The sequence below is a fragment of the Lissotriton helveticus genome, chromosome 7 (assembly GCF_964261635.1).
Source record: "Lissotriton helveticus chromosome 7, aLisHel1.1, whole genome shotgun sequence".
NCBI lineage: Eukaryota > Metazoa > Chordata > Amphibia > Caudata > Salamandridae > Lissotriton > Lissotriton helveticus.
The window spans coordinates 72,795,701-73,084,058 of NC_136068.1; the positions used below are offsets into that span (position 1 = coordinate 72,795,701).

Below are 288,358 nucleotides of genomic sequence, written 5' to 3' on the forward strand. Positions count from 1 at the left end.
TACCTAGGGTACATGGAATCCATTTTACAGAGAGAGCAGATAGCCTGGGGCCCTGATTAGCAGGGAACCAGGCCAACTAAGTCAAAAACCAGCTAAACACAAGGCAAAAAAATCTGGGGTAACCATAGTCAGGTAGTCACCTTCCTACACTACCCCATCGACCGCTACATCCCCCTCCAGAGACATTGATCTGCCCCGTCTCTTCCAGGAGATGAGACAGGGGTTCGCCACGGTGGTGGAGAAGGTGGACGGAATGACCGCCAGACTAGACGCCCTGGTCCATAAAGTTGATCGGCATGAGGAGCGCATCACTGCCACGGAACAGCGAATCTCGGACAACGATGACATCACCACGTCCCATACCACACAATTAGCCCGTATGGATAACTTGCTCCGACTTATAGCGGCCAAGAACGAGGACTTGGAGGCCCGCAGCCGACGCAACAACATACGCGTCACGGGCGTTCCGGAGTACACAGACACGGGCAGGATGGAAATCTACGTTGAAAAACTCCTCAAGGGCTCGATAGGGGAAGACGCCTTCTCACCGCAATTTATTGTAGAGCGGGCGCACCGATCATTGGCCCCCGCTCCCAAACCCGGATTGCCGCCCAGACCGATCATTGCTAAGTTGCTGAACTATCGCAACCGTGATGTTGCACTGCGGGCAGCCCGGACCCAACAAACTCTACAATACAATGGAGTGACATTTTCCATATATCCTGATTTCACCCCCTTAGTGCAAGAAGAAAGACGAAAGTTCCTTCCTGTCAAAAAGAAACTACGGGAGGCTCAGCTGGAATACGCCCTCCTCTACCCAGCGAGACTGCGAGTCACCCACCGAGGGAAACATCGCTTCTTTACCAATCCTCAAAAAGTTGAGGACTTCCTGAAGACAATTAGGAAAGCCCGGCGAGATGGTCGTAACGCTGAAGCGGTTCTGGAGGAGGATGACCCTTCCCCAGCAGCGGAGGAACAATGAGCACAGGATCATGGAGTGCCCTAACTGTTTACTGACCTGAACTGTAACTAATGGCCCCTGTTCCGGGCGGCTGAGAGGCGTAAACCCTGCACTATCGAACTGGACTACTTACACTCACTGATGGTAACGTATCCCAAGGACCGCTCTCCCTGCCCCGACCTCCACCAAGGGCGGTACAGATCGGGAGGCCGGCTGGCGGGAGTAGTGGCTGTGCGCCCTTGCAGTTGTTTCCCTATCGGGTGTCCCCCATGCACAATGTTGGGAAGTCAAAGTTGTGGGAAGGGAGGGGGAGGGAGGGGGTAAGAGGGTGAGGACAGGTGGCTGCTGGCATGATTGGGATGCGGTAGTGGGGGGGGGCGGGATTGTTTGGGGAAACACAGTTTGCACACGAGGGAGGTAATCGAGTCACAAAGCACTACAGTCGACTATATACTGTGAACGGTACACTACCTGTTATCTCGCCACTGCTGGGGCGGGGTGCAATGATGGATGACTACCAATGGCGGGCTTAGGGTCTGATACACAATTGAACTGCATCTCGTGGAATGTTAGAGGTCTTAACAATGCTAGAAAGTGTAGGGATGTGATTGCCTATCTTAACAGACATAATGTCCACGTCGCCATTCTACAGGAGACTCACCTGTCACCAAGGAGCAGAGCTACTTTTGCAAGCAAATGGGCTGGACTCCGGGCATTTTCCTCCTACTCTACTTATGCTCGAGGCGTGACTATTCTGCTTAAACGTGCAGTGCCATTCCATAAATACGGAGAGTTACTGGATAGTGAGGGACGCTATGCACTATTATGGGGACGTATGGGCCACGACACTATTACCTTTATAAATTGCTATGCCCCCAATTCAGACATACCTTCCTTTTTTACCACACTTTGGGGTAAGGTCATAGATGTGGGATCCCGCCATGTCATATGGGGAGGAGACTTTAATCTAGCGCTTATACCTCATTTAGATCGCTCTGATGGAGCACCTCATTACAAACCGGGGGCCAGGGAGGCTCTGGAGGGCATCATTGCTGAGGGCGGCCTAGTAGATGCATGGAGACACCTACACTCGTCTCAGAGGGAAGGTACACACTTTACATCGCACAAGGGCACGTGGTCACGACTGGACTACTTCCTCAACTCCAAAGGGGTCGCCTCGGAGGTTCTGGAGATTACAACCGGCGGCACTGTTGGATAGCCTGTTCCGAACTGAATTGTTGGATGAAATTTCCGCTTTTTTTCCCAGGAACAAGGGGTCTGTGGACTCAGTCGAATGCATCTGGGAAGCTTTGGGGTCCTGCGTGACATACGTAACACTATTCACTCGCTACACAAAGAACTTAGGGCGCTGGAGCTCCGCATGGTTGGAGACGATAACCCTGAACTACACGCAGAATTCAGAGACAAGCTGTCGAAATACGAAGAAGAAGCTAACAGGGAGGCAAAATTTCGGGGGAAACATTGGCAGGCCAGAAAATGTTGCGAGGGGGACAGACCAGGGAGGGCACTTGCGATCCTTACACGGTCCCCACAAGACCACAACACTATCCTAGAACTCACTGATGACCAAGACCACATCATCAGGGACTCGGATGCACTACTCGATGCTTTCACATCTCGCGCTTTACACCTCTGCTACCTCGGCTGATGTGCCATATTCTGATTTCCTTGGAGACGTAGCGCTGGGCTGGCTCATTGATGGTGATAGAGCTTTCCTGGCCGCTCCCTTCGAAACTGATGAGATTCGTGAGGCCATCATGTCACTGCAAAATGGTAAGGCACCAGGCCTAGATGGCATACCCGCCGAGTTCTACAAAGCCTATCTTGACATTATGGCCCCTGTCCTCCGAGAGGTATACGAGGAATCGTTGGCTGACGGCATCCTCCCATGCTCTATGCGAGAAGTAGTCATTACCTCACTCTTGAAACCAGGCAAAGAACCTGGCTCCTGCGGTTCGTACCGCCCGCTCTCCCTTCTGAACTGCGACGTTAAAATCCTAGCGAAGGTCCTGGCCACCCGGCTGTCCCTTCTTATGACTAGGATTGTTCTTCCTGACCAGGCCGGGTTCGTTCCTGGTCACTCTACTTCGCACAATCTTCGCACCTTGTTTTCCCTGCTTCGCACGGTCCACCCCGACCTGCCAGTAGCGGCCGTCTTCCTAGACACCACCAAGGCATTCGACTCTGTCGAATGGCCCTATCTGTTCTCTGTCCTGACGAGCATGGGGTTTCCTAGACTTTTTATCTCCTGGATCCAACTACTCTACACACAACCCACCGCGAAGGTCCTCATTAATGGTCGTCTTTCACACTCCATCACCATTACCAGAGGCACGCGTCAGGGGTGCCCCCTATCCCCCCTCCTTTTTGCCATCGCGGTCGAGCCCCTAGCCTGCAGACTACGTCAGCTGCATCGAGCGGGCGCGGTACCGTGCCTCCAGCGCCAAATAGATGTGTCCTTATACGCCGACGACATCACCCTTTATGTCAAAAACCCGGACCTCCACCTTAATCCATTACTACGAGAATTTGTGGTATTCGGTAGGATGTCCGGGATACACATAAACTGGTCCAAATCACAATTCTTCCCTCTGACAGAGGCAGTGACCGACTTCCCCCTTGACTACCCGCTCGAATGGTGTCGGACAGATCTCCGTTACCTGGGTATCCAAATATCATGCGATAAAGATGAAACGCTCCGCGCTAATTACGGAGTGGCCATTACAAAACTTACAGCCACAGTTGACCGTTGGATTGCTCTGCCACTCTCCATGGCAGGCCGAGCGTCCCTTATTAAGATGGTGGTCCTGCCCCAGTTTTTATATCTTTTCCTTAACATCCCGTACTATCCAGGTGCGTTCTTCTTTAAAACTCTGAAGTCAGAACTCTGTCGGTTATTCTGGGGGGGTAAGAACCCACGGTTGAGGTGGTCCACGCTGACCCTACCCTGTGAGGTCGGAGGCTTCGATGTCCCTGACTTTGAGGCCTATTACCTATGCGCACAAGCACAGTGTGCATATCACTGGCTAGTCCCGACACCCTTCATGCCTCAACTGGCGGTGGAGGACTGGATTGTGCACCCCATTCCCCTTAATGGCCTGCTCCTCTGCCCGGAGGCACTGATACAGACACCAAATACCTCTGTCTCTTGCACTCTGGATGCGTGGCGCCGCATGGCGAAGAGGATGTCCTGCCCCCTGCCATACTCCCCCAAACTACCGTTGACGTTTCATCCTCACCTTCCCCTTCTACAAGAGCGAGGCTTTCGGTTACTCTGTGAACGTCTGCGGCTTACCTCTTGGGGCGAGCTCTTTGTAAGCGGCACATTTAAATCTGCAGATGTTTTTTTTGCCTCCTACGGCCGCACCCCGCTGGATGTCTTTTACTACCTGCGCCTTCGTCAGGGCATGAAGGACATATTGCCTGAGTTCCCTGAGGAACCTGAGATCTTTCTTCCCCTCCACTTTCTGTTATGCTCGCAGGAAGGGAAACACTCGGTTGCTGGACTCTATCGCCAGCTCAGAACTGCCGCCGCGCCGCCCGGGGCGAGGGCTCGGGCGCGCTGGAGCACTGATCTAGCCACGGACCTCACTGATGACCACTGACAATTCTGCTGTGCCCTGACGGCCCGGATATCAGCCAGCAGCAGGTTCAAGATAATACACTACAAATTCTTGCACCAGTTATACTATACCCCAGTGAAGAAACACCGATTTCACCTGACCGATGATGATCGGTGTGAGCGCTGTCACGCTGAGCATGCGGGCTTCCTGCACCTGGCTTGGGAATGCCCCCCTGTTCGTCTGTACTGGCAACAAGTGACAGACGCCCTCACAGCGATGACTACGGAAACCATTGCTGCGGAACCGATCATTGCCTTACTCGGGCATACAGCCCACATCTCGAAAACCTGCAGGAAATTCGTGGACATGGCCTTGCTCTTGGCGAAACGTCGAGTGGCATGTCGCTGGGGCAGAGGCAGAGCCCCCAAATTCAAGGAGTGGCTGACAGATTTAACTTATTGTCAGGAGCAGCACCTCACCTTTGCTGAGCTGCTACCGATCTCTAGCCAACCCAAAGATATCTGGAGCCCGTTGGTCGGTTATCTGCTTGTCCAGGCAGATGACAACGATATCCTTGCGGGAGGGTCTGTGGGTGATTAACTGACTCGGGGACGTCTGGGGCTTCCGACTGCTATCCACAGATGAGTACAGCATTTCCAGCCTACCACGCTAACACACTGCCCCACATGTTGCCCCACTAATCGCATATCTGCATAACACCATCCTGCAGACTACCCACTGACACTACATACACAGATATTGCCGTCAGGTCCCTGCCTGACATGCACTCTCCACTGTCCTAGCAATCCCATGCACCTTTATTTTCGGACCCGGCACCGCCCAATGGTGCTACACATCACCTCTAGCCTCCAGGTAAACAGGTACCGTTGTGACTATTATGTGTCATCGCATTGCTTTAGAAGACTCTTGATATGTGCTACCACACGTGTGCCCTAGGACTCTACTCCCAGGTGTGGCCGTGAACCCCCACAGTTTTGTTCTAAAGTTGTGAACTGTTTAAAAGGACTACAAACACACAAAACCTGCAAAACCCTGTTCTGCTGCAGCACATCCTAAAGTCCTTATCTTGTGTACTAGCTGTACGACATACCTTGTATAGTACAGTATTGACGCTACCGGGCCCCCGGGATGTTGGTTCCACAGCTGTGTTATTCCTATTATATCTTCGTTACTCTGACGCACATCATGCTGCCGGCCTCCGGGTTGTAGGCACAGAAAGCTGTGTACTGTCTGTAATATCCAATAAAAGCAGTTTGAACATAAAAAAAAAACAAAAAAAGGATTCTACGTAACTTTATTTAAACCCACTCCACTATACGGCAATCTACTCGGCACCACTGTAATTTACGCCCCTCATTCTAGGCCACTCTACTCTACTCTATGAAACTCCACTCTATGACACTACCCTGCTTGATACTCCATTCTTTTTGCTCTGCTCCAGTAAACTCTATTCCAATCCAACACTCCTCTCTACAACACTCTACTGTGCTCTGTACCACACTGTGATAATACTCCACTCTACGACGCTCTACACAACTCCCTTTGTGCCACTCCATGCCAATTTACTCTACTCTTCTACTCCATGCCACTCCATGCCACTCTATGCAACTCGACTCTATGACACACTATGCCACACTTTTCTACGCCGCTGCAACTTAAGCCAATGCACACTACATCACTTTACTCAAAACCTATAGACTCTATGCAAATGCACTCGATTCCAATCTACTCTGCACCATTGCACTGTACGTCACTATATTCTACTCTACGCCGCTGCACTCTACGTCATTGAACTCAATGCAACTCTCCACTGTACTCTACGTGGCTTTACTCTGCAGGACTCTTCACCACTGTCCTCTACACCAATGCACTCTATGCCACTCTACTCCACACCACGGTAATAATTGACACTCTACTCTGCAGCACTGCACTCTCTGCCACTGAACTATATTCCATTCCATTCCCCTCTGCTCTACACCTCTCCACTCTACAACACTCTACTCCGCTCTAAGCCATTCCACTCTACTCCACTTTGACCCAGCTGCAACCATATCTGGATCCTTGCTACCATTTTTTTGGTCATGAGCGAACCTGGATCATGCATGAGCGCCATGGCCTAGGTCTGTCTCAAAGTTTTCGGTCTTGTTAGACTGTGAAGGGTGCACAAAGCACAACCCTTGTGGTTGTAAATGACTACTGCCCTTACCAAGAGTTAAGTAGCACGCTTCGTGGTGGAGGCACAATACAGTTTTTGTAATAGTGATCTGTAGTGTGAACAGACCATTTAACCTGTCATTGGAGTGGGGCCTACTGGCCCACTCATGTTTAGTTCCGCTGCTGTGCACTTAAATTGCCCTTGGCCTACATCACGTTAGTAGGTAGCGCAGTGCAGCATGCATGTGTGCACATGCATGCTGTAATGTATGTGTGCATGTGTGTGGTACAGACCATGGAGGCCTGTGGGTTCCATGCTGGAAACCAGGGCCTTGGATAGGCATGCGGAGGTATATGAGCCACCCCAGACAGTTGTGTGCATTACCTGCATTCCTGATTGCTGGTGGGACACACATTGGAGGAAGAGAGAGCCAGGATCTCCTTTGTACTTCTAAAGGACTCTTTGATTCTGGAAAAGCCACTGGTCAGTGCGGTGTGGTACATTGTCAGAGAGATGATGGGGATGATAAAGGAAACACTGCAGAGACAGGAAACATGAAGAGCAGGGTTGGGCAGTTGTAGTCTTTGGGGCATATGTCAGTGAGGTAGACACTAAGCAATCCTCTAGTCACTCCCATGGCCTGTGTTGTGGGGCTATCAGGGTAGGAGACTAAGAGTAATCCCCGGATACATGACTGTTACTGTGGAAGCCGTTGTTCAGTGCAGCGCTGTGACCCAGAAGGGGCATCGCTCTGTGCAGTCTGTGAGTCTTCTGCCTGTGTAAACCTTGCACCTCTCTTCCCCCTTGAAACCTTGGACTGCTCGACCAGTGCTACCACGGAGAGGTAGGTGCTGAAGAGGCCTAGCTACTACTTGCCCAGTTACTCAGAGCCCATAGTAAGCAAGGCCCAGGTCAAGGAGTAAAAAGTCTCAACCCCTATGGTTGGGCCCAGTAACTCCTGAATGCTCAGGGGATCTTTGAAAGGGGTTCTGACACCCACCACAAATGATCTATAAGCACACACACGAGCACAGGGACCCAAGTACACATGCATACACTGCATGCAGTAAAAGCCAAATACAGTATACACAAGCACACAAACACTGCTATGTATACTAGAAACACACTAAACAGAAAAACTTAAAGCCAGTAGAAATGAAATGTATGACCATGCATTTTGGCACACAATTAAACAATGCACCACAAAACCACTTGCAGTGGCACATGATGTGGAACCTTCCACAGTGGTGGCATCTTAGAGCAAAAGCAACAAAACTGCACATGTAGCTTGTGTGCAACCACCAACATGATATACAGGTAGGGGAAGGGTGAGAAGGGTGCAAGGCAGAGAGGAGAAGGGTGCAAGGTAGAGAAGGGTGCAAGGCGGAGGGGGAGAGGGAGGGGGAGAAGGGTGCAAGGGGAGGGGAGAAGGGTTCAAGGCAGAGAGGAGAAGGGTGCAAGGCAGAGAAGGGTGCAAGGCGGAGGGGAGAAAGGTGCAAGGCAGAGGGGAGAAGGGTGCAGGGCAGAGGGGAGAAGGGTGCAAGGCAGAGGGGAGAAGGGTGCAAGGCAGAGGGGAGAAGAGTGCAAGGCAGAGGGGAGAAGGGTGCAAGAGGGAGGGGGAGGGGGAGAAGGGTGTAAGGGGAGGGGAGAAGGGTTCAAGGCAGAGAGGAGAAGGGTGCAAGGCAGAGAGGAGAAGGGTGCAAGGCAGAGGGGAGAAGGGTGCAAGGCAGAGGGGAGAAGGGTGCAAAACAGAGGGGAGAATGGTGCAGGGCAGAGGGGAGAAGGGTGCCAGGCAGAGGGGAGAAGGGTGCAAGGCAGAGGGGAGAAGAGTGCAAGACAGAGGGGAAAAGGGTGCAAGGAGGAGGGGAGAAGGGTGCAAGGCAGAGGGTAGAATAGTGCAAGGCAGAGGGGAGAATGGTGCAAGGTAGAAAAGGCGGAGGTGGAGAAAGGTACAAGGGGAGGGAGAGAAGGGTGCAAGGGGGATGGTGATGAAGTTAAAAATTTGCACCCCCGGAAACATTTCTGCGGACGCCCATGCAGGTAAGGACACAACAAGAACACAGTCACCCAAGTGAAAAGCAGCATGCAGTCATGTGTAACAAGATACAACGTCAAACAGCAGAATAACCAGTAAAGTACACATGCTAATTCAAAGTAAAATAAGGCGTGCAAATCCCCAGCATGATACACAACTTAATTAAAGGGTTAATACAGTGAATTAATTCATAATACAGCTCAAACCTCCAGCTGACAACATCAAACAAAAATGCTTGAAGCTTGTTGTTGGTGATTAGTGATGCATGGCAAAAAGCAACCTTTTCCTAATAAAAGTGCTGAACACACTCTCCTCTGTAAATAGCGTGTACTGATATCGCCAAAATAATAGCACAATGTCTCTGATACAGTATTGTGTGCTTGTTCTACCCATATAACATCTACAATACCCTTACACAATTACCAGAAAAGCAATAATGCATACTTTTCAGAGGAATACAAATATTCCTCACTCATGTATACCTTTCCAAACCATAAGTATAGATAAAACAGAAAAAAGCATGCCACAAGCTGCACAAGATAAATGTTACCACACTTTGTACATCAACACAGCATACTAAAGGTACTGTCAAATTGTGCCCTCCCAATGAATAGTGTGGCACCTAAATATTTACTTTAAAATATCATCCAGCTACAGTATTGGTGATAGAGCAAGATTTCGCATCGCGACTTGCTCGATTCATGAACCTCGAAACTGTTGTAACATCGTAAAGAATTGTACGTTTTACTAATATCTTTTATTTCCGATATATATGTGTGATAGAGAAGCTTGCCTATGTGTTTTACTAATACGATTAATCCGTGTTTCTAAAATGGCCGCTGCTTGACTTTCCTCTTCTGCGCATGCGTCAGTCACACTCACGTGACTTCGTGTAGAGATAGTTTTGGAGGGAAAGGGTGCGCATGCGTAATAAGCAATAAGATGGCTATGTGCGGATAACCTGGTGAAGCCTTGTGCTGCTGCTCTTGTGAAATTGTTCGCTGCACTCACCAATAATGCATAGTATATTTTTATAATGATAAACCTGTAGTGTGAAATCATGACATGTGATACATTCATTTATTTCTATGTATTAATTTGTTTTCGCTTACTTTTCATGTATCTGCGGCACTGAGGGGTGAATGGGGATGGGGAGTCCATCTTGGAAGGTACTTCTGCGCAGATTCCGTCGTGGTGAAGATGGCATTGAAACCAAGCCAAAGAAGGTTGTTGGCAGAGCCTGCATGAGAACGTGCACCTTCACCCAGCCAGAAGCATCTAGATTATACTATATTGTAATACATTGTATAAGTTTTCATTGTATTCCGTGCGACTTCTCGTGGGAACCCCAAATCTTGCTAGGCGGCACCTTAGGATGCAAATTAGGCCTTAGAATAGTCTGTTCTGATTGGTGTGTTAACCAAATCCTACCTTAGGACCAATCCAAATTGGGGATTCTGACACTTTGCAACATTTGGGGGGTGGTACCCTGTCCCAAAACAGTATAACTAGCCTAGGTTTAGCTAGAGAATTTGTCCGACTTGTCTGAATAGCTGACCTGTCACTGACCCAACGCACTCAATAGGTGACTTGATACAGAGGTGCTGCGGAGCTCTCTGTCCGAAATTTGACCATAGACTCTGAAGGTTTTACTGAACCTTAAGTGCTGGCGGAGCACTTTTTCTGGGAATTCGCTGACCCAATCGGGGTCCTGATCGATAACTGCAGAGAGGGTGGAGCGCAGGTGTTGCTTCCGAACTGCGGGTGCTGGTCGTATCCTGGTGGTCCTGTCCTGATCCGAATCTGGGTTTCCTGTCCTGTCCTGGGGTGTCCATTCTGCACCTGCTGTCCTACTGAGGGTTATCCTTCCTTGAGGGTTTTCCTGTCCTTAACTGACCCGTGGCCAGGGTTGGTTGTCACACCAGTCTAGGTAAATATTGCTCTGAGCTCTTAAACTGCACCTTTCTATTTTTCTGTCTTTGCTTCAATAAAGACATACCTTTGCACGTGATAATTTTCCATGCTTTCTCCTGCAACCATTGCATTTCATAAAGTCATTTGCGTTTGATTTCATAGCGTGTTCCTATGTTACCCTACCTTTTAGAAATCATTTTCTGTATTGCAGTTTGCAACTTCCTGATATGGTCTTGGTTTTTCTCTCGTAAAACTGACTAAAGTAACTCAGATTTATAGCGTGTTCACTTTGCCCTTATCCTAGTGTTCCTCTCACTTAGCGGGTTCCCTGTCGCACTAGCATTCTTTTGATAAACTGTATGACTGCCCCTTATTTGAATTTAAGATAAACTTTTCAAAACTTCCAGTTGTCCGTGGTCATTTTATAAAAGTAAAGTCATTATTTTGAATGGTGTATTTTGCTGCCTTTCCTTTTACAGCTAGCTCCCTGACCCATCGTGGTCATAGGTACCCATAACGGTGGATGGTAAGTTGGGTACACTGGAAATAAATCGAAAGGGAACTCACAATTATTGGTAGTAGATTGTGTGGGCACCTGATCAATGTATATGATAAAGTAAAGTATATGGGCCCGAAGCCAGAAGTGGCGTAATTATTGGTCGGGTGACCCGCGATCTCTAGCAGTAATTTTCTGGTAGCAGAGTTATGGTTAGGGACTAGTTAAAGGTTAGGTAGGACTAGTTAAGTTAGCTAGGTTGGACGCTGCTAGTTCAAATGACAAACTGCTGCTAAAAGTAAAAGTGTTTCTCTGGATTGATCACCCACGGGAAATGCCTTACTTTGAAAAATTATGAAAAGTTTTAAATTTGTTATTCTTCTTATCATACTGTTATATGTATTAATCCATTCGTACGTAAAACGTTTTGCATGTTGTTAGGAATCCCCGGGGAATTGAATAGCGAGTGGTGAATAGAATCCATTCACGTTGAGGTCACCTGTTTTAAGGAAAGTTGGTGCAGGTTAGGCAGAACTGGAAGCACGAACTAGGGTTTTTCTGAATATATGATTGAATAAATGTTAGTAACGAGGTTCATTGGCAAAATTCCCATTGTGGCGTAACCTAGTCAGGGTCACATCGGAAGAGTAGCGGGTTCATCGGAGCTTGCGTGAAAGCAAAGGGGTTCGCTGGGGAAACCTTAGTCTCAGATATATCCCGGAGAAGTGGATGAGTCTAGGGAAGTAGCAGGTGCCCCAATGCTAGTGTGAAGGGTAGGCAGAAGAGATCTACCCGTAGTGAGTGAAAAGTAAATGGAAGTAGTTTACTTGCAGCGAAACAAATTCTTTCCTGTCTAGACACTTGAGCACGGTGGCGAATGTGTATTCGTTGTAAAATAACCAAGCACTAAGCACTTTAGAAAGAAAGAAAGTTTCCGTTACCTTGTGAAGGAGGGAGTCAGTCGCGAAGCTGCTCTGACGTCACTCTGTGCCGCTCTGAGATTGGTAGACGCAGCAGGCTGGTAGCGAAGCTGGTATTGTAAAGGAGGGGCGAGCGCCGGAGCGTGGGAACTGTCTCACGAAAGGGCCGCGTACCCATTGGTCGAGATTATTTGAACTCGTGCATTTCATTGGTCGCACGAAAATAATAGACGCACTTGGATTGGAAGTGATTTTGTAAACAAAATCACTTGTAAGAATCGTATGTGGCATTCGTATAGACCGCATACCAGACCTGATCCACGGCATATGGGATTTGAGAACGATCAGTGGAAAGGAGTTAAAACCAACATTATGTACGGAACTAAGAGAAAAGTATCTCTTGTAAACAAAGTGAAGAATTATTTCAAAAAGGACAAACCGATTAAAACTAGAGAAGGTGTTGTCATACCACAACCAAATACTCCCGCATCTTTCATGATGTTCGATAAAGGGTACAACACATGTGTATGGTTGGAGAATTGGGTAGAATACACGAAAGATGACGGAGTGTTGGCTTTTCCGTTAGATGGAACATTTAACAGCAGAATTCTATTTAATTTGAGAACCCGGATGAATGATTTACATTCCAGACCTAGATTAACGCAGTATGAAGCGCTAGAGGAATGGGAAATCGAGGCTTTCGAAAGAGATAAGCCACGGATGGATAAAGGGTTAACTAAATTTTATCCAAAATTAAAGCAGGAAGCACGAGCTAAAAAGATGAAACAGTGGAGGCAGAACATGATAGTGGAGGGATTGTTTCCCATGATGCCAGCAGATGATCCTTCTGGGGGACAGAAACGGTTGGAAAAATCTAAACATTGGGTACCCATTGGAGAGTCGGATGATGAATTATTAGATGACCTATGTACGAGAAGTCCGCCTCCTTATAATGAAGGACACCGACCTTTAAGTGCGGGAGATATTTCCCGAAGACCTCCACCACCAGAAGAGATCAGGTCCGCAAGTGTAGGAGGGGGTTACCACATTCCTCCCTATACCGAGAGTCTAGGACCAGTGGATACAAGAAACATTTATCCCAGAATGTCAGCTAGTGGGGAGACAGGATATTCCCAGGAAGGAGATTTTTGTTCTCGACCTCCCTATGGAGGCGAGGTGAGACCCTCAAGTTCAGGAATGCAGTTATTACAGTCCCAGTATGAGGAAGAACGAAGATCCCTAGGTACAGGAAGTTTATTCCCAAGACCAAATTATGGTGAAGGACCTAGTGAGACTCATCCCACTGCCCCAAGTTATGCTCCCACCCTAACCCCGCAGGTGTTACATGACCAATCCATAGAGAGATTACTGGAAGAAAAGGAGCGGGAGGTTCTAGCAAAACAGAGAGCTGAGATCGTTTAGAAAATGACCCAGTTAAATACCAGTCCTGAAGCATTGACAATCCCAGTAACAATCGGACCCGTAGTTTCATTGTACGGGGATCGGCATGAAAGTCCAAAACCTCCAGTCATTACTCCTGTAATAGCCCAGTCCAGACCAGAACCCTTAATTGTAGATGAACAGACGAGCGAATGTGAATCTGAAGTCTCACTGATGAATCTGCCCATTAGAAATACAGGGAAAAGAATGCAGAAAAGACATAATCCTTTCAATGCAAGGGAGATTCAAATGGAATCGACTTCAGGTACTAGAAGTGTCACTTTGGTCACACCTGAAGAAATTGAAAGATGGAGTCAAGAATTAGAGAAACAAACTTCGCAAACGAAACCTTTAGACCTCTACAAACTGAGAATAGAGATAGAAGAATTAATGGCAGGAAATGTGGGATTAGACAGATTAAATACCTACTCGGAAGAAGAGCTGTTGTTTATGTGTAAAAGTCTTACCCGCAATGTCCGAGTACTTCATGAAAAATTGACCGATACTGCTGCTAGTATGGGAATAGACATTTCAAAATCGAAACCCTTGCAGAAACCCTACCGAGCAGAATTTTCAGACAAAGATTTGGAAAACTTGAATGTGTCAGGGAAAAAGGCACAGGTCAAGGAACTATTGACAGTATTACAGAAATGGGGAGACGTGGAAAAATGGAAAGCCAGATGGGCTAGGAAGAAAGATGAGGCCAGGTCTAGGCAGGTAACTCCCGAATTCGCTCTAAGAGAAGCTGAGAAACCAGAACAGTTATGCCCTATGCGTGAAGTGCCAGGGGGAAAATATGTACACGTCCCATGGTCCCGACAGGATATTGTGTCCTTCACAAATGACTTCCCAAAATTACGCGAAAAGCCAGTCGATTGGTACCGGCAGGTAGAGAGATTCGTAAAAGTGCAGAAATGCCTATGGAAAGACCTGGATGGGTTCTTCGACATAGTGGTCCCTGTAGATCTGTGGACTGAGTGTAAAATAGCCATCGCCTGGCCTAGTGAGGAATACCCGAGAGATGACAAAACAGGGGAACCATCAAAGGAAGTGATGAGGAAGTATGAACAGGTAATTCAACATTTGAAAATAAAGGTACCTGCAAAGGAAACTGATTGGACCAAGATAGATAGAACCACGCAGGAAAGGGACGAGACAGTACACTCTTTTTATGAGAGGCTGTTGCAGGTGTTCAAAACATACAGTGGTATAGATAACATCGAGATGAAGGATATGACCCACTTCATTTACAGGTTTGTAAACGGTTTAAGACCCGAAATTTGTCAGTGGATAAAGGATAATAAAATCTGTTGGCATACCAAAAAGATAGATGAGGTCCTGCGGTACGCAAAGTACTGTGAGGACGAAATGGCAGAAAAGAAAAAGGCCCTGAAGGAGAAAGTGATGTGGGCTCAAGTAAAGCTCGCAGAACAACAGGAAAAGCAGCTGAGTAAATTAAATAAAGTTGCTCAGAACCAAGGTCCTGGGGGAGGGAATGGAGGAAAGCCCCGACCTAAAATGAGTAGAGAGGAAGCCAAAAAGAAATTTCCCTGCCATCAGTGCGGAGAAATTGGACATTGGCGAGACGAGTGTCCGTATTTACAAGTTGATAATGCCCAAACACCTGATTTAATTCCACAGACGCAGAATGAAAAGCAAAGAAAGACCCAGCAACAGGTAAAAACGATTCAAGTGCCTCGAGCGCCAAAGCCTATATTTAAAGGGAAGTCACCACAGGGTGATGATGTAGAAGTCTGGGGAGGCAATGAGGATAGAAATACAGCAACTTCGCAGTATTTGTTGAACGATACCTTTTTCTGTGATGACCAATACTGACGGGGCCTGAGAGGGGAGGACGAGGAGTGCGTACTTGGCGCCTCTTTGCCGGTAGATCAGTCAGGGCCATATATTGAAGGAAAGGTTGATGGAAATGATGTCACCTTTCTATTGGACACTGGTGCTACCCGTTCTACTGTGAGAACAGTGGACGTTCCAAACCTACCCCTCTCGGGAGAAGCAATCCAAGTAGTAGGAGTATCTAATCAATTGATTAGTACACCTGTTACCGAACTCATGGAGATCTCAATTGGAAACTTTAAACAAATGCACAGATTTGTTGTCTGTGATACCAGTCCGGTAAATTTACTGGGACGTGATTTGCTGTGCAAAATGAATTGTACCATCTTTTGCACACCAAAGGGCGTCGAAATTCAAACCCCAGATGAAGACGGTATCTACAAGCTAATGCTAATTAGACCTGACTCAGAAATAAAACGAATGACTATACAGGACTTACCTGAAGAACTCCAGCAGACAGTGAAGTCAGAAGTGTGGGACTTTACGGGAAAGGATGTGGGATTGATGAAAAACGTAGATCCCATACAAATAACAATGAAAGAAAATGCAGTTTACCCTAACACTAAGCCTTACAAAATGAGTGCCGAAGTGAGAGCAGGTGTTGCCATTGAAGTACAGAAATTGCTAGAAGCAAACATCATACAGGAAGTAATGAGTAGCCCGTGTAATTCACCCATTATGGGCATCAAAAAGCCTCATGGCAAGTACAGAGTAGTGCAGGACCTGAGAAAGGTAAACAAAATTGTGGTTCCTTGCTGTCCCATTGTCCCAAACCCAGCAGTCATCCCGTATCAGATTCCCTGGGATGCTGAATGGTTCACTGTGATAGACCTATGTCATGCTTTCTTTTCAATCCCATTGCATCCAGATAGCAAATTTCTTTTCTCATTTGCCTTCAACAGTAATGTGTATGTCTGGAACAGGGTCCCCCAGGGGTACACAGAAAGCCCCTCTATCTTTAATCAGATCTTGAAAAAATGCCTTGAAACTTTAGTCTTACCTGGAAAATCTGTTTTGGTACAGTACATTGACGACCTATTGGTGGCGTCTAAAAGCCATAGGGATTGCGTGGTTGACACCATTGCCCTACTGAATCACCTGAGTGAGAAGGGACATAAAGTGGCCCCTGAAAAACTACAGTTCTGTTCGAAATCAGTGAAATATCTGGGACACCAGATAGAAAAAGGTATCAGAAAAGTCACCTCAGAGAGAGTCAGAATAATTCAAAATATGCAGTTACCCCGTACTCAGAAAGAAATCAGAATGTTCCTAGGAGTTGTAGGTTATTGCAGGCAATGGATTGTGGGATTTGCAGTTCTTGCAAAGCCTTTGATACAAATGACAAAGAAAGGAGCAAAGGACCCAGTTGAATGGAATGACGAGAGCCTAACAGCTTTCACACAGTTGCGAAATTGCCTGTGTACAGCCCCTGCTCTGGGAATGCCTGACTACTCCAAGGAGTTTGGCTTATTCTGTGACACTCGTGACAATTGTGCATTGTCAGTCCTGACTCAGGAGCATGGGTTGACCAGAAGACCTGTGGCATATTTTTCTGCCACTTTGGATCCAGTGGCTGCTGGACTACCTGGATGTCTAAAAGCTGTAGCTGCAACTTGCACCAGTTTAGAACAAAGTGAGTCTATCATTATGGGACATCCTGTAACTGTATATGTTCCACATGCAGTTGTGATCCTATTGACTCGTACAAAAACTCAGTATCTCACCCCTAGTCGGCTGACTAAATATGAGAGGATTCTCATGGGTGCTGCAAATATCGTTATTACCCGATGTAACATTTTAAACCCTGCCACTCTACTCCCTGACTCAATGGTAATGGAAGAGAAGGGAGATAATGAGCATGACTGCATTAACCTGACAGAGTTCAGTACCAAACCTCGCCCAGACATTAAAGAAACTCCTTTGCCTGTGCATGATGTGGAATGGTTCGTGGATGGTTCATGCCTAAGGCATGAACTAGGGGGCCTAAGTGCTGCCTACGCTGTGGTCACGTTAGACAAAATTGAAGAAGCATCTTATCTATTTGGAGTAAAGTCTGCACAAATAGCCGAATTGATCGCTCTGATAAGAGCTTGCAAATTGGGAAAAGACAAAAAAGTGACAGTGTATACTGATAGTCAGTACTGTTACGGGGTTGTGCATGACTTTGGCCAATTATGGCTACAAAGAGAATTCCTGACTTCTTCAGGTACCCCCATTCGGAATGGAAAAGTTGTCCAAGACCTTTTAGAGGCAATCCAGTTACCAAAGGAACTGGCAGTGGTCAAATGCGTTGCCCATAAGAAGGGTCTTGACTCTGTGTCATTGGGAAATGATTTTGCTGATCGAGTGGCAAAACAATGTGCTAAGGATCGAATGAGAATAAATCCAAATCGGGGTGGGGTTGGAAACAGCTGCCAACTTAGAATGTTTGAAGAAGTGCCTACTTGGGATGAAGTGAGAGAATGGCAGCATGTGACGCCATGGGAAGAGAAAGAGAAATGGAAAGAAGAAGGTTGTAAACCGAGACGTGAGGATGGTGTCATGGTGGGCCCAAACGGTATGGCTGTGTTACCAAGACACCTGCTTGCCCCAATGGCTCGATTGATACATGAGGGATCACACATTGGGAGGGACGCCATGGTTCTGGTATTTCAACAGACTTGGTACAACAAGAAATTCAGGAAGGTAGCAGAGTCCCTTTGCCAGAGGTGCTTGTCCTGTCAACAGTTCAACGCTGGCAAGAAAACAGAAGTTGAACTGATGAAAATTGGGAGATCAGGGGGTCCCTTTGTGAGAATACAAATTGACTTCATTACCATGCCTCGTTGTGAGGGAAAGAGGTATGTCCTTGTCATTGTCTGCTTATTTTCAAAATGGGTGGAAGCTTACCCTGCCACACAGAATGATGCCATAACAGTAGCCAAATTGTTACTAAAAGAGTTGATACCTAGATTCGGGGTTCCAGTCTTTATTGACTCAGATAGAGGCGGACATTTTCAGAATGAAATTTTGGCCCAGCTTTGTAAAGCATTTGGGATCACACAAAAGCTGCACTGTGCATATCATCCAGAGGCTTCTGGAGTGGTAGAACAGATAAACGGTACTATAAAGAATAGATTGGCAAAAATATGTGATTCTACTGGCTTGAACTGGATAAAGGCCTTGCCTCTTGTTCTGATGGGACTCAGAAGCATTCCAGATCGAATAACAGGCCTGAGCCCCCATGAGATATTGATGGGAAGAGTGATGAGACAAGCATGGGTACCAGGATACAAACTGTTAAGCATTTCTGATGATTTGGTACTTGAATACTGCAAGCAACTGGGTGACCAAGTGCGTTCTATCTCTCGCCAGATTGGGGCAGACGCCGTCGCCAACCCGACAACTCCAGTTCACAAATTGGTTCCTGGTGACTGGGTTAAGATAAAGAAGCATACTCGTTCAAGTTGCCTTGCACCAAGGTGGGGAAAAAAGCGCCAAGTAATCCTGGTAACGACGACAGCAGTGAAGTGTGCAGGCGTTCCCAAGTGGATCCATGCCAGCCATACCCAGAAGGTGATACCAGACGAGGAGCCTGGAGCTGAAGGTCGTCCCGCTGAGGGGTCTACAGACGTTGGTCCTGAAGTAGCTGATATCGGACGGCCAAGCACCAGTCCCGTTGAAGGTCCTTTAGGCGTTGGTCCAGAGGCAGCCGATGACGTATGTCCAAGCACCAGTACTGCCGAGGATCCCACAGACGTTGGTCCGAAAGTAGCTGATGACGAGCTGCAGAGGATTTGGCCAGAGGATTGGATACCAATAATCGATCTTACTGGAGATCCACTGAGAACAAGGGAGCGAATAAGTGAAGATAGAGAGTGGAATAGAGAGGTCGAGCAAGGCACAGGCGAAGACCCTCAGATCATTGAGATTCACATCAAAACTGAGGACGAAGGAGAAGGTCAGACAGGGACAGAACAAGTGATCGATACTCCTCCACAGACTCCTGATATCGAAAAGGGACAGACTAGACATAGTGTAATAGTTCGAGCAGAAGAAAATAAAGGGATCGAAGTGCTCGAGCAGGATCAGACAGAACTAGGAGAACATGTTCAGGACATAGAAACAGAGACAGTTGAAAGCGAAACGCAAAATATACCTGAACCAGGCCAGCTTAGTAACCAGGCAGAAGAAATAGATACAAGACCTGGGACTAGCCAGACAGAAAGGGAGAAGGCAGAAATTGAAGTGCCACAAACAAGTGAAAATAAAAGAACATTAGAGGAAAGCCAAATAACAGTGCCAGCTAAAAGACTCAAGAAAAAGAAGCACATTGAGCCAAGGTATATTAAGAGACTAAGATTAAGAATAAAAACAGTCCAAGAGAAACTTGCAGACATAAGAAGAAGTCCACGAATTGCGGAAATACCTGAAGATAACTCCAAGAGAAGGAGTGAAAGACTAAAAAGACAAAACGAAAAATACAAGGATCCAGAGTGGACCTACTTGATCTTGGAAAACTTTGAGGATCTTGATATTACTGACGAAAGCGACGGAGAACAGATTCCTGATTACTCTGCAGAGGAAGAGGAAGAACCTCCGTGAAATTGGTCAGCAATAAAAATACCTGGGAAAAGCTGCAAAGAGGGGTTAAAATTTCCTTCTGAGCAAAAATGTCTGATACAAACGTGAGTGGTAGACCTAGCCGCAGTTGTTGCAAAACATGCTGCAAAGTGTGTATATGTAGTATAGTTATAGTAATATTAATTTGGATAGGATTAACAGTTTTCATTCCCTTTATGGTTAGCAAAAATACTAATATTGACCCTACTCAGATTACCGACACTGAAGAACTGACAACACAAAGTGTAGAAAGACGTGAGAAAGCACTCAGACAGACAAAACGTGACTTAGAAGCATCAGATGAGGAAGGACTACATTACCACGGAGTTAGAAACAAGACACACTTAAATGTTTTCGCAAATTTGTTAGTGCATTACGTAGAAACTATGGAAATAGAAGATTGCTATGTCTGCATGAAGCTACCTACTTCTGTGGCTGAAGGCGTGACATATCATCATCTACCTCTGACCTATGGAATTTCCTGTAGTATTTTAGCAAGCCTATTTTACAAAAGAGGACCGTTACAGTACTATTACTCTAACAATGACGTGATGTTTTCTGAACTTCCCATTCGTGGAAATCTGAATCCTGTACATACCAAAAGTGACGTAATACGATATATGGGAGACTATTTTCTGACTATAGGCAATATAGACATAGCTGAAGCACACAGAGATAACTTGACCTGTACATTACATGAACAAGAAAAGATATTTTTAAACATGGCAGAGAAGAGAAGGGAGAGTTTCCAAAAGAAGGCTAATGACAAGAAACAGAAAACACCTAAATGGGCTGAAAACATGGAAAGCACCTCAAATGGCGGGGCAGGGCCTGCTTTGTTGCTGGATTTCGAAAAGAAAGGGAAACTCTGTCTTCATCGCGAGAAGACTAGTTATTATAATAAAATTTTCATTGGTTCCAGTCAATGTGAACACAATTACAAGGTAATTGGAGGTTGGGGATTCAAAAATGGGTCAGAGCCTGTGTTTCCTGGAATTTATTATATATGTGGAGACAAGGCTTATTTCAAATTGCCGGATCACTGGTATGGAAGCTGCTATTTTGGCATTGTCTTCCCGAAAATATACCATGTGAATGAAATTTCTGGAAGCAATGAAAATACTAATGGCTTAGTGCGTAGCAAAAGAGAACGCGTAGGTGAAATAATGGGTAGTATTTTTAGTGCACTGATACCTGGAGTGGGAGTGGTTCTGAACACTCACAGAATTTGCAAATTGTCCACTATAGTGGATGTGCTGTCTACTGACACAGCACATGGATTTCTGTTGGTCAATACTGAAATGGTTGCGATCAGATCAATGGTTTTGCAGAACAGACTTGCTCTTGACACCTTATTAGCAAAAGAGGGCGGAGTCTGCCGGATGTTGAAAGCGCAACATTGTTGCACTTACATTCCGGACAAAAGTGTACAACTCAAAAGATATGTGAAAAACATTACTAATTTGGAAAAGGAACTCAAACCACTCGAGGTTGACAGTGCCTGGAAGAGACTGGTTGATGGTCTCTCCAATGTAGCGCATTGGTTTGCTAGTTTAGGTAAAAGCTTATTGTTTAAGGTACTGATGACAATTGGAGTGATAGGTCTTATCCTATTTCTCATATTCGTCTGTTGCAAATGTCGCCAACACCGAAAGAAATACCAAATGAATGCGAGAGGAGTCAAACGAAGTGCGGATGAGCTTGAATTAGAAGAAATGAATAATAAGATTTATAAAAAGGTGAAATATTCTCACCCTACTTTAAATGAAAAGGAAAAGTTGAATCGCCTGTTGGAAGAGATAGAGATGTACAAAGTGTGAAAGAAAGTTGGCATCTGGTTCCATTTTTTGTGATGATAGTAAATATCATCAAAGAGGGGATTGATAGAGCAAGATTTCGCATCGCGACTTGCTCGATTCATGAACCTCGAAACTGTTGTAACATCGTACCGAATTGTACGTTTTACTAATATCTTTTATTTCCGATATATATGTGTGATAGAAAAGCTTGCCTATGTGTTTTACTAATACGATTAATCCGTGTTTCTAAAATGGCCGCTGCTTGACTTTCCTCTTCTGCGCATGCGTCAGTCACACTCACGTGACTTCGTGTAGAGATAGTTTTGGAGGGAAAGGGTGCGCATGCATAATAAGCAATAAGATGGCTATGCGCGGATAACCTGGTGAAGCCTTGTGCTGCTGCTCTTGTGAAATTGTTCGCTGCACTCACCAATAATGCATAGTATATTTTTATAATGATAAACCTGTAGTGTGAAATCATGACATGTGATACATTCATTTATTTCTATGTATTAATTTGTTTTCGCTTACTTTTCATGTATCTGCGGCACTGAGGGGTGAATGGGGATGGGGAGTCCATCTTGGAGGGTACTTCTGCGCAGAATCCGTCGTGGTGAAGATGGCATTGAAACCAAGCCAAAGAAGGTTGTTGGCAGAGCCTGCATGAGAACGTGCACCTTCACCCAGCCAGAAGCATCTAGATTATACTATATTGTAATACATTGTATAAGTTTTCATTGTATTCCGTGCGACTTCTCGTGGGAACCCCAAATCTTGCTAGGCGGCACCTTAGGATGCAAATTAGGCCTTAGAATAGTCTGTTCTGATTGGTGTGTTAACCAAATCCTACCTTAGGACCAATCCAAATTGGGGATTCTGACACTTTGCAACATTTGGGGGGTGGTACCCTGTCCCAAAACAGTATAACTAGCCTAGGTTTAGCTAGAGAATTTGTCCGACTTGTCTGAATAGCTGACCTGTCACTGACCCAACGCACTCAATAGGTGACTTGATACAGAGGTGCTGCGGAGCTCTCTGTCCGAAATTTGACCATAGACTCTGAAGGTTTTACTGAACCTTAAGTGCTGGCGGAGCACTTTTTCTGGGAATTCGCTGACCCAATCGGGGTCCTGATCGATAACTGCAGAGAGGGTGGAGCGCAGGTGTTGCTTCCGAACTGCGGGTGCTGGTCGTATCCTGGTGGTCCTGTCCTGATCCGAATCTGGGTTTCCTGTCCTGTCCTGGGGTGTCCATTCTGCACCTGCTGTCCTACTGAGGGTTATCCTTCCTTGAGGGTTTTCCTGTCCTTAACTGACCCGTGGCCAGGGTTGGTTTTCACACCAGTCTAGGTAAATATTGCTCTGAGCTCTTAAACTGCACCTTTCTATTTTTCTGTCTTTGCTTCAATAAAGACATACCTTTGCACGTGATAATTTTCCATGCTTTCTCCTGCAACCATTGCATTTCATAAAGTCATTTGCGTTTGATTTCATAGCGTGTTCCTATGTGTTACCCTACCTTTTAGAAATCATTTTCTGTATTGCAGTTTGCAACTTCCTGATATGGTCTTGGTTTTTCTCTCGTAAAATTGACTAAAGTAACTCAGATTTATAGCGTGTTCACTTTGCCCTTATCCTAGTTTTCCTCTCACTTAGCGGGTTCCCTGTCGCACTAGCATTCTTTTGATAAACTGTATGACTGCCCCTTATTTGAATTTAGGATAAACTTTTCAAAACTTCCAGTTGTCCGTGGTCATTTTATAAAAGTAAAGTCATTATTTTGAATGGTGTATTTTGCTGCCTTTCCTTTTACAGCTAGCTCCCTGACCCATCGTGGTCATAGGTACCCATAACGGTGGATGGTAAGTTGGGTACACTGGAAATAAATCGAAAGGGAACTCACAATTATTGGTAGTAGATTGTGTGGGCACCTGATCAATGTATATGATAAAGTAAAGTATATGGGCCCGAAGCCAGAAGTGGCGTAATTATTGGTCGGGTGACCCGCGATCTCTAGCATTGGCACCAAAGTATTGACGTGTACGTTCTTGTGGCAAAACAACTTCAAATCTTTCCTAAATTGGATCAGTGTTAGGACGGTCCTGATTTATGTTGTTCCAGATCCTGTGTGATTAAACAGAAAGGCCTACAGCCTTTTTTGTTCTTTTTGTACACTTCTTAGTCTGTCGGCTGATGGTGTCCTGACTGTGGTGTGCCAAGAACCACAAGAGTTGATGAGCTTGTCTGCAAGATAAGCGGGGGTGGTGGTTGTAATGCCCTTGTGAAAGATGCAGCTTGTTTTGAACATGGTGCGAGATGGCATGGAAAGCCAATGGAGCTCCATTAGGGTGAGGGTGATGTCACCATATTGCTTCAGGCCATGGATGAGACTGCTGTGTTGTGGAGGATGCCCTTAGGGGATGCCAGTGTGGAGTCTCTTGAGGCCGTGGAGCAGGGGTTACTACCATCCAGATGTGGGAGTATAAGGGCTTCAACAGCAGATCCGAAGTTGCTTTCTGGAAGAAAGAGTTTCACTTTCTTTAGAAGACAGAGCTGGTATCAGGCCGTCTTTGGGTTTTTGGAAAAAGTGTTCTTTAAGGGTGTGGTTGGTGTCCAGGGTAAATCCAAGTGACATGGCATTTGATGAAAGTTGGTGTTCCAATCCATCAAGGTTCATGTCAATAAGCCAGGTTTGTACTGTTCTTGCTTGTTCGTCTTTGCAAATAACATGAATTCTGTTTTGGGTGGGCTGAGCTTCAGGTAGGTGCTGGACATCCAGGTCTGGCTGATGTGCAGGCAGTTAGAGGCATTGGTCGTCTGAAGGAGAGGAGACGTTCAAGTAGGATAGTGTACAATTGGCACAATGGTGAATCTTGATGCTGTTAAATGTGAGTAGAGCAGCAAATGTCTTCATGTAGAGATTGCAGATGACAGGAGACAGTATGAAACGTTGGGTGACTCTGCAGGTAGGATTTTTTGGGGGACCTGGAGGTACTCATTTGATCAAACGGGTATCTGTTGGAAAGGGTGGAGGAGTACCAGTGAAGGACACTGCCGGTGAATCCCATTTGAGACTACAGGGCGTGCATGAGAGTAGGATGGTTGACTGTGTCAATGGCAGCTGAGAGACAATTTTGATCAGCAGTCAGGATGGCATCATCTGCAATGGGTAAAGTAGCTGCCTCCATATTGCAGTGTGATCCGAACTACAAGAGATAGACTTTTGAAGGCTGACCAATGCGGGATTCAAAGGAAAGGTGTAGGCGTAAGAGATGAAGCAGGCTTAGTGTTGTCTATGTGCTGTGGGATCTTCTGATTTTTTTCACTGAAGAAGAGGTTGATGGTATTGCACTTTTCTGTGGAGTGAAGAATAGGTTTGTCCAGCAAGTAGTTGATGCAGTGCTTGATTGTCTTGAAAGGTGTTCTGCTTCTGCTGGTGGCTTCATTGATGGGGTTGGTGTAGCGCATTGCTTTGGCTTATGTGTTGAGCAGAGGGACTTCAGTATCAACACGTCATTTGGAGTTCTGTTCTTCTTCCATTTTCTTCTCTGTCTTCAGTTGGATCGTTTATTGCGAGCAAGGCTTTTAGAATGCCAGAGTGGTGGAGGCTTGGGCTTGCACTTGCTGCAAATGTTATCTCCTCTCTTAAAGCTGCACCTCCCATTCAACCAAGGCCCCTGGAAGAGCAGGAATGCAAGGAATAATAAGCTTGATGAACCACAAGCAACACAGCTCATGCCCATCTCACTGAGCCTGGCCAGTTACCCTGAGCCTATTTGGTGGACATGGAGTAATCCTACTTAGTGCCTGATTTTCTTACTCCTGTTCTCCCCTTGCTAGAAATCAGATGCTCTTTTCTGTACTATCTGATCGTAAGGGGCTATAAACAATAAGATTCATATGTACCAACGTTGTTAGTAAAAACTGGTTGTAAGCTTTTGCAGTGTTTAATGTGCAGCAGATTACACATGCTCATACATTCTAGTTGTGATTGCTGACTATTTCAGTGAGCTCGCAATAGTATATGGGTTCTGCATGTTTGGTGGCAGCACCCATACTTGTTATAAAGATTGTAAATCTGCCCTTGAGGTGTGCAGATCTTAAAAGGACTTGCCTGACATCTCTAATCCATAAACATAACCATGATATACCCTACCAGGAACAACAATTCCAAGATTCTCACATTCTAAGACAGCCATGCCAAGTACCACGCATTAGGGGTTAGACTAAAGCATTTTAGTGCTGCTGACCCATCACTGCATTAAAATATGTTAGTTACTCATAATTACAGCTACTTCGACTCAAATTGTGAAATGAGGCATCGTTTACTGTTTTTAGCTGTGCGCTGCCTCCTCAACGGGCAATCCTACACAGTCTGCCGGTCCGGTGTCAGAGGAGGCACTTAGCCTTAGATACTTTGTTACTTTTATTTCTCCTGCTGCAGTGATTGCAGCTTCTTTAAGAAAAAAACGAAAAATACACAACATTGTAGTCTTCACGTCCAGCCCCTTCAGGTCACGTGAGATGATTGCTATCAGAATAAACACCCTGCAGCAAGTACGCTATACCCAGCCTCATGTGGGTCTGGTGCCTCCTGTTGTTTTCTGAGTGCATACTGCAGTGATTTGGCAGGCAGCAGCAATGAACCCTCTGTGTCCCTGTAGAGGGGGCGCTGCAGTGCGGGCGCGGAGCAGGATGTATTCTCTGTGACATCACCAGCTCGGCAGAATTACAAATTGCACATGCTTTACTCTCTATAGGACCCCCCTGGACTTTAACCATTTGCTGGCCCAATTTCTAAATGATATTTTTGACACTTAAGTTTGTCAACATGGACAACCTTAAACCCAGCCTGCCCTCGACTGCGGGCACATGTGCAAGGGGGCCACGGTGATACTCCCAGGGCAGGCGCAAACTTAAAGGAGCCAGTCTGCCTGTCAGTTGTAATTGTAATTGTTTTTTATATAGCGCTAATCACCAGCAGGTCTCTAAGCGCTACTGCAGGGCCTGATGTACAACAATGACGAGCAGCTGTAAGAGGCAGATGTGAGACCTGGCATTGGTTCACTTATAACTAGTAAGCCCTTAAGCGAAGCTCAGCTGCAATGAGTGTGCAGCATACAGGCAAGCAGATTCATGCCTCAGTCAGCAGTGGACCGAACCACTATCTGTGAGACAGCGGACACCTACCTACAAATACAGTGCCTCTGTGAGTTCACTGGCCCCGTTGCAGAACACGGGCCGAACATGCTCTCTCTGGCTCACCCGGGCACTGCAGGAAGGAGGACACACTTCTAGTTGTAACACAGGTGAGTTCAGCAGCAGAGCACTCACCGAAGATAAGTGCAGTGGCCTGATCGGCTCCTTTTAAAGCATAAGATATTGAAATCTAAGCTCCAGTCCGACAACTGAAGGCACTGTAAGTTTCTTACAGTAGCTCTCAATGAATCATAAATAGGGCTCCCAGATTTTAGTTTTTACTGATCTATACAGATAAATAGACAGAAAAAAAATGTGTTTCCTGTCTGTATTTTATTTTTCAAAGCGGAAAAATATGAGAAATGTGCTTCTAATGAGTGCCTTTCCATCCTGTCTGCAGTGAATTCCAAGACAGCAGATGAGTTCAAAGATTAGTTGATATTCCTGCTGCTAATTGGAGAAAGATTAGCCATGAGGTGGGGAAACTATTGAATAAATGGCCACATTTCCCTCTCAACTTATATGGTAGGGTCAATTTGATTAAAATGATTATCCTTCCAAAGATAACTTTTCTTTTTAATAATATACCTCTTCCATTTGACAAGAGTGAGGTCGCAAAGATGCAGGGTAAGATTGGTAGCTTCGTCTGGGCATCAAAGGGTGCCCGTATCTCATGGAAAAGGCTTAGGAGGAGGTTGGAGAAGGGGGGCCTTGCGCTACCGGATTTATGGGTCTATGCACACGTTTTGCAATAAAAAAAATTCAGGATACTATTAAATAAGCCAGATGACACTCCACTGGCCCGTATTTATGGAGCAATGCTGAGTGAACTAGGGGATGAGCAGGGACAATTTCTTTTCAAATTTGGAGATCCAAAATTTTGGTTAGACTCAAGATTCTGTTACAGGCAGAGAAAAATTGGCCTTATATACGAAATAAAATGGGAGTTCCGTATTATTCTGATTATTCTCCAATTTGGGGTTCCCCCGGCTCCCCAGAATGTTTGGATGATGTGCTTAGCATGCCATTGAAGCAAGCAGGTTTTTCTTGTTGGGGAGATTCAAAATCGAGTGTTGATTTGATATTGTGGGAATCTTTGACTTTATGTACCCAAGGAAAATTAACTCGATTTAAATTCTGTCAACTTTCAGCTTGGTGGGCCAGAAAGCAGTGGGTAGAGAATGAGGAAGATACTTGGTTATTTCAGGCTATGAAGACGGGAACAATTAATAAAGAGGTAGCTTTGTGGTATCGATTGTTAATTGAAGCAGAGGATAATATACATGAAGGGATCAAAAAGCTATGGCAAAATGTTTTAGAGAATATAAATCTGAGTGAGGTTGGCTGGCTTCCTTTTTATTGCTGCGTAAGACAGTTAAACCTGCTTATTTCAAGCGTAATCATCTTTTTACTCTTTATCGGGTCTATTGGACCCCTGCGAAACTGACTCTTTGGATCTGAGGATGTATGCTCGAGGTGCAAAGATCCCCTGGCAAATGATTGCCATATGTTTTTAAGTTGCCCAGCGATTGCTAAATTTTGGATGGATGTTGTTGAATTTTTGAAGGATGTCACAGGAATTCAGCTAGAAATCTCACTGTTACTTATCTTTTTTGGTATATGCCAAGATAATATATTGGCTTTAGACAAAAGGGCCGCTAGATTAATTTTTTATGTTATATTATTGGGAAGGCGAGAAATATGTAAAGCGTGGAAATTGGCTGCCCCACCCCTTTTCTCTGAGTGTAAAAACAATAGCATACGAACCAGGCAATCAGATATACCTTGTGATCCCAGAAGTCAGGAAAAGGTTTGGGTTCTGTTGGTTTACTGGTGTCAGAGGAACGGGGTTCAATGATTAAGTCAACTATAGTTGTTGGTCCTGATCCCCCCCATGAGTGTTGTGTGAGGGGTAGGAGTGGAAGCAGCTATTTCTTGTGTGGAAAGACTCTTTTTTCATCCGGCCCATAGATTGGAAAATGCAGTATCGCCTACAAGTTAATTGACAGGATGAGGACCAAAACAAAAAAAAAGACAACAGATGAGCAGATAGATAGCCTGGGAAGTTAAAAACAGATTAAGATATCACTAAATTCAAGCACATGTTAAAATATATTTGTAGGAAATTGCTAATATTACCTGTGGGTGTAGTGTTTTGCTATATTTGGCTTTGGATATAGCTAAAACGCAACATGCATCACAGTACCAATTTTCACCCTATTTATGCACAAACCTCAAACTAAATATGAATAAATACTAATAAAATGGACAAAAAATAAATATGGATAAATACAGACAGAAATGTAGAAAAAATAAATACCATAAAGCCAGGAGCCCTAATCATAAAGTAGTTTCCACTATATTCTCATCTAATCCTTGGCCTCTCTGCAGAGAGCACAGAACAATTGTTAAGCATGTGATAATTGCAATTACTATTTTATGTGAGGGATTATGGAGGTGGTACACGGATGTCAAAACACTCACAGTACGAAACTAATAATAAGAAAAGAGTATATTTACAGATGAGGAGACTGTGTGTGTGTGTGAGAGAGAGATGGAGAGAGCGGGAGCATGATCCAGGTGCGACACAAGGAAGTACAGACAGAAAGACAATGAAAAGAGTGGTGAAGATGTGTGACATAATGAAGATGGAGGATTTAAGAAAATGGTTAGGAGAAAAAGATGTAAAAATCTAACAGAGTAAGAATCGGCAGCGGAAAAAGGTGTGAAAGTGAGACCAGGAGTGATTGAGACACTCCAAATACCACTACCGCTTCCACATACCCGGAATTGTTCAATTCAAAGTCTAACAATTTCAAAATAAAACCCTTTTTGTTTCTAATTATTAAGAAAATCATGTTTGTAACTCATTGATCTGCCTCAGCTAATAAGCATTGGCAATGCAACACCAATAAGTCTGTCTTCTTTTAGTCATATGTAAATTGTTGTATGGTTATGTCTGTTTATAGTAACTGAACACTCACAGAGAGACACCCAGAGACCTGCTTTGATCTGCTCGCAAGGAAGTGTGACTCGAAGTGTCACACATTTGACAGTAGAATGCCACTCATAGGCAGACTGAAACCATTGAATTGTCACACATAAACGATCTGAAAACTTGGCATTTATGCTAAATGTTTCCAACCAGTTCCAAGGCAAGATCCGACATAAAGAACTGTATATTAATACAATCTTGTCTGAGAAGGATTTTGACTAGGCGCCGGCGCTCTCATTTTTTAGATGCTCCACAAACCTTACAGCGGTTCAAGCCTCGTTTTCAAATGGAGACTGCCATTTTAATTTCCATTGCTTGGCCTTTGATCTATGCGTTCCAGCCACATCACGGCCAGTTGAAATTATTTAATTTACCTCAAAAGGCCAGATTGGCTCAAGACTGTTGCTTACGGACAGGCAGGAGAGATGACGAAATTGGGAGAAAACAGTGAAATTGCTAATATATGCTGGATCAAACTGAATTGTTGTAGTTTTATACCGTCCGTTACCATACCCGTTTCAGACTTTTAGCAGAGGAGTTATGCTTTGATACTCCTGATGCAAAAACTGGACTTCGATTAAGCAAAGTACTTTTGCCTCTCAACTGTTGACCACTTCAGTTTTCTGATGCATCTCTAGTTACATTCATTACCACATGTCAAAATCTAGGTACTTTTATCCGTCAACTTATTAGCACTACAGTTTTCTGCTGCATCTCTAGTTACATTCATTATCACATGTGAAGAGCAAAGTACTTTCACCTGTCAACTTATAAACGCCACCATTTTCTGCTGCATCTCTGGTTAAATTCATTATCACATGTAAAGAACAACGGGCGAATCCTTCTGTTATTGGTTAACAAAGCTAGTAAACTCAAGTACAGTTACTATTGTCAAACTCATTACTTATTTCATCAATGTCATCATGCAGTGTATCCACTTCACCAATTTTGACAGACCAAAGGAGATCCACCAGTTGAGTGGAAAAAGTGGAAAGCAGAGTTTACTACCTATCAAACAGCCATAGATCCTTTCAACAAGATGCCTGGTGAAAGGAATACGTGCATCTTATTCCACCTACTAAGTTCAGAAAGTCAAGAAATTTTCAGACCACTACCCAAAGTACAATCGCCCAATGATGAGGAAGATCTAGATTAATTTGCGGAGGCAGTGTTGAGACTAGAAATAAGATTCAAACCACCTTAGAAAGATACCACTTTTATACCAGGAGACAAAGGAAAAATGTATGTTTTGATGAGTTTTACCAGCCTTGAGAAGTCTTTCCACCATCTGCAATTCTGGTTCGAAGACTGATGAAATGATAAGGGTTCAACTGACAGTGAATACCAATATAAGGAAAATTCAAGAACATCTGTGGGTCATGGGTGACCCATCTCCAGAAGAGGTGGAGAAATCAGCGAAAGTCATAGAACCATCAGTGTCCTGGGTGAAGGAGGCTAATGAAGTGAAAGATCAGAGGAAGTATGTAGAAATATGCTTCATGAAAGAGGAGGAAATTTGACAAAAGCCATCTACATAGAGAGTAGAGAGCAGGAGTCAAAATGGAATGTTACAGATGTGGAAGCCTATCTCATGTCACTAACTTAAAAGGATGCCCTGCCGGGAACAAGGAGTGCAGTGTCTGTCATTGATGGAGCCACTTCGTAAAGGTATGCATGTGGGTGACGTCCTGCGAGTGCGCGCACTCCGATTAGGTTAAAATTCCCCCGCGTTTTCACAGTTTGAAGCGGGAATGAGACAACGCTCCTAAAAGGCATAAACGTGGTAAGAGTGTGGACTCAGGCATTTAATATGGTGATTCGGGACTGGCAATTCGAGACTGCATGGTGTGGCCCTTTTTTTACTAAGCAGCAATACAGTGCATTTGAACACTTTGAGACAGCATGGTGTGTCCCGGTATTTTACTAAGCGGCAATACTGTGCACTCGAGTACTTTGAGGCCAGCTGCGATATGCCTCACCTAGCCGGAGGGCTATTAAACCACCAGCTGCAGATTAAACTAAGAAGTGGGGGCTGGGGCGGCCGGAGTTTAATGAGCCTTGAACCTGTAGGTACAAAGTATAGTAGCATGAGTATTTTGCCGTATTCTTGGGAAACGGGATGAATGCATAGCGGCATGACTAGAGGGATAAATATCACCCAGTATGGAATGGGTTGATGAGGCACACAACTTACTTTGATACCAAGAAAGAATCTACTCATTCCAGATCGATGATGGCCACATATTTTAGCGACCATATATGTAATTATTATATATTCCTCCACAGGTATAACGATAAGCAACACAAGTGCTTTTGAAATAGGGGTAATTGTGACAAACACAACCCTGTGTGGTATGGTGGAAGCTGGTACAAGTGCCCTTGGCTCACACCTGGTAATTACAAACTGAATACATCCACGGCTGTGCGCTGTACATTATATCAGCAAATACATTGATTGGTACTGTATCTGGTTGGTCACTTTTTTACAAAGAACTACTGTTCTGCTTGTGTTTTTATTAGCCAATCTGCATCACAAAATGTATTGTCCAGTAAGGCGAATAATGAACCTCGCGCCCTGACGAATTTGCCACAACAGAGCAATGGCAATGAAACATGTTGGCCTACTTTGAAAAGGTTTGCAACATGCAGTGCTTTTAACTTGAGTAAGCTCACAATTGTGAATAACGAGGTCAAATCTAACTGTGAGTCTTACCTCAATTTTAATTGATGGAACACATTGTCCTTTGCAAATCACAGGGTTCTTTGTTTTGGGGTAGTTAATTTCTCCTTTCTGCTCTTTCTGTCTTTTTACTGGACACGATTCTGTTTTCTTAGTGAGTAGGCAACCAATGATGATAAACGTGGGCATACTGGCGAGAACCTGCCGGTAGCCTCCCTAGTGTTGTGTACGTGAGGTGTCTACTCACTCTTTCACTTATTATTTATTGTAAGTTTTCTTTACTCACATGTTGTGGGGTAGGGTATGTGTTTGCGGATTGACCGATTGCAGTTCATTTTAAGATACTTAAAAGGTTGGGGGTTCTAGGATTGGCCTAAACTGGACACATTGCCAGAGATTGGTTGGAGGTAGATATCCTCACGTTAGAAGCCTTTCCTGTGAGAGAAAAAAAAACGACTTACCCTCTTTAAAACCAGGCCTTTATTGTATTGATGCAGAGGAGCAAAACAGTGCTGAGGCAACAAATGATGGACGGAATGCTGAATAAATCACATATTCTCCCCCAGTCAGGAGATCTGGGTTAAATCCATTGTTCTTTTGCTCACTACACAACCCCAGTTTGGACTCAGCCATAGGCAAATCAGTCTTGTCCCTGTTTCTCAAGGGAATAGGCCAGCCCTAACTGCCAAGCCAGGTCCTCCCTGGACCGGAAACAAGCATCCTGGGAGCGGTTTCAGGGTTTATCATCCCTCATCAGCCAGGCTAGCTTGAATCCAGTGGCACAGTGAGCAATGTACCCACGCCTAGGCATACCCATCCCACTTAAGGCAAAAAGTGCTGCAGCATCAAATGATGGACGAAATGCTGAATAAACACACATTCTCCCCCATTCAAGAGATCTGGGTTAAATCCATTGTTCTTTTGCTCACTACGCCACCCCAGTTTGGACCCAGCCAAATCCAAATCAGTCTTGAACCTGTTCCTCATGGGAACAGTCCAGCCCGAACTGCCAAGCCAAGTCTTCCCTGGACCAGAAACAAGCATCCTGGGAACAGTTTTGGAGTATATCACCCCTCATCAGCCCGGCTAGCTTTAATCCAGTGGTACAGAGAGCAAGAGGCCCACGTCTGGGCATACCCATCCCACTTAGGGCGAAAAGTGCTGCTGCAACAAATGATGGACGGAATGCTGGATAAATCATACATTCATATGGTTGGGTCCAACTGGGGGGCGTGGTGAGCAAAAGAACAATGGATTAAACCTAGATCTTTGGGACTGGGGGGGGGGGGAATGTTTTCATTGTTTCAATATTCTGCCCATCCTTTTTTCCTTTTGCTTTTGTCATCCTAAGTGGGAAGGGTATGCCCAGACGTGGGTCCTGTGCTCACTGTGCCACAGGCTGATGAGGAGTGATGCCCCGAAACTGGTCCCAGGATGCTTGTTTCTGGTCCAGGGAGGACCTGGCTTGGCAGTTTGGGCTGGACTGTTCCAATGAGGAATGGGGTAAAGACTGATTTGCATATGGCTGTGTTCAAACTGGGGTGGCGTGGTGAGCAAAAGAACAATGGATTAAACCCAGATCTTTGTAACTGGGGGTGAATGGTTGCATTGTTTCAATGTTCAGTCCATCATTTGTTCCTTTTGCTAGAGAAGCAAAACAGGGCAGCAGTGAGAGCGTTGCCCACATATCTGAAGAAGGAATCAGTGAAATCAATGCAAAAAGTGAGGAGGAAAACACTAGTCTGGTATTGGTGATTAGATCAGATGGTAACAATGATTTCGAAAATTTGAAACCTCCCAAATGTGTACTCCAGTTGAAGGGGGCAGAGATCACATTTCTAGCTGACTCAGGATCACCGATCAGTAAAATACCCTGAAACATTCTGGAGGCAACTTGGTCAACAGATCACATATCATTGCTTCCAGCTAACATCCAAGCGGTGACATTCGATGAAAACAGGATAAGTCTGATTGGATATTTCCGTACCAAAGTATCCTTCAATAATATACATAGCTCATACAGGGTTCTGTGTATTGGGTTGGAGAGATCAAAGACTCTTGAAGATAATAATAAATCCTTGTGCTGCTGAACCGGTCATGGTCATCAATGAAGATGATCCATGAGTGCGATTTCAACACTTGTTTCTGTAACTTTTCTGTGATAGGATTGCAAACTCAGAGGGTTTTCCCATTACATAAGAATAAAAGAGAATTCTAAGCCAGTGAAACAAAATAAAAAATGTGCCAATTAGCGCAAAAAATTACCTACAAAAACTGTTGGAGAAACTTCATAAGGATGATATAATCGAAAAAATAAAATTCTCTGGCTGGATATCTCAGAAGTAGTAACCAAGAAATTTGATGGAAACATGATGTTATGTGTGGCCCTCAAAGCTATCAATGCGTGTATCATAGCAGATAGACATCCCATGCCTAGGATCATTGAACTCCTTTTGATGTTGAATGGAGCAAAGGTCTTCTCCAGTCAGGACTTACACCATGCATATCATCGGAATGACTTGCCAAATCAATCCCATCACTTGACATCTTTATTCACTCCTTTCAAAATATATATCAGTACAAAAGAATGCCTTGAAGCTTATCATCCACCACTTCCATTTAGCAAAGGATGATGTTTCATCTTTCCAAAAATATGAAAGCCAAGGACCTTTGCTTCCAGGGTGATATGCTGATCTTCACAAAGACTGAAAAGGAACATGAAGATGTACTTAGTGAAGTATGCAGAAGGCTGAGAGAGGCAGGGTTCGTTTTAAGCTCTCACAAATGTGAAATTTTCAAACCAGAGGTGGGATATCTAGGCCACTTCATGTCAGGAAACTGAGTAAATCCAAAGATATCGGTAGCTGATGCTATCCTTCTTGACACTCCAATGTATGACAAGGATAAGCTGAGATCTTTAGCCGGATTTTAGGAATACTACAGTAAATTAGTTAAGGACTTTGCCACCTTAAGGGAACCATTAAGCAAATTTTTAAGGAAAGATGCAGAATGTGTTTGGAGAGATGAACAAAACACAGCTTTTATTAACATCAAGAGACAGCTGACAGAGGTTCCCACTGTGCAACCTTTTATTGAAGAAAAATGGTGCATTATCTCAGTGGATGCCAGTGCTTATGGGCTGGGCAGCATCCTCTCACAAACGGCTGGCAACAAAACATGGACAGTAGCATATGCATCCAAAACTATGAGAGAGACTGGACGGAGATACTCTGTAATTGAAAGAGAACTACTCACATGTGTTTGGTCCATAGACCATTTCAGTCTCTATGTATGAGGCAGCCAAATTGCATTACACACAGGCCACAAGCCCCTCATTAAACATTTGTCCCCAGTGGGTGAAGGAAAGGTCACAGCACAGGTTGCAATGTTATGTTAGAAATTGCAGGAATACAGGTTTGGGGTCTCCCATGTACCTGGTAAATGCAACCAACCAGTAGTCTCCCTTTCCTGGTTTCCTGTTAATGAACCCCTTGAGTCAAACCTTTGCATGGATGAGGGTGACATGGTGGCATGTTTTGGTGATGTGTGCAGAAATTTGGGGGAAGGAATAGAAGGGAGTGTGTGGTTTACGGAGAATGCTAAAGATGATGAACTAAAGACAGTGAAGGAATAGATACTTAAAGGGTGGCCACCCTCCAAACCTTTGAAGGATTCTCTGCATTCTTTCTCTCAAATTGCTCCAGAAATAATTGTGGTAAATGATATGGTGTTTAGGAATGATAAATCTATACCTCCCAAGGGCGTATGTGAAGGTCTAGTAAAAATAGGCCACCAGGGACACATGGGAATGTCAGCCTTAAAAAAATCTTTTTTAGAGACTACTATTGGTGGCCAGGCATGAACTTCGAGACCAAGCATGTTGTAAGGTTATGTAAAGTGTGTGCATGGGTTTTACAACAAAAGTTGTAAAACCCATGTACCTCTCATGAAAAGTGTACCCTGGCCCACTATGGCGTGGAGGAAGTTAGAATTAGATATTTCTGGTTGATTCCAAGGCCTACCATCCAACATGCAGACTGTCCTAGTGCTTGTTAACTACCACTACACGTTGCCAGGAGTAAAATTCAGACAGATCACCACATCTGCAGTGCTAGAAATCCTGATGGAAGAGTTCCGCAGGATAGGCTTTCCGGAAACTCTAATTACAGACAATGGGGTCCAAATGCATGACAGGGAATTCACTGAGGTTTTGGTACATCACCACTTTTTCTCACATTCGCACTGCCTTGTACGACCCTCAGTGCAATGAGCAAGTGGAACGATTCAATAGGTACCTCAAAGAGAGTGTCCGCTTTGCATTAATGGGTCATGATCCACATATTTTGTCTATTCTTAATAGGTTGTGGGCATACAGGATTTCTAACCATTCTGTAACAGGGGTATCCCTTTTCTGGCTACTTAAAGGTAGACAGTCGTCCTCTAACCTTTGCCCATGGTGGCTTAAAACCAAATTTAGTGATGAAAAGATTCCCTCCAGCAACATTTCAAACCATCAGAAAAACGTTGAGACAAGATATACCTTCCAACACAGGTCCACAGTACAAGATTTCCAGGATCAGGATTGTGTTAGGATCTGTATCCCCAAGAGAACAGTGAAAGGAATGAGCAGGTATTATAGGCCTATATAAGTTGTCAAAGTAAAGTATTGCAACCTAAGATGCAAAGTGTTGAAATAAGCAAATGGTGGCAAAGTGTGATGTTAACCAGTTCATCTAAGAGCATGATACTTGCCCAGGAGTGGATAGAGAAAATGTGTCACCTCATTGCTGAGTGTCTCAACCCATGGCAGGTACCTCCCTACCTCGCGCATCAAGTCCAGTGATTCCTTCCATTGCTGTCCCTGCAGGGGAACGTAGTCAGGAATCCCCTGAGGTTAGGGAATCTCAAACTGACACCTCCACCTTAGCAGATAGAGTCAAGTTTAACACCCATATCAGAACACATTCTTTTAACGTTTTTCAGGGATGGTAATATCTTTATTTCCACTAAAGGGAGATGTGTTGTAATGAAATACAAATTGTATAGTAATGCAATCACTTATAGTAATGCAATTACATGTAGTGATGACATTTTCCATTGTTCGCATGTTTTCCCTGCCCCAGCGATCAGATTGGCTCCTACTCGAAAGTTAGGTTCAGATACTAGTTATCAGTGAAGTAAATTGTCCACTTCAACAGAAGTTTTTGTTCCCTTAATTGCCTGCACTACAACAGGAACCTTCAACATGAGCCAGTATCTCACTTCTTCACAAATACAGCAAAACCCCACTCGCATGGCAAGGAATAAAACGAGACTAAAGAGGCTGTCGAGAGGAAAGTTGGACGAGGGACAGCTGCAGGAGAGGACACAAAACATTTACAGGAGGTGTGAGACTGAAAACGTATCAAGCTGCTTTAAATTAACGTGTTTACAAGAAATCAAATACAGCCAGCTGGTGACTGCTGAAGTTAATAATACATAAGCAAAGAAAGAGCTGTGAAACAGAAAAGGGAAAAGTATTTCCTGCATTTTCTTCGGATAAAAATGTCAGCCATCTTGAAGTTTTGCCCCCCTCCTCTTCTGCAATCTCCTAACTGGAGCTCGGCAGAAATAGTCACTGATCCTCGTCCCCTTCAACACCAAAGTGGAACACCAGCAAAATTCATATATATATAGATTTCACTATCTAATATATTCTGTATCAATGGCGTTCCAAATAAAATGTTTTATTAAAAAAAATTGTGAAAAGACGCGTCGCCCTTTTAGCTCGAGGCATTGTTTGAATTTCGATATCAAACGAATGTTAGTATAATTCCAGCAACGATAAGCCTGCACCCTGATTAATTTAGCTGTAAAACAGAAATAAATATAACATTATACGGCCCTCTACGTAACGTAATTAGGTCGGTGCCATTTGCCATCCTCGCGCTTCCGGGTAGTTTACTGAACATAGAAGAAGGACGCACACTATTCGCCCAGTGGACTAAAGAAATAGGCATGTCCGCGCTGGCACTCTTAGTACCAGTCGTTATCGTTATTTTTGTTTCGGCCTTCTTTTCAGGACCGGGTTGGGCTTGTTTTCACATCCCTAACTGGCAGTGCAGCAGCGGGGCTGCAGTGCCGACCCAGGGAGGATACACAGCCGAAGCAGGTATGGATTGTGACCCTTCACCCTGATACTCTCGGCAGGAGGCGACACTGCGTCGCATATCCACACTTGTTGCCTTTACTGTACATTAAAACCCAGGGCAGCGAGGACAACCCCCCCAAACAGGCCCAGAGGGTCGTTTCGATGGGGGTTCCAAAGTGCAGATTACGACACACTGTGCCTGTCTACAGGTGATGTGTCAGAGAGACGTGTCACTCTGGACTTGGATCTCATACCACCCTGTGCAAGCTGAAAGGGTACAACGGTATAGTTATTTTTGTTTTGCATTTGTATGTATTCGTAAATTCAGATTTTCCACAGTTTTAATGGGTAGAAAATCATGATTTTTTTTAAAGGCACGGAGGCTAATATTATGCATATCACCTTTATTGAGGAGCAGTAAAGGTGAATTCTTAGTGTCAGCATGTCAGCAGGCAAGCTCACTCTAAAGTGCCTGGAGGTGCATGTGACTACCGGCCCTTTAAATCGCAGAGGGCAACCGTTGAGACTTATTGGCGTCAGTGATGCCTCTCTCCTGTGGCGTGTACTAACTGAAAAGACAGAATGTGCTGGGACTGGTGCCTTAAGATGTGAACGTGGAAATGTAAAGGGTAGCATTGACCAATTCCTGCAGTGGTATCACTGTCTGCTGGCCTCAGGTTTTCTGCTGCGATGTGGCCCTTTGACACAACGTTGAAGCAGTGAGGTCACAGCCTGCCGTCAAGTTCCTACATGGAGCACTGCCTGACTTCACTTCTCCAAAGTTATACTACAGAATGGTTTCTTGTTTATATAGGGGTGCCACAGTCTGAAATCAGGTCTCTGGGTGAGGTCACAGTTTGACAGTTGGTCTCTGGGTGATGTCACGTTGTGACAGCACTCCAGAGATGTCAGCTGTCTGGAGTGATGTTTACTGTCTGACATAAAGTTGCTGGAGTGATACGCACCGTCTGACGTTAAGAAAGCATACATTGAACATGTTTAATTTGTTAAAGCATATTAAGCTGCTGTATTGTGTGATTAATTATCCAATATGATGTGGAAAATAAATGTGTGCTTTTAAGTGATTTAACCCAAAATTAGGAGTCATTAAACAGTTATCCAAAGAATTAAACCGCCAGTAAATGAAAACATGAGTTTGAAGACAATTTGGAGTTATATCGTAGTAAAGTATAATTTCTTAATAATAAAAGGAGGGCTAAGGGCCGGATTTAGAGTTTGGTAGAACGGGTAATCTATCGCGACGGAGTACTGTCTCCACCAAACTGAACGTCCGCCCACCTCAGAGTTGTCGACAACTGACACTACTCTGTCTCTGACACACACAGCCCGAAAGAGTAATAACTGCCTGAGGTGTTGCCATTAGTCTTCCCGCCCTATATAGAATGGACTTACATATGGCAGCTATTCACTGTCAGTCACTGACAGGGAACGTCTAGTGGTAAGAGACAGTGAAAACTGTAAAATTACCTTCGGCGTCATTGAGGAAAACTCTCATCGCTTGAGGGTAATTTTTTATTTTCAAAAACAAAATCTCGCTTTGGGATTTTGTATTTGACTATAACAAACAATTTGAAAGTTTGCTGAATGTTTCCATTATATTGACAGAAATGTCAGTCAGACTATTGAAGCATTTACAGGCACACCTGTGATGGCGGTACGTGTAAATTCAAGAGATATCCACTGGGCCAGCGGATATTTAAAAATGTGGTGGGCAGGTGCTTCCTCAGGATGATGGAGGACTTTAATCCAGCACCACGGGGGAGTAAATACTCTTCCGCCAAACTCTAAATAAGTCCTTTAATGTGATGCCTAGAGGAGCCAAGTGGTATTAATTGATAGGATAGATTGCAAAACATTAATTTTCAATTGTGATTGATTCAGACTGATTATGTTTTTCATTATTGTACAAAGTTTGAAAACTAGAAGAGAGAGCAGAATAGTTGAAATTCCACATGGAATAGAAATGGCATACAACTGCACCAGAACGTTTTTTTGTCATGTGTTAAATGTAATGAAGCTTTCCTTTTGGATGCAGTGGCAAACCATATGAGGGTAACCTTCTTTTTTTATGGAAAAAAAGAAATGAAGGAATTTTACTTGAAGAGAGATAACACAAATTAAGAGCTGTAAAATACACTATACACGGTTGTGGTTTAGTTACCAAGGGTTTTATGTTAGAAATATGAAGTGTCGTCAGACATGCTGCAAAAGACAAGTTCACATTTGTTTGGTGTGTGATGAGAGGGAGGCACTGATGATTGTAACATGTACATTCAGAAATGAGGTAATGCATTTGGGACAGCGGACACCCCCATCAACCCAATAATTCAACTTTGGTAAGGCCAAAACACAGTTGTGTTATGTTATATTAGACTTGTAGAGCGCATTAATCTCCCTTGAGGGTTTTCAGGTGCTTGGGCAGGTGAATGATCCCCACGGAGATATTGGAAGATTCAGGTCTTCAGCGTGTTGCGGAGCTCAAGAAGTGAGGAAGGGGTCCTAATGTGCTGGGGGAGGTAGTTCCATGTTTTGGGTGTGATGTAGGAGAAGGAGCACCTAATGGTTGTTTTTGTGAATGCTGAGGGTGTATGCAAGTGAAAGTGAGGTAGAGCGTATATGTGTGCTCCGTTGGTAAAAGTGTATGAAGTTGTTAAGGTATATTGGTCCAATGTTGTGTAGGACTTTGTAAGTGTGAATGAGTATTTTGAATTGTCAGCATTTGTGAACAGGGAGCCAGTGGTGGTCCTTGAGGTGTGGTGCAATGTGGATGTGTCGTCTAAGGTCCAGTATGAGTCTTGCAGTAGCGTTCTGGATGCTTTGTAGGTGTTGCTTAGATATTCTGGCATAGAGTGCGTTGCCGTAGTCAAGCCTGCTTGTGATGAGTGCTTGCGTGATGGCATGCTTGATTTGAACAAGTGGTTTCCGGTGCTCGGCACTGGGTCATAATTGTCAGCAACGGCTCTAATGACAGGCCACCACATGGTGGCGCTGTCTGTCTAATTTCGGTATGAACACAAGAACAGTGTTCAATAAGTCAATATACATTACAAAATGAATAATACCTGCCCTCTCACCATTATTAAAGCATTGGTTGGCCTTGCATAGTCTAAATTGTCACACTTTTTAGGAGTGCAGTAGTTGTGTTGTCACTGGCAGCTCTGACAGACGCAACGGGCAGTGCAGGCTGCAGTGGCCTCCTCAGATGGGACCTGCCAATTATTTTATTTTTTAACAAATAAAGCACTAGTGGCAGGTTTTCTGGTGTTCTGTGGTAGCCACTTGAAGACCTTATGTAGCATGAATGGGATGTGGAAGCAGGAGGTGCTCAGTGCGTTGACTTGTGCAGTGATGCAGAGTTTGTCATCTAGGATGATTCCCAGATTTCTATCTTGGTTGGTGGATATTGGCGTTGGTCCTAGCAGTGACGGCCACCAAGTGGAGTACCAGGGGGAGGTCTTGTTACTGAAGATCACAACTTCCGTATTGTTAGAATTGAGCTTTGTACAGTTTGTTCTCATCCAGTCTGCAACTATAGTCATGCAATTGTTTAAGTTGGTTGTGGTAGTGGTAGTTTTGTCCGTAAGGGAGAGGATGAGTTGGGTGTTGTCAGCATATGAGATGATGAATGTGCCGTGAGATCAGATTATGTTGGCTAGCGTTTCAGAGATAATCTCTGTTCATCCCCTTGTACCAAAGGCACAAGGAGCAGGTACTCCCCGGAAATGTGCTTGCTAAGTTTAAACCGTACCAACAACTGTAAAGTAAAGAACACAACACAATAGAATTCCCAAACAAACCACTTTAGAAAAACTGAGAACAATGAAATAAACATAAATACACCAGGCTCATCAAATTAGGTTAAGGGTAACCATAGCTATGTTTAGTTAAATATTGAACACAAAAAGCACCTAGACAATAGTTAAGCTCTATGGAAAATCAGTATGCAGTAGACGGGGATCTAGGCACAATTTCAGGCTAACCACAATGGAGTGGAGGTTAGATACCGCAATGAGGTGTCACAGTCAAAGGTTTTACTTTTAGACTTAGGCTCCAACTTCTGGGAAAACTTATTCTGGTCAGCCTTACAGCCCCAAGCTCATTAGAACAGGCTTCTGGAAACCAGATCTCTCTCCAGACCTTGCTTTAGCAGGGTATAGTCCTATTTAGTCAACTGAACCCTCTTGGAGTCAAGAGTTCTGCTTTTTGTGACCCTGAAGCAAGTAAACAGGAGTCGAACCACTTGACCCATGAAAGGCATTTCCATTACCAGGAGTCCTTGTGTGAATCCTCTGCCTACAGGAGCCAAGAATCAGAAGTCAGGGTTCTTATTTCAACAGGGCCTTCTTCTTTAGATGTAGTCTTCCTAGAACCAGAAAAGTTTGTTGGAGGTGGAGGTGCCAGATGTATCATATGTACTAGCCAGTGGTTGGTAGGATTTTACCGTCCAGTCCTAATCATTTCCTCGCAGTCCCTCCACCTCGTTTTGCAGCACTTTCTCTTTGCCTTACTGTAAAATTACCTAGGACCAAGCTTTCACCAGGCAGGCCTGTCTTTAGTTTCTTGGTCACTTCCATACCTGACAGGATTGAAACTAGTTTCCTCTCCTACTGTGGCCAGAGCCTAACTGTCCAGTAGGGTCCTGAAGATGAATCAAAGAAGCCCTCCTTGATATCTACAAGTCATAAGGGGTAGTTCTAAAGCTGTCCTTTACTGGTGTGCCAATTCCTTTATCCACTTACAGCTTATCCCTGCTAAATATTTGCCAGTTAACACACGTTGGCCTTTACTGGGCTCAGGTGCAAGCCATTGTCTTTCCAGCCAGAGTCGTTAACTCCTCTAGTTGTGTATTCCAGCTCTGGAAGAGTGATATGTGGCAGAACTGGGTTTCCCTCCTACTGTGGCTGTCTAAGAGGGTTCTGGAAAATTGAACAGTAGAAGCAGTCCCTGCCACCTCCAAGATCGAAACAGAGAGTGCTACACAGCCCTTTATTCTGCCAGCAATACATGTACATTTGCCAATAGCTAATTCCTGCTAAGTGTTCAGCAGTTAACACCCATTGACATTTCATGGGTCCAAAAGCAAGCCATTGTTCTCGGAATCAGCCTCCGCTCTCCCAGCCAGGGATGTATATTTCAGTTCTGGAGCTGTGGTGTATATTCCAGTTCTGGAGGTTTGATGAGTGGTGGAACTGGAAGGTTGCTATCCCCTTAAGTTACCAAAAATCTGTCTTTAGAATCAAGTCCAATTTTAAAAACTAAACAGGATATAAATGTAAAGCATTTTTCTAGCCCCTACTTAAATGGAAGTGGAAATTAAAGATTGTAATTTTACATTGGCCTTGCGAACTCTAGACTGGCCTACACAGTGAAATTGGGGTTTATTCAACTGTGATGGAACACTAATTTCAATATGTAGTGTGCCCTATTTTTATATAGTAGCACTCTGCCCTGTCGGCCTACACGGCACGCTGTAGGAGACAATTTATGACTATATAAGAATAAGGTTTTGATACATGCAAATGCAGTTTTCCCTGCCATGTAACACTTCATTGCATGTACACTGCAGGCCAGCCAGAGCACATTGGTGCTTCTGGCAGATATCATTTTGCCACATATGGGCGTCGTACAAATAGCACCTGAAGCCCACATATGACCTTTAATTTGTCGATCCAAAAGTATTTAAGGCACTTTTGTGCTTCTAGGGAAGTTGAATAGGGCAAATAAGAAGTTCCAGTTTACAGCACTTGTTTTTAGAGGAGAACCACAGGCACTTTACTACTATTTAGCTGTGTTTTAAAGTGCACAGAGTTCTAAAGCCAGCAAATCCAGACATGCATAAAATTGAGGTTTCTCAACAATATTGGGTACTTTGTTACATATGAGAAATCTTACTGAATCATTTGCTTTGGTGTCTTGACGCATGTACGCTGATAACAGTGATGTTACAGTCTGTTATAATGATTAGGGATTGATGTTGCAGTCTGATAACAGTTTTCAGGATCGATTTCTGCCTCGGAATAACAGGAGGTTCTTGGGTAGTGACCACCATTTAACATTGGATTTCTGAAGTGATGTCACTCTTCACAGATTATTTAGGCTCAAGGCACTCCAGGACATTCTCTTTCTCTCATGGCTTTTATAAATGCCTAAGAGGTTGTGGGTCGGACTGTGAGTGAAGAGTTTGATTTACTGTATAATTGAATTTCCTTGAATCACAATGGCTGTGCTGTTATTAAAATACATGATGAATTGTTTATTGTGTTAACCACTTAACCGCGGCGGCAATTCCGCAGCGGTGCGGCAGTTTAGCAGAGTTGGCGAGGCCGCGGCGGCCAACGGACGTGGGCAGCACTACGAAGGTACTGCGCGCAACGGCCGTTGGCCAACAGAAGCACGTAAGGGTTAATGGATTTTTACTGTTTTTAAATATTGCTTTGTATGTTTATGTTGATATGGAAACTGATTTTGATTTTGACTGAGATACTCTCTTTTTTGTGAGGTGATCTTACAGATTACATACAGGCTGTACAAACTCTGGTTAGCTCGCAAATTGATTATAGTCTTCTCGCTAGACTGACTAAAACATGACTCACACCCCCAACCCCTTTCTACAGCACACTTTAAAGTTTCATTCTAGGTGGATCATTTCAATCGTCACATCACAAAGAATGTAAAAGTATAAGAGTTTCCTACTTCACACAATAAACAATCGTTATGCGTGACAAATACAGCCCCTCCAGCATTGGTAGATCTCTGTTGGCATGTTCATTTGTTCTGTATAGACATAATAAGATCAACAAGCATTTTGGGTGATCCAGATTTCAGTGACGGCTAGTAAATAAAACTCCATCTACAGAGTATTCGTTTTCAATAGATTGTGATTTACCTGAGACGTGGTATTATAGTTGAATTGTTCTTTTGGGTAACATTCACATGTCAAGCTAGCCTGTTCTCTATTCTGGAACATCAAGGCCTCTCCGTTGTGGGGATAGAAAAACCTATCTATAGTCTGGCAATACCAAGAGGCCTTATGGGTACCTGATTCCGGTCTGTGGGAACAGGATGAATGGATAGATTGATGCATGTTTTTGGAAGCTACGATCACGTCATAATTTACATGGGGGATTGTGTCAAATGAGTACTAGTGTGGTTCATTGTCCCTGGGAGTTAGGTCGTATGTGGACAAATGAGAAGGTATATTGTCCTATAAGGTATTAGGTAATGTAACAGCTGCGCTACCCATTCAGTGAAAAGTAGCCATTGTACTGCCTATGAGCAGGTAAGATATTTCCAGTACATCGTCACAAGGAATGAGGTTCTTCTAGTTCAAGCAATTAAAATAGAGAATTCATTGTTCAAAGACACGTCCTTGCTTGTTTAGGAGTCATTTTGTGATGCATGAGCCGTACTTACAGAATGAGATCGACTTGTCCAGTGAGTAGTATAATAGACCTATCTAATTTTTTCTAGAAATGATTTCTAAATTTGCTTTGCAATAATTCTTGAGCTTATGGACGTGAGAATGGGTACTTCAGGGATGCAGTAGCAGAAGTTATTGAAAGACCTTTGGTATTAGAAAAGGAACTAATACAGAAAGAGGGTGATTGCTTTTCAGCTTTTAATGACAAGTAAATGTAGGAATTGATTATTAAGGTTGTTGGAAGATGAAGGGGGAAGGTGAGAGTCTTTCCTGAGGATAGGAGGCCAAAGAATGAGCAAATATATTCCTAGATTGGGGTATCGGGCACATTTGGGGTTACTCTGCAATCATGAAAACACATTTTCAAATTGAAGTTTATCCGGTTTTGGGATGATTGTAGTATTTAATCCGGTGCAGAGTTCACTTTTGTTGAAGCGTTGAGTAGGACGATCGTGTGTATCGTGATTGCGTTCATCAGAGACAACTTAGATGAATAAGCGTAAGAATTTAAATGCCACTGTGGGGAAGACCAATTGCAAAAGGTGTCATGGAGTAAGGCTTTATGTGACCTATTCACAAATTGCATTTTTTATTATATGAAGTAGTACCTACATCAGTACTACTTGCATACCACAGAATTCTGTTTACTAACCTACAGGTGAAGACCTCTTCCTTTCCTGTCTTTTCAATGTGGAGACACTTTGGCGGAGATCTATACACGCCTATGTTTTAGTAGTAAATGTGGAAGTGAAAGATGGAGTAGCTGGAAAATGAAGCTCACTTACTAAACGTGAAAGGTTTAGGGGAACGTAAGGAAGGTTTTTAGGGAGGGAGAGGCAACTTCAAAGTCCCACGCTCAAAAGATTAAGCACATTGCCCCTCACAAACTACACTTTTAAAATTACTACAGCCCTAAAGGCGACAAAACAGTACTAAATGTACTTCACCCCGGCCTTGTCAAGCACTACACATTGTTACTGATAGTTACTGCAACACGCTCTCATAGAAAAAAACAGTTTGCAACTTAAAATAACACTCTGAAAGAAATACTGTTCAATAAGAATATTTCATGTTTTATGATACACACATATGTATTCTCATCTGTGTCTACATATTGTACATATATATGTACAGTATCATAATACATTACTATTGATATTTTGAAATGTACTGCTAAACTTAATTCAAAAATAGCATTTAATTAAACTCTTAAACTTTACACATAACAGCAAAATGTCATAAAGTTTAAAAGTTACTGTCGGTAGGATTTCTTTTAAATTAATCTTTTATATTATTTGTACATATATTTAAATGATCTAATGCACCTTTAAAGTAATCAGCTAATGTGCTGAAACATTTTATTTTAATATTCTAGGGTTATAATACATTTTAATTATTTTTTAGTTATATTTTATATGAAAATTCTTGTAATTTTTTAAAAACAATACTTAAGACTTTAAGACTTTGATATTTTTTTCTATGATTTGCCCAAGGTTAAAAAATGTAACTGAACAATACATTAATGTTGGTTGCTGTACATTCAAATTCACACGTGCACTGACCCAGAGCTATTGCAGTAGAAATGAAGTTATTATGCTGTGTTGAAGTGTTAACTTAGCTTTAACCAAGCATCAGTTAGACTTCGAAGCCATCTTGTTTAAAATCGATGGATCCAACAAGACGTGACTTGTTTATTTCGCTATGACATATTCTCAAACACACTAGAGGACGCTTTTTGCTGCATTCTCAAGGTTCTTCTAGTGCTTACACACTGTATTTCATTCATTCACAATGGTTCTCTGTTGATTATATAAACCATTTGTTCTAACACCTATTTAAGACAATGGGTCAGAAGGGGCGATTCAATATTCATGTCTTATTGGTTAGTTTGGTTTGGTTATTTGACGTTTAGTTAATGAGTTATGGTTTGTTGGGATACTATTTACACCATGCTGATCTTGCAGTTTTTGCAATTTTCTATGCAAGAAAGGTGTATACAAACCCTTGGTTTTGGGGTGGGCCAGAGATGATTTTTGGCTCTTTCCTGAGCCTGTAAGGATGCTGTCCGAATTTTCACTGATTTACTGCACATATGAGACTTGGTCTGTTTCTTTCTATAATTGTATACCATTCCTAATACTGAGATCCTTCACGGCAAATGATTTCTGTGCATTTTACTGAGATTGCTGCTGCGTTTGATTTATTTTTTCCTAATTTCTGTATTGCGCTTTAACTTGTAATAAACTGCCACTTTTTTCCTAAAATAATTTTCTCAAACTCCCTTTTTGAGTAAGTCCTTTCCTTATTGATAGTATTGCATTTTGTAATCCTGTTTTGCATCTTGTCCCTGGGGACACATAAACTCATAGAATGTGTAGAAACCACCGCAATGGAGCGCACACCGCTAGCCCCTCCTCCGGATCGCCCCTCGGGACTCTGGTACTTGTAGTTCAATAGTGGATCACCCAGGTGGGTGCAAGTCGGTACTTGTTGGACTGATGAATCTCTAGACCCGATACATGTCCTGGGTTTTTGGGTATCGCCCGAGACATGGCTCGGGTTTCGGGATAACTTCCCTCATCAGTAGAGAAATGGTTAGGGGTGGAGGAGAAGGCCGCCAAACAACCGTCAATGGCCTCGATGCCCGAACCGGCACGCAGGGCAGCATCCAGGAGCCCGTCGGCTCAAAGCTCCAGGGAGCCAATTAATAGAAACCACCGCAATGGAGCGCACACCGCTAGCCCCTCCTCCGGATCGCCCCTCGGGACTCTGGTACTTGTAGTTCAGTAGTGGATCACCCAGGTGGGTGCAAGTCGGTACTTGTTGGACTGATGAATCTCTAGACCCGATACATGTCCTGGGTTTTTGGGTATCGCCCGAGACATGGCTCGGATTTCGGGATAACTTCCCTCATCAGTAGAGAAATGGTTAGGGGTGGAGGAGAAGGCCGCCAAACAACCGTCAATGGCCTCGATGCCCGAACCGGCACGCAGGGCAGCATCCAGGAGCCCGTCGGCTCAAAGCTCAAGGGAGCCAATTAATAGAAACCACCGCAATGGAGCGCACACCGCTAGCCCCTCCTCCGGATCGCCCCTCGGGACTCTGGTACTTGTAGTTCAATAGTGGATCACCCAGGTGGGTGCAAGTCGGTACTTGTTGGACTGATGAATCTCTAGACCCGATACATGTCCTGGGTTTTTGGGTATCGCCCGAGACATGGCTCTGGTTTCGGGATAACTTCCCTCATCAGTAGAGAAATGGTTAGGGGTGGAGGAGAAGGCCGCCAAACAACCGTCAATGGCCTCGATGCCCGAACCGGCACGCAGGGCAGCATCCAGGAGCCCGTCGGCTCAAAGCTCAAGGGAGCCAATTAATAGAAACCACCGCAATGGAGCGCACACCGCTAGCCCCTCCTCCGGATCGCCCCTCGGGACTCTGGTACTTGTAGTTCAGTAGTGGATCACCCAGGTGGGTGCAAGTCGGTACTTGTTGGACTGATGAATCTCTAGACCCGATACATGTCCTGGGTTTTTGGGTATCGCCCGAGACATGGCTCGGGTTTCGGGATAACTTCCCTCATCAGTAGAGAAATGGTTAGGGGTGGAGGAGAAGGCCGCCAAACAACCGTCAATGGCCTCGATGCCCGAACCGGCACGCAGGGCAGCATCCAGGAGCCCGTCGGCTCAAAGCTCAAGGGAGCCAATTAATAGAAACCACCGCAATGGAGCGCACACCGCTAGCCCCTCCTCCGGATCGCCCCTCGGGACTCTGGTACTTGTAGTTCAATAGTGGATCACCCAGGTGGGTGCAAGTCGTTACTTGTTGGACTGATGAATCTCTAGACCCGATACATGTCCTGGGTTTTTGGGTATCGCCCGAGACATGGCTCGGGTTTCGGGATAACTTCCCTCATCAGTAGAGAAATGGTTAGGGGTGGAGGAGAAGGCCGCCAAACAACCGTCAATGGCCTCGATGCCCGAACCGGCACGCAGGGCAGCATCCAGGAGCCCGTCGGCTCAAAGCTCAAGGGAGCCAATTAATAGAAACCACCGCAATGGAGCGCACACCGCTAGCCCCTCCTCCGGATCGCCCCTCGGGACTCTGGTACTTGTAGTTCAGTAGTGGATCACCCAGGTGGGTGCAAGTCGGTACTTGTTGGACTGATGAATCTCTAGACCCGATACATGTCCTGGGTTTTTGGGTATCGCCCGAGACATGGCTCGGGTTTCGGGATAACTTCCCTCATCAGTAGAGAAATGGTTAGGGGTGGAGGAGAAGGCCGCCAAACAACCGTCAATGGCCTCGATGCCCGAACTGGCACGCAGGGCAGCATCCAGGAGCCCGTCGGCTCAAAGCTCAAGGGAGCCAATTAATAGAAACCACCGCAATGGAGCGCACACCGCTAGCCCCTCCTCCGGATCGCCCCTCGGGACTCTGGTACTTGTAGTTCAATAGTGGATCACCCAGGTGGGTGCAAGTCGTTACTTGTTGGACTGATGAATCTCTAGACCCGATACATGTCCTGGGTTTTTGGGTATCGCCCGAGACATGGCTCGGGTTTCGGGATAACTTCCCTCATCAGTAGAGAAATGGTTAGGGGTGGAGGAGAAGGCCGCCAAACAATCGTCAATGGCCTCGATGCCCGAACCGGCACGCAGGGCAGCATCCAGGAGCCCGTCGGCTCAAAGCTCAAGGGAGCCAATTAATAGAAACCACCGCAATGGAGCGCACATCGCTAGCCCCTCCTCCGGATCGCCCCTCGGGACTCTGGTACTTGTAGTTCAATAGTGGATCACCTAGGTGGGTGCAAGTCGGTACTTGTTGGACTGATGAATCTCTAGACCCGATACATGTCCTGGGTTTCTGGGTATCGCCCGAGACATGGCTCGGGTTTCGGGATAACTTCCCTCATCAGTAGAGAAATAGTTAGGGGTGGAGGAGAAGGCCGCCAAACAACCGTCAATGGCCTCGATGCCCGAACCGGCACGCAGGGCAGCATCCAGGAGCCCGTCGGCTCAAAGCTCAAGGGAGCCAATTAATAGAAACCACCGCAATGGAGCGCACACCGCTAGCCCCTCCTCCGGATCGGCCCTCGGGACTCTGGTACTTGTAGTTCAATAGTGGATCACCCAGGTGGGTGCAAGTCGGTACTTGTTGGACTGATGAATCTCTAGACCCGATACATGTCCTGGGTTTTTGGGTATCGCCCGAGACATGGCTCGGGTTTCGGGATAACTTCCCTCATCAGTAGAGAAATGGTTAGGGGTGGAGGAGAAGGCCGCCAAACAACCGTCAATGGCCTCGATGCCCGAACCGGCATGCAGGGCAGCATCCAGGAGCCCGTCGGCTCAAAGCTCAAGGGAGCCAATTAATAGAAACCACCGCAATGGAGCGCACACCGCTAGCCCCTCCTCCGGATCGCCCCTCGGGACTCTGGTACTTGTAGTTCAGTAGTGGATCACCCAGGTGGGTGCAAGTCGGTACTTGTTGGACTGATGAATCTCTAGACCCGATACATGTCCTGGGTTTTTGGGTATCGCCCGAGACATGGCTCGGGTTTCGGGATAACTTCCCTCATCAGTAGAGAAATGGTTAGGGGTGGAGGAGAAGGCCGCCAAACAACCGTCAATGGCCTCGATGCCCGAACCGGCACGCAGGGCAGCATCCAGGAGCCCGTCGGCTCAAAGCTCAAGGGAGCCAATTAATAGAAACCACCGCAATGGAGCGCACACCGCTAGCCCCTCCTCCGGATCGCCCCTCGGGACTCTGGTACTTGTAGTTCAATAGTGGATCACCCAGGTGGGTGCAAGTCGTTACTTGTTGGACTGATGAATCTCTAGACCCGATACATGTCCTGGGTTTTTGGGTATCGCCCGAGACATGGCTCGGGTTTCGGGATAACTTCCCTCATCAGTAGAGAAATGGTTAGGGGTGGAGGAGAAGGCCGCCTAACAACCGTCAATGGCCTCGATGCCCGAACCGGCACGCAGGGCAGCATCCAGGAGCCCGTCGGCTCAAAGCTCAAGGGAGCCAATTAATAGAAACCACCGCAATGGAGCGCACACCGCTAGCCCCTCCTCCGGATCGCCCCTCGGGACTCTGGTACTTGTAGTTCAATAGTGGATCACCCAGGTGGGTGCAAGTCGGTACTTGTTGGACTGATGAATCTCTAGACCCGATACATGTCCTGGGTTTTTGGGTATCGCCCGAGACATGGCTCGGGTTTCGGGACAACTTCCCTCATCAGTAGAGAAATGGTTAGGGGTGGAGGAGAAGGCCGCCAAACAACCTTCAATGGCCTCGATGCCCGAACCGGCGCGCAGGGCAGCATCCAGGAGCCCGTCGGCTCAAAGCTCAAGGGAGCCAATTAATAGAAACCACCGCAATGGAGCGCACACCGCTAGCCCCTCCTCCGGATCGCCCCTCGGGACTCTGGTACTTGTAGTTCAATAGTGGATCACCCAGGTGGGTGCAAGTCGGTACTTGTTGGACTGATGAATCTCTAGACCCGATACATGTCCTGGGTTTTTGGGTATCGCCCGAGACATGGCTCGGGTTTCGGGATAACTTCCCTCATCAGTAGAGAAATGGTTAGGGGTGGAGGAGAAGGCCGCCAAACAACCGTCAATGGCCTCGATGCCCGAACCGGCACGCAGGGCAGCATCCAGGAGCCCGTCGGCTCAAAGCTCAAGGGAGCCAATTAATAGAAACCACCGCAATGGAGCGCACACCGCTAGCCCCTCCTCCGGATCGGCCCTCGGGACTCTGGTACTTGTAGTTCAATAGTGGATCACCCAGGTGGGTGCAAGTCGGTACTTGTTGGACTGATGAATCTCTAGACCCGATACATATCCTGGGTTTTTGGGTATCGCCCGAGACATGGCTCGGGTTTCGGGATAACTTCCCTCATCAGTAGAGAAATGGTTAGGGGTGGAGGAGAAGGCCGCCAAACAGCCGTCAATGGCCTCGATGCCCGAACCGGCACGCAGGGCAGCATCCAGGAGCCCGTCGGCTCAAAGCTCAAGGGAGCCAATTAATAGAAACCACCGCAAAGGAGCGCACACCACTAGCCCCTCCTCCGGATCGCCCCTCGGGACTCTGGTACTTGTAGTTCAATAGTGGATCACCCAGGTGGGTGCAAGTCGGTACTTGTTGGACTGATGAATCTCTAGACCCGATACATGTCCTGGGTTTTTGGGTATCGCCCGAGACATGGCTCGGGTTTCGGGATAACTTCCCTCATCAGTAGAGAAATGGTTAGGGGTGGAGGAGAAGGCCGCCAAACAACCGTCAATGGCCTCGATGCCCGAACCGGCACGCAGGGCAGCATCCAGGAGCCCGTCGGCTCAAAGCTCAAGGGAGCCAATTAATAGAAACCACCGCAAAGGAGCGCACACCGCTAGCCCCTCCTCCGGATCGCCCCTCGGGACTCTGGTACTTGTAGTTCAATAGTGGATCACCCAGGTGGGTGCAAGTCCGTACTTGTTGGACTGATGAATCTCTAGACCCGATACATGTCCTGGGTTTTTGGGTATCGCCCGAGACATGGCTCGGGTTTCGGGATAACTTCCCTCATCAGTAGAGAAATGGTTAGGGGTGGAGGAGAAGGCCGACAAACAACCGTCAATGGCCTCGATGCCCGAACCGGCACGCAGGGCAGCATCCAGGAGCCCGTCGGCTCAAAGCTCAAGGGAGCCAATTAATAGAAACTACCGCAATGGAGCGCACACCGCTAGCCCCTCCTCCGGATCGCCCCTCGGGACTCTGGTACTTGTAGTTCAATAGTGGATCACCCAGGTGGGTGCAAGTCGGTACTTGTTGGACTGATGAATCTCTAGACCCGATACATGTCCTGGGTGATCCACTACTGAACTACAAGTACCAGAATCCCGAGGGGCGATCCGGAGGAGGGGGTAGCGGTGTGCACTCCATTGCGGTGGTTTTTACTAATTGGCTCCCTTGAGCTTTGAGCCGACGGGGTCCTGGATGCTGCCCTGCGTGCCGGTTCGGGCATCGAGGCCATTGACTGTTGTTTGGCGGCCTTCTCCTCCACCCCTAAACCATTTTCTCTACTGATGAGGGAAGTTATCCCGAAACCCGAGCCATGTCTCGGGCGATACCCAAAAACCCGGGACATGTATCGGGTCTAGAGATTCATCAGTCCAACAAGTACCGACTTGCACCCACCTGGGTGATCCACTAATGAACTACAAGTACCAGAATCCCGAGGGGCGATCCGGAGGAGCGGCTAGCGGTGTGCGCTCCATTGCGGTGGTTTTTACTAATTGGCTCCCTTGAGCTTTGAGCCGACGGGCTCCTGGATGCTGCCCTGCGTGCCGGTTCGGGCATCGAGGCCATTGACTGTTGTTTGGCGGCCTTCTCCTCCACCCCTAAACCATTTTCGCTACTGATGAGGGAAGTTATCCCGAAACCCGAGCCATGTCTCGGGCGATACCCAAAAACCCGGGACATGTATCGGGTCTAGAGATTCATCAGTCGAACAAGTACCGACTTGCACCCACCTGGGTGATCCACTACTGAACTACAAGTACCAGAATCCCGAGGGGCGATCCGGAGGAGGGGCTAGCGGAGTGCGCTCCATTGCGGAGGTTTTTACTAATTGGCTCCCTTGAGCTTTGAGCCGACGGGCTCCTGGATGCTGCCCTGCGTGCCGGTTCGGGCATCGAGGCCATTGACTGTTGTTTGGCGGCCTTCTCCTCCACCCCTAAACCATTTTCTCTACTGATGAGGGAAGTTATCCCGAAACCCGAGCCATGTCTCGGGCGATACCCAAAAACCCGGGACATGTATCGGGTCTAGAGATTCATCAGTCCAACAAGTACCGACTTGCACCCACCTGGGTGATCCACTACTGAACTACAAGTACCAGAATCCCGAGGGGCGATCCGGAGGAGGGGCTAGCGGTGTGCGGTCCATTGCGGTGGTTTTTACTAATTGGCTCCCTTGAGCTTTGAGCCGACGGGCTCCTGGATGCTGCCCTGCGTGCCGGTTCGGGCATCGAGGCCATTGACTGTTGTTTGGCGGCCTTCTCCTCCACCCCTAAACCATTTTCTCTACTGATGAGGGAAGTTATCCCGAAACCCGAGCCATGTCTCGGGCGATACCCAAAAACCCGGGACATGTATCGGGTCTAGAGATTCATCAGTCCAACAAGTACCGACTTGCACCCACCTGGGTGATCCACTACTGAACTACAAGTACCAGAATCCCGAGGGGCGATCCGGAGGAGGGGCTAGCGGTGTGCGCTCCATTGCGGTGGTTTTTACTAATTGGCTCCCTTGAGCTTTGAGCCGACGGGCTCCTGGATGCTGCCCTGCGTGCCGGTTCGGGCATCGAGGCCATTGACTGTTGTTTGGCGGCCTTCTCCTCCACCCCTAAACCATTTTCTCTACTGATGAGGGAAGTTATCCCGAAACCCGAGCCATGTCTCGGGCGATACCCAAAAACCCGGGACATGTATCGGGTCTAGAGATTCATCAGTCCAACAAGTACCGACTTGCACCCACCTGGGTGATCCACTACTGAACTACAAGTACCAGAATCCCGAGGGGCGATCCGGAGGAGGGGCTAGCGGTGTGCGCTCCATTGCGGTGGTTTTTACTAATTGGCTCCCTTGAGCTTTGAGCCGACGGGCTCCTGGATGCTGCCCTGCGTGCCGGTTCGGGCATCGAGGCCATTGACTGTTGTTTGGCGGCCTTCTCCTCCACCCCTAAACCATTTTCTCTACTGATGAGGGAAGTTATCCCAAAACCCGAGCCATGTCTCGGGCGATACCAAAAAACCCCGGACATGTATCGGGTCTAGAGATTCATCAGTCCAACAAGTACCGACTTGCACCCACCTGGGTGATCCACTACTGAACTACAAGTACCAGAATCCCGAGGGGCGATCCGGAGGAGGGGCTAGCGGTGTGCGCTCCATTGCGGTGGTTTTTACTAATTGGCTCCCTTGAGCTTTGAGCCGACGGGCTCCTGGATGCTGCCCTGCGTGCCGGTTCGGGCATCGAGGCCATTGACTGTTGTTTGACGGCCTTCTCCTCCACCCCTAAACCATTTTCTCTACTGATGAGGGAAGTTATCCCGAAACCCGAGCCATGTCTCGGGCGATACCCAAAAACCCGGGACATGTATCGGGTCTAGAGATTCATCAGTCCAACAAGTACCGACTTGCACCCACCTGGGTGATCCACTACTGAACTACAAGTACCAGAATCCCGAGGGGCAATCCGGAGGAGGGGCTAGCGGTGTGCGCTCCATTGCGGTGGTTTTTACTAATTGGCTCCCTTGAGCTTTGAGCCGACGGGCTCCTGGATGCTGCCCTGCGTGCCGGTTCGGGCATCGAGGCCATTGACTGTTGTTTGGCGGCCTTCTCCTCCACCCCTAAACCATTTTCTCTACTGATGAGGGAAGTTATCCCGAAACCCGAGCCATGTCTCGGGCGATACCCAAAAACCCGGGACATGTATCGGTCTAGAGATTCATCAGTCCAACAAGTACCGACTTGCACCCACCTGGGTGATCCACTACTGAACTACAAGTACCAGAATCCCGAGGGGCGATCCGGAGGAGGGGCTAGCGGTGTGCGCTCCATTGCGGTGGTTTTTACTAATTGGCTCCCTTGAGCTTTGAGCCGACGGGCTCCTGGATGCTGCCCTGCGTGCCGGTTCGGGCATCGAGGCCATTGACTGTTGTTTGGCGGCCTTCTCCTCCACCCCTAAACCATTTTCTCTACTGATGAGGGAAGTTATCCCGAAACCCGAGCCATGTCTCGGGCGATACCCAAAAACCAGGGACATGTATCGGGTCTAGAGATTCATCAGTCCAACAAGTACCGACTTGCACCCACCTGGGTGATCCACTACTGAACTACAAGTACCAGAATCCCGAGGGGCGATCCGGAGGAGGGGCTAGCGGTGTGCGCTCCATTGCGGTGGTTTTTACTAATTGGCTCCCTTGAGCTTTGAGCCGACGGGCTCCTGGATGCTGCCCTGCGTGCCGGTTCGGGCATCAAGGCCATTGACTGTTGTTTGGCGGCCTTCTCCTCCACCCCTAAACCATTTTCTCTACTGATGAGGGAAGTTATCCCGAAACCCGAGCCATGTCTCGGGCGATACCCAAAAATCCGGGACATGTATCGGGTCTAGAGATTCATCAGTCCAACAAGTACCGAATTGCACCCACCTGGGTGATCCACTACTGAACTACAAGTACCAGAATCCCGAGGGGCGATCCGGAGGAGGGGCTAGCGGTGTGCACTCCATTGCGGTGGTTTTTTTCATAGAATGTGTGGTTAACACAATCCTTAATCCAGCCAATTTTGAGCGCAGCAGTGTCATGCAAAATGTCTAGGAGTACAGCGCACCCCAAAGGCATGGCAGAGATAATCATCCCCTGCTCATTCTGGTAGGAGATTCTGGAATCAAAGATATAAAACTGAGGCCCTGCGATACCCCAATTGTTTCCAGAGGAATAGCCTGGAACACAGACTTGACTTAAGGATCGTTTTTTGTATTTAGACACGAGAGGTCACATTGGACCTAGTCTACATTGCACCCATTACACCTGTGGAGTGCGATCATTTTCAACGTCTTACTGTAATTCCTAAGGAAAGATATTCACCTACTGAGCCCTGACGAAGTTCTCACCATGAGAACATAACGCGCTGGCTGACCGTATAATCACCTATTCTGTGAGAATTAACTGATTGAAAATAAAGATTAATTTGAAAAACAAAAATACTGGCTTCCTGGACCTTATCACCTGACGCACGCCCAACCCCTCCATCATCAACCACGTGTTAGAAAAGTTACTAGTAAAAACTATAAATGCGTACATCCCTGTTGTAGGAGGCTACACCATGGGTTGGAGAGATGCAAGTCTACACTTGGATGTAAACCTACACTCAGAAATGGAGAACAGCATACAAACATAGATTTGCACCTAGGTGCAGTAGTAGATTTACAAGTGAGTACATCTCTACAGTGTAACATTACCTCTGTGAATTAGACCTAATGTCTTTAAGAGTTAAAATTATAGTAAAGATGTTGAGATTAATTTCGGTACAGTGGCGCATGATCTTGTCAAAGATAAGGATGTATAGTTCACAATCCGGGTTTGGAAAACTTGTAACTAAAAATTTCTTTTAGAAATGATTATTGCAATTCTTTGCATATCAGAAGAAGCTATAGAAGCTCTCAAACCACGGAAGGAGGGACAGGGACCCGCCATCTTGGAGGGAGGGGAATGTCTGCGGACTAGTTCTCGCAGCCTCCCGCCCTCCTCTCGCCCCATAAAATGGCCACAGGGCCCTGTCCGCACAGCGGTCCGGCGCGCCAAAGGCAAGCCCGTCTGCGCCCGTTCGCGCCGGGCCCGCGCTTAGCGCAACCGCCCCTGGCCAGATTCCCTTAGATCCCCTAAGGAGGGTCACTTACAACCGAGCGCAGCTCTGGAATCTAGGGGGGTAGGTAAGAAGACTGGCTGTTTGATGTTGGTTCCAGATAAAGATCTGCAGGTAGGCCCACAATGCTGTTTGTCATGTAAAGTAAACGTTCCATCGATCATCGGGGGTAGAACTAAAGCTTTTCTCACTCTTCCATGTCTAAAGAAAGTGGTAGGAAACAAATCACCAACTGTCTACTTATCAACGTGAGATCACTGGTAATGCACAGATTTGAGTGTGCCGAGCTGATTATGGACCGAAACGTTCAAATAGCCTTCATCACTGAGACATGGACGGACGCAGCATCGGGTCCCGATCTGGTAAAGGCTACTCCACCAAACTATCGCAATTGTGTGTTAGACAGACCTGGTAAAAAGGGAGGGTGCTTGGCCATTATTTATCAAGCGTCCCTTCATGGAGTCTTTTTCCCAGTGACCTCAGAGGCATGTGAGGCCCTGGGGTTTAAGCTGGAGCTTTCTAATCACCAATCCTTTAACCCCTTCGATGCTCATGACGAGCTCAGCTCGTCATGCAGTACACTGATCGTGTGCTCATGACAAGCTGAGCTCGTCATGAACAATGGTAAATAATGGTCTTCAGCAGAGGAGGGGAATCTCCCTAGCAGCCAAGGTGTTAAGGGCTGCCTCTTGTACAGACCTCCTGGGACAAAGTCCATCTTTTTAGAAGTAGTGGGTAGTATCCTGGAAGAAGCCCTTTGTACCAACTCCTTCACGGTTCTGGGTGATTTTAATTTTCATTTAGAAGGAACCACGGATGTGGACACTATGGGTTTACTGGAAGTAATGTCCGCAGTGGGTCTGACCCAGGTGGTCTCCGGGGCAACGCATCAGGCGGGCCACACATTAGATGGGATTTTTTCTAATAATCCTGATCTGGTATTCTCTAAGGTTGAACCCGTGTCCTGGACAGACCATGGGGTGGTATTATTTACCATCCTTAGCCCTCAGGTTAAGAAGACATTGAGAGAGGGGCAATCAAAAAGGATGTGCAGAGCATGGAAAAACATTGATGGTACAGTTTTTGAGGACCTGCTGATAGCCTCTAGGCCAGTCATGCTCACTGACGTGAACAAAGCCACCTCCGAGTACACGGAGTGGCTCGATGGGGCCTGCCATAGGTTAGCTCCGCCCAAGCTGTGCCGGCTCACCAGGCAGGTTCCATCGGCCCCATGGTACTCGGATGAGCTCAGAGAAGCAAAAATAATCTGTAAAAAGTTAGAGCGGATTTGGCGTGTGAACTATTATGAGTCTGACAAAGAAAGACTAAAAATCAGCCTAAAGACATATAAAGACCGCATCAGGAAGGCCAAGAGTGCCTACTATACGGACCGCATTGAGAAGGCCAAGAATTCGGCCAAGGAACTGTTCGATACCGTGGTTAGTCTAAACTCCCCCAAATCGGTGACGGTGCCCCCTAATATCGAACTTTGTGAATCACTGGCCGACTTTTTCCGGAATAAAGTCCAAGCTATTTTTACCACGCTGGAACAACAGGTGGCCCTCAGTCTTGCGGAGGGTTCCCATAGGGCCCTCACTGCTGGGTCTTCTGAGGAAAAATTGTTGGCCTTTAAGCCAGTAAATTCGAGTGAGGTTCTAAAACTAATGATGGCAACTAAATCAGGCTCACCCCAAGACCCCTGTCCCACGTCAATTGCAAAACTGGCAGCTGTCCCCATAGCGGACTTTCTAGCCAGTATCTTCAATTTGATGTTCGAGAAGGGCGACTTTACCACAGTGTGGAAGCGGGCATCCATCCGCCCACTACTTAAAAAACCCTCGCTGGACATCATGGACCCTAATAGCTATAGGCCTATTGCCAGACTACCACTGCCGGCAAAACTGATAGAAAAAATCATGAACTCCCAGCTCTGCTCATTTCTGCGTAACTCAAAGGGTCTAGACCCGGCCCAACACGGGTTCAGGGAAGGGCACAGCACGGAGACCGCCCTGATTAAATCCACAGAGGATGTCCGGAAAGTGCTGGATGACGGGGGCCAAGCGGTGCTGATTCTTCTGGATCTGTCAGCAGCCTTTGATACGGTTCACCACGCTATGCTGGTGGACCGATTGGAGGGCTGCGGGATCCAGGGGCAAGCCCTTAACATTCTGAAGGCCTTCCTGACAGATTGGGTACAAGTGGTGGCCATGGGTGACTTCGAATCAAGATCCTTCGAACTCCCCGGGGGGGTCCTTCAGGGATCCTCCCTTAGCCCAACTTTATTTAATATCTACGTATCCTCTCTTGCCCCAGTGATCCGATCCTTCGGGTTCGAGTTAACATCTTACGCAGACGATACCCAGATTGTGGTCTCGGTGCTTCCAGGGAAGGAGCTGGGGGTGGCAGCCAGGTTTCAGGACTGTATGTCTACAGTCAGTTCCTGGATGGCCAAAAGCTGCTTAAAGTTAAACTCCTCCAAGACTGAGGTGCTTGTTTTTGGGTCAAATACAAATCTCTGGAGTTCCAAGTGGTGGCCCTCAGATATGGGATCCCCGCCATCTCCGGCACAAAAGGTGAAGAATCTTGGAGTCCTCATAGACCACCAACTCTCCTTTAAACCCCAGGTCAAGGCGCTGACTTCCTCCATACATTGTACTCTGAAAACTATTAGGAAGGTTCTCCCCTTCTTACCAGAAGGAAGCAGAAAGACGGTGGTGACGGCACTCGTACTTTCGCGCCTTGACTACTGTAACAGCCTCTTTTTATAGGCCCAACAGGGGGTGCTTAACAAACTCCAGGTCCTACAAAATGCAGCAGCCCGCCTGATCGGGGGCTTGCCCAAGTTCTCATCGGTCACCAAGGAACTGGAAAAGCTGCATTGGTTACCAATAAGAAAGAGGATTCTGTTTAAAGGCCTCTGCATTGTCTTTAAGGCATTGCATGGTTTAGGCCCGGTGTTTCTTCAGGATCATTTCCAGTGGTACAGACCAGGGAGACTACTTAGGTCTGCCACTATGGGACTGCTTAAAACATCTCGGATCAGGAAAGCACGCTGGGGGGGTAGGAGCTTCGTTGGGGGAGCAACAAAGGCATGGAACTCCCTCCCCCTGATCCTTAAACTAAACACCAACCTGTTAGCATTTAGGAAAAACCTAAAAACCTGGCTCTTTACCCTCTAGTCCAGGAGTCTTATTCGCAGGGAGTTTCCACTTTAGCGCCAGGACACCGATCGGTATTTGTGCGCTCTACAAGTGTTATAAATAAACCACACTTGTGTGTCCAGAGAGAGAAACCGAATTTCAGTTTGATAGCACCAGACCTGGAATGTATTTGTCAGCTATCATGTGTTCAGTTGTTTTTAGAGCATCTTTTTTTCAGTGATATATTTGCCAGCTTCATGAAGGATTATTTTATGATAAAAGTTTCAGTTTTGTTGGTAGTATCCAGTTTGCTACAAAAGAGACAGGACCTGTGAAGGTAGCAAAATTACTGGTGCAGAAAGCTCATCCAGCCATGTGGATATTCATCATGTGACGTATTAGTACTTACGAAAGTTAGTCCGGGACGTTGGGAAGGATTAAAGTACATTGTGTGATTCTTGAAAAAGTCAGAAAGTGGAAAAGCCTCAGGCCTAGAAAAATACATTTACTAACCCGCTAGTACGGCCTACCAAATCTTTTAAAGTCATTAAGGAACACTTTTTAAGATTCGAGTTGAAGCTGATGGAGCGAATGGCAGTGTTTGGCCTGCAGGCCCAATCAGACCGTGCAGCCCAATAGGAAGAGGCCTTTGCTGTTTGCCATTCAGTGTCCACGCCTGGCCTCGTATATCCTGGCAGATGGGTATTGTGGGGTGCAGACCATTTGATCAGATGAACCTCTCCCATCTGAGATTAGGTGTCAGCAGTCCTTGTGTCACCTGTGGCTCAAGGGGACCTGGCAGTTGTGCAAGAAAGCAGGGACTAGGAAAGGTGGCTTCTCCCACTCTGTGATATCCAGCAGACCAAACATTGATGTCAGGCTTGAAATTGAAAGATCCTTTCTCTGATTGAGGATGGGCTGGTGTTAGTGATTAGAGGAACCTCCTCGATCTGAGATTGTGTCCCAGCAAGAGTATGTAAATATACCAATGACAAAAGAAGGCTGGACCACAGCCCTTTGTAAAAAGTAGGTGCTTATTTCCAAATGTTTTTTAATGACAAGAGGCAGGCCTATTGAAGAGTTTTTCTTATGAATTATTGCTTCTACCGTCCGTATTTGTCAAAGTCGCAATGAGCACCAAAATACTTGCCTACAAAAGTAATCTGTGAGATTATATGTGTTGGAGATGGCCCTTTTTGCAGGGTTATCCCTAAACATTTTGCTTCTTCCTCCTATTTTTAGGTCGATCCTAGAACAGCGTAGCTGTTTGCTTGACTTATAGTAAAGGGCATCTCGAAAGCGCTACCCATGATTTCATGGATGGCTACAAGCTTGAGTGCGCTTGCACGCGCGGAACAGAGCATTGCGCTTTACATTTTAAATACGCTCCGTTCCCCCCTTCCCTCCGCCGCTGCACGAACGCCTGCAAGGCGGGCGCTGTCTTAATTCAAAACAATCTGGTCTCATAATTTACATACTTATATGGCAGCCTTGTTTCTTTTCATTAGCTCTCTGCCAAAGCAAGCCTTGCTATTCACGCAGCGAGCGCCGCACTTCATCTGACCCCTGCACTGCACCGCTCTGAAGAAGTCAGAGTGTCTAATATTGTTAGATAATATTTCTGTGCTTTCTGGTGTGGCATGCTGTCGCCCAGCCCCCTCTTGATTCGCAGCTTGACCCGTTACCCACCCCCTCCCTATTGGCTGCTTACTTTGCACACGAGTGAGGTGCACTAACAACGTCTCTGCTTGCAAGCAGCTTCTTCTTTTTTAAATGTTTGATTTATTCGCACACATCACCTCTTTCTGTGTGCTAGGCTACTTGTGGACATCACGCCCCCTCCTCCACGCCTGTGTGAACCTGCCTGAGTCCCCTAGAGTAGAGGACGATGTGCTGCCTATAACTACATGTGTACTTTTTTTTTTTATTGTTTATGCTATAAATCGCTTCTTTTAAACCTTTTTCCAGATTGTGGGCTTGGGCTTCTTTTAGTAGCCCCTGACGATGCTTGGGCTTTTTTTCAAAGGGGTTGTGTTTGTCACCCTCCCACCATACACCCATACTTAACCCCTTCTTTCCTTTGTTTCCCTGAGCGCATGGGTCGAGCGTTCCCTTTATTACACGGAAGTGTGCTGTTAGGGGGTGTGCTCTGGCGAAGTGGATAGCGCTTTTATAACTGCAAATTACATTGCAGGTAACATTTACTTTCTATTCACTCCTAAAGCCATAGGTTTTCAGATTGCACACCGGTTTGCAGCGGATGTTAGCTCACTAATACAGCTGTAATTCTTGTCTCTCTCTCCGACTGGTGACATTCACAGCATGCAGTGAACTGATGTCTGCCTCCTGCGATTGAAAACTGAACACGTTTTAGGTCTCGGCTAGAAGCGCGCGAAGCACGCTCTCGCCAGAGAACTATAGCTGTCGGCTCAGCCAACAACGAGGGGAGACAAGAACTGGCCACGCGCCCAGCATCGTCAATGGGAGAGACAAGAGCTGGCCACGCGCGCATGGGATTGGGTCGCGCGCGCGAGTCAGTCTACTCGTAGCAGCCGATGTCTCCGCCGCACGCCACAGCCCCATGATGAATGTGACGTCAGTGAACGCTCGCCGTCTCCGGCGGCTGCTGCGCGCGGGCCCGGCCGGCGGCCGCTGCTCCTGGACTGCCGGCCGTCGCTGGACTTCCTGTGCTCCAGCGCACTCGGATCGCTGAATGTGAACTTGTTTTCTCTTTACCCAGGTTATTTTATGTTGATTCGTTTTAAGACCTGTCACAATCACTGCTCTTCTACTATTTTCTGTTTGACTCCCTTTATCTCAACCTCCAGTCCATGTAAACTTTCTACCAGTCCATGTAAACTTTCTACTTTTAATTCTTGCTTTCTCTATTTCCAATACATATGCACTCTCCCTTTTTCATCCTCGTGCATACTTTCTTTTCCTCTTATTTCTCACACTCCGTTTTACTCTCCCGGCCCCTTCCGCCGACCGCTCGTTACTCCGTGAAACCCGAGCCGCTGGATGGCCGCATCTTCCCGTGTTCGGTCTGTGTGAGAAACATCTGTCGCACCCCAGCTGCTGAGCGGCTTCCTGCTGCGTCGATCCCTCCTTGACATGTGCAGCAGGCTCCGATAGAGTTACACCTCAGAAGTCCCCGACTCGAGCAGTCTCGCTCCTCAACTGTTCGCATTCTCACAGCCATAAATAAACGACTGCGCCGCGACTTTCAGAGGCGCTTTGTGGAGCTGCTGGAACGCGGCTCCTGTCGGATCCCCGCCGGTGATGTCAGCGCTTGGGTCCCGAGGAAATTAGACAAAGCGACCATTTCATGGCCGGTCATGGGGAAGCGCATGGAAAAAGCCGTCCTTAACCGTGTATTAAAGGGCTGTAATTGCACTGAATGCACGCCGGTGACATCATGAATCAAAGGGCGGAAAGTCAGGCCGGGGGAGGCTGCCAGGGCTGTGATCAATGCAAGCCCATTTTGGGGTTGAGTTGGACGACGCTGCATTTTAATAAAGTTCGACATTGTTGAGTTAAAACTACCTAAAGAGAATGTATTTCTATATGAGTTGGCAGAGAAAGCTCTGCAGATGCGAGACAACATATTCAATTTTGTCTGAACGTAAACGAAACATAAAGGTAATTTTGATCTTCGATATTGACTAACAAAGACTTAATTAAGTACAGTTAAAAAGGCGGTGTTTGGCGCAGTATATTAACGGCACATTTTAGTGCTGAGCATAGTAAAAAAGTTTTTGGGAAAATAGATAACATCATAATAGCAAGGTGCTAGTTACAGGGGTTCATTAAAAAAAATCTGGAAAAATGTGAGGCTTGAACGGAATAACATTTTAACTTCTACCCTATTCACAGATCCTTTCATATAAAAATCATCTACGCCCACGTAAAAAAAAATGTGAATGCTGAAAATGCATACTGAAATGTTGGGCATTCACAAAAAGATGTCTGTGTCTGTGATACAAATACATTTTCACATTTCATTTGCTATGACCATGGGCACTGACATATGTTTTCACGCCCTCCTCCAAAGCAACACCCTCTCACCCTCACACACCCTCACCCACCCTCACTCACCCTCACCCACCCTCACCCACCCTCACCCACCCTCACTCTCACCCACCCTCACTCTCACCCACCCTCACTCACCCTCACTCACACCTTCTCACCCTCATACCCCCTCACCCTCAAACACCCTCACCCTCACCCTCCATCACTCACTCACTCACCCACCCTCACTCACACCCCTCACCCTCACACCCCCTCCCCCTCACCCTCACACACCCTCACCCCCCCTCACCCTCACACATCCTCACACCCCTCACCCCCCCTCACCCTCACACCCCCTCACCCTCACACCCCCTCACCCTCTCACATGCTCCCTCACCCTCACACCCCTCACCCTCACAACCCTCACAACCCTCTCACCCTCACACCCTCACCCTCACACACCACATCACTCATGAACACCACCGCATCACTCAGGGACACCACCACATCACTCAGGGGTACCACCACGTCACTCAGGGGTACCACCACGTCACTCAGGGACACCACCACGTCACTCAGGGACACCACCACGTCACTCAGGGACACCACCACGTCACTCGGGGACACCACCACATCACTCTGGGACACCACCACATCACTCGGGGACACCACCACGTCAGCTAACCATTCACAAACAATGTTTATACACGGTATACAACGTTTACCACGCAATTTTTACAACGCACTACCATTACAACGAAACGTTTACAACGCAAAAACTTTTACAACGCATACCTTTACAACGCATGTTTTTACAACGCAGATACCTTTACAACGCATACCATTACAACGTAAGTATTGGTAAGTATATAATTATTTTTAAAATGTTATATGTTATGGTTTTTGGGTAAAGGGGTATTTTTAGGGTTCAGGGTCAGTTTTCAGTTTTTGGGTAAAGGGGTATTTTTAGGGTTCAGGGTCAGTTTTCAGTTTTTGGGTAAAGGGGTACTTTTAGGGTTCAGGGTCAGTTTTCAGTTTTTGGGTAAAGGGGTATTTTTAGGGTTCAGGGTCAGTTTTTGGGTAAAGGGGTATTTTTAGGGTTCAGGGTCAGTTTTCAGTTTTTGGGTAAAGGGGTATTTTTAGGGTTCAGGGTCAGTTTTCAGTTTTTGGGTAAAGGGGTATTTTTTGGGTTCAGGGTCAGTTTTCAGTTTTTGGGTAAAGGGGTATTTTTAGGGTTCAGGGTCAGTTTTGGGTTTTTGGGTACAGGGGTATTTTTAGGGTTCAGGGTCAGTTTTGGGTTTTTGGGGTACAGGGGTATTTTTTATAAATAAAATAAAATTACATTTAAATTAAATTAATTAAATAAAATTAAATAAAATTAAATTATATTACAATATTTTTAATTAATTTAAATTAAAAAAATTATTATATACTTACCAATACTTACGTTGTAATGGTATGCGTTGTAAAGGTATATGCGTTGTAAAATCTTGCGTGGTAAAGGTATGCGTTGTGAAAGTTTTTGCGTTGTAAAAGTTTCGTTGTAATGGTAGGCGTTGTAAAAGTATGCGTTGTAACGTCATACATCCTTTATATACCAATTGCAAATTAAAAAATAAAATAATGCAAAGCATTGTCATTTACAATGCCAGTAACTCAAACTTTAATGCTGCGAGACCTATTGCATTGCAAATGCTTGTTGCAGATTTCCGTAGAGCACCAAGACAAAGCATTTCTAATTTACAAACACAGTTTCTTTCAATATTTAATAAGTCAATGTGTAATTGTTGGAACTTTTTTTTTTTTAGATTTGTATGTAGGGGAGAGGTGTGGCGCTGCGGCCAGGTTGACTGACTCCGGAGTTTGGGGATCACAGTTTGATCCCCGGGCCGGTGGCAGATTAGCCCACCAATAGCTTGCTTAATCTCCCCGACGGCCCCCAGCACCTAGTGATGGTTCGCGCTTTACAAATGTGGATATTATTATTACTCTAGAAGGAGACTCTTTTTTTAATCTAAAAAATGTGTCTGAGACCGCTCCTATCATGATGCTTCCCTGATCCCTCAATTTCCTTGCAGGGCCTCGTGTTGACCCTGCTGCCCCTGCACTAGCTGGCGGAGGCCCCGTCTGTGCCGCAGGAGCTGGCGGAGACCCTGTCTGTCCCAGCTGGAACGGCCCCCTCAGCGGTTATCCCTGGGTGATGGTTCGCGCTTTACAAATGTGGACTATTATTAATATTGTTACTCTAGAAGGAGATTCTTTTTTTAGTTAAAAATGTGTTTGAGACCGCTCATATCATGAGGGCGCCCAATAAAAATGTATAACCTATTATAAGTGGGCGGGCCCCCTTCTTTAATAATTAATTGCGATGTTTGGACAGTTGTGTCCATACTTCACTTGTTCATACTTGTTATTTTTTTGCGCTTCTGTATGTAAGAAATGGGCTGATTTTGTACAAACGCTCTATTTGAAGCTACACCAGTTAGCTCTTCTAAGAATGATTGTGGTGTCTGGGTTTTACTTTTTTTTTGTATTTAACATTTTTTTTTTTTTTTTTTTGTCCGTGGAATCTATTGGGTTGTATTTTTCAAGAAAAGAACCTTTCAATAGGCAGTAACTTATTCATAACACAATTAACTTAATCTGATCACATACCATTATTTTGCCAAAGAAGATCTTCTGTTGCAATGCATGGATGGTGTAGCATCTATTTTGTTGCACTGTACGATGACCCTTGTTACCTGAATTGTTTGTCATCTTGCAGTGGTAGCCATAGATTTGTGTAACCTGACAATTCAGCACTTGCTGCTGCTGGAAGTAAGGCTTCCTACGTCCTCTGTGCCAGTAAGCAACCAGAAACGCAACTATTGATGACGCTTTCTGACCGTCTCCTTCCGCACATCCTTACTGCCTACTGCCTGTCCACTTCTCTCTTGCTTAAAACCCTGCTAAACCCCATCCTCACTTATTCAGTTGTAAACTCTTCCCCTTTTTTGCCTGGCACTTGCCAGTTGCTTTTTCAACATGTCACTCTCCTCCTTTTCACCACACACAGGGCCTGCGGAGAGCAGCACAGTCATTGATAGATCTGTTGCACCGACACTCCTGTCTTGCCCCAAATTCATGACTAACGCCACCTTGCCATTGGAACAAAGTTCTTGTATGATTTGTTTTCACTCTGTTAGGAGAGCTCGGCCTGGTTGGATCATCTTCCTTCTCATTCGGGATCATCCCATCCTTGCCTTCTGAAAACACATCCCCCCTACTCGCAGCGGTACACTAAAAAAGGCATCTGTCATAATATATTAATAACAAAATAAAATGCAGAGGTAAATCTTCTAATTCATTGAGGGTCACCATTTGTTAGAAAATGGTACCATTAAATACTAGCCACATGTTAATATATTATTTAATGAATTCCCTCATGTTTTGAATTAAGAGCATGTGTCAACAGGTTCATCTGCGGCTTCCCTTTAAAGGTGAACTTTGCTGCTTGCAAGAACTGCTTCATGTTTATATTCTTACAAGTAATGCGATTCCTATGAGGACTAGATTACCGCTTGGTCTCACATCCCCAATATGCCATGGTGTGTATTTGTTCTGTGGTAAAGGGGTGTTACAAATTACAAGTACTGATGCGATGGGAGACTGCTTCAGCTGCTTAATATTTGCTTTACTTGCTGTGTGTGTTAGGGAACCTTGGAAATGCAATGATAGCTGCTTTTGGTTGTCCTAATGAACACCATCATTTAATGTAAAAAGTAAGAGAGGACATACAAGTGCGAACATAAATTGGGAAAAATGGCGAATGAAACTCAGGCAAACACAAAACTGTGGTCGAACAAATTGCCACATTTAGGCCAACAAAGAATACATTAGAGCACCCTTGCACATATTAATACAAAATATACAGTTATGTCAGGGTGCGAGAAGTCCACAGCGTTTCGATCCCTCTAAGTAAATGGCTGAATCATCGTCAGGACACGACTATAGATGCCTGAGGTGAATGCATATTTGAGCAATGTTCTAGTACTAAAGTAGCTGCATAGGGTAGAGGTGCCCGGTCCTGGTATTAGGCCCCATCGTAGAAGGCCATCGGAGGACTTGGACCCCTCCAATCATGCGGTTGCGCACAGTGGGTTGTTGGTCACAGGAATGAGGAGGAAGGAGTCTGAATCGATGGCTGCTGATGCGCCAACTGTATGCCAGATTAACCAAGGGATATGAGAGAGAGGAGTTCTGTTGGTGACAGATGCTGATAATGCAGCTTGATTGGCTGAATCTTATAGTCTGAGATGAGCGATCAAAGTGGTTGGTGGCACGAGGGAACTGGGTGTTGGCGTGAGGACACTGGAACCTGTTCAGTGACACATTTAAGCTTAACAAATGCAAGACATTTGGAAATGCCAGTGCTGATTTCTTATGTTGGGTACCTGGGTGATCTTGGCTTCCTTTGGAGCAGAATGTTATTGCATCTTATTTCCTGCAAGACAGTCTACACAAGCTTATTTTTCACAAACCTAGTTATTGTTCAACACCTTGTTCCAGGATTTCATGTATTAAAGGTATGGTTTTGGTTAATGTCTTTGATTGCTCTAGTCTGCTCTGATCAGCCTGCTGTGTGTTGTATTCTCATCTCTCCTATTCTGTTGTATTGCTTTAAGACCCACATTCTATGTTTCTGATGTCATACTGTCTCTGTATTCTGTCTTGTCAGTTAGCTCCCTGCTTTCTGATGGGAACACCAGTTATTCTCTGTAGTACATAATAAATACCTTTTATCTATCTACCTGGATCAATACTTTCATTTATAACACATGGCGACGATGAGCAGAGGGAGCTGAACAACTACAGAGGGAGAGGAAAACTCCACTGGTGAGAAAAGAACCACGCAAGCTCTCTTGGTTAAATTTCCAATTAGTGAAGAGGTTGGAAACAAGCTGCTGTTACTGGTTACCAAGAAGAGGAAATGCAAAGCTGAGGGAAGAGAGAAACTGAAGAAATGCTAATCTAGAAAGCGAGACACGAAGACCATACTTCAACCAAGGACAAACTTCAACCTCTGGGAACTGTGAGTGCAGCACAGCGATATTTGATATTTTACATCCCACTCGAATTTACCCAGGACCAAAAGACTGTCGCTATGAAACAAGAAAACTGAGATTTCTGTGACGCGTCGGGTATGCCCCCAAACAACCGGTGAGTTTGACAGACCTTGCCGTTTTCCGTTTTATTGGGGTTAGAAACTGTGGCAAACGCGCAACGCGTACATTTGTTTTGAAGCAGTGCGGATGTCTGTGCAAACGTGAACCACACCGGTGAAAACGGGCGTTTTTTTTAGGTCTACCTACAGCCTGGGTGGAACCACAGGACCGTTTCAATTGAATACAGCATTTTTTAAAAAGAAAGAAAAAGAAGTTTGCATGATTGCTAATGCGCGTGATCACTCACCGTTAGAACTTGTCTAGAACTCGTCTTCCTTGGAACGGAGCTGTTCTTCTCGCTCGCTGGTGTCACGTAGCTGGACGTGCAAGGAACAACGTCATTACCGGAAGCGACGTAACGACGTTACGCATCGACCATTTTGTGTCTATTTCTGGTTACCAAGCAACCAATTTCTACCGGAGCGACGCATTCTGACACGAAGCGACTGAAGCGGGAAATTGTGCCGAATTTGGAACAAGACAACGTTTTGTTTTACAAGTAAGCAATTTTCATCTGGATTATCAGCACAACACGTATTTCTGCATTGTTTTTTTTTTTTTTCTCACACTTCAGTGAAACAATGTCCCCATTATAAACTAGTATTCTCACTACAAAATAAAGAAACTACGAGGGTGTACTACTCACAAAGGAACTGTTACCATGGAGAATCTTAATGTCATTACACCGCCTATGTTCTTACAGTCAGCTGGAGATCCACCCATTGAATGGGATGAATGGATTGATATTTTTGAAAACTACATAGAGGCACTTGATGGGAAGGATTTCAGCGCAACTAGGAAGAAAGCTCTTTTATTAAGTGCATTAGGGAAAGAGGGACAGCACTCTTTTAAGTACTTACCAGTGGGTCTGAACCAAGATGGTAGAACACTGTCCAATGTGTATACTGAGGCAAAAGCGCGGATGAAGAAACAGTATTCAAAAGAAGTTAACATCGTCATGGCGAGACACAAGTTCTACACCCAACCACAGAGAGCAGAAGAATCTGTAGATCAATTTGTGACCAGATTGCGTGAATTATCTATCACATGTAATTTTGGAGAAATAAGAGATGAAATGATAAGAGACCAGCTAATAGTACAGTGTAGGAATAAAAAAATGCAGGAAAAATTGTGGGCAGCAAAGAACCCCACTCTGCAAATGGCTATTGACATAGCTAAAGTAGTTGAAGAATCGAATGCATGTATGAAAGAGATGAAAAAAAAGGATGGTGTGAAGGAGAGTCATGGGAATGGTGTTTCTTGTGTGGAACAGGAGGAAGTTGCTGCTGTGAATAAGAAAAGTGCAGACACTGGAGAGAAGGGCACTAAGAGATTTAGCAGTGGATATCAAAGTACTGAGAAGAATAGATTCCAAGCAAGAATGTGCGGTAGGTGTGGTAGCACATTCCATATCTCTGATTACAAGAGATGTTTTGCCCTAGATAAGGTTTGTAGGAAGTGTGGGAGAAAAGGCCATTTCTTTAAAATGTGTAAAGGGGTGATTGGCGATAAAGTAGCAGTTGTGGAAAAGAGGGAAGTGATGAGAGATGACACTGGGGTCGAGGGCATCAATAAATTATTATGCTTGGGTGGACAGAGCATGGGTAAAGGAGAACCTGGCAGGAGGCAAAGACCCAAGGCTCAATTCCTCATCGATCAAAAGGAAGTCCAGTTAATGGTTGATCCAGGGTCGTTCTGGACTATCATCCCAAAAGATATGTATTTGGAAAATTGGGAAGGTGTACAGCTGTTGACTAGCGATATTAGTCCTTGTGGATATCAAGGAGAGAGTATAGTGTTAATTGGATACATGGTGTGTGATATTTCTTTCAAAGATCGTTTCACGAAAGGGAAGGTTTACGTAGCCAAGTCAGGTCCTGCAATTTTAGGTTGGGAACACCAGTACGATCTCAGTATAGTCATCAACCCCAGGGCTGTACCACAAGTGTTTGTGGTGGACAGTATAACAACTGAGTCGATAGTTAATGGAATGTCGAGTTTGTTTAATGAACACATCGGGCAATTGAAAGGTTATGTGCACAAAATTGTACTGCGTGATGATGCCATACCTGTACAACACAGGGTCAGGAAAGTTCCATTCATTGCACGTGAGGAGGTCAAGAAGATGCTGAAAGAGATGTTGGATCAAGGGGTGATAGAGCAAATTGAAACATCGCCTTGGATTTCTCCAGTCGTCATCACGACCAAACCTGATGGAAATTTCAGATTTTGTGTGGACCTTCGTACCTTAAACCAGAACATCGTAGTAGACAATTTCCCATTACCTAATATCAATGAGTTGGTCCTGTCACTAAAGGGTGGGAAGTATTTTTCGAAGTTAGATCTCCGCAGCGCTTACCACCAAATTAAATTACATCAGGACTCTAAGGCACTGACGGCTTTCATAACCACTGAAGGAATTTATCAGTTCACGCGCATGCCTTTTGGACTCGCATCTGCGGCAGGAGTCTTTCAACGAATGATGGGTGCTGTGTTAAAGGGGGTGAACAAAGTTGTTTACTTCCAAGACGATGTTTTGATCTTTGGGGAGACTGTAGAAGAACATGACCTGATTTTGAAGACTGTTTTAGAAAGGATAGAACAGGCAGGGTTAACATTGAAGAAGGAGAAGTGTAAGTTTGCAGTAGAAGAAGTGGAATACCTTGGCTATACATTATCTGTTAATGGGGTTAGACCAAAAAGGGATTTGTTGGAATCCATCAGAAATGCACCAGTTCCATGCGACAAAGATCAGTTAAGGTCTTCTCTTGGCCTCATCGAGTACTATGCGAAATTTGTAAAAAACTTTGCAGGGAAAACCGAGAAGATTAAGATCCTTTTGAGAAAAGGGTGCAAGTTTGTGTGGGAAGTGGAGCAAGAGAATTGTTTCCAGGAAATCAAGAGAGAAATATGTGAGGCGGGTATCTTGACACCGTTTGACACCAGTCGTAAGTCTGTTTTGACAGTGGATGCAAGTGCTGTGGGAGTCGGTGCAGTGCTAGCTCAGGTGCATGACTCCGGGTTGAAGACTGTTGCCTTTGCGTCAAGAACTCTCACGACCACAGAGAGGAATTATTCTATTATCGAGCGAGAGGCCCTTGCTGCGGCATGGGGTTGTGAGTATTATAGAATGTATTTGTGGGGGTTCAAATTTACACTGTTAACGGACCATAAACCTCTAGTTAAGATTTTGTCACCTGGTGGGGCTGGGAAGGGATCAGCGAGGTTGGCCAGACTAGCTGCAAGAATCCAAGAGTACTTGTACACTGTGGAATATATTCCTGGTTGGAAGAACTGCCAAGCTGATGGCCTTTCCAGACTTCCTCTACCTTGGGAAATGGTAGATAAGCTAGGAGTGGAATCACTCAATTCGGAAGGGTCTGTGGCAGCCGTGGATGAGCTAGTAGAGATGTGTGCTGGGGCGATTAGTAGGAGTTGGTGGAATGCTTCTATGGTGAAGGATGAGGTGTTGAAAGGGGTGAAAGACCTTATTGTAAAGGGTTCAAGGAGAGAGAGTTGTGTTTCTCCTGCTCTTCGTCCATATCTGAAGGTTTTAGAAGATTTGTCTATTTTGGACAAGGAGGGCTTGATCATCCTGAAAGAAGATAAGTTTATCCCACCACAGGAGGTGAGGTTTACTTTGTTCAAGTTAGCTCATGAGGGTCACCTAGGGCAGTCTCTTACCAAGAGGAGAGTGAGGGAGCACTTTTGGTGGCCAGGCATGGACCTCGAGATTTCCAACTGGGTGGAAAGGTGTACGGATTGTATGGAGAGTGAGAAGAGACTTAAGGTGGGTAGTCAGACTGGTTGTGGTACAATAGAAGACCCAGGGTGTCCGTGGCACACTATATGCCTTGATTTTATTGGCCCCTTTTATCAGTTGAGTCAGGATATGAGGTTTGGTCTGGTGGTTGTGGATGTTTCATCAAAGTGGTTGGTAGTCAAGTTTATGAAGGAAATTACCACTAGTAGCACAATCATTGCGTTGAAGGATATTTTCAGAGAAGATGGTTTTCCCATGAGAATTATCACAGATAATGGAACGCAATTGACATCCGTACAAATGGCTAGTTTTTTGGAAGAATGTGGCATTGTACATTCACGAACCTCACTCTACAACCCACAGGGTAATGGCATAGTTGAGAGGGCAAACCGCATGGTTAAAGGTGCGATTCAAATGGTCCTCTCATCCAGAACGAATGTGGGGGATTTGGTTAATGACCTGGTTTGGGCCTATAGGACTACCGAGAATGGCGTGACAGGGAAGATCCCTTTTTGCATGATGAGAGGACGTTCGGCTGGTACCAAACTGGTTGCTGCATGGATGAAGGAGTGTTTGAGTACTGGTGTGTTTGAGAAACACGAAGGTAGAAAGGTGTTGGAGAAGTTGGAAGGTGGGAAGGTGTCGGAGAGTCAGTGCAATATTAAGGTGAATGATTGGGTGAAAGTAAAACCGGGAAGAGTTGGTGTTGGGATGACGAAGTTTAGGGGTCCGTTTAAAGTTAAGTCTGTTCATAAAAGGTTTGTAACTCTGTTTAATGGTGAGAGTTGGAACTTAAGGCGGGTGGCATTATATAAGAAAGCTGAAAAAAAAGTTGAGTTGCCTCAGTCTAACCGTGGGTCTGAACCATTCAATGGGGGTTCTGCTGATGCTGGTAGAAGTCAGAGGGAAAGGAGGCCTCCTAGCTACTTGCAAGATTTTGTTTCTTATTGATGTGGGTTTAGGATTGAAGAGCAGGAGTTCTATTTTATTATTTTAATTTTTTTTATTATTCCTGTTTCTCTAAACGAAGGAGAGAGGATATGTTGTATTCTCATCTCTCCTATTCTGTTGTATTGCTTTAAGACCCACATTCTATGTTTCTGATGTCATACTGTCTCTGTATTCTGTCTTGTCAGTTAGCTCCCTGCTTTCTGATGGGAACACCAGTTATTCTCTGTAGTACATAATAAATACCTTTTATCTATCTACCTGGATCAATACTTTCATTTACAACACTGTGCTCTAGTCTGCTCTGATCAGCCTGCTGTCCTGCCTCTTTACAAAGGTGAATCACACCCTGTGTACACCTTCCAATACCGCAACCGGTCATCCATGCCTGATGGGCCTATCTATACCTGGCCGCAGGATCCAAGCTCTCATAAGAGTGAGCTGGTCTGATTCATACAAGGCTGATATCTGAACACGGTGCTTGTTTATTTTAGATGCTGCCATTTGCATGTAAGGAAACGCAAGCACACTTCTTGTTTTCAATAAATCAACATGAAACCCTAGCACGTATTCCCAAGTCTTTTTAGTTCTTCAAATTGCATCAAATGTGCACACATCTAAGAGACATGTACCCCATTTTTTCTCCAAAGGAAATGTTTTCTGATCCATCTTCTTAAAGGTCTCTACCCTAAAATGATGTCTTTAAATGTAATTTAGCTTATTCCAGATGATTATTTGAATAGTATAGTGCCCATGTATGCGTAGCTGAAGTTGGGCAGGGAAAAATATATTCCTTGCTGGTGTTTTGCAAGTGTGATTTTGCTTGCGCTGATTTGGGGCCAGAACTAGTTATTTTCTAAATGATCTTTGTCCGAAGTGTGTGTCTAAACATTTGTTGTGCAACATGGGCTCTTCAGTGCGGGACAAGACTGCCTATCACAGGTTGGATCCTGAAGTTACTTATTAAACATGGAATTGCAGGGTGTCCTTTATAATTTTGGGTCCAATTTCAGCCCCCAGTGCTCTTTCTATGATTCCTCATTTTCTCTTGGAGAATTTGACTGCGGCCTGCATCCAAAACCTCAAGGTGAAATTTGCCTTTCAGTGATCACAGATCTCATAATTTCGATGGGGTGGGTGCTGATAATAGCCTCATCAAAATTAAGTGGCGCCTCATAATGAGGGCATAAGTGGATGCTGGGTGTTGCCTCACTATCAGTTGCAATAAAAATCTGTTGAGAGTGAAGTAAAATTGTTCAATTGACTTGAGTTTCTCAAAATGGGATTCTAGCAGAATGGCTGGTGGTCTGCAGGATATTTCCTCAGGGTTGGGGGTTGTTTAGGGTGTGAGACCGCCCCTCCAATAAGTGCTGCCTTGGCTTGTTAGTTGGGTCTAGGGGCCCTGAGTTGAGTCTAGGCTGCTATGTCTGTTTTTCTTGTCATCCTGATTTCATTAAGATGTAACTTGCTATATTTAGTGACAGATTTACCCAAAAAGTAGAAAATCTGTACTTCTTTGCATGGAGCCAAAAGTACTACTTTTTTTTATAATTCACAAACATTGAAGGTTATGCCAGTGTCAGGTTTTCAGGCATACTACTGCCAATTAAACACCCAACAGGTGATGAGGTGAATGCTTGCAAATAGTCTAGGGGTAGAATTCCAATCCATTATTTTTTGCCTACTATATTCCCTAGTCTGATGGTTGAGTTTAGTAGACCAAGTAAGAGCTGACAGGATTGAGGAGGGCTTAATTACCTTTACTACTGCCAGATTTAGAGAGGTCTGCTAGCCATGTACATTTGGAGGAACTGCCATCTTGATCGGTTCGGGCAATGTAGGATCAGTTTGATGGATGACTCTGTCAATATACATATGATAGCTGACCATCAAATTTTTCCACAGCGGGAGTTTATATTTGAAAAATAAAATACAAACTAATTGTCAGGCACCGTCTCCAATGCTCCTCGGGGCTGTGTCGAAAGGCCTATACCCACACCCACTCAACGATCCCGGAGCCTGAAGTGATAAACACAGACTCACAGAATAGTTCCGTGAGCGCGGGAAAGGAAGGGGACAGCGGGGAGGGAGATCTGAAATGACAAAGACAATTTGTTTAGAACAACACCCCTCCCTTCAATCTCACTTGGTTCCTTTCTAGCAACCGATCTTATACCAATAACATGTGTCTCTGACCCCTACCTGAAAAGGAAAATAATGGAGTCTTTATCTACAGGAGAGATAGGCTGAGGGTAATACCAGAGACTGCAACCAACTAGAAAAGAACAATTGAATAACATAAGGTGATCTGATACTTATCAGAGGTTGCATATACATCAACACCCATACCTTACATACCACATTAGTTCTGTGTTCTGTTTAGGGCTGCATCTTTCCCTCTGATTTGCTACCCCCCCTGTAGTTTCTCTCCTGTACTGAAGAAAGTAATGAAGAAAGATTCTAGACAAACAATAAGAATACTGTTGGTTAATTCACCATCATATCATTCCTTTCGGAAACGAAGTGCTCAAAAGTCAATGTGCAAAATAAATGGTCCTTGTGACTCCTTCGTGGTCTAAGATTGATGCAAGTTAATCGCCTAGCAGTTTGAGCCCAAACCGCCTTGGCCGTGAGAAAGTGTTGAATTACCCTAAACCCAACGCTGTTAACTGTTTAGCTCCGAAATAAACCTCGGACTAGTAACAAGATATTTCCTGCATGAGAAGGCAGTTGCCCTTCTCCTCCAACAGGAAAAAACAAACGTTGGTTCCACAGAAGATACTGCCAATGAGAGAGTGGAGGATACACACAGCCGCGTGTACCTCCGGACGGCACACTCGAACCATACCTGACACCAATCCGGGTGCCTCCACATCAAAATCCAAACGAACGTTTGTTACTCACGGTTATACCGCTTCTCTCGCTTACCAACCATACCACCAACTCGGCAAGAATTATCGGCACCGACAGCAGACGCCACAAAGCTTTAGTTCCTGGATTTGCTTGTCTTGCATCGCCGCTTGGTGTACTGGGAAACGTAGTGCTATCATGGAGGATTGCCAAATGCCACGCATAATGCGGACAGCGGTGCACTATGACCGTAGTTCTGACACTAATGCCCCCGCACCATGTACGTTTTCTCCCATGATGTGGGATATTATTATTATGATTTTTATTATTGTTATTATTCTATCATTATTATTATTGTATTTTATTTTATTTTTCTATTTTATTTTTCAATATTTGTTATTTTTTTATATTCTATTTTTCTACTTTAGAACTATCACTTTAACACTTTACTTTATTACTGTATCACTTTATGACTTTATTATGTTATTTTATCACTTTATTTCTTAGTTACTTTGTTACTTTATCACTATTACTTTATTACTTTTTTTTCTTAAATTATTTTTATTGTATTTTATTCTTTTTATTCTTTATTTGTATTATTATTATTTTTACTATTATTTCTATTATGTTTATTATAATTGTTATTACTTTATCACTTTATTATTTGTATTATTGAATTATTTTTATTATTTTTACTAATATTATTACTATTATATTAATTTCATCATTTATCATATTTTCTTATTTGATCATTTTATTTTTACTATTATATTGCTATTATTATTATATTGCTATTATTTAATTGGCATTTTTTTAAAATAGTTTTATGGTTATTGTTTTATGGTCATTGTTTTATGGTCATTGTTTTATGGTTATTGTTTTATGGCCATTGTTTTATGGCTATCGTTTTATGGCTATTGGTTTTATGGCTTATGGTTATTGGTTTATGGTTATTGGTTTATGGTTATTGGTTTATGGTTATTGGTTTATGGTTATTATTTTACAGTTATTGCTTTATTGTTAGAGCTTTATTGGTATTGCTTTATTATTTTTATTTTATTTTAATTGTTCTATTTTTATTGTTTTATATTTGTATTGTTTGTGTTTTATTATTATTCTTATATATATATTTTTTACTGTTTCTCACTGTCTGAATATTTTTACTGTTCTTACTATTTTTATTTTATCATTTTATCATATTTTATCTTTTTTGATCATTTTATTGTAACGATTATTATTTCATTGCTATTATTTTAATACTATTATTTTACTACAATTAATGGTTTTATTTTTATCATTTTAATTATTTTATTCTTATATATATATATTTTTTTTTTTACTGTTTTTCACTGTCTGAATATTCTTGGCGGTGACAGACAGTTAAAGTCATCTGGCTCTAAATAGGGTGGACCTTCCGATTGTTTACTTCTGACGTCACTTACTCTGTTGGGCTATCTGAGATTTACAGGGACAGAGTACAGTTACTCATTTAGCTGAAAATTGTGTTCTGCCTGACTCAAAATAGTTTGGATGGACCTTGAGTTTTGCAACCAGGGTAGTCTATTGCTGTTGCAATGGAATATCTTTCCGCCAGTCTCTAAATTGGCCCCAGAAGCAGCAGTGGCCCCTTAATGGCGGATAAGAGTCGCCCCACTGGCTCAGAGCCAGTAGCTGAAAAATAAAACAATATTTTCTTTTTTGAGCTGCTGGTTGAGCCAGCATGTGCAGGGAGGGGTGGGCTGAGCCATGGGATGGGGAAGGAGGAGTGATAGGTGCTCTTTTAAGTGAGCCTGTCAGCTGTGTCGGACGTCTTAGGCTGACAAAACTGATATGCGGACTAAGGTTTCTCCAACCCAGCTGTATTACACAGCCGAGTTGGAGAAACAGCGCAGACTCCCTGTGCCTGAGCGATTATTGATCCAGCTCACTCAAGCCAATCCCCCACGCTTCTCTCATGATCGAGAGCAGCAAGCGGATTGGATGGGGAGTTCATGATGCTGTCCCAGGGACTGCTGCGATCAGGAGCTGGAAGCGGAAGAGCACGAGGTGGCGGGCAGCACCAGGTAAGTCTTTTACATTTTCTTATTATAAAACTCCCTGTGTGCCCCCTCCACCTGCTCACTACTCTTTCTGTGTCAGCCACCACTGCCCAGAAGCCCATCTAATGCAAATCAGGACCTTGCTCCTCATGGAAACAGTCTATCCTGAACCTTGGTCCATTCAAGCATACACCCAGAGACCCACTAATTAGGTCTCACGTGGTGTTGCAGCGCCAAGCGCTGCTCGCTCGGCGAGAGATTTTTTGGATGAGGGGTTTTCAGAAAGTGACTCGAAGCCCCGCCCCTCATTTCAATTGGCTTGCGTCACCGTTTATGCTAAACGGTGGCCTGCCATTGGAAATGAGGGTTTTTAGTTGACGCCCTTCTGACCGATCCGGACTGGGTCGCCTGCTTTGCTGCTTTCGCAAAGCACTTTATCTTTATGGGGCCATGTGTTTCTAATTAGAAACACATGGCCCCATAAAGACAAGAGATCTATGCTTGTTAAAAGTCCAGTTCTGGTGAAGTCGCATTGTCTAAGCGCTTGCTGGGCTCAAGGGGATGCTGGGGGCCTGTCTTTGTGGCCCCAACTCCTAGGGCGTCTGTCCTCATGGCTCACCTTCGGCATGAGACTATCTGCGTGGCTCACCTTTGGAGCAAGGGTCCATGCGTGTGCAATAGGTTGTAGTCTTTCCGCGCATGGTTTCTCCCATGCCTCCTAAAGTTGCTGGTGCGAGGGGGTGCCCAGGGTGACCTGTCTCAGCACCACACCTTCCTCGGCGTGTTTACATTTGCAGTCCGTCACCGCGTGCACGCTGTGCTTCCTGATCCAGTGGAAGACAATGGTAATGAGGACGGACAAGATGCCCACCCTGATACCAATCATGATGCCCAGGTGAAGGGGCCCCACGTAGAGGTGGTGTGGTCCTGGGTACTGCTGTGGGGGTGGTGACGTCTTCGGAGCTCCCTTCCTCGTCGCCATAGAGTTTACAGGACAGTAGGTCGGCTTGCAGAGTGTACCCGGGCTGGCATAAGCACCGGAAGGAGCCGGGGGTGTTGTCACAGGCCTGGTCACAGTACTCCGAGAGGCACTCGTCAATATCCACACAGACCATTCTAGGTGTGCCCTCCACACTGAACGCTTGCACCGCGCTGGCATTGCCTTTCTGAATGATGTACCCCGGGGGACAGCGACAGGACGCCATGGTGTGTGAGTCACACTCCACCGGTCACTCGCTGCTATTGCAGAATATCTGGCACTTGCTGGGATCGCAAGAGTCTACGCTGTACCCCGGGTCACAATCACACCTGTAGGTGCCAGGCAGGTTGATGCAGTTCTGTTCACACACCTGGCCGTAGCACTCATCAATGTCCTCACACTTGTTATCAAACATTTCGTAGCCCGGGTGGCAGAGGCAGTGGAAGCCCCCCCCACTGTGTTCTTGCACTGCTGATTGTATTTGTTCTTGTTCACCTGGCAGCTGTCGACATCGTGGCAGCTGTTGCCATCTTTGCCCAGTTCGTACCCTTCCTGGCACATACACTGTGGCACATTGTTGGTGGTGTTGAGGAAGCAGAGCTGGGTGCACCTGTGGCTGGAGCAGGCGTTGGGGGGGCAGGACGCTTTGCTGTCCATCTTTAGCCAGCTCCAAGCCCTGGGGGCAGGTGGCAATGCTAGACTCCTCTCGACTGCTGTGGCTGTAGCCTCCGTTCTCCACCTCACAGTGCCAGGGGCCTGGGCTCTGGGAAACCAATCTCGTGCTGTCCTGGCCTCGGCAGTGAAGCTCCAATCCGTCAGGAGATATTGAGGCCACCATGTCAGTGGGCAGCGCCATGAAGTCGCTACCATTAGCTCTAAAGGGGGTCACCTAGGTCACCGCGAGGCCAGAGCCAAGGATTAAGGGTCTGCAAGTGCCCGGATAGGTGAACTCGCACCGGAAACTTTGGCTTCTGCTCTCGTAGTCCCTTTCCCACCAGGCCAGATCACTTTGCATGGTCAAGCAGCGATGTGAGCAGCTGTTCCAGCGGCCGGGCCTTCCAGTTGGTGTAGTTTGTGTTGGAGTCTTCGGTGACCCGCTGGAAGCCACGCAGAGGCCCTGGAAGGTCAGGACAGGAGCCGGTTCGAGTAGTGTGAGGCCGGCGGAGCCCTATCCGCAGTGCATGGTTCACCATCAACTCTGCTTCAGACGCACATCGCCTGCCCCACGATTAGTGTAGCTACAAAGATCCACACGCTCCTTCCCTCAATGCAATAGATGTTTCACACTTTGTTTCTGACTGAAAGCGCTTTCAGTGCGCCAGGAGTGCCCAACACCCATCAACTCTGCTTCAGATGCGCAGTGTCTGCCCCACAATCAGTGTACCTACAAAGCTCCATTCGCTCCTCCCCTCAATGCCATAGATGTTTTTAGGTCTCGCCTGTCAATGCGCATGCGCATTGAGCTTGCGAGACTATAGCGTCTTAAACAGACTTTACCTAACTGGGCGATTTGGTGCTGTGCCCGTGGCTTTTAGGTCAATGCGCAAGCGCATTGACCTAAAATGCGCGTGCACATCATCAAATCGCCGTCTGTTCCCCTTTGCCGCACTCCTCCCACACCTTTGAAGTGAAGCATAGCTTCACTTCAAAGGCATCCGCTCCCCCCGCCCCCTGCTTCACACGTCTCACGGCCGCAAGGCCGTCTCGTATTTCTCCTCCCTCCCTCGCCTCCCAAGTGAATGCCATGCAACTGTGGGACACTCTGTTTTTGAGAATCCAGTGACTGCCTGAATTCACTGATTTGCCGATTGTCATGAAAAGTTCATTTTATAATTCAATAAAACATTACCTACAAAAAAGTGATGGCTGTCTGAACATAGAGCTCGGTATTTACTCACATCATCCAGTCATAATAGAGGAACAATTGATAACTTTAGAACAGCTAAAAAGACTTCCAGATCGGCCTTTACCTTCCGTAGGTTCTGTGGTGATGGAATGTATGACGTTACGTATACATTCACAACGCATACATTCACAATGTCTTTTAAAACCGACTGCCCCCTCCTCCTGCTTTCCTCTGTTTCTAAAACAAACCGCCTCCCCCCTCACCCCCCCCAGCCGAATCCACTTTCCTGTTGAAGAAATGCCATAGCTGCTTGAAGCTTTTTCTATATCTGGTGCTCTCAGAGTGTACTTTACGTATTTATTTTTCTAGCAGAGAGAAGTACACCGAAGGGCACATGTACGTTTCACAGAATTCATAAGTGTATACTCCTGTCAAATGTCAATACTGTGGTCTTGCGTGCAGCTGCATTAAACCGATTTGCATATTCTGTGGCCAGCACGCCTGTGTTCATTCACCTTTGTTTTAGGATTCAAGTTATACTTTCTTATTTCGCTGTGATCTTGTGTTTTTTTGGTAACTAAATAATGGTATTAATTACTACCAAACGCTCTCATTTTAGCAAATACCTCGCACATATTCAAACGTAAATCTCGCCATTTGCATAGAAATGTTTGCTCCAAAGACATAGCCCACTGCGTTATTTTGCAAGGACTGGAACTTGTTACCTTATTCACAACCTTCGGTATCAATCAGTCAAGTTAACTGTAAGCTGTGTCTGAGGTCTGTGGCACAAAGGCCCCTGCTGCTTCACACTACGGCCCGTGTCTCTCCCCCATCGCCGCTCTCCCCGCTCCGCCCCCTGCTGCGGCCGTTTCGCATTTCTCCTCCCCCCTCCCCACAGAAATGCCCTCCGTCTTGTTCGTCTTGCTGTTTTTGTTTTTTTGGTAACTAAATAATGGTATTAATTACTACCAAACGCTCTCATTTTAGAAAATACCTCGCACATATTCAAACGTAAATCTCGCCATTTGCATGGAGATGTTTGCTCCAAAGACATAGCCCACTGCGTTATTTTGCAAGGACTGGAACTTGTTACCTGCAATTACAACAAGAACTCCTGCTATAAACAAATTAACCCTCTGTGGTATCTTCTCTAAATTCAGTGATCGCTTCAGGTTATTCACAACCCTCGGTATCAATTGCCATTATAAATTACAATAACTTTTTATTTAAGTATTAATTATAAAAAAATAAAGGCCATTGTTATTTGTAATATGAATACATATAAGTCACGTAAATAAAACATATTGCATTACAAATGCTATAGGTGTCACATTTGCAAAAGTTATAACTATTGGCATTGTAAATGACAAAGCTATCAATTTAGCTATTTTAAAAACCAACACATTAATAAAATATGTCATTTACAAGACCAATAGCTCCAACTTTTCTAATGCGAGACCTATTGCATTTCCAATGCTTGTTCAGACTTAGTTTCTGCCTCGCTTCAGGCGCACAGCACTTTCCTGCGATGCGAGTACCTCCAAAGCTCCTCCCCTCACAAGAAAAAAATTACCATTTCGTCTCCCTTGGAAGTCGCAATTTATTCCATTTTTTTTTACTGTTTCAGAAATTTAAATGCGCAAGACAAATGCTGATTGGGATTGTTTGTATCTAGATTTGCATCCATGCTTTTATTTGTGATTTTTAGCTGCACGTGATGAGAATTTGTAACTTTTGTTGTCAGATCCAAAAGACTCGTTTACCCACTTATTTGTTTCGACTCAGACGCTGAAGTAGGTAAACACATCGGAAAATGCACAGGGAGGTGTGGCAACGAGCAATCTGCATCGCCTCGCATCTTTATTTATTTCTAAATGGCAACGCTTTCACTTTAAACACTCCTTTCATTGTGTAAGAACGGAGTCACTTTCACTATGTATTTGCATTTCTTTATTTCTCACTGGCAAACAAATTGATTTGCTTTTCCGAAGGTGCTGGGCCAACAGCTTGTTGTTCTCCAGTACCCAGATCCCCCCCTCCCGCTGTTCACTGTTAACCCGACTTGCTCTTCTGTCCCAGGCTCTCATCTCCCCACCCCTACTCCACCCTGAGCTACTTCCCTTCCTGCTGTCTCCTGAGCACCGATCACTTGATTTACAGCCTCAATAGCTGTAACTGATTTACTAAAAGGAAAACTGCCACCGCAAATAAAATAACCTGCATAAAAACATTACCACTACTTCATTGATGTCTCTCTGCTCTCCTGGTCACACTGTCCCTCTTGTCGCATTGTCACACTGTCCCTCCTTTCACCAGAGTCTCTCGTGTTCTTAGTGGACGACGCCTTTCACCTCAGCCTTTCACTGTCTTCTAATAGCACTCCCCTCCGCTACTTTATGGGCTATCTCTCCCCTCGCCATTCTGTCCCTCCTTTCACTAGTGAATCTCCATTTCTCACCAGTCACCTATTTCATCACCAACTTTGTCTCTCATTGTGACACTCCCCACCAGCACTTCACAGGCTCTACCTTTTTAGGTCTCGCCTGGTGCTGGCAATGCGCATTCGTTACTCTTGCCTTGCGAGGGCTTCTTGGAATCGATACGATTCCAGAAGCTCACTTTCTGCTCCGCCCGTGTTTTGCATTGGTGAGTGTCATTTTACGTCACCAATTATGCAAAACTGGGTGTTATCATTGTCCAGGAGGGTTTTTAGTCCCTCCTGGTTACCACCATGTCTGCTTTTGGCCCCGCCCACCGGAATTGCATCTTTTACTGGCGGCGGGAGACCGTGTTTCCTAATTAGCCGCTATGCACTATTTTTTGTTTTCATTCGGCTTTGACAAAGGCAGCCGCATGTTTATTTTTGCATTGCTAAAGCGTGATGTATTTTTACTGCACTTTATATAAGCAACACGCAAGGACAGTTTACCTTGCATGTAAACAGCAGGCAGCGCAACCATCTTGGTGGTGCTTGTGTGTATGCGTACATGGTGTGCAGCCTGACATTCCACTGACCAGAGTCTCCCTATGCACCAATATTTCAGCGGGCTGCTTGTTTCCACATTCCTGCTGGTCCTGCCCTCCAAAACCTTCCTGGGCTCGCCCACTTCCTCACTGTCTGCCTAGGATAGATTGTAGGAATACAGGTGCTACTTTACATCAGTGTGGAAGTAGCTTGTCTGACCTTTGTCCCCGTCTCTCTCTTTTTAGATCCTAAGTTTTCACCCCTCTCTTTCCCAGGGCCACCTCTCCCGAGCGCCCTACCAGGGGTTCTCCATTTTCACCCATGGCTCCACCCCCTGCTCTGGACACTCCTACTTGGCTGTAGATACTTAGCCCCTCAGCGCCTCGCCATGGAACGGGCTCTGGAGAATAACCTTGCTGGAGCTGCGAAAAGTGAAATACGATCCTTTATGGGACAGGAAGCAGGCGAGGAGCAGCGGCCAGTAGTCTGGAGAGCAGTTTTAAAACATCGGTTGGGGTTTTTTCCGCGAGCTGGGATGGGGAAATGGGGCCGCTACTCCGTATAGCTCCTGAATGTTCCCATGCCCTGTGTGCACCTTCAGATAGTTATAACTTCGTGGCCAGAATCATGTACACATATATATTTTTTACATTTCTCTATAGCGTGAACTCGAGGCAAAGGTATTGGAACGCTTTGTGAGCACCCTTTACACAAGGACACATTTGTTTTTGTAGCCACAGGAGATAAAGTGAGTTGCCCAGAATCTCAGGACCTTGAGCCAACGCCGAGACCCGAACGTGGTTCCCCAATTACAATCTCGGCAGAGTGGGCAGCTCTGGGGTTACGCCACACCCTGTCCCCCAATGGAATGTGCCTTGCTGAGCTGCCGCATTTGGAGTGAGCGATTTCGAGTGCGGGGTGGAGGGGTTGGTAGCAAAGAGCTGATTTTGCCCTTCTCCTTCAGCCTAATCCGACCCAGCCCCCCCCTGCTTTGTTATTCACTTCACATGTCTATTGTCCACTTGAGCTCCTCCAGGCAGCCAAGGCCTCTTCCTTAAAGGCCTCAGTGAATGGCGTAAACAGGGCATTTGGGTATTTAGGTGACTTGAATAATCAGTGATGGACTTTGATGCTGCGCGTGACGTTGCGGTCCTGGGATGCTTTAATAGTGCACATCTGACACTTGTAGTTGTTCGGCGATTAGGTGTATTTATTGTTGTATTGGATGCCTATTTCCTAATTGCTGTTTTTTGTGGGGGGCAATGAACACCTTTTCTTATACCCTTTATACATGCTAAGTGTTTCGGTGTACAGCTGTACATGAGTACTCTTGTGTGACATATATAGTTTTATCTAAAAAGTTCTGAGGAGCATTGAAAATGCAATAGGTCTTGCCTTTATTTAAGCCGGTAAAGCCATTTGATTTGCTAATGGTATTGTATAGCAAAGCAAATGGCTTTAACTTAACCCTTTCACCGCGGCGGAAATTCCGCCGCGGTGCGGGTGATTTATAGCCTGGGCGTGGTTCGGACGGCCCCCCGTCCGTCGTCCGCACACGCCCACCGTGACGTCGGACGGCCGCCGGCCGTCCGACGCACGCAAGGGGTTAATGAAAGGCAAGACCGATTGCTTTTTTAATGCTTGTTATCCTGGCCCTTCCTACTCCAGAGTCGCTGCTTCATGCCTGACTCTTCTTTTCACCTCAGCCTGTCATCTCTCCTAATGGTACCCAACCACCCCTGGTCCTCCTGCCCTTCTGATCTCCTCGTTACCCTGTACCTCCCTTCATCAGAGGCTGGCTCTTTTTTATTTCCCATTAGCTCGTTCTCCAGTGCCACAGGATCATAACAAAAGCAATAGCATTATGCAAATCATATTAATCTACTGGAAATAAAGTAAACTTCATTTTCAATGCCAATATCTCCAACATTAACAAATGCGAGACCTATTGCATTGTAAATGCTTGTTTTCCTGACCTGCTGTTGTTGGTTTTAGGACTATGGGCACTTTATCACTGCTGATCAGTGCTAAAGTGCATATGCTTTCTGTGTAAATTGTGTTATGGATTGGTGTTTCCATGATTGGCGTATTTGATTTACTTGTCAGTCACTAGTAAAGAGAATGGAGTGTGCCAGGACCTGTAAATCAAATGCTACTCGTGGGCCTGCAGCACTGATTGTACCACCCAAATGAGTAGCCCTGAAAAGGTAACTCAGACCTGCCACTGCAGAGTCTGCGCGCAGTTTGTAACACCCATGTCGACTTGGAAAGTGTGCCCACTTGCCTGGCCCTAACCTTACCTTTTCGTACATGTCAATCACCCCTAAGGTAGGCCCCAGGTACCCTTGTGGGCAGGGTGTAGTGTATGTGAAAGGTAGGACACACCCTGGTATGTGTGGCATGACCTGATAGTGAACTACTGCCAATTTCTTTTTTCACTACTGAAAGGCTATCTGGCCAATAGGAAAGCATGGGAGTTAATTTATAACATCTTATAAATATAACTTCCCATTAGGACCAGATAGGAAAATAAAGTTTAGTACGCCTGAACTCAGAATCTAAAGATGCATCTTTTAGTAAAGGTCATTTTTAGGTTTCGCTGGAGCACGGAGCTTTTAGCTCCGCCTCCAGAGAAATCTGTAGTCTTCACAGTAAGGACACTTGAATACGCCCTCTTCCGCCCTCTGTTCCATTGGCTAGCTCCATAAATGGAGGCTAGCCATTGGAACAGAGATCTGTCCGTCAAGGCCGGACCAGATTCGGGGGCGTTCCCGCGATTTTTTCCCTCTCCGCCTCTGCGATAACGTCCTCGCGGCGGTGGGCGGAGTTTCGTTTTTTTCCCTTGGGGTGTTTGTTTTCGTCATTATGCCGACCACGGCCGCCGGAAGAAGTCCAGGTGAGTGTTCCTCCCCCCCCCCTCCGTGTCTTTCCCGCCCCCCCGCCGTCCGTGCCTTTCCCGCCCCCACCCCCCCCAACCCCCCCCCCCTCCCGCTTCCGTGTCTGCAGCGGAGGACGAATACTTCTAGGCACTTAAAGGTGCCAGGATTTATTAATCACTGCTAAGGAGCACAACCCTGGCATTCAATGGCTGCAGAAGAATGACGGCACCCTTTCCGTCATTCATTTAAAAACTGCCTTCAGGGACAAACAAGGTCCGCCATACTGATGCGCCCCCTCCATCCTGGGCAGACAGCGCCATCAAGAGGAGGCAGCCCCTGCACCCCAGAGCACCACTGTGGGGCCGACGCCCACCGAGGCCACCAATCGGGGCACAGAGAATGTGACCATACCTGAAGGCGGCGTGGCCTCACATACGGGGACCATCTGTGTGACTCGACCTATTCGGGCCCAGCACAGACCCGGGGGTCATAAAGGTAAAGCAATAATAGCCGTGATCGTTTATCTAGCACGGACATTAAGCTTTTGACCCACGAATCTGACGCCTTTTACGATGTGAGCGGGCGCTGCACGCAAGATGTGGGCCCCTTTGCCAAGAACCGCTTTAAGCTGAATGGAATCCCTCGTGGACAGGTGCAACTAATCACAGTTACTTTTTACAAGCTGGCTCAGCTTTATTAGGGGTGTTTTATTAGAAACACTAATTGGAATATTCGCAAACACTATGAGAGGTCAGTGGTCGAGGATCCACTGCAAAAATCAGTGTGAATCCAGGTGCTAGGTGCCCACCACGGCGGGGCTGACTTAGCCTTCCACCTGCCAGGGGCGATAGCATGAAAAGCATTAAATCAAGTTCTAGATAAAACTGGGATGAATTCTAAAACAAATGGTCTATAGTATGCATAATTGACCAAACTTCCTGCGTGTCCTTCTTCCTCATCACTCACTAAGGGCGTGGCTTCAACCTCGGCAGGCATTTGTGCCCGTGCAGCGCCCATCCAGCATGGGTGCAGTTAAAGAGACTGACCCCCCTCTACAATGGGTGTGCCCAAAACGTAGTCAGAAGTACAGGGACTCCTTCTTGTTGAGATATGTAGGACTGCCATTTTGGCATCAGCCAGTACCTATGTGTGGCTTCCCCCGTGTGATCTTGTGCGACATTCCAAAACCAAACTTTGCAGCTTATCAGCGAGTGTTGCGAACCCCTGGCTGAAACCATTTAAGATGAATCCCCATTGTAGGGACGCTTGCTGGTGCTCTACTAGAGTTAGTAGAGTTACTGCCTCCAGACAAGGGACAGCCTAAGTAATTGTCATGACAAGAATGCGCGTGGTCACTGAGTAAGGGGTGCGCAGTCCGACACATTCACAGGCGTCTGGTTGCTCATAACACAATTTGTATTGTATGCTTTTAATACCACCTTTTTCTGTGGTCTAGAATATGACAGTGTTTCTGTCTAATTTGCCATGTTTTTGTCTTAAAGTTGGGGAAATAATTGCCGAGGTCAGTCCTTTTCTGATTTTATTTTTGTAGTGTTATGAAGTACTACAATGTTTTAGCGTGCATGAATCTGTCTGCATCTTTCTTTCCACTAGCCATCTCACCGTTGATAATAAGATTGGGGACCTAATAAGTGCTAAATTGGCAGCTCTCCTATAGCTCCATTCTTTCTGAGCAGGATTAAGAAGCCGCTATACGCCCCCCCGCCGTCCGTGTCTTTCCCGCCCCCCCCGGACCGTGTGCTTCCCCCCCCCCCCCCTCCCGCTTCCGTGTCTTTCCCGCCCCCCTCCCTCGGATGAGGACTGCAGTGAAGCGGAGGCAGGCTGCTCCACCAGAACATCGAGACAGCAGGGCATTGCCAATGGGTACCACGCCGCAGAGGAGGCGTGTGCCCTCGGGCACGGCGCGTAGCTCTCCCCAGCTTCTGTGTTATTCCTTTCCCTGCAGAGTGCACTTGATTACCAGGTAGCACAGCAGAGGAAGGGGCGGAGTCGAACCATACTACTCGGAGGTAGGGTGGCAGATTTACGGGCCCTGCCCCGTCCCCCCCCCCCGCTCCGACAGCAGTCCCGGGCGTGGGTGAGGGCTCGCCAGGCCACGCCGAGCTGTAATCGAAGCCACGTGCAGCAACGCGCTGTGGCAGACACCACTTGCCCCGCTGAGAAGGGGGAAGAGCTGGAACAAATTATATGCATTCAAAAATATACACTACATTGACAGCAGAAATCGCCCTGGTAACCCGAGTCTAAGGTTACCAAGTGCGTGAAACTAATAACCGAGTGGCCTGCGTCCCGCCAGCAGCCGCGGCAGCGGGGTGTCAAATGCGGGGTGCAGCCAGGCCCCGGGAACTGGGAGCCAGTGAGAGCTGATGTACCTGCAAGGTGAGAAATGGAGTCTCCGCGCTGACCTGGGCATTGCCACAGATGCCAATCACTTTAGGTATACAGAGCTCTCCAGTCTGTCCACAGTCCTACCTAAATCTGCCCCCTTAACCGATAAATCACCCCTAAATAGACAGCACTGAGCGCTGGGAACTGGTTAAAAACTTCCACAAAGCCTTAGACTCTTAGCATAGCCATGATGACATGACAGAGGGTTTGGTGGCCGAGAGGCTCCCGTGTGACTTCTCTCCTTCCTCCTCAAGTTGGAAACATATCTGACGTCATTGGCACTTCACCCCGATGCCAGAGAACGCTAAAGGATGCCACCGAACTCTAGAGACTTTTGTAGGGTGACTTTCCGAATTCTAGACACCTCTGGCCTCACTCTCCCCAGGACCTCTGTCCCATCAACAAAAATATTAGAGTAGCTATTCGCCCAAATTAACTCTCTGAAAATTAATTTACTGCAAAAGTGTTCTCTAAATTTGTTTTTATGATTCACAGATTTCGTCTTTCAGAAACAATACTTATTGGGATCTGCTCTTGGCAGGCTGCAGTATTGCTGACAGAAGCAAACTGGGCAGCCCTCGGGGGCAGCGCTTGTTAGCTTCACATATATTTATCATAATATGTATCTCACCAACCAAGCAAAAAATCTCACAAAACTCATTACTTCCTTTTAAAAGTTGTACCGAAGAATACTAAATATCTGTAAACAACCTCTGCTGTGTTTTGTGCTGGCCAGCCCTGCAGGCTGATTTCACTAAAGGGGTTTCTGACTGGAATTAACTTTTTAGGGGTATTGATGCTAAAAATGAACGGTGTGCAAAGACCACCGTCTCTCCTCTCCTCCAGGGAAGATGTGCATAGCTCCTGATTTTTTTTATTTTTTTTTAACCTTTACTAATTTTACAAATAATTCTTATTAAACGTCTTACGAGCAACGTTTATTGCTGCATTGCAGGACAATATAGGCTGCAAAACAAAAGTTTCACTCTAATCCAAGCCAACCAAACTGAAAAATGCATTTAGAGATTCTCTCAGCAAGTCTCTTATTGTTGAGCTTTTGTATGTACAATCACATTGTTAAGAAGTACATTAACCACCTGCTTTGAGGCGAATACATGTGAGGGCCCCTGTGCAGTGAAGGGAAAGCTGGGGGAGAAGAGGTGATGTCCTTGGCAGGCAGGATCACTGCATGCTCCCTTGTGCGGTGGGTAAAGGGCCAGGCCATGGAAAGGACCTGAGATGCATGCAGCCCTTACCCAGGGCAATTTTACTTGTCCAATCTTCTGGCTGGAAAACTGGTTCCGCTGCTCCAGCACCCTGTAAATCAAGGTGCACGAGCACCGGCCTACCAAGAGTTGTGCAGAGCGTAAATGCCACGTGGGTTCTCGGTTTCTCACAACTAATTCCGGGCCATGGTGTTTTCTGCAGAGGATATGTTATGCTGAACCATTTTATTAACAATAAACAAGGATAATTGTTACAGAAGTCACAATTTTCACTCGGAAGTTAAAAAGTGATGAAAAAAATGCAACCTTTCCCACAGTCCGTTGCGAGTTTGAGCAAAACAGAAAAAAAGTATTTGCACGAGGTTTCGTTTTGATGAAGGGCCAGGTGACTGTTGTAGTGTTTCTGGTCGATGTGATGGCATAAGTTCCTTCCAAATGTGCGAGGGATGCTCGTGGCACCGGTTTCTGGCGCCAGCTCCCCCCACACATCTTCTGGTAAAAATAGACTGCGGGTATTAGCGTGGGAGGGCATGGGGTATTTCTGGAATATCAGGGAGAGGGAGAGAAAAGCTGGTATTTCGCTCTTTTACTCACCTGGATCCTACGCGCCCTTCTTTTTGCTGAACATGCCCTTTCTATAGGGCCTTTTATGGTGCCCCTCCTCCTTTCACCCCAGTCCTGATGAAGACTCCCACGTAAGGGATTGAAGAACCTACATAGGCACGGGGTCGAAACGTCGAGACACTACACTCTGCCAATATAACCAACAGTGATTAGTCCACTGTGGTCTTTTGTCTGAACAATGGCTAGATGATCATTTATAGAGCATATGTTATGAATCTATTGGCCGAAGAAAAAGCCAGTCTGTAATATACGTATGAATCTGTGATTGTCACTACATTTCCTTTCCTTATACCCTTTTAAACCTCACTTGAATCACACAGCTTTCCCTATTCCCCTCTTCTCCTGGGCACTTACTGCTTTTCTAATAACAATTGATGCTAGAAACGCTGTATGTCCAGTGTGATTAAACAACACTAGTACATTATTTATATAATGTTGTCTCTTTTATTTGTTTTCATGATTTATGTATGATTTATGGTTGTTATTGAAATAATAATTTACGCAAACTCAACAAGGTATCTGTTTTATTGTCGACCAGTAAGTAGGTGTCGGGATGGATGTATGATTGCAAGGATGCGTGACAGAGTGCTTGTTGATGTCTTGAGTGCCTAAACTCCGCAGTAACTGAAGAGGCCCTTTCAGTTATAGAATGTAGAATGTCTTTGTAGTGCTTGTTTAGCCTCATCTGGAAATTTTTTGACATTCTTTGAACTGGTGTAAATTAAATCATTAAAACTATACATAAAACCTGACCTCTCCTGTCATGCCAAGTTTTGGTGTTGTTTTGTGGAGACAGTTTTTCTCCTTTGCTTTGGTTTATTTGTAGCTTTGGCTAACACTTTCATGTGCTACTTAAAATGGTGAAAGTAAATTAGGCAATGCCTATAACCTTTTTTCTTTACCCATTACTTGTAAACCTTTCTAGGACGAGCCAATTGTAAATGACCTTTTTTGGAAAAGTTTGGTGTGTACTGTACATGAAACTGTTATAATTGAAACAAAAATGCTTTTGCTGTGGACTTTTCAATCTAGTCATAACAGATGCATTCCATAATAAGTAATTTAATCTTCAAGTTTTGTTCATATTTCTCTTGCAACTCTCCACCCCACCCCTACTTAATATGCAATGAATGTCGTCATAGCGCCTGATCTAATTCACAGCCGCATGCTGTTGAGTGTTATTAGTAGCCAATGTCTGAAATTTGCATTGGACGCGTGTACACACCGTGCAGCGCCCGTGCGGCCACCTGTCTCCGCGCCATCTCCGCCACACACCAGATGCGTACCCTTTCATAACCGCTTTCAGGGTGCTTTCAAGGGGGAAACGACCGCCATGGCATTATCCGCGCAAACATCTGCAGCAAATGTTTATCAATTTAGGAAAAAAAGTACCATAGCAATGCTTGCATAACAAATTGGAAATGTGTGTTTTAGAGGAATCTAGGTTTGAGGTTCATTGACTCTCTGTGTGTGTGTGTGTGTGTGTGTGTGTGTGTCTGACTCTGTATGTGTGTGTGTCTGACTCTGTATGTGTGTGTCTGACTCTGTGTGTGTGTGTCTGACTGTGTGTGTCTGACTGTGTGTGTGTGTGTGTCTGGCTCTGTGTGTGTGTATCTGGCTCTCTGTGTGTGTGTCTGGCTCTGTGTGTGTGTGTCTGGCTCTGTGTGTGGGTGTCTGGCTCTGTGTGTGTGTGTCTGGCTCTGTGTGTGTGTGTCTGGCTCTGTGTGTGTGTGTCTGGCTCTGTGTGTGTGTGTCTGGCTCCGTGTGTGTGTGTCTGGCTCCGTGTGTGTGTGTCTGGCTCCGTGTGTGTGTGTCTGGCTCCGTGTGTGTGTGTCTGGCTCCGTGTGTGTGTGTCTGGCTCTGTGTGTGTGTGTCCGGCTCTGTGTGTGTATTTGTGTGTGGGGCTCTGTGTGTGAGCAATGCCAATAGCTCAAACTTTTTCAAAGGCGAAACCATTGCATTGTAAATGCTTGTTACTTTCTGTGTTTGAAAATACCCCTTTTGGAAAGTAGGTGTTTTCTTGCTTAGCCATCCTTTGTGTCTCTGCTAGGAGGTGTATTGTCTTTCTGGCTTTGGAGTGACAGGAGTTGGGGTGGTGCTTTCTCTCAGACTGCCACAGGGGTGTTGATGTATGTCCTGCCTTTCCTGAATGAGTCAGGGCTGGGCTGAATAGACCTGGGCTGCATTCAAAGTAGTGGGAGGAGTTGTCACTAGAACCTGAATAGGCCCGGTCTGCATTTTGAGTGGTGGGAGGAGATTTCAATTGGACCTGAATAAGCCCTGTCTGCCTTTCACAATGCTGTCTCCGCCTCCTGCTGGGAAGCTGTACCAGAGAGGACAGAACTGGTTCTGGCTAGGCACAGACACACTCTGCCTGAGAGGACAAAGGATTTGGGGCTATAAAAAATGGGGCCCAAACCCCATAACTTTTGAAATCTTTTGGCCCAAGAAGACTGCCAAGAAGAAGAGCTGGAGAAGCTGTGAGGAGGAACTACCACTTTGCTGAGTGCTTTGCTGTGTTGGCCTGCAGTGGCTGCGTCTGTCTTGGGCAGTGAAAGGACTGGACTGAACTTTCTGCAATCTATTTTTGGGAGTTTCTCCAAGGGCTTGAGATAGAGCTTGCCCCCTGTTCAAGAAGTCTCAGGAACAGCAAAGACTTCAAGTTCTTCTGCCCTCCGCACTGGGGACTGTGTGTTTTGTGCTGCAACAGAAGAAAAAGCAACCTAACGCCGTCTATGACACCGCTGCCGACTCAGTGTCCTGAAGGCACCGCAGAGGGCACCGTCGCAACGTCCCTTGGCTCACTGACGCCTGCTGACGCCGCCACTGAGCCGCTGCTCGGACTGCAACGTTTGGGCACCGCACTCCGCATCACCTCGCTTGACAACTCTGCCTTGGTATCCCTGCTGCTCCATGTCGAAATCAACGCTGCTGTTTGCACCGTGTTTCAAGGGCACCGCTCGTAAAGTTACACGACGCACCGTCCACATCCTGCACCGCAGCCTTGGCCTACCGATGCCATCGAATCCAGTTCGTCAGCGGACGACGGGGCTTAAGCAACGCCGCCACCGCCGCTGCTTGCCCCGTAACCTGCCAACACCGCGACGAGCACTGCATCACTTCGCACCGTGACCCTGGTCTCACCGACGACACCATCTGATGCCGCCACCAAACCGCTGCTTGTACCGCGACCTGAGGGCATTGCACTCCGCACCGCAGCACTTCACACCGCAGCACCAGATGCCTGCCGATGCCAGCGCTCCTGAGTTAAACCGCAAGGAGTTCGATCTGCAACTCGTGTGACTTCAAGGGCCTTAAGACTCCTGCACCCCCTCCGGAACCGATGCCTGGGGACGCCGTGCTTTCGGAAGCTCTGCATTTCTAAAGGTACTGTTTTGCGAATCTTACTGACACCGTAGCTGGCCACCAACGCCCCGTCAGCCAGAACTGTTTGGATTTGTTTGTTCATGCCGTGATAGCCCCAGAGGGAGCTATCAACTTGAAGGAACTGTTTTTCAAGGTTATTGTGATAACTGAAGATTTCAAAGTACTTTATTGTAGATATTTATCGTCTTAAGTATATAACAATATTAGCTATTTTTCTAAATGGGTGTGGTGTCCTTTTGTAGTGCTTACACTGTGTTACCGTTGGCTGTGTGCAAATGCTTTACAAACTGCCTCTAAGATAAGTCTGACTTCTCGTGCCAAGCTACCAAGGGGGTGAGCAGGGGTTATTTTAGGAGTGTAACTCCCTTATCCTGACTAGAAGGAAGGGTCCCTACTTGGACAAGGTGCAAACCATTGCCAACTAGAGACCCCCATTTGTAACAATATGCAACACAATACCTCTCTTCAGGCTTTAATACAGAGTAATATTCATCCACAGTTAAATGTCTACTGGTTGAAAGTATGCTTTTCACAATATATATGTCTACTGACTTAATCGTAATTTTTCATAATCACTAGATCAGGGCTACATTGTTAAATGCTGGCTTGCTACCGTAATCGATGCAGTTTATGTTGAGCATAAGCTTTCCCACAAGCCAAAAAGGTAAATAGAACCACTTTTCTTCAGGGAACGCACACCTCTGTCCAATCAAATGCTGTACTAAAGGCATCCAACAAGTGGAAGAACCCTGAGACAGTCTCTCAGTAGTACTTCTGAAAGCTTTTTTTCTGTTGATCGCAGAATTGTATTAGTTAATGACACCTCTGGCAAACCACGACCAATCGAGCATTGGCTATTTCATTAGTTTGTCTAATGAATGAAAGTGCCTTTAATGTCACTGAAAGATTTAGACACTCAATGAGTCCTTATACATGTACTCTGTCACTCATCTTTGCACTCATGCATCCATTCATTCACCCACTGGCACATTCTTGCATTCACCACTTACACCGTAATAAAACACACACAAATTAAATAACATACCCAAGATAAATAAAAATAATGTAAATAGAAAAAAAGAAAATATGTAGACATCTAAAGAAGCTTGTAATAATGAAACTAAACATAGCATCAGGTGTCCTTCTTGCAGTGGAATTGTACATAGTCTAGCTCTGATTTAAAGTTCCAGCATGGCTGCCACGTTTAGAAACAATATTATTTACACTCTGCTTCCTTCCACTGTATCACACAACATGGGCAGTGGGATAGCTCACTTCCGCCATTGGTTGTCTTGCCTTGTGAGCGATGGCATTTGTCAAATCACATGTGCACATCTGCCTGAAAATAAGTGCTCTTCAAAGCCAGGCCTGGTAAGCAAATCATTAAGTTTTCCATTTTGTCCTTTAGAGGTTCCCTTTAATTTCTTTCTCCTCCTATTTATTTTTTAAAGCGTATTACTGCTCGCAAGACGGTGCTAATTAGCCACATGTGAGTTGCACATTCCCTCTGTAGCGCAGTATATCATGTATAACCATACCTCTAAACCATGTGACCATCACTGAATGGTATTTTCTAGAGTGTATCATTTTTATAATGAAAAGGTATTGGCGGTTAGGGAATTCAGTCATTGCCCCACTTAAAGTAATTACCCGATGAAAATTGCCCACCTCCACCAACCAGCTACCAGATGGTTGTATGTTAGACATTTTAGAACACAAAAGACGAGGCAATTTCTGCTGAAATATGGAATAAGTCGATTTATTCTTGCAATTTCTTTTTCTCCTTTTACATTTGAAGAACGGTCACATCTCACCGATAATTTAAAAATATATACCATGCTATTGGCACACCCTAAGGGGCACAAGATAACAACAAGAAATAAGAGTCCAGCAAACGCGATGTCTCCACAAAGTTCTTTGTCCCTTAATGTTAGGATAAATTTAAAATTGATATGCAGCGTTCAGCAACCGGACCGTTCCAGCTGCGCCCACGTAGCAGTGTTGACACTGCTATGCGGATACGACTAGGTTGGTCCGGTTGCTGAACATATGACCATAGTTAGTAGAATCACATTGCCTTGAAGAAGTACATGTGTTGGGCGAAACGCGCCGACTGCGTGTTTTTCTGTTGAAAAGAAATAAAAAGAATAAATTGACTTATTGCGTATTTCAGCAAACAATTGTTGTTGATATGACCCTGTAACTTATAAATTGCCTACTCTTTTGTGTTCTGTATCATTTTGATACCATTTCAAGATGGCGAACACAGTGATTCTAAGTCTGACAGCTATGATGAATTTCAAAAACAGGTATACATTATGTACAGTACCATTACAAGATGACCACTTGCTGCTATGTTTACTTTTATTTGTTAATGCAATCATTTATCCACTATATTAAGGTGGCAGCATTTTTTTCTTTTTTCTACTTTTATTTGTTTTAATTTATCTTCCATATGTTGTATTTGCGACTGTATATTTTATAATGGGTGTGCAACTGGGACTGGTGGATGTTTAGATCTGAGTGCAAAGATAAGTGACATTGCATGTGTAATGACGTATTGAGTGCATGAACCCTTCAGTGACAGCAGAGGCTCTTTAATTTTTAATGCAGACCTATTGGCTTTGCCAGTGCGTGCTTTTGGTGCATGTCTGTTTGGGTAAGGAGTATATGCATAAGTGGGTAAGTCTTCCATAACCTTCTTTGGAGGAGGTGGATCCTTCAGTCGGAGATAAATGTAACCTTTATGATCGGATATGAAACGCTGTCAGAATTCCCAGGTCTCCCAAAATAACTTTGCTTGCTCAGCACTGTATTTCCAACTTGATAGACATGAAGTTTTGGATTTCTATCTTTGACTCACTGAACTATTACCACTATCTCTATACCCTGTACAGTGCTGGAGACCCTGCTGTGATTTTCGGTGGCCGCTGTCATGGCAATGCGGGACCTAGTGGAGGGCGAGTGTGGTGGAGCCAACCCGCTAATGAGGCTAACCAACCACTTCACGCAGGACAAGGCACTGCGGCAGGAGGGGATCCGACAGCCGGTCTGGCCCCCCGGCACAGGGGCAGAAGCTGTAAGTAGGACAAACTATCTCTATTATAACCCCATCAGCAGTAGATTGCCATTATTTGTATTTCAAAACATGTATTTGTATTATTTCCTGTAGCAAGTTCCCAACTTGTGGAAACCAGGATGTGATCATTTTCCATTGAGCTTGAAGATACAGTTATGTTCTCTTGGTCTTGTGGCTTGTAGTGAGGATTGTGGGCCAATGGGACATCATGGAAATGCTGTGTGCTACTAAAGTTCCTACCCTGATGTTCAGCTTACCTGTTTCAACTCTTTATTGAAGGAGCTGTGTGGTTCACATCTGTAGGTGACTTTTTTCCCTTAATGTGGTCTGTGCTTTACTTGAAGCATACAGCTCAGTAGGAAATAGTTCCTAGGTATTCCCTCTAGCTTATTGTCTAGCCTGTAACATTATCGCCATGTGTCTGAACCCAGTTGATTAACTGCTTGTGAAACATGCATGCCATTGATACCTCAAAGTCACGATGCCCATTGGGTGAGAGTTAACATCTGGTGAATTGATGTCCCTCTCCATTATAACCCCATCTGCAGTAGCTTGCCATTATTTTTATTTCAAAACTTGTATTTTTAGCATTTCATGTAGCAAGTTCCCAACTTGCAGAAACCAGGATGTGATGTGATGAGAGGGGGATGTAAACCTAACTCTGACATTGCTTCACAACCGACTGTTGTTGGTTTTTTGTTTCATTACAAACATTTACATTACAGTGTACATACATCACAGTTTCAGGCCCAGGAGGTCAAGTGACTTGCCTCACATTTTTTAAGTGCAGATATCAGGATTAAAACCTAAATGTCCCAGCTCATCTGTAGAGCACAGCAACTCGTGTATTTTACCATGTATGAATAGAAAGCACACTTTATCTAGCTTGATTTCTTTTATTACCTGCTTTCCACATGTAGTGTGAAAATTCTCGGCATTTAGTCACAAAGAAAGCTTTTATGGTGATAGTGGAGGGCCAGGCAGCCACACTCACTCAGCCTGCGTTTGAGGCAGATCAGTGACTGGAAAGATGTCTCTGCTCCAGGAAGATAAACAAGCATTGGCATAGCCAATAGGTCTCGCCTTTGGGACCTTATAAGTGTTTAGCTATGCAACTGTTGATGTCCCAAAGGCGAGACCTATTGGCTATGCCAATCTTGTTCCCGTTTGTCTACTTGTTTCAGCCAAACCCCTCTGGATTTTGTCTGGGCTATGGTTTCCTGTTCCTCACTAGGTAAGTACAGTGGTGACCTTTGTAAAAAGTATGTACACTCTATTGTGTCATTCATTCGTCTGAAACAAGTCATACTCACTAACTCCGGTAATTCCAGTAAGGCTTATAGCCTTGACTGAGCGTGCTATCAGCGGTCCCCACCCCCTTGGGCACTAATTCTCTGCTCCAAATGCCGGCCATGTGCAAGAGAAAAGCGGGCAGGTGGCCCGATGGGACTCCTGCCTGTCCATCAGGAAAGTCGTGCATTTCTTTTTAATATTGCGTTATTGGACTAATAAAAAAAAAGAGGCATCGAATTACACATGTAGGAAGGTGTGCAGTTATGAGCCCCCTCCCCCATCGGACGCACTACCAAGAGCTTGCTACGAGAAAGCTTGTACTTAGGACTTCTCTGCTGTCAGGGCACCCCGCGAGAAGAGTGCTCCAGCTGCCCCCCCCCCCCCCTTGCCCCATGTTCCCAGGAATGCATCTGTGGTCAAATAAACTGCAAAATGTTCCAGGCGTTTCATCTGGTGAGCACATCTCCTCACAGGTGCATAGACTCCATTGAGCCACACGCTCTGTGAATTCTGGCTTTATGGCGGAGTGGTCAGTATGGAAGAACGCTGAAGGCCCCTCCAGCCTCCAACCCAAAGCTGAGACCTTCTGCAAGTACTGGGGTCTGGCCTTTCCAGTCTCCAATCCAAAGCTCCCACCCTCTGCGAGTACTGGGGCCAAGCCTGCTCCAGCCTCAAACCCAAAGCCGGCTACCACTGCAAGTACTCTAGGGCCTCTGGGTGGCTTGAAGCACCAGAGGGCAGTGCGAACACCAGCGCGCTCTGGGGTCGCACTGCCACGGGTGGACTGCAGAGCTCCCCGGCGCATGCTAAGCACTGCCCGATGCCCAGGTACTCCCCGAAGGCTCATCTCGTCTTGTGTTGCAGACGCAGTAACTTACAAGGCAGGCCTGATGATTCTGTCACCACACTTCACTCATTTAACTTTTTTTTTCTCAAAGGTTCTTTTTTGTCCAAAATGCAATACGTTTGACCACGGAAAAGTAAAAGATTGAATTAGGTCATAAACTTTCTTCTCGTAGGTCAGTGGAGTGGGTGAAAGTACTGAGTGTTGTAGAGTTTTGGTGTGAAATTTGTTTTTGTGTAACTATGAAACATTTTGGCAAAATTACGTGAAATGCACATCCGTCATTTAGCGCCATATATTAGCATGAAATAAATGCACAAGAACAAAAGCACCACAAACAGCTGCTCACTGCCTTTTCCGATCTATTTGTGGTAAAAAAATGTATTGAGAATGGCATAATTATGCAAAGTGGTGGATTATGTGTGAAAAAGCAATTCCCAAAATTACACTACCATTCCGCAATGGCTGGTAACCAGTTATTTTACATTGCTTGCTTGTAAACCGATTAACGAAGCACCAAGGCCCAGTTAAAACAGTGTAGTCTCCGGGAAATTAGGCACCATTTGAGTCCCCCACCCATACCAGCGTCTACGGCATGGCGTAGCACTGTGCAGATGAGCGGCAGCTGCCTGGCAGGGCCAGCCGTTACATGGATAAAAGAATTGTAGCAATTTTCTCAACTGAACATTTTTTAATACGCACATAGCAGACATCTTGCAGTAAAATCATCTGCTTAACACACGGGAAATAACTCTAATATCAAACAAGTCGGTTCCTGAAAGGGAGCGATCTGTTTCTACCAAAGCCAAGCATAAGGAAGCCATTATCTCAGGCAAGAAATGCACCCAAGAGGCGAGATTTACTGCAGGAGCAGTATTAATCTTTTCAGCGCTACAGTCTAACAACATCCACACGCAGATAGATCTGGCAGTCCAGCTCTCCTGGTTTCATAACAGAGGTTAGATGTAGAGTAGTTGGCCTAGGGCCTTCTCCGAGACACCAGGACATCAAAAGTGCTCCCTCAGTCATACATGACGAGTTGGCGGACAACCATTCCCAGTTCAACCAGCACAAGCGCGCACTTCGCGTGGCAGCAGGGGGAGGGGGCATGTGCGATTCCCTTGCTGGAGCGTGCAGCAAGGTGCGAGGATTGCGTCCATATGGTGCTGCGCGTTCCCACAAGGGAATCGCCAGAAGTGCGCGCGTTGCCATTCCAAGCAATGCAACGCGTGCACGTTTTTGCCCCCAAAGGTGTCGATGGCTACAGGTCTCTCTCCTAAGCAGCGCATGCGCGCTGCGTAGGCGAGACCTAAAAGTCGGCTCCAGCTGGCACATGTGTTCCAGTTTGAAGTCCTATGGGAAGCGTTAGCCTTTAAATTTGGACACTTACAACAAATCATCTGTGGTATGTGTAAATCAGATAACCTGCAATATTCTTGTTGAATGTATTCAAAATTCCATGTGTGAAGTTTGAAAAATAAACCATGGCATTCATAAAGACTTCTAATAAGGGATTTATTGTTCGATTTGACATACCTTAAGATGTGTGTTTGCTATCCTCCAGTATTTTGATTTTTGTTTCCCCCCATAGTTTTTTAACAAAAATTTGCAAGCACTGGCTTAAAACTACCATTATAAAGGCACATACCTTTTGGATTTGTAGTGCTTGTTTTTTTCATATGCTAATTGTTGAACTCATCTTGAGCTCATGCTACAAAGGGAGGTAATTTATTGAGGTCTAGCACAATACCCAATTCAAGCGGTAATACAAATAACTCCGCTATCAGCGGAACCCTGCAAGGAGCTACTCAGCAGGATTCCATAACAAGAGGAAAGAGAAAGCCATAGAAAAAAAGAAGAAACCATGGGATAAAGGGAACAGTAAGTAGAGAGAAAGAAACTTAATACACAAAAGGAATGAAATATACAACAGCTGCTTCTGTGCCATTCAACTACCTACCCATTTCTGTCTTTCCCTCTTCACTTTCCTGTTTTGCTATTATCCTTACATCCTTTGTAGGGACTAACCATGGGCCCCGACTTTCTCCCTATTTCACTGCATTTGCAGTCATATCCCTTTACACCGGCCTTTTATTGTACATGCCAATACTCCAAATGTGGTGGGAGACACTGACTTTTTTTAAGCTACAGGTCTTATTTGAGCTTATTTCTTCTTAATCCTTCCAGCAAAATAATGCTTGCAATGCACTAAATTTAAGTCCCCTCAATTTTTTTATTTTATTTATTTATTATTTTTGACGGTAGATATCCCTTTTAGGCGGTACCAAATGTAGGTGGGACCAAATGGTGGCATATATGCTGTTTATGCTCCCGGCACCTTTTGATTTATTGCTCCGTAGCATCCTTTTCCATTCCCTTCCTCTCTCCTGTGTTTTGTCTTTTTTTTACTTTCTCATTTAGATTTGACAGGATATATAATGATGCTGGTTAGGCTGGACATGTACATGGCAAGCATATTGTATTCTTTTCATACTCCTAGATTTTTTCGTTCATCTTCCTTCAGCTATTGACTTTATTTGCTCAGATACCTTCGGCCATTGGCTTAAAATATTGTTAGTTTACTCCTTGTTCATGATTCAGTGGCCTTCTTCTCTCCGTTCCTGATATAGAGTTGATGGCTTTCCTTTATATTCTTGTGTTTGTCCTGCCCAGAGGAGCAGATCTTTTTCGCTCTATTTTGGTTGGATGAGTTGTATCCTTTCACTTTGCAGTACTCCAGGGACTATTTTCTATCCCTCTCCCCTTCTCCCTTCTCCTTTCCTTCATTTTCCTTGCCCCTGCTTCAAAATCCTGCTTTGCCCCAGTACTCCACTACCAATTAATAAAGTGGCATGCCGCCATCTTCAAAAAACAGTCCTTCCATCATGTCCACCTGTGGATGCATAATTTTGCACATATTTGCCCATTTGAAATGCTTTCTCTCATTTAACGCCATTTCATGTCTTGCAACCTGTGTGTTTACATGTATGCATCCGCACAGGAGCAATCTTGAAATGTGTTTTGTTATACTGTATGGAAAAACACTCCAAAACAGTTGTCCATGCATGTGGTTCCACAAGCGCTCATCTTACTGTGGTTTTTGTCATAAACAATGGAAAAAATAAAACAATGATTGGCAATCAAACTGTACTATGGTGTCACAGGCAAGTCTTACTGGCGTTACAGTGCTTGCTATTCATTGGCAAATGATCAGTGATATCAACATATACCGTTCTTAGCTGTATGATATTGTACACCAATTTGAATGGTGTCTGTGTTATTGCTAAGATTTCCAAATGAACTTTGCTTTGTTTGCTGTAATTCTATTATGAAATGTAGCTTCTGCCTCTAAAGGCTTGAGCCTAGAAGATACAAAAAATTTAAGCCACGAAGTAGAATCCAGGACATTGTCATCTTTGTAGTAAATCTGTGGCATTTCAAGACCCTCTGTGGCCCACTTCCTGATCCATCTGTGTAGTGTTCCAGCCAGTTTGCACAGAGACACAAGGAACCAGCATAAAAGTTACCATATTCTCACTCCGTGAGAAGGGCAGATAAGTCAGCTCAATCTTTCTGCGTTGAATGTATTTGAATTCTGGATTCAAGAAAGCCATAATCAGTGGACCAGAGTTCTTTGATTTCTGTGATTCAACCCAGAACACATGATCTCGGTTCGCACCTGATTGATAGTGCTGTAGTAGCTGTTAACGTCCCAAGATTGTTGGTGCGAATGCAGCTGATGGCTTAGAGTTTTGCTGTGAGATACAGTGGCAGTTCAATTAAGAGCACCAGTATCATTATTTATGCATCTATCATAAATCCTGATGGTCTTCTTGAATTATTTAGTTAATATTCTTACCCAGCCAGCCTTGTAGTAACATGTCATCTTGATCACCAACATTGTCTCACCCAGTCTGTATAAAGAAAGAAAGGATTGCTTAAGACTCTATTTTCTTGTTCCATTGCAAGGATAGGGCCTCATGATTTCAACAAGGTTTCTAGTGTTCTTCAACTCCTCAGACTCACACCCCTTACAGTCTGCAGAACAATATTCCAAAATGTGTGTCTGCGGTAAGTTATGTATGTGCTGCACTGTATTTGTTCCCCCTCGTGGCAGTAGAACCTGCTGGGTAGTTAATAGTATTCTATTAACAAGTTCACAAGATCTCTGGATTAGATGCCCACTTCACATCAGGCATCCATTTTAATAGAATTATACTGGGGTAGGTAGCAGCGGTAGCCCTCATTTTCTCTACTGATTCCAATACTCTACCAGTATTCTTGGTTATAAGCACAATTCCTTAGAAAGTGTTCCCAATTCAGCACATCCTCTTTAGCACCTCTGCAACTTATCTGTATGTAAGGAGTAAGAAACAATTTAAGCACAATCTTCCTTCCTTCTTCTTTTCTTGAATCTGAGTAATACCCCTGTGCAAATCCTTCACAATTCCCCGTTGGTCTTCTATAAAGGTTTGCTTTATTTCTTTTTTCCACCCAGCTTGAAACCATCCTTTAAGAGACTCCTAGTTTGCTTGTAGTAGGTTGTACATTTGGAATATTACATTGGAATCTTCATCTACCCTTTGCAGCTGCTTCTCAAGTCAAGTGAGAAGTCTCACAACACATTTAATTACTAGATTCATATCCCAATACATTACTGGCACACAATGAGATAGGTCTTCCTCCCGAAGCCTAAAACTTGCTTTGAGTTGCTCAAATATTGGGATTGTTCCCTTCGCAAACATACCTCCAATCTTAGTAAACATCACTTTTTGCCACCTGTCACAGAACTCTCTGTCTGGTGCTAGCTTGACGACTGGGTTAACCAGTATCCTAGTATATTGCAAAGCAAGCTTGCAAGCCACAGTTTGACCCCTACTTTGTCCCTGACTCTTAGGATAGCTTGTGTTATTTGAGACTTTAGTACATTTTTAGGTCTCTCATTGTTAGAATGCCTACCCATAATCCATGGTCCATGAAGCACCAGTACCATTCCAGGGCAGCCTTCAACCATTCTAGAAAGTAGTCTATCTGTACTGCTTTGTAGTATAGAGTAACATTAGGGATTTCTAAACCACCTTTTCTAGAATAACAAAATTCCAGTTTAGTTTGGATCCTTGATTTTCTTTTTCCCCACTTTCCCTATAAAGTTTGTGCACATTTGTTGTATTTTATCAAAAAGTTTCCTCTCAATGATAGGCAGTGTTTGAAAGAAATACACTATTGTAGGTAGAGTTACTAATTTGATTGCAGATATGCATCCACACCGAGAGAATATTTGGGTATCTCACCTCTGGAAAATCTGGCTGCATGTAGTTCTGTAATTGTTGCAGTAAGTTTCAGTTCCAGGTATCTTGCCCAGGCTGCCTCATACATGGGATTTAGAATGGCCTCAGGCGAAGCTGTGTCTTGGGCCTGAAGTTATTTGGACTAGATTTGACATGCTTGTGCACATACTTCAGGAGCTTAATTAATTTTCTACCTAAACAGATGGAGTTTGTGTCCCCTCTCTCCTTAACACCGATCGGCATGTTTTAATGGATTATAACTCAAAAGGCCCTCGGAGGGTATTGGCAGCTTGGCATCCATACTGCATTTAAATCATTTAATTGTAAACATCAAGAAAAGTAAGGTTTTAGAATTAAGTGCATATAAAATGTTTGTGGCCAGCAAAGTGGAATATGTAATTTCTTTAAAAAAATACTTAACCTTTTTTGTAATGCTAAGTTTGTCAGAACATCTTCAATTAACCATAATTAAGGCCAATTTGCAGAGGCCTTAAAATATTTAATTCTCACTATGAAGGCTTATTCTTATTACCACTATAAAACAGCTGTCAGACTTTATTCAGGAGGCCACTGGCCTCGATGGCTTTGTGAACAGGCCAAGTACTTGACTCTCAGTGGTAGGGATGGGGAGCTAGAGACATTAAAATTCGTTTTGAGGTCCTTAATTAATTTAAGCGTATTATTACCTAACCCTCCAAGCTAGAGGGCATGTGTTTGTTGTTTGAAGACTTTCAGCCACACAATCCGTACAAGAAAAGATATCTGGCAAAGAGCCCACTTTGAGGGCCCCATTGGGCTTTGCAGCACCCGCCCAAGGAGCACAGCCGGATGATGAAGCTTGCCACCTTGCTGGGTGAGGGCTTCTGTATCCTGAAAGAGGTACTCTGTGACCAGTGAGAAGCACATTTAGCCTCAGTATTGTGGGTGAAGGGTCCCATGTTTATCAGAACTGCACTCTTAATTTATATGACGGCTCCTTGGGTCCCAGGACAAGTCAGCAGTTTTCCATATTGGACACCAGGTGATGTGCCCTCACCTTTGGGTAACTGGCTATCAGGCAGACAGCCGCCCCTTGGTTGCGCAGTGGTCCTTTGAGTCCTCTGCTAAGTACCCCCTTCTCATTTGAAGAGAACTTGGAACTAGAAGAAGTGGGTCATCGGCTCCCACTTTAATACAGAATTGGTAGACTGTGTATGTACATTTGCAGAACCATTTTGGCCTGTGCCCTTTCCATGTGTCTATCACAGACTGTCTGCGAGACTCCACTTTCTACTTGGGAGATGTTTATCACAGCAGGGATGTCTTCAGGCTGGAGCACTCACAGCAGTGGCACAAAGAGGTGGGAGCTGGCAGCACCCAGACTATCAATAGCCACATCTGAGAGTGATAGGAAGAGAGACAAAAGGCTGATCACTTTCTGAGAACCCTTCACATCCTGACAACAGATGCTGCCTCTCACCCTTCATCCTGCCTTCCACTAATTTGTAGTTCCCTAAAGACTAATCAGCAACCCTCTATCTGAAAGGACCTAATCGAATTTTTAAGAGGTTTCTGTTTCCTTTTTCACCATTTCTACAGGCATGCTGGTTTCCTTTTCCTCAACTTTATTTTTAGGTCTCGCGACCTATCAATGCGCATGCGCATTGAGCGGAGCGAGATATAAAGGGGCTTAAACAGAGCTTACCGAGATCGGGCGATTCCATGCAGTGCCCGTGAAAGCTCGCTCAATGCGCATGCGCATGTGCATTGCCATAAAAAGCGCGTGCACAGACACCAGCCCCCCTCCCACAGTCATCCCCCAGCGTGCGCTGTGCCAACAAGCCTTTGAAGTGAAGCTTAGCTTCACTTCAAAGGTATCCGCTACCCCCGCCCCCTGCTTCACACGTTTCTCGCCTTTCTCAATCTCCTCCCTCCCTCGCCTCCCTCGGCCTTCAGCGTGCCTTCAGCCTCCATCCTTTCTTTCCCTCTTCCTTGTTTAGCCTTGGTACTTAGAATCCTTCAACTTCCAACACTCTTTCTCACCCTTCAGTTATGAGCTAAATCGTATTTTGGTTGCCACCGCCTTAGTGAAAGAAAACGGTTTGTTGCTGTATGCGTGCACGGAAGGCTTTCACGGCCGGCCGTGCTTTCAGTTTCACGGCCGGCCGTGTCTCCTTATTTAACTTGTTACTTTTCATTATCAATTAATAGCGCGAGATTTAGAGCGTTAGAAGAAACCTCTCAATTAATATACACCGGCACTCCTTGTTCTATCAATCCAGAACGTTAGCAGCCTTAAGCTGTACCTTTTAGAATATCCAGCCCCTTGTTCTTGACCAATTATGTTGTAGCTTATAACAACTGGCCACACTTTGGGTTTTCCGTCTTTTTTCGAGCTGACATGAGCTGCACCTTTAAGAATATCCAGCCCCTTGTTCTCTGCCAATTATTTTGTAGTTTATATAAACTAGCCAGACTTTGGGTCTTCCGTTTCTTTGCGAGCTGACACCAGCCAGCATCATCAGCCGCGAAGCGTGAGACTGTTAGGAGGAATTCACTGCCCCTCAGGTAATTACCCCATTACGCAGCGCCCATTTGCCGTTTTTTTACACCGGCCGTTTGCTTTTAGTTACGCTGTGTTCTGTGTTTTTCACTTTCATAGAAACACGGCAGTATCAGCAACTAACATTTTACGGTTACTCATCAGCCACGCAGCGCAAGCTCGCTAGGAGGCAAATATTGCCCCGTAGGTAATTACTTCATCACGCTCTGCTTATTAGCTGGCTTTTTACATCAGCCGCCTGCATTTAGTCACACTGCGTTTTGGTATCTCTTCTCTTCGCAGAACTTTGGCATTATCAGCAACCTAACTCCACGGCTACTACCGGCCCGTTTAAATGCCCTGCGATACATCCCGAGCCATAACCGGATTGTTGTTTAACGTATAATACAGTCACACGTGGCGCTAGTGCCCTAATTATCAGGTAACTTCCGAAGCAGAGAGCTTTATAGCTGCATTTGTCTTTCATGTTATTGTTAATCACTAGTAAAGCGCCTCCAGCGTTTCCCCTTTTCTGCCCCCATGTAATGCATGTCCTCGTGTAAATCCAAACATCAGAGCAAGCTACTAGCAGTACTACTTGTCCAGAATCTTTAGCCGCTTGTCTATCTCCTATGTATTGTTTGCAGCACACTGACTGAGATGACAAGTCCACCCCTTAGGTCTGCCACATTTGTCTGTAGCACACAGCCCTATGAAACACATGTTACCAAGGCGCACATATCTTTTTTTCCCTTGTTGGCTTTAGCATTTTACTATGGCTTCATTGTCTAAAGGATTTACTTTGATCTGCGATCCCTGTGTGCTTTAATGCAACAGTCCACTGTGAATTAGTAAGTCATGTGGCCGCTATGTTGATAACGATTTTGTCTGCTTTCTTTTTGTTGTGTTCTATACATTCACTTCACGCTATTTTTTAGGGGTTCTGAGGGCAGCGTGACCTGTCACACCGTAGCTTTTGCCATTCGCTTCATTGCCTTTCCATCTATTTTCTTGGCGTTCCCACTTTCTGGCTGCATGGCGCAGTGACCCTTGCAGCCGCGCACCACCTTTGAAGTGTTTGTGCTGCGCCTTGAGTATCACAGGAAAGAGTCGAGCAGATAAATTGCCGACAGCAGTCACTCCCATTCCAACTTCCCGCGCTTTTGAAATGTGCTCTTGTCGAACAGCTCCGTGCTGATCAAAGCATCGCTTTGATATTCTTATCACAATCACCTCCTGAACCAGCCTCCTGCCTTGGCAGAAAGCAGCCTTAATTGACACTCAGATGCAAAGGAGCCTGGTTGCTGTTATCTGCATGCAGCTCCTGAGAAACATGTTAATTGTGACAGAATAGTCCACTTCTGGCAAACCGTGTTCCTATCTATTCTGTAGAATCAATATCACCACCACAGCATCACTGGTTCAAATATGTTCTTTCAATGTTTCAAGCAGTTTTCAAGCTTACAATCTTTATTACAAATCACAAAAAGATGTTAATTTTTCACTTCTGTTCTTGAATTTTCGACACAATAAAAAACACTAAACATAATCTTCACAAAAGTTATTTACAAAACTTAAAGCTATTGACATTACAAATTAAATAAATTATTTAAGTATTATTATTTTTTTTTATTAAAAGCCATTGTTATTTGTAATATCAATACATCTAAGTCACGTAAATACAATACATGTTGCATTACAAATGATATAGGTGTCACATTTGCGAAAGTTATAATAATTTATAAGACCAATAGCTCAAACTTTCCTAATACGAGACCTATTGCATTTCCAATGCTTGTTTGGATTACGTCCCTCCTGTCTCAAGCATGTCCGTAATCCACTTCCACTGACTGGGAAAGCAGCCTCCCCTCCATCTTGTGCACACAAAGAGGCCAAAGGCTTTCAGAAAGGAACCCATAGATGTGTCACTCAGGTTCACTCATACTTCCATGTACAGCTCGCCTCTCTACTAGCAGATGCGTATATGCTCAAGCCTATAGGATCTTGGCACTAGGATTCCGGGGTCACTGCTACCAGACGAGCTTTTGAGTGAGTTGGTCCGTAGGCTCCCACTTACACAATACAGGTGAAAATACCTGGTCAGACTATAATATTTAGAAAGCAGTGTATACTGCCACAACAATCCTGCACATGCAAATCCATGCCCTAAACAGTAGTCCAGCTATGAAGTGTTGCTCGGTGTAGCCCTACAGGTCCAAGAAACGTTCAGAGCTATTCGTAGGCCTCCGTGCAGCCACTGGATTTGTGTGAGTCTGGGACCAAGATCCAAAAACCAGGAAAACAGATTCTTGTAGTTAAGGCAAGCTGGGCGGGGGGCATAACTGAGCACCATACATTGAACATTCCTGTCCCAACAACAGCATTTAAAAGTAAAGTGCTACCTGTGTCCCTCTGTGGCGCAGAGCTGCTGTCATGTGACCATGGGTGCATTGGAGGTCAAAGAGGGGCATTGTTGGAAATGTATCCTCAACCTCCTACCAAATACAATAATGCTGTGTGAACTGGGTCTAGCATCTTGGCGTGTAACATTAGGCAACAAACGTATAAGATTTAGACATTCTTTGCCAACGAGAGTACGAGAGAAAATCTCATCCAGATGTTGGAAGGAAATCCTGAATTACTATAGAAGTTGAGCCAAGCTTATCTGCAGCCAAAGAAGCTGTTCAGCAAATCTCATTAGAGAAAGCAAGGAGTACTTGGAAAACAAATGCTCAGCAGTCGTCACCAGACCAACACTTGGTGATTGAGGTATGTGTTTGTATATGAGTGAATAGCTGAGATACTGAAGATAAGGTTGGGGTTTAAGCCTTTATTTTTTCTTTCATCAAACATTGTTGTCTGTTTGAGATAAAGTGAAGGGACTTTATATGTGCTTTAAATGTCCTGTAGCCTGTGTGCTTCTCAGTTGTTTAGTCTTTATCGCTTCACCGTTTTCATTTAACACCTTTATTTTTAAAGTATGGAATTTCTTCTCAACAAGTTGCAATGATCTTTTCAGCTGAAGTACCGTTAGGTTTAAGCTCTTGGGTGATATCTTTTATAAGTAAATACATTCCATGAGAAGTGTCTTAGCTGGTATATTGTATCTATGTGTAGCCTTATTTGAATATTTAGACACTTTGTAAAACATAAACATTTATTATTAATAAAACATAATCACTCCAAATTTCTAATTTTATATTTAACTGGATGACGATTCAAAATGTTTTAACATCCGCTTTGTCTGTTGAAAACCCCCTTCAGTGTTTCGATGCCCTGGCAAATATACCCACTCAGACTAAACCTCACAAGGTAGAAGAAAGAAGATGACCATTTTTGTTATCCCAAGCTCTACTTATGATTGAATACATGTCTGAATAGCTGACGAAGTTGTATGTTTTTATGTTCTTAAGTGCAAACCTAGCTATAAAGCAACAAAGTGCTTGATGTAAAGGAAGTGAGCACCAAATCCTACAAGAATAGAAAACCTACAAGTCAAGCACAATTGATTTTGCTTCAGTAATAGAGTTGTTTTCTTAACAGTGAACAATTTGCATTTAAAACCTTTAGAAAATGCACGTGATGCAGTCTCATGTTGGATTTTGATTAGTGTGTGAAAGGTACATGGGCTCAGCCTTTGCCTAATAATAGTGCTGTTTTTGGCACAGGTTACACCCACAATATCTCAGCCACACAGGGTTTGGTGGATAGGAGAAGGGTTGGGTGAGTTACTGATGGGAGAGTTAGCAATAGCCTATGATGCTTTGGTGACGGTCACTGGGATTGCATGGGCAGTTTGAAGAAAACAAAGTAAGGCTTTGTTAGATTTTCTTAGGAGATAGAGGAAGCATGTTTCTTCTCTGATTATCTTCAGACCAACGCATAATCTGAAAGGAGTTCTCTTTATGCATCTCTGGACAACAAATTGTCTTTATTCTAGCTTTATTCTGGGTTGGAGGGGCAAAACGAGATGTAGTGGAAAGTGTGATTAGCCTTTATTCCACCTATCCCCGACCCGAAGTACCAAGACAGTGACATTGTAACATTGAGTGCTGCGTCAATCTTTCAATATCATAAGAAACTCATTTGTTCCAGTGAAGTAAGGGTTGGACTAATGAATAGCATGAGTTTATATTCTTTGCTAAATGAGCTTCATTTCTAGCCCTAAATTTCAGTAATGGCAGTGCAAGAGCTGAAAATATGGTGCAAGGCGGTGTGACGGTACTCCGGCTCATACCAGAGGAAAGAGCAATTAATAAAAGCCTTGTGTATCTTTTCTGGCAAACAGGGATGGCCAGGAAAGAGCCAACACTTGGCTGCAAAAGATACAGGAACTGTAGAATGACGAGGAGAGAGTGAGAACCTGATAAGATAACACTGAGGAAAAGGTTTAGTTTAACTGGTTGTTATGTTTGCATCCCTTTTCTTTGGTTTTTAGGTGCTGAGGCCTCTAGGAACTGCATCTGAAGAGGAGGTAAGTCCATTGTGAGACTGTTTTAGTTTAGAGGGGCATGTGCATTTCTGTGTTGGTGCTTTCTGTCACTCTTTTCCCTTCTTTACAAACTTGTTTAGCACTTTTGGGCTCCCTCCTGTTTTATGCTGTGCAAAATGCACATTATCATGCTGTGCCACGCCGCCCGACTTGAGCGTTAATCTCCCCTGACTGAGGGCCTTACCCAGAACCACCAAACCTTTCTGTAGTGCCTCAGTCTTCTTGTGCTTGCATGTGCATCTTTCACCTAACGCCTTTCAATCTCAAATGTTTTAATCCTCTTGATCTTCCACTGCTACTCTTATTGTACCTATTGTAGAGGGTATGCCTCTCTTCTTCCCAACCTCATCCGGTGAATGCCTTCAACCATTCTTCTTTCCCACTTTCGTGAATTCTGTACGTGGGTGTATAGTCTTTCCAAATTCAATAAATTCATCTCTAGATGGTGAGGGGGATTGTGAATGGCACAAAATGATGCGTGCCACAAGATGTTGTAAGCTCCAGTGATCACTCGCCCCACTTCCTCGGTTATCTGTTGTCCCGGTCAGCGGATTGGTTGCAGTTATGGTGCCCCCTCTGACTTCAGTTTTGTGGTCAGTCTATGGATGGCTATATGCTCCCTCCCTTTTCTGTCATAGTCTATTTTTCACTCCACATATTTCTTTGCTGCTCCCCTTTTTTATGTTATTGCTTTGGATATCATGTTGGCAGTCACATGTTGTTTTTTTCTGTGCCACTGTTCCCTTACCTCCCTCTCCTCGTCTGTCTTTGTCCAACCTGTGCCCTCTCCATAAGCTCTCACTGCTATTTTCTGCAGACCCAACAGCCACGGTATGTTGTTTGTGGGTTTGTTTGGCTGGGGTTTATGCAACACCACCTGTCTCTATTCCCAGGGAACACTGCACCCTCAATGCTGAGATGAATATGACTCAACGAGACTGCACCGTGAGCAGCCAGTATGTGACGTTCTGATTCTGACGCAATACCATTGTCGCACACACTGCACTAACTTTTGACTACGACCATCGCCAGCCATATGTAGACGATTCTGGCGGTGATGGCGATAAGTTTACTCTACACTATTATGAGGAAAGCTGATATGTGAACCTGTAAAATGCCAGTGGACTCTATACCTCACCAAATACGGGGTTGGTTCCTCCTGAACCCACTAGACCGGCACCCAAGGAGTACATCCTTTGCCACAGTCATCAGAAGCGCTGTTGAAGTCCTTGACCTCCCCCTCGCACTATGTAGGTAAAAACTAATGCTCTCACTCAGTCATTTAGCCTGACCAAGTGCTGACCAAACCCCTTCTGGTCTTCAATGACATGACTGACATGTTGTTGGGCACTTAGGCTAAACTGTGTTTTGGCCCACCGTCAATCGCTAAGACACAGAAGCGCCATGTCCAGTCGACCCTGATTTTTCTAACCCAGCATTTAATCCCTGAAAATATTGTGGAACAGGCATCCACCAGACAAGTGAAACCGAAGGCCTTTCCGACTACTCCTGCAGACAAAGAATCCAAACATTTGGTAAAAGAACGTTTTTGTCAAGCCAACCTTGCCCTGAGGTCAGTCAATGCCAGCTGGCTCCTGGAACTCTGCACCCATTCGCTCTGGGGCATGGTTGTTGAAGCCTTTCCAGCAGTCTTATAGACTTACTTGGTTCAAACCGTTCAGGATGACTAAGTTGCAGGTAAGTTTATCATCCAATCAGGCCTAGGCATGCCTGATTATATGGGATGTGCTTTTGGGGCAAGTGTGGTGCTTCTGTACCAGTAATGGATGATATCCACTTGCTTCTCCAGGGATGTGCAGGCGTCACTATGAGCTATGCATTTTACTAAATCTTGCATGCTAGGCAAAAAGGCGGGCTTGACCCTGGAGCATTTGAAAAAGAGTTGAGCCATGGCATGCACCTTGGGTCTTTCGCCACAAGTTTGCTAAACCCCCCACCCCCAAACAGTTTTGCCCTTTATGGGGATATTCCTAGGACTTTGCATATCTGCTTGGCCAGACTCTGCCACCATCACAACTGGCATCTCAGCCTTTTCAAGGTCAAGCCATGGCTTAATCAAGCACCATCTAGGCCATTAGGGACAGCATACTTCTCAGGCAACAATTTCAAACCATCCTCAGTGCGCCATTAGTGGCATCTCAGCCACCAAAAGTCCGCCACATCCTCCAGGGGTAACAATGAATCACATCCGACAGGTCAGTCCTTCAAAGTTCTTTTTGGCCCACTGCATCGGCCACACGCTTCAGAGCAGTTTTCGAAGGACCATCTGTCTATATATTATGAGGAAGAGCAGGCTCTTTTTGGCGAAGGAGCCGTGAAGGGCCTTCTACCCTCAGAAATGAGGCATGGATGTTCATCCCTCCTACTTCGTGCCAAAGGAGATGGAGGCCTTACCCTTTTTTTGGATCTTACCCTCATAATGCCGTCCTGTGAAAGGACAAATTGAAGATGCTCACGCTACCCCAAGTTCTAATTGTGCTGGATCCTAGAGACTGAATTGTGGTGATGGAATAGGTGGACGCCTGCTTTCGAATGCCTGTCCTCCAGGTCCACAATTACTATCTGTGGTTCAACGTGGGCCATGAATATTTTCAGTTTGCTTTGCTCCCGTTCAACCTCAGCAGTTCCGCCCAGGTGTTTTCAAAGGTGATAGCTGTGGCTGCTGCCTATCTCTGGTGCTCTGAGGTATCAGTCTTTCCCTAACTTGACGACTGGCTGTTGAAGGTAGACTCGCCACAGTCAGTTGTGGGCCACCTCCAGAAGATGGCAAAACCCCCTACATCTCTGGGGTTCTCAACCATCCTGCCAAAGTGGCACTTGAATCTTTCATAGAAGCTTATTTTCATTTAAAGCCTTTCTGGATACAATGTGCTTTTGGGCCTTTTCTCTGGACCACCGACTCCAAGACATTGTTTAAGTCTCTGTCCTGGGTCTCAGTAAGGATGTCTCTGAGGCTTCTTGGTCCACCAACACCCTTCATTCTGCTCGCTGACCATACTAGATGACACTTGCAAGCTTTACAGTGGGATCCAGGTCTCAGTAGGCCCATCACCAGGGGAGCCTGTCAGATTCCATCTAAGTTTCGGATTAAACTATAAATTAACTGCTGTGCTGGCTGCTTGACTGCCCCACCCACAGTTCATGGTGGCGACAATGTGTCACTAGTGGGTTCAGGCTGTCCTCTGGGAGAGATAGAGATCAGAGGACTTTGGTTTCCGGCAGATACCCAAGTTCACATCAGTTTGCTGGAGTTACGGAAAATTTGGTAGGTATCGAAGGCCAGCTGCCCACGGTCAAATGGAAGCTGCTGCAGGTTCTCACCAACAACAGCACTTTCATGTGGTATTGCAGCAAGCAGGGTGGGGTAAGGTCTTGAGTGCTGTGCTCATCAGCTCTGCACCTCTGCGCCTGGCTGGGTTATCTGGCCATCTTCCTGGTCATCCCTGTCCTGGTGGGATCTTTTAATTCCTCAGCGGACAAACTCAGCCGGCAACCACAAAAGACAGTTGCACCCACAGGTGGTGCATGACATTTTTGGCAAGGGGAAAATCCTAGCTTGATCTCTTCGCGACCACCAGGAACGTCCGGTGTCATCACTTTTGCATGTTGGAGTTCCCAAAAAGGCTCTCTTTCAAATATACAGTGCGTGCAGAATGAAACATGTGACTCCTGTATGCTTTCCAGCTGCTAGCTGTCCCAAGACCTGAAGATGATCAGGAACCACCGTGCGCAAGTCATCTTTGTAGCTCCGAATTTGGCTAGGAGAATGTGAGACACGGAACTCCTGGGCTTGAGCATCTGTCCAAAGCAAACACAAGGAGATGGCCGGAGCGCTGAAACATTTGATACTCACCCCCAGTCACCGATCTGGGTTGAATACATCATTGTTCTTTAGCTCACTTCGCCACCCCAGTTCATACCCAGCTATGTGCAAATCAGTCTTGGCCCCCCTGCCTCATAGAACAGTCCACATGCGACCTGCCAAGCAAGGTCTTCCATGGACCAGAAACAAGCATCCTGGGACTGTTTTCAGGGTAACACCCCTCATCAGCCAGACTAGCTTGAATTTAGTGGCAAAGTAAGCGAGGGGCCCACGTCTGGGCATAACCTGCCACTTAGGGCGACCAAAGCAAACATAAGGAGATGATGGACGGAGCGCCGAAACTTTTCAGACACTCACCCCCAGTCACAGATCTGGGTTGAATCCATCAACGTTCTTTAGCTCACTTTGTCACCCTAGTTGAGAATGTGACTTCCCTATACCTCATGCAGTGTATATAGGCATGATCTTGATAAGGGGTCTCTAGAGTGGCACAATTTGTGTTGCTGCCCTTGTTGGCCCTCTTCAGGCCCTAGGTACCAGGGCTACCTTTCACTAGAAACTTACCGTGGGAGCAAAAAGTGGGAGTTGACCATGTCAAAAGTGGAACTTTCCTACATGATCCCCGCCCCCCCCCCCCCAAAAAACACAAGAGGATGAAACTAACATTTCTCTAGGGAGTCTTCATCTTCTAAGTGGAAGAACCTGGTAAGGCTATATGCATTGTCATGGTCAGCCCCAGATCTGTGTTCTACTGTGAAATCTATTCCCTGTAGAGATTTGGACCACCATAAAAGATTGGGGGTTTCACCTTTCATTTCCATTAGCCATCTGAGAGGTCTGTGGTCAGTCTGGACAAGGAAATGAGAACAAAACGGGTATAGTCTCCGCTTCTTCCGGGGCCAAACCACAGCAAAGGCTTCCCTCTCAATGCCCTCTCAATGGCACTCCAATGCTGCTCTCTGGGGAGAAGCCTCCTGCTTATGAAAGCAACAGGATGGTCATGGCCATCATCATTGGTCTGACACAGGACCACTCCTATCCCATGTTTAGAGGCATCTGTCTGCACTATGAACTTCTTGGTATAATCTGGAGCTTTTCGAGTGGGTGCTGAGCACATTGCTTCTTTCAGGGTGTCAAAAGCCTTTTGACAGCTTACTGTCCAGTTAACATTTTTGGAGGTCAGTTCTCTGAGGGGGCCCACAATTGACCCATATGCCTGCACAAACCTCCTGTAGTACCCAGTCAAGCTGAGAAATACCCTGACTTGAGCCTAGGGGGTTGGAGCTACCCAATCCCGAATTTTCTGGATTTCTGGGGTTGTAGAGGTTGAACTTGGCCTCCGCCCACAAGGTGGCCCAAGTATACAACTGTGCCCTGCCCACTTGCTTCCTTGATAGTGAGGCCTGCACTCTGCAGAGCTTTTAAGACCTTCCCAAGTTGAATCCGATAATCTTGCCAGGTGAAGCTAAAGATGGCAATATCATCTATCTAACCTGCACTAAAGGATCCCAGCCCAGCAAGGACTTTGTTCACCAACCATTGGAATGTGGCAGGTGCATTTTGTAATCCAAAGGGCATCACAGTCAACTGACCGTGCCCATCTGGAGTGGAGAATGCTGATTTCTCTTTGGCTCCATGGGTCAGAGCTAGCCGTCAGTACCCTGAAGTGAGATCCAAAGTCCTCAGATACTTTGCTGCTTCTAACCTGCCAATCAAATCATCAGGAATTGAATGTGTATCTGTTTTTGTGATTGAATTGAGGCTCTTAAAATCCACACAATCCTCATTTCTTACTTTCCACCCTGGGAATGTGGGTTGGGTATTAAAGTAACTGGGCTGGCCCAGGGGCTTTGAGGGCTTGACACCCAATCCCAGCATCTTGCTGACTTCACCCTTGATGCGCTCCTTGACATGGCCAGACTGCCTGTAAATTTGATTTTTGACAGATAGGATGTCACTAGTGCCCACATCTTGTGTGCCCAATTAGTCTGACCAGGCGTCAGAGAGAAGAGCTCCGTAAACGGATTTATGACTTGCTTGCAATCAGTCTGCTGTTGGGCAGTAAGGGTGTCTGACAACCACTCTTTCAGCTGACCCATCTTTAGGGTTGTCTGAGAGGAATTCGCGGGAGAGGTTCGCTTTCTGCTTCCTGACTCACCTGTGACCATGAGCATGGTTAGTTCAGCTCTGTCATTTAAAGGGTTTCAGGTGGTTTACATGGATGACACTCTTTGGTTTCCTGCATGTGCCAAGGTGCACCAAATAGGTGACCTCCCCTTTTCTCTCAGGGATAGGGTAGGTCCCAGTCCATTTGGCCTGGAGGCCCCTAGGAGCCACAGGCTCCAAAACCCATACTTCTGCCCTGGTTGGAACTCAACCATGGCAGCATTGTGCTCAGACCAGAGCTTCTGGAGCTCTTGGCTGGTGTCAAGGTTTTTTTTCATATACTCAGCTATCCTGGAATGAAGTCCAAGCACAGAATCGACAATATGCTGCTTAGGATCTTTTCTATTCCTCCTTCACAACACACAGTGTTCCCTTTACAGGGCATATGAGTTGCAAAACTCCTTCACCTTCTGGGACATTCCTGACCAGTAGAAGTGGTTCACCAACCTACTCCAAGTTTTGGTCTGTCCTAGATGCCCAGCTAGGGGAATGTCATGGGCCAATGTTATGAGAAACTCTCTAAAATAAATTCTGAGACACTGCCATTCTCCTAGTGGCACCAGGTTTGGGGTCTCTGACTTCAGTGTATAGGAGTCCCTCATCCCAATAGGTTCTGTACGTACCACTGACACTTCCCTTTTCCTCATCAGCAGCTTTCTGCCTCAGGCTTTCAAGAGTGGGACAGGTTCTCTGTCCCTGTCACAGATCTTCCCTAGAGGGTCACCCTGAGCCAAAAAGCTCTGGTGTGTAAGGCCCAAGCTCCTGGGGCTCAGTTCCTTCTAGAACTGACAAGTCTTCTGCCCGAGGAGAGGGGAGGGGACTTGATCTGGGGTCTGATCAGAAGTTGGTTTCCCAGACTTCTTGCCTTTTCTCTTGGAAGGCTAGGCCAAATATTCAGGCTGTAACACTTCTTTTTCACCCTGGGTTCTTCTCTGTGAAATTGTTTTTACACAAACCCACTCGTGTATTCCCAGCATTGCTCCATGGGTTTTCTTTTTGACATCCGCTCATGCTGAGGTCTCCAAATCATTGCCAAGCAGACACTCTACAGGAATTGCAGAAGATACCGCCACCCTTTTGTGGCCAGTAACCCCTCCCCACTCCTAAGGACACCAACACCATTCGATGTGCCATGGCCTGATTTTCAGCATTCAGGACTGTATAAATCTCTCCTAGCAAGTACTGAAGAGAGAATACCAGTTGCCCAGTCTCCATTGTGCCTACGAGTTCGACGGCACACTGTGAGGCTCTTGCCCTGTTCTTCCTAGAAAAAGTTCAGAACATCTACTTAACAATCCCTGATACTAGGCCACCGGCAGGTACCCCATGTAACATCGCTGGTGATTCCCTGCTGTATGTGCTGCCCCCGTTGACAACTAAGGGTTTTGACATCTTGGCCCAGCAGGTGAAATCCGGGTCGCCCGCCGATCCGCTTAAGCCAGCCCTTTTTAGAGACCAGTTGTTCATGGGTCGCACTTCGGTACACTCCCTGATGAACATCTCGCTAGCCTCGGGCATGGTTCCAGCAAGCTGGAAGCGGGCTGTAGTTTCTCCTATTTTAAAGAAACCCTCCCTGGACCCGGAAAAGCCTGAAAGCTATCGGCCTATTTCCCTGCTCCCCTGGCCGATCAAAGTTGTGGAGGCCCATGTGAACAAGGCTCTCTCTGACCACCTCTCTCGACTTAACATCTTAGATCCCACCCAGAACGGGTTCCGTGCTGGACACAGCACGGAGACCGCCCTTCTCACCATGGCTGAACACCTTCGCACAGTGATGGATGTAGGACAGACGGCGGCGCTGGTATTATTAGATCTAAGCGCCGCCTTTGATACCGTCTCTCATCCAATCCTGTTGCATCGCCTGGAGGAGATAGGAGTGAGGGGGTCTGCCCTCCAGTGGTTTCGGTCCTTCCTCGATGATCGCTTCTTCAGCGTTGCGGTGCCACCGTTCCAGTCCAAGTTCCATCCTCTGAAACAGGGAGTGCCGCAGGGATCCTCGCTGAGTCCCACGTTGTTCAATCTATACGTGAGACCGCTGGCTGAGGTTGTCAGGCAATGGGGTATGACCATGGTGTCATATGCTGATGACACCCAGCTAGCGGTTACGATCAGCGGGGACGTAGATCAGGACGCTCCCAGGTTTCAGAGCGGACTCAGGGCGGTGGCAAGCTGGATGAAGACCAACTGTCTCCAGCTCAACGCGACGAAAACCAAGGTCATGATCGTCGGCAGACGGGCGGATCTCTGGGGGGATAGGTGGTGGCCTCCGGAGCTTGGGCCGGCCCCTCTTCCGGTGACGGAACTGAAAAACCTAGGAGTGTGGATGGATCCTACTCTCAGTTTTGAGGGGCACACAAAGAAAACGGCTGCCTGCTGTTTTGGAATTCTCCGGACCCTGCGCCCAGTCTTGAAGTTTTTTGATCCCCGCACCCGACAGCTGGTTATACAGGCGACTGTCATATCACGCCTGGATTATGCCAGCTCCCTTCTGGTGGGTGCTAACCAGGCCGAAATCACCCGCCTTCAGCGGGTGCAGAATGCCGCTGCTAGGGCAATTGTTGGTCTCCCTCGATTCTGCCCTGTTTCCAGTACTTTGAAAGCTCTGCACTGGTTGCCAGTCAGGGCTAGAATTCAATTCAAGGTACTGTGTCTAGCCTTCAAGATTTTAAATGGTACGGCTCCTCAAATCCTTATGGACCTCTTGACCTGGTACGTCCCCACTCGGCATTTGAGATCTCTGGGCCAAGCTCTTACTATTACTCCCAGATACAAGCTGTGCCGTGTTGGTGGCCGGTCTTTCCGGGTCAAAGCAGCCGAATTGTGGAACTCCCTTCCGGTGGGGATCCGGCTGTTGGAAGATCTCCTGTCCTTTCGCAGGGCTATTAAAACTTTTCTATTTTAACTTGGTTCTTTCTCTTAGCTGTTGTGTTTCTTGTGGTTGTTGCGTGGTACCTTGCCGTGCGCCCGGACGCCCCTTAGCTGGGGCAGCTGTGCGCATGTTGTTTTTTTCTGTGCCACTGTTCCCTTACCTCCCTCTCCTCGTCTGTCTTTGTCCAACCTGTGCCCTCTCCATAAGCTCTCACTGCTATTTTCTGCAGACCCAACAGCCACGGTATGTTGTTTGTGGGTTTGTTTGGCTGGGGTTTATGCAACACCACCTGTCTCTATTCCCAGGGAACACTGCACCCTCAATGCTGAGATGAATATGACTCAACGAGACTGCACCGTGAGCAGCCAGTATGTGACGTTCTGATTCTGACGCAATACCATTGTCGCACACACTGCACTAACTTTTGACTACGACCATCGCCAGCCATATGTAGACGATTCTGGCGGTGATGGCGATAAGTTTACTCTACACTATTATGAGGAAAACTGATATGTGAACCTGTAAAATGCCAGTGGACTCTATACCTCACCAAATACGGGGTTGGTTCCTCCTGAACCCACTAGACCGGCACCCAAGGAGTACATCCTTTGCCACAGTCATCAGAAGCGCTGTTGAAGTCCTTGACCTCCCCCTCGCACTATGTAGGTAAAAACTAATGCTCTCACTCAGTCATTTAGCCTGACCAAGTGCTGACCAAACCCCTTCTGGTCTTCAATGACATGACTGACATGTTGTTGGGCACTTAGGCTAAACTGTGTTTTGGCCCACCGTCAATCGCTAAGACACAGAAGCGCCATGTCCAGTCGACCCTGATTTTTCTAACCCAGCATTTAATCCCTGAAAATATTGTGGAACAGGCATCCACCAGACAAGTGAAACCGAAGGCCTTTCCGACTACTCCTGCAGACAAAGAATCCAAACATTTGGTAAAAGAACGTTTTTGTCAAGCCAACCTTGCCCTGAGGTCAGTCAATGCCAGCTGGCTCCTGGAACTCTGCACCCATTCGCTCTGGGGCATGGTTGTTGAAGCCTTTCCAGCAGTCTTATAGACTTACTTGGTTCAAACCGTTCAGGATGACTAAGTTGCAGGTAAGTTTATCATCCAATCAGGCCTAGGCATGCCTGATTATATGGGATGTGCTTTTGGGGCAAGTGTGGTGCTTCTGTACCAGTAATGGATGATATCCACTTGCTTCTCCAGGGATGTGCAGGCGTCACTATGAGCTATGCATTTTACTAAATCTTGCATGCTAGGCAAAAAGGCGGGCTTGACCCTGGAGCATTTGAAAAAGAGTTGAGCCATGGCATGCACCTTGGGTCTTTCGCCACAAGTTTGCTAAACCCCCCACCCCCAAACAGTTTTGCCCTTTATGGGGATATTCCTAGGACTTTGCATATCTGCTTGGCCAGACTCTGCCACCATCACAACTGGCATCTCAGCCTTTTCAAGGTCAAGCCATGGCTTAATCAAGCACCATCTAGGCCATTAGGGACAGCATACTTCTCAGGCAACAATTTCAAACCATCCTCAGTGCGCCATTAGTGGCATCTCAGCCACCAAAAGTCCGCCACATCCTCCAGGGGTAACAATGAATCACATCCGACAGGTCAGTCCTTCAAAGTTCTTTTTGGCCCACTGCATCGGCCACACGCTTCAGAGCAGTTTTCGAAGGACCATCTGTCTATATATTATGAGGAAGAGCAGGCTCTTTTTGGCGAAGGAGCCGTGAAGGGCCTTCTACCCTCAGAAATGAGGCATGGATGTTCATCCCTCCTACTTCGTGCCAAAGGAGATGGAGGCCTTACCCTTTTTTTGGATCTTACCCTCATAATGCCGTCCTGTGAAAGGACAAATTGAAGATGCTCACGCTACCCCAAGTTCTAATTGTGCTGGATCCTAGAGACTGAATTGTGGTGATGGAATAGGTGGACGCCTGCTTTCGAATGCCTGTCCTCCAGGTCCACAATTACTATCTGTGGTTCAACGTGGGCCATGAATATTTTCAGTTTGCTTTGCTCCCGTTCAACCTCAGCAGTTCCGCCCAGGTGTTTTCAAAGGTGATAGCTGTGGCTGCTGCCTATCTCTGGTGCTCTGAGGTATCAGTCTTTCCCTAACTTGACGACTGGCTGTTGAAGGTAGACTCGCCACAGTCAGTTGTGGGCCACCTCCAGAAGATGGCAAAACCCCCTACATCTCTGGGGTTCTCAACCATCCTGCCAAAGTGGCACTTGAATCTTTCATAGAAGCTTATTTTCATTTAAAGCCTTTCTGGATACAATGTGCTTTTGGGCCTTTTCTCTGGACCACCGACTCCAAGACATTGTTTAAGTCTCTGTCTGGGGTCTCAGTAAGGATGTCTCTGAGGCTTCTTGGTCCACCAACACCCTTCATTCTGCTCGCTGACCATACTAGATGACACTTGCAAGCTTTACAGTGGGATCCAGGTCTCAGTAGGCCCATCACCAGGGGAGCCTGTCAGATTCCATCTAAGTTTCGGATTAAACTATAAATTAACTGCTGTGCTGGCTGCTTGACTGCCCCACCCACAGTTCATGGTGGCGACAATGTGTCACTAGTGGGTTCAGGCTGTCCTCTGGGAGAGATAGAGATCAGAGGACTTTGGTTTCCGGCAGATACCCAAGTTCACATCAGTTTGCTGGAGTTACGGAAAATTTGGTAGGTATCGAAGGCCAGCTGCCCACGGTCAAATGGAAGCTGCTGCAGGTTCTCACCAACAACAGCACTTTCATGTGGTATTGCAGCAAGCAGGGTGGGGTAAGGTCTTGAGTGCTGTGCTCATCAGCTCTGCACCTCTGCGCCTGGCTGGGTTATCTGGCCATCTTCCTGGTCATCCCTGTCCTGGTGGGATCTTTTAATTCCTCAGCGGACAAACTCAGCCGGCAACCACAAAAGACAGTTGCACCCACAGGTGGTGCATGACATTTTTGGCAAGGGGAAAATCCTAGCTTGATCTCTTCGCGACCACCAGGAACGTCCGGTGTCATCACTTTTGCATGTTGGAGTTCCCAAAAAGGCTCTCTTTCAAATATACAGTGCGTGCAGAATGAAACATGTGACTCCTGTATGCTTTCCAGCTGCTAGCTGTCCCAAGACCTGAAGATGATCAGGAACCACCGTGCGCAAGTCATCTTTGTAGCTCCGAATTTGGCTAGGAGAATGTGAGACACGGAACTCCTGGGCTTGAGCATCTGTCCAAAGCAAACACAAGGAGATGGCCGGAGCGCTGAAACATTTGATACTCACCCCCAGTCACCGATCTGGGTTGAATACATCATTGTTCTTTAGCTCACTTCGCCACCCCAGTTCATACCCAGCTATGTGCAAATCAGTCTTGGCCCCCCTGCCTCATAGAACAGTCCACATGCGACCTGCCAAGCAAGGTCTTCCATGGACCAGAAACAAGCATCCTGGGACTGTTTTCAGGGTAACACCCCTCATCAGCCAGACTAGCTTGAATTTAGTGGCAAAGTAAGCGAGGGGCCCACGTCTGGGCATAACCTGCCACTTAGGGCGACCAAAGCAAACATAAGGAGATGATGGACGGAGCGCCGAAACTTTTCAGACACTCACCCCCAGTCACAGATCTGGGTTGAATCCATCAACGTTCTTTAGCTCACTTTGTCACCCTAGTTGAGAATGTGACTTCCCTATACCTCATGCAGTGTATATAGGCATGATCTTGATAAGGGGTCTCTAGAGTGGCACAATTTGTGTTGCTGCCCTTGTTGGCCCTCTTCAGGCCCTAGGTACCAGGGCTACCTTTCACTAGAAACTTACCGTGGGAGCAAAAAGTGGGAGTTGACCATGTCAAAAGTGGAACTTTCCTACATGATCCCCGCCCCCCCCCCCCCAAAAAAAACACAAGAGGATGAAACTAACATTTCTCTAGGGAGTCTTCATCTTCTAAGTGGAAGAACCTGGTAAGGCTATATGCATTGTCATGGTCAGCCCCAGATCTGTGTTCTACTGTGAAATCTATTCCCTGTAGAGATTTGGACCACCATAAAAGATTGGGGGTTTCACCTTTCATTTCCATTAGCCATCTGAGAGGTCTGTGGTCAGTCTGGACAAGGAAATGAGAACAAAACGGGTATAGTCTCCGCTTCTTCCGGGGCCAAACCACAGCAAAGGCTTCCCTCTCAATGGCACTCCAATGCTGCTCTCTGGGGAGAAGCCTCCTGCTTATGAAAGCAACAGGATGGTCATGGCCATCATCATTGGTCTGACACAGGACCACTCCTATCCCATGTTTAGAGGCATCTGTCTGCACTATGAACTTCTTGGTATAATCTGGAGCTTTTCGAGTGGGTGCTGAGCACATTGCTTCTTTCAGGGTGTCAAAAGCCTTTTGACAGCTTACTGTCCAGTTAACATTTTTGGAGGTCAGTTCTCTGAGGGGGCCCACAATTGACCCATATGCCTGCACAAACCTCCTGTAGTACCCAGTCAAGCTGAGAAATACCCTGACTTGAGCCTAGGGGGTTGGAGCTACCCAATCCCGAATTTTCTGGATTTCTGGGGTTGTAGAGGTTGAACTTGGCCTCCGCCCACAAGGTGGCCCAAGTATACAACTGTGCCCTGCCCACTTGCTTCCTTGATAGTGAGGCCTGCACTCTGCAGAGCTTTTAAGACCTTCCCAAGTTGAATCAGATAATCTTGCCAGGTGAAGCTAAAGATGGCAATATCATCTATCTAACCTGCACTAAAGGATCCCAGCCCAGCAAGGACTTTGTTCACCAACCATTGGAATGTGGCAGGTGCATTTTGTAATCCAAAGGGCATCACAGTCAACTGACCGTGCCCATCTGGAGTGGAGAATGCTGATTTCTCTTTGGCTCCATGGGTCAGAGCTAGCCGTCAGTACCCTGAAGTGAGATCCAAAGTCCTCAGATACTTTGCTGCTTCTAACCTGCCAATCAAATCATCAGGAATTGAATGTGTATCTGTTTTTGTGATTGAATTGAGGCTCTTAAAATCCACACAATCCTCATTTCTTACTTTCCACCCTGGGAATGTGGGTTGGGGATTAAAGTAACTGGGCTGGCCCAGGGGCTTTGAGGGCTTGACACCCAATCCCAGCATCTTGCTGACTTCACCCTTGATGCGCTCCTTGACATGGCCAGACTGCCTGTAAATTTGATTTTTGACAGATAGGATGTCACTAGTGCCCACATCTTGTGTGCCCAATTAGTCTGACCAGGCGTCAGAGAGAAGAGCTCCGTAAACGGATTTATGACTTGCTTGCAATCAGTCTGCTGTTGGGCAGTAAGGGTGTCTGACAACCACTCTTTCAGCTGACCCATCTTTAGGGTTGTCTGAGAGGAATTCGCGGGAGAGGTTCGCTTTCTGCTTCCTGACTCACCTGTGACCATGAGCATGGTTAGTTCAGCTCTGTCATTTAAAGGGTTTCAGGTGGTTTACATGGATGACACTCTTTGGTTTCCTGCATGTGCCAAGGTGCACCAAATAGGTGACCTCCCCTTTTCTCTCAGGGATAGGGTAGGTCCCAGTCCATTTGGCCTGGAGGCCCCTAGGAGCCACAGGCTCCAAAACCCATACTTCTGCCCTGGTTGGAACTCAACCATGGCAGCATTGTGCTCAGACCAGAGCTTCTGGAGCTCTTGGCTGGTGTCAAGGTTTTTTTTTCATATACTCAGCTATCCTGGAATGAAGTCCAAGCACAGAATCCACAATATGCTGCTTAGGATCTTTTCTATTCCTCCTTCACAACACACAGTGTTCCCTTTACAGGGCAGCCAAACAGATTCTCAACGGGGTAAAATCGTACTCCCTTCTGTGACATCTCTCTGTAAGCAAAGAGCAGACATCCAATCTCCTGCTGAGTTTTTCATTGAGTCAACCAATCATTCCTTTCAGGGTCTTCTTAAACCTTTCAACAAGCCCATTTGTCTGGGTGGTAGTGAACCTATAGATCACTCCACACTCATCCCACATGGGTTGTAAGTATGCAGACATAATGTTTGTACCTCAGTCTGATACTACCTCCTTTGGAAAGCCAACCCTGGTAAAAATACCAAGGAGACCATGTAAATCTCAACCCTCTCTAAGGGTACCCCAACCACTGGAAGTGGTATTAAGGGGGCCCTTTGGTTGGCTACCTGGCTTGCCACTGGCTTGACAGGTGGCATATGAGTTGCAAAACTCCTTCACCTTCTGGGACATTCCTGACCAGTAGAAGTGGTTCACCAACCTACTCCAAGTTTTGGTCTGTCCTAGATGCCCAGCTAGGGGAATGTCATGGGCCAATGTTATGAGAAACTCTCTAAAATAAATTCTGAGACACTGCCATTCTCCTAGTGGCACCAGGTTTGGGGTCTCTGACTTCAGTGTATAGGAGTCCCTCATCCCAATAGGTTCTGTACGTACCACTGACACTTCCCTTTTCCTCATCAGCAGCTTTCTGCCTCAGGCTTTCAAGAGTGGGACAGGTTCTCTGTCCCTGTCACAGATCTTCCCTAGAGGGTCACCCTGAGCCAAAAAGCTCTGGTGTGTAAGGCCCAAGCTCCTGGGGCTCAGTTCCTTCTAGAACTGACAAGTCTTCTGCCCGAGGAGAGGGGAGGGGACTTGATCTGGGGTCTGATCAGAAGTTGGTTTCCCAGACTTCTTGCCTTTTCTCTTGGAAGGCTAGGCCAAATATTCAGGCTGTAACACTTCTTTTTCACCCTGGGTTCTTCTCTGTGAAATTGTTTTTACACAAACCCACTCGTGTATTCCCAGCATTGCTCCATGGGTTTTCTTTTTGACATCCGCTCATGCTGAGGTCTCCAAATCATTGCCAAGCAGACACTCTACAGGAATTGCAGAAGATACCGCCACCCTTTTGTGGCCAGTAACCCCTCCCCACTCCTAAGGACACCAACACCATTCGATGTGCCATGGCCTGATTTTCAGCATTCAGGACTGTATAAATCTCTCCTAGCAAGTACTGAAGTGAGAATACCAGTTGCCCAGTCTCCATTGTGCCTACGAGTTCGACGGCACACTGTGAGGCTCTTGCCCTGTTCTTCCTAGAAAAAGTTCAGAACATCTACTTAACAATCCCTGATACTAGGCCACCGGCAGGTACCCCATGTAACATCGCTGCTGATTCCCTGCTGTATGTGCTGCCCCCGTTGACAACTAAGGGTTTTGACATCTTGGCCCAGCAGGTGAAATCCGGGTCGCCCGCCGATCCGCTTAAGCCAGCCCTTTTTAGAGACCAGTTGTTCATGGGTCGCACTTCGGTACACTCCCTGATGAACATCTCGCTAGCCTCGGGCATGGTTCCAGCAAGCTGGAAGCGGGCTGTAGTTTCTCCTATTTTAAAGAAACCCTCCCTGGACCCGGAAAAGCCTGAAAGCTATCGGCCTATTTCCCTGCTCCCCTGGCCGACCAAAGTTGTGGAGGCCCATGTGAACAAGGCTCTCTCTGACCACCTCTCTCGACTTAACATCTTAGATCCCACCCAGAACGGGTTCCGTGCTGGACACAGCACGGAGACCGCCCTTCTCACCATGGCTGAACACCTTCGCACAGTGATGGATGTAGGACAGACGGCGGCGCTGGTATTATTAGATCTAAGCGCCGCCTTTGATACCGTCTCTCATCCAATCCTGTTGCATCGCCTGGAGGAGATAGGAGTGAGGGGGTCTGCCCTCCAGTGGTTTCGGTCCTTCCTCGATGATCGCTTCTTCAGCGTTGCGGTGCCACCGTTCCAGTCCAAGTTCCATCCTCTGAAACAGGGAGTGCCGCAGGGATCCTCGCTGAGTCCCACGTTGTTCAATCTATACGTGAGACCGCTGGCTGAGGTTGTCAGGCAATGGGGTATGACCATGGTGTCATATGCTGATGACACCCAGCTAGCGGTTACGATCAGCGGGGACGTAGATCAGGACGCTCCCAGGTTTCAGAGCGGACTCAGGGCGGTGGCAAGCTGGATGAAGACCAACTGTCTCCAGCTCAACGCGACGAAAACCGAGGTCATGATCGTCGGCAGACGGGCGGATCTCTGGGGGGATAGGTGGTGGCCTCCGGAGCTTGGGCCGGCCCCTCTTCCGGTGACGGAACTGAAAAACCTAGGAGTGTGGATGGATCCTACTCTCAGTTTTGAGGGGCACACAAAGAAAACGGCTGCCTGCTGTTTTGGAATTCTCCGGACCCTGCGCCCAGTCTTGAAGTTTTTTGATCCCCGCACCCGACAGCTGGTTATACAGGCGACTGTCATATCACGCCTGGATTATGCCAGCTCCCTTCTGGTGGGTGCTAACCAGGCCGAAATCACCCGCCTTCAGCGGGTGCAGAATGCCGCTGCTAGGGCAATTGTTGGTCTCCCTCGATTCTGCCCTGTTTCCAGTACTTTGAAAGCTCTGCACTGGTTGCCAGTCAGGGCTAGAATTCAATTCAAGGTACTGTGTCTAGCCTTCAAGATTTTAAATGGTACGGCTCCTCAAATCCTTATGGACCTCTTGACCTGGTACGTCCCCACTCGGCATTTGAGATCTCTGGGCCAAGCTCTTACTATTACTCCCAGATACAAGCTGTGCCGTGTTGGTGGCCGGTCTTTCCGGGTCAAAGCAGCCGAATTGTGGAACTCCCTTCCGGTGGGGATCCGGCTGTTGGAAGATCTCCTGTCCTTTCGCAGGGCTATTAAAACTTTTCTATTTTAACTTGGTTCTTTCTCTTAGCTGTTGTGTTTCTTGTGGTTGTTGCGTGGTACCTTGCCGTGCGCCCGGACGCCCCTTAGCTGGGGCAGCTGTGCGCAGTACAAATCCACGTAACATAACATAACATAACATTGTGACACTGGCACCAGTATCTTGCAGAGCTTCAACTTTAACCCCACTTACATGTGGCTGTTGTCTGTATTTTTGCAGGTTACTGAGCCACACAGCCAGGGTTGGTATATCCACTCCACCCTCTGTGACTAGACTTTCCTCAGCAGGTTCTCTGACATAGTCGGGCCCACCTGTGATCCTATCTGGAGACATATTAATGCATTTACTGCAGGTGTACTAGAGGCATTATGTTTTGTTTTTACAGCTAGGGTCTCCAGTTTGGTGTCCAAGTGCCTGACAGTCATGACACAAAGCCTTTTTGGGATCCCTGTTTTTACCATGGCACCCACACCTGAGCTGTGAACAGTTTCTGGGCCCTCCTTCCTGAACAGGTTTTTGGGGACCTTTAGAAGACTAATTTGTGTTTTTCTCTTATTGGTCACCATCTTTTCCTTGGGGGTGGGGTGTTGGCCTCTTTCGTTTGGTAACCCCCACCAGTGGTAGTCTTGGTTACCCTTGTTTTGATCCAGTGGTCTGCCTTTTACCCCAGCTCTTGAGGAGAAGGTGGACCTAGGTCTACCAATGCTGATGTAACTTCTCATTGTAGCAATTACTCAACAGATGCTCTTTCGCAATTAAATTATTGAGCCCTTCATAATCATGCACATTGTTACCTGTTAACCAACCACCTAGTATTTTCATTCAAAAGTCTACAAATTCAACCCAGAACTGACCCTGGGTTTTTTGAGTCTCCCTCAATTTAATCCTTTATTCCTCAGTGTTGAGTCCCAGGCCCCAATCTGATTACGAAGGGCCTGTATGGTACAGTGTCTGCAAACTGCGGGCCTTTGCTGATAAAGTCCAACCACCTATTCAAAATCCAGCCCTCACATTTATTAGTGTTAAAAGGAGCAAATCCTCGAGCTCCAGTGGGAGGGGCATTTCTTCAGAGGGAGAGCGTATTTTCTCTTTTTCTGCACATAGACTGTAGTGGTGGCGGGAGGGGTTGTTCAAGGGGCCCCCACCAGCAGTGGCAAGTCTGTGGCCATAGAGTTTCGGACTGGGTCCGGAGTGTTGAGGTCCATCTGCCCGTACTTTGAAAGGGGTAGGGGGGTCCCCTCGAGTTTTCTTACCCAACTGTGGCTGGACATTAAGTACAGGTCTGTGCAGCGGTGTGGTGATGTACTGTACTGATGTACAGCGGGCTGGTGACACTTCCTTGGTGCTGGATATGCTGCGAATGGATAGTATGTTTCTTTTAAAATTCTCTGCTGATGCTCATGCTCCGTGCGGGGCATCGTGGTGCTTTGCAGCTGCTGCGGACATGTACTATAAAGCCAAGGTGCTGTGGCAGCGTTGACGTCTGAGGCGGCTGCTTAAGGCGGTACTGCTGTGCCCTTGTGATGCTGTAGTTCTCTGGAGGGGTACTCTATTGCTATTAAGGTGCCCTGGTGTTGCAGGGGTGTACTGATGCTTAGAAGGTGCTCTGGTAGCGTTGAAGATGTCGGACAATGCTGTGGATCTTTGGTGATGCTGTGGTATTCTTAGGTTGCTTTTGTGATCTGGTGTTGCCAGATACTGTGCTGATGTTAATGTGCTGGTGCTCTACTGATGCCACGGTGCGTTGATGTTGACGTACTCATCCCCCTGCTGTTTTTTCTCCCCCTCCTGCCCCCGTTATTCGTTGATCTAATTGCTGTAACTATGTAACCTGTAACTCGCTGATCCTGTAACTATGTAACCTGTAACTCACTGATCCTTATGTGAAGCGCTCTGATACCTCTGGGTCTAGCCAGCACTATATAAAACTTTATTAATAAAATAAATAAATCCGGGTACCCTTCCTGAGGTCCTGAGACTCCGCATCTTTCTCATTCGATGTCAGGAGTCTATCCCTGCATTTCCCCAAGAAGAGTTCCTACAAGAGAGCGCCCCCATTCTTTTGGGCTACCTTTCTACTGATTCAAGCTCTCTCAAAAGCAGTAAATCACTTGGTGATATTCTCACCCTCTGCATATTTAGGGAGAACTCCTTTGCGGAGTTTAGGATCAAAATAATCTTTTCTCTCCCTAGTTATAAAACTGCTGCCACCAGAGAATGGTCTCTTTTCTTTGTCTTTCTGTGTCTTGGAGTTGAGCTTCTAAGTTTAACCTCCTGGCCAATCTCTCTAGCACGAGTTCCTCCCCTGGGGGCTCACCCTCTGCTCCTGAGGCGAGAGATTCTACTATCTCCTCAGAAGGATTCTCTTCAGTATTCTGATCCTCCTATGATGCAGCTACTAGTTCTGGGTTATCCCTCTCAAATTCTGCCAAAAGCTTTTTCAGCTTCTCTATGGTACCATGACAGCCAGTTTTGATACCATAACCTTGACAGAGAGCCCTTAGCCTGCCATGGGGCATGTCGAGGTAAGCGGTCCAGTCAAGCTCCTGAGCCTGGTTTTCTGTACACTCATTATTTCTACTATGTTGGGACCTTTTTAGAGAGGAAAAAACCTAAATGGAAATACTTTGTCCTAACTACAATAAGAAACTGTAAATTTGTAACCACTTAATTTCAGGGACTTGGCTAAGGCCCTAGCAGTTAATTTTAGAAATTTTGAGAAATTAAACCAATTGATAAAATACAACTCGGCCAAAATCTTTTTTTAAGATTTTCTCATGTGTTCACTTGTTGACAGAGTGGTATCAGCAAATGCAAAGTCTTCTATCCCACCGCTGATCCACCAATGTAGGAGGCTGGCTCGTTAGCAAGGCTGGGCAGGCTGATAGCAGAGCGGCCAGCTAATCATTGTGCATCAAGATGGTAGGGGCAGGCAGGTTGCAGGGATGATTTCGGGACAGCTGGGCCACTCATGGAGCGGGTCTCAGGGGTCTCAAAGTCCCTCAACTGGTGTCGGCGTCCTGGGTGGTTGGAGTCCGGATTGGACTCTTTCTTCTCGGTCCTTGGTTTAGGGGGTTCGGTACCCCAGGTATTGGCATGGAATGGCTCTGGTAGGTCCTGGTATCCTCTCACTTGGTGGGGGGATAGATCTGACCCTCCGTAGCTAATTTACCTCTTCTGGCTACGGTGCTGCTTCTGAGTCGCCGTGGAGAAGCAGATTGGTAAACCGGACTTTGAGGTTCATAAGCTGCAGGGGAGTAGCTCCTCTACTTCAAGGGAAGTTCTCAGCAATTGGTTGAAGACTGGATGTGCTCCCGGGTGCTTGGAGGCCTCCCAGTTGCAGGACGTGAAGGCACACCACGACTGTTGAGTCCTGGAAGCATCTGGCAAGCTTTGGTGCCTGTTTTCTGCAGCAGGTCTTCGGTTCCCTGGTTCAGCAGTCCTTCTATGTCTGTTGGCATTCATAGGTCCGTAGAATCGTAGTTCGGGGATGCCACTAACCTTAGGGGCGTTACAGGGAGTGACGGGTAGTAGCCAATGGGCTACCCACACCCTCTTGACCACTTTCTATAGGAAGGGGCACTACCCTAACCCTGATAGGTTGAATTCCTACCATCACAGGATGGAGGAATTGGAAAAGTAGTGTCCACATCGCCTGCCCCACGTTAGGTGTTGTGCTGGCTGAATGTGGGTTCACCTCCTAATTTAATAAATCTTCCTGCCTGTCCTCCCACCAAAAGAGTAGCAGGAAAAGGGAGTCGGTGGAATCCTCCATTATCTCGGGATGCCTGGGTTCCATTTTAATGACGGCAATGCCTTTGAAGCTTCCCTCCCTGGAAGGCACTCCCAGCTTGGAGGAGGCTTTGTTCCTGGCCTCTGGGATTGCTGGCTGTTGCCCGATGAGGTCAGAAACCTGTCTGATGGTGGCAGGCTGGCTAAGACTAGTGCACTTACAGTACTTACAGTATTCAAGAAAGAACTTAGCTATTGTAGGGTCATATCTGCTTATTCTGACATTTCCATGCAGGGGATATAGTGCACCATGCCTTAGGGCTGTTAGACCTGCAGTAGTGTTGACTTGCCTATACATCATTCAGTGTATGTGGGCATGGCACATGCCATGTCGACTCTTCAGCGTTCTCTGCACCATACCACGCAGCCGGCAGTGTGCATGATCTTGAGAAGGGGGTCTATAGAGTGGCACAATTTGTGTTGCAGCCGTAGTGTACCCTCTTCGGTACCCAGGCCCTAAGTATCAGGGGTGCCATTTACTAGGTACTTACAGGGGGTGCTGAAGTGGTGCCAATCGTGGTACAGTTTTAGGAAAGAGATCTGGCGCTGGAAGCCTGGTTGGAAGGGACCCAGTGCACTGACATTCGAAATCGCATCATGCAGCAGGCAAAAGACGGGGTTTCAACATGTCAAAAGAGGCACTTTTCCTACATGCGGCTGACTTGCTTTGTGCTCATTTGCTCTACAACTCCTTGGTCTTCGCTCTTGCTCTCTCGTGGGACCTTATGCATTCTCCCTTTGATGGAATTCTGCTTCTTTGTGCAGGGCTCCAGCACATCAAAAAAGGATTCGGTGGCTCATGAGTTTTAACATGATAGATTTGAGCTATATTTCTGATAAGAATTTTCCTCTCAGCAGAACATTTACTTATTCCAGCACAGCGATGGGAGGCTAGTGACAGCTGGTGTATAAACAGGGTTTCTGCCTTTTACCCATGACAATTGTAACAAAACTCAATTCTGAATTGTGAGAAGTTGGCCTGATAGGTGATGTTTCCAATTCTGGAACCACCGGTTATCAGACCAAACAATCCCTTATGGTGTCTGGTTGTAAGTCAACCTTATTAGACAAGCTATCCTAGGGGTAGCATGGACTAAGCAGCCTAAAGGCTTAACTTAAGAGGTCGTGTTAAGCGAGCTGTTTTACCACATACAATCCTGTAATATCAAATGAAAGGACACCACGCAAGTATATATTATAAAAATATATGTATTTATTACTAAAACAATCCCCAGTATTCTTTATGAATAAAGGGGCACAAGCATTAAATCAAAAGCACAGTTTAAACATATAAAGTTGCGCAAATATGGATGAGGGCGGGGGGCCACTCAAACCATATACTAAACAAGTGGTATAAGAGATACCAATCGAACAGTGGTTAGGCCTAGGGCCTAGGGAATCGCTGGGAGCAGTCGGGACAAGCAATGCTGAAGTCGGGAAAAGCCCGCGGGATTCGGGTGCAGTGCAGAAAGCGCACGCTTGCACCAATGTTAACCAATGGTGCGTAAAAGTTGTAAAGTTAAAGTTTAAGGACACTTCCGCTGAACCTAGAGGAACAAAACTTAAGACACAGACCCTAGAGATGTGTACCAGTGTGGGAACACCGGCGGAGCAAAGTTACCTCACCCACAGGACGCGGGTGCACAGGGTCGAAGTTGAGTCGGGTTTCGTCACGCAGGCTCTTGGTGCTTGAAGCTGAAAGGGCTGCAGGCGGGGTGAAAGAGAAGTGTCCGGTGGAGTCCAAGGGTGGACTCAAGTCGAAAAGTACCTGAAAGCAGAGGGGACAGAGTCTGGGTCACTCAGCAGTGACCAGGGTGGAACCAGGACGGGACCAGGCAATGTCGGGCGCAATCAGGTGGTCGTCGAGGAGCTTTTCTCTGCTGTCACGTGGGCTCTGGGGCATCTACGACGTCCAGGAGCGAGTCACGATCTGTCCCACGCAGGCTCTCGCCGTCGGCGCTGTCGGCTTCAAGTTTGGAGCAAACAACACTTGGCAAAAGCAATCCACGCGGAACCGGGAGATTGCTTCTCACTCGAACCAGGAGGGTCAGAGTGGGTGCTCCTTTTCAGGGGAGCTGGTGCAAATCTGGAGCAACCAGAATCGCAGGTCGAATTTCAAGTTTCGTCGGCACAGGGGCCACAAGCCGGCTGGCAAGTGACCGGGCCAACGCGTTGAGCCAAAAGAAGCAGAAGGGCCCCACGCAGCACTCGTCGAGTGTGGAGGGCTGAACTTCGGTGCAAGTGTGGCTCAGGGTTGGGGCTTCTCAAACCCCGGTGTACAGCTTCGAGGGTCACTCGTGGGCTGCACGGTCAGCGTCTCGTGGTCTTTCCAAGATGGCGTGCCCCACGCTTCCGGTCGCCTCCACGGGTCTCAGCTCTGCAGGGACTGTGGATCGGGCTGTTAGAAGGCAGGCAAGCTTGATCTCGTCGATCTCTGTCGCTCGAGTTCCGGCGGGAACTGCGACAAAGCAGACGTCGATGGCTGGATGGTGCCTGTTTGCACAGGGTGGTCACTCCTTGACCACAAGGGAGATTCTTCGGGCTTCCACGTCGAGTAGGATGTCGAAGGGTCCAGAGTTTCGTTTCTTATGTTCCATCAGGATAATCTGAAGTGCATTAGCACTGCTCCCAGTCTTATACTAATTTTGGGGGCTGGATTACCTGCTAGGTCCCCTCCTATGGGTGGGACCCAGGAAGTGGGTGGATACACCCCCTTCCTTTGATCCAGGCCGCCCTGGCACGAGGGCTGGAGTGCCCCAGAACCGGTTTGGCCGGATTATGCAAGGGGCAGCCTTGTGCTCCCCAGGCAGTGTCTGGTTTCTTTCAAACCTCCCTGCTACAATCCACTATCTCCTGTCTGGGGGGGTGTAACACCTCCCTGCGACAGGAAACCCTTTGTCCAGGCCCCTTTGGCTGAGTTTCGGTCAGCTTCAGGGGTTCAGACTCGTGTCTGTGGCAGAGGCATCCATTTTGTGGATCCAAGGTCCTTTTAGAAATTAACCGCATTTAAGTAAAGTAACATGTCTTACCCCTCTAGAGGGGTGGAATGCTATCCCCGTCGCCAGAACTGGCGAGGGGATAGTATTCCAAATCGTATGACACCTTACACGACATGTTTTGATAAAGCCAAACCAAAGTTGCTATATAACCGCGAGGATTATAATGCACTTAAGAGTATATGGTATGGCATTATCCTGAAACAGCTTAGGGATTTGTTCCCGACGGCTGCAGACAGGCTCAGCTCATGCTAGAGCTCCATCTCACATTAAACCACGCACTCTGCCTCCAGGATTGATAAGGCCTCCCATAGGAGTGGCTCACAGGTTTATATGTGTCCAGATATAGGTTTAGATATAGGTATACTATATCTAAGCAAGGGGTGATTACAACACCTTACCCCAGCTGAGTGATCAGCCAGTTGTGTCAATTTAAGAACCAGCCAGGGGTGGCAAAAGATATGCTGCAGCCCCTGGTAGGCCTTGGTGGCACCTATGCCCTGAGCACCTATAGTGCATTGTACAGGGGCTAACAAGGAGTCCATTTCCAATTGTGGTATGTACCTAGGGTACATGGAATCCATTTTACAGAGAGAGCAGATGGCCTGGGGCCCTGATTAGCAGGGAACCAGGTCAACTAAGTCAAAAACCAGCTAAACACAAGGCAAAAAATCTGGGGTAACCATAGTCAGGTGCCACCTTCCTACATAACCCCCCCCCCCCCCAAACGAAAGGAGATAAGGCTATCCTTGGCCAGGTAAGCCTATATTGCCTGAGTGGCCATATAAGGAAGTACCTGCACTAGCATGGGTACCCCCTGTCTCATGGTCCACTAAGCAGTCCCTCACCCTTGGGGTATTAGAGGGTCTCCACCATAGGGAATCACTACCTTGGGTGTGTTTATGCAAAGTTAAAGGCCGGTTTGGATATGGAGTATTGAAGTGAGGCTCCACTAATTTAGGGCTCAGCTTCCTCCAATCATCTTCCACCATGTGTGCCTTTCTTTCTTTAACTGAGTTGCACTGTGCTCTCAGGGTCAGCCTCTGGCTACCTAAAGCTGGAGGCTGGGTCCCTCTGTTTGGCTTGCTGGAGGGACAGTTCAGGTTTGGGCCCTTGGGATCCCAGGTTTGGCTGTGCCCAACAGAATCCATCTGTGGGAGGTCCCTAACTGTTTTTAAGGGGGCTCCCTCAGGAGTTTTTAAAGTTTTCACCTTACTAGGGCTACTAGTTTTGGTGCCCCTAATCTTTTGATGGGGGTGCTTTATTTGACAGGGGGCCCTCTGGGTCTCACTGTCCTTCTTGTCCTCTCCAGCCCAGGGCTGGCTAAGGCAAGGTAGAGAGGGGCAGGTTACCTGCTCCAGACTGGGTCCCACCTGAGAAGGGTCCACTGACATCAAAGGCTCTGTCAGGCTAGGCCTAACCACCTCTGGGGCAGTTCCTTCATCAGGGGTAAGATCAGTTCCCTGAGGAGGCTGATCCTTTCCTAAAGTCTGGTGAGGGGGAGATTTCTCGTCCTCCTCTGTGCTCTCAGTTTGTGTGGAGTTATCCATCATTTCAGGCTTCACAACACACATATCAGTTTGAGTTTGGGCTGTGGCCATCACAGCCCCACCAACCTTTTCAGGAGGAGACTCCGTTTGGGTTTCTGCTGTTATCATAACAGCTTTGCTATTCTGTTCAGGAAGAGCTTTTGCTAAAGATGGGACAGAGAGTTGCTCAGCCCTACCAACCTTTTCAGGAAGGACATCTTGAATTGGGGCTGTAGCCATCACAGCCCCACTAACCTTTCCATTGGAATTTACCATTCTAAAATGGGTTTCCTGTTCAACCTCAGCCCAGGCTGAGATTTCCAAATCATTACCAAGTAGGCAGTCTACAGGCAAGTTTGGTGACACTGCCACTCTCTTTGGGCCAGTGACACCTCCCCAGCTGAGCCTTACTACTGCCATGGGATGATTTGTTTGGATTCCATCAATGTTTGTTACCTGGTATGTGGCACCTGGTAAAAGTTGCTTAGAGGGGACTATGCAGTCAGCCACCATGGTGATGCTAGCCCCTGTGTCTCTAAAAGCTTCAACTTTCAAACCATTGATGATGGGTTCTTGTCTATATTTGCTCAAAGTATTTGGGCAATCAGAGAAGTTGGCAAACCCCATGCCAGTCTCATAAACAAGATTATTTGGGGATGGGGACCTGGATAGGCCAGGGTCCTCCTGGGCTCCAAAAGTAAACCCACCCAGATTCCTGGGTGTGCTCCCACTTCCTGGGGGATTACTGCTGACAGTAACAGGAGGTGTTGGAACTGGCTTTGGAGGTATGTTCTCTTTATTGCCATTCTTGGGACAACAGTTGTCTGTTTTGTAATGCCCAACCTGCTTACAGACATGGCAATAGGGCTTTTTCTCAGTTGAAGAAGTGTCTTGGGACCCACCCCCATTCTTGGAGTTTTGGGGCCCTGGGGAAGTCTTTTCTTTACTTTTATTCCCACCCTTATCTTGAGGCTTGGTAGACTCCTTCTTCTGGTTACTGTCCTGATTCTTAGGCCTAATCCTGGTTCTGACCCATTTATCTGCCCTCTTTCCCAATTCTTGGGGAGAGGTCAAATCTGAGTCCACCAGGTGCTGGTGTAAGAGCTGGTTCTGACAATTACTTAGGATCTGCTCCCTCATAATCAAATTATACAATCCTGTGAAGTCATGTACATTGCTGCCATTTAGCCAACCCTCCAGAGCCTTAGTAGCACAATCTACAAAATCAGTCCAGTCCTGTGTCTGTGTCTTCTGGGTGTCTCTGAACTTCAACCTGTACTGTTCAGTGGTTAAGCCAAACCCATCTATTAGGACACTCTTCAGGACTTTGTAATTGTTTGCATCCTCATGTCTAACAGTGAGGAGCTTATCTCTCCCTTTCTCTGAAAAGGAGTACCATAAGATTGCTGCCCACTGTTCCTCAGGAACCTGCTGTACCATGCAGGCTCTCTCAAGAGCAGTTATCCACTTGTGGATGTCATCCCCTTCCTTGTAGGGGGGCACAATCTTTGTCAGGTTTCTACTATCATAGGACCTGGGTTTCTCTCTAGGAATATTGCTGCCACCAGTGGCATCTAAGCCACACATTTTCTGTTCTCTTGCCAAGGCAAGTCTAGCTTGAGCCAGGGCTACCTCCTCCCTCTCTATCTGGAGTTTGACAGCCCTCATTCTTGCCTCATGCTCTTTTTTCTGAGAAGGAGTCATCCCTCTCTGAGATTCTCTTGAGGCACTAGAAATATGAGAGTCCCCTGCTGGAGATCTCACTCTTCTGTTGCCTGGGAGAATGTTACAGGGTCTGGGGAGGTGCTGGCCCTCTCCATTCCCCAGTAGGTTTAAGTTGGCCTGGCTAAGCCTGGCAACTATAACCTGGCTACCCCTCTGATCCTGATCCTCTAGGTCCTCTACATCTGAGTCCCCCTCCTCCTCTACTTCTTCCTCTGGAGTGGTATCAGTTACAGGGGGGTTCACTCCATCTCCTGACTCTAAGGGAACTGCATTCGCCTTTTCTAAGTCATCCTGTTCTAGAATGGCTATCAGGGAAGGACTGGTGGGACTTCTGCCCCTTTTTAACCCTCTTGAGATGCACAAGGCAACCAAGTCTTTGTGGGTTAGTTTGTCATAACTGGAAGTTGCCTTGGTAAGGTCAACTGTCACAGGCAGAGAGCCTGAAGCTTCACCTGTGCCAGACATGACTGCTAGTGAGGTGTAAGTGGTGCACTTACCTACACTAAGTGTTTTCCTACTGTACCTTGCTAGTGAGTTGTAGTCAGGGTGTGCTAATCCCTTTAATCTACAACTACTAAGTTCAGTAGAACTTAAATATGCTAAGCTTTTGATTTATATGTACCTAGAGGTACTTGATGTGATCTTTCAATTTGATAATAGATTGCAATGGTAAAACAACAGCAAGCTCAAATCCGCACCGCTGCTCACCAATGTGAGAAGTTGGCCTGATAGGTGATGTTTCCAATTCTGGAACCACCGGTTATCAGACCAAACAATCCCTTATGGTGTCTGGTTGTAAGTCAACCTTATTAGACAAGCTATCCTAGGGGTAGCATGGACTAAGCAGCCTAAAGGCTTAACTTAAGAGGTCGTGTTAAGCGAGCTGTTTTACCACATACAATCCTGTAATATCAAATGAAAGGACACCACACAAGTATATATTATAAAAATATATGTATTTATTACTAAAACAATCCCCAGTATTCTTTATGAATAAAGGGGCACAAGCGTTAAATCAAAAGCACAGTTTAAACATATAAAGTTGCGCAAATATGGATGAGGGCGGGGGGCCACTCAAACCATATACTAAACAAGTGGTATAAGAGATACCAATCGAAAAGTGGTTAGGCCTAGGGAATCGCTGGGAGCAGTCGGGACAAGCAATGCTGAAGTCGGGAAAAGCCCGCGGGATTCGGGTGCAGTGCAGAAAGCGCACGCATGCACCAATGTTAACCAATGGTGCGTAAAAGTTGTAAAGTTAAAGTTTAAGGACACTTCCGCTGAACCTAGAGGAACAAAACTTAAGACACAGACCCTAGAGATGTGTACCAGTGTGGGAACACTGGCGGAGCAAAGTTACCTCACCCACAGGACGCGGGTGCACAGGGTCGAAGTTGAGTCGGGTTTCGTCACGCAGGCTCTTGGTGCTTGAAGCTGAAAGGGCTGCAGGCGGGGTGAAAGAGAAGTGTCCGGTGGAGTCCAAGGGTGGACTCAAGTCGAAAAGTACCTGAAAGCAGAGGGGACAGAGTCTGGGTCACTCAGCAGTGACCAGGGTGGAACCAGGACGGGACCAGGCAATGTCGGGCGCAATCAGGTGGTCGTCGAGGAGCTTCTCTCCGCTGTCACGTGGGCTCTGGGGCATCTACGACGTCCAGGAGTGAGTCACGATCTGTCCCACGCAGGCTCTCGCCGTCGGCGCTGTCGGCTTCAAGTTTGGAGCAAACAACACTTGGCAAAAGCAATCCGCGCAGAACCGGGAGATTGCTTCTCACTCGAACCAGGAGGGTCAGAGTGGGGGCTCCTTTTCAGGGGAGCTGGTGCAAATCTGGAGCAACCAGAATCGCAGGTCGAATTTCAAGTTTCGTCGGCACAGGGGCCACAAGCCGGCTGGCAAGTGACCGGGCCAACGCGTTGAGCCAAAAGAAGCAGAAGGGCCCCACGCAGCACTCGTCGAGTGTGGAGGGCTGAACTTCGGTGCAAGTGTGGCTCAGGGTTGGGGCTTCTCAAACCCCGGTGTACAGCTTCGAGGGTCACTCGTGGGCTGCACGGTCAGCGTCTCGTGGTCTTTCCAAGATGGCGTGCCCCACGCTTCCGGTCGCCTCCACGGGTCTCCGCTCTGCAGGGACTGTGGATCGGGCTGTTAGAAGGCAGGCAAGCTTGATCTCGTCGATCTCTGTCGCTCGAGTTCCGGCGGGAACTGCGACAAAGCAGACGTCGATGGCTGGATGGTGCCTGTTTGCACAGGGTGGTCACTCCTTGACCACAAGGGAGATTCTTCGGGATTCCACGTCGAGTAGGATGTCGAAGGGTCCAGAGTTTCGTTTCTTATGTTCCATCAGGATAATCTGAAGTGCATTAGCACTGCTCCCAGTCTTATACTAATTTTGGGGGCTGGATTACCTGCTAGGTCCCCTCCTATGGGTGGGACCCAGGAAGTGGGTGGATACACCCCCTTCCTTTGATCCAGGCCGCCCTGGCACGAGGGCTGGAGTGCCCCAGAACCGGTTTGGCCGGATTATACAAGGGGCAGCCTTGTGCTCCCCAGGCAGTGTCTGGTTTCTTTCAAACCTCCCTGCTACAATCCACTATCTCCTGTCTGGGGGGGTGTAACACCTCCCTGCGACAGGAAACCCTTTGTCCAGGCCCCTTTGGCTGAGTTTCGGTCAGCTTCAGGGGTTCAGACTCGTGTCTGTGGCAGAGGCATCCATTTTGTGGATCCAAGGTCCTTTTAGAAATTAACCGCATTTAAGTAAAGTAACATGTCTTACCCCTCTAGAGGGGTGGAATGCTATCCCCGTCGCCAGAACTGGCGAGGGGATAGTATTCCAAATCGTTTGACACCTTACACGACATGTTTTGATAAAGCCAAACCAAAGTTGCTATATAACCGCGAGGATTATAATGCACTTAAGAGTATATGGTATGGCATTATCCTGAAACAGCTTAGGGATTTGTTCCCGACAGCTGCAGACAGGCTCAGCTCATGCTAGAGCTCCATCTCACATTAAACCACGCACTCTGCCTCCAGGATTGATAAGGCCTCCCTTAGGAGTGGCTCACAGGTTTATATGTGTCCAGATATAGGTTTCGATATAGGTATACTATATTTAAGCAAGGGGTGATTACACCACCTTACCCCAGCTGAGTGATCAGCCAGTTGTGTCAATTTAAGAACCAGCCAGGGGTGGCAAAAGATATGCTGCAGCCCCTGGTAGGCCTTGGTGGCACCCATGCCCTGAGCACCTATAGTGCATGGTACAGGGGCTAACAAGGAGTCCATTTCCAATTGTGGTATGTACCTAGGGTACATGGAATCCATTTTACAGAGAGAGCAGATGGCCTGGGGCCCTGATTAGCAGGGAACCAGGTCAACTAAGTCAAAAACCAGCTAAACACAAGGCAAAAAATCTGGGGTAACCATAGTCAGGTAGCCACCTTCCTACATGAATGCTCTCTCCTAGTATTGAACTTTGTCGCTTGAGAAAGTCAGTGTTGGTGTATTTGCTCAGATGTGTAAATATTTGGAATCTTATTAAGACGCATATGGCCTTGGGCCCCTTCAGGCACAAGTGAATATTTTATTATGAGGTGTGTGTGAGTCTGTTTTGGAGGTGCAGGGTTGTTCTCCAGCTGCTAAAAGCAAATTTTAGGCTTCCAGACACCCCCCCCCCCCTCCGCAGATAGTCTGCCCCTTCATTCTAATAATGGCAGGATTAGCTGTTTTTGTCTTCTCTGTTTGCCTCACAGTGCTTGTTTGCAGATTCCGTCCACACCGGTACATTGTTGTAGCATATTCATGAAGTTGCCTTTGATTCTGGTCAGGCGGAGCAATTAACGATTCAAGGTTTTAGCAGTGCAATTATCCTGAGACTGAACAAAATCCTCATATTTCACTTCAGCAGCCTTCAGTGTTTTGTTGAGTGCTATTTTTCATTACTGTAACACAGATGAGCTCTCGAAAAGGTCAGCTACATGTCGGGAAAGGAAGTATTTTCACTGACACTGACCAGAAAGTTGCAGTTAAGATTAAAAACCTGATGTTCAATTAAGTGCCTTCCTATCCTACCTAACTGTATCCTACAGAAAAGCTAATCAGGATTACTAATCGTGTATAGTCATACTGTTCAAAAATATAATGATGTATTTCTGATCTTTCTAATGAGGACCAACAGCATTTACATTTCTTCTTAAAAGTACTTCGAATAATTCCATCTAAAAATCATGCAGATCCAACTTCCAAGAAGTGAAAACTTGGACTGTTTACAAAACTGTATTAACATATTTTGTATATTGTCCTAGAAAAGCATTTCTCAATATGGGTCCCAAAATCTTCTGGTGCCCCTTTCCACCACCTTGCAACTGTTGATTACTAAAGCATAAGCCACCATAAACTTTTAATTCCTTGTGGGAAGATAGTGCCCAGCTGACGAGTGTTCAGAGTTCAGTCTATTAACCCCTTCCACACTCATGACGAGCTGGGCTCGTCATGCAGTAGCCTCCCAGCACGCTCATGACGAGCCCAGCTCGTCATGAATAATGGGTTTTTGCATATTCCAGCACAGGGCTGGAACTCATCGAGCATCGATGTGGTTAAGACTTGAACAGAGTAAACCTAGTCATGGATAGCCACTTTTGCAGATATAGCCAGTTGCGTTATCTTAAAAAGTAAATTACAGGTAGTCGCTTCTGTAGACCAAACTTAAGTATGGCAACCAGATTACGGTCCTTTCGTATTCTTGCTTTTTGGTATTAGCCACTGGATTGGCATAATAAAGTGTGCGGTTGTCTACAACTGCACATCTTAACTCAGCAGTGAACAATAGAATTTCTGTCAGAAGTTTTGCCTACAACTAGAGGTCTTTGCCACATAAATAGCATGTCTTGATTGCTTATAATGTCATTGTAAACATGGATCTTGCATTGTGCAGGCTTCTCATCATCTTGGCACTTTCACTACTCTAATAGACTAATGTCTGAGATTGCGGATTTTCCTATGGAGAAAACACTTTAAATGACCTTCCATAGTCTACCAGTATTCCTAATGTAGTGTGTAGGCGGGCCTACTTTTGAACTATACAAGACTCAATTTGGTTCTTATGAGGGATGTTTAAAATGATATAAACAGCCCTCGGCTTTGACTGGGGATCAGGAATATGCCTGTGAACGGCAGGGTTCATACCAGTGTTTTAAATCCCCATGTAAGAGGCAAGGACACTTTCAAACTTGATATAAAGCAAACTATATTAGATCCAAAAACCATCCAGTGAGCACAGATCAACCTCTGAAACCTGTAGCTGGTTTTTACCCATTGCATGCTATCTGTTTCTGTTTTGACAGTGTGGTTATGAAAGTTCTAATTTACGAAGAATCTTTGAAAAAGAAACCGCATGATGGCTGTTTGGAAATTAAAAAATAACAAACTGCCTGTGGAATTGTTCACATAAAAACCAAACGGGCAGTTGCATTTCAAATTCAGTGGTCAGTCGTTTATAAAAGGTCAGAATAGAATGTTGGATTTGATCTGCACAGATGAGAAATAATTTTAAAAATCCTAATCCTAAAGCGAAAGGATTCTTAGTTGCTTTATTTTTAACCCACATCTTGTATCCCCACATTACAGCTGTGCTACGATCTATGGGGCTGCAACTAGTCTTGCATTTTACTACCTGAACCTCCCAAATACCTGGATCCTCTGGGTCGGCTTTGTTTTTTGCAGCTTTCCATTATAATGTCTTTCTGCCTTCCAACCAATCCTGATCGTGCAGTCTTTCTCCACACAGCTCAGATTTATCCGGAAATCCTTATCCTTGCTGACTCAAACTTATTCTAATGTCTTTCCCCTTACCAATGTAATATTATTCTGGAATTTTACTTATTTGCACCAATCCATGGACAGGAGTCTTTCACCTTCTGAAACAGTCATGATCCTAAAGTATTTCTCCTTCCCAATCCAACCCTTCCTTATGCGGCAGTCTTTATCCTTCATACCCCATTCTTACCTATGCTTTCCCCATTCTCAGCCTAACCATATCCCAGAGTCTAACTCCAACCCATCCTTAAACTGGGTCCATTCCTATATGAGAGAATTGCTCCTTCCCAGCCCATTGTCTTGTCTTTCACTCTCCCCTCCTCTTCCCATCACAAATTATTTCTGACCTGGAATCTCTTCCTCTATGTTCCTAAGCCTAGTATTCCCCTGGGTGGTTCAATTTAGAGGAGAGCAGTTGAAGGTTCATCTGTCCTTTATGGCTGAGGGTGAATGATGGTTCAGTGTGGGGCAGTCATTGGATCCTCCGCCCTTCATGTAGTTATGTTAGTTATTTTAGTTTAGACCGAGGTTAATTGTTCTTTTGGCAACACTTTCCTCTCTCCTTCTTCATAAGCTGGTGGCTGAGTTTCTGCAGGACCAGAATGCCCCACTGTTGGGTCGAGCTCCCCAGACTTTCAAGATGGATGATCTGCTGGCTGAGATGCAGGAAATTGAGCAGGCAAGCTTCCGGCAGGCTCCACAACGAGGTAAGGGATAAAGAGCATGTGGTTGCCTTGGCTGGTGGGGACTGTGCAACTGAGCTGCCATCAGAAAGTCAATAATAGGCTAGCTCAGCCTTAAGGGTGGACAAGAGAGTGGTTGCTACTGGGATTAGATTGGGCTACATCAACCCTGAGGACGTAAACAGAGCGAGCTTGTGTTTTGATCAGGGTGGAAAGTGATGAGCAACCCTGACCACCTAGCAAGAGAGTGAATGGGATGGAGTGAGATTAAGCCCTAATCAGACTGACCTTATTCTGCGACCAGGTTGAGCATAAATGGAGTGAACCTTACCCAGAGGGGTGGAGTGGACATGTCGCCTGATAGAGCAAAGATGATTTGGTCTTTTAATCTTACCAAAGAGCTTACTCTAGAACATGGTGATCTGGGATAAACAAGAAGAGATCTGTGAGCAGAGAATGTAATGAGGGTGGACTTGGCTTGTCAGTTACTGGTAGCTTCTCCACCTCTCCCGTCTTAACCCTCCTTGTCACTCTCTTTCTGTTGATCACAGCTCCTGGGATCGCAGACCTCGCCCGGTCCGAGAATTGGGCACAGGAGTTCCTTTCAGTGGCTGGTCCCATAGAAGCCTCACAGGACTACAACGAAACTGATTGGTCTCGGGAGTTCATTGCTGAAGCAGCAGGTGAGAACACCAAGGTTTGCTAAACTGAGAATGTGTCTTGTCAGCCCCTTTCTAACTATGCCAATTGGGATATAAGTACTGATGGAAGTCCCCCTTTTTGATATGGTCACCCCCACTTTTTGCCTGGTATTGTATGCAATTTTGACAGAAGTGCACTGGGTACCTGCTAACCATGTCTCCAGTGCCACATCTCTTTCTCTAAACATTACAATTGTTCCCCCAAGTGGCGATACCTTTAGCATCCCTGTAAGACCCTAGCAAATTGTACCTCAAGTACCCAGGGCAAGGTTAAAGAAGGTCCCTAAGGGCTGCAGCATGTATTGTGCCACCCTAAGGGACCCCTCACCTAATTTATGCAGACTGCTTTTGCAGGCTGCATGTCTTGGTGCTAATAAAAGTCAAAACACAACATGCCACACATCCCTTTGTACCATGCCTGCAGACGCTGCATGCGGTTTAAGTCAGTGACCCCTATAGTAGGCCTTACAGCCCTAAGGTAGGTTGCACTACAATATTATCTCTATGAGCAAATATGCCCCTGTGATGTCTAAGTCAATTCTTAGATATCACAAGTGGAAGCCATTTTTTTAAGAAATAAACTCCAGGATAAGATAGATAAGAGGGAACGGCAGATACATACACGGTCATGCACATGGGCACTAAAGGTAAATGGCGAGAAGTCGTATACTAATGAAATATCATGGAACTATAAAATAACTGCACCAAACATAGTGTTGGGGCGGGAACAACCATATTAAAGTAATGAACCCCCTTGAAGGCGACTCAGATGACTAAGAACACGCCTGACCCACTCCCCACCAGTATGAAATATTATGAATGGCTTCATGCATTGCCTATGCCCCCTAGATATGTAGAAATGTTACTATATTTATAAAGTTTTACTATATTTATAAAGCTTTATATATGGCGAGACTCGGAGGTATCAGAGCGCTTTACATAAGGATCAGTGTGTTACAGGGTACATAGTTACGTGATCAGCGAGTTACAGGTTACATAGTTACAGCAATTAAATTAAAGAAAACGGAGGGAGGGGGAAGGAAAAACAGCGGAGGACGAGGAAAACTATGTCAGGTGTCCTGCTGGGTAGGTGACAGGCAAGGGGGTGAACCAGAGCCAGACTCCTCAATAGCTGCAAAGAACAGCTCCAAAGGCATCAGCCAAGGTTGCTCGGACTCCGCAGTAGGTGCAAAACAGATTTGGAATCAGCCCAGGGGGCATCGTCATACCTCTATCAAAAAGCACCAGGTCCCACTATTCCTGGGGGGTGCCGTCCGCCTCGTCTTTCAATTTACCGCCAGGACACAAGTCATGGGCAGAGAGAAGGAAGAGACAGTTCCAAAGTCTGAAGAATTCACACAAAGAGGTGGCCTGGGAAAACAGCACAGGGATCCCTGAAACAAACGCCCTTACTTCACAGCTGTAACTAGTCCGGATAAGACCAGGGAAGCAGCGCTGGGATCCCTGTAACTAGAGCCCATTCTCAGTGTCTGAAGCCAATCTGGAAACTTGCAAACCCAGGCCTCACTGGAGAGACACTGGCAATCGCCATCTTGAGGAGTGAAATAACTGGCAGATCGTCACAACTTCAGGAACAGCACTTTGGTGGGGTTGGTGATCAGGACAGGAGGAAAAGCCCGCGTATCATCGGTGTTGGGGGCTGTTCGAGGGTCAAAGCAAACATTGAGGAAGGCCCTGTGGAGGGTGGGGTCTGGTTTATCACCAGTTCATTGCGGTGTTTCAAGGTAGAATCGTGTTAGTTGTAGGGGAGGGCTGACTGATGAGCGGGGGAGAGAGGTCACTTACCCTGGTCTCCCTTGAGGGCCACGTCATTCACCATCTTGCGGAGTGAACGCCCCTGCTGCCGTCCTACAGGCTGCCTGGCCGATACCACGCAGCACTGCCCCGGGCTCTGGTCCGCCTGCCTCCTACTTTCTCTGCTGCCAACTGTCTCCTCGTTTGACGGGCTGCCGGCGATACCTCCCTGCGGCTTGGTTCGGCCTCCATGCCTCATTCTCGCAGAACAGTCAGGGTCGCCGAACTCCTCACGCCGCCATGTTGGGGTCAGGCAGCGTATTCTCAATCCCTCCCCAAGTTACCCTCAGGCCGTAATTGCTGCCGCCAACGTGACCGCCAGGCTCCGGGATGTTTCAGACAGCTTAAACCGGAGTGGCTAGGCCCCCTCGTGTCCGCTAAAGAGAAATCAGCGCGGAAAAGCCTCGCAAGTAAGCTACCGCCCGGGCACCATCTTTTGATTAGAGTCTGTAAGGGACACAATTAATGGCCTAGCAGTCAAACGTGGTGATTTTTCTCAAGTCATTTCCACATTGCAGAAGTAAGGCAAGTCAGTGGCCGATTATATCTGAAGATACAATGAAGCATGAGATAACCGTGCATGTGTACCACACACGACAGAGGCATATAAAGTATTAGCTACTTATTAGCTGCTTAGACGCTTATGAATGGATTGTTTTGGTTCTATGGCCCATAGTTGTAAACTGCGCCACCCTGATTTGTCTACTAAAAGATATCAAGAGTTGTGCATGCTTCTCATTACCATAGAAAGAGATGACATTTTCAAAGTAAAGAAGGACACAGCTAAAAAAGACAAAGGGATGATGTTGCAGCAAGTACAAAGAGAAGATGAGCCAGAGGGAATGTACTGTCTGGGGGCACAGCATAGACCGGATGAAGGACAAGGATACAAGAGAAGAGACAAGAGTATGGATCAGTGTTATATTTGCCAGAGATACGGGCACTGGGGCCAAAATTGTAAAAGTTGTAGAGGCAGAAGTGACCGGCATGCGAGATTCTGATGATTGGTAATGGCCATGGTCATGGCTGCCAACAGGATGGTTGAAGAGCTTCGTTCTAGCACTAATGGGTATCTTTATAGCAATAGTGATAATATTCTGTTGTCTTCAGTGTTGTTGCTCCACGGAACTGCAATTGTGTAGTAAGAGCAGCCTTTCAATTTCTGCGGTTAAAGTTTTACCTATTACAGAGCAAGAGCTAGATATCTTAAAATACAGCAGGACATAGAGGAAGCACACAAGGAAATGTTTGAATTAATGGCTAAACATATATAACATTTAAATTCATTGAGTGCTAGTATATAATTTTGTCTGTTGAATAAGGAATACCTCTTAGATGTTTTTACGTGCCAAAATATGCAAGTTATTCAAACACTGTGTAATGCTATATATATATATATATTTTCCGAGGTATATAAACTGTAGATCATATGCTATGCATAGATCTCCATCTTAGTATTGGATCCGGATGTTTGCACTTTGTTTTTCTTCAAAGAAGTCTTTCCAGTCACGAGGTAGGTGATAGTGCGCATGGACATTGACTTCATTGTTAGATTGTTTTTTCCGCCATCTGGTTTGGATGTGAATTGTTGCGCTCCAGCTCGGCACCGTTCTTCGGGCCCCCTTTGACGCGCAATCCCCTACCCTAGACGGTATTGTTTATCGATTGCGTTCCCCATTCTCCCCGTATTGTTTATACGCGAAAACTTTCGATCAGAAGATTTGTGGAAAGCCGTTGGGCCTACCCCCGCCAGGGTTGGTAGCAGCTGATGGAACGGACTCCATTCAAGTTCTGACCAGGGTGTCACGCTAAGTTTCCGCGCACCGACTTGCATAAGTGTGCAACCTTTGCCTATCTCCGGAACACGACGAGAAGGACTGCGGCCCTTGCCGGTCGTTTCGATCGAAGAAGACACCCCGTGACCGTCGGGCTCGACGTCAAGAAATGTACCAGCAAAGTGGCTGCGCTCCGAATCTCCTCGAAAGATGAGTCCGAACATGAAGAATCGCATGCGTAGGAAGCTGAAATGGAGGAAGAACATATCTCGTGTCTGAAGCAGACTCCGATGCCGAAGACCTCACACCGGAACAACGGATCGTGAGTAACAAGACTTCCTTCCCCTAACATTTCTCCATAAAAAGGCTCCGGTCCCTCCTCTGCCTTCGGGCCAAGGTTGGCACCGAGAAAAGGTTTTGAGCGCCCCACCTTCAAGTTCGGCGTCGAAACATAAACAGCCTTCCGGCTCGGGCTCTACTTCGGCGTCGAAATCGAAACACCTTTTGGTTTCTGTGCCACTGGTGTATGAGGCTAATTCTAAGGAGCCGAAACGTTCGACCCCAAAACAGGTATCTAAAGAAAATACTTCAAATGAAGAGCCTCGGCCCGATATTCCACCTTTGGATCCGAAACAGGAGATTGTGATTAACCCAGAAACTGGACACATTTATGCCAAATGTCTTGAAAAGAGGAAAATGGCTTTACAAGAAGACTACCATATTCCTCTAAAAAGGAAAACCAAGTACTAACCCAGCTCCACCATACATTCCATCTTCTGATCCAAATTTGCTCATTACACCTACACATTCTCCTACATCACCATCACCTGACCCACAGGATACAGGAGATGGGAATATAGATGACTATACACCACAGGATACTGACCCATGGGATAATTATTATACTGACCTTAAACCAGATAATGACCCGACCTATATCCATCCAGACCTTCTCCTCCAGATGATAACTTTGGCTATATTGAGCTCCTTAACAGAGCAGCACAATATCATGGGGTCGAACTTCATAAAGAGACTATAGAGGAGGACTTTTTGTTTGACACACTAAGTTCATCTCAAAGGACTACACAAACATTACCAATGTTAAATGGTATGCTTAAACATACTGAGGACATCTTTAAAGACCCTGTAAGAGCTAGACTTATCACTCCCAGGGTAGAGAAAAAGTACAAATCTGGACCCAATGACCCTATATATATCAAATATCAGTTGCCCTTGCACTCTCTGGTAGTTTCCAACGCTCGTAAAAGAGCTAATTCACAAACAGGTGAAGCCCCTCCTCCTGATAAAGAGTCCAAATTAATTGACGCTTCTGGCAAAAGGGTGGTGTCACAGGCAGCTAATCATTGGCGCATTGCCAATGCCCAAGCACTATTGGCAAGGTATGATAGAGCTCATTATGATGAGCTCGAAAAGCTCATGGAATTTCTTCCTGATGAACATAAGTCTAGAGCTAGTGCCCTTATTCGAGAGGGTAAATTCATAACTAATATCTCTATCAGGTGTGCTCTAGATCAGACTAATACAGCAGCTCGAGCAGTAAACACTAGTGTACTGCTCCGTAGGCATTGGTTAAGAATTTTAGGATTCAAGCCTGAGGTGCAAGCCTCTATTCTTAATCAACCTTTTGATAAAGAACACCTCTTTGGTCCAGCTGTTGATACATCCTAAGAAAAGATGAAAAAGGATACTGAAGTTGCTAAGTCCATGGGGGCCTTACAATCCCCTTCCTACAGAGGAACCTTTCATCACTCATTTTACAGGAGCGGCTCCAAAAATGTGTCTACAGACAAACCCTCCTCCTCTTGCAAGGGCAACAATCAGTCGCCCTCTTCAAGGCGTTATTTTAGAGGTGGATATAGACGAAACAACGGCAAGGGAAGAGGCAGAGGTATCTCAACACACACTACCCCTGCTAACACCAAACAGTGACTTTCTTTCCATACCCCTGACCATTCCACTCCTGTCGGGGGATGTCTTTCTCAATTTCTACCCATTTGGAATATGATTACATCGGCTAAATGGGTTCTACAAATTATCCAATCTGATTATTGCCTGGAGTTTACAAGCACTCCACCGAACATTCCTCCAAGGTCACACCTCATGTCTCAAGATCATCTCACCCTTCTACAGCAAGAAGTTCTCTCTTTATTGCAGAAAGGTGCAATAGAACCAGTCTCTCTACCACACCAGGGAGCAGGGGTGTACTCCCTCTACTTTCTAATTCCCAAAAAGGACGGCTCTTTCAGGCCTATATTAGATGTCCGAGAATGAAAATCTATACATTCCTTCGGATCATTCTCATATGGTAACACTCCAACAAGTGCTCCCCCTTCTTCAGCAGGGCGACTTTATCTCCCCTCTGGATTTAAAGGACGCTTACTTTCATATTCCAATACACCCTGCACACCGGAAATATCTCAGATTTGTGGTAGCGGTTTGGCACTACCAATTCAAAGTCCTCCCATTCAGAGTGACAACTGCACCCAGGGTTTTCACAAAATGCTTGGCAGTAGTCACAGCCCATCCAAGAAGACAACATATTCACGTCTTCCCATACTTAGATGACTGGCTCATAAAGACCAGCTCGCACAACAGCTGTCTATGCCACACACAAAAACTGCAATTGCTCCACGAGCTAGAATACACAGTAAATCTGTCCAAATCCCATCTCCAACCATCCAAGTCTCAAGCATATCTAGGAGCTACTATAGACACACAAAAAGCTCTAGCATATCCAACTCCAGCCAGAGTCAGAAATATTTAAACCCTGATGTCTCCGTTTCAGCCTCAACACTCCTTATCAGCGCGAGTGTTCAAGCAGCTACTGGGAATCATGGCGTCTTGCATTGTTATAGTCCCTACGCAAGACTTCAAATGCGTTCCCCACAGGAATGCTTAGCATGTCAGTGGAACCCAGGTTATGGTCAGTTATCAGATCTAGTGTTGGTAGATGGCTGCACCCGTCGCTCACTGCTGTGGTGGAAAACGCAACACCTTTTAAAAGGGCGTCCCTTCAGGGACCCGGTTCCACAGATAGTACTGACAGCAGACGCATCAATGACAGGTTTGGGAGCGCATCTCCAAACCCACACAATTCAGGGCATTTGGAGCCTCTAGCAGAAACAGCTACCTATAAATCATCTAGAGATGCTAGCGATTTTCCTATCGCTGAAAGCATTTCAAGTTCAGCTAGTGCGTAAGACTGCCATAATTCGTACAGACATGACAGCGATGTACTACATACAGAAGCGGGGAGGAACACACTCTCTCCAGCTGTCACAGCTAGCACAGACTATCTGGAAATCGGCCATACATCACAAAAATGTATCCCCTAGCAGAACACCTCCCAGGAGTAGACAATAATATGGCAGATGTGCTCAGTCGTCAAACACAGCAAATCCACGAATGGGAGTGTGAGGGATTCACCACCGCGACCCAACGCAAGATGGCCGCCGGTCGGGACCAAACTGGAACTGAGGTTGGCGTTGCAGGCTTTCAGGAAACGCCGGCCGTAGCTCCATCCGGCCCGCAGATACAAATGGCCGGCTACGCAAGGAAGGAGGAGAGTGAGCCGGAGCCGAACCCCCGTTCACGCGAGAGGGACGACGAGGACACCGGAGAAGAGAGCGAAGAGGACGCTACCAGCGCCGTGAACTGCCACGGAGAAGAAGACGCCGCAAAGACACCCGACAACGCGAGCGAGACCGGCCCCCTGAGGGAACCAGAGGAGTCAGGATCTCACCATACCACGGTCACAGGGGACCGTGGCAATAGGCGAGTGACTGGGGCGACTGGGTTGTCTTTTAAAAGGTGGTGGGCGGGCCATCTCAGCACCTCACCGCGCCGATAGCACTTTGTCCCTCACTTAGGCACCTCACTGATAGGGACCGGCGGGGATGGGCACGATTCCCCTACCCCACTACATGTAATTATTACAGAAGCCCTGACACTTGTCTTGTGTGTTTTCTTTTCCCTTCTTCCCCCCTTTGTTGGAGGCCGGTTCAAGTCTTCCCCAACGTGGATTAACGTGGGTCTGGAATACTCTGGAAAGAAGAAGAGAGCCGAAGCCACGATTGTTAACACCTATTATGAACATTCCCTAAAGAAGCGTAACTCTCCAGTTTCCCCCCCTCCAGTTGGATTATTGTTTCAACTCGGTTTTTTTGTCTTATAACAAGTGACTCTGGACAATTCCGGTCTATACTTGGGACTGTTACCCAGTTCATGCAAAAACCGGAGCACTTAAACCAAAGAAGAGCTAATAAAGCCTTTAAACCCTACCCTGCGACTCGCTCTTATCTTCATCCGGCCAAGGACCGGGACGAAGTTCCCCACAGGGAAATACCCCCTCAAGTACTCCTCCCATTCTTCAAAATGTGGGGCTTCCCACACATAGACCTGTTCACCATACATCTAAATGCAAAATGCCCAAACTACATGTCCAGGTACCCACACCCACTGTCCAAAGGCAATGCACTATAGGAGTTGGTCAGGGATATTTGCTTAAGCTTTACCGCCTCTCCCACTCCTTCCGTTAGTGGTTCGGAAACTCATACAAGCGTCCCTGACATTTAATCCTAGTTGCTCCCACATGGACGCGTCATCCTTGGTTCACAACCCTATTGGAACTCTCAGTAGTTCCTCACCAAAAAGTACATCTTACATCCAATCTCCTCACACAGAGCCATGGAGACATAAGACATCCAGACCCTAGTCAACTCAATCTGGCTCCTGAAATCTTGGAGATTGGCTATCTTAATCTACCATAAGACTGCATGAACATTATCAAAGAGGCTAGATGTCCTACCACAAGAGCATGCAATGCAGCAAAGTGGAAGCGGTCTGTGATATACTGTAATAACAACCACATCAACCCGCTTAATGCTTCTGTACAAAACATTATATGTTATTTGTTACATCTACAATGTTACAATTTAGCGTACACGTCCATACGCCTACATCTGGGCGCAATAGCTGCATACCTTCAGAATAGACCACACCTATCTCTTTTTAGAGTGTCTGTTATCAAAACCTTCATGGAGGGACTCGAGTCATTCCCCCGAGACGTCCACCTGCTCCAGTGCGGAATCTTAACATTGTTCTCACCAGACTAATGGGTCCTCCCTTTGAGCCATTGCACAAATGTGAACTGCAATTTCTCAGTTGCTATCACATCAGTCAGAAGAGTAGGTGAGCTTCAGGCATTAACTATAGAAGAACCCTTTTTACAGATGCACCAAAATAAAGTGGATCTTCGGACCAATCCTAAAGTCATTTCTGCTTTCCATATCAATCAATCTGTTGAGCTACCTGTGTTCTTCCCTCAACCAGATTCAGTAGCAGAACGTGCCCTACACACATTAGATGTGAAGTTAGCATTGCTGTATTACATAGAAAGGACAAAACCTTTCCGTAACAGAAATCAACTTTTTGTCGCTTTTGCTCCCCCACACAAACCCAATCCCATATCAAAATCAGGTATTGCAAGGTGGATAGTCAAGTGCATTCAAGTATGCTATGCAAAAGCAAAATGAACGTTAACAGTTCCCCCTAGAGCGCACTCTACACGCAAAATGGGGGCTTCTACGGCATTCTTAGGAAATATACCCATAGATGACATATATGCAAAGCTGCAACATGGTCTACACCTCACACATTCACAAAACACTATTGTGTAAATTTGTTAGCAAGACAACAAGCTAGAGTGGGCCAGGCAGTTTTACGTACACTTTTTCAGACCACTGCAACAGATACAGGTTGGCCACTGCTTTGGGAGATAACTGCTATGTAGTCTATGCATAGCATATGATCGCCAGCTCACATGCCTTGAATGGAAAATGCTACTTACCCAGTATGCATCTGTTCTTGGCATATAGAGCTGTAAAGTCGTAAGCGCCCACCTGCCTCCCCGGGCACCTATACCTGTTGCAATAACATCTTACTTAGATACATGCATTCATGGACATCTCCTTTTACTACTCTTACTAATTCCATCATCACCCTCTGCGGGAAAACAATCTAACAATGGAGTCGATGCCGATGTGCACTATCACCGAAAGGAGGAGTCACCTACCTCGTGACTGGAAAGACTTCTTCGAAGGAAAACAGTGCAAACATTCGGACCCAACACTAGATGGCAATCTATGTATAGCATATGGCTCTACAGCTCTCTATGCCAAGAACAGATTCATACTGGGTAAATAGCATTCTATATTACATATGGTACATGATATGACTATCCTAAAGGGGGAGATTGTGAGAAGGTGCCATCTTTCTTGCATTGGTATGCCCCCACTTTTTCCTGAACTGCTGATGTGCTTTGACTGAGTGTGCCCTGGGCTCCTGCCAACCAGGTGCCCAGGGCCTGTGTTCCTTCCCTAAAACTGTGTTGAAACTAAAACCCAATTGGCATCTCTGGCGCCCTATCAGCCCCTAGTAAATGGTACCCTAGGTACCCAGGGCATGGTGACCAGAGAAGACCCCTAAGGGTTGCAGCACTTATTGTGCCACCCTTAAGGGCCCTGTACTCTGACACCCACACACTGCCTTTGCAGGCTGAGTGTCTAAGTACAGAACTAAATAAAGAGTCGACATGGCACACATCCCTTTGTGCCATGCCCACAAACCCACTGCCCTGGCATACATCAGTCACCCCTCTAGCTGGGTGCTCTATTCCAGTGGTGTGGGTACAGGTGCATGAACCCTGGGCCCCTACAGTACCCAGGGCCATTCCTGGGCACTGTAAGTGCAGTGCTGCCATTAAGAGTATATGGTGCCGGGAGGTCGACACTACGAACTCCACAGCACCATGATGGCTTCACTGAAGTCTGAGAAGGTTGGTATCAAACTTCTCAGCACATTAAACCCGCACCGATGCGTGTGAGATTTAATGTGAAATGCACCAGAGGGCATCTTAGAGATGCCCCCTGAAACCTAACCTACAATCCACGTCTGGACTGAGAGGCTGCCTAGGCTGCTACACAATAGACATGTTGCTGAACCCCTGGGTGGCGAGCCCCCGCTCTCTTGGGCCTGCAACAATGCACATCCGAGGTGCTAGGTCTCCTCCCCCAGGATGGGCAGGGAGAAGCTTCAAAGGCCTGCCTCCACTGTGAGCTTCTTCAGACCTTGCTGTACCCAGCAACTGGCCCACACCGGTTCTGACCCCCACTCTGGCGGGAAACCCTACATCAGGAACGGGGGGGTGCCAGCTTTGCCAACCCCACCCCTCAGGTGGGAGAGGCGAGGTGAAGCACGACCCCGGGCTCCGCCATCTTGAAGATGGGGAACCCTGCCCAATCACAGCTAGGCTCCTGCCCCCCACCCACCGGAGAGGAGCAGACTCGGGGGTGTACCCTCCCCAGGACAGGGACCTATTGGTCCCTGCCCTTGCCCTACCTGTAATGCCCCTAAATTCAGTATTTAGGGGCACCCTGAACCTTCCCTCCTCATATCCCGATTAGAAAAGAAGAAAGAAGATCAAGAAGAGGAAGACCCGCCGTGCAGCTGCTAACAGGACGACGCCCACTGACTTGGCCCCAGCCCTACCGGCCTGTCGACCCTGGAACCTGCTCCTGCTAAATCCCGGCGACTCCTGCGGACAGCAACCTTGGATGACCCGGAGGTCCTGCCTGCCTTGACCCTCTAACAGACTGGGACTCCATGAGCAGAGGCTCTGCCCCCACAGCAACACCCCTGGTGCCAGCCAGGAACTGCAAATCCAGCCCTTCTGCACCCGCCAAGCCTTGCCCGTGCCTGAGTGATCCAAGACCATGAGAACGTCCCTCCGGCGACTGAGACCTGAAGTCCAGTGCCCAAAGACCCTCCTCGACGACCCAGACAACGCCTGCAGCCTCAGAATCAGGCACCCCTCCAACCGCGACCAGCCGAGGGTAAGATTTCCTGCACCGTCGCCCCACGGCCCTCTGTGCCCTCCTTTGGGGTACTCACCTCTTCTCCAACTTACCTCTAAAAGTGGTGGTTGCACCTGAAGAATCTCCGTCCCCCGAGTCTGCAGCCTTTGTTTTCTTTTGACCTTTCCCATTGAATAACATTGAAAATTACAAATATTCTTTAGAAATCGTACCAATTACTGAAACGTAATTACTTACCTGTCTTAGGGAGAGACCCCAATACTGAACTTAGGAGTCCAGTCCTGGATTACAAAAGTAATGAGAACCTACTTTACTTGTGACTTGAATTTCCTTCCATTGGATATCATTGCTAATTTTTCACTGAAAAGTTTCTGTCAACTTTTAAAATACCTTTATAGTCTTTAAAAATCATTGCAATAACTAAAACGTTTTTAGTAAACTGTTTTTAGCTTAGCCCCCAGGCCTGAATCTAGGATCCAGTCCTGGAGTTACAAAAGTAATCGATAAAGTAATCAACTGAATTTATGTAGAAAAACCCATTGAGCTCAATCTTAGATTGTGTTAAGAATTGTGTTACCTACTGCAACCCCTGTACCTATTGTGCTTACAAAGTTTATTGCCTCTTTGCAAAGTAATTACCTGAGAGTATTTATATTGAGAAAAGTATATTTTGATACCTGTTGGTTCTAAAAATAAAACAACTATATCTTTTGATGTAAAAACAGTTGGCCTAGAGTTCAGTTCTTGAGTGTGTGAAACCTTTTGCTGACTGAGTGTGTGCAATAAATGCTTTACACTGTCCTCTGGTACTGCCTTACTGCTCGACCAAGCTACCACTTTAGAGAGTAAGGTCAGACCTGACTTTAGCCTCTGTTATACCTCTGGGGTTTGTGGACTCTATACCCACTGTACCTTACTTTGGTACAGTATATATAGAGCCACTATCTCACAGAGATATTGTGGGAGCAAAATATATATCCATGTGTATTTATTACACAGATATGGGAATTAGTTCCAATTCCCATTCACACTATGTCAGACCCATCAAGCTACCTTCATCTGTATCTAAAGAAATGTCTTGCTCTGTCCTCCGCAGTGCTCCCCCACTCCTTTACTAATCTATTCCAACCTGACCCAAGACCCTTCACTGCCCTCTCACTCCTCCAACATCTGTCAACATAAACCACAGTCTTAGGGCTCCTGTCACTATGTTAAGTTTAACTCAACCTGTTTTATGGTCCCTTGTTTGCTTACACTGCAATAAGTATATTTTTCACTATGTTTTGTGCTTAATTGGCAATTCTATGTTCTATATGATTACCCATGTGTCCCCTTTTGGGGTTTTGTTGCTGACAGCACTTTGTAACATATTAAAGACCCCCCAAGAATAGCTCAGGGCAAAAGGGGCTTTTTCCAAGACGTAACACTGGGAGGTTCGTCAGCCTTCTGCCTTGCCTGCCAATAAGCATTGGTACCTGCAAATGTATTTCATCTGTTTCTGAGCCCCTGTCTGTGTTTTCTTTGTGTCCCTCTTAGGAGGGTTGGAAGATTTATTTCCCTAACACTGAGCAGATGTGATAGAACAGAAACATTATTTTACCCAATATGACCACCTTTTATTATGGTTGCTTTATATGAAATGGCCCCTCCTTTCTAATCATGAACACCACTATTTCACATTCAGCCTCTCCTGCCCAATCTTTCTGTCCCTTTGTGGGCAATTGCATTGCCTTTTCAACTTGCCGGGTCCTCTCGTTGCAGGACATTTTCTTTTTTTTTTAGCTCACAAGATGCTGGCTTTCGTCAACCACAGGCCACCCCAGACCCTGAGGTTCAGCAAGCATCTTCTGTTCTCTAGGCAATCAACCTATTCCGCCAGGTGCGCCACCATCGCATGCTCACATCTCCATAATGTGTATGGCGCTGTCTTTCAGCCACTTCAACGCAGTCTCTAGTATCGTCACCTTGTTGTCAACATTGGCCTCCCATTTTCTACATTCTTTACATTTACGTTCAGTTACTCTACCTTTGCCTCAAAAGCAGTTGTTGTCCCCTCCATTTTGTCAAATATATTGTGCATTTTCTCCCTGGAAGGTAGGAGAATCCTCTCTCCCTTGAACATGTGCTCTATACTCCCTCCTTCATAACACTGACGTAACGAAAATTGAGGGGGCCTCCCTGCAAAGGTACGTGGAGGGGTTCCCCTCCAGGCTAAATCAGATCTCCGGCCAGAGTGCTGTGCTGAGGGGCCCCCCTGGAGCTTGGGGGGACACCCGATCCGCGGGCCTGTGTTACGCCCCAGCTTCATAAGGGGTACCTTTAGCCGCACCCAGGTTTTCCTTTTAAGAAATTCTCGTGGGGGCATGGGGTGACTTGAGTCAGGGTGTCCTTCCTTAGTGTTTTCGAATAGCCCCACTGGCCCTCTAGAAGCTTCCTTCTGTGTCTGTGTCTTCCTCATCGTTTGGAAGCTTGGCAGGAGGTTTCTAGCACCTTGCACTCCATTGAGGCACCCTGATTCTTTCTGTGGCAGTGAGGATCCAAGGGTTCAGCGGGCGACTGATTTCAAGGGTTAGGTCTAGCGCCATCAGCTGCCCCGTGGCAAATGTCGATCAGAATACCTTTAGTGGAGTAAAGAAGAATGTGTTCCGGCTGTGGGTCTCTCATGATCCCTCCAAGTTCAAAGAAACTCTCAATGCTTCCCCAGCTCCTGAAATCAGCTAGATTCTCTGATATGGAAGGGCCAGTTTCAAGCTGTGCCGCTTGTTAGACTCCAGGAACTGTGACCATTCTGTAGCCCACAAGGCCATGTCACTAAATAAATACATTTAATCATCTCACCAATACAAGGTAAGCGATTGTGAGAGTCGGTGTGATAAACTTGGCACTCCCTGGTGTAGCATTGTCTTCAAAGACAAATGACCATCTCCCACTGGCTGAGGTCTTGAACATGTTTTTCTCTTCTCCTTTCTCTCTTCCCCAGGCAAATTTACTTATTAGCCGCTGAGTCTAGACATTCTTCTATGTGTGCACCCACTGACTCCTTCTGGTCTCTCTTTTCCAGATCCGCTCTCCGTCTCCCCTGCACAGTGGGCTGAGGAATACTTGGAGCAGTCTGAGGAGAAGCTCTGGCTGGGGGAGGCCGAAGACCAGACCGCTAATAAGTGGTAAGAATCCATCATTCTAATTCATTGTTCAGGCCACCTTTCCACAAACCATCCTTCCACAAATACATTTTCAGTTTTTTGAGTGTGCATTCCTCCTTTCTTTGTTTGTGCTGTTTTTTGTGCTATTTAGTCCAGCGCCCTGAATGCTTTATTAATAAAAGGCGTCACCATTTATCGCACACAAGGCTGTGGTTTAATTGCCACTCTTAGTAATCCGTCTTTATACTGTTCACTCTGTTAAGGTGTTCAGGTCTTCACTCTGTTAATTGAGAATTTGTTTAATGGTATTTATTTAAAATGTAATCACCTCTCTGAATATAAATATGTAGGCCTTTTTTGTAGGTGCTGTTTGTGGGGCATAGTCTTTATTGTATTTATTTATTTTGTAAAAAGTTGTCCCTTGGCGTACTATTCTTACATAGGACAAACCTAAATGTTTGTCTCAAACTACCCAATAGGCCCACTAGATCCCCTTGAGGACCTTACCTATCTTATATACTTATGCAACAAAAATTGTAGTTCATTTATTTTATTGTAAAAAAATTCATCCAAATACACTCTGTTAAAAACAAATCATTATACACATATAAAAAAAAATTCTAACACATTCATTGAATGCAGTTTTTCCTACACAATATCACATAAAATTGAATTATTAAAAACCAATTAATACATATATCCAGGTGAAAAAAAACAAGAAATACAAAAGAGGAGAGACATACATAGACATAAAATTGTCAATAACTATTGCACGTTTTTTGAGATTTTTGACATAGATACCATCCTGGACATGTTACAATTCTTTGTCTACAGGCTAGGTCTTTTAATCTCCTGATCGTGCAGGGAGGCGTCGACGCGTTTCGATGGTTTTTATCGATGTATTACCATCTTTTTCAAGACTATATTAATAAGTCTCTCCTACAAATGGCACTGGTTGGTTGCCGTCTGTATGGTTCTCCTGCAGATAAACATATTGCCATCAGTGTTTTATATGTGTTACATGCGAGTTCTTCATTCTACACAAGCCTCTTTTCTATTTGGTAATTGTATTACAATCATCCTAATTATGCATCATATCATAATACATAAACATTATCCTGTTCCTGGTTCAAAGACGATAATCTCAATCAATCATGAGTACAACACTATTTATTTATTTTGTGTCTCTTAGAAAGTGGAGCTGTATGGCATTGTGGTACTAAGTTTAGCAGCCGAATGATGGTAAATAAATTGGTTAACAGGTTGGATCACCTTTTTCAGAAGAGAAGTTGCCCTGGCAGAACCTGATGAGTAGGAGACAGTGCATTGAACATTGAGTCGAGTACGTAGAAGCCCCAGTCCCTTTTCCTACCTTTTCTCAGCCAAGGAAGAATGACATAACTGGGGGTATAGCTGCTTCATCTCACAAGGGCCATGGCTTGGTCTGCTTGATTGGCAATGCACTTATCGTCTTAAATGTAGTTCTGACATTGACTGGCCCCATTGCGAGTGCCTAATGAAGGGAGTCATTGGCGAGTATTTCGGGGGCCGTAAGTAGAAGTCCAGCCGCAGCCTTTTGAATGATCTTCTTATCAGTTAAGATACCTTTGGTTTGGACAAAATGTATCTCGTTGCCAGACTAGAGCAAATCAGTGTTGTAACTGCAGTAAAACCTCCCTTGGTGATCAGGTGGGAAGAATTATTTTACTTTTGAGCAGTTCTAGCTAAAAACAAAAAGTCAAACACAGTACTACAATCTGCAGGCACCAAGGAAGGTTGGCAATCTAACTGGAGCTCAGGTTGTGCATGCCTAGTACTGGCAGGGGCAGGCCCCCAGTGTTTTAGGTTAGGAAGGTGTGGCCAAGGATTTTCCTTTTTATCCAACACAGTGACTTGAGTTTTCAAACACTGGCATTCTTTTCTTTCCTGTGTCTTGTAACTGTTTTTACTTTTCTAAAAGACCTGTAGTTGAGAGAACTACACTATCTCACACACGAAAACCCACTTTCCAGTTCTTACAATTTGCAGGAGACTTTATCAAGCCATTTGCGTTTCCTAAAATCAGAGCCACTCCCAGTCACTCTTACTCCTCCCAGACCTACAGGAGGAGTGTTTCATTTGGACAGGTGTCTGCAGGGGGTTGGCCCCAGCATCCATTTTTAGGGACAGTGATGAAAAAGAACCTGAAAACTAACCTGCAAGAAAAAAGAAGTCCCGAAGTGTAGAGTGGTGATAGACAGAGACCTGAGGTGGAATCAAAACTAGGCATCCCTTGCCTTGCAATTCATCAAACCTGGTGTTTATCAGCACTGGGTTTCTAAGAAAAACTCAAATCTTTGGGCCCCTGCACTCACTCATTTTTTTTATTGGTAATTTATTAAGCACATGAAGCAGTGTCTATAACCCTAACCTTACAACTCTAACTACTACATTGCTTGAACAATGGCAGGACTTTAAAATTGGTTACTGTCATTCCACCACACAAACTTGTGACCTGCTGGGCCAGCAGGCCAAAAGCTAACGTCCCACTGACAGCAGAAAAAAGGAGCTAGTGCCCACATGATTTAGAATCATTGGTGCAGCCTGTATGTAGATGTGGCAGTGGCACCTGAATTAACCCCTTCATTTCTAGAATGGTGCCCAGCTTTATTTCCTTTTTCGATAAAAGGATTTTCCCTGCCGACCTCCACCTATAGCTTTAATCAGCTATTAACATATTTTATAATATTTGCATCTATTGTAGTTGTAAGCGTTTTAGCATTAAATAAGTACACAGCCCATTATTTAGACCGTGGTAGCTACAGTTAAAGCGCAGGGTAGCGAGGAGGGGCAAGTAATGTCAATGCTGACTCAAACAGTGGCCCGAGTTCCAAGCTTGGCACATAAAGTTGCCAGGTAAAGTAAAAGGTTTTTACTTCTTTGCAATTGGAATTAAATACCCAAATAAACCATAAGGTGGGTTAACACCTTTTAATACTCTGCTTTTCACTGGGAAGAATGCAGGGTAAGAATTCAGATAGGCAACAGCCTCTTTAAAAATTAACTTTCACTGTCACTTTGGGACAGGAAACTGCTTTACTTTCCCATAATGTTGTCCAGCAACTGAATTAGTTCATTTTTCACTCGGTCGTGCAAGTATCCTGAACTCTGTGCATTGCATTTCAATTCATGTAATTTTTCACAATAGAATAATAGCTGAATTAATTTATTTTGCTTCTCCTGCATGCCCCTATCCTTAGGTTTAATGAAAGGGTATCTTTCTGTGTGCTGTATTATTTATTGTTCCCCTCACTAGTCATCGCATCTTTTTTACAGGGTTTTATTGAGGGCAGTGCAGAGCATAAAGGTGGAAAAAAGTGTATTTGTGGTTGCATTTTTGGTACACTAAAGGGATTTTATCTTCCTTCAGTTGTTGATGGTTTCTCTCTGATGCCCACATCAAACCTCTGAGCAATATGCGCATGTTTCTCCTCAAACTGTTGATGCATCCTAGACCTCTGTGCATCCTCGACATCAACATTACTTATTATTTATTTTTTTTTGCAGAATTTTATGTAGCGCGAGCTTCACCCGAACTGGGTATCAGAGCGCTTTACATAGCACCAGCTACATTACATGAGGACACATATTCATTTTTGTTAGGCACAGGGAGATTAAGTGATTTGCCCAGAACCACAGGATGTTCAGCGTCGTTGCCGAGACTCAAACCCAGTTCCCCAGATTCAAGATCGACCACCCCCCCTTATGTATCGAGATAATCTTGAAGTCGAGGATTAATGCCACAATTCCATTAGGATCCTTTAGTGCTGTAGTAAACACCAGTCATGTCCTTCAAGAGTACATGCTCGAAGATTCCTACAATTCTATGTTCAGATTGTGTCATTTACAGTGCTATCTTAATCCTTGGAGGATAAGGAGAGATTATGGTCCAATATATGGTCTCCTGACTTGTATCAAATTTAGAGGAGTATACCGTTTTGTTGCTGGTTTGAGATAGTATATTAGATATCCAGAACCCACTCAGTCACTAGGAGCATCTGCTGGTAGGAGTTGAAGTCCTCACCCACCCAAGGGTGGCATGCTTCCTCATTGGGTTTGCTCCTCGTTGGGCTGGCACTGCAATGCCCAATGAGGCCCCTCAAGGGGGCTCTTTGTCGGAGATCTTTTTTTCTTCAAATGAGGTGTAGTTGTGCAACCTAGGTTTGGTAACGAGCGCCAGACACTGAATTGGAAACTTGGTGTAAAGTGATTAAAATTAACTATAGATACCTCGCTGTCTTCGTTTAATTTAGAAATGGGATCTTTGTTGAGAATAAAAGCAGGAATGAGAAACCATAGAAAATAATATTCCTAGTGTTCTCTTCTAAGTAGGCATTCTTTGACCTATGATAATTGGGAAATTAATAAAATTAAATTTATGGTCGACATGTTTCATGCTTCTTTTGTCCCTAAGGATCAATGGCATTTCGTCAGGGCCTAGTGTAATGTACCCAATCTTCTCTGGGGGTGGAGATGTTATGTTCCGTTACTTAGTCTTGGAAAGCGCGTAGCTACTCCAGACCGGGCTTCCCAGCACTGACCGGAATTGTGAAGAAGAAATGTATTGTTTAGGCAAAGAGGTGGGTCTTCAGTTGCTTCCTGAAACTTAACAGGTTGCAGTTGGCTCTGAGGTAACTGGGCAGGGAGTTCCAGAGTTTAGACACCCAGGATACAAACGATCGCCCTTCACCCTTGGCTCTTTTAATTCTGGGGGTAACCAGGAGGGAGCAATTGCTGGATCTTAACTCTCTTGTGTTGTAGTATGGTGTGATAAGGTTACTGAGGATATGCGGGCCACGCAAGTATTTTACCTCGTGCGCACTGCACAAGGCCTGGAATTAAATTATTTTGTTCACCAGAGGCCAATGAAGTCTTGCCAAAGCCAGACGTATGGACTGTGCTTTAGGCAGGTCCAGCAGTATTCGGGTAGCAGTGTTCTGAATATCTTTCAACTTCTGAACTTCATAAGCAGGACTGCCTAGATAGAGTTACCATAGTCTAGGCGTGAAAGTACAAGACGCTGTACCACAACTCTTTGAGTGTGCACAGGGAGCCAATTTATTGGCTCTCTGAGGACTCTCAGGAAACCAAAACATGTCCCTGACACTTTCTTTGCCTGCATGGCCATGGTTAGATTATTAGCTATTAAAACGCTCAGGCTCTAAACCTCTGTTTTAGGGGATGGGTGGAAACCCAGGCATGAAGGCCAGAGAATGTGGTCCCACAATGCTGGTTTGATTCCAACAACAATAACCTCAGTTTTTTTGCCGTAGAATTTAAGCTTGTCATCCAGTTGTTCACCTGTTCCATGCAGGTGGACTATGTTTCTGAGGTTGGGCTTGTGTTAGGTGAAAGGAAATAGCGATCTGGGTGTTATCAACATACAACACCATAGTGAGACCAGCTGAACAGATAGTGTCTGCTAAAGGGCGGGCATAGGTATTAAAAAGAGTTGGGCTCAACAATGAGCCTTGGGGCACTCCGTACCTGAGCTGACGGACAACCGACAGGCAAGGCCCTTCCCTAATCTGAAAACATCTATTGTCGAAAAATGAGGTCAGCCATTTTAGCTCCTTCCTAGTGACACCTACCGCCTAAAATCTGTGTTGGAGGTTGCCACTGGAGACTGTATCAAAGGCTGGGCTCAAATCAAGAAGAATGAGAGCAGCTGCCCCTCCATGGTCGAATGTTTTTTTGAGTCCGCCTTGGCTATCAAAAGGGATATCTCCGTACTATACCTGGGAGGAAAAACTGTTTGCATCTGATGCAGGAGATTGTGCGTTTCCCAAAAAGTCTGCCAAAAAGCCATTTACCACTTTTGTATAATCTTGCTAATACCTGGAAGTAATGATATTGGTCTACAGTTTTCGATTTTGTTGGGATCCAAATACGATTTTTTTCAGCAATTGACTAATAATTGCGTGTTTCCACGTATCAGGGACTAGTCCACTTTGCAGTGAGATGTTCTAGATATCCGCCAAGACAGAGCTGGTACGGTCACCTCCCTTCAGCAGGAGATCTATAGGTGCCAAGTCAAGAGGCGAGCCAGATGTGATTGTCTTGGCTGCTGCTCTAATGACGTTGTTGTTCAGTTTGGGGAAGGCTGACAAATCCAATGAAACCTCTTTTGCCTGGACGATTTCTCTGGTATTAATGTTTAGATCCAGGTCTCATGCCAGAGAGTGATATAAGGCTGATTTTTCAAAGAAAGAAATTAGCGAACTGCTCACAATGATCCTTTGAGGGTGGAGGGCTGGCTTCAGCAATTTGGGGTTTTAAAAATAAATTAACAATTGCGTAAATCTCTTGTGTGTGGGTTGTAGTTCTAGTGACCCTCCTACATTAAAGAATGAATTCCTTGTGGTACGTGGAAAAACAACTGCTCTCTGGACATCTCCCTGAGAAAGAGTTCTGGCGGTTATGCCTACCCGATGTTCCTATCTGTGCTATTTCTTTCATTTGTGAATCATTTTTGCATGACTTGCAGTGATTTCGGTACCAATAATTCACAAAAGTGATATCATTTATGTAGCTTACGGATCCTAAATCAAGTCTACATACTGTTTTACGTCTCAGGTAAATGCAACTCATTTATCTCTTTTATGGACATTCTTGTGATATGTACAAGCGACTCAAACTTTTCTTCATTTAGTAAGAGTGATGACTTTGTATGAGGCCACCAACATCTGTGCTTCATCAGTGTACCTTGATGCTGGTGGAAGTGGTTCAGCCTAGCAATGGTTTGCCTGCTGGTTGGAAATGCATTTACACAAGGCCGCCAAAGCTTTGTCCAGTGAAGGACAGTGGTTGATTTGGGATGCATGATCGTCAAGGCATAGTTGCAGTTGTTTGACCAACAACTTCACCAACACCTTGAAAATCAAGAAAGCAGCAATATAGTCTGTGTTGGGCGGTAGAACAACCGTTGTTTTGGATAAATAGTTTAACATCTTCTGTTGTTAAAGAGAATGAATCACTTTTCTAAGGTTTTAATGTATATTTTTTCTCAGTCCTAAGGGTATTTCAGTGCTCCCTTATAGCAAAGAAAATGACAATGGAATAATTGTCAAAAGATGGCTGTCGGCTGGCAGCCCTAGGTCAGAAATAAGGCCATCAGGGAAGCAATGCTTAGTAGGCCTAAACTACAAGCAAAGCAGAAGCTGGATAGCCTGCACTTGGGAGTTTAGAGAGGCTGTACATAGCAGCAATTATTGTTTTCAGAAATACTCTATGCAAATGTTGGTGTATTTGCAAATCTTACCACCAGAGAATAGGCCCTTTCAACTTCCCAAATGACTGCACTCTTATCAGACATCATCTATTTGTGCACAGTATTTAATCTCTATCCACATTTGGCACCTCCATGTGCTCCTCTGGTGCCTAAGCTTTGTAGTTTATTATGACAAGTAAAGGTCACATAACTTGCTGAAACAGGGTTCAGATCCAGTTAGCTTGTTCTCAGTCTTTTATACTACTTACTGCTGATGGGAGTGACTGATTACAGAGTTGGGGACCTTACTCTGACAGTGACCAATTAAAAACAGAAGCTTAGCTCTCAATGTTTGTGCCTTGCTTGCTTCTTTGTCCAACCCCTCTGAGGTAGCGGCAGATTGAAAGGGAAAAAAAGCACAGATTGCATGTATTTTAACTATCTTTGTAGCAAAACCTCAGAGAAGGACTTAGGTGATAAAAATGAATACCCATAAAAGCCTTGCATATCCATGCTTCAATAGGATATACACATTGAATCTTCTAATGTTGACCTTTGGTGTACACTCCAGTGCCTGACTCTAATGGACGAATAGGAGTCCGAGGCAAGAATTACAAATTCCATTTGTATGTTAAATATGAGTTTGTTACAGGTTGCCTGACATACTTTTGTCAACCCATAGCATCCCAATCAAAATCAGTATCCACCGTACACACCACTGGGACAATTTAGTGACTAGTTTAAGCGGAAATAAATAAATAAGTCATGATAACTAGCTTTATGAATTATTATTGTAGCATTTGATTTTTTAAGACCATTACTAAAGCAATCTTGCTTCTGATAGATACATCTGCCTTGTGGATTCCTCACCTTGTGAATATCCCCCTTGCGTCAGCAACGTTCGGAATTTTTCTTCGTAGCACGCCGACGTGGGCGACGTCACAGGAACGCCGCATCGCTCGTGACTCCGTCTGACGTCACCGACCCCTTACTAGGCCTACGTCGGCGTGATGACATCAGTTCCCTTTTTTCCGCGTCGTCGACGCTAACGGTTTCAGGGATCTTCTCTAGTTACAGATAGACATTGTTTCTTTTTGTTGTTACTGTTTCTGTTCTTCGTCGAGGATGTCGTCGAAGAAGACGGGATTCAAACAGTGTGTCTCGTGTGCCAGGATGATGTCAATTACTGATCCACACGAGGATTGTTTATGGTGTTTGGGATCGGATCACGACGTCAAGGGCTGTCGATCCTGTTCGAAAATGAATCCGAAGGCTCTGCGTGAAAGAGAAGCGAAACTTTTATTAACCAAGATAAAAGGTAAAGAAGCCGATAGATCTTCGAGGTCAAGGTCAAGACACTCCAAATCGAGACCGAAGTCGAGGTCACGATCGAGGTCGCGATCGAAGTCATCGAGGTCGAAATCGAGGTCAGGAGCCAGATCGGAGTCGGCGTCGAAATCGGCTTCTGGACATGCTTCAGGTTCCTCGAAGAAAAGACATAAGAGGAAGAAGCATAGTTCTCACCATCATTCGGGATCTTCGGACTCTAAGAAGAAATCTTCTCGAAAGCATCACAAAGACTTTGTGTCTCCATCTCCTGCTGGTGCTACCACTCCAGTAAGATCTCGAGAGCATACACCGGAGCCGGAACTGGATCCGAATCCGGCTTCGGGTCAGTCTTCGGAACATGAGGACGTCGTGGAGGTCCCTCAATCTCCAATTCCGGAAGATGAACCGGAAAACCTAAAGGACCAAGAGGAGCCGAATCCAGTTCAGCCTCCTACGAATCCAATGGGTTCTTACCCTTCTTATCCTGGTCCTGGTCAAGATCCATCGCATTTCCTAAATGCTATGTATGGAGTGTATGCGAGGGCAATGTACCCCACTGGAGCACCTGCGGGTCCTATGGGTCCTTTGTCTTTCAACTTGGGTGTCCCCCAAGCTTATGCACCGGCGCCTTTTCTACCCTTCATGCCGACTCCATATCCACCTTGGATCGGTTCAGCGCCGTCGAGGTCTTCGACTCCGCGCACGGCTTCGCCGTCTCCGGAGCGACCTCGGAATTCAGATCGAGGCTCGACGCCGGTTCCTGTTTCTCTGACTCCGGTTGCTCCAGATCCTCGGTCGACGCCGGCTCCGACTCCATCGGAGTCGTTACCGAATCCCTCGACGTCGATCCGTATGGAGTGGTCGAGGCGTAGAGCCCAGCGTCTACTTGAAGAAAAAGAGTATGTGGAGTCTGATATGGAGGAAGGTGAAATTCATGAGCATGATGATTATTTTGAGGATCTTCATTCTGCTAGTAGTCTTGAACTTTCTCCCGAATGGGGATTACCTGTGGTATCAGATGCACCCTCCAAGGATGTCGTTCCGTATCATATGGTAATTAGGAAAGCTGCTGATTTATTAAACTTAACTTTACCAACGGTTGAGTTTAAGCCTAATATCCTCACAGAGGTCTTACATTCACCTTCTTCTATCATTAAGCCTACTCTACCTTTTACCGAAGCTCTGACAGAACCAATACTGGAGGTTTGGAAAAAGCCTTTGTCTGCACCTGCACTGTCTAGATCGGTGGCGAGACGTTATAGGGTGGCTCCTGGAGATCCTGAGTTTTTGTCATCTCACCCTTCGCCAGAGAGTCTGGTGGTTCAGGCTGCTTGTGCGAATAGATCAGCTGGCTCCTTTCCTCAAGTTCCTGGAGATAAAGACTCCAAGAAGTTGGATCAGGCCGCTAAGAAAGTCTTCTCCTCTGGTAGCATGGCCTTAAAATCAACGAATGCTACTTGTTTGCTTGGCAGATATGTGCATGCTTTAATGGACTCAGTCAAACAATTGTCTGCTAAACTTCCAGAAGAAGACAGAAAGAACTTTAATGAGGTTGTTTTGGACACTCAAGCTGCGGCCCGCCAAGTCATTCAGAGTGGCATGGACACTGCTGACTCCGTGGCTAGGATAATGGGTTCTTCAGTGGCTACCAGAAGAGCTGCTTGGTTAAAATCCTCAGAGTTTTCCACTGACGTACAGGCTACTCTTTTGGATTTACCTTTTGACGGGGTTGGTCTCTTTGGAAAGAAAGCAGATACAGCTCTGGAGAGATTCAAAGATAGCCGGGCGACGGCTAGATCTTTGGGTTTACAGTCGAGAGGTACAGCTACCAGGAGGTTCAGAGGTTTTGGCAGATCTTCCTTTCGTCCTTTCAGGCAAGGCCAGCAGCAACAGCAGCAGCAACAGAACCCTCTGTACAAATCTTATAGAGGTAGACAGAAGGGTCGTGGACGTGATCGTCAAGCCTCTTCCTCCTCTACTTCCTCCTCTAATACCCACCCCCCACCTGCAACAGCAAAGCAGCCCTAGATCCGCCATTCCGGATCATGCGGGTCCGGTAGGGGGTCGGCTTACTCATTTTCTACGAGATTGGGAATCGGTTACATCAGATCTTTGGGTTCTCAATCTCGTAGAAAATGGGTATGCCCTTCCCTTTCGGGAATTTCCTCCCAATTACCCTCCTTGCCAAGGTTATTGTTCGGAGGACCACCTGCTCCTCCTGCAGGAAGAAGTCCTGGCACTGTTCAGAAAAGGTGCGATAGAGGTGGTTCCGGAGCAGGAAAGGGGTCAGGGATGCTACTCCCGGTATTTCCTGATCCCCAAGAAGGATGGCAGGCTTCGGCCAATCCTGGATCTCAGGATCTTGAACTTGTATCTGAAACAAGAAAAGTTCAAGATGCTCACTCTTGCGCAGGTTCTTCAAGCGCTGTTGGAAGAAGACTGGATGGTGTCGATCGACTTGCAGGATGCTTATTTTCACATCCCTATCCTGAAGTCGCACAGGAAGTATCTCCGTTTTACGGTGGGTTCGCAACACTACCAGTTTGCGGTCCTTCCGTTTGGACTTACTACTGCGCCTCGAGTTTTCACCAAGGTGATGGCAGTGGTGGCAGCACATCTCAGAAGATCGGGGATTCCTGTATTTCCGTATCTGGACGACTGGCTCTTCAAAGCAGAGTCGCCAGAGAAGGTGCTCCTTCATTTGCAAGAGACAACTCAGTTGTTACACAGGTTGGGTTTTTCGATAAATGTACCCAAGTCTCACCTGGTGCCCTCCCAGCGCAACCTGTTCATAGGTGCGGTACTGGACACTACTGTATGTCGTGCATTCCCTCCTCCTCAAAGGATTCACGACATACAGGAAATGATTCCTTTATTTTTCAATGGAGCGGTTGTTCCAGTCCTGAAGGTCCTTCGTCTGCTCGGTCTGATGGCTTCTTGCATTCTGTTGGTCAACCATGCACGCTGGCACATGAGGGCACTCCAGTGGTGCCTCCGCAGGCAGTGGTATCAGCACAACGGAGATCTCAGGGAGTCAGTGAGGATCTCCAGAGAAACTGCGGCGGATCTGTCCTGGTGGAGCGTGGAAAGAAATCTTTCTCAGGGAAAGCCTTTCTAGCTGCCTCCATCGGTGGCCACAGTGATAACGGATGCATCCACTCTAGGGTGGGGTGCTCATCTGGGGGATCTGGAGGTCAAAGGTCTTTGGTCTCCAGAGGAAAGGTTGCTTCACATCAACCTTCTGGAATTGCGGGCGATACGTTTGGCGCTCAAGGCCTTCCTCCCTTCCCTTCGCGGTCAGTCGGTTCAGGTCCTGACGGACAACACGACCGCGATGTGGTACATCAACAAACAGGGAGGAGTAGGGTCGCAGTGTCTCTGCAGAGAGGCTCTGCGTCTCTGGTCCTGGGTTCAGGACCATCAGATTTGTCTGATGGCAAATCATCTGGCCGGAGTTCTGAACGTTCGTGCAGACGTTCTCAGTCGGCAGTTTTCTGCCGATCACGAGTGGAGGCTTCACCCGGAGGTTGTTCACGACATCTTTCAGATGTGGGGGGCTCCTCGGGTGGATCTGTTCGCCACTCGCGAGAATGCTCACTGTCTGTCATTCTGCAGTCTCCAGTATCCGATGCAAGGAGCTTTGGGGGATGCGTTTCAGTTCAGTTGGGGAAATCAACTCCTTTACGCGTTTCCTCCCATACCCTTGATTCCTCGGGTTCTGAGGAAGATTCGCCAGGACCGGGCCCAAGTCATATTGGTCGCCCCGGATTGGCCAAGAAGGGTGTGGTACACGGACCTACTCCACCTCTTCTCTCACCCGCCGCTCCGTCTCCCTCTCAGGGCAGACCTCCTCTCTCAGATGGAGGGGCAGGTTCTACACCCCCACCTCCAGACATTACACCTTCATGCCTGGAGATTGAACGGGGCAACCTGAACTCTTTTTCTCTCCCTCACGATGTGGTGGACGTCATTCTTTCGGCCAGGCGTGACTCCACCAAATCCATCTATTCGTATAGATGGTCTAAATTTGTTGCTTGGTGTAGGGAGAAGACTGTTGACCCCTTGAGGGCTCATCTGTCTGATATTTTGCAATTTGCTCTCTCTCTGGCGCAGCAAGGTTTTGCTGTTGCCACAGTCAAAGGTTACCTTTCGGCGTTATCGGCTTTTATATGCTTGCCGGACCAGCCGTCTCTTTTTAAATCTCCAGTGGTTTTGAGGTTTCTGAAGGGCCTCACAAATAAGTTTCCTCCTTCTCCATTTATTGTGCCTCAGTGGGACTTGAATCTTGTCTTGTCTTTCTTGATGGGTTCTCCCTTCGAACCCTTACACAAGTGTCCCATGAGGCTTTTGTCTTTCAAGACGGTCTTCTTAGTAGCAATCACCTCGGCAAGGAGGGTGAGTGAGCTTCAAGCTCTTAGTTCTAAGCCCCCATTCCTGACCATTCATGCTGAACGAATGGTTCTTAGGACCAGGGCTGCTTTTCTGCCTAAGGTGGTAACTCCCTTCCATCTAGGACAGTCTATTACCCTTCCTACCTTCTATCCTCCCCCTCACCCTTCTAAGGAGGAAGAGAGACTGCACCGTCTGGACCCTAAGAGGGCGGTGTCTTTTTATCTGGATAGGACTAAAGACTTCCGGATTGACGACCAGCTGTTTGTTGGTTTTGCTGGCTGTCGGAAGGGCAGATCGGTGCACAAGCGCACACTTTCCAGGTGGATAATCCTGTGCATCAAGATTTGCTACTCCCTTGCGGGTAAGGACCCTCCTGAGGGTATAAGAGCTCATTCTACCAGAGCAAGGTCTGCTACTTCTGCATTGTCTAGAGGTGTACCTGTTGAGGACATTTGCAGAACCGCGACTTGGGCCTCCCTCCACACTTTCGCGAAGCACTACTGCTTGGATACCGAGGTGAGGAGGGACGGCCACTTCGCGCGTTCTATCCTCCATGATTTCCTGGTGTAGCAGAGTGGACACCCTCCTCCGGGAGTGGGGACTGCTGTGGGACTCTATTCACAAGGTGAGGAATCCACAAGGCAGATGTATCTATCAGAAGAACAAGTTACTTACCTTCGGTAACGCTTTTTCTGGTAGATACAGTATCTGCCTGTGGATTCCTCACTGACCCACCCGCCTCCCCGTTGTCCACTCTGCTATACCTGGGTTTATGTATTATTTATGTTTATATTTGTATATATATTGGGTTTTTGATACCTTTGCTTCGCACTATGTGTGCTGTTTTTGATTTGTATGTACTATGTACACTGTATATATGTATATTTGCTGTCATTGGTCCGTCCGGGTGCCTTGAAGGCACGGAAAAAAGGGCGGAACTGATGTCATCACGCCGACGTAGGCCTAGTAAGGGGTCGGTGACGTCAGACGGAGTCGCGAGCGATGCCGCGTTCCTGTAACGTCGCCCACGCCAGCGTGCTACGAAGAACAATTCCGAACGTTGCTGACGCAAGGGGGATATTCACAAGGTGAGGTATCCACAGGCAGATACTGTATCTACCAGAAAAAGCGTTACCGAAGGTAAGTAACTTGTTCTTCTCAGCTTTATTAGGATTTTCACTTCCTGCCTTCCTTGTTTCTGAAGCAGTCTGTGCTTACCTGTTCAGCATCTTTCTTGTCCTGTTCCGCTCTTTGTTCCTTTGATTCCGCTCCAATGTCCTCATTTGGTTGTGCCGCACACGCATCAGTTTGTGGGTCAGAACCCGTGAATCATATAATTCTACTGCTGAAAGCTGGGGCCATTGTGCTGGACATGCGAGCCTAACCAAATGTCCTATACTATGCTGTGTCTCTTCCTCAGATATTTTTAAAAGTTTGTATGGTTTTCCAAAAATCTAAAAATGCAAGTATAGTAAAGCAGAAACATGGAAGGAGCCTTTATCAACCTGATTAGGGGATTGATCGAAGAGCAGTATTGCAAGGGGGGGACTGGAAAGAATATTTCTGAGGTTATGTTCCATCCTCCCATGTCTAATGACTGACATGTCAATCTTATTCATGTCTTGTGCGGGAACTTTAGGTATGAGGAATATCAGCCCGAGGAGGACATCAGAAGAACAGCCAACGAGTTCTTGTCCAAGGTGGAGGACCCCAAGCTCTCAGGCTCCGAGGTGAGGAGAGTTGGGGGACCTGTTTGTATCTGGAACTTCCTTTTAAGATGTCTTGATAAAATATTTGTGATATAGTGCCAGTAAAGACAATTCTTAGTGGTATCATATTAAGAGAATGAAACTCAAATACTAAGGAGATCTATTTTAGCAGAACACCTATTAATATGTATTTTAAAATGGTAAGATTTTGTAGACCTCTTGAGATGAGACTTCGAGCATCTCTTAACTGAATATTATCCATCTTTCTTTCTTTCTCCCTGTTGTCTTCTTTTTGCTTTCCGCTTCTTTTGTCTCTTTTTTTGCTCCCATCTTCATTCCTGGTGACAGTTCATGAAGTTTGTCAGACAGATAGGAGACGGTCAGGTCACCATTGACCAAAACCAAGTGACTGTGACCGCTAGCGCCCCGGGGCAGGCAGAGCAGTGGGCTGATGAATTTTTACAGCAGCAGGTAGGGAAGTACCTCTTGCAGAACAGGAATCACACCAATTCCTTTAAAGACGAAAAGATGCCTCAGTGTGTAAAGTGTTAGCGCTAGGAGTGGCAGTGATGGCCTGTGACCCATTGTAACAGTTCTTAGAATGCTCCGAGATTTATAGGCGAGTAGGATTTCACAACTCTTACATTTTTATAGTCGAGAACGGTAGAGAGATAAGTTCTTCACGCCCAACTATTTATTTCATTTTCATTTCTAGAGGGTTCCATATTGTATTGTGTTTTTTATTTCCGGTGGCAGGCTGCCTCAGATGCCTGGGTCGACCAGTTTGCAATGAGTGGGAACCTGCCAGCAGACACGGATTTTGAGAAGGCTAAAGTGGCTGTCGAGGTAAGAGAGCTAAGCAATTAAGAGGGTGACCAGGGGGATGCCGAACAGATTAACTTTGATCATGCTAATACCCCTGTGGGGGGAAGTAGATTGAGAGATGGAGCTTGAATTCTCCAGAAAATGCAAACAGGACTGACGTAGGAAAGGACAATACCCTTCATAACATTCTGATAAAGAAGGGGGTACAGCTTCAGTGAATGTGCACAAGATGATGTCCCTACAACATCATTTTAAAAAGGATGGGGCAAAAAAGGGAGTGATGAAAACCTTTAAAATGCACACAAGAGCAGTACTCAATAGACCAAATGGGCTGAGAAGAAATTGTGGGGGATGTCTGCAGAGAATATGCTCAGGAGGTAGACAAGGCATGACCACCTCCATACAATTCTACAGTACTGCAAGTGTCTCTGGAATCTGTCTCCCAAAGGAGCCTTATTTCTCTGGGTGGGATTGTGAGTTGTTAGATTTACCTGTTAGCATAACAGGCTTCTTCCTGTGCTTTGAGGAAAGGAAGAGCAGGGAGGCTGGACAGATAGCAGCCATTAGTTTCCATTGGGGATACTGCCAGTTTTCCAGTTGGTAACCCTTGTGGGTTAGACTAGACCCAAACATCGTAGCAAGACTTTGTTTCACTGCCCCAAAGGATGATAATAGTGAGGAAAGTAAGGGAATACACCGAACAGAGAGTGCGTACAGGACCAAAAAACTGAGAATCTTTATTGCTAGAGTGAGGCTGAGATAACGGGAATTCTCTTTACAACTAATTACATGGTCACTCTTCTGCCATTCTTTTCCCTCCCTTCTTAACTTTGGTCACACTGCTCCTTTTATCACTACTTTTGTCGCCTTTCTTATTGGCAAACTCCTCTGCTTCCATCATTTCTCTCCACCTTTTGTTTCCTAACAACCATGTACTCTTTCTCCACTTCCTCTTTCATTTCCTTTCCACCCGCTCTGTCCTTTTACCCTCATATATCAAATCTTCTTCTTTGCTTCTACTGTTTTTCCCTATTTGTATCCTTCCACTCTTTGTTTCTTCATGCCTCTCTTCCATTTACCCTTCTTTACTTTTCATTCTCTTACTCCCATTTACTCTTCTCCCCTCACTCTCTTCTTTCTACTGTTTCCTCCTCTTTCTTGTCTAATATTCTCTCTACCCTCTCCTGCTTTCTCCCAACCCTGTTCTCATTTGTCTCCATCCAAATTGTGTTTTCCTTTACTCATCTTCCCCTCTTCCAATATTTCCTTTTCCTCATCTTACTTTTCTTGTTTCCTTTTTTAATGCCATTGCTTGCTTTCTCCACTCCTTTCTACTTTCTTTTATCCATACCTTTTTACTTTCCTTTCTCCTGTTCACCTGTTTGCCTGGTTGGTCATTTCCTTCCCCATCCCCTCTTTCAACCTCCAACCGCTTGCAACTCCCAACCTCCTCTTCCTTCGCAGTCCGATGTTGATTTCTGGGACAAGCTGCAGGCAGAGTGGGAGGAGATGGCGAAGCGTGATGCTGAGGTGCACCCCTGGCTGACGGATTATGATGACCTGACCTCCTCCTCATATGACAAGGTAACAGTCCGCAGAATCTCCTGTTTGTGCCAGGCTCTTGATAGGAGCAAGCTCACACTGACCAGAATGTTGTCGTAAGAACCCCATATGTGCTAGGGTGTGAGCTTAGAATGAAGCTCACTCTAAACAGCACCTGCTAGGAGGAAGCTCACACCATAAAATATTGGCATGAACCCCATACGTGTTAGCGTGTGAGCTTGGGCCTATGCAGAGAAACTCACATTGACCAGAAGTTGTTAGTAGAAACCCCATATGTGTTAGCGTGTGAGCTTGGAATGAAGCTTACTCTAAACAGGACCTGCTAGGAGGAAGCTCACACTGACCTGTTCCCGGGGAGAGAAAAAACATAATGACGTACAGCAAACAGATGGTCTGGATTTGTGGGGCAGCAGTAGCTTTTGAACGTCTGTCGCATTATTCCCTGCTAAGCAGGTGCAGCACTGTTAGCGGTTGCCTTTCCATCTGCCTCTCACCCTCATTGCCAGTGTAGCAAAGAACGCATCGATTCCCTATCTAAACAGATGCTCCGCTGCCTCCTTTACTCTCAGATGTGCCTTAATGCGACGCACAGCAGATCTGATGCTCTTTAGTGCCTGGGCAGGGTTCAGAGAGGAAGATAAACCTGCCTCACACCTGTAAATGATTCTTTAGCAACACCTATTAGTAAGCAATTTGTTGTACGGATGATACTGTCAACTTTGCATTTAATTTTTCCTGTTATAACACAAAATGCTCTCCTGTGACCTCAGTTTCTAATAGTAGTCCTTTTATTTATGTTTCCTGGCACCATCATTAATATCCCTCTGTGACTCAGTGGCCACAGCCAAATTGTATTCCTATTTATCTGTCTATGGCATGTTCTGGCCATGGTCTTGGAAACTCTGGGCACACTGATGAGACAGTGCTGGGGTGCAGCCCACTCTGACATGGCACTGCTGAGAGTGAACTTACACTGCCTGCTGGAGTCATGGTCCACTGACAGACACACTCAAGAGAGTTTTCCCCCTTGGTTCTACTGCACTGACTGCACACAGTTGGGTGGGAGTGCACACTCCTTCTCTCCTCCTCTCTTGATGTGGCGCGACGCTGAGGAATCCCGTGTTGTCTGGGTCCTACAGTAATCTTGAATGACTTCTGTGAGGAACACCATCCTGCTGGGAGCAGTCCACACAGGGATGAACCGAGGAGCATGCATATGACCCTTGGGGCGTTGCATGGCACTGACGGGCATCTCCACTGACCTGGAACGGCTGAGAGTAGATAATGCTCCTGGGTACAAATCGCTCTGCAAGAGTCAAGGTACATGGGCCTGGTGGTGGATGCTCATAAGGATGATTCACACTGTTGCTCTCTCCCCAGGGTTACACGTTTGAAGAGGAAAACCCAATGAGGGATCACCCTCAGGCTTTTGAGGAAGGGCTCCGAAGGATGCAGGAAGGCGACCTCCCCAACGCTGTGCTGCTGTTTGAGGCTGCAGTTCAACAACAGCCCGACCACATGGAGGTAAGAAGTGTAATGCACTTACTTCGATGGAAGTGGACTGACCACAGGACAGAGAGCGATCTCTCTTTTTCTTTTTTTTTAACAGCATATTAGCTATAACTAAAAAGATGGATTTTCAAATAGTTTTGAGGATGTTGTGAGTGTCCGGTGGCTGTCTGAATTGCTGGATGGCTGTTGTGTGAATGAGGAGGAGGGGAAAAAGTGACTCTGGATTGTTTGACAGGATTGATGAATGTATAATCCATGGTAGAGAGGCGAGGTAGACCATGCGACATTGGTTGTGATTTAACTGGTTCAATAAGGATTCTCGCCACGTAGCTTGCAAAGCTGATCCTATCTAGACATAGGTGATATGGGCATAGCACACTTTGTAGTAAGTGTAAGGTAAGACTACTTTTCTTTGTTTTTTATAAACAGGCCTGGCAGTATCTGGGAACCACTCAGGCGGAGAACGAGCAGGAGCTGTCTGCTATTAGTGCTTTGCGCCGGTGAGTACCCAAACATGTGATCACTAAGGAAAGAAAAAGGCCAGACAAATCCACATTACTCTGTGTCTATTTTGCACTTCTTCTCACTGCTTTTATTTTTCATTTTGTTGTACTGACATTCTCCCCATTGCTTGAGTGTGGCAATATGTATTTTCAAAAAAGAACCAGGAAACTGATCTTAAAATTGCGCTTTTTGGTCATTATCATGGTGCAAACTGTATGTTTACCTTGTATACCGTCTAATGCCAGAAAGTAAACATACTTGGTAATGACTGACTGGCGTATCTCCACTTAGCGTAATCATAAGGTTGAGCAGATTGCATTCTGAGATCTGGAGATTGCCACTGGAAAATAATCCTAAAGCGCAGGTAGTCTATACTAGGGCGGATAGTAGGTGTAGATCTCACTTTAATTGAAACTGAAGTCTAATATTAAGATGAGAGGCTGTACTGTGAGCCAGATGTTCTTAAGTGGTGAAAAAGCTTTAAGCTTGGGCCTTTATTGTTGATAAGAGCAGAGAAGGACAGAGAGGGGTCAATGAGAAAGACACAGATTTAACAGAGCATGAAGATGAGAGGACCCTCATCACGCTCGTCTTAATGCAAGCCTAAAGCCGTTGGGTGCTAGTACGGGCAAGTGTGTGCGTTAAGGTGTGGGTTTAGGAGAGGCTTGGGGATTAAATTAAGGGTACAGGTGAGGTAAGAGATATGATTAGGGTTAACATAGTGATAGTGTGAGAGATCGGGTTAGGCATAGTGTTAGGGATGGTTAAATGATGAGACCAGTATTGGGTGTTGTGTGTTAAGATTAGAGTATATACCATTAAGGATGAAGTGATGCATTTTTCAATAATGTTAGGGGTGAGAATTAGGGTGGAGTGTAACTCACTGCACATGTGAGAAAAATGAATAACATTGCAATCTTTTGCCTATCAAACTAATTGCCAAACATTTTGACTTCAAATTTGATTTTTTTAAACTTTTTTCCAAAATGGTGTTCTTCACACTGCAATTTCAGTTTTTAAAAAAAAAATTTAAAACTTTTTATTGAAAGAAAAACAAAGTACAAGGCAAAAAGAAAACAGTGTACATGGACATGTGTTCACATAGGAGGACACCTAGGCGCGATATTACACAACAGATCAATAATACATATTGTGGGGAGGGTGCCAGCGGGGATGCAATTTCTGAATTACCGCTGAGATTCCTCATTTTAGCAAACACTGTTGGGGACATCACATTAGTTGTCTACCAGAGATCCCAAGGCTACCAATTAAACTGCTTGTTTGTACAGTGACTTTACTAATCACCAACCAAAGAAAGGCAAGTCAAATCTCTCATACCTCTGTGCAGGGCCTCCCATTCCCCTGTTAGAATCCACTTTAAACTCTTGTGTGTGATCTACAGGGCCTTACATATGAGCAAACATGGCTATCTTCCCTACCAACCGGATGTGTTCACTAGTGTATGTGCAATTGGAGCACATGTCTGGACAGGTTTGAAACCCAAGAGACTCTAAGAACACACAACCCTTGCAGATTGAGACTACTACGACCTCCCTTTACACCTCAGACTTGCTCCTTCTGTGGTGCAGGTCAGGAAATTGATCAAAACCTATTTCTTTAGTCTTCTACCTTCCCAGACCTTATCTCCTCTCTCAGAAGTCTCACCACACTGTGAAGGGACAGTTGCATCTCTCAGCCTGATGCTTTTGGTGCCGGCACAGATCAGCCTTCAGAATATGTCCACTTTGGGATATGATGGAATCACCTTTGACACTAAATATTGATATTGTTTTGCACCGGTAGTTTAACTCAGTCTTCCATGAAACACTGCAACTGAAAGCATCTGCCAGGTTCCATTGGGTTCAGTCTTTTTTGAGCAAATTATGAAGGTCTTCTCTACCTTCTGAAGCCAAACAGAAAGGTAGACATAGGCTAAGCGGTTCAGAGGTGCCAAACATGATCAACTCTTCCTGAAGAAACACCCTCCTGCTGATTTACCAAGTAGCTTAATCAGTAAGGAAGAGGTTCTTTCCTCCACCCACTTCTTCATGATATTCAGATAAAGATCAGAGGCATGAATTTAGTGTGGAAGAAAGTCTGGCAGTTAGCTCTAAAGCTTACCTAGGTTAGTGAGTAATTTTCAAAAACCAAAAAGGAGACTGCATATAAAATTCTTGAGTTTAGTATGTGCGCTTACAAACCGATTATAAGCCAAGCTAGAAACTAAGTGACATATAGACTCCTTGTTATTACCTTGGGAGTCACAATGCGAGTCTTCTCCTACCTCCATCTTACTAACCTGAACTACAACAGCACAGGAGAAGAACCTAGCCCTGCCATTTCTGGTGGATTCCATCTTCGAGAGTCTTGCAAGGAGTTATGTGTAGAAAGTGAAGACTGTAGCTGAAATCATGAAGATGCTGAGCCTAGAGGAAAAAAGGGTCTTTTTCAGAATCTAATCAGTGTTTTTCAGGAGGAGAGGCCTACAAGCAGCAAGTTTACACACCTGATGTCAGAAGCAACAGTAGGAGTACTTTCCATAAGGATCAGCAAAAACACACAGAGGATAACAAAGACCAAAATAAACATCCTTTGGCAAAAGCACAGTTGATAGCCCTCTCCGCAGTAAAATCAATAACTCCCCACACGGCCATGCTTGCCGGGGGAAGCAGACTTTTCAAACCAAGTTTAGCAAATGGCAGGTTGGTGCCAGGCTACTCGTGGGCAAAAGCATTGTAATTTCTGATATAAAATAAGATTCCCATGATGGATTACACCTTACACTTATGTCATTTTGCCTTTCCTAATTTCACACACATCACTAGTTAATTGGCTCTCATCTAATATAATCAGGCTGACAAATGTTCTGTTCATTTTAAGAAGATTATTAGAACTGCAGTAAGTTTAGCCAACCAAGATTCGAGTAAAGACTCATGGTTGAGTGTTTCAAGTTTTCATTCTGAAAGACATTGCCTACAGAAGGATTTGGGCAGTTTAATGATACTCCATTGACCTACCTGTCTCGGGGCCTGTTGGCCTACTGGTGGTTGAATTCTTGACCTACCGATGTCCACGCCAGGAGTTAAATTGCAGAGCTATCTTGATAATTCAGCACATCACGCACAAGGGTCAGGTGTTATTTCCAAAGTCTGTTGTGCTTCAACATCTGGCTGGAGATCCAGCCAGAAGATCTTGGCATTCTGGAAAGCTGCACACTGGACAAACACTCAAATCAGTGGGAGATCCTTCAAAAGGCCCACACCATCCATGACACATTGACTCCCTGCCCTTTATTATAATTTGCACAAACCCAAGGGTGGGAGTACAGTCATTATCTTTCCTCAGTATTGGAAAGATATGATAAGAGGCCAAAAGCTACTCAACTCCCAAACAAGGCAAATACTTTTCTGCTTTTGTTGGTCGTGCTTCTTCACCTTCAGTGATGGTTGCATTGGAGAAGGATTATCCGATGCATCCCTGGGTGAGCAAATATCACTTTTTCCCTCTCATTTAAACCGTCGCTCCTTCCCAGCGATTTACCCCCTCCCCACCCATGTTCCTCTCACACTTTTCCCATTCTAACCCATAATTATAATTGTGTCTTGGTTTGTCTTTCACCCTCATTTTCTCTTGGTATTCCTTTTTTCCCTAGACATGGTCTGTCTATGTATCCAACTCCCATCCCATACATTGTTATCATCCTTTTGCTTCACTTCCTTCCTTACATGTCTTCTTTTTTTCCTGGTAGGTGCCTGGAGCTGAAGCCTGATAACCTCACAGCCCTGATGGCCTTGGCTGTGAGCTTTACAAACGAGTCTCTCCAGAAGCAGGCATGTGAGACCCTGCGGGACTGGCTCCGGTATAATCCCAAGTACTCCAGCCTGGTAAAGGAGGAGGCAGAAAGCGGCTTAGGCCTTCCCAAGAGGGCAATGGGATCCCTTTTGGCTGAGTGAGTATTTGCAAGGAGTATTGGGTTTTTATTCTGTCATTGGGATGCGCTCCTCTATTGCCGTAGCTGTGCCCCTGGAATTTCTAATGGGATATAGGGCAGTCAGTTTTTCCAGCAGTGCAGAACTGGGTCCTGAGAGGTTTCACAATTTTCCATTGAAATGTGTGGTAGACATCTTGTCACATACAGAAAGCATACATTTGTTTAGCCCAGTCTATGCATTGACCTATGTCCTGATTCCCCCTCCCACATACAACTTTTTTTATCAATCAGGAAGTATACCCAGACACCCCAAGAAGTTGATGATACCTAGTCACAAATATTTTTATGTTTTTTTAAAGAACTTTGTTTCCTTTTCACAGGTTAAAAAATACAGAAGAAAGTCATTTTCTCAATGATTTAGTAATCCCACTGAAAACGTATTGAATTAATTTCAAATTTTACAAAAAAGGAAAAAAGAATTCTTTTATACAATGACTACACAATTTGGTGATGGCGTTGCCGAGTCCAATTAACACAGCAATGTTCGGTGATAGACAACAGCCGACATGTGTTTTGTCACTGAGGTGACTTTTTCAAAGGCTTCAGAGTAAAATCACGAGGTTGTACCTTGTGATATATGAGACATATGACGTGAAGACAAATAGGTAGACCTGAGTACCTCTTGATGTCAATCCTGGCTGATTTACATAAAAAAATAGTTGTCTCCAGATTCAGATAATTGTAGAAGTATCAATGCAGTATAGTGGACCTACTTTTCCACAAAGTTTGAGGCTCTCAAGCGGCAATCGTTTTGTTTACAATGCTTCCAGAAGTTGCGTCCCAAAATTAGTAGCACTTGGAGAATCCATCATTCTTGGACCATGATAGGTTTCTGTTGCATCAATAGTTGCCACCGCGTAAATCCGATTTACTTTTTTTATTCATTCCCTCTTTCTCACTCTATTTGCTTTTATTCTTTCTGTTCCCATACACTTGCTATCTTTGCTGCCTTTTTTGTTATGTAACTTTGGCCCTCGCTCACTTACTATTTTATTATTTCCTACTCATCAACACTTTTTTCACCTCTCGCTCTTCCTTTTCTACGCCATTTTCATGTTTCTTCACATGCTGCTCCGTTTTACTCCTGCTTTTTCATTACCGCTTTTCCACCTCTCCTCTTTTCTAATTTTCCGTTCTCCGATAACTCAATTAACTACTTGCTTTTATTTATTAATCTTTCTTTGTCTCCTGCGTTCTTATTTTATTCCATTCTTTTCTTTTTTTCCCTCTTCTACTTCTACCTCCATGACCTCCAGGTCTCATGTCACATCTCCCATGTTTCCCCTTCCTTCAATATTACTCTTTCTTTTCTCTCCATCTTTCTTTCACGCTTCACTCTTTCTAAGCCCTTCCCCTATCTGCTTTTTGTTACTTTGTCCTTCCTAAATCACCTGAACGTTTCTCTCCCCCTTACTCCTGCTCTTCTTTTCCCCACAGCTCTCTCTTTGCTGATGTGAAGGAGATGTTCCTTGAAGCTGTGCGCTTGGATGTGTCTAGCCTTGATCCTGATGTACAGTGTGGTCTGGGTGTCCTCTTCAACCTCAGCGGCGAGTATGAAAAGGCGGTGGACTGCTTCAACGCAGCACTGAGCACGCGGCCAAATGTAAGTGTGTGGAAACTGGCAGCTCCAGAAGGGACTGGGAATGTTGTGGGTTGGAAGCTGAAGGGTAAGGGCAGCCTAGCTCCCTGCCTCAGCAGAAGAGCCTACATTTGTTGAAATAAGCTATGAACTGTGGGTCCAAACCCAACTTGGTAGTGAGGTTACTGCCTAATCTTGGGCACTACAAATGCTTCTATTGCCTCACCTCTAGGAGAGACTTTACAGGCGGAAATTAATCATAAGCTCCAGCAACAGACCCTGAGGCGTCACAGATTGATACATCACATTGTGGGGACTACAAAAAGTGGGGCGCCTACTTACTGTCCCCAGAAGAGCTTTAACGTGCTAAAATCCAAACTTAAAAGGTTGTTCACACTTGAAACTCTGGTAGCATACCAATAATTATCCTGAGCAGCTGGCGTTTATTTACTCTGACGTAATAAACCATAGGGCTGAAGGTAAAGTGCTTGGTAAAAGTAACCAGAACCCCAAGATGGTATTGTCCAGGAATATATTTCACTTTTTTCAAACAACCGAATGTTGTATTTTATGACAAGATGTTTTTATTTCCACTGTAATATTACCTTGGAACAATATATTTGTTCAAAGCAGTTTTAGAGCAGTTCTAAACAATGTTGAATGTATTTTCACATAAAACTACCGTCCCACAATTGCGCTTCCTGAATTTGGGATGTGGATACTGCTGAAGACCGAAGTCTTGTATCCTCCTGTATAAGTGTTTCATTGCAAGAAATAGAATGTTGTCCTTTTGGACACATTGAATATGGGTGTAGAGCCTGTGTTCTCATGTGCATGATGCAGACTGCCTTTGTTCATGGTGCACACAAGACACAATTTCCCTCGGAATGAGATCCTCCTCCCTGCAAACATCCCTCCCTCTTGGCTGGGCGGGGGGAAGGCTTACTAGCCCCTTCCTTTGTTCAGTGTAATTTCTCAGGCCAGAGTGAACCACCCCTCTTCCTGTATTGCTAGCTCTTGCCTAGCAATCAGAACCATTTGGCAGCACTGTCTGCCTCAGATCAACAAAAAACTCCTGGCCAGTTCAGACTGGTGTGGCCTTGGAATCACTGCTCCATAACTGTGAAACCTGGACACAAAGAGGGCAGTTGTACTCTTCCCTGATTGGGAGATCTTTTAATAAGGCTGACTTTAAGTGGTTTTGGAACCAGAAGGCGATCAAAGGAGTATTAAAACTCTCCAAATTGAGCCATTAACTCGTACATTATTTGGATGTCTTGGAGACCCTTCAGATCAGTGTTGGGCGAACACATTGCTTTGTGCAAGGCCTTAGCTAGTCGACCGCTGTCGTTCAGGCTGTGGTCAACCTGGGTTCTTGAAGACCTTTGTACGGTGGAAGATGGAGCAGGGATGCCCTGTGAGGCGAGGATCTGCCTGAAAACAGGAAGATGTACTAAGGTCCAGTTGACAGACAGACTTGCTTAAAGTATACTTCAAGGGTCCCTGCAGCTCTGCTCACAAAGATCCAAGCCCAGAGACCAGCAGCACCCTGGCTCTGGAGCTGCAGAGAACATTTCCTTCAAACCTGCACCTCTGACAATACTTTCTGCAGCTTTCGGGAGGTCGTATGCTCCCTTCCCAGTGCGAGAGAGGACTGGAGGTATGGACTTGCAGTAGTATACTGCAACCCAGATTCCTAGTTACTACTGATCTAACACCTGGACTCTAGGCACTCTGATAACACTACCATTGACTTTATTTAGGTGAGACCCTTCTTGTAGGGGATGTAGGCTTGGAGGACCAGGAAATGTGATATTTGTAAACTGAAAACACAGCTGCTGGGTTTTCCACCCACTGTGTTGCAACACTAAGGGTCATTAATACGGAGGAATCGAAAGGTTTCTACATTTAAAAAAAAAACGTTTTATTCGTGACTGTGACAAGTATGACATGATACATTCAATCATAGTCGGTTCCATCAGTCAATCAATTCAATTTCAAGGCTTTATTCGATTATTAAAAACAATCACAAAAGCACACAATATATAAAACACAAACATTTCAGTGGAAAAAGAAAAAAACAGCTCATCAATAATGGGATTAAAGGGATTAAAACACCAGGCTTTTCCTATGTGAAACAGCTTTAAGTAAAAAAGTAGCAGTAAAAAAGCAGATATCCATGGTATCAAGTGCAAATAACAGTTTCAATGCTTGGGCTGTAGTATACACAGAATATTTCTTAAAAACAGGTCTGAGATAGTAACGACGAAGGTGCATATAAAGAGGGCAAATAAGCATAAAGTGCAAAGTGCTTTGCCTAGTAAGGCCATCACAGGGGCAGGGAGATTGGCTATGAATTTTCATCACTGGAAAAGCCACTAAATTATGAACAATACCAAGTCTCAACCTCGTGAGAACAAACTGGTGCGATTGCTTGGTAATAGTCTTAAGGTACATAGGCATGCCCCTGTCTTCCAACATATTAGAATAATAAAATACATGAGTTGACATGAGGCTGCATTTAGCCCTGCGTAAATTAGATTTGGTCCCTATAAAGACATTTTTTATTTCCTTTTTTGGTACAGTAACAGCACTATGGGGGTCATTAACAATGTCAAGGTTAAAGATTTCACTAAAGGAAGATGAAACATAATTTAACCAGGGAATCTTGCGGGCGTTGTCCAAATGGAGACAATCTAAAATAATCCGCCTGGTAAAATCAGTCTCATCTTTAACCCAGATTGACCTCCAGACCATTAAAGGTCTCATTCCCATTAGGTCTGTAAGATGGTTCATGCCCACCTCGCTATGGCACAGTTCATTAGATGCCGAGGAGGGTAGACAAAGGAGTCTTTAGAGGAACCGGTTCTCAGTGACTTGCAGTTCCCTGTGGTTACAATAGCCCCATATACCAGAACCATATAGAGCAATAGATACACATCTATGTCTATAGATATTTAACATGTCTGGTATGCGGCGACTACCTAGCTTAGAAGCAAAGCGGAATACTCCAGAGGAGCTTTTGCCCATCCTAGCATTCACGTTTAAAATCTCAGGTGCCCAAGTCCCTCTGTTATTGAATGTTACTCCAAGGTAACAGAATCTGTCCACCACCTCAATTATGTGATTATTAAAATGAAACGGCTTGGAAAGTTTCATCCGTTTGCCACAGGCCATAATGTAAGTCTTGGAGTTGTTAATTTTCTGTTTTCTCGCCTTAATGAAGTCATAAAAATAGTTCATTAAATTTTGGAGCCTGTTTGGAGTACGCGAGAGTAAAACCGTATCGTCGGCATATAGCAGGACTGGCACAGGATAACCACCAACCTGCGGAGAGTCAGCCTGTACCCTCTTCAATTCGGACTCCATAGAATTTATAAAAAGGGAAAAAAGCAGAGGGGCCAGCACACAGCCTTGTCTTATGCCTGAGTTAACCCTAATTTTCCCAGTGCATTCACCTGCCTGGCCAAACCGGATCTGAGCCGATAAGTTATTGTAGAGTCTGGCCAGGAAGTATATAATTGCTGGGGGGGCTCCCATGTCCAAAAAGTGGACCATAACAAAGTATGGTCCACTAAATCAAAGGCACTCGAGAGATCGGCGAAACAGAGAAATAGAGAGCCCTGTTTCGCTTTCGTGTACTTTCCGATGAGGAGGTCGAGATTGATACACTGCTCTGTTGTCCCAAGGCCTTTACGGAAGCCGTATTGGGACTCGGCCAGAATTTTATTTTCCTCCGCCCATTCCTCTAAACGCATCAGGAGAACCCTACTCATAATTTTGAGGGAGGAATCCAGAAGGGAGATAGGGCGGTAGTTCTTGGCCTCTCCTCTATCTCCCTTCTTGTAGATGGGTAGGATTATGGATTCACTCCAGGTAGGTGGTGTACTCACCATGACTGAGGCATTAAACACCTGTGTTAGGAGTGGACTCCAAAGTGTCGGGTTGGATTTATACAGGTCAACCGGGACCCCATCAGGTCCCGGTGCCTTTCCTCCTTTACTCTGACTAATAGCAGTTTCCACTTCTTGTAGTGTAATGTCCAAGGATAACTTCGTTTCGAACGTGGGGGGGGGGGGGGGGGGGGGGGGGGGGAACTGGCATTATCCTCCCTAGTCGGGTTAAAAATTCCTGAAAAGTGTGCAACCCAGTTCGCTTCACTAACCTGGGCTGACAATATAGGGAAGTCTTCTTTTACAAGAAAGGGGCTATTAACCGTGGTCCAGAAGAGCCTACTATCGTGCAATATAGAGCATCCCAAGCTTGTTCCCTTAGCTCATGTTTCCTGCGTATAAGGTGAGTTTTGTATGTCATTCTAAGGGATATAATAGCCTCCCTGTCTCTGGGTTGTTTAGTGAGTGCCTGCTTGAGTTCCCGGAGAGATTTAGTGCACATACTATCAAACCAACCAACATTTTCCTTCTTAATTTGGCCTTTGGTAATGGTAAGACATCTTTTTATAATTGTGCCTAACTCCACAAAATCAACTATAATGCACTCAAGGGATGCCTCTGGATCCAAACATTTTTATATTGCAGCAAACCCTGCTTCTATGATTTTAAGCTGCAGTTTCTCGGAGTTACCCATACACCACTTAATACGGATACCATTCTGCCTACAGGGGGTTACATCTTCAATTATCAAGCGTTGAGTGTTAACTGGTAGCCCCCAGACCGAGATCGACAAGGTAATAGCATTATGATCACTACTTCCAAGTTCGGCAACAATGGGAACCGTACAAAAAGGGACAAAATGTGTAGAAACCAATAAATGATCGATAACAGAGGCCGAATTCGATCCAACAAAGGTTGGGACAGAGTTACCATCAGCATCTGCAGCCGGAGGGTGAATCATAAGGTCCATATTTAACATAAAAGAATTAAGAGAATCACCATAGGGTGAATGAATAAAATGTGCCCGGTTTTCCCCATTATCCCCATCATATCCGCAAATTCTGGTAAATGAATGGGGACAGGTACGAATATTAAAATCCCCTCCCCAAATGATATCGAAAGATTTATGAATGCCCTTACGAATGTTACTCGCGGCTAAACCCAACTCATCCACCACAGTAGTATTAGAAGCATCAAACAAATTGTTGTAGTGGTTAATCAACATAGTTACATGGCCCCTTACATGTTCCAGAATTAAAATTTGTGAATGGTGACCCACAGACTGGTGTAATTTCATACAAACAGGAAGATTCACAGAAAGTAGAATTACTAGCCCCCCTTTGGCCCTGCCCATATTGGACCTTTGTGCCGGGTTGTTATATGACACAAATCCATCGAGATTGATATCAGTGGTTACCCAAGTCTCTTGTAGACATAAAACATCAAAATCAGAAAGGATTTCGCTCCAACCCAAGGACGACATTTGCCGGCTCCAACCTGCAATATTCCAACTGGCAAATTTAAAACCAGGGAAACAGGGGGATGGTTCAATGGTCTCGGGTACATTGGAGATTGGGGGCTTGTTGGCAACTGGGGGAACCATCGTAGCAGGAAAATGGGCAGGGACAGGTGAATGAGCTCCATGAGAGTGTATGTGCACCAGTGTAGAGATGGAAGGGGTTACAGCTACTAGACAATGGCCCATATCTGCAACTACATTATTATCGATGGTTTCTATTCCCTGGGAAGGTGAGTACACCGGGACAGCAGTAGGAGGCATCACAGGTGGGGGAATGAAAGAAGAGCTGGTACCCGATGTTACAACTAGACCATTACCACTAATGAGGGGGGTGGGAACTAGGGCTGTAGGCAGTCAGTCAACACCATCCAGCCCATTAAGACAGTTGGATCGGTTATAATCACAGAAGGGGGTCTCCGGGGGCAGAAAAACCGGTCTTGCTTCATGCCCACGAAATTTACCCCTCCGCTCAACCCTCGTCCAATTACCTAGGACTTGGTCATGGTGCATATGGGTAGGGGGGAAGAAGAAAGACACTGGCAATGTCTGAACGGTGGAATCGAGAGATCTATTAAACCCGGCACATATGTGTAGAACTGTCCTAGGGTCTCGAAAGCTCACCGTAATACAATCCCCATTAATAGATTTTCTGGTTTTACCCAGCCAAGGTACCCTTCTCACCATGATAATTTCATTATTAAAATGGGCCGGGAGGGGTCTATTCCAATTCAGCCATTTAATGACTTTACTTTTAAGTGAGTGAAAATTCTCACCTTCACCCACCTCAAGAGGGGGGACCCCAGCCATAACTACCATGAAGCGATTGGCCTCAGGGGGCAGGTCGGGTCTACGTGGTCTAGGGGCAGGCTTTTCAGAGGGTGGGGGAGCTATATAGTCATTGGATATAGCCCCATTGGAAGCGGTCGTAGGGTGAACTGGACCTACTGGTTGCAAAGGTGGAATAATAGGTTTGCTATTTTGTATCGGGGCAGGGTTGACCATAAGAGGTTGCGGAGGGGGGGCAGTAGTAATCACTAAGGGAGGTCCTAGGATAGTTGCAAGGGTTTGAGGGTTAGGAGGAGGATTAGAGGGAGAATTAGACTCAAAGAGTCTACCTAAGATAGTAGCCGAGGTTTTCATACTACTTATGGCAGTCTCCAAGTTGGTGAGTCTAACCTCCACTTTCTTTATGCTCTCACTGATGGGCAGGAGCAATGACCTAAGTAAAAATTCCAGGTTCCCTAACGAGGTAACGGGGGGTAATGCATTCGATTGTGTATCCCCAAGAACATTGTCATGGTCTATGAGGTTGGTACCCCTAACAGATGGAACTTCTGGCACCTCCACTATTGCCCTATCAGGGATGGGAGGGGGCTTTGAAGCTTTCCCGAAATCGGATTGGGAGATTTTGGTTTTACCCTGCCCTCCCCTCAACTTCCTTCTTCTCTTATTTGGAGGTTTGGCCATGCATCTCTACCACTACTACTTGCTTCGGCTTCGTTTTCCTTGGCTTTACTGCAGTAGGGATCTGGGTGGTTATATCAACAGCCATACAACTGAGACTGGGGAGGGGGGGGGAAAGCCCAGAATGCTTTTATAACCCTCAGTAGTTAAGGGGGCGTGGCTGTTGCGGGAAGAGGCTGCAGCTGGTTCGATCGCCTCGCAGTCGCGCAGCGGAATGGGGGTGGTCAGCGGCTCACCGGCAAGCAGGCACGGCGCCTGCAGTGTCCACACTGCCCCAGCAGCAACACAGCAAGGGTCCAACTTCCCCAAGGTCCAAACTGGAGGTCAGCAACAGGTGAGTAGCACCCGCGCAGTGGGTGCTGCGAAAGGTTATACTTTCCGATGTCAAGGGGGTGTGGCCGCTGCGGGAAGAGGCTGCAGCTGGTTCGATCGCCTCGCAGTCCCGCAGCGGAATGGGGGTGGTCCGCGGCTCACCGGCAAGCAGGCACGGCGCCAGCAGTGTCCACACTGCCCCAGTAGCAACACAGCAAGGGTCCAACTTCCCCAAGGTCCAAACAGGAGGTCAGCAACAGGTGAGGTCAGTCTTTTCCTCCTTTTTTCCTTATCAACTACAAACTGTGGCGTAACATTCTTCGAATTCAACTGTCCATTGTATCGTTCATTTCCTCGGATATCATTCTAGTGCAGTGTTTAATATTTGTATTCAAATTACAATATCGCCCGTATGTAAACTATCCCTCAACCCCTTCCCTCCCCCTCCCTGTCTCCCGGCTATTTCCTTGTACATACACTGTATCGTGGGTACATTAGCTTTCAGTTTTCACAGAGAGTGCTTTAGTCATTAGGCTTGGTTATCCGGTGCATCTTGCATAGACAATCGTCCGCACTGGCAGTCTTCATATCATGTGTATGGTCAGATGGTATGTTCCTACAGCAGTTCTAGGTCAACATCCCCCAGCTCTATCAACATTCCATCCCATTCTAGCGCTATAGGGTATTTACGCAGTTCTTTCTCTTCTTCCCTATGCAATGTCTCAGCTTCCGCTTTGCCCCATTTCAGCAAGTCAGATCGCCATATATCTACATTTGGGGGTCTGGGCGATTTCCATCTCATAGTGAGAACCCTGAGTGCCAACAAGAGGGCCAAGTCTATAAATTTCAGTTGTGCCTTACAGGTCTTGGATCTCTTCCTGTGTCCTATCAAGCAGGGTAGTGCCCCCTCAGGGATCTGCAGGGCAGTTACAGTGTGCAATATGCTTCTGATCGTCGCCCAGTAATGGCATATCCTCGGGCATGTCCACAGCATGTGAAGGATGTTTGCTTCATCCTCCTGACATCTAGGGCGGTTGTGGGGGGTGGCAGGGAACATCCTGTGGAGCCTCTGGGGGGTAAGATATGCCCTATGTAAAATCATGGCCTGTTTGAATTTGAATTTAACGTTTCTGGACACCCTCCTATGGTGGCCCAGGATAATCTTCCATTCCCTGTCTGTTATGGCCTCCCCTGTGTCAGTAGTCCAAGCCTCCCTGAGTGCGGTGAGGGGCAAAGCTGCATGTTCTCTAATGCCTACATAGAGCCACTTTACTAGGTGTCCACCTGTCCCCATATAGTGGAGGAGATGAACCAGCTCGTGTTGGTCTGGCTTGGTACGTTGCGGGGCCCATGTGTGTCGTATATAGTGGGTCACCGAGGCGTGCAGAAGGTACAGCCGTGGCGGGGCACCTGTAGCTTGTGCAAAGGAGACGTGATCTAGTAGGGTGTCGTCCCTAAACAGGTCCCCCACTCTGTCCACTCCAACATCCGTCCAGGGTTTTAATCTACGATGTGTCAGGTTCCCTTGTGGCGTTGGGAATCCCAAGAGGGGGATGTTGTCTGCGTAGGGACTGGTCCCAGCTGTGTACGTCAGTGCCTTTCTCCAACATCTCAAAGCTACATGTAATAGGGGGTGGCAGTCTCTGGGGATCTTGGCAGCGGGCAGTAGAAGGGAGTGTAGGTCTCCGTGTGCCAGTTTGTCTGCTGTATAAGCAATCTCATGTAGGTTTCTACCCGCCACCCAGCGTGTTAGCCATTGGAGTTGGCTTGCATAATAGTAGCTACGTAGGTCGGGCACGCCTAGGCCTCCCTGTCGGGTGTTCAGCTGTAGTTTCTTGAGGCTTAGTCTCCTTCTTCCCGATCCCCATATAAGGGTGATTAATAATGTATTTAGTGTGGTAAAAATTTGCTGCGGAAGTAGCACTGGCAAGTTTACGAAGTAGTACAGGATCCGGGGAAGTAGGACCATCTTTGAGATCGCCACTCAGCCCATCACAGACAGGGGCAGGGACGTCCAGAAATTCACACTACTGCGAAGGCCATTGATTGCCCGCCGTACATTACCCTCAATCTGGTCTTCCGGATTCCGGTACACGTTGATACCGAGGTATTTGAATGTAGTTGGTGCTACCTGGATCTCATAGGTGCCAAACCGTATATGGGTAGGCCGCTGTCCTTCCCGGAAAAAGAAGCCCAGGGACTTTCCCGGGTTTATGGCCAGGCCAGAGGTGGTCTCAAACCGTTCAAAGATGGTCGCTAGATGTGAATGATCACCCTGCAGATTCCGGAGGAACACCAGTATATCGTCGGCATATATGGAGACCAAATTATGGATGTCTCCAACTGGTAGGCCCGCCTCCTCCGCCCGAGCTCGGAGTGCAATCGCTAAGGGTTCCAGTGTAAGTACGAGCAGTAATGGCGACAGCGGGCACCCCTGTCGGGTGCCCCGGTGGACGTCATAACTGTCCGAGGTGTGCCCTCCTGTGCGTGCTCTAGCCGTGGGATTTGTATACAGCAACCAAATCCACTTTATCAGGGCATCCGGGAAGCCGAATCATTTTAGGACTTCGAACATGAAGTCCCACACCAGGGAGTCAAACGCTTGTCGGAGATCCAGGGCTATGCAGCCTGCATGTGGCAGATCGTGTGGGGTGGTCGCCATTAGGGCGTGGAGTCGCCTCGTGTTCTGGGAAGTGCTCCTCTCTGGGAGAAAGCCACATTGGTCAGTGTGAATCAGACCAGGGAGATGGGCTTGTATTCGTAAGGCGATAACTTTGCTAAGGATTTTATACTCCGTGGAGAGCATGAAGAGGGGTCTATAATTGTTCACATCAAGGGCGTCTCTGCCAGGTTTCGGAATGGAGATTATCAAGGCCTGCATAGTCGTGGCTGGTAGGTGGCCGGCCTCATAAGCAGTTTTGTATATTTTCTCCAAGGCAGGTGTCAGTGATTCAGAGTAAGTTTGGTAAAACTCCCCAGGCAGTCCATCCATGCCCGGAGTCTTACCCCGGTTAAGTGTGTGTATAGCTACTTTTATTTCCTGCTGTGTTATGGGTCCGGCCAGGGCCGTCTGAACCTCTTGGGTCAGGGCCGGAATCGTCAGTTCTCCTAGGAAGTCTAACATGGCATCCCCAGCATCCGCGGGGGGAGGAGCATAGAGTCCCTCTAGGTGGGTCTTAAACACAGTGTTAATGTCTAGTTATGTATTTACCTGCCTGCCTGTCTCATCACGGATACTCGCAATTATTGGGATCTTAGGGGTATCTCGGATCAAACGGGCCAGCAGTGCACCGGATCTATCCGCCTCCGCCTGCTGGCGTCTCAGATAGTCCCTATAATCCATAACGCTCAAGGTTTCCAGGAGTTCTGCGTGCTCAATGTTACACAATTGTAAGTCGCCTTTGCGCTCAGGGTCTGTTCCTACCTCAGTCTCAAGCTTCTTCAGACGGTTCTCCACTCCGCAGAGTTTGACATGGAGTTCTTGCCTGGCTCCCACCAACCGCCCAATCGCAGCCCCCCTTATCACAGCCTTCATTGCATCCCACACTACCAGGTTCAAGGACGTGGAGTCCCAGTTTTCCCTGAAGTAATTGGCTAACGTGTCGGCAAGGTGTGTGCAGAACGGGCCATCTTCAAGTAGTGAGGGATTGAGCCTCCAGGTGGGGACTGGTGAGGGTAGCTTTCCCCAGTGTAGGTCTAGTGTGAGCGGCCTATGATCCGAAAATGTTTTGGCAAGATAGTCTGAGAACGTACACTTGGCCGTTAAGGAGTTGGTGCATAGAAATCTGTCTAGGCGGGTATGTAGGTTATGCAATGGAGAGTAATATGAATATTCTTTGTGTGTTGGATGTAGTGCACGCCATACATCTGTCATTCCCCATCCCTGAAGCCATGTCCCAAATGAGTCAGACAGTTTGTGAACCCCTGTCGCCTGGAGGGGAGGGTGCGATCTGTCGAGGTCCACATCTAGTACCATGTTCCAGTCTCCCCCTAAGACCCAGGGGACGTCTATCCAATCTGCTAAAGCTCGACCCACGGTTGCAAGGAAGCTGCCCTGATCAATGTTCGGGGCATAGATGCTGCCCAGGACCACCATTTTACCGTCTAATGTGCCCTTCACCAGTATGTAGCGCCCTTGGTCATCCACCCTCCTCTCCAGTTCCACGAAAGGGGTACCATACCACACCCATATCGTGGCCCCTCTGGAGAAGGCAGAGTACTTAGTGGAAAATATGGTTCCTCTCCATTTTGTCCGCAGTGTGTGCGCCTCAGACTGTGTTAGGTGTGATTCCTGTAGGAATACTATGTGCGCTCGCTGGCGAATCAGGAAGGCGTGCACTCTATGTCGCTTTTGCACTGCCCCTAGCCCTCGCACATTCCAGGTAACCAGCCTATATTTCCCTTTCTTGTCAGCCATACCCAAATACAGGTGTCATAGTGGACAGCTTTTCATAATACAATATGTACATTATCAGTGCTAGCCAGTAGACGGTTCCCTCCCCTTCCCAAACACAAACTCTGAAGGCGCAGCCTCGGAACTCTGCTGTGCCAAACATGAAACTGTAAAACATAATCAAACAATCTGCGGTGCATACGCTCTTGGGGGGTCGGCTAAGCATGGGCCGTGTCCGAAGAGCCCTACTTGTCTGAGCTGTCGGCTCAACGGTACCGCCGGGAGAGGTATCATATAACCGTCCATTACCGGCAGCCGCGTTTAGGGAGGGGGGACATTTCCTGCATATACAGTGTTATGTTCCTGTGTTTCACAGAAGTGTGGGGTGTGTGAGAGTCTGTGTCCCAGAGACAATACATGGAAAGCACAATTTGGTACCCTCAAGTTTCATCACAGCAATAGATAAACACATTCATGCACCCCATCAGTAGGTCCCCGTCCCTCCCCATGTTGTGGCTGTGCAATCAGTTTATACCAAAAGGATACTACTTTGACCTGAGGACCCAGGTCTCATCCGTGTGAGGAGTTATTCCTGGGCATTGTCTAGAAGTTCATCTGCCGCTCTAGGCGTTACAGTCGGGAACAGCACCATACTATTTTCCGAATGTACAATGCTGTCTTCAGTGTCCGTATTGATTGTTCCTCGCTCCTCCCTGAAGGAGCCCACCAGTGCGATAGCGTCGTCCCGTCTTTGTTTCTGTTGGTGATCAGTGGGTTTACGTCGATTTGGTCCCGCACTTTGTGCACCCGATCTGTCCTCCGCACGATCCGGGCCGTTCTTTGATCCGTTGGCTGATGATCCCTGGGTTGGGTCCGGGTTCTCTTCAATATCCATCACTTCCAGGAAAGGTTTCTACATTAAGTTTGTTTTATCTGGTACCGCTGTCTCGTTGACCGTGTTACTTAACACTGTAATCAAAGTCTGAAATCCCACAACACAGGCTGCATGCAGGCCCATAAGATGGCATTGGTCGTGAAACGGGTGATGTAGAGCTAGCACTATAAAAAAAAATATTAGGGCTGATATCTTACATTTCTAATGTGTATCAGGTTTTTAAGTGTTTTTGTGTGCCTCTGAGGAAGTCATATTCTTCTTTCAAGCTATAGCACTGGAAGGACTTTTAGCTTAAATTTGACTTACAGTGTCACACTGTAACCTGAGTTTAAACAACAGCAACCACACAGCATAAGATCCAGTAACCACAGACTCCCCCAGGACCAAATGATAACTAGGTTAACAGTGCGGTTCACCCAGTGCATGATCTCTTGCAGCACTCGTTCTGCTTTTCTACGCTATGGTTCTCCAGATTCTCTGCAACCCCAAGTTCTAGCGCTTTCTAGGTTTTAAAAAATTTGAGTTCAAGAGGCGGGATGGCTGTACCTGAGGCAAAGACCAGAGAGGATAAGAAAGGGACCAGGGAGTTTGAGCAGGACATGGATAAGGAATACTTTGCAAAGGAGCAGAACTAGGAAAATGAGAGATTTTGCAACCTCTTCTTAAGAATTAGTATTGAGGAAAGCCAAACTCATTGCTATCCACGTACCATTGCTCTGCCTTGACACCTACTCCTATCTGTACATACACAAAGACTCACTACTCAACTACACTTGGTAATGATGCGCTTGCATGGATTGTAACCTTTGAGTTAGCCTTCTCTATGCAGAATCTTATGCTAGAGGAGAAGGTGGCAGCTCTACTAAACCATCTTTCACACAGTGGAATAAGACTAGAGTTGAATGAGTGTGAGAGGGTCAAGCATTAAAGTTTGAAAGCTGCTTGGGCAAGACCGCTTGACTACAGCCCTGTACTGTAAGACCTTTCAGAGGTGCAGTAAGACTCAATGGATCTTTTCTGAGGCCTGCATCCATGTTTTGTTTTTAGCAGTTTATGTAGCGCAAACTTGACCTGAAGGTATCGGAGCACTTTACATGCGCACCAGTTGCATTACAAATTCATTTTTAGGCAGAGAGAGATTAAGTGATTTGCCCAGAATCGCAGGATGTTTAGCCTCCTACCGAGACTGGAACCCGGTTCCACAGCTTCAGAGTCGGCCACTCTAGCCGTTACACCACATCCTCCCCATGTTGCCAAGACTTGTTAAGAGGAAGTAAGCTGTACATTATGATTCCTTATTCAACTTTTTTGGTTTGAATGATTCATGGAGGAGAGTTTGTTGGGGCGGAGGCAGTTCCTTAAAGACGGTACTGAGATCGATCCCAATTTGTTGGCAGTGACAACCAGAAGTTTAGGCCTGGTATAGAAAGGTCTGACGTCAGCCAAGCCAGGAGAGGACAGGTGTCCACAGTATCAACTGCAAGGCTAAAAACATTAGAATAGCACTTATTCCTACCTGCCCATTTGATTTCTTTCCTGGGTGGTACTCTGTGGTTGCATACGTGTAATAGGGTTGTAAGACTGACAGTCAGGCACGTGTCTCCATTAAGGAGATGGTAAGTCTGGAGTTGTCAAAATACCACATGGTCACTGATACAATGCATTCAGAGCTATATACAGAAACAAATTTCCTAAAGGTGAATATTTCCAAAACAAAGGTAGTTTTCTTTAGGGGTAGGAAACATCACATCCACTATAATTGGCAACTATATGGCACTAAAATCGAGGTGGTAAAAGCCTATACCTATCTCGGGTGAATCTTTTCTCAAACCTTAGAAGCTCATTCTCATCTTCACCAGATGAACCAAAAAGCAGAAGCACACATTTACGCCATGAGGAAATTCTGTAATTATTCAAGCAAGAGGCATCATTTTCAAGCACTGTTTGAAATATATAGTGCCTAAATTGCACCAACAATAACCTATGCTTCAGAGTATATTCCTTTAGTCAGACGGAACTTTTTGAATATCAGCGAAGGAAATGCTTTACGTAAATTCATGTTAAGTCAAGCCGTCCCAGTACAGATCCTTTGTTTGGAATTTGCCATCGCAAGTGCGTTTTCAATAGCCTTAGCAGATATAATTAGATGGGATTTCAAACTTCTGCATGCCGAAGAAGGCTCTCTCAGGGCCTTACTGAGATATGAAAGCTTTAATTCAGGGAAGAAACATGATTAATTTCAAACAAATCTTAAGCCTGCTCTACAGTACTTTCAGTGTACTGACCCATTCTTCAATCCTGGTCTCCAGCCCACCTGAAGCATTTTCTGAAAAATGTGACTCCCCGTTTAAGTTTCGACCTTGAGAAGGCGTATTGCCTGCAATTATCTCATTACAACTCTTATCAGTTCTACAATCGAGTTTGGTCCTCTCAACAATACACAAGTTTACTTTGGAACTTAATATTAGGAGATGTATCACCATGTTGCGCTTAGGACTTCTTCCTTTAAAGGTTTTTACAAGACACTGGAGTAACCTTGATTATGATAGTGGGGTACGTGATAGTTGCAATCACCGATACCAGGCGTTGGACATATCTTATGGTTATGTTCAAACTAGGCGGTAGTAGGGGCTCGAAACCGTTTTATATAACCTTTCCTCCTCCACCGATGTAATTTTTTTTTTTTCAAGTCCACCAAATGAATTTGTTTGCTATAAATTATACACATTTATGAAATATGTTCTATTTTTGTTTTAAATGTGACTTTTATACTAAGCTTTGAAATATTTTATGCACAAATTTTATGTTCACAAATGGAATTATGTCCAATTGTTGATCTCGTAAGAGATCTATATCAATAACATTAAATTGTAGTGTTGTAGTGCATTCAGAGCTATCCAAATTGTTTGGCTCTGCAGTGTGCCATTGAGCGAGACATGTACACATGTGCGCTGTCTTGAGAATTTTCAGATGTAATGTGGGTAACATGGTCCCCACCGCACACGCCAACATATGTGACTTGGGCTCATTTTGGATTAGGCTACTTGGCTAACCCTATAACCTATAGCCAGTGCTATCTCTGATGGCTTCTCTTCACTGTATTGCAACAGAAAAGCATCTCGACAGGGAGTGGTAGGTATTTTTCCGTCCACACATGTAAAGGGACTCCGAATTGGAACTCCTGCTACATTGACTGACTCTTGTGCAACTTCCAATTCTTGGTGGAAGCTGTTACCGTGTTGTTGGTCATCTACAGGCCTTCAGCGGTCAGGATAGCTACATATTATCCTTGGCATATCCAAGTCACTATGCAAAATGAGAGAAAAGAGTGACTTTAAGAGACTTTAATATGTGTGTGGTAGCCCTGCTGACGTTACTGCGCAAGACCATTAAGGCAGCTTTGCTACATTTTCTACTTTCCATACACAAGACCTGGCTGTGATGTTTTGTGAATTCCTGCCTGGACAGACCACTTCCTTGTTGAATAATGCATAAGCATCCATCACATTGCATGCAGGAAAAGAACAATCTGGTGTGTTGTCAAGTGAGGGCAAGGAGTATTGGGCAAACCAGATAAATTCCCAAGAAAGCACCTACAAGACAGATTGACTCTGCCTTGATCCTGACTAATCCCGGTTTTCAAATTGTTCCTCTCTTGCCGGCTCAGAAGATTTAACTCCCGGTTTCCTGGCTTAATCCGGTATGCCCAATACTCCTTGCCCTCACTTGACGGTCATTACCGCCTTCGGGTTCTCCCGCCCGCAGCGGCCCTCAGTGGTAATCCAAATTGGTTCAAACGTCACCCGGCCTCAATTGTGGCCCTGCCTTACTTTCACTTCCACAGCTCTCCCACTAAGTGGATTCCTAGTTATTGGAGCACATTCTGCGCCTTGCGGACCCCTTCTAGAAACTTATTGCTCTCACTACAGATTCTACTTACTCACACTCTCTCGTCCTGATGATGATCTTTAATTAATCAGATCGAAACGCCGTCGACCTTACAACCAAAACTCCTCCACTGTATTTGATTAAATTGGAGTTTTGAATACTGTTGTCAATGCGATGTAAATCTTAAATGCCACTAAGCACCTTACACTTCACACACTTTCACTTTTTTTGTGTGAGCACTAAAACTATTACCGTAAACCATTGAATGATACTCCATTTAGGCTGTTAATAAATGTGATTTCATTCCAAAAACCTTGTGTCCCAGCATACATTGCTTATCGAGTCCCGCTTGGACTCCCAGTGAAAGTGTTCCTTCTGATTAAAGCTGCGCTCATTAATTAGTATCCGCTCAATAATTAGTATCCTCGGCTACCCGAGGACCGTAAAGGCCTACCTTAGACCACTGTTCCTTCCAACCTTATATGCTACCCCTGTTCTTTATACTGGGGTCCCCTTGTTCTTTATACATCAACCTGAAGAGTAGCTCTTCTGCTGATGGCAAGTTCTGTCCTGCAGTGATGTGCGGTGTCTTCTCTTTGTAGAATGTTATTGGCTCACGTGCCCATTATCCACCTATCGTATGTGGCACATGCTGAAACCTCGCCAAGTGAAAGTACTGCCTTTTTGTTAATTCAATTACATTCTCCCTAGCTAAAGGGTATATGTATGCCACATTATTCCTTCTGTTTTTGCGAACCTACAGAGCAAGGAGTCTAGGTGTGAATTGTTCCAGGTGTCGATTTTGATAATTCCTAGGCAGTGCCCAACACAAGGTAATGGTTGCCAGGCAGCAGAAGCGTTGGGGAAGTTTACTTTTGCAAGGAAATCTTGCTCCCAACAAAGGAAAGCGGATGGGTACCCAAAGAAGGTGTCTGGAGAACAGAGACCTGCAGGCTCTCCTGTCCGCCAAGGACAAAGTGCAGTCTCCGGGGAGATCAACGTCTTGCACATCCATGCACCAGATGCCGCAAATCAACATCCATTCCCCCTTACACAGTTTAGCACTTCCAAGGCATGCCTGACCTTATAAACAGGCAGTGGACCCTAGTTGTGGAAGAGAGCCAACACGCATTCACCCCACTGGGGCGCAAATTAAAAGGCCTGGACTGTGATAGCAATACCACCACCAAGCATCTCTCTGGGAGGAGGGCTAGCGGCCACCTTCACTCTGGTTGGGGGTTAACGCCGTCAGCTGAACCTAGGTCGGACGATGAGCAGCACAGTAAAAATGTAGATTACTTCCAGTGGACCCACAGATTCTTGAGTTCTCTGGAGGAAAATTCTAGGCTAGCTCAGAAAACTCGAGATGGGCTGCGCAACTTTTCAAGGCTTTGCGGAGACGTTTCCTAAGACTTCCTAGATAGTAATGCTCAACCGTGATATGACAACTACCCTCAGTTTTCAGGTCAGTTCTGGGTAGTGACATGTACAGCAGAAAACACTCAGTATCCACTTCCAAGTCTGCGGAAAGAATACAGCAGAGATTTAAATTCCCGAACAAGGAAAGAATGGTGTTGAAATGTTTTCACACCAAGACTAGCCTATTTTACCAAGAGCACCCTTACTAGCGGCATATCTTCCATAAAGTATGTACTGCATAGGGGCGTAGTGGTCCATAGTGCAGCAGGTGCAGTGGCGCCTTAGCCCAAAGGTGTGCGAGGCCCCAGCATGCCTTGCACCGGCTGAAGTTTACATGGGAGGCCCACTCAGTATTTTGATACCTGTGCTTTACCAGGGCGTGAATCTATGTTAATTATTTTTTAGGAAAGTTTATTTTGGTTGGGGGGGGGGGGGGCTCTATATACTGGGTGGCTGAGCAAACGGCGAGTAAGGAAAAAATAAAATAAAAATGTAGGTAGGAATGGTAAATTATGGAAAACTATAGAAGGGAGGAAAAAGAGGAATGGAAAGGCCAGATTAAATGCGAAGAGAATAGAGGGCAAAAATGGGATGCACACAGGAGAGAAGGAGAACAGAAAATGAGCTTTGAAGAAGTAAATTAAGAGGGAAATGGAGTCCAGAGGTAGAATTAATAAAAATGTGGATTGTGCATGTCTGAGGGGTGTAGTGTAACACACAGCCACAATCGGTTTTATTTAGCAGACGTGCTTCACATGCATCATGGAGCACAGCATGTCTGCTACTGTGTGTCTGTCAGAGTGCACATCTGTGTATCTCTGGATCCAATGAAAAGCCATAAAGAACAGCAGGGCAGGGCCTCCAGCACCATCCCAGCTTCTTAGGGGTCTGTGATTCCAGTCTTCGCTTGGCTCCTCATCGGGAATCATGGCTTGCTGCTTCCAATGCCCAGCAGCACCTGCTCTGCTGCTGCCGCCATGGAGTGGCCAGCTAAGTAACCAAGGTAAGTAGAAAAAAAGGTTATTTCTCTATGCCTGAGAGTATGTGTTTGTGAGTGATTGGGAGTAAATGGAATTGAGTGAAAATGTGTGTGAGTATATTTGAGAGTGTCAATGAAGTGAAAGTGAGTGAGAGTCTGAGTCTGAACGTGTGCATGAATAGTGAGTGCAAGGTAGTGAGCGAAGCAGTGTGAGTGTGTTAGAATGAGTAAGTGATTGGAGGTGTGAGAGGGAGTGGAAGTGAGCCAGGGGTGTAGCTACCAATGGTGCAGCAGGTGCAGTTGCACTGGTGCCCAGATTCAGTAAGTAAGAAAGACAACCAGTGAATATGTGTACATTTGTGTGTGATTAACAGTGAGTGGGAGTGAGTATGAGTGAAAGTGAGAGCATGTAAGTTACAGTGAGTAAGGAAGTAGATTGAGAGGCATATTTACTAATCTTTCACGCAACACAGGACAGCAAGCAAAGTTGCTGTGCTTCATTGCGTGAAAGGCGCTAGTGGACTGTGTGCAGCCTAGCGCCAACATGGACACCCTATTGCCATAGTGCAAGGGTATCCGAATTACAGGCCAGATTGTTCTCGTGCAGAAAGGGACACCTTCCTGCTAAAAAAACAATCCTTAGAGGAATTTTCCTGTTTCTATGTGTGCCGCAGAATGCACATGTGAAAGAGAAAATAATGAAGAGAAATAGAGAATTTAATCCTCACAACGCCACTGGGGAAGGTGTAGCTTTTTGACACATTCCCTGGTTTACTAGCTTTAGTAAATCCAAGAATGCACCAAAATCCATGGATGCATTGGAACGCCCACGCTCCACCCGTGTAATGCCCCTCAGCTTAAATGTAACGCAGCAAAAGCAGCTACCTTGTTAAATTTCTTTACAAACTGCACAAGGCGGCGCAAATCTTCCCTTGAGTGGTTTGTACATACTACTGAAGCCTTTGTGTTATCCTTGCCTTGCGTGACGCAAGGACAACGCAAAGACTGGATAAATCTGGGCCTAAATATGAGAGAGTGCGAGTATGAGTGGGGCAAATCTTGAAAAACAATGGAGTGAACTCCCGACCGGTATTACACCCCACCACTTTCAGAGATACCCAGCCACCACTGCTCAAGGACAAGGATTCATATTGTAATAGGATAACTAAATAGGCTAATATGCTTGCTGTAGGTGTCTGTGTATACTGTAGGCTGCTAGACACAATCCCAGTACGATGATGAACCTGATGCAGATAAGCGGGTCTTCTCCATGTCATAGGTTCACATTCCACCTGGGCAGATATAGAAGATCATGCTTCTGAGGCTGATCAATTGAGTAGCATTGAGATGGGGGTGAGATTAAATTTTACTATAAATAGAAAATGTAATTCTGATGAATACTTCTAACTTCACATTCCTCATCTTACAATACCAGCCAGGAGCCCAACTGGTTCAGGAAAGCGTTTCTCCAAACAGTGCTCCTGCGCACGACTAAGTGGCACCGTGCAGCTCCATTCTGACTCCTCACCACCCCTGCAGTGGCAGACCAGAGCACTGATGTCCGTTCCTTTCTTTCCTCATCTTCTGGCACCGATCCAGAGCTCCACTCCTAACGTTGGCTGCTTTCCCCGTGACTTCTGAGTCACACCACTTCAAGGTCCCCAGCCACGCAATCAATTCCCCATATGGTCCCCCCGCACCATGAATGTTTGAGGCCGTCGTAGACCTCGCAGCAGATAAAGACCTACAGTGAGGCCTTGCCGCAAATTTTCAGTGTGCTTCCCGTTCACTGCATAACCCCGTGGGCCCACAGTGTGGTTACCATCTGAGTCCATTCCTGGCACCATCAGTGCCACTGGTACATGTTAATAGACGCATACCAACTCTAGCCCCAAAATCCAAGCTGGTCCCTTCTACACCAAGCTGGTGTCAACCCTACTGGTGCCTGTAGAGGACCCATTGCCAACGTCCTTGTCGGACTCTGAACCTACCTCGGCTTGAGCCTGACTAATGCAGCTCTACGAAATTACAAAAGTGCAACTGATTGTCATGCATTCTGACTCTAACCCAGCTCCTCTGCCACATCGACCCCATCACCAGAGGCTCCATTATCTTTAAAGGTCTGACTTTTATCTTTTAACCTTTAACTTGGGGTGCAAGGGGCACCCCAAGATGTGAAAGGTGATGACTTGCTCCCCACTCACTATACATTTAATGCCTTTTATATTGATTTACAGAATGCCAGTGACCTTAATGGGTCACTGTCAGAAGAGAGTTTCACGATTGCTGTGGTTCTCCAGACCGCAGAAGATATGCTAGAATTACAGCTACCCTCCGTGGAGACCAAAATAAATGTCCTTACAGAGATCTTACAACCTAGGCCAGCTCCATCTGAGCCCTTGCTTCCCTTTAACTGTGCTGTGACTCATACTTTGATACCTACTTGGACGAAACCTAGTTCTTCCCTGCCTATGAATACGCAGGCACCAAAAGTCCGAGACCGTGCTTGTGACCCAGATTTTCTCCCGAAGCAGTCCATATGAGAGAGCCTTTTTGTGTTGGCCTCAACCAGTAAGATGAATCCTACAGGATTGAGCTCATGTTTTCTTCCACCAATTTAGCATTGTGATCAGTGAATGCTGTTTGTTTGTTGGGCTTTTACACACATACCATGAGGAACATGGCAAGTGAGATCTTACCGGCTGTCCCAAAGGACCCTGGGACCTCTTAGGCTTATATGATTCATGATGGACAGGATGCCGTCAAATATGTTAACCAAGCGGTGAGGGGCAGAATTTGACATTTCCTCTCCGATTTGCTATCTGAGGAGGTTCCGGACTTTGAATGAGTAGAGCATTGTTGCTCTAGCTATTTCCTTATTCTGAGGGACTCTGGCCTATTTTGGACCTCCAAATGCCTTCCTGCAGAAGGATAAATTCAAAATGCTCATGCTAGCCCAGATCCTGTCTGTTCTAGACCGAACGACCGGATGGTTTCTTTGGACCTGCAGGACATTTGTTTTCATATACCCCTCTCGCAGTCCCACAGAAGTTATCTGTGCATCTGATAGAGACATCTGCCGCAGATTCCTTAACTTAGAATATCCCCAGGCATCAGACTGCATCCGGAATTTTTTGCAGCAGCACCTCTGCGCGCCAGGGGACGGCACCACACGACCCCGCCCTGACGTCGTCCACGTACGTGACATCAGCGAGGTCATATAAGTCCCTCCCGGCGCCCTGACACCAGTTTTCCTTCTTTTCCGCTTGCAATGCGGATCCGGAGTGAGCGGTTCCTCTAGCCTGTTTCAGGTCCCCTTTTCGACGCTTCGAACCTGGAACAGGGTGCGATGCCTTCGGGCTTTAAAACTTGTACTTCCTGTTCGCGGCAGACGGACCCGCATCTTTTTTGTATGTGGGGTCTGGGCGAGCACCTCGACTCCACGGACTACGACGCCTGCCAACGCCTCAAGCCAAAGTCCCAGCGAGAGCGCAGGATGAATCTTCTTTCGGCACGGCTGTCCCGGTGGGCGTCGTCTTGTCCCCCGGCCCCTTCATTGCTGGCAGGTCCCTCTACTGTCCGGTTCTGCCGTCGTTCGCCACTTGTAGGTAAGGTGAGGCGCATGTCACCGAGGTCTTCGACCTCACTTTCTTCTGTTGTCAGGGGCACTGGTTCCCGGAAAATTCCGGACGTGTGCTCCCGACGGTCGCACCCCCCCCCCTCTATCTGCCCTATCCAGGTGTGGGGGTGACTCGGGCCCAATTGGAAGCCTATTCCGTGGCTTTGCAGGCCTCCCTTGAGTCCTCTCCCGTTCCTGGGGCGTCCTCGGGGCCTCCGCTTGTTGCAGGATCCCTAACAGTCTTGCCGGTGGGTTCGCCCCCGACGCCGATTGAGCCTTTAACCCCCAGGGACGTCGTTGATGTGGTATCGTTAGGGCGCAGCCCGGTTGGGTCCCCCTCTATGGTCCACACGGAGTCATCAGGGCGCGGCCCAGCTGGGCCCCCCTCTACGATTCACGGCGTCCCTGCCGCGCCGCATAGTCCAGCGGGGCTCTCTGTGGCATCACAGGTGGTTGCCAGTGCTCAAAGCCTTGCCTTGAGCACACCCCGGACTTCCAGGCAGGCGGCCGCCTGGCCGGAGCCGGGGTCGGCGCCGTTCCGGCGCCGTAGACTCACCTCCCCGGCGCCGCCTCTGCTTCTTTCTCTTGAGTCGGAGCCTGTCTTGGTGGAGGGGGAGTCGGCGCCAGTGCGCCGCCGAAGGCTTGCCTCCCCGGCTCCGGTGCCATCACCTTCTTCGGAAGGAGAGCTTGTCTGGGTGTTGGCGCCGGACGGCGCCGACTCGACGCCGGATGCAGCCGAGTCAGCGACTGACGAGGCATAATCGGCGCCAGCAAATGTTGTTTTGGCGCCGCGTCGACTCAGGTTTGTGGATTCTTCTCTTGCCAGTGCCCCCCTTTGGAATTTGTGGAACCTCTTAGGAGCTCCCAGATCCGGCAGGCTCTTCACCTCCCCAAGAGTCCCATTAGGATCCTCATTCTCGATCACGTGGGCTCTAGGTGTTACCTGGTGCAGTTATGTTTTGTTGTACGGTACTCTATGTTCTGCCCTGGCGTAATCTTCTGTCCACCATAGGTTGTCTTGCCTGTTGCCTGTTTCACCTCCTTGGGAGGGTTTCATGGTTGCCATTTTTGTACTAGGTGTGTTCCGGTACGGCCATGGTGCATAGTCCTGGCTCGTTTATTTTAATGTATGTCTTTATATAGATATATATTTATGTATATCTGCCGGTTGCCATGGGTATTCCTCTTCTTACGTCGTCACCTCTCTTCGAGGCTCCCGAGGTCTGTTCTTATGTCTCCATGTGTTAGGGACCCTTTCAGTGTTCGTTGCGGGATTGCCAATAAGGTCCCTTTTTGCTTCCACTTAGTGGGGTGGTTTCCCAGTTTTACAACTGTACTTATCTCTTTCTGGACGTCGGTTCCTTCCTCCAGTTGGAGGGTTTGGTCTCGGTTTCTGAGACTCTTCCCACGTTTCTGCATCTGGGTGCCTCTGCTGCCACTTCCTTCGGAGATGCCTCTTTCCTAGGTATCTTCCTACCATTGTATCTGTTAGGCCTGCTGAACGGCTATTCTGATAGCGGCTGTCCTTGGTCTTTTTCCTGCATGCCTGTTTTCGTGGATTGATTCTCACTTTAGCCCTCCCGCTACCCGGTCTGCTTCTTTAGCTACGCCACCTTGTGGTCTCAATGGCCGTTTGCTGCGGCATGTTCATGTGGTGGGTTGCTTCAGCGGGTTCTAGGTTGCTGCTGTTCATCCCTGTTCTCCCCTTTAGGAGTGGGTGTTACTTCGCGTGTTTGTGACACTGCTCAGTTTCTACCTCTTGCCCTTGGTTCTTGACTGTAGCTCCTCCATCCTTCCTTCCGTGGGCTAGTCTGGTAGGTCTTGATTGCATCTCTTCATGTTCTTCTCATCCTTTGGTCAATGTCCACATAAAAAAAAAAAATCCGGATCCAGTCTGACGCCTGTGGATACTCTAAGTTAAGGAATCTGCGGCTAGGCAACGTCTCTACCGGATACTTAGTTAGCGGAGGTAAGTAACTCGTACTTCAAGGTAAGCCAGGAGTATAATCAGTTTGCTGAGCTCCCTTTCAACCTCACTAGTGTCTCTCAGGTTTTCACAAAAGTGATGCAGGTGGTCACCACCCATCGAGTTCAGGGATATCGGTATTGCTGTTCATCAATGACTGGATGTTGGAAGCAGGCTGACTACACTTGGTCTTGTACCACTTCCAGCTAATCAAAAATCTATGAACATCGTTCGGGTTCACTATCAATGAGCCAAAGTCCCAAGTTATTCCTTAAGCAGATGCCTCTATTCATTGGAGCAATCCTGGACAAAGTGAAGTTTAGGACATTCGAGTTATGATTCTGATGTCTCCGGCTTAAACCTGGTTCACATTGAGAGCATCTCTGAGGCTTCATAGCCTCTTGCATCCTTCTCATCTGTGCCAGATGGCATATTCAGGCTCTGCAATGAAATTCCAAGTTTCAATAGCAATTTAAAAAGTTTTGCATTCTGGGTCCTGAAGGTGGCTGTAACATTGAGGCAATTTCTTCGTTGTGGACCACCTGGCAGGGCCCCTGAATGCTAGAGCAGATGAACTGAGCAGGCGGTGCATTACGAGTAGTGCCTACATCCTGAGGTGGCTCATGGTAACGTACTACAGTGGGAAGAACTCTGCCTAAATCATTTTGCCACCATCAAGAACATGCACTGTTGAAAGTTTTGCGCATTGGAGTTTCTGCGAGAATACTTAGAGGTAAATTCTGGCTGAAATGGAGTTCGGGACTCTTGTATACCTTCCAGCCTCTCCTGCCTTGAGCTCTGAAAAGATCGGGAATGGCCATGCCCAGGTCATCTTAGTGACTCCTGATTGGGTCAGGCGAGTCTGGTACCCAAACCTTCTGGGTATGAGCAGTTTTCTTCTGTTCTGCTACCAATTTGCAAGGACCTAGTTTCTCAGTAACAGTCCTTCACCCGAATCTGCATCATTTATTTGAAAAGTTTTATAAAGCGCAAACCAGACCCCTATGGGTATCTGAGCACTGTACAGATGTGGGGAAAGCACAAATAAAACCAAGCACAATGTTACAAATGGTGTAGTTGAGTACACACAACGTCAAACAAAGGGGAAACATTCAAGGTCAGGGGTTGGAGAGATGGGCCGAATATTATCAGCATTGCACTAGAGCACGATACCATTTAACAGACAAGCATACAATAAATCGAAACAACGGTGTAAAAAGAGTCAAATTGGTATACAGAGCATGAGAACAAGTTGATGATGTTAATGTTAACTCAAGAATAGCCGTTTGACCTGTTTCTTGAAAGATGCAGTGGAAGGATAAGACCTAATCTGAGGAGGTAGAGCGTTCCAAATTCTTGGAGCAAGACTGGTGAAGGCCCGATTATAAGATCTTTTCTTTTTGAATTTGGGAGGTTTCAAAAGTAGGGTGGATGTACTTCTTAAGTTCCGACAAGAGCCCGATAGTTCAAACTTATTTGCCAAGTATACCGGGGTGTTGTGATGTATGGCTTTATGCATCAATCAAGGTAAATTGAAACGTCTTATGGCTTCGATAGATGGCCAATTTAGTTGGAAAAGGTCTGGGGAGATGTGGTCATGCTTTCTAGAGCCAGTGATGAGCCTGGCCTATGTGTTTAGAGTAATTCTGAGCGCGGCCAAGCTAGCTTTGGGAAGCCCAGCAAGGGTCACCAAACCATATTTCAGACGAGAGTTAACAAGGGATTTAACAGTGGCCTGATGTCTTCGGGCAGCAGGAAAGGCTTGATTTTCTTAAGGGTGTTGAGTTGAAAGTTGGCTCCCCTAATAGTTGCACTGATGTGCGCTTGCATATTTAGGTACTTGTCCAAGGTGATGCGTAACGATTTAGTAGAGTCAACCACATGAGGGGTGCAGTTAAGAGCAGTGAGTTGATTAAGCCAGACAAGGGTAGCTTCAGAGTGGTTGAGTGGAGCAATCGGGAGGAATTCAGTTTTGTGGGTATTTAACAGAAGATGGTTCCGGCAAACCATTGTTGAGTTTGTGAGAGAGCACCAATTAGCGTTTTTATGTCTTCTTGAGAGGAGATCTTCAAGTGCAGTTCCGTGTCATCCGCATACATGTGGTTCTGAATGTTAGTGGTTCAGAATGACGGTAAGTGGTTCCATAAAAAGGTTGAAAAGAGTGGGTGAGAGTGCGGAGTTAAAATTTCTTGATGTGGTTGCATAACTGCGAATGGAAACATTTCTCGAGCAATATAGCTAGAGTCATGACACTGGTGATAGGTCGGAAGTTGTTAGGATCAGATAAATTAGAATTTGGCTTCTTAGGGATGGGAGTAACTTGCTCTGTCTTGCGGCAATCAGGGATCCTTCCCTATAAGAGAGATTCATGAATGAACCGGGCCCACAGAGGGAGAATGGCCGAATTGAGATCTTTAAAAATCTTAGCAGGCAGTGGATCGCTGAAAAGGTTGGAAGGTTTAAGGGACGCCATGTTGTGGAGAAGCTCCGTGACATCTGGAAGGAGAAAGGAATTCCAGGAGGTGTTGTTTTTGAGAGAACAACTAATGGGTAAGGACACTCCCGAAGGTTCCGCCCATTCAAATGAAGGTGCAGTGAGGTTCAGAGGTCGCAAAATGGGAGTGTCAGGAAGCAGATCCAGTTCAGTGTTATTATTTTTTTCAGCAAAGTGCACTGAGAAGTCCTCCCCACTAGGAAGTAGGGACAAGGGAGTCGAGATGGAGTTGGAAGAGTGGTTAGCTTGTTGCTTGATGATTTCAAAGAGCTTCTTGGGTCTATTCTTAGAGCCCTCCAGCTGAGCCTGATGTGGTCTGTTTTAGCAATGTGTATGTGTTTGTTCTAAGTACGATAATATACACCTACATGTATGTAGATTGAGTGGCAGCACCTGACTGTTTGATCTGCTGCCTGAAGAGGCAGATCTTGCTGACAGGGTGCCCTTGCACAAAATCCATTTATTCTGGACACTGGGGAAAATCTATGACCTGGTGTGACATTTGCAAGACTATTTCAGTACAAGCAAAACTGTCTGATTTCAGTTTTTTTTTAATCTTTAGCACAGCAAGGTTTTGCAATTGGCATTGTAAAAGGTTATTTGCTGGCCCTTTCTACGTTTTCCACACCAACCATTCTTGCTTATATCACCAGTTGTGATGACATTTATTAAAGGTTTGACGTGTGTTTCCTCCAAAACAGGGTTGTGATGCCACAGTAGGACCTTACCTTAATCTTGACATTTCCTATGTGTGTGCACGTTGAGCCGATGCATAGCTGTTTGCTGTGTTGCTGACTTGGACAACCATTTATCTAATTGCAATTATATCCGCTTATCAAGAAAGTGAACTTCAGGCACTTATAGTGTATCTGCCATACACCATCTTTTCTCTCAAATAAGTTGGTGCTAAGGCAATCCATCAATCCCATTGTTTGCTCCCTCTCAACTTACGAAAAGGAGGAGAGGCTCCATCGACTGGACCCCAAAACTGCTTTAAGCTTTTACATTGATCGTACCAATGAACAACAAGGGTACAATCAACTATTTGAGGGGTTTTCCGTAGGAAAAAATGGAAGGCTGTGCAGAGCAGGCCCCTGTTGAGGTGGGTAGTTTTCAGCATTAAGCTCTACAACTCACTGGCAGCCTCCGAAGCTCTAAGAGCCCTTTCCACCGGGATTAAGGCTGCTACCACTGCGTTGGCACGCAGAACGCCTTTACTTCACATCTGCCAGGCGGCAAGATGGGTGTGTTTGTGCACACAAACACAAAATACTGCTTCCTTGACTGTAAGGTCCAGAATGGCATTTTGCCAGCTCTGTTCTGCAATACTTTTGGTCTGAGCCTACTTCACAAACCCTCCGCCTTGGGAGGTTCTGCTCTGGTATCTATTCCAAGGTGAAGAATCTGTAGTTGGACGTTTCAATCAGAAGAACAAGTTACTTACCTTCAGTAACACTCTTTTTGGTATATATTCCGTCTAACCGCAGATTCCTCACCACCCTCCCACCTCCTCTTTCTCTCAAGTGGCTTCTTTTTAACATCTACAAAGTTAGTATTGAGCACACTGGTGCCAACAGTTGTTCACACTCTGTGTCAGGGGGCAGAAAGGAAAAAGACAAAGTGACGTTGTGTAGTGGTGGCGCTTATATGCAGCTCCGCTTAGTCACTTCCAGGGCGGTGTGAAGTCAGCAAAGAGCCACATGACCCTACCTAGCTGTGTGCAGAAGCTCTGCTTGGAGAAACTCTTTCCGAATACCGTCTTGCTCCTGGGGAATATTCAAAGGGGAGGAATCTGCAGTTGGAAATCCACCAGAATAACTGCATTAACGAAGGTAAGTAACTTGTTCTTCGCATCCAACTTGCGCTTTATTAAGCACTCTCTAATCATTGCCTGTGTCCCACTTTCATTGCAGGATTATCTGCTTTGGAACAAGTTGGGTGCCACCCTGGCCAATGGGAACCAGAGCGAAGAGGCGGTGGAGGCATACCGGCGCGCATTGGAGCTGCAGCCTGGATACATCCGCTCACGATATAACCTCGGCATCAGCTGCATCAACCTTGGGGCGCACAGGTAACGTAGGGTAGGCCAGAAGCATCAAGGCACTGGGGTGAAAGGACCAGCTGGACCACAGGGTGCAGAAGTGTTAGTGGGAGGTATGGCTATAGAGTACATGGTCAACATTATGGGCGGCAACAACTTAGATAGTGTAGAAGAGATTTGCATGGGATTATGCTTGATAGGAGAAAGACAGAGAGGATAATGCAGCAAAACGTATGGGTGATTAATGCATGGAATATTGGGGGATACTGTTATCATATTGCGCTTATAGTGCGGAAACCCCGTATTTAGGCATGTGATTCGTGCAGGGAGAGCCACAGTCCCAAGTGCTAAAACAAGCTTGTTTTTAAGGCCGTTTGAACTGGAAAAAGATGGCATTGTGGACAATAGCCAGGCAAACCAAAGAGCAACATAACCGCAAGACCCATCCTCAGCCCCAAGTGCAGGAGAGCGTTGACGCTTCTGTATTCGACTTAGAAAAATTCAGCCCATCATTCTTTTCTTATCCCATTTAAAAAAAAAAAACAACAATACAACTGTTTTGATATTCACTTTGCAGATGACTCGGCGAGTAGCAAAAGAGACATAAATATCCATACAAAGCAGCCCTATGTATAAACTAACTATCTGTGCTACACACACAAAATGCAAAATACTGTAGCCACAAAAATATGTACCATACCATCTTACATGTGTTGGGAAATCAAAATAATTTGTTACACAAGTGTGAGGATGACTGTCACCCTAGAGGGCCCTATTGCTTTTGAAGGGCTGCAGGAATCAATGGACCAGCAGTCTCCCATGGAACAACATTGTTTCCAGAGGGGGTTTGTGCAACTCAAGGCATCAGGAAACTGGTCTCCCCCTCATACTGGTCACTTGGCCACCAATCATCTGACACAAAGTTAGTGCAGTGGTGTCAAAAGAGCAGCATTACCTGTATTGGCTGACCCTTACCAGGGCTTGCTTAACCCACAATCCTTCAATGTGTAGATTCCATGAGGACAGTATGGAAATTGGCAACTGCTGCACTGGCCATTTTCTTTTTAAATAAACATATGTTTTTGCTGAATGTTGGCGTTATCTGGCCCTGATATAGATACTCAAATCTTTTCCTTTTTCTGTTTTTTTCTTAGGGAGGCTGTGGAACATTTTCTTGAAGCACTTAACATGCAGCGCAAGAGTCGGGGTCCACAGGGTGAGCGGGGTGCTATGTCAGAGAATATCTGGAGCACGCTGCGCATGGCCCTGTCCATGCTGGGCCAGAGTGACCTTTATGCTACGGCTGATGCCCGCGACTTGCCTGCCCTCCTCCAAGCATTCGGACTTCAGCAGTGACAGCCGAGTGGGATACTGTGCGAGTGCTTCAACACCAGCTGAGCAGGTGGCAGAGACTCAAGAGGGTTTTTCCAGTCCTCTCAGCCCCAGCATCCCCAGGCTCCACAGTGGTGCGTCCACGCCTCACCATATTCTCAAAATGCTCCCAGAGGGTGGCAGGTGGGAATGTGCTCTGTGATAGGTGGTGTTGAGCCTATTAAAGCTAGAATGGAGAGGATAACTGTACTGAAGGGGACATTACCTGTAATGCTCTTTGTACGCACCGTGCCACTTCCATGTTGAAGTACGTCCGCATTCAGAACATGGCATCTAACAAGTACTGAAGGTGTGACTTTTCCTTTCAGTTTCATGGACAGTATCTGTTCTTTCCAAGTCCTCCATATTAACAAATTCCTCAATCTTTCAACAATGATGGTAGTCTGTGGTGTGGAGGTTTAGGAAGAAGTCACTGACCAGGGACAGGGTACCATCAAAAAGCGGCCAAAACTCCAGCCGGGTGGATACTCCTCGGACTCTCCTTAAAATGTCTTATCTTGAGGGATATCAAAGGAACTGTCTTGCATAACCCTACTCAGCAATTTCGATGCTGTTTCACAGTAGTCTTCATGATGGCCTGCAGAAACATCCCAACTCGATGTGAGAACTGGTAAGAGACTGGATCCAGGATAAGATGATGAAAACCTCCCACATGTCAACACGTGTTGATTGCCTCTGCTGCTCTGTGCTTTCTTGATCTTCTTTTGTAAAATACCTCTCCTGTTAAACCCCTCTCAATGTAATGCACCTTAAAATATGCGAGACGGCTTATACGCACTTATGGTATCCTTCAAAAATGGTACGATCAAACAGATTCTCAAGGACCTCATGGTACATGAGACGGTTGGATAGATTTATTATTTATTCCGGTTATGCTGCAAGACTTGCCAAGTCACAGAGGAGCAATCCTTGCCTGGCTGCCATTTAAAGGTTTTACATCCAGACTGGGCTAACCACCTTTGATTTCAGTAATTCATATTGTACCCCTATCTATAATTTAGTTCTTGGATTATAACTTTATAAGTTTGCGTCGCTAAAGAAATGTTTACCCTTTTTCATTCTGGACCTCTCGGCAAAAACAAATTGTCTGTTGTTCCTTTACATCAAATGTTAATTATATTTTGTAACAGGCCTACAATAGGAGTTTTTGTTTAATTCAGTTCATGGGGTGAACCCATATTCCTCACCGAGATTTGTAATTCTTTTCTTTCTGTCCACATCCAGGTGCAGGCCCCTCTCCATTGATAATCACCCCCACTGTGGGCTTGCTTTCCTTGTGAAATACTTCAATGTTGCTGGAATATTCTCTCACCTCATTTAAACCATGGTTGACCCATACACTTTCGCACAACTCTTCATATGTAGAAAAGGACAGCGTGGTCATGGACGCTTGAAAGCTAATTTTAAAGACCGTCCTCTCTTTTTCTTTGATGATTGACATTAGAATCCAAGGTAAACCTTCCTAGCTCTGCCTCCGTCCCCTGCACGTGATGCCTGGGAGTCAGTGGGAATAGTTTTAACAGTTACAGTGGACCTAGGGATTTTCCTATCCAGCCACAGAATGGGGAATGTGGCAGCAAATAGGTTCCCAATCAGGCCTGTCCAACAGGGAGTAAGTTTGGGAAAGAGTGCTTCCTGTTTGATTTTGGGCTTACGGGATTGGAGTGTTTTTACATTATAAGCAATTGTGTTAGCAATTCTTTGTTTCAGGCAGTTTTAGTCCAGTATGACGGGTGAGGGTGAAAGGCCCGCTGACTTCCCTTCCTCACCCACAGGAGTGATATCGGAGACCGCTGAGCACCCTCCACCCCTGGTGTTCAACCTTTTTTCCTGACTGGGTGTTGTGCGGGGGACGAGGGAAAGCTCCTACCCTGATATCTTGTTTGGACCACTAGCCCGTAACAGACGCTTCAATGAAAGACCATGATCCAAGATTATCATTCGGTGTGAATTTGTAGCTCTGTGCTATGACGCAGCCATATCTATAGCAGCAGTGTGTTGAGGCGCCGCTGATGTACCAAAGTTGTCTGTGAAGCGTTTCCATTGGGGATTTGACCAACGTTTCAAGAAAACCCATGATGCCAACATGGTATGCACTTGATAGGCTGCACGCCCTGACAGCAGGTGTAGGGAGCTATCTCAAATTCTGTTCCCAGCTTAGTGAGCACTCACCGCTGGCAGCACTCTCCCCAGTTTGGGAACATTGACAGCAGGAGGTGCTGTGCCCAGCTGGAGATCACTAACCGCGTGGGACATCACAGTGAAGTCTGTGTTGTAAAATATCAATGAAGCTCCATGATCTTCGATGTTCTTCACCCCATAATCCAATCAATGCAATTTTCAACTTCTCTCTGTTCTCTCCTTTGGCGAAACGCAATATGTGATGTAGCCAGGATGCCTTTCCTTTGTGTGTAAACTTTGGTTCAAAACCTAAATCAATATCAAAATCATTCAGTCCAATATCTTATCTGTCTCGTCTTTTTATACTTGTATAGGTCTACCGTGCGCGTTTCCGGTAAACAAAATATGTAAAAAATATGTGTAAGATATTTGTAGAAGGAAAGTCCCTTGGCTGTAACTTGGAGCTTTCTTGATAATATCAAATGAAATAAAAACTGTAAATGAACATAAAAGCAGTATTGTTATTATGCCGGAAGTGTTGAAGGAGAATCTGCCATGAGTTTGTTTTTCTGTTGGTAAGTGCAGGACAAACTGCTGTGATGGAATGACTGTGTAAGCCAGCCCTGTAACATACTCTTTTGAGATTTGTATTACACATGCTTTTTATTGTCTTTGCCTTCCTTTTGTATGTGTCCAAGTAAAAGACACCCAAGATAATACAATATATTGTAAGTTCAATTCTACAGCATGAATTCTTTATAGCTTCAGATACTGTCCACACTACTTCCATATGGTTTTTATGTGGGTTTATTGCTTTTTAATGAGATTTTGTTTAGGCTAAAGTGGGAATTGATGAGGGAACAGAATGTAAGTGACTTGTAGTTCATGCTGATGTGCAGCTCCACCTTGATACCCACTCTGATCCATCGTCAGATTCTCAATCCTAGGCGCCAATTGCAGACCTAAGAGCCAAGATGCTTACTGAAGGCAAAATATGGCTTTCCCAGCCTGAACTACAGATGACCACTCCAGTGGAGAAGACACCAGTCCAATTATATTTTTGACAACCAACTGGAGGCGTTTGCAGGAGAATTTGTACCTTTATTGTTGACTCTAGATTCCAAGGACTCCAGTGCTCTTTCCCATGGATAACATGTAGTTTAGGATTAGGACTTGCGCCTGAAGGTTCCCATGTATAAGCAACCACAAACATTGTATCTACTAAGGAATCACCCTGAGAAGTGCAAATTTGCATTAAGTTCTGGCAACCAGCACTTCAGGTCCAGAGACGGAAGGGTTGGATCTGGTCACCAGGGTGCGAGAGTGGGGATCCTGCTCAGCAATTGCTCCAACTGCAAAGCTGGAGTTCCTTTCTTTCAGTGGAAGAGGTGCAGGACTCTGACGGGGATGTGTTTTAATAACTCACAAAACTTGGAGAGGTACTTTAGTGGAAATGGCATCAAAGAATCATGAATTGTAAACCACAGTGAATCTAATAACCCCTATTGGGTTAAGCCTCAAAAAGTCCTTCGATAGAACAATATCCAAGGAGTATGTCCTACTGCAAAGGAACTCCGTCACGAAAGGGCCCTTCTCCACTAAATAGACCAAGGATTTTTTCTATGAAGGCCAACTATCAGTATCAGAAGACCTAAGATAAGAGCTACTGAAACTACTAACAACCCTGGTCTACAGCACTAAAGCCTGTTCAGTGCCTTCGAACCTGAAAACCCCTGCATGGTGTAATGATCTCCAGCAGTCTTGTCCATATTCTTTAAGACATTTCTGGCTGGATCTTGCATGTGGGAGTGAAGTCAGGAGGACAGGGACTGGCAGGCTTATGAGGACGTGTCTTATTATCAGTAATAAACTGTTATTTAAATATATTTCAATGTCGGCCACTGCTTACAAAACATGTATTTTTATTTACATATACTACTGTATGGATTGGGATTAGCATCCAGAAAATGCTCCAGAGGCATGTAATTCAGACAGCAGGATTGAAACATCAGTGAAACATTACCTTTGAAGAGGTTCTCAAGATGCCTCAAAAGATTTGGGACCACGTATTGCCTGGGCACTGAAGAGCAGATCGATTTCCATTACTGAGAAGGAAACCGACCAATACCCACTACAAAACTTCCATCTGCACAAGAAGTAATATCGCTGGTTCCCCAGCAAAACTGTTCTTTCAATAAGAAGCCAAGCAAGAAGACTTTATTTCTCATCATCCATCTGCCAGGCAGTGACATCACTGGATCTCCCACCATCCATCTGCACAGCGACAGTGACATGACTGCATTTCCCATTATCGGCGTAGACTGCAACATCACTTAATGGCTTCGCCCCACTTCAGTCAAGTCTTCAGGGCATCCCATCATCCAGGTGCATCCATGTGCCCCAGCAACAAGACACAGACAAGGGCTTTGCCTGTCTGAGCCAGAACCTTGGTTCCACTGAAACTTACAGTGAAAAATAAGCATGTGCCTCAACTAACACCCCATACTTTCAATCACACCCAGACATAGACGACCCGAAGACTGACATAGCAATCTTACAACACATAGACTCAAACTTGATCACATCCCACCACCACAAACCACCAAACTACAGTACTTACGTTCCAACTAATGCTCATTACCCTCGCTCTGTACACCAAACATCGCAGACGTCATGTTTGGTGTGCACTACACACACCAAACATCGAAGCACCTATCAAAAGCTTGGCGCCCTCTTTATCACAGAAACATGGTTTACTCCCTCTTCCCAGATGCTACAGCATCCATCGTGCGGACCTCATAAATAAAACGGGGGGCGGCCTCACTGGTTCTGTACCACTGTTGACATTCCATTCCACACTCTGCAGCTCAGACCGTTCCCTTCCATCTCTTCCATAGGCCTCCCGGGCTGAACGAGGTCTTCATAGAGGAATTCTCAGACCTCCTGACCGCATTGTTCATCCAACATGCCAACACCACCCTTTTGGGTAACTTCAACCTCCCAGATAACAACACACTCCAAATCCCACATCCTCAACCATTTTGTCTCAACATACCCTACCATGTTGTCGCGACATACCCTACCATGCAAAGCACCCATACTATGGAACTGACCACTTTGCCAACCCTTTCTCTATTTACAGCATCCTGCTAACAAACCAAAATCAATTCAAAAGAGAGGCCAAACCTTCAAAGTCTTCTCTATAGACAACCTAAAGATTGAACTCATCTGACTCTACAAACTCCACATCCAACGTCGATACCAATCTAACCAGATTACATATTTCTTTAGAAAACTAAGTGAGCATTCACACCACAATTAAAACATACAAATACAAGCCAAAGCCTTCAGGGTCCTGCTACTTTAAAGACCTTGCAGACAAATGATCCATCTGTAGACAGGAAAGAAAGTGGAAGAAAAACAGGATTCCCTATGTCCTCTTGATACTGAATCCCTTCGCTCGACATGCAGACAGCTCATCGCATCAGCCGAAGCAATGTACTGTACCATTAATGAAACCACTAATAAAAGCAGAAGGCTTTTCAAAACAATCAAGCATTGCACCAACCCCCTGCCAGAAGATTGGACCGCACATCGGAAACATCAAGCCTGCTTCACCTCCTAAACTCACCCTCCCCCTTAAAATCCCACAATGGTCTGTCTGCTGTCAACCCACTCTCCCTCGCAGATTTCGCTGAGAATACTCCAACTGGATTAAAGCTATTGCTTATGAAGATGATGACTTATCCCTGTCTTACATCAATGCTCTCTCAGGGTATGCCGCCGTACCCATACTTACCATTGCTATTGCCTTCCTCACTAAAGTGATCCTCCAAGACTTTCTCAAGACAAGTCAAGTTCTCCAGCTCCAGAAGAACCTACGCTAGAACCCGATGAGCTCGCCAACTACCGGCCCATCAGTCCCCTACTATTCATCAGTAATGTCCAACTCCAAGATCACTTCAGTGCTAACCAACTCCTGCACAACAACCATTCTGGCTTCAGATCACGCTGCTGCATGGAGACTGCTACTTCACATATCATGCCGATGCCCCCTTGACCACAGATTAAGATGGCCTCTTTCCTCCCCCATTATACTCTCTCCTTTAATTTTCAACCTCTGCATGGAGCCTCTTTGTGCTCTACTTACATAACAAAACCAAAGGGGATGATGGACGGAGTGTTGAACATTGCAAACACTCACCCCCAGTCAACTGATCTGGGTTTAATCCATCATCATTCTTTAGCTCACTCAGCCACCCCAGTTCAGAAATGGCCATATGCAAATCAGTCTGACCCTGTGCCTCATGGGAACAGTCCAGCCCGAACTACCAAGCCATGTCTTCCCTCGACCGGAAACAAGCATCCTGGGACCGATTTCTGGCTAATCAGCCATCATCAGCCAGGCTAGCTTGAATCCAGTGGCAAAGTGAGCAAGGGACTCACGTCTGAGCACACCCTGCCACACTTATGGCGGCCAAAGCAAAACCAAAGGGAATGAGGGACAGAGTGTTGAACATTGCAAACACTCACCCCCAGTCAACTGATCTGGGTTAAATCCATCATCATTCTTTAGCTCACTCCATCATCCCCTTTGGTATCGCTTTGTTCGCCCTAAGTTGGCAGGGTATTTCCAGACATGGGTCCCTTGCTCACTTTGCCACTGGACTCAAGCTAGCCTGGCTGATGACAGCTGATTAGCCAGAAACCGGTCCCAGGATGCTTGATTCCGGTCCAGGGAAGACATGGCTTGGCAGTTCGGGCTGGACTGTTCCCATGAGGCACAGGGTCAGACTGATTTGCATATGGCCATGTCTGAACTGGGGTGGTGGAGTGAGGTAAAGATTGATGATGGATTAAACCCAGATCAGTTGACTGGGGGCGAGTGTTTGATTTGCTCCAGCGCTCCTTCCATCATCCCCTTTGTGCTCTACTTACAAAACAGCATCAAGATTCACTAATGTGCTGCTGATTTAAAACTGCGCTTTAAAGTCTCTGCTTCATACAACCGCTGGCTCAAACCCTGCCTTCACATGTGGATGCCCAGCACTTACCTGAAGCTCAATCCAAACAAGACAGAATTCCTGTTATTTGCCAGTAACAAGAAACAAGGCAAACCTTTCTAAATTACATAATCCTTAAATACTTCGAACCCCAACCTCCAGCAAATGCCAAGTCAGTGGATTCAGCTTCGAGGAGAGTTACCAAAAATGACAAACAGCGCCTGGTGCCACCTCTCTCTTTTCTAAAGTAGGTGAATCTGTTTCTTCTAGAAAGAAACTCCATAATTGTTGCTCAAGCCTTTATCCTCTTGCATCTGGAAGGTGGTAACACACTGTTCCATGGCCTCCCAGATTCTGCATTGGTATGCCTTAAAGGGTATCCTAGTCTGCGCGGCATCCAGAGCCTGAAGAAATAGGATCACGTCACCCTCATCCTCATGAAACTCAACTGACTCCCCCTTGCCGGCCCCCACAATCTCCCAAACCAGCTCCCTCATTTACAAAGTCCTCACAACCAGCACCCCGTTGATCTTGCGGACAAGGTCTCCATCTCTGTTGCTTCTCTGCACCCCTGCTGCTAAGGACACCATCAGACTGCAGAGGAAGAACCTTAAAAAAGAAAGAAAAAGAGAGCTGGCCTGTCCCTGTGCACCCTGGATCTGGAACCACATCCATGGGTCCAACAAGCTAGTTTTGCATTATAGAACTGCCAAATACAAGTACATAAAAAGATTCCTAAAGGGACCTGTTACCAAGAGAGTAACAAGAGCAACCTAGGCCTGCGCCTGCAGACACAGCAGGCCCAGAACTACAGACATGGTACAATCAGGGAATATCGAGACCCCATTTTTTCGTTCATTATCCTCTTTGGTGGTGGGACTGAAGCCTCAGCGTCCCCCTCACATCGGATGCTGCTGGCCCAGCGGGTCACTTTACTCAACATCAGTATAGATGCTGGTGGGGACCTGCAAAGGAGGGGGGCCGGTCTAATGCTAGACAGGGCTGGGGTTTCTGTCACACCAGTCAACAAACAAACTTTATGCAACTTGTTAAGCGTGTCACTGCCCAAATCCTACATGGATGCCGCCCTGCGTTCTGGAATGTGACATCCTTCTAAATGTGTGTGGTAGATGGGCTGGCATACACCGAAAGGGAAGCAGGGAATACGGAAATGATAAAAAGAAAATTTAGTAAAACAGAGAGAGGAACAAATAGGAAAAGTCAGGCGGAGTGAAAGGTAAGTAAGTACAAAAAACAACTGGGAGTTTTTTTAGGTATTCCAGAATTTCTAGGCGCACAGCCAGAGTACCCGTAAGGTAAAGGTGAGAAGATTGAATAGTCAGTATAGGCAATAGGGCGAACGGTAAATCCTCACAACCGCTCAGGGATGGACCAAGATTGATCCATACGAAACACAAGAAAACAACAATGCCCCTGCGCTATATGATATTGACAATTGATTGTTTAGTGTAAAGAATGTCAATTCAATAAGTGGAAAACACAATAGAACAACACCCCATTCTGTTGGACACTTGAAACATGGGCGAACAGTCTTTGACAAAATAAAGTTGTAGAAAAATCCGTTGTTGGTGTGATAGTTCTGTTTATTGTTCCTATATGTAGGACAACACGTATTTCATCGCAGGGAAACAGACTGCGAATCTTCAGGGCTGAATAGAAACATAGAAAATACATTTGCGATCATGTTTATAATGCAAGTGTATAAATAGGTGACTTGGTAGTGTCACCCATTGTGAGAAAAAAGCATGCCATTTTGTGACTCCGTGGCAATGTGCATAAAGAACATTACTTTAGTGAAATGAGTGAATTTCAATGATATCTAGTCTTCTCAGTATGAACTGTAGACAAAGGAAAAAGAAACTTGGCCGCGGAAAATTATGGTGATGAAGTGAAAAAACGTGAGGTGTGTGCAAAAGAAGAGTTCGAAATCCCAAGTGACTGATACAGTGTATTTATATAATACTGAAAACTCCTATGAAAGTCTATACAGGAAAACTTTGTACAGTCTGTATTTGAATCTAATAAGCGTCTATATTCATTCAAATTCAATTAGTTAGTTTTCTGGGCTGTATGAGTGGTAGATAACTGAGCTACACTGTTCTTTACTTGTATATTTATTTTAATACCGAAATGTTCCCTGTAGTCATTGCAGCTCTATGTCGACTCAAAGAGAAAAGGCTGGATTAATTAATCTCAGGAGTTTCCGATATGGTGCAGAGTACTGATCTGCAGCACGGCTAATATATATGTCTACATTTCATTAGTATTAAGATTGGGAATAGATAAAAAGAAAAATACGAAGGAGGTGAACCAATTATTATTCATTTTAACAAGAGATGTCCATGTTTGTAATCTCTCTATAATGAAGACAGCATATGTTAAGGCAAAAAATACTCTGAAGACAAAGAAGTATATCGCAAAAAAAAGGGGACGAAAGACTCACCCTAATGGGTGAGGGACTAAGTCCTACAGTCCCACGAAGTGATATGACCCCTAACTGGTTAACCCAACGCAGTAATGGGTTTTTCAAATGTGGCTTATGCACCATGTGCAAATGGGCTAAGCATAAAACTAAACACTTCAACGGACCAAACAAAGAGATTTATGACATAAGAGTGAACATCAACTGTGTCACGAAATATGTGGTATACATTATAGAATGCCGTTGCGGCAAACTATACGTCGGAAGCACCATCAGAGCACTGAAGGAAAGAATATCAGAGCACATGAGGGCTATTCAAAAACAAGATCCGAAATATCCTGTGGCTCTCCATGTGGCTACATGTCAGGCTAACACAGAAGATTTCTCAGTATCTTTTTTTGGAATTGAAACCGTGCCTATACATGTAAGAGGTGGCAACAGAGAGTTGGCACTCAGACGCAAAGAAGCGACTTGGATCATGCGTCTTCAAAGTATCGAACACGGATTAAATTATGACCCTGAGATGCAATTTTTTCTAGGAAACTAGGAACCCTCTGAATCCATGTGAGCTTGATCCTTTTCCCGATGTTCGCTTTTTGGCCCAATTTTTGCAGTTTTGCATTTATGCCCAGTATAATTTGTTCAACCTGGATTATACAAGACTTTTCAATTTTGCTAAAACGTATGAAATTATTGCAATGTTTCTTCCTATACTACGTCTTGATTTGTGTATTTATACATTGTGTATTCATTGGTGTTTATAACTAAACAGTATAATTGTGATGAATGCGAATAATTACCCTGATATACTATAACATAGGCAGCATAAGACTCAAATCCTAAGAGTAGGAATCATACATTTCAGTCACATATCCGAGACCCCAGATTTTGGTTTAATCCGGGTGTCCGTTATTTAAAGGATAGCAATACACATGTATGTGTTATTCACAAACACACATAGCACTAACGAGTTCTATCTGGCACATACTCGACCAGATTTATGAACTCTACCGAAATTAGTGCCGCACAACGCTATTCGAATAGCCCACTAACTATCTAAATATTTTCCCCACTGGGATATTGCTTTGAGCAACTTTTTATCAGTACAGTACGTATCATCAAATGAAAGTTCACCTACACTCGTACACGAGTGTTTTCCAGCAGTATTTCTTCTTTATAGGGCCAATAGACTAATAGAATACAAACACAGGTTACAGTCTAGTCGTTGCTCTTCCAGGAAGTGATTCGCCGGTACATATTCAGGCCTCACTTCCTGTCACATGACCGTCCTAGGAGAACAGCGCCGGGAAATTCAAGAGGGAGAATACTAACGAAGAGGTAAGCGAGCTTTCCCTTCCGCGTTCCTTTCCGACCAAACACCAGATGCTGTTCGCAGGCATTATACTAGAGTATTTCCAATACTCCGTTTCGTTTGTCTCCCCATTAATTATTGATACAGGTGTACCCGCCTTGTTTTCGTTAAAACAACGTCACTAATTGGAAGTAACCTATATATCGTCTCCTCCCGGTTAACACAATTTTGCGAAACCATTGAGGTATGTCTCTTTAGTGTTGTGCGTTTTCTTTTTCCATGTGTAGACTATCGTACCAATAGTATAACATTTCACCGAATTGTAAACAAAATACCTGATTACATTCTTTATAGACTCATCAGGTCTCTTGGAGTTTGATGTCACGTATATTTTGAAACTCCAAACACAGGATTCCTTATCACGCGTCAGACCGAGGTGGTTATGTCCCTCCCCCATTAGGGTGAGTCTTTCGTCCCCTTTTTTTTTTCTTTGTCTTCAGAGTATTTTTTGCCTTAACATATGCTGTCTTCATTATAGAGAGATTACAAACATGGACATCTCTTGTTAAAATGAATAATAATTGGTTCACCTCCTTCGTATTTTTCTTTTTATCTATTCCCAATCTTAATACTAATGAAATGTAGACATATATATTAGCTGTGCTGCAGATCAGTACTCTGCACCATATCGGAAACTCCTGAGATTAATTAATCCAGCCTTTTCTCTTTGAGTCGACATAGAGCTGCAATGACTACAGGGAACATTTCGGTATTAAAATAAATATACAAGTAAAGAACAGTGTAGCTCAGTTATCTACCACTCATACAGCCCAGAAAACTAACTAATTGAATTTGAATGAATATAGACACTTATTAGATTCAAATACAGACTGTACAAAGTTTTCCTGTATAGACTTTCATAGGAGTTTTCAGTATTATATAAATACACTGTATCAGTCACTTGGGATTTCGAACTCTTCTTTTGCACACACCTCACGTTTTTTCACTTCATCACCATAATTTTCCGCGGCCAAGTTTCTTTTTCTTTTTCCTTTGTCTACAGTTCATACTGAGAAGACTAGATATCATTGAAATTCACTCATTTCACTAAAGTAATGTTCTTTATGCACATTGCCACGGAGTCACAAAATGGCATGCTTTTTTCTCACAATGGGTGACACTACCAAGTCACCTATTTATACACTTGCATTATAAACATGATCGCAAATGTATTTTCTATGTTTCTATTCAGCCCTGAAGATTCGCAGTCTGTTTCCCTGCGATGAAACACGTGTTGGCCTACATATAGGAACAATAACCACCAACAACGGATTTTTCTACAACTTTATTTTGTCAAAGACTGTTCGCCCATGTTTCAAGTGTCCAACAGAATGGGGTGTTGTTCTATTGTGTTTTCCACTTATTGAATTGACATTCTTTACACTAAACAATCAATTGTCAATATCATATAGCGCAGGGGCATTGTTGTTTTCTTGAAAGGTAAGTAAGGAACAGTAACGCTGCGGGGTCAAAACATGGGGACAAAGAAAGAGGAAAGGATAATTGGAGAAGAGAGGAGGGCGACAGGAAGAAATAAAAGGTGCAAGTACCTAAGGCAGAAAGGGTGAAAGGTAGGATAGGAGGGTGAAAGAATGAACAGATAGAAGGGTGAAAGGATGGAAAGATGGTTAAATGGATATATTGATTGAAAGTGCGGATGAATGGATTAACAGATGGCGGGTGATGGGGTGATTCATAGCTAGCTGGGTGGATGGAGAGAGATGAACGAAAGGTTGAAGGGAACTCCCGTAAGTAGAGTTGGGTTTCCTTGTTTCACATGCTCGGTGTGATTAGAGTATTTACAATTTCTGGCTATGGCCTTGATTTCCAGGTTCACCCCTTTTTCTGTACCAACTTAATTGTCGAACTTGGGAAAATATAGTATCGGCGTCAATGGAAAATACATTTTTCCGGCAGAGGGCGCTCTTGTGCTGACACCGGCTCATTCCACGGCACATAGCAGCGTCCGTGTCATTTCTCCAGCAGAGGCTGTTTCACTGCCTGCAGTCCACTCGACCGGAGCACCGTTTTATTTCTTTTAAAATGGAGGATTTTCTCTACAGAAAAAGTGCAGACATCACAAGCAGCGAGGGGTGAGGCGTTCTCTGGAGCCAGATTTCTGTTTGCACTGCCACCAGCCCAAAGCAGAGCGCCAAGAAGCACCTGGCTGCCTGTGCCTAGTTGGGAAACTGCCAAACCCCTTCTGCTCAGCCTTTAATTGTTCTTAGCAGTAAAGGAGGCTGGGCATGCTTGTAGGGGTGCAGTGCAGTCGAGGGTTGCATGTCTAGATGCTTGAATACTTGGGCCAACAGAGGGACTCCAGATGATGTGTGTCAAAAGGAACTGTGTTAAACTCTTCTCAAGTGAGCCAATTTAAGCACTGCAGGACAGTGGTTCTTAACCTTTTGACTTAAGTGAACCTCACAAAATCAACTTCGCTGATTATGACTTCTAAACAATCGATAAAGATATGGAAACAACATTCATCCAACAAATGCTGAAATATTTTATTTAATTTAAAACCAAATATAGAAAAAAAATGAACTATCATTGAAATGGGAAAGTTGAAGCTTTTTTAAATTCCAGTAATCTTAAAAACGAACACAATGCTTGTCTTGGAGCCTGCATTCTATCTGGTAGATGAGAGCAAATTAAATTATGATGTCCGAAATCAGGAAAAGCAACAAAATGCAGATGTACCCTTAGTTCTACATTATGGGAATCGTATTTGATGTCCGAAAAAAGGGTATTTTTTGCCGGGTGCCCATCTGCCTTTTGTTAAACTTTTCCAAAGTTACACAATGGTTTGAGAAATTTAGGGGCATATTACCAACAAGTAGCGATATTTATTGCTAAATAGGCTTAGCGACGATTTTTCTATCGCCGCGCATCGCCGGAATTTATCGCTGAGATAACGTGCTATTAGCAACGTTTATCTCCAAAGCGATAAATTTTCCGGCAATAGCTGCAAAATGCGTGAATTTTGCTGAGAATACAACGATATTCATGCATTTGCGACGAAATGCTTTAAGCCATGTTATCCACCTCCCATTGGATAACATGGCTAAGAACTGGTCTGGGCAGGTGTTAGTATTTGGAGATATTCGCGCTTAGCGCGAATATTTCCATCACTACGCCTGCCTTGCTAATAGGCGATAGCGATGTTAGCGACTGTTTTTAGTCGCTAACAGTTTGGGGACGCCCACTTCGCATGTCATTAGCGATAAATATCGCTAACATGCAAAGCAGGCCCTAAACTGCTCGCTATCACCTAAAAGCTGTCGCTAACTGCTGTTAGCGACAGCTCGCTAATACGGCGATAGAATTATCGCCGCTTAGCGGCCGACAACGTCCGCTAAAGCAGCGAAAATTCCCTATCGCCCTGCTTGATAATATGCCCCTCTCTTCCTTGGGAGACCTGGCAGAGTATCTGCAGTGTTCTTGCCAAAGGCTATTTTCTTTGTTTTTTTCCTGATTCTTATGACAAGTTCTTCACTGCTTCTGACGTCACCACTAGCCCTGAGCCCTTGCTCCTGGTAAGACTATCCTGGCATGAAATGCTTTTAGTCTCCACTTCTCACAATATCCTAGTCTGATGCCCTGTCCTAAACCCATGGCCACTGGAATTATGTGATTCTGCGGCAATTTCCTGCATACTTATGGATTTGCTGCATTTGCCACTTAATCCACCATCTGCTGCATAATATGCAGATTTTAACAACAAAAATTGGGTTTCTTGCTTAAACAGCTCAAAAGTTACAAAAACGTTGGCAACTTGGGATCCTGGGCACTTGAGCACACTTGGAAACGCCTCAAAACAATCCTGCTTGCAAGGCAAGCACTCCTGCAACATAACGCAAGGGTGCTTGCATTGGCACAAGGCAGCCAAAAATGCTCCAGCACTAGGAAAGGACAGGAATGCACCATATAATTGTAAATACGGCGCATATCTGCACTTTCACGCAGCACGGCATGGTGGCTTGCTGCCTTGCGTGAATTTCTTTGATAAAATGGCCATTCATTCCAGGTTTGAGGGGACGGTTTGAGGATCCCTCCTCCCTTCAGATAGAGAGTGAAAAGGGTACACATTTTGTCAGCAGCGGCCCGTCTGTACAGGCTGACGGGCTATGCCCCATCTTTTTTCCAGGCAAGAAAAGTGTCTGTCTGGCAGACAGCCTTCTGGTTCAGGTCAGGCAGCCAGGAGCTCGCCGTGCAGTAAATGGCCAGGCGCCTGGCTGCCTGAGCTGAAGATTTCTCATCCCTGTGGGTTTGACCTCCTCAGCCTGTTAAAAGTGCCTCTAGGCCCTCCCCCTTGAGACGAAGGGGAGCTTCACCCATTGCCCTGGACCTGGGCACTTCAGTTCTGGTCTGGTGGCTCAGTGGACTAATGAGTCTACTGCAGGGGTCTGTGTTCGGCCTCATGGTCACAGGTTCAAATCCCAGCAGGTCCACTCAGCCTTTCATCCATCTGAGGTTGATAAAAAATGTGTACCATTGAGTTGGGTAACAACAAACATCTGTTATTCAGCGCCAAGATACCTGTAGTGGTGAACGTGTGGTTTCAAATACACGTTATGCGTGTTGTTTTAAGCCCTGAAGTACCCAAGGCCCAGAGTCAATCAGTGACACTTTGTCACAGAGTTAGGGTGAAGTCAGCAGTCTCAGTGACCCCATCCCATTCTGTGACAAGTGAGGGACTGCTGCCTTCCCTCATTTGCTGACCTCAAGGTAGCAGTCCGAGCCCTCCTAAGACCTCCGAGGCTTCCCTTTTGGAGTGCTGCTGTTGAGGTACGTTTCGCGTGTTTTTTTTTTCCTTTGGTGCATGCGTGTAAATATGATTGTATGTGTTAGTGAGTGTTGTGAATTGGTGCGCGTGACTGAATAGGCTTATGTGGGTGTCATTGAGGTGTAAGTGCTCTCCTGCCCCCTTCCCTGGTAAAATTACCAGCAGCCACTGAATTTTGTCTACTGTAGTGCAGGGCTGTAGAGACCAAGCAACACTTTAGCTGTACTTACCACCCTGAATTACTAAGAAAGGTGGAACATTTCAATTCCACTTTGCACAAACAAATTAGCAAAGATTTGTGCTGCGACGGGTCTCAAATGGACCGTAGTGCCAAGGGGAGGACATCCGGTTATCACGGCTATCCCTAGGCTAGCTAAGCTACGTGCATATGAAATAGCAGTAGGATGACGCGTGCTGCTTCCGTCAAATACCCCTATGTCCCCAGTATCCCTTGGGTATTGTGAACCACTTATTCCTGCCACTTCCACTCTCAGGGCCTAGCTACCTTACCGGTCACTCGGACCGAAGCCTACCGCGATCTGCAACCCTGAGATTGGGTACACCTACCTATTGGGTAATCTATACTACTATAATAAAGGAAGAACTTTCAGCCTTTGAGGCGGGTAAACTCGGGAACCACAGCGCCAATCCACACACCCAATACACCGTTGGAATCATCAGGGTGTGTAGATGGTTAGAGGCTATATAAATAAATAAAAAAAAAGTTATTTAAAAAATTTACAGTAAAAAAAAAAAGTAGTCCCTCCGAAGTAGCGGCGGCCGCGACGCGAGTGCTCACGTCAGGAGCGCGGGGAGGAGCGGCGTCCAGGAGCGCGACGAGGAGCGGCGGACATGGCGCGGGGGAGGAGCGGTGACGTGAGGAGCAGCGGACAGGCCAGCGGCGGGGCGAGCACCGGACAGGCTGGAGGAGCGGCGGCTGAGGTAAGGGAGCGGCGGACATGGTGCAGGGGAGGAGCGGTGATGTGAGGAGCAGCGGACAGGCCAGCGGTGGTGCGGGCAGTGGACAGGCTGGAAGAGTGGCAGCTGAGGTAAGGGGACCCATGGCGGGGGTCGGGGTAGGCGGGGGTCGGGGGAGGCGGGGGACGGGCCGGGCGGGGGCTGGGCTGCTGGACAATGTCGGGCGGGCAGGGGTCTGGGAAGCCTGTTGCTCCCGGACAACGTCGGGACAGGCTGCTAGTATAATATATTATAATAATATAATAATATAACATGCCTGACCATGTGGCGTGGTCCTTTCCAAGCCCTGCTCGCCAAAGACATTGCTGAAGGTGCCAGAGAATACCAGCCAGATGTTGCAGGAGAATTACTGAACCCAAAAGCTCAGGCCATGCCGCTGTGACTGGACTGCTTTCTTGCTCCAAAAGAACAACCCGGCTTCTTCTGCAGAAATTGTAAAAAAAAAAATGTTTGGAACATATTTTATTGATGTATATTGCATATAAATAAAATAGAACAGCCCTGCCAAATTCCCCTATCCATCGATACATTGAGAGAAAATATAAGAATATTAAGGGGCATACATTCAAGAACGGCATTAAAATTATCGCCGGTAAAGCGGCGATAATGGGCTTGATAATATGCCCTGGAGAATTCCAATCGAAGCCCAGGTTCACACCAGAACAGGGACTTCTATTGGAACTCTCAAGGGCATATTTTCAAGCCCATTATCACTGTTTTAGTGGCAGTTTTCTGCCGCTAAACCGGCGATAATTTTTAACGCCGTTCTTGATAATATGCCCCAAAGTTCTTTCTCTAACTGCATAGCCCATGATGTTCTGCGCTTCATTGCAAGGCCTTTTTGGCCGTGGAATGTCCGGACCTCTTCATCTACAAGTGGATAAATCCAATGGACTGGCACCAATTCTACTCTGTCTTCTGGCACACCGCTTCCATATTTCTGAGTGTTTTGGGTGAGGAGGTCAGCTTTATGCTCAATGATCTTCATGCCCATGCAGTGGTCCATTCCCTTTTCCCACACTGATAATGATGGAGGGGCTGTCACCTTCCAGAGATTGTAATTTGTTTCTTGCAGCCCAATAAGATTCATAAACTCGATCCTCGTCAATTTGAACTTAGTTCCAGCGTTCTTAATTCCCGCAGTCACTCTCAACAGCAACCTGCTACTAACCTTGCGGCAACCAAGCATGTAACTCGATGTCCAATGATTGGCCTGGATCCTGCACTCCCACTTAAATCATCCTCACCCTATAGCATGCTTCTGCTATGGCATGCCACCAGAAAGAAATCCACAGAAATATCAGAGACTGCCATTTTCTTTAGTATCCTCTTCCCAATGTATGTGACACAACTAACAAGCCAACTTAGAGCAGGTTCCCTGCCCCTTAGGTCTTTGACTGGCAGGTGGGGTAGTTCGACTATTAGTAACTGCCCTGCAGGCGGAGACCATAAGGAAACTATTGGCCATTTTTTATTTGTTTGCCCGGCGTATGCAACCCAAGACGAGCCTGGTTAACTCCACTGTGTAAGTCCCTAGGTAGTTTTGAAGCCTTAAGAATTATACGCACCAGCACTTTATTGTCCATCTCAATAGCAACTGCTAAATATTTAGGTTGGGCAAGGGTGGTTAGACAGAAGCTTTTAGGCATTGATCACTAAATGTTTTTTTTTCTAAAAAGGAATATTTATTACGTTAGATAATGTATAAAATTAGTAGTTCTAACGTATGGGTCATTTGTATTTAGCAATCGAGATGAACTTTTTTAATGGTTGTATAGGGATTGTGTTTTTATTTATCTGCTTGTAAATGTATCTTTTAATTAAATTTTTTTTTTAATTGAATATCCCTGAAATATATGGAATTTGTTATGCTTTTATGAGTGAATTTCGAATAAAGCTAAATTTGACTTGACTAACAAGCCATGAAACCCAAACTGTGGCTAAGATTTTAGATGTTTTTGTCTTGGCTGCCAAGGGAGATGTTTGTGCCATTATAGGATCTGGATGTTGCTGATTTACACTAAACGGCCTATTTATGAAAAAGACGCGCAGTGCAGCAAGACACCTTGCTTACAGCACTGAACGGCGTGACAGGGAAAGGTCAGAATGCAACACAGCTATTTGTGCTGCATTGCTCCAGAGTTATGAACCCACTCAGGGCCACGCAAAGTGGCTTTGCAAGCCTTCTTAAATCTTACTAAAGGTTTGCGCCATGCATGTACCATGTTGCGTGGTGCAAACTTAACGCAAACCTCCTCGTAAATAGGTCCTTAAATGTTTAATTGCATATACATGACCAGATTGACCACATCCCTGATATCAAACTTGATCATGGGTTTAGTCTCAATGGATGAGTATATGGTCTTGGTTAAAGGGCAAACCTGCCTCTTTTTTTTTCTTCTTCTATTAATTATTCCACCTGGGTTCTCCTATGTATCCCCCGCATTTCTGTCCAGCCCCTGTTTCAGAATGCTGGTGAAATTCAAGACCTGTCAGTTTAGAGCAAGAGGGGGGCGTTTCTGACAAGATCTGGTGATGTACAAATAAACTTACCTCGTGAACTTGGATTGTGTTCCTTGAATTTAGTTCTTATTTGAATGTACAAAGGACACTAGTCCTCTTGATGGTGAAGGAGAGAATTTCCTTTAAAGGTAGAATGACCATGTTAACACCAGAACATGGGCTTCTATGGGAATTAACAAGGGTGTATTATCAAGCCCATTATCGCTGTTTTATCGGCAGTTTCCTGCCGATAAAACGGCGATAATTTTAACACCAGTCCTTGATAATATGCCCCTTTGTTTACATTTATTGGGCTGGACCCCAACCAAGTTGTGAATGTCCTTTTGGTAGGTAGAATACTAACTGGGGAGGATGTTATGTAAAAAAAAGTTCTTGGGATTTTCTCAGATATGGTTGTTCTTCTGGCCAGTTACTAGCTCCATATGGGGTTGAAATTGGATGCCAAACCAGTAGAATACATAGTTGGGCACATTTAGAGTCACTGAAGGTTTACTATAAGCTATTAACAGAAAGGTAATCAAACAAACTGAGTCTTCAAAGTGGTGGCCACCCACTGTTTCTAGCTTCCAAGGTAGGGTATAAGGATTTCTAGTTACATGTGGGTGTATGTTATCTCAATTCCAACTCGCTCCTGAGGATTAACAAGATGCTCAGCCTAGTAAAGGACAGCTGTTTTGGTGTTACTGACTTCTTATCACCAAGTGGAGCTAAACCCCACCCCCCTCCCCCGCCCTCGAGATCCCTTACCTCTTTCATAATCCCTTTGATGGCAAAACAAAAATAAATCGTCATTAATAAGCACGTTTGCCCCTTCGGCTATAGAGGAGCATACATCACGGTTAGGTCCACAAGATTATTTTTTAAAATGTGTTAACATGTTGCCAACATAGCTGTTCCCTTGCATGTCTTTTCAAAGAAAGGTGCACATTTCACTTGGAGGGAGGACTGTGAGGTGGCTTTTGAAGAGGTTAAGGAGATTATCTGGAATTTTCCTTCCCTAAGTGATTTTAAGAGACATACTCGTTTGACCACAGATGGAAGCACAAAATTCCATTGTGCTACCCTATCTTGGGCACTAAGTGGGAGAGAACGCACTGTGGCAGTCATCTCCATCAAGAGGATCACACCTACCTCTTCAGCAGTGCAGTGGGAAGCTCTAGCTTGTTATTTGATTATAAGGCAGTTTACATTTTCTTCTGGAACCTAGTATCACTTTAAGAACTGCCCAAAAACCCCTAACATATTTTTTCTTTTCAAAGGTTTTGTAGCACAACATCCCTAGAAAAGGTATGTGGTTATTGGGGCTGGAAAGGTGTAACCTTACAGCGGAGTACCATTCAGCAGGAAGGAACTCCGCTGCAGATTATTTATATAGGATGGCACTGAACCAAATGGAGGAAGAACAGGATTGGGTAATGTCGGTTGTAGTAAATTGGGTTAGTTTTTGAGATGGTGAAACCCTTCTCAGAGCAAAGCCACAAGCAAACCCTAATTAACTTGTACTCGTCCTTTGGGTAGCTTGGCACAGAGCAGCCAGGCTTAACTCGGAAGCAATGAAGTATTTGTGCAACACTTCACACAGTAACACAGTGAAATCACACCACAAAAGGATCCCACACCAGTTTAGAAAAATAGATTAATAAGTAAAACAAACCATAAAACCAGAAAAATTCAATTTTAAAGATTTTAGTGAAAATAGCACCAAAAAGCCAACTGTGGACATCTGACTGGGGCACAGTCACAAGTTCAGGCTGACCACGATCAAGCGAGGAACGGATACAGGGACCCAGATAGGCCTACAGAACAAAGTACCTTAAATCCTGGTTTACAGAGTGTTGTTAGGATCCATGAAGATGCGTGTGCAACGTGAAGTGTCAAGTTCTGGGATGCGTGTCGAGTATCCTGTCAAGGGCTTTAGATGAAAAGTCTGGCGTCAAGGATGTGTTATGCTGTTGGGGTGATGTGTTGGTTCTGGGAGCTTCTGGCGTCATGGCTCAAAAGAAGCACACAGGAGAAATGAGAGAAGACCAAATTAAGGGCTCACTGAGGCATGACAAAGGAAGGGTGGAAACAAGTGACCCAACCCTTTCAAAAACCTATTTACAATTGGAGATTTAAACAGTGAAGTCTGGCAGTGGTCTGGCATCCACAATAAAAAAGTGGACAGAGCGGAAAGATAACCTTTAAGAGTACCCAAAGCAGAGTCCTGCTGGGCAAGAGAAGAATGAAAAGAACAGTAGAAAGAGGATCAATAGATCTTTCTGTACAATATGATACAAACATTTGCCAATGGCAGGCATATCCCGTCTTAGTGGAGGGCCGCCTGGCCACTACAATACCGTTGCATAATTCAAAAGGTCAAAAGCTATCAACTGCTCCGTCAATCTCCACGCATGAAGGTGAAGAGTTGACCGGTTCAGGTGGAGAACCCACCCCTGCTGCAACAGAAGATCCTCCTGAAGTGGCAGCCTGACCCAAGGATCGATGCACATTTTAAGAAGCTCTGGATACCAGACTCGCCTTGCACAGTCTGGAGCCACAAGAATGACTTGGGCCCAGTTGTTCTTGATCGTCAGAACTCTCTGCAGAAGTGGTATGGGCAGAAAGGCCCGAGCTCCACTCGCACAGAAAAGCGCCAGCGAGTGATAGCCGCCTTGGAAACTCCAGTGCACAAAAATGCAGACATTGTGCGTTCTCTTCGGAGGCGGACAGATCTAACCAAGGTTCTCCCCCTGCTGATAGTCATTGCGCAACCTCCAACTGGAGACGCCCTTCGTGATCTGCTAGGCATCGATGGTGGAGTTTGTCCACACCGGCGTTCAAAAAACCTTCCAGGTGTTGAACCACCAGGGTCATGACCTGCTGTTCCAACCATGTCCAGAGACGCAGGGCCTCTTGACAAAGAGTCCACGACCGCACCCCAACCCGTTTGTTGCAGTACCACATGGCAGTGGTGTTGTCTGTACACCTGCACTAACTTCCCCTTGACAGCAGCAAGAAATGCTTTCAATGCCAGAAGAATCACTCGAAGCTCCAACAAATTGATGTGGATCCCGACTCCACCTGAGACCAGTGTGCTCGGATCTCCACCTCTCCCCGATGGCCGCCCCATCCCAGGAGTGACGCATCTGTCACCACAGTGTGATTTGGTTATAGAGGGCCTCTGGCCCAATCGCGGTTCATCAACCACCACAGCAGATCTCTTGGAGTTCCTTCCTAGATCTGGACCATGTTGGTTAGATTTCCTCCATGCTGTGCCTAATGGATCTTCATATCCTACTGAATAGCCCGTATACGCCACCTGGCATGCTTTACCAACAGGATACATGAGGCCCAACAGGATACATGAAGCCCAACAGCCTCCGAGCCAGTCTCACCAAAATCCAGGATAGAGGTTGAAACATCTGTATCATAACCTGAATATCCTGGACTCACTGCTCGGGAGGATAAGCCTGAAACTGCACTGTGTCCAAAGCAGCTCAGATGTAGGGGAGGAGTCCGGTGTGACTTTGGCACATTTATAGAGAACACCAGTGAATGCAGGAGGTCCGCCATAGTCTGAAGGTGGGAGACCACAGCCTGGGACAAGGATGCCTTCAACAGGCAGTCATCGAGGTAGGGGAAAACACCCCTAATCTGCGCAGATGAGCTGCAACCACTGCCATCACCTTGGTGATTGCGCTGGTAAGGCAGAAGGGGAGAATGGTAAACTGAAAGTGCTCATGGCCCACCTTTAACTGCAGGTAACATCTGTGGCCCGGCAGGATAGGGATGTGAAAATTGCATCTTGCAGGTCCAACGCTACCATCCAGTCTTCCCGGTCTAGGGCAGAGAAGAGCTGAGCTAAAGTAAGCATTTTGAACTCCTTCTTGAGGAAGAGATTGACAGTCCAAAGATCTAAAATGTGCCGCAACCCTTTGTTCTTCTTCCAAATCAGAAAGTAGCAGGAATAACAGCCACTGCCTTCTTCTGAAACCTGGACCCTCTCCATAGCTCCCTTGGCCAGGAGAGCCGTAACTTCCTCTTGGAGCATCTTTAAATGTTTCTCCGCCAGCTGTTCTTGAATTGGCGGAATAGGAGGAGGAAAAGAAATGGGAAGGCAGATAATAGCACTCCCGAATGATCTGCAAGACCCACTTGTCCGATGTTAAGGACCTCTGGGGGGAGGCGATGATGCATTTTCCCTCCCACTAGAGTGGCGTGGTCTTGCAGAGTCAGATTAAGAGTGTTTGGAGGCTGCGGCTGCTGAGGGCAGGGTGGTGGACGACTTCTGACTTCCCTTCCTAGGACAGTATGAGCCACGTCCACGCACAACTTGGGAAGTCTGTGCACATCAGTGGCTAGGATAGGGCTGGCGCAGCTGAAACCCCTTTCTGTTGCCACAAAAAGTAGATTGGCTACGAGGTAAAGTGGAGAGGCCCAAGGATAGGCTGCTTTCTCTCCAGACTGGATCCATCAAGGGGCATGCCCATCTAATTAGCCTGGACATCACCCGAAAAGCCATGCGTTCTAAGCCAAGCGTGGCGCCGTAAGGCCACTATTGAAGAAATCGCTCTGCCCAGCTAATCAGTCGTTTCAAGTCCACACCGGGTGGTGAATTTTGCTGCATCTCTCCTGTCCTTAACTAACTGGGAGAGCACAGCCCAGGACTCCACCAGGACTTATGGCAGCATTTGCACAACCGTCTCCCAGAGGGAATGGGATAAATGGCCCGATGAGCATGCGGTATTCACCTACCGCAATGCCAGACTGGAGAAGAAAACATCTTCCCAAGTGATTTCAACCTCTTGGATTCCCTGCCCGGAGGGTCGGACAGGAACATACCATGGGAAGTTGAAACCTGCACCACCAAGCTTTCAGGGGTGGTGTGTTGGCTGAGGAACATTGGGTTGCCCGGAGCCAGGTGATGGCGGCGTGCTACTGTCCTGTTCACAGGAGCCCCTGGGCTTGACTTGTAGGACATCTGCCAGTGCTTCATTAAAGGGCAGAAGGGGTTCAGAGGCGGAAGCCCAAGGCTGAAGCACTTCAGTCAGGAGATTAGTCCTGACCTGCACAGAGGGCAACTCCAGCCCAAGGACCTCAGTTGCCCCCCTTACCACCATGGCATAAGATGCCCCCTCCTCCATAGCCACAGTTGGTGTAGAAAGCATGCCAATATCTGGGGTATGTGACCAGTCCACTGGCGTCCCAAGTTCCTTGTACCAGTCCATCTGCTCTGCAGACACATAATGGTGTATTAAAGGACCAATAGAGCCCTCCCAGTCCTCTCCCTTGTCTGAAATGTCATGAAAATGCTTAGGCAGAAACCTAAACCCTTGGGTTCTCCTGGCACCGGAATCGGTGATGAGCGACGCAGATCCAACTCGGTGTCGTCAGGGATGGGGATGAGGCTAAGGCTGAAACCCCCGGTGGGCATCTGCAGCTCCCTAGGCACCGACTTAGAGTCTGACGCCGGGGAAGGTCTTGTTAGCACAGTCCCGGAATCTACCAGAGGCCCCACCAGACCCGTGGCCGGAGTAGACAGTGTTGAATCCAATACTGACCCTGCAGAACCCGAAGGCTCACCAGAGGGGTCAGCCTGCTCAAATATGTGCTGCATGTCCTCACGGAACTCCAATATGAGCGGAGGTTACTCGGCTTCCGGAAAGGGAGGGAGGCGCGATGTCAACTCTGGCTCAAAATGGCTGTGCCTAGGGCATCGGTGCTCCTCACCTCGTTCGCCGCCAGATGACCGTTGAGGTGAAGACTAAGTCCGCTTGGACTTCTTGTGCCTCGTCCAAGAGTGTCCCAAGGACCTCGAGTTGGAGGAAGAGGACTTGGGGCTCTGGGGGCAGTCCATCGACCTCCTTCTTCGAACAGGACATCTGTGGAATCTTGCTAGCCTGTGTCTACTGACAGGGCTCAAGGAACTTCAAGACTCGTCCCGCAAAGCCTTCAGTGACATGGCCCGACAGTGTGAGCAAGACTGAGTTGGGGTTGCGCTTGAGACACCAAAAGCAGACAAGGTGGGGATTGGTAACGGACAAGGCACTGTGACAAGCACCACACAGTTTAAATCCGGTCTTCCTCGAACACACCCCTCGACACACTATGAAGAAAACTTCAGAATCGTCAAAAAAGGACAGTCAAAAAACAACAGATGGGGTAGCTCTTCCAGGATCAGGGCTTAACTGGGGCAGAAAGAAGAGAACTGATGTCCGCTTAACTGGGTGGTGCCTATATAGGTGACTGACATCATAACCGATGCCGTAACGCTAGCCTAATGGAGCCACACGACGGCACGCGCAAGAGGTACTGCTCACGCAAACGTTTCCTGGTCCAGTCCGTCGCATGGGAAATTCTAAAGTAAGGCTCTGCAGGTAGAAGTCTCGATCAGATAGCGTATATGGAGTGGCAGTGCATAAAACCCACCTGGCACAACAAAACAAGCAGCATAGTATCTACCCAAATGAGGAGGTGGGTGGTTTAGAACAGTATCTGCAGGGAGCTAGTGCATCCACCAGAAAGATCCTCATCGAAGGTAATACACCTTTCCTGATAAGACTCCACAAAGCAACAAAAATGACCAAAACAAGGCAGAAGCTTAACCCGAATGATGAACACCTACACATCCCCTGGTACTAGCCCAATCTTAGCACAGAAAAGCAAAAAAGGAAAGAGAAACCAGTCAGAAAGCAATACCCGATCAACACAGAACTAATGGGTACGGCAGAAAATAATAGAGCAAAGCCAACTGGTGACAGAAATGAGAACCACTCAAGGGAATGGAACCCAGCCATGTTTGAGACACCCCAATCGAAAAGAAGGCAAGGGCAAATACAAAAGAAGATATACAAATACAGTCACCTCCCCCAGTAGCAAATAAATACTAAGAGGACACAAAGTCATACTAACAGAAGAGCACAACTCTCCATCACACAGCACTTCCATGCCAACCAAGAACAAACTAAAAAACAGGGGTACCAAATGAAGGACCAATAAAGCTTACCAGTAGAAGGACAATTAAAGACCACAAGGATACCCTAAGCGGTGACCAGCATAACAAGCATTGAAAATGCAATAGGTCTCGCAATAACGCGAGTCTGAACTATTAGCATTGTAAATGATTATGCCCTTTATTTTTGCGTTCTGGTTTTTGGAACATAAATAAAAGGCTTTGCCATTTACAAGGCCTATAGCTTAAATTTGCGTTAAAACGAGACCTATTGCATTGCAATGGTGGTGGTGCTGCTGAGTTTTCTCTGAATCTGCACCCACAATCTGCACCCACAATCTGCACCCGCAATCTGCACCCACAATGTGTGAGTGGCGTTGCGTGTGTGAGTGGCGTTGCGTGTGTGAGTGGCGTTGCGTGTGTGAGTGGTGTTGCGTGTGTGAGTGGCGTTGCGTGTGTGAGTGGCGTTGCGTGTGTGAGTGGCGTTGCGTGTGTGAGTGGCATTGCGTGTGTGAGTGGCGTTGCCTGTGTGAGTGGCGTTGCGTGTGTCAGTGGCGTTGCGTGTGTGAGTGGCGTTGCGTGTGTGAGTGGCGTTGCGTGTGTGAGTGGCGTTGCGTGTGTGAGTGGCGTTGCGTGTGTGAGTGGCGTTGCGTGTGTGAGTGGCGTTGCGTGTGTGAGTGGCGTTGCGAGTGGCGTTGCGTGTGCGAGTGGCGTTGCGTGTGCGAGTGGTGTTGCGTGTGCGAGTGGCGTTGCGCGTGGCGTTGCACGTGGCGTTGCGCGTGGCGTTGCGCGTGTGAGTGGCGTTGCGCGTGTGAGTGGCGTTGCGCGTGTGAGTGGCGTTGCGCGTGTGAGTGGCGTTGCGCGTGTGAGTGGCGTTGCGCGTGTGAGTGGCGTTGCGCGTGTGAGTGGCGTTGCGCGTGTGAGCCGCGTTGCGCGTGTGAGTCGCGTTGCGCGTGTGAGTCGCGTTGCGCTTGTGAGTGGCGTTGCGCGTGTGAGTGGCGCGTGTGAGTGGCGTTGCGCGTGTGAGTGGCGTTGCGCGTGTGAGTGGCGTTGCGCGTGTGAGTGGCGTTGCGCGTGTGAGTGGCTTTGCGCGTGTGAGTGGCGTTGCGCGTGTGAGTGGCGTTGCGCGTGTGAGTGGCGGTGAGTGGCGTTGCGCGTGTGAGTGGCGTTGCGCGTGTGAGTGGCGTTGCGCGTGTGAGTGGCGTTGCGCGTGCGAGTGGCGTTGCGTGTGCGAGTGGCGTTGCGTGTGCGAGTGGCGTTGCGCGTGCGAGTGGCGTTGCGCGTGCGAGTGGCGTTGCGCGTGCGAGTGGTGTTGCGCGTGCGAGTGGCGTTGCGCGTGTGAGTGGCGTTGCGCGTGTGAGTGGCGTTGCGCGTGTGAGTGGCGTTGGGCGTGTGAGTGGCGGTGAGTGGCGTTGTGCGTGTGAGTGGCGTTGTGCGTGTGAGTGGCGTTGCGCGTGTGAGTGGCGTTGTGCGTGTGAGTGGCGTTGCGCGTGTGAGTGGCGTTGCGCGTGTGAGTGGCGTTGCGCGTGTGAGTGGCGTTGCGCGTGTGAGTGGCGTTGCGCATGCGAGTGGCGTTGCGCGTGCGAGTGGCGTTGCGCGTGCGAGTGGCGTTGCGCGTGGCGTTGCGCGTGTGAGTGGCGTTGTGAGTGGCGTTGCGCGTGTGAGTGGCGTTGCGCGTGTGAGTGGCGTTGCGCGTGTGAGTGGCGCGTGTGAGTGGCGTTGCGCGTGTGAGTGGCGTTGCGTGGGTGAGTGGCGTTGCGTGGGTGAGTGGCGTTGCGCGTGGCGTTGCGCGTGTGAGTGGCGTTGCGCGGGTGAGTGGCGTTGCGCGGGTGAGTGGCGTTGCGCGGGTGAGTGGCGTTGCGCGGGTGAGTGGCGTTGCGCGGGTGAGTGGCGTTGCGCGGGTGAGCGGGGTTGCGCGGATGAGCGGGGTTGCGCGGATGAGCGGGGTTGCGCGGATGAGCGGGGTTGCGCGGATGAGCGGGGTTGCGTGGATGAGCGGGGTTGCGTGGATGAGCGGGGTTGCGTGGATGAGCGGGGTTGCGTGGATGAGCGGGGTTGCGTGGATGAGCGGGGTTGCGTGGATGAGCGGGGTTGCGTGGATGAGCGGGGTTGCGTGGATGAGCGGGGTTGCGTGGATGAGCGGGGTTGCGTGGATGAGTGGGGTTGCGTGGATGAGTGGGGTTGCGTGTGTGAGTGGCGTTGCTTGGGTGAGTGGCGTTGCTTGGGTGAGTGGCGTTGCGTGTGTGAGTGGGGTTGCGTGGATGAGTGGGGTTGCGTGGATGAGTGGGGTTGCGTGGATGAGTGGGGTTGCGTGTGTGAGTGGGGTTGCGTGTGTGAGTGGTGTTGCTTGGGTGAGTGGCGTTGCGTGGGTGAGTGTGGTGTTGCGTGGATGATAGTGGGCTTGCGTGGGTGTGAGTGGCGTTGCGTGTCTGTAAGTGTTGCTGTGTGGGTGAAAGTGGCACAGAGCCTTTGATGTGGCCTGGCGCAGGAGAAATGCTGCTGCTGCCAATTAAATACAAGAGCGGCCGGGAAGCGGCCGGGAAACACAAGTACGGCCGGCCACATAATTAGGGGAGGAGAAGCCGCACAGCACACGCTGGGAGAAGCCCTTTGATGTGCTGTGCGGCCGCGATGCGCGCTCTGTGCTGGGGGAGGGGTGAGGGCCATTAGCCTGAACTCGCGGCAAGATCAAACGAAGGGTGGGAGGGCCATTGAGGAACAGGAACAGATGGCCATGAAAGTGTATGGGCCAAAAGCGCGTGCCTGTACGTGCACTCGAAGAAAACGCCACGAAAAAAAGCGGTGGTTTGACAATCAGTTCGAGCACTTGAATTCTCGCCATTTCCCATTCCTTCGGAATGGTAAAGGCGAGACCTAAAAAGGTGCTAGAAAACTTATCACCCAATAGTCAAGAGGAACAAGTAAAATCACTACTCACAAGCAAAGAGACTAAACCTGTGCAAAGCAAGCAACCCCAGGGAAGCAGGAGCACTGCAACAACGTCAAAAAGACAACCACTGGCCTCCACAATGGATTAGGGAAGACACTAATCGAGGGGGAGGGAACAGACACAATTACAGAAGTCAACAGACGCAGAGCATACCCAAGACCAAGAATCTGGGGGAAGCTCAATCACCAAAGGCTGTATCAGATAATGATCTGCAGACCAAAAACCACACCCAAGTGAATCTTGTACAAACTAACTGCATGTTTACCATAGTGCTCAAATAGTTAAACGTGGACAAAACTCTGCAGAGCAGAGAAACCAGGGAACATAAACTCATATCTGGCACCATTAATGCCCATCATGAGCCAGAAGGCGCATCAACTACTCAGGTTTTCAGGAATAAATACGTTCCTGTTCCAACGCACCATCAGCCTGATTCATGTACGGGCCGTTTTGCGTGTCCCTAATAGCGATTAATAGCGACTCGCTATAGAGGAAACGCAAAACGGCATTCATGTACTTTTCGGGGAAAAAATAGCGACTCGCACGCGGGCGCTAAAGCCGTTAGCGACCTACAAAAAACGCAGAAAAATCGCTATTCCCGGCTACCTGCGATCGGGATTGCGACTCGCAATCCCGATCGCACGGGATTGCGACTCGCAATCCCGTGCGATCGGGAATGCGAGTCGCATTCTCGCGCGATCGGTAAAACGGGAAGACGCATTCCGAGCACCGTGATGACATCACAACCAGGAAGCAGCCAGTTCCCACCCCCAAACACCACAGTGACGCTATCCTTCGAGTGTGCACGTCGGAAAGCAGACGCTAAACCACCGTTAGCGACTCCAGAAACGCCAGAAATAGCGACCGCCATGTCTGAGGAACCTGTCCCTGGCCCCAGCAACAGCGCTGGACGAAAGCGCAAACTCAAGTTCTCCGAGCAGGAGCTCGAGAACCTGATTGAAGGGGTGGTGGCCAACCATGACAGGCTGTTTGGCCCCAACTCCAGGAAGGTCCCAGAGCAGGACAAGCGGAGGATCTGGCTGGGGATAGCCTCCAGCGTAAACTCGGTGGGCGTGGCGGACAGGTCGTTGGAGGAGCTGAAGAAGCGCTGGTACGACCTCCGAGGTCGTGCCAAGGAGAGGGTGGCGGAGCGCCTTGGTGAGGCATCGGGCACTGGAGGTGGCGGACCGACTGTCCCACCCAACACACCCCTGGAGGACCAGGTTGAGAACACCTTGGAGAGGGAGGCGTGTGTTGGCGAGACCCCTCTGGACTCCTCCCGCCCCACCCAAGACACCCAAGGTAAGTGGCATGCGACTGCGACCCTGTCCCCTATGACCGTCCCTGACCAAATAGGCTCACTCATTGGCCCTTAGTCATGCCTATGTTGTGCATCAGGAAATGCCCTGAAGCATTGTGGGAGATGTAGTATGTCCACAATGTAGTAGTACCACAATGCGGCCAGAAAGGTTCCAAAGTGCGCAAATCCACAGCCATCCAGGGAATGACACCCAGCATGCATGTAACATCTGCACGTCTGACAGTCACATGCACCTAATGAGTATCCACTTACCCTCACAGGTGGCGATGATAGCAGTGACAGCGAGAGGCTGCAGATTGATGAGGAGGCCCAGGAGGAGGAATCACTACCCGAAACCCAGCCACCAGCCCCTGCCGCTGCACCAACACCAGCAGCCAGGCCCCCCACCGTACCTGCTCCTGCATCTGCCGCTGCACCAACACCAGCAGCCAGGCCCCCCACCGTACCTGCTCCTGCATCTGCCGCTGCACCAACACCAGCAGCCAGGCCCCCCACCGTACCTGCTCCTGCATCTGCCGGCCAACCGGCTGCCAAGGCCAGGCCCCCCACCGTACGTGCTCCTACATCTGCCGGCCAACCGGCTGCCAGAGCCAGGCACCCCACCAATGTGCCGCCAGTTCCTGCCGCACCAGCAACACCAGCTGCTACACCACCTGCAGCTCGTGCAACCAGATCTGGGCCTGCCACAGCCGCAACACAGCGGCCGAACAGCAGGAGGGGCAATGGGCATCTCCATGCCTGCATGAGCGTCGAGCGGCGCATGCTCCGAATCCACCAGCGCCAGTCGCAGCAGCAAGGAGCCATCCAGCTCCAGCTGCATAAAATTGGCCGCAATGTGGCGGGAGTTGGAGAGCGGATGGACCGCATGACGGCGGCCATGGACCGCATGACGGCGGCAATGGAGGACAACACTGCTGCGCTCGTCAAGCACCGCAGTGTTGCAAGCAGGCGCCACCACCAGCTGATGAGCCGGCTGTCGGCCTATAGTAGGTCAAATTATGTGGCAGCAAATGCCACCACACAGCTGTCGCGGCGCTCTCTGACCCAGCAGCACCAACTGGTCCAGTGCTGCGAGGACATAACCAGGGTGCTGGAGCACCTGACCACCGCCGTGACGGCACTTCATACACCTGTGCTACCGGCCATTGTAGGGGGAGACGATGCCAGTGAGGGTGCCTCCAGCGTGAGCAGCCACTCTGCCACGCAGGTCCCGCCACCTAGGCGCAGCACCAGGGCAACGCCTGGTACAGCTGCCCAGGATGAGGATGAGCCTCACAGGCGCCTGGGCATTACGCGCCGGAGGCGCCAATGACATTGTCTGAGGGACACTGCCGCAGGCTGACGCTAAGCCTGCCAAGAACCTTCTTCACACTGCAGTATGCAGGAATACTGTAATTTGTAAATAGTTGAAACCATAACCTTTTTCTTGTGAATGGAACAAATACATTTATTTTGCTGCACACATTAGCCTTGTGTAATCATTACATTTTGCATGCAATTGTGATATGTGGGTTGGGGGAAGAGGGTGGGCTAGAAATTGTTCGCTGTGATGTGGTTGCGACGTCTGTGGCCTTCAGCTGGGTTCTCCCCGCGTGCATGGTGCGCATGTGCTGGTGGCCGGTCGTCCCCCTCAGATTCACTGCCTGAGATGTCAACAGGTATCCGGCGCTTGGTTGCAATGTTATGAAGCATTGCACAGACAGCCACAATGCGGCAGCACGCTGCAGGACTGTAATACATCGCCCCACCTGTCTTGTGCAGAATACGGAACCTGCTCTTGAGCAGGCCGAATGTCCTTTCTATACAGTTCCTTGTCCGGATGTGCGCAACATTGTAGCGCCGTTGCTGAGGTGTGGCAGGGTTGAGGTAAGGGGTCAGGAGGTATTCCCGTAGGGCGTAGCCACTGTCACCTGAATGAGAGGAGCAGATGTTGATTGCCTGTGCAGCGCAGTTACTTCATAGCAATGTGACATGGTCGACAAAGTGTACTTACCAAGTAGGTGTCCTTCCCCAAACTCTCCCCTGAGCAGTCGTGTGTGGAGTCCGCTGTGCCTGAAGATAAAGGAGTCATGGGTACTCCCTGGGTACTGGGCCACAATGTCAGTGATGATGGTCTTGGCATTGCAGACCATCTGTATGTTGAGGGAGTGGTAGGACTTCCTGTTGCGGTACATATACTCCGTGGCAGCTGGTGGGCAGATGGCGACGTGGGTACAGTCTATGCAGCCGAGGACATGGGGAAAATGGGCGACATTGTAAAATTGTAGTTTTGTCAGGTCCAATTCCTGTTGGCTCGTGGGAAATGTGATGTGGCGGTGGAGCTGGCTGAGCATGGCGTCAACAAAAGTGTGGAGGCAGCGTGACATGGTGGGCTGGGATATCCCCCCAGCAGCGGCTACTATGCCCTGGAAACTGCCGGAGGCCAGGAGGTGCAGGCTGCACAATACCTGCACATGTGTGGGCACAGAATTGTTTCGCCTTGTTGGGTGCTGCATGATGGGGTCGAGTTCTTGTATCAGCCAGGTGATCATTTCCCCATTCAGCCTGTATTTAGCATAAATCTGTTCTCTGGTTTGGCCCAGCAAGATGACCCGCTGCCGGTAAATCCTTTCCTGCCTCATGCGTCTCCTCCGTGCTGCTCGCTGTAGCCTTCGCCGCCTCACCACCATGTACATCCCAGGCATTGTGGAACGCCTAATGCTGCTGCTGAATGTCCTTATGTGTGATTGGTCAGGCCTGGACCTGTTGGTGATTGGCCAACAGTTTTTCAAATTTTACTTAATCATGGCTTTTATGGTTACCACCTGCTTTGAGTTGTCCTTAAATTGCGCCGCGCAAACGTGCGAATTAGCGCTTTTTCGCTATTGTATTTATTTCATGAATGCCGATTGAGACAATATTGCGTTTCGCTATTCATTTCGCAGATTCCGTGGTTGGTCGCTATTTCCGTATCGCTAATGCTCGACTACCCGGAGTCTGCGACTATTATAGCGTAATCGCTATTTAAATCGCTATTCATTGTTTGCGAATTCGCTATTTCGTACTTGAATGCCGATTCCGTGTTTTGCACCCGCAATTGCATTTTCGCAGCCATTGCGGGCGCTATTTCGCTTCATGAATCAGGCTGCATATCTCCACACGTAGGTAGAAAAGTCTCCGGATGCAACCTGATTTAAGATTGAGGGCATCAACGAAGATAACGGCACCACGACAAAATTATAAGCAAGACTCCCTAGTGCACCATTTAACAGACCACAACTAACTGCAAAGGCTTCTGATACAACTCTTTGGCTCCTAGCAGAGGACAATTCAAGAAGGCCTTAGGATGGTACCAGAGTCAGTAAGAAGTGATTTATCAGTGAAACAGCAAAAAAAATTGGCAGTGAGCACAATGCACCGCACTACAGCCAATCCAAAAAGGCAGGAGAATGAAACGTGTAGCACCAAGGGTAAGATCGAAAGACAGCATATAATTCGTGACCAAAACTGTATGGTCTGCTCTTGGCTGTAGCAACAAATCACAATCCAGGGCAGTGGAACATAAGCTCCAAACCTCAATATAGGACTGTTAGAAGCGGCTGTCTCTAGTTGGCAGAGGTATACACTTCTGACAAATAGGGACACACCTTTTCTAGTCAGGGCAAGGGGATCACACAATTAGATAACCCCTGCTCACCCCCTTGGTAGCTTGGCAAAGCAGACAGGCTTATCTCAGAGGCAGTGCGTTAAGCATTTATGACCACATACAGTAATAAAGTGAATACACTACAAATGGACACACCACAGTAGTATTATAAAAATAAGGATGTTTATATAAGGCTTAGCACAAGACCAAATAACGACAAAAATATACCACAATCTTAATAAATACTCTTGGAAGGAAAAATAATAGTTCAAGCGCAGTTTCTTCTTAGCACAAAGTCTTTAGTAACAAAAGCAACTCTTCTTCTTTAAAACACAGTTCTTGGCAACAATGTAACCCACACGGGAGTCACACGACGTCGAGGCAAAGTTAATCCGAAGGTTCGGCGTCGACCGCGAGGAGCGCTACGTCGAGCCCAGAGTCGCACAGACCCCCCACAACACAGTACCTTGGAAAAAAGAAGCACTCGATGATCAGCGGCGTCGAGATGTCCGGCGTCGCGTCTTCGGCGTCGATCGGGCCTCGGAGTCGGGGCGATCTGCAGCGGCGTCGACCGAAGTCAGGCAGGAGCAGCGCTCGCGAGATGAAGCAGGATACGGCGTCGATGTTGCAAGAGTGAGCAGCGATCACGGCGTCGAGAGGGCTCGGGTCGATGCGATCAGCGGCGGCATCGACACAGGGTCACTTGGAGCTGGAGCCGAACTCGCTACTCACTGGCGTCGCTACTGGCGTCGATCGGGCCCGGCAGCCGGCGTCGAAGGTGCGGGACACTGGAGCCGTTACTCACGATGTCGAGCTGGATTCGGCGTCGAGGTTGCTGGATTCTTCAGAGGTGCTGGATTTCAGGTTCCAGCAACAAGCACTTTTAGAAAATAGATGAAGTCCTTTGGCCCTGTGACTTCAACAGGAGGCTGGCACTCTTCCAACCCTTGGAGATTTTCTATAGCAAGTTTTGAGAGTACATACTCAGTTCCTCTCTCCTGGTTCCTTGGCAAAAATAAAGAAGCAACTGCAGGATTCCTCCAACAAACAGCACTCTGGCAGAAGGGGTAGGCAGTCCTTGGATCAGCAGGCTTCTTGTCCTTGGTTCAGGTTTCCTTGTCAGAAGTGATCTAAATTCTTGGTTCAGGGGTCCTTCTCTTATACCCCTTTTTGGCTTTGATCCCTTTGTCCATGCAGGGGAATTTCCCCCCCCATCCTGGGTTTGTTGTGGGTGTTGCCAGGTCGAGGCACCTGGCCAATTCACTGTGCAGGGCAGAGTCTTCAGCCGCCCAGCAGGAGCGGAGCCAGCATTGTCACTGGCAGGGGCAGGGCCATCAGTTGCCCAGCAGGAGGTGGGGCCAGGAAAGTCCCTGGCAGGCTCAGAGTCATCAGTCGCCTGGCAGGGGGGGCAGAGCCAGCATTGTATCAGGCAGGGTAGGCTATCAGGAGCTACTCTTCCCCTACTCTCAATGCAAATGTCCCACTCATCCCACACTGACTCATTCAGACCTCTGGAGCCACCCAGCTCCTGTCACACGCACACCAGAACCAGCAGAGACCGGTAGACAGTTAGACAAGAAAATAGCTACTTTCTAAAAGTGCTATTTTCAAACACAGAGTCCAAAAACCATCCACCCAAACGGATACGTTATTAAACTCTGAGTTCAGGGATACCAAACTCGACATTGCACCAAGCTCCCCGAGCCCGCAAGGATTATAGCATTAATAATCCTGGCAGCCCATTCTAACTTATGGAGAGCAGGTTACCTTACAATAGTGAAAAACGAATATGGCTGTAATTCACTATTAGGACATGCCAACCTTGTCAGGCTTGTCCTACCTTATGCTTACAATGCACCCTGCCCTTGGGCCTACCATAGGGGTGACTAACATGAAGTTAAGGGAAGGTTTAGGGACTGGCAAGTAGGTGTACTTGCGCAGTCTGCGTGACAGTACCAGACTGCACGTAGGTCTAGCAGTGGCAGACCTTCAGACATACTTTTACTAGGCCGCTCATGTGGGTGGCACAACGCGTGCTGCAAGCCCACTAGCAGCATTTGTATTTACAAGCCCTGGCACTCCTGGTGCACTCTACTAGGGACTGACAGTAAACCAAATAAGCCAAACATGGGATTCAATCAATACAGCAATTTCACATAGGGAGCACTTGCACTGTGGCACTGATCAGCAGTGGCACAGTGCCCAAAGCAATATACCAGCAAAAACATCGTAAACAGAGGAGGCAAACAGAAAAACTGGAGGAGAGACTCATGCCAATGATGTCAGGTCTAACACGTGTCCCCTCCAGCTGAAATGTGGGGAGAACTACCCTTACCCTAGGGAGTCCTCGTCACTAAGGCGGAAAAATCTGGACAGACCATCAGCATTGGCGTGATCTGTGCCAGGGCGGTGTTCCACCGTGAAGTCCATCCCCTGTAAGGAAATGGACCACCTCAACAGCTTTGGATTCTCACCCCTCATCTGCATCAACCATCTGAGGGGCCTGTGGTCTGTCTGAACCCGGAAGTGAGTCCCAAACAGGTAGGGTCTTAGCTTCTTCAGCGCCCAGACCACAGCAAATGCTTCTCTCTCTATCGCACTCCACCTCTGTTCCCTGGGAAGTAACCTCCTACTGATGAAGGCTACAGGTAAGTCTCGGCCCTCTTCATTCACCTGAGCTAGAACAGCCCCCACGCCATGCTCTGAAGCATCCGTCTGGACAACAAATTCTTTAGAAAAGTCAGGTTCCTGGAGTATGGGTGCTGTGCACATTGCAGTTTTCAGGGTGTCAAAGGCCGTCTGACAGGCGTCAGTCCAGATCACAAGTCTTGGCTGCTTCCTGGAAGTCAGCGAAGTCAAGGGGTGCACAATGTTACCATAATCCTTGACGAACCTCCTGTAATAACCCGTGAGACCCAAGAAGGCTCTCACCTGAGTCTGGGTTTTGGGCGGTGCCCATGCCAGGATGGTATCAATCTTGGGTTGCAGGGGGGCCACCTTGCCACTCCCTACTTGGTGCCCCAAGTACTGTGGAAAAGTAAATTCTGCCATGTTCTGTGTCCCTACGTGTCATCCATCATATGTTATGTGTGCATGATTAATATGCATATGTATTCCCTATGTTCGATTCAAGACGCAATTATAGTTGTGTCCACCTCTAGTATGTCAGTTTCCAGTCCTCGTGAATACTACGAATATCAGGTCTATGTAAAGCTACGTTGCCACGTCTCTCAGTGTGCACGTTATTTCATTGTAAAGTCCCCGTTTCTAGGCCTCAAAAGGGCCTGGACACCAGATTCAGCTCCTGTCTCCTGAGCCCTCGCTGAGGAGCGATACAGCCCCCACCTGTATCCTCGACCCTTCACTTACTTCCTGCCTCGCAGTGCCCGGTTCAGCCTGGCTCTGCCTCTGAGTCTGCCAAGAGTATGTTATAGTTTCAGTTATCAGTTCAGTCCTCCTTCTCTGCATTCCTAAGCTACTGAACTGCATCAATAGTTTCCGTCATTGTCTAGCCTTCACGTCTCCACGTTAGAGAAATACTGCATTTAATGGTCATTTCGTATTCTTCATCACGCGCTACCTGTAGAATAATGCATGCTCCAGTCTTAGAGTCTGTTAGCCTTTCCCCTCCTGACTTCTAGTTTATATCAACATGTTCTCTAAACATCAGATACTAGATACTGCTTAGGTACATGTCGCCCTGACTCTCCAGACTTCAGTCTCTGCTCCTAGCACAGAGTTCATAGCCCCCAGCTTCTCCTAGTGATACGTCGTTGCCAGTTTGCGCGCACCACCAGGTTAGAGGTCCCGGCTCCTTAGGTAGCCCCCTCCATGGTTTCCGCCCCATTCATGACATATTCTGTTACGTTTGCATCACATGTCTATGTATACGCCCTGTTACACCCACTTTCACCCTTATCTTTCGCGACTGCTACGCGTCACGCCTATTGCTCCACCCACTGCTACGCCTATTGCAATGTAATGCTATGTGTTTGCGTTATGTATATATGCTCATACACTGTTATTAAAAAAGCTCTCCTTTTCCCTTGTCCCGATCCTGACACCAGCAGCGCTGCTGGGCCCTGCCATCCTATTCCTATGCAGGTTGTCCTGTTTCTGTCCTTTATGCTGTAATAAACCTGCGAAACTCCTACTACCTCGAATCTTGACTCTTATTTATTGAGCTATCTGTTATTCATTTATACATTCAAAAATAGGGTATTATTTATTTATTTACCACATAATGGCGCCCGAATAGGGACTTGCCCTTTCCCCACGCGCCGGTGAAGCCACGCCGGCCCCCTGACCCTCTGCAGCCGTGACGGAACCATACCGTGCACGTGCAGATATTTCTGCTTCAAGTATCCCTCAGGCCCACGGAGGAGACGGAGGAGGCGGTCCAGCATCCAGACGAGGCGGTGGAGGAACGCGGCGAGTCCCGACCAGAGCCCAAGCCAAGAGTCCAAGGTCCGAGGTATCCGGAGGTCCACCCGTAACTTAAGTCCGAAGTTCGTTGTCCGTCGTCGAAGCAGTCCAGTCCAGTCCGAGGCCTTCCGTTCTTGCTGCCCGGTGAGTACCATTACTGGGGTAGTATCTAGACAGGGTCAATCTAATTGACTCTGGTCCGTGGGTTGGTGGTACCCAGACACACAAACGAAGTGTCCACTTCGGTGGATGCGGGTCCTGACGTGTCTCTTTATGAGACCGGTAAGTTTCGTACTGTTTCAGCAGTGCATCTAGTTTCTGTTCTAGTCAGTTCAGTTCTCGAGAAAAATTCATGCATTCTGTTTTCCTGTAGCCAGTATTCCAGGTGGTATTCTGTTCGAACTGTTATTCATAATGTTCTTCATGTATCTTGATGTTGTGGTATGAGTGAGAAGTGATTTTCGTGTTCATTGTGTATTGTATTGTGTCTAGATTACAGTCCAGTCATGCCCTTGTTTTCTAAATTACGTCAGTTAAAAACTAGAAAGGGTTTGTTAGAGGAAGCAGTTCCTGTCCCGCCTAGGGACAGTCCAGGTCATTTTATGTATCAGAAGCATGGCATAAGTGCCATACTATATCTAGATTTATGGGTAGAGTATACAAAACAGTTAGAAGAAAAGTATAGATGGCCCGTATCGGGTACATGGGATGCCGAGTGCATCATGCGAGTAGAAGAGGCATTATGGAAAAAGAAAGCCAGACAATCACAGAAAGATGCCATCGAGTTATGGCGCAAAGAAGCTCATAAAAGAACTGAAAAAGAAATCAGAAAGTCAGAATTAAGTAGAGAATCCTCGGAACGAGCACAAGAAAAAGAACTAATCGAGATAGGTGAACAAGTCAAAGCCGAACAGTCAGACAGACAGAGGAATGCCCTCATTAAGGGTATGTATCCTCTTCTTGCCGAGGGCTTGCCAAAAGCGACCCCGGAGGCATCCAGTAATTTTCCGCCACCACTAGTTCCGATCAAGTTACGTCACAAACCAACCGCAGCTGATATTTTCATCTCGTCCTATTTGGACGACACAGTCCCAGAATATGCAAATCCTGTTCCCGCTCCACCAGTCCCTGTAAATCAGGCACTTCCCGTTCCTCCAGACACCGGGGCACCCTTTGCAGCACCTGCTACGGTCCCCCCGGTCCAGCCCGCCATACAAGTCCAGCCCGCATTCCAATTTCCCACCCTGCCAGGACGAAAAGCATCAGTTGATGATTCTAGTCTAGGGGCCGCAGGAGGAGGTCCTCCTCGAACCCCGCCGCCACATAAGCGTTTAACGGCAGCCGAATTACATATGCAAGCGTCACAACGTACGCCCAGACTGTCTGTTGCAGAAATAAGAAAATCCCTTGCCGAATGCTGCTATGACCCAGTCCCAGGCGAAGATGATATGGTTTTATATTCATTACGCGTAAGAAATGTGGCCGAGTATCTAGTCACCTTACCAGATATGAAGGAAGATCTAGACAGAATATATCGTTTCATCCGTACAGGGGAAGATCCAGAAAGTATTAGTGATGTCATGTCCCAAAGGAAAGCTGAGACCCAGCTCATGATATTAAAGTTTCTGATTAATTGTCTAATAAGAGAACAAGATTACCCGTCCAAAAATCAGGCCGAAATGAAAGCCCTGATGAAGTGGAGTAATAGTATAGCCGAGGGTAAGCACAAGACTATCGGTGCTATGGAGAGTATGTACAAGAAAATCCGTAAAGAAATAATAAAGTTACACGAACAACGTAAAGCAGCACAAGTAAACGAGAAAGAAAGTAACTCTGATACTGAAGAGTTAGACGACGAGAATTCCGCCAGAATAGCGTATGTAGGACAACCTAGATTTCCAGATCGCCATTTACGTCTAGAACCCAAGTCTACGTTCTATCATCCAGTACCAGACCAAGGTTCTCTAGAACAAGTATTTCAAGCTACCGATCACATTCTGAAATCACGAATCGGTTACAGTGAGTCAAGTACTATGCATGAACAAGAACTAGCCCGATCAGCAGTCCGATGGATTACTGATTCTACCACTTTTCCAGACGAAATAGTGGCACAAATGTTTCTGAAAATGCCCCCAGCCGAGCAACGACTGGTGGGTATGTATATGATTCAGCACCTCATTACTCTGTATGAGGGTCAACATTCTGATCCAGGTCCGTTACATGATATCCTGAACGAGTTACTCCAGTATAGATGGAGAGGTTTAGGTACCGATTTAATTAGTGTCATTCTAGAACAGCGCCACAAATATAGAACGTTTCTGAACCCGCATTTTGTTCATGTCTCACCCCCAGAAAGTAAACCATTTTACATAGACAGACAGAATCCGTTACGAGAAGTCCACCCAGTTAGAGGAACGGGTGGCGAAATGCAGCGAGTGTTTGTATACACTCCGATCACAAAGATGGAACTTCTGGAGATGAAGAAATTAATTCCCTGTCATGATAAAGATCCAGCAGGGTTCCATAGAGAATTAAAAGACATGCTCCGAATGGGAGAATACACGTATCCAGATATAATTAAAATGTTAAAGGTTCTGTTGCCCGCAGGGGTGTATGAAAAGCTCAAGGAAAAAGACTGGGAGGTGGGAGAGAAAAAGATCGATTGGGCAGTCCTAGAAGCTGAAGATAAGATACAAGTACCAGGTACCGGTCTCGGAGATAAATGTAAAGAATTACCTGAATTATTGATTCAAGTTTTACCCAGATTATTAACAACTAAAAAGGAAGACTGGGATGCAATCTCAGCCTGTAAACAGAAACAAGACGAAGATATTAGTGATTTTTATTCTAGATTCGAGAAATGTTTTAGCATCAACAGTGGCCTCAAGACAAGTAGTGAGTCATACCCTCACCTTTTTGTTACTAAATTAGTCGAGAATTCAAGTTCACCAATTAAAAATCGAGTTCTGAAAGTCGAAAGTACCTGGCAAGCTAATACCCCGTCCCAGATGTTGCAGATGCTCCAATACCACCAGAATAGAATCAGAGAAGAGCAAGAACATGAGAGAAAACGTATGAAAGACACGAAAATGAAAGTACTAGTTGCACAATCTGTTCCTCAAGACAGTCAGAAGAGGGGTCCGAATCAAGCCAGTCATCCTGCAGCTCCCGTTAAAGGGAACTGCAATTATTGTAAACAGCCAGGTCATTTTATAAACGAGTGTGCAGTTCTGAAGCACAACATAGCTACTGGTAAGACTAAAGAAAGACCACGTCCACCTAGACAAGAACAAGTTTCACAGACTCCTCAGTTACAGAATGCACCACAGACAGTTACAGCACCGCAGCCTATCGCTGCAACACAGCATGTCACACAGCAGATGTACCAGTATGCACAGTCTGAGTATCCAGAGTACCAACAGTATTCATGAAACAGCCTAGAGAGGGAGGTAGGCTTGCCTCTCATCGAGATACCTGTAGATCAAGAAGGTCCCTATGTTCATAGTCAAGTATTAGGGAAAGACAGAAAGTTTTTGATTGATACAGGGGCAAGTAGGACCACAATTAGTCACGCCGAAGTTCCAGGGGCTCCGCTCTCAGGCTCAAGAAATGTTTCCCTTGGATTTTCAGGAAAGCCTATCGTAAATGAGATCTCAAAGCCAGTTTCTCTAGAAGTAGGTCCATTGTCCCGTACTACTGATCTGTTACTTACTAAGTCATGTCCAGAAAACCTATTAGGCATTAAAACACTGAAAGAGTTAGGTGCAGTTATATGCTGTTCCCCAGAGGGAATACGATTGTTCCTACGTGACTTTAAGGGTCACTATGTATTACGAGATTTTGATTCAAGACTGTCTAATGTTCCACAGCACTTATGGGCGCAAGGTCCAACTGATGTAGGTTACATGCAAATCACACCCTATCGTGTGACTCTTAAGCCAGGTGTAGTGTTACCACGAATCAGACAGTACAGATTGCCACCTGAGGCTGTAGCAGCCTTATCCAAAATTATTGACGAGCTTATTGCTCAAGGAGTGGTTGTAGACACTGACTCCAATGTATGTAATTCTCCGATCATTCCAGTCATGAAACGTACTGATCCAAATGCACCCCCAGTATATCGATTAGTGATTGACCTACGAGAGCTTAATAAGTGTATTATTCCTCAGTACCCAGTTGTCCCAGACATCTCTTCCCTATTAACAGCCATTGATTCCGAAGCCACGTTCTTTACTGTAATCGACCTCAAGAACGCGTTTTTTAGTGTTCCCATTCATCCAGACAGCCAGTTCCTTTTCGGATTTTGTTTAAATGGAAGGAGCTATAAATTCACACGAGCTCCTCAAGGTTTCACAGAAAGTCCTAGTATTTACAGTCAAGCACTTAAGAGACAACTAGACAACATTCACATGCCAACTGACACTGCCCTGCTCCAGTATGTCGATGATCTACTGATCACAGCCCGTTCTGAACGTGCTTGCGAGCAAGCATCCCTTACAGTCTTGTATTTCCTAGCCGAGATGGGGCACAAGGTGTCCCCTTCTAAGCTTCAATTCTGTGTCCAGCAAGTGGTATACTTAGGACACTTACTGTCCAAGAGGGGTAGGCAGTTGACACCAGACCGTATCCAGTTAATAGCGAGTCTTCCTCAGCCCAAGACCCAGAAGGAGGTACGTGCTTTTATCGGCCTTACTTCTTATTGCAGACAATGGATTCCTCAGTATGCATTTCTAGCCAAACCACTGATACAGTTAACGACACAGGAGGCAGCCGTATCGACTGTTCTCCCTTGGACATCTGAACATACACTTAGTTTCAATGAGTTAAAGAAAGCTTTATGCCAAGCTCCAGTTCTAGCGACACCGAACTACAGTAAGCCTTTTACACTTTTCGTTACTGAACGCGAAGGTACAGCATTATCTGTTCTCACACAAGATCAAGCAGGACAATACAAGCCATGTGCTTATTTTTCGAGCACATTAGATCCTGTAGCCCAGGCTCTGCCTGCCTGCCTCAAGTCAGTTGCAGCCACAGCACTAGCTATCAGGCAAAGTGATTCCATAGTCTTAGGACATTTCCTGACAGTACAGGTTCCACACTCCGTGGAAGTTCTTTTGAACCGAACACAAACTCAGCACTTGACAATTGCACGTTTAACAGGTTATGAATTGACACTGTTCCAGCCACACATAGAAATCAGACGCTGCAACATCCTGAACCCTGCTACACTGTTACCATCAGTTACTCCGAATTCTGCCACACATGACTGTGTGGAAGTAGTTAACATTATGACCAAGCCAAGACAAGATCTGACAGATATTCCGTTACCAGACCCCGACCTGACACTTTATGTGGATGGTTCATGCATGAGAACTAGTACAGGAGAACTAGTCGCCGCGTATGCAGTGACTACTGACACTGAAGTTATTGAGACACACCGTATTGACACCCTGTCCGCTCAAGCAGCAGAGCTAGTTGCTCTGACACAAGCCTGCATACACGCCAAGAACTTGAAAGTTAATGTCTACACGGATTCTCGTTACGCATTTGGAGTCGTACACGACTTCGGAGTGCTCTGGCAGGAGAGAGGTTTCATGACTTCTCATGGAACCAAGATTCAGCATGGTCTCCTTATTCAAGCTCTGTTAGATGCCATACACTTACCGACATCTATCGCTATCATGAAATGCAAAGCACATACGAAAGTTACTGACATTATTTCCCAAGGTAATGATCTAGCAGATCGCACAGCCAAGCTTACAGCACAGACTCCAGACATTCCAGTTAATCAGACACATACTCCAGATCCGACTACATGTATGACAGTTAAGGACCCTACTCAAGATGTCATAGACATACAGTTACATGCTACTCCCGAAGAAATTAAGAAATGGTCCGAACAAGGAGGGGTCCAGACAGATCAAGGATGGTTAACGAAGGGTAGAGCAACATGGTTTCTCCCCGACTCTATGGTTCAAGTCATTATTAATACCGCACATAGTCCAGCACATTTAGGAGAAAAAGCTATGTTAGACAGTATCCAGAATATTTGGTTCAACAAACATTTACGAGCTGCAGCCAAGCAGAAAGTCCGTACCTGTATGATATGTTGTCAGTTTAATCCAGGTAAAAGTGCTCCGGTGGAACAAGGTGGATTCCAGCCCCCTGACCACCCTTTTGAAGTCCTCCAGATGGATTATATTCAGATGGAGCGATGTCGAGGTTTCAAGTATGTCCTTGTAGTTGTATGCGCTTTGTCCAGGTGGACAGAAGCATATCCAGTCCCAGATTACACAGCCGCGACCACTGCCAAGCAGTTGGTTCGTGAGTTCTTCCCCCGTTATGGACTCCCTAGAGTCGTATATTCTGATAACGGTCAGCCATTCTCATCTGAACTCATGAAGCACGTTTCCCTGTTGTTAGGGTACCAGTGGAAGTTTCATTGTGTACGCCATCCTGAAGCAGCCGGTCTCGTAGAGAGACATAATCAGACTCTGAAAATCCGTATCGCCAAAGTATGCAAAGAAAAAGGTGTGGACTGGCTGGTAGCTCTACCAGTTGCTTTATTTTATATGCGCATGGTCGCACATTCCAGATCAGGTCTGTCCCCGTATGAGGTCGTATTCGGCCGCCCCCCTAACATGTGGGGTACTCCTAGACCCCGAAGTATTACCGATGTTTCAAGTAATATGCTGACAGATTACCTAGCTTCCTTGATGTCTGCCCTCAACTCATGTCGTTCACAGGTTGCCGCCGCATTTCCAGACAATACCGAGGTGGCACCGCATGAAATCGTTCCAGGATCCATGGTGTTGGTGAGGAATTTTGACAGATCAAGTCCGCTGGAGCCTCGCTGGAAGGAGCCCCGACAGGTCCTCCTCACCACCCGTACAGCCGTGAAGTTGGAAGGTCGCAAAGGCTGGGTGCACCTTTCTCATATAAAAAAGTTTTATGGACTGAAACCCGTCTTAAAGAACATTTCCCAGGATTTGAAGGATTGCCAAAGCACCATTTTTAAGGACTGTCCCGCAAAAGACAATGTTACTACACCCCCCCTGTTAGAGAAAACTCCTCAACAGGAGTATAAGTTAAAACTCCGGTCTAGTAAAATAAGTCAGTCAGTTTGATTGTCTAAGTCCTCCCCTAGGTGAAACGGTTAGACTGTTTCTGACATGTATAAAATAGACCCCCATAGTGAGAGAGTCAGTCAAAACTCAATTCGATGTATCGTTTTTCTATGTTTCATATTGTTTCTCAGCATTATGATTTCCTGCACCAGTTATGCATTTTTCTTGTATTTCCCAGTTCTTCATGTAAATAAGTCTGCTAATGCTACAGTAGAGCACACGTTTAGTGATCTGCCTCCTCATGAACTCTCTTACCGCCTCGCTATCCGAAATAATTCCTTTATCCGCATGTTACATTACTCACACCAGACCAGCAATGCCACTAATTGTTGGGTGTGTGGTCGACTCCCCCCTTTCCAGACACCGAAGGGAGTTCTGCCACTTTTTCCTTATCCATTTTCACATAATGGTTCGTGTGGAGCATGGTCCACGTTAACGTCATCCTCAACAGATATGTCTTTTCTTAACAGTACATGTTTCCCAGACAAGCAAGGTCTCCCCCACAGAACAGGTTTAGATCTAGAAAATGAAGTGTATAATTTAGGTAACTATTCTTCGAATTTTATGGTCCTGAATGTTCAGTCTGATACTACTCCAGACTTACCTGCTATTTCAGTATTACCAGTCAAAGGCGAATTATGTGTCCGAAATTATGGTTCTGTACATGTAGGACATAGTGATTGTACTACTATTGTCAAGTATAGTGACAGTGGGAAATCTATTTTCAAAGCTTCACGTCATTCTTATTTTATTTGTGGTCAAACTGCATATGTTCGTCTGCCCCTCGATTGGGAGGGAACCTGCTACATTGCCTTCCTACTGCCACCTGTTTTCCTAGCCCCATCTGATTATCACAGAAACACACATCTAGTACACATTAGACATAGAAGGGAGTCCCCAATTGTCGATTATACTGAAACTGCTCTAGAACAATATACAGATTTCAATAGAGGTTTCTTCTTCTTTATAGGACCTATCCAGAATAGTAAACTGATCCGTAGGTTAACAAGAACCCTCGAAGCTGTAGTAAATGAGACTGCCTCTGCTCTAGGTAACTTAACCGAAGAGCAATCTGCTATGAGATTTGTCGTTTTACAGAATCGTCTCGTCCTTGACGTCATACTGGCCGATAGGGGCGGGGCCTGTAGAGTCATCGGATCTAGTTGCTGCATTTTCATTCCAAATAACGCGCCGTCTGTTTATTCAGCTATAACCAGACTCCATAAAATTGCCCATCTGATACACCAAGATCCAGGCACCTGGACATGGTCCGGTTGGTTCTGGAATATAATTTCCGCATGGGGATGGAAAGTCTTGTCCTTCCTAGGTATTGCAGTAGCGATCATATTCAGCTGCTGTCTCTGTATACAATGTGGCCCTGCGATTTGTGGCATTTGTGCTACCTCTTGTATTCCTAATCCCAAGCCCCGTTCTAAATCCCGTTCCAGGATAATTCGAGACGAGCAAATGATACTGTATGAAATGATAGATGGTATCATGAATATTGATGTTTCCTGATGGAAACGTAGTGACAAGGAGGGAATGTGGAAAAGTAAATTCTGCCATGTTCTGTGTCCCTACGTGTCATCCATCATATGTTATGTGTGCATGATTAATATGCATATGTATTCCCTATGTTCGATTCAAGACGCAATTATAGTTGTGTCCACCTCTAGTATGTCAGTTTCCAGTCCTCGTGAATACTACGAATATCAGGTCTATGTAAAGCTACGTTGCCACGTCTCTCAGTGTGCACGTTATTTCATTGTAAAGTCCCCGTTTCTAGGCCTCAAAAGGGCCTGGACACCAGATTCAGCTCCTGTCTCCTGAGCCCTCGCTGAGGAGCGATACAGCCCCCACCTGTATCCTCGACCCTTCACTTACTTCCTGCCTCGCAGTGCCCGGTTCAGCCTGGCTCTGCCTCTGAGTCTGCCAAGAGTATGTTATAGTTTCAGTTATCAGTTCAGTCCTCCTTCTCTGCATTCCTAAGCTACTGAACTGCATCAATAGTTTCCGTCATTGTCTAGCCTTCACGTCTCCACGTTAGAGAAATACTGCATTTAATGGTCATTTCGTATTCTTCATCACGCGCTACCTGTAGAATAATGCATGCTCCAGTCTTAGAGTCTGTTAGCCTTTCCCCTCCTGACTTCTAGTTTATATCAACATGTTCTCTAAACATCAGATACTAGATACTGCTTAGGTACATGTCGCCCTGACTCTCCAGACTTCAGTCTCTGCTCCTAGCACAGAGTTCATAGCCCCCAGCTTCTCCTAGTGATACGTCGTTGCCAGTTTGCGCGCACCACCAGGTTAGAGGTCCCGGCTCCTTAGGTAGCCCCCTCCATGGTTTCCGCCCCATTCATGACATATTCTGTTACGTTTGCATCACATGTCTATGTATACGCCCTGTTACACCCACTTTCACCCTTATCTTTCGCGACTGCTACGCGTCACGCCTATTGCTCCACCCACTGCTACGCCTATTGCAATGTAATGCTATGTGTTTGCGTTATGTATATATGCTCATGCACTGTTATTAAAAAAGCTCTCCTTTTCCCTTGTCCCGATCCTGACACCAGCAGCGCTGCTGGGCCCTGCCATCCTATTCCTATGCAGGTTGTCCTGTTTCTGTCCTTTATGCTGTAATAAACCTGCGAAACTCCTACTACCTCGAATCTTGACTCTTATTTATTGAGCTATCTGTTATTCATTTATACATTCAAAAATAGGGTATTATTTATTTATTTACCACAGAGGAGGCAAACAGAAAAACTGGAGGAGAGACTCATGCCAATGATGTCAGGTCTAACACGTGTCCCCTCCAGCTGAAATGTGGGGAGAACTACCCTTACCCTAGGGAGTCCTCGTCACTAAGGCCTTCGGACCTTACTAAGTGGGGCTTCAAACGGTTGACATGCAGGACCCGCAAGGGGTTCCTGGGAGACTCCAAGTCCACCATGTAGGTGACATCGCTCTTTTTCTCCACAACCTTAAATGGTCCAGTCCACCTGTCCTTGAGCGCACAAGGTTCCACAGGGGACATGACCCAAACTTTCTGTCCAGGCTGAAGCTCTACCAGAGTGGCCTTCTGGTCGTACCACCGCTTCATCTCCTCCTGGCTGGCCTCCAGATTTGCCTGAGCAAGATCTCTGAAGCGCCTAGTCTGGTGCCTAAAGGCCAGCATGTAACTGTATACATCCTGGGGAGGTTTCCTGGGAGATTGCTCCCAGCCTTCTTTGACCAGACTCAAAGGTCCTCTTACCGGGTGTCCATACAAAAGCTCAAAGGGGCTGAACCCTAGAGACTTCTGTGTCACCTCACGGTAAGCAAACAACAGGCATGGCAAGAGGACATCCCATTTACGCCTCATTGGTTCTTCAAGACCCATAATCATGCCTTTAAGGGTACGGTTGAATCTCTCAACCAACCCATTACCTTGAGGGTGGTAAGGAGTGGTGAACTTGTAGGTTACCCCACACTCCTTCCACAGAGACTTCATATAGTTGGAAATGAAGTTGGTGCCCCGGTCTGACACCACCTCTCTGGGGAACCCCATTCGGGAGAAAACACCCATCAGTGCTCGTCCCACCACGGGGGCCATCACTGTTCTGAGAGGGATGGCTTCCGGGTACCGGGTGGCATGGTCCACCAAGACCAGGATGAACCTGTTGCCCAGGGCTGTCTTGGGGTCCAGGGGCCCAACAATGTCAATCCCCACCCGGTCAAAGGGGGTACTGACCACGGGAAAAGGTTGGAGGGGAGCCTTCTGCTTCCGCCCGCTTTTCCCCACTTGCCTGGCAAGTTTGACAGGTCTTGCAATGGATATCTGTATCCCTTCTCATCTGAGGCCAATAAAAATGGGTGACAAGCCTGTCATAGGTCTTGTCCTGCCCCAGATGTCCAGCTAACGGAACGTCATGAGCCAAACCCAGTAGGAAGGCTCTGAAGCGCTGGGGTACCACCAGCACACGGGCTGACCCAGGCTCAGCAGCCTTAGGCTCGCTATACAGGAGATCGTTCTCCCAGTTGACCAAATGTGACCCTGACTGATCACCTGTTGTCTGGGCTGAGGCCTGCTGCCTCATACCCACAAGAGAAGGGCACACTTTCTGTTCTGCACAAAATTCTTCCCTGGAGGGACCACCATCCTGCTGCCAGTGGGTCAGCTCGGGCAGGTCTCCCAGTTCAGCAACTTGTTCACCTGTGGGTTCCAGGGCATACCCCTCAAGGTCTGCCTCCTCCTGGACCACGGGAACTACGGGGGACGGTTTCCCGCGCCCCCTGCCTCTTCTCTTCACAGTTGGGTCCTGGGCCATACTTTCAGGCTCCAGAACCCCATCAACACCCTTACTTGCTGTCATGGATCGAGTGGTTGCACACACCCACTCTGGCACACCCAACATTTTCAAATGTGTCTCCCTCTCCACCTTAGCCCAAGGGGAGTCTTCCAAATCATTGCCCAGGAGACAATCAACAGGCATGGCGGGCCTTACAGCAACTTGAAGAGTACCTGAAACTCCCCCCCCCATTCAAAGGAAACTTGAGCTACCTCACACTCTCTCTGGGAGTTGTCAGCAGCTATCACAGGGTAGAATGCGTGGGGAACAACCTGCTCTCTGGACACCAAGTGACACTTGACAGCTGTCACACTCGCTCCGGAGAGCTTCCACTCTATGGCCATTAATGGTCACCCACTGCCTATATTTCTTAGTGTTACTAGGCAGAGGGGGTGGAGGGACCATTTCCATGTCTCCTAAAGAGACCAGGGACATCTCTGCGGGACCCTCCCCACCATGGGCAACCATCTCCTCCCCTCCCAGGGCTACACTCGCCAACTGACGGGGGGCTGCACGGGGTGGTGCACTAGAGTTCTTCAAGGGACACTGAGGATCATAAAAACGGTGTCCCACCTGCTTACAAGCGAAGCAGGTCATTGGGCCCCTATGACCAGGTTTACCTGTCGGGCCTCTGATTTCTTCACAGGGGGAGGCTGGGAACCCTTCCCTTGGTTCCCTTGGGGATTACTTTGGGGCCCTTTCTGGAACTCCTTCTGTTTACCCTTGTCCCACCCACTCTTCTGCTGGGGACCCTGCCCACCTTTGGCTGAGTCTCCCACTGGACCCTTGTGGACTCTGGTACTGACCCAGCGGTCCACCTCCTCAGCAAGTTTTCTAGGGTTAGATATCTTGCTATCAATAAGGTGCTGGCGCAGCTCTGGAAAACAGTTATTAGACAAGTGCTCCCAAGCAAACAAATCATAAAGAGCATAATAACTTTCCACTTTGCTGCCCTTTACCCAACCATCCATGGCTCTGCAAAAACATGACACATATTCAACCCACGTAGTACCAGGCAACTTCTTACATTCTCTAAAGGCCTGTCTGTACTTTTCTGGGGTTAGGCCATACCTTAACATTAAAGCATCTTTCATATGAGTATAAGACATCCTATCCTCAACAGGCATGTCTAACAGGGTATCTCTTCCCTCATTCACAAAGAGACCCCACAAACCCGCTCCCCAATCCTTATCAGGGACCCGGTGGGCCAACAATGCTAACTCATATGCTTTAAACCATTGACCAATATCTTCATTCTTCTGAAAATCTTTGATCACATCTTTGGGAAAATAAAACCTACTTTCTGCAGGCACAGATGGGATGCTGCCACCAGAGGGATTCAATTCTAAATTCTTAGCTTTGAGCTCCATGTCCCTCACCATTTTCTCACGCTCAAAAGCTAACTTTTCTCTTTCAAACTCCAACCTTTTGATCTCCATATCAGCTGCTCTCCTGCCTCTTGCATTCTCTATCTCCAACTGCCCATCTATCTTAAGTTATGCCATCTCCATGTGGAAAGCTCGCTCCTTTGCCCTTTCTTCTCTCTCTTCAGGAGAAAGACCTTTGGAGGAAACACTGCTGCCGGGAGGGGATACAGGCCCAGTCACGGGCACTTCCTCCTCCCCTTCCTCTCGCGGTACCACCACCGGAACAGAGGAATCTCTGGCCTCTAACCAGGCCTCCAATGCTTTGAGATAATCTTCTCTCCTTGTGATGCCTGGGGTAGGAACTTTCAACTGCTTGCAAAAGGATTTCAGCTTCCTTACTGGATAGTCGTTTATCTTACTCCTATCAAATTCCTCCTCAACAACAGGGGTAGTGCCTCCAGCATTACTCATGGTCAAAACTGGCAGTTTCAAAAATCAAGCTCCAGGAAAGCGGAGAACAAAAATAGAATCCTACCAAAAACAGATTGTGGCTGCGCTATGGTCTGCTTTCACTATGTAGCGCACACTAATCACTGCACATGGGTCATAAATGCAAAGTTCAAAGCCTCACCGCTGACCCACCAATGTTAGAAGCGGCTGTCTCTAGTTGGCAGAGGTATACACTTCTGACAAATAGGGACACACCTTTTCTAGTCAGGGCAAGGGGATCACACACTTAGATAACCCCTGCTCACCCCCTTGGTAGCTTGGCAAAGCAGACAGGCTTATCTCAGAGGCAGTGCGTTAAGCATTTATGACCACATACAGTAATAAAGTGAATACACTACAAATGGACACAACACAGTAGTATTATAAAAATAAGGATGTTTATATAAGGCTTAGCACAAGACCAAATAACGACAAAAATATACCACAATCTTAATAAATACTCTTGGAAGGAAAAATAATAGTTCAAGCGTAGTTTCGTCTTAGCACAAAGTCTTTAGTAACAAAAGCAACTCTTCTTCTTTAAAACACAGTTCTTGGCAACAATGTAACCCACACGGGAGTCACACGACGTCGAGGCAAAGTTAATCCGAAGGTTCGGCGTCGACCGCGAGGAGCGCTACGTCGAGCCCGGAGTAGCACAGACCCCCACAACACAGTACCTTGGAAAAGTGAAGCACTCGATCAGCGGCGTCGAGATGTCCGGCGTCGCGTCTTCGGCATCGATCGGGTCTCGGAGTCGGGGCGATCTGCAGCGGCATCGACCGAAGTCAGGCAGGAGCAGCGCTCACGAGATGAAGCAGGATACGGCGTCGTCGATGTCGAAAGAGTGAGCAGCGCTCACGGCGTCGAGAGGGCTCGGGGTCGATGCGATCAGCGGCGGCGTCGACACAGGGTCACTTGGAGCTGGAGCCGAACTCGCTACTCACTGGCATCGCTACTGGCGTCGATCGGGCCCGGCGGCCGGCGTCGAAGGTGCGGGACACTGGAGCCGTTACTCACGATGTCGAGCTGGATTCGTCGGCGTCGAGGTTGCTGGATTCTTCAGAGGTGCTGGATTTCAGGTTCCAGCAACAAGCACTTTTAGCAAATAGATGAAGTCCTTTGGCCCTGTGACTTCAACAGGAGGCTGGCACTCTTCCAACCCGTGGAGATTTTCTATAGCAAGTTTTGAGAGTACACACTCAGTTCCTCTCTCCTGGTTCCTTCGCAAAAATAAAGAAGCAACTGCAGGATTCCCCCAACAAACAGCACTCTGGCAGAAGCGGTAGGCAGTCCTTGGATCAGCAGGCTTCTTGTCCTTGGTTCAGGTTTCCTTGTCAGAAGTGATCTAAATTCTTGGTTCAGGGCTCCTTCTCTTATACACCTCTTTGGCTTGGATCCCTTTGTCCATGCAGGGGAATTCCCCCCATCCTGGGTTTGTTGTGGGTGTTGCCAGGTCGAGGCACCTGGCCTATTCACTGTGCAGGGCAGAGTCTTCAGCCGCCCAGCAGGAGCGGAGCCAGCATTGTCACTGGCAGGGGCAGGGCCATCAGTTGCCCGGCAGGAGGTGGGGCCAGGAAAGTCCCTGGCAGGCTCAGAGTCATCAGTCGCCTGGCAGGGGGGCGGAGCCAGCATTGTATCAGGCAGGGGAGGCTATCAGGAGCTACTCTTCCCCTACTCTCAATGCAAATGTCCCACTCATCCCACACTGACTCATTCAGACCTCTGGAGCCACCCAGCTCCTGTCACACGCACACCAGAACCAGCAGAGACCGGTAGACAGTTAGACAAGAAAATAGCTACTTTCTAAAAGTGCTATTTTCAAACACAGAGTTCAAAAACCATCCACCCAAACGGATGCGTTATTAAACCCTGAGTTCAGGGATACCAAACTCGACATTGCACCATGCTCCCCGAGCCCGCTAGGATTATAGCATTAATAATCCTGGCAGCCCATTCTAACTTATGGAGAGCCGGTTACCTTACAATAGTGAAAAACGAATATGGCTGTAATTCACTATTAGGACATGCCAACCTTGTCAGGCTTGTCCTACCTTATGCTTACAATGCACCCTGCCCTTGGGCCTACCATAGGGGTGACTAACATGAAGTTAAGGGAAGGTTTAGGGACTGGCAAGTAGGTGTACTTGCGCAGTCTGCGTGACAGTACCAGACTCAACGTAGGTCTAGCAGTGGCAGACCTTCAGACATACTTTTACTAGGCCGCTCATGTGGGTGGCACAACGCGTGCTGCAAGCCCACTAGCAGCATTTGTATTTACAAGCCCTGGCATTCCTGGTGCACTCTACTAGGGACTGACAGTAAACCAAATAAGCCAAACATGGGATTCAATCAATACAGCAATTTCACATAGGGAGCACTTGCACTGTGGCACTGATCAGCAGTGGCACAGTGCCCAAAGCAATATACCAGCAAAAACATCGTAAACAGAGGAGGCAAACAGAAAAACTGGAGGAGAGACTCATGCCAATGATGTCAGGTCTAACACGGACCAACAAGAGGGCTATCCCACAAAGAATGACTAAATTTACAATGCAGAACACCACCAACCGCAGGATTCCCTGGGTACGACAATTGAAGGAAGCACTCAAACACTACCTTGCGACCATTTCAGCACGCTTGATCTACTAGACTAGACCAGAAGCAGGACATTGTTCTCAAGAAAATTGCGAATAAATTCACAAGAACATAAAAGTTATACCAGAAGGTATATGCCTCCCATTCAAAATACAAATGCCCTAGACTACTACAAAGAATGCAAAACTTAGCAGAAGGCCCTCAAAAGCTGCATCAGGAGCCCCTGAAGATATAGCACCTCACTTTCAGCACCGGAGACTGGATGCATGCTTTATAAAGTTTTGACCACATGAGCGTCTCCTAGACGGCCAAACCCTAAAAAAACAAAACTGAAGACCTGCACGCGTAGCCTCTGCCGCATATGGAAAGGAGAAGACCCAAGCTAGAATGGGATAAAGTGTTCCCTCATCTGGGCATATCCAGGACCTGCTCAGCTCCTGCTCCAAAAAGATGAGATCCTTCAAAAGACAAGTTCAACAAGTCACAATAGAAAGCCCTGGGATACCAGAGACACTAAACTGAGCATAGGATGTACTGATACTGACTAGCTCATCGATCTATCCACCAAGTCCACTGTGGCAACGCCAGACTCAAGGAGCCGTCTGGCAGCTCCAAATCTGTCACGAAACACCCAGCAATGTAGCAGGTACAGTATCTGGGAAGAGTGGTACCACCATCTGTGCCATTCCTTAAAGAGTGTGGGATTAGGCCAACAGTTGTATATCATTAAAAGAACAGAGAGCCATCCTATCAGAAGAGAAACCATTCTTCTCCATCGCATCCACAGCAAATCGAATGGATGAGACAAAGCGATGCTACTGACAAACCTGCAATTTATGGCAGAACACCACTTAGGACAGTTACTCAAGGTTAGGTGCCAAAAACCAGGATTGCCAGGAGATGCCAAGCGACCCAACAAGTGACTGACGAAGCATGAGGCAGCCTATTCTAAATGTACTGAATGTATTCCATCGGCACCTCACAGAAGGGCAGCGAAGGCTCTGAGGAGGATGTGCTAGACTGCAGTATTTCCATCAGTTTTAATCTCTGCCCTGGGAGGGGGAATCCAACACCTCTTCAGCCATGCAGACAGATAAAATGTCCTCAGAAGGAAGACAAGGGGTCGAATCAAAATCCGCCTGAGACGTCTATCCACTGTCATCATCAAAGGCATGGAAAAACAACTTGAGACTTTGATGAAGAATAGGTGCCAAATGCCATGTATGAATATTCTCATACGCCTTCCCAAACGTCATAATGGAGCAGGTAGGGACTCTAATGAAGAGATCTAGAGGCGTGAGAAGAGTGCCAGAATCGGTTCTAAAAGTGGGGTCGAGAATGAAGGACAGAGCGTGGAAGACCAGATGAGGGCCTTCTGCTGACACCAGCCATAACGCAATCATCAGCACCAACTAAGAAGAAGAAGAAGGGAAAAAAAAGACACTCCTCCAGTGGCAAAATGGAGCACATTGATGACAGAGTGGCGCAAACCAGCTGCACAAAGGATGCCCATGGCAGTAAGGACACAAATGGTAACTGTGTGGGCCAATGGCCTGAAATCTGAGCGTGGACCAGCGACGTTGAAGGGGCTGGAGTCTAGCCAACAAAGCCTGGGTGGAGGCTGCCATGCAATCGGGTTCAGCACCAGGTACTGGGAAAGCACGTGTGGATCTGGCAGCACATGGAATGGCGGCGGATAAGAGTCAGACACCAGTGCTAGGTCTCTGCCAACCAGACAAGAGCATAGTCTGCAGGGGATGTCGAGGTTGAAGTTGAGCGAGGACCCCCAAACTGCTGACCTGCCCAGAGGTCGACAGTGACATCTGATAGTAACACCACTGAACGGTATTGCTGTAAAGGGCAGTGCAAAGTGACCCTGAGAAAGGGGGAGAATTCTCATCATTATGGAAGCTGGAGATAAAATGAGACCTGGACCATTGACACCTTCACCAGCCTCAGCAGTCCTTTGAAGGCTTTCCCCTGAGCACTGGAGTGTACAAAGAGCTAACCAAAACTGGCTTCAGGAGGGCTCTGAAAACAGACTTGTGTAGAGGAAGAAACCAGAGCTTGAGTGATCACATGAAGCACAACAAGCAGGAGCAACACCACTCCAAAACACTTCAAAATCGAATATAACTTTAGAAGAGTGCATCAGATCCATATGTACAGCACAGAAAAAAGGAAACTGACATTAAAGCGCAAGATGGTGCCATATATGGCTCTATCACTTCATATCCAGGGATGTGCAAGGGAAGACTTTGACCCATATCGCTACCTGTTGTGCGGAACAGCTATTGCAATCTTTTGCAGGTCTAATCTGGCACTTGGAGGAGACTCAGGAGGTTAAGAATATGCAAGCAGAAGTATTCATCCAAACTATACTGTTACTTCTGTGTTCATTACAGGAGGGGTGCCCCTAGCTCTTTCCTAAACAGTAGCAAGTTTTCTGTAGTCCTGATGGATAAAGAGATACGGTTTCAGAGCCCCAGTGTGCACGAAGGGAGACGGACTATTGTGTTCTGGTTGTTCTCCTGGTTGCTAGTGTGCAGAAAGCCACTGGAGGGGGTAAGCTCGTCAGCCAGATTTGTGATGCTGCCATTTATAATGGCTTTGTAGAAGGTGCAGGCTTGCAAGAAGAGCCACTAGGGTTTAATCAGGGTTGGAAGGATGTGGTCTGTGAGTCTGCTGTAATTTTTAAACCTCTGCACCTACATACTGGTTTTAACAGGCAGCACCATTTCACGTATAGAGTGTTGGTGTGTTGTCTACACTGCACGTTGCTACAACACGAGCACGTTCTATGGAAGCTAGTCGAATTTTGCTGCCACTAGCATGACACACTGTGTGTAACTCTGGCACTGACCATATCTCTCTTTTAGATAGAATTTAATGCTATTAACTCTGTATCATTTTTCTTATTTCCAATCTAGGCATAGGAAAATACCACAGAGGTAACCAACTCCCACACAATTGGTTGTATACACATGACAGTAGCATGTTGTTGAATTAATATATTTTCTTTATTTTCTACACCTGATAGGTCCTGATGAATCGCGGGTAATAGCCCTACGCGAGAAACATGTTGACCAATTCCTCTCCTAATCTAATCTAGGGCCAAAATACCTAATTGGTTGGCACCTAGCGAGTTAGCTTCACGCTTTTAACTGTAGCGGGAGACCCCCAGAATAAAGTTGTTTCCGGTACCCCTCTCTACATTTTAATCACCCCCTAGGCTACTTGCTTCATTACCCACACACCCGCACTTCACCATAAGGCTGTTGGATTTAAAAGATCTCCGCTAAAGAGCCCCTCATAGAGGTGAGCCCGTCGGGGATTGCACCGCCTCCCCGACGAGGAGCAAACGCCGATGATGAAGCATGACACCCATATGGGTGTGTGAGGCAAATACATCCAACAAAATGGATGCCCAAAGGTGTCACATCTACACCCTCGGTCACGCCAGATATACACAATTCCTTCACTAAGGAACGTTTCAGCAACCCAGTTTTGTTTACCTATGCTTGTTCAGGGCACTAGCTGATATCGGACCTTCCACTTTTCCAAGTGGTAAAGAGTGCCTTCTTGATCAATTGATCACCCTCCCTTCTTTGAAAATTACTTTTGCACGGCTCATCCCGTGGGAGTATCCTTCCGGCGGGTAAGACTGGTTCTATCCCCCTCACTGTGACTCTTCCACCCCATTGGTTAGTCATAACCCACTCCCCCACTGGGCAGTGGTTTTAGTATCACTACTTTTATCATTACTTCTCTTACTGTCCGCCTCGTGTGGACTCTCCTCGTCGAGGAACACGACCTTACTAACCTCCACAAGATGGATGGTCAGGGGTTGAGTTTCAGTGAGGAAGATGCAGCAGCCATTATCAGGACTCCATCACTTCTTGGTATAGATATAGAACCAGCTACAGGGAGCAATACAGTGGAGTGGCAAACTATCAGATCTCAAACGAGAATGGATTCGAATTACCATACATGGAGCAATGATGGCTGAATATTTTAAAGCCAAAATTGCACCAAATGGTCTAATTGTAAAGAACTTCCCCAGAATCTTTTGGGAAGATGGACAATTTAAAATTGAATGGTCACAGATTTCATGGAAGTGCACCCATGATCTCCTCATCCTCATTGTCAACACTGCAAAACGGTTAGCAGATGAACTCCTGACCCGCATTCAAGCGGCAGAAGCTGCTTTGAAAACAGCGGTCCCAAATCCAGGTTTTAAAACTAAACTGGCGGAACTCAATAAGGAAATGTCCGACCACAGAGAATATCTCATGAACCAGAAAGTTACTAAACTACAAAAAGATATCAAAAGGTTTTCGAAAGAAAAAGTATATCCATATTTAAAGGAAGATTATGCCCCCCCGGGAACCAATTACAACTCGGACTCGAGTGCTACTTCCTCCAGAAGGGGATCCAACAGTGGATCCCACAATAGCAGGGAATATGGACCCCCACAGATGCAACAAAAAGGAAAAAGAGGCAGGGGACGTGGACAACAGGTTTACCACAACTTCCCACCCCAGGGGCCCCCCCTTGGACCTCCGATATGGCAATATCCACAATTCCCTAACTTTCAACCACCCTTTGCCCCACAATATCCACCCTACTATGCCCCTCAAGGTACCGCACGCCCTCCTTTTTTAGGCAGAGGGCGAGGGCGAAGCAACGCTCCAGAGAAAACAGTACAGTGGGAGGACACACGCCCCCAGGGAATGGACACGAGGACCACGAACAGGTCAGGTCAAAGATAAGTCTGGTGGTGAACTTATCAGACCGACTATTGACAGAGAGAGAGGAGCTGGTTTTACAAAAGGGATTGGGTTTTGTACCCACTCCAAAAACTGACCTCTTCCAACAAACTCGGGAAATCCAACCTTTTTTCCGGAAAATCAGATTGAAAGCCTTTTTTGAGGGGAGGCCAAGTGATCCAACGGCTGATTCTGGCCTTCATAACCCTTCAACTTTCACACCCCACAATGGGATGATTCCGAATGAAGTCCTTACCTTTGAACAGGCTGTACTAAAAGACATTAAAACACTGGACCAGCGAGGAAAGCATTGCAATATCTCTCAAAATGAGATGTATACTCTCAAATCACTCGCTGAAGATCCCCTTATCACTATCAAACAGGCGGACAAGGGTGGTGCCACAGTTCTGATGAATACTGTGGATTATGACCGAGAATGCACAAGGCAACTGAATGATAGACGGTATTACACACCTATCCCTTGTGATCCGACAGCACGCCTGCAGACTACAATTACAGGCCTGGTGGAAAGTGCAGAATGTGAACAGTGGATTACTAAGAAAGAGGCGGACTTCCTGATGAGAAAAGATCCCAGGGTCCCCTACTTCTACACTCTTCCCAAGATCCATAATGAATCTAGACCAGTACCTGGGCGACCGATCGTCTCAGGGATTGATTCCATCTTGGAACCACTTTCACAATTTTGTGATCATTTCCTACAACCCCTAGTTAGACGCATCCCTTCATTCATCCAAGACACGGCTGATGTCTTACGCCTATTGGACACCTTCCATGATACTGAGCAGATCAATCTCTTAATTACTCTCAATGTGGAGGCCCTGTATACGAATATTCCTCAGAGGGCCACACTAGAAGTAATAGAGGATAGACTGGGGCTTGAAACCTGGAGCTCAGTCGCTCGACCTGCCTTTATTATGGAGTGTGCCACCTTAGCGCTAATGGAGAATTATTTTGAGTTTAAGGGGCAGTTCTACCACCAAACCCAAGGTACATCTATGGGCAGTACTTTTGCTCCTTCGGTGGCTTGTCTATACATGGCTGAATTTGAAGACAGGTATATACATCATTAGTCCAACCCCTTCCTTGATAATATCAGGTTGTGGAGGCGCTTTATAGATGATATCCTGATCTTATGGACTGGACCACCCACCTCACATGAGGCTTTCTTTAATTGGGTGAACACCCTCAACCCCTACCTGCACTTTACGATGTCCGCATCACCTACAGAAACTGCCTTTCTTGATTTGACTATAATACTGCAAGATGGAGTACTCAGTACCACTATGTACAGAAAGCCCACCGACCGGAACAGCCTACTCCATTACACAAGTCACCACCCTAAAGCCTTACGCTCTAACCTTCCCTTCGGACAATTTCTCCGGATTCGGCGAAATTGTAGTAATCTATTGGATTACAAGAAAGAATCATCAATCCTGTCTAGGAATTTATTGGACAGAGGTTATCCCAAAAAAGAGGTCTCTAAAGCACAAAAACGAGCCAGAAATAACCATTGAGAGGCTTTGCTCGAACAACACGAGGTGATTCCTATCGAGAACCAACCTATAACCTGTGTTACTACTTTCACCCCCGTGTCGAACAATATCAAAAATGTGATCAAACGGCACTGGGACATTTTGAATACAGGCAACCTGACCTTTGTAAGACCGAGATTTGCGTTCAAAAGATCCCAGAATGTCAAAGACATTTTGATCAGCACGAGACCTAGAGTACAAAAGAAGGGTGTTCAACAGACCTTGTGGCATTTACCTCCGGTCAAGGGTCAATATCCATGTGGGTCTTGTGGAGTGTGTGCCTTTACAGCCGTACACAAGACGATACAATTGACTGACACCTTCAATTGGGAAATCAGGGGACACACAAACTGCAATACCTCCCACTGTGTCTACATGTTAACATGCCCATGCGGACTGCAATACATTGGCATGACGACACGTCCAATCAAAACACGCATTATTGAACATCGGAGCAACTTCCGCTGTAAGAAGATACATACCAAGATGTGTAAGCACTTTGTTGAGTCGAATCACACTGCAGACTCACTCAAATGGCTTGTGTTAGAATCCAGCCCCAACTGCCCTAAACAAGCCTTGTTTCGGAAAGAACAAAGGTGGGTTCACCGATTGTCTTCTGACAGTAGAGGCTTGAACGAGGACATTCCGTGGCACTCTTTGATATGACTTATTGCTAGGATTCGATACATTACACATTGGTTTGGAACACAAGGGATCATGACATACTTGTTCCGTTTTTCAACTTACTATGATTAATATGATTTTAATGTTTCTAATACGCGATCCATATAGTGCAACCCTTGTTCATAAACCGATGCATTGATTTAGTTTATTACTGAACAGCATACTACATCCTTGAACTTGATGACATGCACGTTTGCCATCCTTGACCTACCTTGTGTTAAGCTAACAGATAGGAACCCATTCGATGATGGCCGCCGCCACCAGGCGTACCACCTGACCATATTCCCGACTTGCTTCCTCCATCCAACCCCCTTGCATGATATGCGATCCACAATCAATAGATTACGATATTATATTGACAATGTAATAATTGATGCAGCTGATAACAGAACGGCTGACTTCAGCACAACACAGAAGTGTACACATCTTAGCTGTGTAGACCCAATCTCGATCCACGCCGATCATAACTAACCCATTCCATGATGGCGGCCGCGATTAACAGGCGAACCATCTGACCCTACGTAGGGGGCGGGGCTTGACGCCACAATCTGGCTCCTCCGCATTGATATGGCACCCGCCGGCGAGCATTACCACCTATCCGAGCTCGGCGGCGCAGGGTAGGTGCACCAGCAAGGACACGGGAAGCATGAGGTAAGGTGGACTCCGTTTACATCCTCGGGGATCCCTTTATCCCACTTCAATACTTGACCATTCCCAACCTCGCAGAGGGCTTTGATCACCCGTATTTCAGCCCTGACTTGCCGAATTTTACGTCTCCTCCTCCCTCCTTAGCCATACCTGAAGGTTCTACCCCGTTGTACCTAACCCGCCGAACGCCCATGTGGCATATCTTCCCTGACCTTTAGGTGAGTGGGGTGGATGCATGCAATGTCATTCCGCATACCGAGTGAGCACTTTTCACATTATGTTTTTACCCAAAAGAAATGTATTGTTGTTTCTCATGTGAGTCTGCTGTAATTTTTAAACCTATGCACCTACATACTGGTTTTAACAGGCAGCACCATTTCACGTATAGAGTGTTGGTGTGTTGTCTACACTGCACGTTGCTACAACACGAGCACGTTCTATGGAAGCTAGTCGAATTTTGCTGCCACTAGCATGACACACTGTGTGTAACTCTGGCACTGACCATATCTGTCTTTTAGATAGAATTTAATGCTATTAACCCTGTATCATTTTTCTTATTTCCAATCTAGGCATAGGAAAATACCACAGAGGTAACCAACTCCCACACAATTGGTTGTATACACATGACAGTAGCATGTTGTTGAATTAATATATTTTCTTTATTTTCTACACCCGATAGGTCCTGATGAATCGCGGTTAATAGCCCTACGCGAGAAACATATTGACCAATTCCTCTCCTAATCTCATCTAGGGCCAATATACCTAATTGGTTGGCACCTAGCGAGTTAGCTTCACGCTTTTAACTGTAGCGGGAGACCCCCAGAATAAAGTTGTTTCCGGTACCCCCCTCTACATTTTAATCACCCCCTAGGCTACTTGCTTCATTACCCACACACCCGCACTTCACCATAAGGCTGTTGGATTTAAAAGATCTCCGCTAAAGAGCCCCTCATAGAGGTGAGCCCGTCGGGGATTGCACCGCCTCCCCGACGAGGAGCAAACGCCGATGATGAAGCATGACACCCATATGGGTGTGCGAGGCAAATACATCCAACAAAATGGATGCCCAAAGGTGTCACATCTACACCCTCGGTCACGCCAGATATACACAATTCCTTCACTAAGGAACGTTTCAGCAACCCAGTTTTGTTTACCAACATTTCTTCTGGCCCATCATGAGGCATGAAAGATGACCATAAGGGGGCCAATGTTAAGCCTGGTAGGCTGTGGAGCTCGTTTCCACCATCCAGATGCGAGTGTAACAGGGCTTGAACATCAGTTTTAAAGGCACTTTCTGGCAGGTATTGCTTCACTTTCTCCAGTACGTCTTGCATTTCGTCGCAACGTGCTCCTTGATGGTCAGTTTGGTATCCAAGACGAATCAGAGGAACTTGGCATTTACTGAAAGCAGAGGTTTGAATGTCTGCATTTCCAGGTCAGTAAGCCACTTTTTGACTAGCTGTTGCTGGTTTTTGACGAACCAAGATAATTCGGTCTTGGTGAGGTCAGCTTCAGGTAGGTGCTTGACATTCAAGGCTTAATGAGGTGCAGGCAGTGTTTGAGGTACTTGATATCTGGAGCAGATGAAGCCTTCAAGTAAAGAACAAGTTACTTACCTTCGGTAACGATTTTTCTGGTAGATACTATATCTGCCTGTGGATTCCTCACCTTGTGAATATCCCCTTGCGTCAGCAACATTCGGAAATTCTTTTTTCGTAGCCTCCCGCCGACGTGGACTCTGACGTCATAGAGACACGACCTCGCTCGCGACTCCGCTGACGTCACCGACGCCTATAATAGGCCCACGCCGGCGTGATGACATCAGTTCCGCCCTTTTTTCCGTGCCATCGAGGCACACGGACGGACCAATGACAGTAGAAATATGCAAAGCATACACAGTACACAATACTCAAGGCAAATGCAGGAAAGCAATTGAAACATTATCCTGACAACATAATATATACACATTACATTACAGTAACTCTGGTACAGAAGAGTGGACAACGGGGAGGCGGGTGGGTCAGTGAGGAATCCACAGGCAGATATAGTATCTACCAGAAAAATCGTTACCGAAGGTAAGTAACTTGTTCTTCTGATAGATACATCTGCCGTGTGGATTCCTCACCTTGTGAATAGAGTCCCACAGCAGTCCCCACTCCCGGAGGAGGGTGTCCACTCTTCTAGACCAGGAAATCCTGAAGGACAGAGCGCGCAAAGTGACCGTCCCTCCTCACTTCGGAGTCTAAGCAGTAATGCTTCGCGAATGTGTGGAGGGAAGACCAAGTCGCCGCTCTACAAATATCTTCTACAGGCACACCTCTGGCCAATGCTGAGGTAGAATACTTAGCCCTTGTAGAATGAGCCCTTATACCCTCTGGTGGTTCCTTACCGGCCAAAGAGTAGCAGATCTTTATGCAGAGGACGATCCATCTCGACAAAGTTCTCTTATGGACCGCTCTTCCTTTCTTGCAGCCAGCAAATCCAACGAAGAGCTGGTCTTCCAAACGAAAGTCCTTGGATCTGTCCAAGTAAAAGGACACCGCCCTCTTAGGGTCCAGACTCTGTTCAGTCTCTCTTCCTCCTTAGAAGGGTGAGGATAGAAGGAAGGTAAAGTAATGGACTGCCCTAGGTGGAAGGGAGTTACCACCTTGGGCAGAAAAGCAGCCCTGGTCCTGAGAACCATTCGATCAGCATGTATGGACAAGAAAGGGGGCTTGTGACTAAGAGCTTGAAGCTCACTTACCCTCCTTGCCGAGGTTATTGCAACGAGGAAGACTGTTTTAAGGGTAAGAAGCCTCAAGGGACATTTGTGGAGAGGCTCGAAAGGAGCACCCATCAAAAAGGTCAAGACCAGATTCAAGTCCCACTGAGGCACAATAAAAGGGGCCGGAGGAAACTTATTTGTAAGGCCCTTGAAAAACCTTAAAACCACAGGTGACTTAAAAAGAGAAGGCTGGTCAGGCAAACAGAGAAAAGCTGACAGCGCAGAAAGATAACCTTTCACCGTGGCAACAGCAAGACCCTGCTGAGCCAGAGAAAGGGCAAACTGGAGAACGTCAGACAAATGGGCACCCAAGGGGTCAATAGACTTTCCCCCACACCACGAGACAAATTTCGCCCATCTATAAGAATAGATGGACTTAGTGGAGTCACGCCTGGCTGACAAGATGACATCCACAACGTCAGGTGGGAGGGAAAAGGAAATCAGGTTGCCCCGCTCAATCTCCAGGCATGAAGGTGCAATGTCTGGAGGTGGGGGTGTAGAACCTGCCCCTCCATCTGAGAGAGGAGGTCTGCCCTGAGAGGGAGACGGAGCGGCGGGTGAGAGGAGAGGTGGAGAAGATCTGTATACCACACCCTTCTTGGCCAATCCGGGGCGATCAATATGACTTGGGCCCGGTCCTGGCGAATCTTCCTCAGAACCCAAGGAATCAAGGGTATGGGGGGAAACGCGTAAAGGAGTTGACCTCTCCAACTCCACTGAAACGCATCCCCCAAGGCTCCTTGCATCGGATACTGGAGACTGCAGAATGACAGGCAGTGAGCATTCTCGCGAGTGGCGAACAGGTCCACCCGAGGAGTCTCCCACATCTGAAAGATGTCGTGAACCACCTCCGGGTGAAGCCTCCACTCGTGGTCGGCAGAGAACTGCCGACTGAGACTGTCTGCACGAACGTTCAACACCCCGGCCAGATGATTTGCCATCAGACAAATCTGATGGTCCTGAACCCAGGACCAGAGACGCAGAGCCTCTCTGCAGAGACACTGCGACCCCACTCCTCCCTGCTTGTTGATGTACCACATCGCAGTCGTGTTGTCCGTCAGGACTTTGACTGACCGACCGCGAAGGGAAGGGAGGAAGGCCTTGAGCGCCAAACGTATCGCCCGCAATTCTAAAAGGTTGATGTGAAGCAACCTTTCCTCTGGAGACCAAAGGCCCTTGACCTCCAGATCCCCCAGATGAGCACCCCACCCGAGAGTGGATGCATCCGTTATCACTGAGGCCACTGATGGAGGCAGATGAAAAGGCTTTCCTTGAGACAGATTGCCTTCCACGCCCCACCAAGACAGATCCGCTGCAGCTTCTCTGGAGATCCTCACTGACTCCCTGAGATCTCCGTTGTGTTGATACCACTGCCTGCGGAGGCACCACTGGAGTGCCCTCATGTGCCAGCGTGCATGACTGACCAACAGAATGCAAGAAGCCATCAGACCGAGCAGGCGGAGGACCTTCAGGACTGGAACAACAGCTCCATTGAAGAATAAAGGAATCATCTCCTGTATGTCGCGAATCCTTTGAGGGGGAGGGAATGCACGACATACAGTTGTGTCCAGTACAGCACCTATGAACAGGTTGCGCTGGGAGGGCACCAGGTGAGACTTGGGTACGTTTATCGAAAAACCCAACCTGAACAACAACTGTGTTGTCTCCTGCAGATGATGAAGCACTCTCTCCGACGACTCCGCTTTGATCAGCCAGTCGTCCAGATACGGGAATACAGGAATCCCCGATCTTCTGAGATGCGCCGCCACCACTGCCATCACCTTGGTGAAAACTCGAGGTGCAGTAGCAAGTCCAAACGGAAGGACCGCAAACTGGTAGTGCTGCGACCCCACCGTAAAACGGAGATACCTCCTGTGCGACTTCAGGATCGGAATATGAAAATACGCATCTTGCAAGTCGAGCGACACCATCCAGTCTTCTTCCAGCAGAGCCTGAAGAACCTGAGCAAGGGTGAGCATCTTGAATTTCTCCTGCTTCAGATAAAAATTCAAGATCCTGAGATCCAGGATTGGACGAAGCCTGCCATCCTTCTTGGGAATCAGGAAATACCAGGAGTAGCATCCCTGACCCCTTTCCTGCTCTGGAACCACCTCTATCGCACCTTTTCTCAATAGGGTTTGGACTTCCTCCTGGAGGAGTAACAGATGTTCCTCTGAGCAATACCCCTGGCAAGGAGGGTAATTGGGAGGGAATTCCCGAAAGGGAAGGGCATACCCATTTTCTACGAGATTGAGAACCCAAAGATCTGATGTAACCGATTCCCAATCTCGTAGAAAGTGGGTAAGCCGACCCCCCACTGGGCCTACATGATCCTGAATGGCGGATCTAGGGCTGCTTTTCTGCGGCTGGGTTGTTGGAGGAGGTGGAGGAGGAAGAGGCTTGACGCCCTCGAGGACGTGCCCTCTGCTTTCCTCTGTAAGACCTATATAAGGTATTCTGCTGCTGCTGCTGCTGGCCTTGTCGATACGACCGAAAGGAAGAGCGGCCAAATCCTCTAAATTTCCTGGTCGTTGCGCCCCTGACCTGAAGGCCAAGAGACCTAGCAGTTGCCCTGCTGTCCTCGAATCTCTCCAAGGCCGTGTCTGCTTTCTTTCCAAAAAGCCCCACACCATCGAAGGGCAAATCCAATAATGCAGACTGCACATCAGTTGAAAAATCAGAAGACTTCAACCAGGCTGAACGCCTTGTGGCAACCGCCGTACCCATGATCCTTGCCACAGAATCCGTAGTATCAAGTCCACTTTGGATGACCTGACGAGCCGCCGCCTGAGAGTCAGACAAAGCTTCTTCAAAGTCTTTTCTACTATCCTCAGGAACTTTAGGGACCAATGAACGCATAGAGTCCATAAGAGCATGAATGTATCTTCCCATAAGGCAAGTGGCGTTAGAAGACTTCAAAGCCATACTGGCCGAAGAAAAAACCTTTTTCGCCACTTGATCCTGCTTCTTGGCCTCTTTGTCGGCAGGTACCTGCGGGAAAAGCCCCAACAGACTTCTTAGAGCAAGCGGCCTGAATTACCAAACTCTCAGGGGAAGGATGAGAAGATAAGAAAGCAGGATCCTCAGGAGCCACTCTATACCTCCTTGCCACGCTTTTCGAAACTGCAGGAGCAGAAAAGGGCTTCTTCCAAACCTCCATTATGGGATCCTTTAAAGCGTCATTAAATGGTAGCAAAGGTTTCACCGTCGAGCTTGGAGAATGGAGGACCTCTGTTAACAAGTTCGACTTAAACTCGACAGAAGGCAAAATCAAACCCAAAAGTCCTGCTGCCTTCTTCATGACAACATGATAAGGTTGAACATCCCTGGAGGGAGCATCAGGTCCTGAAGGCAAAGACCACTCTGGAGAAAACTCGAGACCACTAGCATCCGCCAGGTCTTCAAAACAACTCCCCTCCAGCTCACCTTCCTCCACTTCAGAAGATGATTCATCAACCCTCTGTTCATCCAGAAGACGTTGAGCTTCTCTACGAGATCTCATCTTCACTCGAAGTGCAGTCGAATCCAAAGCCGAATTCGACGGCGCCGGAGCCGACTTCGGAACCGAATCAGAGGGCTTGGAAGGCCGCCCCATAGAATCCAAAGGAGCCGGTGAAGCCGGGACCGGAGTCGTTGACTTCGGCCGAGCCGGCGTCGACCTCGGTGGAGCTTGGTACTGCCACAGCGGAGTCGGAGCCGGCACATACGGCATGAAGGGTGCCGGAGCATATGAGTGTGGAACACCCACATTAAAAGCCATTGGACCCGAAGGTGCTCCAGAGGGGTACCACGACCTCGAGAAGACACCATACATCGGGTTTAAAAACGCAGAGGGGTCCTGACCTGGAGCCGGGAATGGTGGATGCTCAGGCTGACCTCGAGGCACGTTTGAATCTGTCTCCTCAACAGGATTCGAAACCTCCTCCTCAACAGGAACTCCAACTGTGTCCTCCGGAGCCGGGGACGTAGCCGGGGACGGAGCCGCAACTGGAGTCGGAGACTGGACCACCGACTCCGAAGGCGAAGCCTCACCTTCTCGATCCGACACCTGAAGAGGAATCACCTTCGACCTCATCCTCTTGGGAGACTTCGATCTAGAATGATGACGGGAACCATGTCTCCTTTTCTTGTGCTTCTTGTGAGAACCAGAGGCGTGACCGGACGAAGACTTCGAAGCCGACGCCTCCCGAGACCTCGACCTGGATCTCGACTTCGACCTCTTCGAGTGCTTCGATGATCTTTTCACCTTACTCGCCTTAAGCCTGGCCACAAGAAGCTTGGATTCTCTTTCACGGAGAGCCTTCGGATTCATCTTCTGACACGATGAACATCCATCGACGTCATGATCCGAACTTAAACACCAGATGCAGTCTTGGTGAGGGTCCGTAACGGACATCATCTTCCCACATTCTCTGCAGGGCTTAAACCCGGTCTTCTTTGTCGACATGACAACAGAACACAAATATCAGAGAATGGAGAATCGAGGAAATAAAGTAACACTGTACTAAGGCTACAGAGTATCCCGAAACCGTTAGCGTCGACGAAGCGGAAAAAGGGAACTGATGTCATCACGCCGGCGTGGGCCTATTATAGGCGTCGGTGACGTCAGCGGAGTCGCGAGCGAGGTCGTGTCTCTATGACGTCAGAGTCCACGAAAAAAGAATTTCCGAATGTTGCTGACGCAAGGAGATATTCACAAGGTGAGGAATCCACACGGCAGATGTGTCTATCAGAAGT

General features: G+C 46.5%; 1 protein-coding gene and 1 pseudogene across 5 annotated transcripts; one reads left to right on the plus strand and one right to left on the minus strand.

The window, feature by feature from the left end:
• Nucleotides 1–38,690: 38,690 nt before the first annotated feature.
• On the plus strand, nt 38,691–221,434 carry PEX5 (peroxisomal biogenesis factor 5). 5 transcript variants are annotated; one of them, XM_078651485.1, is made up of 16 exons: nt 38,691–38,808; nt 99,816–99,997; nt 114,382–114,417; nt 148,437–148,569; nt 149,097–149,228; nt 163,793–163,895; nt 178,484–178,574; nt 178,902–179,024; nt 179,310–179,399; nt 180,843–180,962; nt 182,322–182,465; nt 182,883–182,953; nt 186,706–186,906; nt 188,386–188,551; nt 217,282–217,439; nt 218,564–221,434. In XM_078651485.1, the coding sequence occupies exons 2-16, from the start codon at nt 99,854–99,856 to the stop codon at nt 218,763–218,765; spliced, it is 1,914 nt and encodes a 637-aa protein (XP_078507611.1). In that variant the 5' UTR covers nt 38,691–38,808; nt 99,816–99,853; the 3' UTR covers nt 218,766–221,434. The 5 variants fall into 5 exon arrangements, with proteins under 5 accessions (XP_078507611.1, XP_078507613.1, XP_078507615.1 ...); XM_078651486.1 differs by having other exon boundaries at nt 38,790–39,070; XM_078651487.1 differs by lacking the exon at nt 178,902–179,024.
• LOC144768935 (thrombomodulin-like) lies at nt 81,319–82,772 on the minus strand (annotated as a pseudogene).
• Nucleotides 221,435–288,358: the final 66,924 nt, after the last annotated feature.

Bases quoted from the DNA above. Each gene is read 5' to 3' on its own strand.
- PEX5 (XM_078651485.1), top strand. From the start codon at position 99,854: ATGGCAATGCGGGACCTAGTGGAGGGCGAGTGTGGTGGAGCCAACCCG. The intron at 148,570-149,096 runs GTAAGGGATAAA...TGTTGATCACAG, and splicing joins CCGGCAGGCTCCACAACGAG to CTCCTGGGATCGCAGACCTC. The intron at 179,025-179,309 runs GTAGGGAAGTAC...TTCCGGTGGCAG, and splicing joins ATGAATTTTTACAGCAGCAG to GCTGCCTCAGATGCCTGGGT.